Genomic DNA, 284750 nt, shown 5'->3' on the forward strand with positions numbered 1-284750 from the left:
GATTAGGTTAGGTATGAAGAAAACTTGTCCAATGGAAAGGACAGAGAAGGACTGGAATAGATGGAGAAGGTTGCTACGTTTCTGCTGTTGGAAACGTGTAAGAACAGGTGAAGGAAACACCCTCATGTGTGATGGAAATTCTGTTCAGGATGGTTTACATAGCCTCTCTAATCCCACTCAAGCTCTTTTTCTATGATTTCTCTCCACTTTACAACAGCTAGCTTCAGTTAGGCCACTGAGCTGAACGTTGGAACCAAGGTTTTGGCATCTTAAATATTGTTGCATGAAAAGATTATGTAGCAATTCTTAATCAGGTTTAATGCTTGCTACTTTTACACATCAAATAAACCATATTAGGCTTTTATTATCATCGTTTTACAAAATACTAGTGATATCACCTATTGCCATATGGCACTTAAATAATCACAATACATGCTAACGAGAATTTTAGAAATGTCTATGACATATTCCTTTACCAGCAGCTAATTTTCTCTGCTTAAAAATTCAATCTGGAAAAGTTCTCACCTAATTTTTAAGATCTCTAAAAGGGCCCATCAAAAATACTCGCGAGAACAAATCAGATAAAAAAAGATCACCTTCAAATCAGTGCACTACAACTGACACAATCCAATTTCGCCCTGATCATCGCTTCGTTCCTTACCCTACAGCACTGGCTGGCAAGGAGCTGGCTTGTTAACGTTGTAATATATTTCTAGACTCAAAGTGACATTTGTCAGATTTCTTTTGCTTCCACTTAAAAAGTGTTAAGTGTAAATTAAGAGACAATAAAACACCTAGGAAAGACAATTAAGCTCATCCAGTGTCAGAAATAAAATTAAATCCCTTTTTGATGGTCAGCATTCACATGTTTTACAGCGTACCTCAGCACACAATTACATGATTACAGAACCACCAAAATACACTGTTAGGCACATGCTGTCATGGGACAATGTGGTTTTTTCCACATCACCATTCAGAAATGCCTTATCATATAACTTGCTTGAACACGTTTACTCCCAATTCCTGATTAAACAGTCTCATTTTCCTGTGCAATAAACTGATTTAAGATATACTGTGAATACAAAACACAAGCCAAACTGCTTGCACTGTAAGGAGGTATGGTATATAAACAGATTAGGAGCATTAGTAAAGGTAAGTAAATCAATCTGCCCTCCCCTATCAAGAAGTCTTATAAAAATAAATGTGGTTATTCATGTAACAAAAATGCAGTGGGTGTACGAGGCTGAGAAAGTAATCCAAGTCATTGAGTTCTTTGGAAGAAAGCAAGAATCCTCCTCCTTCTGCCCACAGCTGTTCATCATATTCAGCCATCTCTGGTTATTAATACTAGTATTAAATATATTCCTGACCAACTGGGTTCACTCACGTTTCCAGTTTTTGAATCTATTCTTTTCCCCTACGTTAAACAAATCTAATGATTTCTATCCATAGCAAATGTGGAGCTGATGAGCAAATGGATAATAAAAATTCCTATTATTCCTTTGTGCTCATCTCTTGCAGTTAAGATTCTTGTCATGCCCTGGGCATTCTAGCTGTCTGATACTGTTCCTTTATTTCCAATTCCAGCGCTTTCTCTGCTGAACATTTCTCTGTCCAGAACATTTGGTGCACTGCTTAGTACCAAGCAAAATCTGCTTGCAATGTAAGAACATGTGGAGAAATTATGTGTTTTTGTCACACCCTGTTAAACGGTATTCAAAACACAATGCCCCAGAAACTAAATTGATTGTAGGTTTTATAACCCTTTTCAGGCTAATGGAAACAATTTAGTACCATGAATGAAAACATAGCTAGTGCAGCTGTGGGAATCTTAAATTGCTCGGCTCAGCAGTTCTGTTCCAGCTTAAGTAGGATAAAGTAGTTAAAGTTCAGTTAGATTCCATTCTTCTGGATCTTTGACAGATCATTTCAGATTAATGTCTTCAAAGTTTTCAACGTTCCTTGTAAAAGACTTTCTGAGGAATTCCTGGTTTGTACTTTTAACTTGGGGGGCAGTGGGAGGGAGCTGTAAGAACTGGGAAGAGAGGGGAAGTGGGTGCAGGAATGACATGGGGAAATTTTCAATCATTTTGTAAAGTGTTGTCAACCATCTTTCTCTTCCATTTGGTTTATTGTTAAAATACTAAAGGAAAAAAAAAACAAAGAAAAGAAGAAAAAACAATAAAAAGACTAACAGCTTTCTTATAACTTTAATGATTTAGCTAAGACCACAAAAGCTAGCGATGCAGAGCCAAGATTGAAAGTCAGCCCTTAAGTTCACCCTAGGAATCTATTGCAGCTCCTTAATTCCTTAAGGACAGAAATTTTCTCCTATGCTCATTCACATTTCTATATTTAAAACTGAATGCCGTGATTAAAAGCTTGACAGGCAAGAGGGAAACTTGGTTGCTGGAGAACTCGACACTACACTTTACAAAACAAATCCTCTACCTAGCCACTTACGAGAAGGAATCATTCACATGGGTATTACCTGCACTGTAGTACCAGAAAGACATCTGTGAATATTATTTGACAAATTGATCACTAAATGAGCCATTAGCTTGCAGGGTTTTTGGATTGCCTTAGGAAAGGAGAGTGCTATGTAGCACAAAGGCTTACAGATGCAAAACACTGATTGGCAAAAAAAATGTTCCAGAAGAAAAGTAGTAATAAAGCAAGCCTAGCATGAAAAAATACCCTTTCTAAAAAGTAAGCCGTTTATGAGAAGCAGTAGTAAAACTGCTTAATTCTTCTGTGCCTCTAGGGAGAAATCTAAGCCTTTTGAGAAGTGACGGAGAGAAAAATGAAGCCAACGGTGTGTTTGTCAGTGAGCGAATGCTGTGGAAACAAAGTTAGTAATTTTACTATTCCTGCTTGCCAAGAGCTGACAGGTGTGTAGTTTCTTATTGTTCTGAAAGGCAGCCAGAAACCACAGTTTAATATGCATCTATGTCTTCATAGTAGGGGAGAAAACAGCTGTCTCTCTGGCACATGATACAAGATGATAGAAATATTGAGACATACTCTTTTTTACAGTATGTTACAGTCATTTGCATGGCTTCGTTTGATCTTCCAACAAAACACATAGCTGGAAGGAAAAAAAAATGCTGGAGCCCAGATCAGATCAGACATGATGTGGCAACCCCTGCTCCCACAAACAGTTATTATTTCACAGAGCCTAATCACCTCAACAAGAATTTTCCACATGAACAAGGGCTGAAAGATCAGAGCCATATTTTCAGCACAACAGGTCCAAAGACTTTCTAGAAACAAGTCCATTAAAATTGTAAGGAAACAAAAACAGGGAAATACCAGGTTATTTCAGATAAACATGCGGTAATAATTTCCAACAGTTCTTAAAGAATGACTCCCATAAATCCTTCAGTTTTCAAACTGCTGAGAGATGTCTGTGATTAATAAAGCCTTTGAATGCAGAAGGTTTCCTCACACAAGAATGATGTGTGTTTTCCTGTAATATGTGGCAAAGCAATCTTTTAAATCCTAATTCCCTCAGGAAGGTAAAAAGTACATACATATTATACACACACAGAGACACACAATGTACCAGATGCAATAAGTTGTTAGAAATGTTAGGCTCTGTGTATTAAATTTCCTTTCTGTGCAGAAGTATACTGCAGCATTAAAAGCTCATGATAACTGGCTGGCAGATTGTCAATTGGACATGCATAAAATGTCTGCACTGTGTCCAGGCATGTATGATTTGATAATTTGACACATGTAATTTAAGCAATAAGACTTGCAAATTTTACATTACCAGTGTATGAGAAGAAGGATTAGTACCCTCATTCAAATAATAAGTTTTTGCAAATTCTGAAACTCTCACAAAAATACTAACAACCAGGAAAATACTAGGCTTGACCAGCAAGCTTCAAAAAGCTCAACAAAATTTGTCATTATAACAGAAAGGTCCTCTAGGCTTATGTTGTATACAGTTACTTACACTTACTATGTCAACCTGTGAAAAGCATCAAACAAAATAAGACTCAATTACCAGAAAAATTAGGCAAGTCAGAGATAAGCACAAAACAATTCTTAGACTAGGAGACAGAGGTATAATTTTTTCCACTTCATTGTCAGCAGCTTCTGATTTGTGAGGAAGGAAGTGATTTTGTGATAGGAAACTATATTTTTACACTAAATTTTAATACAAGCAGGAAACACAAACTTGGTAATTTATTCTGTTGGATAAGGAAGAACATCACTGAATTAAGACTTAAAGGAAGCCACATGATGATAACTCTTCTATTCAGTCCTCTCCAATAATGATTCACCACATTTTTTATAGTCCTAAGTAAACCCCAGTCTGCAAGTGCTTGCCCAAGCCAAACAGGTACCAGGTACCTGTAGGATCATCCTTTTCACACTGCACCATGTAAGCTGCAATGAGAGCATCTCAACACACAGACCAAGGACAGACTCAGATTTATTTTCTCCTGCTGAAGTTTCTTCTCACAAAGAGCCACTCTGATCCACTCTGAATTCCCTGGGCTTGGGAATAAGATCAGACCATTATATTAAATAACAGATTGGAAGAAAAATTACACTTCCAAACATGTATATAAAAGAAATAAAAAAGAAAATGATTCATATCAGCACCTCAAACAATTTGTGTAAAACTTGTACTTTCCAGTTATTTTTCCAAATCAAATTAGCTCATGAAAGAAAAGAGAAAATGGGAGAAACTGCTTCTTCCACAGTTTTCATTCTCGTGCTGCTCAGCACCTGTTGGCACAACAGTTCCAGCAGAGCTGACATGAATGTGTGCCTGGCATGGTTAAAGTCAGCTGTGCCCTGGTGTGGTTTTGCAATGTGGACAAGATATGACCTAAAGCTGTGACATGATGTCTGATATCTTTCTATAATTGTACTTTCTAGTCTGGAAAACAAGAAATGAAAGAATGCACATGCTCCTGACTTGGCCAAACAGGTCAGGTGAAGCTATAGTGTCTGATCCTGAATGCATCACAAGCAAAACAGAGTTACCAATCCCATGCAATATCACCAGATACCTGCCAGTGCTCCTTCATTTTTGGAAAAAAAAGAGGTTGGTTGTATTTTTAAACTGCTTATCGTTATGTTTCAGAATGTGGAATAAATAAGAATCTCAGTTCAAATGAACTGATGAATGAAAACAGCTTAGTACCCAAAGGACTGTTACTGATACTGCTCTGTTTCTCTTAACCCTAAAAGCACTGGTTGGTAGCCTTAACTAAGAGCACAATAGTGATTGAACAGACAACTGTTTAGAAAGAGTATGTTAAAAAATAGTCATAAACCATCAGATTCTTGGTATAGAGAGAGGGTAAAAAGAGTCTTTAGAAGATGGCAATCTCCCACAGACACCTTTCAGAGTCAAAGTCTACTCCAAGGCACATAATGTAGGAGAGGTATTGCAGCCACAGAGCTACTCAAGACACACTGAAACTTCATCCAGATGTGGTTTATCTCACCGATTTAATAAGTACATTTGCCAGAATTGATAAGTCTTATTCTGGTGCCCCTACTACTACAGATCTCTTTCCATCTAAAAAGTCCTCAAGTGTCCTAGCTCAAATCTCAATCTGCATCTTGCAAGCAAATCCCCATTTGACCAAAAAAAACCACAAAACCCAAACCAGTGTCTCACTTTCAATAAGAATCTTACACACGATCACTTCCTAATATGACACTTGAAAGTGCAAAGCTGAACATGCTGTGTCCACATGCACAAGAACATGTGAACACATACACACAAACTCCTCCTCAAAACACCAAAACCCATGTTCTACCCATATAAGCCACTAAAAGTTAGTTTCTTATTTTTTCACAGCAGACTTGGCAAACAAAACTGTAGAAAGCATGAGGAATGTATGGTTTCAGTGCCAATCTCTAATCCGAAACCAGCTTTAAGGATTAAGACAATTTTTTAAAATAATTTTGAGCACAGTTAAGCCACTTGTATACTAGTATTCTGCCACAAAGGACCAGAAATGACTGACATATTAACATTTCAAAACTTGAAAAGAGTGGCTCAATAAGAATGCATAACCCTGGAGAGTAAGAATGCAATCCTGGAGTTGAGGGACCTCAAGGACAACAGAAGTAAGGCATTTTTTGTCACACAAAACAGAAAAGGAAAACAGAAAAGGAAACTGCATTTTTTGTGTCCACGAATCTCAATTATAAATTAGGCAGTGCGGTTGAGGTACTTAGAATCATAGAATATCCTGAGTTGGAAGGGACCCACAAGGATCATTGAGTCCAACTCCTGGCTCCACACAGGGCAAACTAAAAGTTAAACCATATCTCTAAGAGCATTGTCCAACCCCTTCTTGAATATCAACAGGCTTGGGGACATAACCACTTCTCTGGGGAGCTTGTTCCAGTGCTTGTCCACCCTCTCAGTGAAGAACTTTTTCCTAATATCCAATCTGAACTTCCCATGATGCAGGTTTAAGCCATTCCCTCGTGACCTATCACTGGACACCAGAGAGAAGAGATCAGCACCTCCCTTTCCACTCCCCCTCATGAGGAAGCTGTACACAGCAATGAGGTCACCTGTCAGTCTCCTCCAAGTTGAACAAACTTGGTCTCCTCAGCCACTCCTCATAAGTTATTCCTGTTAGTCCTTTCACCATCTTTGTTGCCTTCCTTTGGACACATTCTAGTATTTTTACATCTTTCTTATATTGTGGACACCAAAACTGCACACAGTACTCAAGGTGATGCCGCACCAGTGTTGAGCATAGTGGGACAAGCACTTCTTTTGACCGGTTAGCTATACTGTGCTTAATATGCCTCAGGATATGGTTGGCACTTCTGGCCTCCAGGGCACATTGTTGACTCACATTGGGATAACAATCAACGAAAACCCCCAGATCCCTTTCTGCAAGGCTGCAGCCTCTTGTCCCCCAGTCTGTATGTACATCCAGGATTACACCATCCCAGGTGCAGAATCTGGCATTTGTTCTTGTTTAATTTCACACAGTTGGTGATTGGCTGGCACTCTAATCTATCAAGATTTCTCTGTAAGGCCTCTCTACCCTCAAGGAAATCAATGGTTCCTCTTAGTTTAGTATTGTCGGCAAACTTACTTTGTGTGGACTCAACTCCTGTGTCCAGGTCATTAATAAAAACACTGAAGAGAACTGGCCCTAAAATTGAGCCCAGGGGAACACCACTAGTGACTGGCCACCAGCTAGAAGTTATCCCAAATACTACAACTCTTTAAGCCCCATCCCTTGGCCAGCTGTTCACCCATCATATTGGGTACATGTTCAGCTGTATGCTGGACATTTTGTCCAGAAGGATACTGTTAGAGACAGTATCAAAAGCTTTGCTAAAATAAAAAAACCTCACATCCACTACCTTCCCTTTGTCCACTAGGCAGGTAACTTTGTAATCAAAGGATACTGTTAGTAAGGCATGACTTTCCCTTAATGAACCTATGTTGGCTTTGACCAATGACTGCATTGTATTTCAAGTGTTTTTCAGTAACTCCCAGAATAATCTTCTCCATCATTTTACCAGGCACTGAAGTGAGACTGAGAGGCCTATAATTACCAGGGTCTTCTTTCTGACCGTTCTTGAAAATTGGAATAACATTTGCTACCTTCCAGTCTACTGGGACCTCTCCGGGTTCCCAAGACTATTGATAACTGAGAGAGGTCTTGCAATAACATTGGCCTACTCTTTCAGTACCCTGGGATGAATCCCATCAGGCCCCAGAGACTTATGTACATTCAGTTGCAACAGCAAATCCTGTGCAAATTCAAAGACAACTGGGAGTCCATCACTCTCCCAGTTGTGGTCCTCCAACCCAGGGCTCCAGGGATCCCAAGGCCCCAGGGCTCCCAGGGCCCATGATAGGTGTTAAAGACAGAGGCAAAGGTGGCATGAAATTTCTCTGCTTTATCTTCATCCCTATTTGTGAGGTGATGACCAATCTCACCAAGTAATGGACTAATATTTTCTTTAGTCCTCATTTTGCTGTTAACATACTTTAAAAAGCCTTTTTTGTTATCCACCACAGTCCTGGCCTGCTTCAACTCGAACCGACTTTTGGCCATACAAATTTTCCCCCTACAGTGGCAAACCGCACCTCCGTAGACCTCCTGTGTAGCCTGACCCTGCTTTCAAAGTCCATATACTTTTGTTTTCCACCCAAGTATCCAGAAGGAGATCCCTGTTCAGACAACCTAGCCTTCTGCCCCACATGCTTTACTTCCAAAACATTGGATTTGCCTTCTGCTGTTCTCTTTTAAAAGGTGGCTCTTAAAAAGTGACCAACATTTATGGACCCAAGTACTCTTGAAAGCAGATTCCCAGGGGACCTTACTAACTTGTTAATTGAGCAGCCTAAAGCCTGGTCTTCCAAAAATCCAGGGTAGAATCTCTGCTGAGAGTTTTTCTCATTTTGCCAAAGATTTTAAACTCAACCATTTCATGATCACTGTGGCCAAGACAGCCACCAATCATCACTTCACCCACAAGACCATCTCTATTTACAAACAACTGATCTAGGAGGGCACCTTTCCTGGTCAGCTCCCTTAGCACCTTTATCAAAAAGTAGTATTCAATGTGCTTCAGGACCTTGATGGGCTTGAAGGAGTGGGCCCATGTGAAACGCATGAAGTTCTACAAGGACAAGTTCAACATCCTGCACCTGGGTCGAGGCACTCCCCAGTATCAGTACAGACTGAGGGATGAAGGGACTGAGAGCAGAGAAGGAGAAAGACTGGTGGATGAAAAATTGGACATGAACTGACAACATGTGCTTGCAGCCCAGAAAGCCAATTGTATCCTGGGCTGCACAAAAAGAAGCGTGGGCAGCAGGTCAAGGGAGGCGATTCTCCTCCCTCTGCTCTCGTGACACTCTTCCTGGTGTGCTGCATGTAGCTCTGAGGTCCCCAGTACAAGAAACACTTGGACCTGTTAGAGCAGGTCCAGAGGAGGGCCATGAAGATGACCAGAGGGCTGGAACACCTCTGCTATGAAGAAAGGCTGAGAGAGTTGGGGTTGTTCAGCCTGGAGAAGAGAAGGCTCTAGGGAGACCTTATTGTGACCTTTCAACACTTAAAGGGGGCTTATCAGAAAGATGGAGAGAGACTTTTTACCAAGGGCTGTAGTGACAGAACAAGGGACAACAGTTTTAAACTGAAAGAGGGTAGATTTAGATTGGACGTAAGGAAGACTTTTTTTTACGTGGGGGTAGTGAGGCACAGGAACAGGTTGCCCAGAGAAGTTGTGGATGCTCCATCTTTGGAAGTGTTCAACGTCAGGTTGGGCAGGGCTTTGAGCAACCTGATCTAGTGAAAGATTTCCATGCCTATGTCAGGGGGGTTGGACTAGATGTTCTTTAAAGGTCCCTTCCAACATAAAATATTCTGTGATTCTATGAACTTCCTAGACCTCTTTGTGTCTGCTGTATGACAGTCCCAGTCAACACTGGGGAAGTTGAAGTCGCCCATAAGGACAAGGGCAACTGATTTAAAGGGGGGGTTTATTCCTTATAGACTAATACGTTGGTGCTGTCATCCTGGCTGGGTGATCTATAGCAGACTCCTACAACAACATCTGCTTTACTAGCTTTTCCCCTAATCCTTACCCAGAGGCTCTCAACTGTGTCACCCCCAACTGCAAGCACTGTACAGTCCAATCCCTCCTTTGCACAGCGCTACCCCTCCGCCTCGCCTGCCCTGCCTGTCTCTCCTGAGGAGCCTATAACCGTCCATCACAGCACTCCAGTCACAGGACTCTTCCCACTTGGGCCAACATTGTCATAGCTCTGGGACTGAGCCAAAGCTTCCAGTTCCTCTTGTTTATTCCTCATACTGCGGGCATTAGTGTACCAACATTTGAAATGTGCGCCACTGTATTTGGTACATTGTGGAGCAGAGTGAAAGCCCTCGCTAGCACTCCGTCACTCAAACCTCCTCAGGCTGTCCCAGAGCTTATCACTAGTAACCCTGTCCTGCCTTGCACCTCTGCAGAGTCACCTTCCCGAGCATCGGCCATGGCCTGGGCTTCTGCAGGAGAGGGCAGCCAGCACCTCTGGCACATGGAGGGCTGCTACACTTCAGTGCAATGCTTCAAGCAACAGACCACATGCCACTTCATGCTGTGGACCCAGCTGAGACCTTGGTCCTTGGAAAGAAAAGCTGCCCTGAGAAGGCAGGCCACCCCTTTGCCAACTGCCACCTTGCGCCAAGCTGCAAAGATGGGGTCAGACTTGTGTTCGTGGGAGCTCCCACTTGTCCCCATTGCACAAACACCATCTTGAGTGCTCCAGGATGGAGTTGTGGGGATGTCTTCTTCTCATTTCCCTCTCTACTCCCCTGCAAGCTGCGACTGGCACAGGAGGGGAGCATCTCTGTGCAGAGCTAGGAGTGTGGAGCAGAAAGGGGGACGAGTATGTGATGTGCAGCAGGACTTTGCCCACCACCCCAGATGCACCATGCAAGTGCCTAAGCAGACCTGGATGGGAAGAAACGTGGGTGTGTGGAGCACCAGGTGCTGGAGGCAGCTCTTAGTGCATCCCCGAGGCTGAGCTTGAGTGGCCAGGGGCAGCGGCGGAACATGCCTTGCGCTCCAGCTGCTGAGACACCTTGACCCAGGCTAGGCTTGGGCAACCAACCAACCTCCCAGCTCTGCCAGGGTGCTGCCAGGCCCGTAGGCATGAGCACACATGCCATTGCTGACAGCACAGCTACAGGACAAGGCTCCCGGGCACAAACACAGATCAAGGAGAAAACTGCACTTTTATTGCACTCAGGGACAGCGGAAAGTGGCAGCTCCCGAGAGATCCAGGGCACCTGCGGTGTCTTCATGCTGCGAGAACAGCGGGCAGGCACCCAGACAAAACGGCCCAGAGAAGCCCTGGCAAAGGGCTGTGCTCAATGCAGCCGAGTAAGGCAAAACCTCCCTGGGGACCAGTGCCACTCTCCCCAGGGGAAAAATTCCTTCCTGACCCAGACCCAGGGCATCAGTGGTGATTTCATGCTGCAAGAGCAGCATCTATTTACTGCAAGAGCAGCAGGCAGGAATTTATCCAAAACAGCTCAGAGGAGTCCTGGCAAAGGGCTCTGCTCCACGCTGCAGAGGAAGGAAGAAAAACCCTGGGGACCAGTGCCAATCTGCCCCGGGGTTGGGGGGGAAATCCCTCCTGACCACAGACCCAGGGCACCAGTGGCATCTTGGTGCTGCAAGAGCAGCAGGCAGTCACTTACCCAAAATGGCCCAGAGGAGCCCTGGCAAGGGGCCGTGCTCAATGCTGCAGAGGAAGGCAAAACACCCCCAGGGACCAGGGCCCGTCTGCCCCGGAGGGAAAAATTCTTTCCTGACCCCAGAGCTGGCGACCGGCTGTTCCCTGAGCGTGTGAGCAAGACCTGCCTCCCGGCCCCACGGGGTGGTCACACCTACCAGGGACGCCACCACTGCCCGACCCCTTCCCTCCCGCAACCCGGATCCATCTCAGGAGCTTCCGAGAGTGGCAAAAGCCCCTAGACAGATCGGCCTTAGGGGTGAGAATCCTTCCCGTGCCCGGCAGGACACCAGTGGGTGCTCCAAAGCACTGGGGAAGGTGCTGGCTCCGATATCCCTTGCAAAGTCTTTGCAGCCCGTTCCTTACTGCCGCTGCCACGGGCTCTGCAGGGGATGAGGTCGGCGAGCTCTGCGGTGCTCCTCAAGCACCAAGAACGCATTCCCAGGGTCTTGGCAGGCCACCAAGCCAACCTTTGCCACTGCTATCCAGCTGAAAAAGCCTGACAGCCATGGGCACCTCCAGGTGTTTGTGGCACTTCTCCTCTCCCCAGGAGCTTGTCTCCATTCCCCAAAGGAAGGGGGAAGCAGGATTGCCATCCAGCAGATGTAGCTTTGAATGTAGCCCTGCCAGGAGCCGGGATTGCAGCAGGGAACCTCTAGCATCCTCATCCAGCCTTGAGTCTTCCCCCCTCAGCCCCTCCAATTAATCCCTCTGGCCCCTCAAAGATGACCTCTCCCATGCCATGGGGCAGCCCCTGGCCAGCTCTGTCCTGATGGCACAGCATGGCAGGCTGGCGGTGGGGCACGGGAGGATGCCCCTTTTATCCTGCCTGGGCATGGTGACGCCGCGTTGCCGGGTGGTGGCACTGTGACATGGGGGTGGCAGGGCCCCCAGGAGGAAGACCTTTGGGGTACTGGCCCCGAGGCGGTCCCTGCACCCAGGGGCTGGGGGCCGTCCCTGCCCTTGGTGTCCATGCACTGGGCACAGCTGGGACAGCCTGCTGGGCTCCCTCCCTGTGACCCTGTGCAGCAGGCTCCCGGTGTCACCACGGCAGGGCCAAGAGCCAGGTCACAGCTTGGCCTTGGCCAGGGGCTTCTCCTGCTGCGCCACAAGCAGCCAGGTAGCTCGTTAGCTGAGGGCAGCGTTGCCTGTGCTCACAGCCTGGAGGAGTCCAGCAGAGCCCTTCTCCCTAGGACCGAGGGAGCCCCGCTTCAGCACAGGGCTCAGGCACTCCTTCTGCAAGCCACGCTCCCTCCCCAGGGCTTGTGTGAGCAGAGGACATCATCCAAAGACTTGCCATGACTATGAGTCCTTGCAGTCATCTCCTGCTCTGCTCGTCCTGTTCACAGAACTATAGAATCATAGGATCATTTAGGTTGGAAAAGTTCCTTAAGATTATCGAGTCCAACTGTAAACCTAACACTACCAAGTCCACTGCTAAACCATGTCCCTAAGTGCCATGTCATAAAGCTGGTTGGCCCATGAGCATGGGAAACACCCTGTCCTGCCTCGCATGTCTGCAGAGTCACCTTCCCAAGCAATGGCCATGGCCTGGGTTTCTGCAGGAGAGGGCAGCCAGCACCTCTGGCACATGGAGGGCTGCTACACTTCAGTGCAATGCTTCAGGCAACAGACCACAGCCCATGCCACTGCACTGAAGCTGCATGCTGTGGACCCAGCTGAGACCTTGGTCCTTGAGAAGGCAAGCTGGCTTGAGAAGGCAGGCCAGCCCCTTTGACAACTGCCACCTTGCAAAGATGGGGTCAGGCTCGTTTTTGTTGGGGTTTCCCTTTCTCCCCATTGCACATCTTGAGCACTTCATCTTGAGTGCTCCAAGATGGAGAAGTTGGGGAGATATCTCCTTCTTGTTTCCTTCTCCACTCCCCTGCAAGCTGTGAGTGGCACAGGAGGGGAGCATCTCAGGGCAGAGCTGGGAGTGTGGAACAGAAAGGGGGGCAAGTATGTGATGTGGAGCAGGGCTTTGCCCACACCTCTGGTGCACCATGCAAGTGTCTAAGCAGACCTGGATGGGAAGAAATTCGGGCATGTGGAACATCAGGTCCCCAGTGTTTTTTCACTTTCCTCTCCAGCATGGACAATGGCCCCTTGCCAGGGCTCCTCTGGGCCATTGTTTGGGTACTCCAGGTTGACAAGAACAAACAATAGGAACTTGTTCTCTGGATCCACAATTAGAAGCATTTATTGAATAAGAGAGTAAAGTACAGAGTCAACAGATGCGACTTTAGTCCATACATCTTGCTTACATATCGCATTCATGAATCTGTATCATCTTCCCAGCAAGGCATGCATGATAAATTGGTAGCATCCTATCCACTTCATATAATCATGTGCGTGTCACATCCTTAACAGTAAGACCTAAGTCTTCTCTTCCTATCTCCACTCCCTATGCTTGTCTTGTCTTTTTTTAAAAAACAAATTACAGTTTTCTTAAAAAAATAAAAAGAATGATGTTTCTGTAAAAGCAACTGGAAAACTCTTTAAAAGGGCCTATGTAAAGTGGGAGTATCCCATGGGTACGTTTGTTTTTATAAAGTACTTTGCACTCAGAAAGTCGGATGATGTAATGACTATTCCATGTTCTTAGTGTGTTATGTAGGGAAACATAAGTCATTTCCTCCATTATTTATAAAATGATAGAATGACCTGCGAATACATATGCATATAATGAAGTAAATTCAGAATTCAGTGTTCAGCAACTACTACCATCTGGTATATTTTCACTTGCACCTTTCCTGAGCTGCTGCTGAACACATCACCATTCCAAAGAGGGTGCTTTGTTTAAAGTGCTGACTTGCAGCATTTCCAGTTTTATGCTGGGCAGGGAAAATATAAATACACTCCATTCCCTCATCTTTCTATAGCCTCCTCAGACTTCCATTTGTGACTGTTCTTAATGTTCCTGAAAATGGGGAATAACTGTTAGCTGACAAATAAATGTCTCAACTGAAGTCAGATGATTCTTTATGACAAAAGAGCAGGAACTAATCCAGAGTAGTCAGATGCTTCACTAAAATGGATATTAAAGGCAATTTTTACACTCCAATCTCCAGCAAAAGAATTATGAAGAAGTGGATCAGTTCTGGATGTCAGCAATGGCTGTTCAGTGATTTGAGTTAGATAGTAATTGACTTGCTCCGTTTCTGAGTATAAACACTCACCTTACACTTAAGAATCGAAAAAACCAGCTGGTAGCAAAAGTACAAGGTACTAGAAAACAGGAACTGCAATGAATGCCACAGTGACTCTAGCTTCCATGGCAATGGAATTTGACATATGCAGAGGGAATAAGCGGGGCTGAGGACGAAGCATTGGCTCATATGTATAGCTTTCAAAAGTGAATTTCCATACCAAGAGTTTCTGGATGGATTATACAGATCAGTCAGGCCAAAACTGTTTGGGGGACTTCACTGGAGCACCACAGCAAAGGGGTATGCAACACTGATAGCGCTGGGGTCCACAGCTTACTGGCTAGCTGAAAGAGCCATCATCCCTTAAGGCAACAGTCTGCTATTGTCTTGTTGCCCTAAGGGTTTTCCAGCACTGACCACAGCACAGGAAATTAAAAATATGAATTAAGGCTGCCAAGGAAAGCAGAATAGCTCAGAGTATGTTATTGGCCATAGGTATTTTTTACCCATGTGTCAGCCTAATTGGCAACTAGTGCTGTGTCCTTTCCCTTCCAGTGTTGCAGAGAAAAAGTTACTGCCAAGACAATGACAGAGTATTTATCCTTATTATTTCTGGTTATTTTGCTTTCTATAGTGCAAAGACAAAGAATGATAACTACAGATCTACAGACTAAATCTCTATTTCACCTCTATACATTTGCTGATCAGAAACCATGGCATTCCAGGTTACCAGTCCACAGAGATGAGTTAGCTTTCCACTCCCCTTTACCTTTCTCAGGAAAAAAAATACAGACAGACTGCATGTGGTCTTGCACTGAGGGAGCCACAGTGGCAGCAAACATTCCAGTCTGGAGCCCATGGCAGATGAGCATGGATTCACTTCCAGGCCCATGGTAGAAAGTGGACTATCTCAGCCAAACATATTTCAGTGCCTGGTGACTGAACAGAAAACCAGTTACTGAAGATGATTAGGAGTTTAGAGGGGTAGGCATCGAATGTGTTATAAGTCGCCTTTTCTGAATACTGGGAAGAAAAGCTCACTGGGTAAGAATGAGAACAACAACTATAACATTCAAATAACCAACAACAAATTGCTGAATTAGTATTTTTTTCTTCTTTTCTCTCCTCCCCTTAAAGGAGGAAGAGCTATGAAGCAAGTGTACATGAGAGCTATCACTGTCAGCACTAAAGACTTTTCTTTCCATTTGGTATAATGGGAAATTTATAACACTTTCCGTCTGGGACACTGCTGTAATGCTAGCGGCATTTTCACAGTTATAAACACTGTACAGTTGATATATATTTAGCTATGCATTCATGCTTTTGCTAAGCCTGTAATCCCAGCTTTAAGTAAGCTTGTTAGGAGCAACCAGTTAAATCTTTGCTAGGGTAAATCGCTAGTTGCCCGTTACGTTTTCATTACTTTTGCACACTTTCCCTACCTACATTACTCAGAAAATGGTAGCAAAGTTGATTAATGCAACAGGAGCCCCAGACCAGAAAAAGTACTCCAAAACTACACTGCATTGGTCATAAACCCATGAATCCCTAAGGTCCCTCTCCCTCAAATTTGTTGCCAGTCTCGTAACCGACAACAGCATTAGCTCCAGTCTAACCCTGGAAATTAACCTAACATCACTTAGATGTTGATCATATCATTTGTTAGAGGTCATTCATACATTTGCTGTCATGGCCTGGTTTAAAATATGAATTACAGTAACAGATTTTTAAAAAAATAAATAAAACTTCTGTTTCACTAACTTGGCAACTGAGGTATACAGCTCTGTTCCTGGGACACGTGAAAGTCCTTGTAGTAGGCCAGATCAATAGGGAACTACCATTGTGTTGTCAACATCCTTTACTCTGATCTGGGTCCCACTGACTCACTTTCTCTACACCCTTCACAGGCAAACAATGAGTTCACAGCCTTAAAGGACTAGACAGCTTTCTGGAGGTCATTTAGTGCATCTCCCTAACCAAGGAGCAACCGCATTTTGTGTTCAAGCTCAGCTGGACTGTGCAGTGCAGAAACGCCACAGGCCATGTGAAATACAGACACTGAATGGTTGCCTCTATAAACTGACAGGCCTCTGGGGTATGGGAGGTACATAGAGAACTGGGGCTGTTATTCTATAGCCTTGCTAAATTCTGTAATGAATGTATAATACAACGGTATAACAGTTAGATACAACAGGTAGATGAGAAAACAAGAGTTTATTTCAGTTGGACTGCCAAACATATAAGAACAATAAAGGAAAATGCAAGCAATCTCTAACCAGTGAGGAGCATCTTCTGTTTTCCACCTGTCCACTCAGTGAAAAATGCTATGACTGCAAAGTTACATCTGGCTAAATGGTCAGAGGCATCCGTAAAAATAGCTTAGCAGGAAGAGGAGCTAAGATACACAAAAACTTTGAATAAACGAACAAGGCATATTTCCATTATGCATAATTTAGCTCTATACACCTAGGAATGCATATAAACATGTACACACGCATCCACCTCCAGATCTATGTCAGTTTGTGCTGGAATTTTATCTTCTGATGCTGCCCAAAGGAGAAAATGAAACATCCTCCCCCATCCAGAATGGTCTCCTAGCTGTTCTGCAAACTGCCTAAGTTATTGTTCACCAAAAAACTTCCTACAATTAGTCATACCAGACCTGACACATTTTGAAGTTCCTGCCTAACCTGTGATTTTGTAAGACATGGATATGTTCAAGGGAACCTAAAACAAGGTAAAAACATATTGACTGAATTACAGCTCTGCAGCCAGCTGGCTGAATTCAAACAGAAATTCAGACACCTTAAGTCATCAATTACCCCTTCACATTCCTTTGTTCTCCATTAAGGGAATGCAAAATACTTGTAGTAGCCTTTATGTAATGCACCTTCATACACAAAGAGCAAGCATCCACTTTGAATTGCAGTTATCCAGATTTTAAGTTGAAAGAATAAGTGGAAAGAGAAATAAAACACTAAACAACTTCTAAATCAACTTTCACCAAACTGAATAAAAGATAGCTTCCCATTCCTGCATAATCAGGGTCATTTAAATGTCAACATATCATATTAAAGAACATAAAGTTATAAAATAATAGTACAACTAAATACTTTATTAAAAAAAACCAACCATAATTTCTTAGCACTTCAGCTGAGGTATCCCCATACTATGACTTTTTGTAGTGCTGCCCTTCAAAAAGAGCTATAGCTTAAGATAATTTTGACACTGAAAATGGCATACAGTGCAATAGCCTACTTACATAGCAGTGCTTTCTGCTGAGAGTACATTATGCTTAGCATCTTGGACCTACAATCACTGTCAGTGAGTTTACAGGTGAATTTCAAGTGCTGTTTTATCTATAAAGTTTGGAATGCTTATCAGCACCTCAGAACAAACCTGTTTCTTTCCCTATTCCATTTTGCATACCTTTACCTTTCCAATAAGGTATGTATTCTGGAACTTTATAAATCTATAAAAGAGCAGTTAGGAAAGATTAATTTGTTTTTGTTTGTTTTCATAAAACTCTGTTGATTAATTTCTTTGCAAAGATACTGCAGATCTGGTGTCCTCCCAAAAGCCAACTTGTGAGTATGTTTCAAATCCCATCCTTCATTTTCCTACCAAGGATCAAATGGGATAGCTCAACAAAGTATAGCACTGATGTACTTGGGAGCTAATAAAGATGTCACTTGATAGATTTTTTAAAAAACTATGGTGGTAACAAATAAAATCATTATAAATCTGAACTTACGAGTTCAATGTTGTCTTCCATTATGCAAAGCACTTAATACCATTTGTTAAAACTACAAGCAATAAAAAAGCTCTCTTAAAATGCTCTTTGAAAAAAATAGAAAAGTTGCATGCTCATTAAGGATGCATGTATAGAGCATGATAACTGCAAGCTATTAGTTCATATGACATGGTAAGATGTTTCAAAGGACATAATCAGAAAGACATTTTGTATGGAAATAAAATATCTACATTCAAGGCTCGTTGCCTGTACAGAAAAATTTATTCTGTAAAAAAAATATTTATACCTAGAATCTTTCCCCGCTCGTCCTCCCACAAATAAAAAGAACACCTGAAATAATTTGTCCAACACTAAAAAAATGCCATGAGTCACATACCAGGTTTCAGTCAAATGCATTTTTAAATGTCTGAGTTATAAATCCCTTGAAATCAAGTTTTATAATGAAATGCTGATAGACCCTTAACTTTAATGGCTCTTCCAAGTGCTTCTAGAGCAGGCATTACTTACAATGTCATAAAGTGATGTTTAAAACACTACAGAATTTTCTCAAGGCAGATAAGCAGGTGTTCGAGAGGGCAGCACTATTTAAACCTCACTGATTTATGGGACATGCTGCATGAAAGGCCAATAAGCTTTATGGAAGCTCACAGTAGAAACTCCAGACTTTAGTAGACACAGTACCACCATTGTCTGAAGATCACCAATACATACTAATTTCCACGTTGTAATATTTGAGCTCCTGCATTTTGTACATGTTACCGGTAGTGAAATATAGACCTCACCTCACAGGGTAGGGCTCTCTTTTGCTGGCGCACTTTTCATAGAGTATTGCATGTAATAAAATCCATTGCTCAGCTACTTCATCATACACTGTAGTGAGTTACCTGGTACATAGGTCTCTTACTGTTATTCTAGCAACACTGTTTCTGACCTCTTCCAAGAGTTAGGAACTGACTTCTTTGAGCAGAATTAAAAGCAGAATATATGTCAAAATTTACCTGCCGTATTACCCAGTGGTTAAAATCATCCTCCTGAAAGTCATTTCACTATCGGAAAAGCAACCAATAAGCCATCAAACCACTTTAGGTAATTGATTAGCATTTTCTGCTTGTTAATACACACACACACACGTGCGCGCGCGCGCACACACACAAATCAATAATCTTACGGCTATGGGACCCAGCCTCAATGATTTAGTGAGACTGTAATTTACTCCAGGCAAAAACAAAAAAAAGCAAACAAAAAAGCCACTATTAGCTCTCAATAGCAAACTCCATTAAAGAAAACTGGTAGAAAAAAAAAAACATTACTGCTTAGGCTGTAGTTAGTGCTAAAATACCTGGTATCTGTGGATAATTATTTCCACTTTCTCTTAAAGAACCAAAGCAGTTCTTGGTGCATGCTCCCCCTGTATTTCTGGTGCTACAAGAGAGAATACCATCAGCTGCATACTGGTGCATGTGGTAAATGAATATTAACTCAAAAGTTCAGAGAGAAAAAGAAGCTAGATTACAATCCCAGTCCGATTACACTCAAAATAAATATGAGCAGGTTTTTTTCTTTTTTTAAATGTTTTTTTTCAATCAACTTACCTGTACATTGATATAATTTTAAGAAATATAGACAAGGTGATGTGAGAATTGCAAAGCATGTACACCAACAAAGGCCAGATTCCTAGTACACAGAACTTACACTGAAAATGACAACACATTCTTAACTCCCTTTTGTCCCATTACTGATTGACTTTATATACTATTAGACAACAGGTAGTTTACACAGCAGTAGCGCAAGTAAAATGTAGACAGCATGTACAGATGCAACAACCTAATTCACTTTAATACTATAATCAAACCATGCTTTGCAGTTAGAGTCTCCAAGTTAAAATTCAGATTTCTGTCACATAGCTAATATTTCTTACTGAGCAATATTTATGCAAGCAGAGAGGTAAGAATCACAGGAAGGAGGAGTACTTACTCAACTAAACCCTATTTAATGAGCTGCTATACAAAGAACATAGAGCTTAAGTCTACACAAAACTCTGATTATGGCCTTCATTTTGTTTGATGTGGTCACCACTGAGTTATGCTTTGGCATAAACAAAGTTCAGCACTAGCAGAGGTACAATAAATCTAAGGTTCCCTGATTACTATTTTTTATTCACCAGTATATACAGCAAAACCAAAAAACAGTCAAACAGTCTTCAGAATAACTATCATCTTACAATATTGGGATGAACCTTTTTTCCATAGACTTGATCTCCTTCTTTGTCTGACACATCAACTTGGTGGTCATAAAGAAACATTCCCAATTTGGGTTAAATTCCCCTGTTCTCCAGGTACCATCTACTGCACCTGAAAATTATATAGAGAAATGTTTATACTTTCTGTGCAAGGCTGAGACCTAAGATTACAATAGATGTGAGACAAAAGTAAACTGACAAGACTTCAGAAGTGAGATAGTGTTTCAGTGTTGTTTTTCTTCATGACCCATTGTAGGGGTCATTCACATGAATATAGTCTTTTTTTCTTTTTTTTTTTACAAATTAAAAGAATGACAAGTCCATACTTGGGATCTAAAGGAAGCTCTGTTAACAAATGCCAAGTTTTATACACTTTACTGTAAAGAATAATTTCAGATTAAATTATTGTAACACTAGAAACAAGTCCATGTTTTTTATTTTGCCTAGGCCCATGTAGTTGGAAAGTTTGCAAGCCTACTCAGACCTTTTATCACAAGTAATCTGATCTTTGCATGTAACATAATGGCAAGGAAGCAACCTTTGACCAGTTTTAGGTTTCACTGTAGACTTTTTCCTGATTTATTTTCTTCCCAACTTCTCACCACTTTTTTCCCTTTTAGGGCTTTGCTCTCATAACCATCAGTCTTAAAAAAATACATTGCCTTTAGATAATAGTGAAGGATAAGGAGGGCAGGAGCAAGGACGAAAGTCCTCTTCCACTGCCCTAGAGAAAGGGTCACAATAATGTTAAAATTACAGATCCTTTAAAAGGTGATCAAACAAACCATCCAGAGCACAGAGGTTTGATACCATCATGATATATTGTACTGCTACTCTGCTCTTCTCTTCCATCCTATTCTTCATGTCAGCGGGAAACAGAATTCACAAGATCGTAGCCCTCTGAACACATCAGTAAGTTATAGTCTTGTCCTTTTCAGTCTCCTGCTGGTTCAAATAACAGGAACCAATAGAAAGGATAGTTCAAAGATCTTACAAGTGACTGCAACAAATCCAGAATCCTTGAGGTGGCTGTTGGGTACCCTGTCCGGCATAACACAGTTGCAGTCTTCTTCAGGTTTTTCACATTCTCAGCAGAATTTAAGAAGAAATCCTCTTTATTTTCCCTGAGTGAACAAGTGAAGACTGAGGGAGGAGGAGCCTCAAGTGTGGTTACCCACACTTAGGGAGTATGAACTCATCCTTATCTTTGTTATCTGCTTCTCCTACCCCCTCCTGCCAATTTGGCACTTCAGGGTTTAGACAAATCATAAACAGAAAGTAGTCTCCAAACTCAAAGAAAAATATTTTTATCTACTTTTTTCTGTGTGGTTTTAGTACAAATAAACATTATTCCATCAACAAAGCATAGGTCCTCATGCTGACCCTCAGTATCTTTTCTAATCCTTAACTCTTCCTTCAGTTATCTCTGACATATGCTAAACATGCATAATGAATCTACACAGTTACTTGTATTTTCTCTGCAGACAAGCAAAGTCCTTAGCTTCCTTTTCATCCCACTTCATTCACTTTACCAGTAACTCAGCTGCAGTATTTTGCTTATCTCAATTATGTTTAGGAAATATTATGAGGGTAGAAGAGTTGCATAGTACCTCAAAGAGATTGTCTTAAGAATTCTTTGGAAAGATTTTCATCCCAGTTTTATTCAGCAAATGTCACAGTGTTCTGCCAATTTTCACAGCAGATCAGCACAAAGCTCTTGAGCACAGGTGTTTCCGGGACTGGGATTTGTTAGGAAAAGTTACTGTTTAACAGCTTATGGCCCTTATAAAGCAAAAAATGTCTCTAACATTTTTCAAGATCCTGTTGAAAATACCTGTGCATTTCTTGTAAAGGCACTTTGCCACAGATCTGATGATCTGAAAATCAATGCAAATAATATTATGTAATGTTTCTACCTCTAAAGAGTAGTTTATCTTGTGGGTTCTCATTTATTGCATTCATATACATTTGACAGTCAGTTAGCATAATCTTTAATCACACCTTTCATAATCTAATGATGTATAGGGGTAGAGCTGGGCTACTGTGATGGGGAGTTATTTCTTTAAAAGCATAAGTCTACCGGTCTTATTTTAGTTCATTTTCACACACCATTTCCACTGACTTATTGCCAGTTCTAAGAGTTACCACAGCACTGTTTAATAACAATGTGTGGTTTCTGACATTTATTTATAGTATACTAAAACCAAAATCAGGCTGGGTGGTAAGAGTTTTAGACCACCTGAGATGTCTTTAAATCTTCAGCACATGTTTAACTGCAGCAAGACCAGCAATAATCCCAAATATGCAGTCATCACACTATTGGCTGATTCACCCTTTAAAGTTATAGATTCATTTCAGGGAACTATTTTTCCCATGTGTCCTTTTAAAAAATAAGAACAGTTTGTTGTAAATCTTTTTATCAGTTAAGTGAGAAATACTTGGAAAGACAACAGTGATTTTTTAGATTTTGTTTTAAAGCAAGGCCATGTGTGCACAGTAAATTGATGGATTTTCTGGAATTAATTTAAATTTTTTCTTTCACCCTCTTCTTTGCCTTGCATGAAACAAGAACTGTATGTTTAGTATGAGACAGCATCAGTTGCTTGTTTAGTTTTATGAGTGTATAGTTATGAGCTTAAGATCATGCAGTAACTATTTTAGAAAAACTATACTTTCTTTCAAAATTTTCTTTTAAGAAGTGTTTCCTAAGTATCTGAATGGAATTTCATTTTAGTAATAAGGTGACAGAGTAAGCAACACCATTTTTAGCAACCATGAGACAAATCAGTCCCCTCTTCCTCCATCTGTATTGCCATTTGAAGTGAAGGACACCTTTTGTCCCCTGTCCAGCAAAGCACTTAAGCATTTACAGTCTCCTTGACTTCAATAGTATTATTCATGGGCCCAAAGTGAAACATGCTTAAGTGCTTTGGTGGATTAGAGTGTTGCTGAGCAAGGGCAGCAAAGCAGAACCTAGTACAGAGCCTCTAGTACTGGAAACACTGCAATAGTAATAGTATAGTTTTTCAGGAACAATGGCTTTTGTATTTTTAGCAATAAATTTGAATGCAAGGGGAATTGTGAAATACATCACTTTGCTATTTCAAAAAGGCTAATTAAAATAAAAGGAAATTTATACTAACTGATGTTAAAAAGCAGAGAAATGAAAATTGATTTAACATACAAAGCTATCTGAGCCAGACTCACCCTTCGTGTGAACTGGGATAGGTTCAGAATACTGGAAATTTCCTGACAGGTACTGAGCCTCCAATTTCCACTAGTTTCATACTAGTGTTAAATGTTTTTAATTTATCTTATGCTGACCCTCAATTACAAGTGCTTTTCTACTCCGCCAGTAAACAAAGCTACTATGGAAAATGAGTAAAATCTTCATGAGCCAAACATATCTGCCAATAAGTAGTTGACAGTTAGTGTAAACAAACTTTCTTACCTATAGCCTTTAAACTAATGGACTAAATAGTTTAAGCATTTGGAATTACTTTGTCTGCAAAAGGCTGTCAAACAGGCTCTCATCCCACAGACTCAGTCTAGCTGAGATTTTCAGGTTACAAGGATTTTTTTTGTGCACAGTATCCCTGTCCCCCCCCCCCCAAAAAAAAAAAGTAAAAGAGTGCTTGCTTGTCTTTGTTAGGGGAGAAGAAAAGAAGAAAAAGCATATTCATTAAGCAGGACAGTAGTTCAGTAAATCTGTGGGATTTACTTCTTTTTTTTTTTAATTTGGCTTAATTTTAGAAATGTAATCACAGGATACAATAATGAAGGTCAAATCAGAATAACCTCAGATGTAAAGAACTGTTTAAACTCATGCTTTTCACGCAGGGTAGTTACAGTCACTACTATTATCAGGGAAATACAGATGACATAAATGCATTCTGTGAGAATTGCTCTTAAAAAAAAAACCCTAAAAAACTTTTCCTACAAGAATCTTGGTTTTAATCAAATACACTTTACTCTTCAAGCAGGAAGCCAATTTGCTATTGCAAATGTTCTTGCTAAGTGATAGAATGTGCAGTCATGCACCAGCAATTGAATTCTGAAATTCAGTTTGTCCATGCTAGGCAAGAAAAAGCTTTTGGGTTCAAGCATGCACTATATTACAAGGGGAGGCACTTAAATACATGAAGGGGAGGCCATGCATTTTATTTCAGAAGACTGAAATACATCTTGCAATGAGGGCCTTTGATGTTATTCATATGCTAACAATATACCGTTTCCTCCAAGTGCTCAATACATTGGAATAAAAAGACATAATTTGCTGACATTGTGCTGAACACTTCCTGTCCAGAATACTGATCAATTGTCATTCAGCTTCCAAGGCTAATCCACCCAAAATAGCCCTCAACATAACCTTTAAATTATTCTTTTAACACTTTAAAATTCCAGTTAAAATAATTTACCATTTTACAGAATAAAACGATGAAACAAAGACCATAACTGTATTTTCACTCTGCTTCTAAAATGTAGTTCTAGTGCCCCAGGGACTCCTTTCATCTAGTGTAAGTGCTGGCATATGATGTGATTGTTAACATAGCTGGCCACCAGATGAAGTGAATTATCTAAACTGCCAAGGTTCCTACTTTCATTCCAATTTAAACATCAATTTAACACAGAAACTGAAGGGTATTATGAAAGCTTTAATATGAACCATTTCAGACATGAAAAAGAAATGGAAGGATTTCTCAAACCACCAAAACAAACAAATATGTAATTCATTGAACCTGAAGATGAGCTGGAAAATGATCAGTGCACAAAGGCATGTCTATCTAACTCCCCATGCTGGTGAATTAATGTAGTATATGCTGGGCACCTTGCAAAAAATAAATCACCTGTATGAATCCACAAGGTCATTATCCAGAAGCAACTGTTATACCAAATGGTTAAAAGGGGAGCCTGTAGCCAACAAATATTTGCTTACTTTTTCTAAGGGAAAACAGTTTGAGGCACATTCTGGCCTTTAAGATTACCATATTCAGGAAGGATTTTCTCCAGTTAAAACAATTTTATTACAGATTTATTTCTGAGAGTCACTTAATCACCTTTTTTCTCAGCTCCTTCCTCCTCCATATAATAGTAGTACTCTCACTCTGTTCAATGTCATACCCACAAGGCTGTGAGCTCTTTAATACAGCAGCTCTCTTTGCACAGCACAATGGAGTTGCCTCTTATCTAAGGTACTGAGACATCATTAGACAGAAAAACCACAAGCAGTATTAATCAGCTTTCCATGCACTAAGATGTTCTAGTCTCAAAGCATGTGAGAAAACTCTTTCAACAAACGTTCTGGGGCAAATCAAGTTTTTATAGAGAGAAGGGCCCACCTCTTCAAGGATTTATGTGACTGGCTAGTGATTTAAAAAGGAATGACTAGTGTTAAGATGTGGTTGTTTGTAGACAGTTTGCATAGGAGAAGAAAAATAAATTAAATCAAAAAAGGTAAGCTGTAAGTCTAGTATCTCTTCCTCCAGTACTAGAGAGTACTACAAGTTATGTTAAAATGAGAAGAAGCTGTTTCTAATGAGGTTAATCACAGTGCACCCAATAGGCCTGTGTGCAGATTTTTGTAAAATACAGGTTTATTACCTACTAGCATAAACCATCGTAGTCCCTTAGTGGAAATAAATGTTCTTTCTGCATTATACTTGAACAGAGAAAAGTTTATCAGTGAACGCTACTAAGAAATAACCAAAGGGAAGGATAGCCTTTGAAGAAAATGCAAAGATGGTTGCTGTGTTCTGGCATTAATGAGACTGCACTGGATATACTTTATCCATTTTGTTCAATATATTAAAAAAATAATAACAACAAGATTGCAAACAGTTCCTCAAATTATTCAAGAATTAGAGGATATAAGTCGTCTTCTAAAACTAAGGGGAAAAGAGACAAGTGACAAACTTCATGAGAACATGAAATGAGGCAAACCTATAAAATTGGTCAGATTACTAATTAAGCTGAAGTAGTCCTTTTGGACTTAAATGGGAGAGGGAAAAAAGCCCAATCTGACCTCATTTACATGAACAGTCGCTGTACATGGAACAGAGTGCCAAAGCAAAGAGGTAGTAACAATCACTTTGAAGGGGATTTGACAATTTTGACAAGATGAAATTAGTCAACATATCAATAAATGGCCTGTTTGTTTTACATTGGCAATTCCATATTGCTTTCAGCTAACTAGCTACCAAAACCTCAACTCTACAACATAAGCAAGAAAAAATAAGAACTCAAATCAGAAGGATGGACGCACTACTGATTATTCAGACAATATGACTGTATCATCTGTAGAGACCACTTCCCAAATACTTCCATGCAGGTTCAAACATGTACATCAAAAACATTGGATTTACATGCTTTAGCTGCGAGATCTAAAATGCCTAAGATGAAACAAAGCAACTTAAAAAACTAGCAGCATTTACACATAATAACTAAAACTTTAGGACTGGGTCTTAAGGCCTTTCTCCCACTCACTGAACAGCTTAGTACTTAAATATAAACAACAGTGTAGGCAGTGAACTTTAAGTTAGTATTTATAAAGGCAAAACAGTTTTCAAGTGACCTTCCACTCTTGGCATTCATGCACAACAGTTAGACAGCCTATAAATCAAGTCAACAATTTCACCATGCAGTTTAACTGACCTCTTCCACTTAAAGGGTAATGAGGGAGCTGGCAGAAATGCTCACCAAGCCACTTTCAATCCTTTATCAGAAGTCCTAGATAACTGGGGAGGTCCCAGTTGACAGGAGATTAACAAGTGTGATGCCCATCTACAAGAAGGGACAGAAGGAGGATTTGGGGAACTACAGGCCTGTCAGTCTGACCTTGATGTCAGGGAAGGTTATGGAGCAGATCATCTTGAGTGTCATCATGCGGCACGTACAGGACAACCAGGTGATCAGGCCCAGTCAGCATGGGTTTATGAAAGGCAGGTCCTGGTTGACCAACCTGATCTCTTTCCATGACAAGGTGACCTGCTTAGTGGATGAGGGAAAGGCTGTGGATGTTGTCTACCTAGACTTTAGTGCCTTTGACACGGTTTCCCACAGCATTCTCCTGGAGAAACTGGCTGCTCATGCCTTGGACAAGTGTACTCTTCGCTGGGTAAAAAACTGGACGGATGGCCAGGCCCAAAGAGTGGTGGTGCATAGAGTTAAATCCAGTTGGCAGCCGGTCACAAGTGGTGTTCCCCAAGGCTCAGTACTGGGGCCAGTTCTGTTTAATATCTTTATCAATCATCTGGATGAAGGGATTGAGTGCACCCTCAGTAACTTTGCAGGTGACACCAAGTTGGGTAGGAGTGTTGATCTGGTTTGAGGGGAGGCAGGCTCTACAGAGGGATGAGGACAGGCTGGATTGATGGGCCGAGGCCAATTGTATGAGATTCAACAAGGCCAAGTGCAAGGTCCTGCACTTGGGTCACAACAACCCCATGCAATGCTACAGACTTGGAGAACAGTGGCTGGAAAGCTGCCTGGCAGAAAAGGACCTGGGGGTGTTGGTTGACAGCTGCCTGAATATGAGCCAGCAGTGTGCCCAGGTGGCCAAGAAGGCCAATAGCATCCTGGCTTGTATCAGAAATAGTGTGGCCAGCAGGAGTAGGGAACTGATCGTGCCCCTGTCCTCGGCACTGGTGAGGCCGCACCTCGGATACTGTGTTCAGTTTTGGGCCCCTCACTACAAGAGAGACATTGAGGTGCTGGAACATGTCCAGAGAAGGGCAATGAAGCTGGTGAAGGGTCTAGAGCACATGTCTTATGAGGAGCAGCTGAGGGACGTGGAGTTGTTTAGCCTGGAGAAAAGGAGGCTGAGGGGAGACCTTATTGCTCTCTACAACTACCTGAAAGGAGGTTGTAGAGAGGTGGGGGTCAGTCTCTTCTCCCAGGTAACAAGTGATAGGACGAGAGGAAATGGCCTAAAGTTGTGCCAGGGGAGGTTTATATTGGATATTGGGAAAAAATTCTTCACTGAAAGGGTTGTCAAGCATTGGAACAGGCTGCCCAGGGAAGTGGTTGATTCACCATCCCTGGAGGTATTTAAAAGACATGTTGATGTGGTGCTTAGGGACATGGTGGACTTGGCAGTGTTAGGTTTATAGTTGGACTTGATGATCTTAAAGGTCTTTTCCAATCTAAAAGATTCTATGATTCTATGATTCTATAAAAATGTCCAGTTGAAAAAACCAGGCATCCTGCAAAACTAACATTCTGTAATGCCCTTTAAAACAATGAGAACTGCACTGTGAGGATGTACCAACTTCTCAGTGATAAAAGAGAAAGCATAAGAGCAATACTTACCAGCTGGGGAGAAGGAAGATCCTGTAAAGAGCCACAAGCTGTCAAATAACTACGCTTGTTGGCATAACTGCTTGTCTCTGGCAAATTTAAAGGGCAAGCTGCTAGAAGTACATCCTGGAGGGATGTCGGGGGGTGGGGGGTGGAGATGAGATGAGATGAGATGAAATGAGATGGAAGCTACATCCTTGGAGAGTTTAGTGCTGATCAGTTATCTACTAAGAAAAGTACGTCAAAAAATATATCAAGGCTTAGCTTTTGCAGAATATGTCTAATCATTGTTTTCAACCTCCACAATTACAGCCCTGTAGTTAAATAGTATGTTTTTGTTGAAGAATAGCTATAAAAATCTGTAGGTATATATTTTAAGCAAAACTATGGTGCATAAGTTGGTTTTGTTCTTATACAATAACAACAAACACCAAGAAAAAGACCTCAGTAATAGCCTGAGATAAGAAGGGCAGGGGGGAGTATAGGGAATGGAAGGTCACAAACCTTGCCCTCCTCAGAAGAAGAGTAGGGATGAAGTTGGGGCAAGGTTCAGAATTAAGCACCTTGTACTAGACTATGGATTCCATCAGAATATAGCTTTTGTTCACCCTCCCCCCTCACCCCCCACATCTCTCCTTTGGGAAATCTTCCAAGCACTTCCTTTTTTTTTAACTCTTAATTGATGCACCCACAAGACACTTAGCCCCAGGAATAGAGCATACAATATCCTGTGATATCCTGTGTATCTATTTCTACTACTTATTGTAAAAGGTATAAAGAAATTAGATATTTACTTTGATACTGATGCCACCCTACATGCAAATATTGCAAAGTTCTTATCAACGTGTTTATTCTTCCCATCACACTTTTAATGAACTAGTATTTTAGCATTACTTTACACACCCATAGAATTCCACAGAGATGGACTAAAACTATCGCATTCTACATACAGTCCTCATTCTTTGTGCACTTCCATCCTGCTTTTTCTGAATCTCAAGCTTTCGTGTGTGTGTATGCATTAATATATATTTGTGGCTTTAGCATTACCTTTTTAGTTCTTTTTATGGGAAATAACTCATTGAAAGTGAAGGCACACAATACAAGCACTTGTTCTGGACATGCAAATACAACACAAGCAATGCTTGCAAAGTGTGGAAAGGTAGGTACAGCCAATATATATATGAATACACAAAGGATGCTTCCTCTTTCGCACTCCTTTTCAACTTCCTGATCTTGGACATTCTGTTCAAGACCATTTACAGTAGTTCCAAAATCCTGACTTTGTTAATGCACAGACCTCAGCAGGACAAGGAGTGTTGAGGATGATTGATTGAAATTCAGAACATCTTACAAAATGATTTGTTTGACATAGCCAGTAGGGACCTCTTGTTTGTTGAACTTATTATTCATTCATGTATTCATGAAAAAAAATACAATGAAAGCATAATCCCTTCATAGTGCCTGAATGATCACATTGAAATGAACCCAGAGCTTTGCAGTGCTAAGCAAGGTCTTTACTTTGCAACAGAACAGTTTTACATTGCAATATCATTAGCTGAGCCTAGAGTTTACATTATACTTATAAATCAGCAAGGGAAATTTAACCCACATTGTAATCTAAGGTTATGCTGAAAATCAGGTATTAGAAATACACATGCATAATAACAACTGCTTATGTGACTTTTTTATTTTCTTCTTCCTAAATAATTTAGCAATTACTGTGTTGAAATGTAGCTAAGACTGTGAATCTGTTTGCATTTTGACAAGTAAAATATGGGTCAAAAGAAATACAGAAATAACAAACAGGCTTTGGTGATTTGAAAGAAGTTCTTAGAGTAAACCAGTATCATAGGAAAAAACCTGTTATTTGAAAAAAATTACTGACAAGATTTAAGTCAAACTTTCCTGTATTCAAAATACTGAGAAGATAAAGGACAACAATTTAAGGGAAAAAATCCTTATGATAAGCTCCAGCACTGAATAGCATTTACATTCACAAATGTGAATGGGATATATATCATTTTGCTGTACAGTATGATACCAAACAATGCTTGATTTTCCATTCCTTACTAAACTTTCCTGCTGCTCCTCTTTCTAAACTAAACTTTTGGATGTTTCTATACAGCTTGTGCCAGTTTTACATTGTATATTCACATCCTGTCTTATCTTGAAAAGAAATATATTTACACACTGGGGATATCAGGTTTTGCATTACTAATTTCCATAATTTGTCATTTATTTTCAACCACCGTAGACGCAGAGCCACTTGGCAAGGCATGTAACAGTATCTGACCTTGCTGTTGTCAAAATGTTGTGCTAAACCAAGAGGACTTCTGGAAATCTTCTTGACTAGATGTTTCTGCTTGCTTCAGAAAGAATCTCCCCTCCTTTCTGCTAAATGCTTATAACTTGTGACAGAAGGATAAGGAGTCCTCCCTGACTTTGAAAGGTCTGAGTCAGCTTTCCGTTGAATACTTTCCATCAGTTTTGATCAACCAGACCAAAAAGGTGAAAAAGGCTTGAGTTAATGAAGTATATCTGACTGCATAAAAAATAAATTAGTTTTTGGAAGGGATAGAGAAAATAATTAGGCCCAGACGCAGCCTTCTGAAGCTAAGACTAACCAGAAGAGTAGGAACTTATCTCAGTTCTCAATATGAAAGTTGCAGGATTCCTGTTAGGGGACACCTACACTCCTTCCAAAAAACCTGCTTTCCCTTGCATTAATCTGTGTTCCTACTCCTTCAATTGCAGAAAAGACTTTAGTCAGTAAAGGTTGTGAGATTGCTCTGTTCACTGTTTGCAAAGAATGTTGATGAGTACCAAACCACATGAGAAGTTTTTAGGTATAGAAGACTTCTTCTCCCCATTCCTCTGATCTAAGCATAGGACATTTGCATGATGTCATCCCAGCAAAGGGAAAAGCATGAAGTTTCATCTCTGAGTTGATGCGCTTGGACAGAGTAGAAGAGCTAAGCCTGTAATCAAGAAAGATTTTAGTCTTTCTGAATAAACAGCACCTTAATACTTAATACTAACAGAGGTCACTTAAGGTTGGCTTCAAAATAACACGTCGAAGAGATTCTAACACTATGCACAATCTCACTGTGTTGTAAAGACTTGGATTTTTTTTTACTTGAAAAGTTTTAAATATTTCCTTTTATTTACAGTCAATGCCTCGACCTGCTGTTAGTCCTGGTAAGCACTTTTCTGTGTTCATACACAGAAAAATTCATATTGATACCTAGAAGACAGTAGTGCTGTTTTCTAGATAAAGGTGAAATAACAGCTTTTTAAAGAAACTTTTCTTCAGTTGGGAAACAGTGCCAATTTCTTATCAGCTTGTCATAACTTCACCAACTACTTCTGAAATAACTTACATTTTTTTGCATTCTTTTCTTCTGCATGTTATTAATGGTATGAGCTATAAATCAACAGGAAGCCTAAAAGCATTACAAACAACTATACACCAGCTAACAAGACATTCTGCTAACAAGGCATTTAACAATAAAGCTTCCAATGCATTGGGGACATCTAAAAATATTCTTTCATATGCAATATCAAGATTACTTCAAATGGTGGCTCTGATTTGAGTCAAAGTGGAAATTTTCAGAAAAGTAAATCTGGTTCACAAGCTCATAAATTGCAGAGCTTAAATTAAAAGTAGATTATTTCAGTCAAATAAAAATTGGAAGGTGCTTGCATTAGAATTAAATGGTCAAAACCAGGAAACAACTCAATTTTCAGAAACATATGTATAACCTCTTAGGAGCGTCTGTTAACAGAAAACAAGCTCTTTGCACAATGGAATGGGAGAAAATTTTTCAGTTCTGCAGTAAAAAAAACAAATGCATGGCCTCTTCATCCTCATCTCTTCAAAGTTAGGGGTCTACGAGTGTCTCTGTCTTCTCTCTATTCTCAGCACCTTGAGGACTTCACTCAGTGCTTTGCTAGTCTTACAGTAGTTTCAATTAGAAAAATACAGTTTAAGTTCTCAACCTTCAGTATCCTGACAAAGTCTTTTTCTCCTTATCAAGGACATGCAATTTTTCTGGCCAGTGTATAACCATGCCAAAATATACTTGCACACCAGTCTACTGTATCTACAAGGCAGAGAATACTGCTACGCAGAGATGGTAGCCCAGTTTGCAGAAGTATAGTTGTATTCACCCTGAGAAGCAGGATTAACTGGTTCAGTAGTATGGATTAAATAGTATTGATGCAGCTATACAGCTTTCAGGACTTTGATTAGCTCACTTATCTTTGCATAACAACACACTGAATTGTACATCATAACCTCAGAGTCACAAATATGCAATACACACACACACTCACCAGAGCCTTTCTACCAGTCCTTCTCCTTCAACCAAAGCTCTTACAAGCAGGAGCTGCCCAGATTCTTTATTTGAAGGAATCATCTCCCTTCATTCTCAGGCTGCTTAAGCAGGCTTTTTGAAGTATCACTCTCTTAAAAGCTGGATGTCTCTCTCCTGTCTTAAAAGATGTCTAATATCCATATAAGGTAATCAGAGGCAAGCCTGTCATCATTTAAACCAAACAAGACCCAAAAAATGAATCCTATTGTCAACTTCACACTGAAGCTGTTTCTTCTAATCCTTGCCTGTGGAAAACTCCAGCTCTTCTCTTGTACCTCATGCTCTGTGGTCATTTTGCTTTCACTTAATCTAAGTAAAGCTAAATTGACCTAATCAGCCTGTAATTGTTAATCGTATATATATTAAATGATTGCTTAAATTCTTATCCTGTTCCATCTTCATTGGTTATTGTATACGATTTCCTATATCAAATGCTAACACAGGAAATACTAGATCTCCTATGACAGTTAAGAACAAGTGATAGGTCAACATCCCAGACAGTAACTGTCTCCTCTAGGAACCCTCCTAAGTGACACTTTAAAGGCCTTCCTTCCTTCAAACTCCTCATAGATTCTCTCATTTTCTCTATTCATCACATTTATCTGACCTCTCACCATCCTAGCCATGTAAAACTCAGCTGAACCTGCTCTAACAGAGAGTGCTAGGTCTTCACTGAGAAGGACCATGCATCTTGAGACAGCAGCTTACAAAAACAGTAGAAGTGCATCTTCTTCTACAGTGAAGGCCTGTTCAATGGTCTGCTGAAGTCAGTGGGAGTCAATGGATTTCAAAAGTCTTGCTCATTCACATTAGGAAAAAAAGTTTTGCCCTGTTTAGCATGCAGTCACTCCTTATTACATACACAAACACCAGCCCATTACCCACTCCCTATTCAACCATTACGAAATTTCTAAACACTCATGCCCGAGCGTTTTGTCAGCTGATTTCAACAGGGTGTGAAAATGCCAGTGATTAGACAAGTGTAAGCCCCTGTTCTCACATAAAGTTCAGATTTTAAGATCTGAAGTTTTTAAGATCAAGGCATCAGTCAGTGTAGCCATAGCAATGGCAATGTTATTGTAGCAAACTAATAGCCAAACTGTTACCATGGAACCGAGTTACAAAGACTTGGACAATCAATTCAGCTTATAATAGTTAAATGGTCATGACTTAAATCCTACAAGTGGTAATTTTCATACACATATTTGAATTAAATATTTCTATTTCTTGAGGACAGAACAAGTTGTGCTTAGTATTGTAATATCACTTTAAGTCATCCAGGATATAATTTGCCCTGATACTCACACAAACTTCCTTCCCTTTTTTTCTTTTTTTTTAACCTGCAGTCAAGTGGTATTCAAAAAGGCAAACTCCTTCTGTCTTTGGAGATCAAAGAAAATCAAGGAAATTACTTCCAATCTGATCCTGAGCAATCAAACATTCAGCTTTTCAATATTTCAAAAAACAAACGCATCAGCACCAATCGGAATTGGCTTTTGCAAAGTAATTTTTTATCCTGCAGTCAAATAAAAGTACAATGAAATTTCCCTGTGAGTTGATTTTGGAATAAACAGAAGAAAGAGAAAAAGAATGGAATGGGATGATCCAAAGAAATTTTAAAATATGGATTTGGTTATTATTTTAGAAAGAACAAGGAAAAAAGGTAATTTATTTTTTTTTTCCTCATTGGTGGGAGAAGCAAGAATTAGGACAACAGAGTGAAATAGCAGACTAAGCAAAATAAGTCTCCTTATAACAGATTACACTTTATCAGCACATACCAAAATATACCGTCTAGTGGTCAGAGAACCAAATACCACAGCTAAGCCAGGGGCACAGTTGTTTTGTGGATTCTGATAGGAAAATAAGCATCCAGAATACTCACTTCAGCAGAACAAGTGCAGCCTTCTTTACTCACAGTCCAAGATACTTTGGGGCCTAAACATAAGCTACGCTTATTGCTCATTTCAACAAAAAATCAAAGCACACAGAAATCAAAACAGCGGGTTGTTCATTTTGTGCCATCTGCCACCAACATGGCATAAGCTTGGACAGCATAATCCATTACTGTTCGTGCAACAATAGCATGAAGGTGTTTACTGGTACCAATTTTTTTGTTGAGAAAGTGGGTTTATTTTGCAATCATTCAAAGAAGATTCCAACTTGCTTACATAATTTCTTGAAGGAATGCTGTGTCAATTGAGTGCTTGAAGTCCTATTCACCTGGAAAATCTAATGTGTGATAAGGAAAAAAAAACCCACAACATAAAACAGCATGACCATTATGCCTCTGCAAAGCAAAAAAAATGCCTGCAGTAAAAAACACCACACTGATTTAAGCACTGCTGTCAACATTTGCTTCTTTTAGGCCCTAAGGACCAATAGACTCTTACAGGGAAGCAAATCTGGGTCTTACAGACAGGCAAAGCTCCTAGTACTGATTATTCACAGTCAGGTCCCCAGGAACTCTTACCACATTTCATATTTTTCAATTTGAAAGAATGCACTACTTATCTTGAAACCTCCTTTTTCCCAGAAATGTAATCCATCAATAAAAATGTAACATCAGCACAAAAAACCCCTGCAGAACTGATGTTTGCCTCTGATTTTCCCTTAAGTGTTCAATAAATTAATACATGACTATCCACCTCAAAAATCATTATCCAACAGTATTGTCCATAACCATAAAATAATACTATTCACTGATGTGAAACTAAGTTGGAAGCCTCTATAACCAGCCATAGCTGTGATAGCCATCCCTGTCACAGCCTCCTTCTCCTAATGGCATGTGTATTTTTGCTTCTGGATTAAGCAAATGACACAAAGGACCCGAGTATGACATTACGTTATTGTTACACAACCAGAGTCAACCATTCATTGCTTCTCGCTGCTTTTTCCATCTCCTTGAACTGTAAAATGAAACATAGCACCTTAAAAGTGTATATTATACTGAGGTGAGAGAAAAAAGATGAGAGGGGTAGAAAAGAAATAGCACTGGCTCAGGAGAGACCTGAAAATTCAGAGATCTGGTTCAGACACCTGCAAATGTCAACATACTCCTATCTATCTACACTGTTATGGTGCATTACCTTTATTTCCCTTCCTTTATGATTGACATCCATGTTTATGATACATAACAGCAACAAACCCTGAAAAGCTACTCAAATAGCAAAGAGAACAGGAAAGCACATATTTACAATAATTGTTTCTTGAATCTAAAGAATTTGAACAGAACTTGAAAGAACATCATCGATGTTTCTGATTTGAACAGAAAAATCCCCACTGATTAAAGATTTGCTACATTTCACTTCATATTACAGCATGTAAAATTTCACTTCTCTACCTAATCTTTTCCTTAATTTCTCTTCACCACCTGTGACCATACTATAAAATATTCAAGAACTCCCTATTATCTAAACATTCAAAAACAGGTTAAAATCATGACTGTGCGCCAAGCCAGTAAAGTATATGGATATAGTTTGGCTCCTCTTCTGGGCAGGGGCTGTATCTGCCTACAATTTCCTAAATACTGACTCTACTGTTTATTCTGTCCAACCACGACACAGCCTTTATTCAAGCTTCTGTCTCTAGCAACGTACAAATTATCTGCAGAGACTTTTTTGTAGATATCCATTTGGGTATATTAGGTAGGATATCAGAAGAGCTTAAAACATAATAGAGCACAGAGCCTTCAGATTAGATCTTCACATTCTTTTTCAACCAGATTGAAATGCAACAGAACAAGAGATGGCTCCTTACTGAAGATATAGATGCAAATACCTTAGATACAGATGCAAATGATAACCTATAAAGACAGTTTTTCTTGGTAGCTCTACAACTGTAAAACTCCAAATCTTGGATCAAATGGAGGGGACGTGGTAAAGAGGGGAAAGATGGATATACTAGCATGTGACTATTTTTTTTGTGCAGAGTATTTTCAAATGGCCACTGGTTAACCTTAAGCTGAAAACCAACAAGTAGCCCTATAAAGACCAAAACCCTTGAGACTTTGTTCCCTACAGTTTTCTCTGATCTTTCTTTACCAACAGCCCTGATCTTCCTTCCAGTCACTATGTTTTATCTCCAGCAGTGAGGAGCATGTGCTTGCTGACACTGGTGCCAAATGAATGGCTAATGGTTAAGCTCTGCCTGCTGTTCCTGCCACTGCTCTCTTTCCATTGATTTTCATGAATCTTGAAAGAATGTAAATATCCTTGAGAAATCCAACTTTCTTTCAAATTTGTTTGAAACTGACCAATTTTTGGAGGGGATGAAGGGAACTGGCAAACAGATGGCTTCGTTCTACTTTCTAGGTCTTTTAACAGTCACTCATATACATAATGAAATGATGGAGAAGTATGGGTATTAGCTTTTTTGCTCATCTGTTCTTGGTTTCCCAGTTTGTTAGAGTGTTCAAAATACTTAGGCTGGCACCTACTCTAAGATACAACTTTTGCTATCAATACTTGAAGGGGTGAAGTCATTAATTTAGTTTGTCCTGACTTTTAATTCGAAATCAGACACTCTATTTCAAAAATGTATTTATGAGCAGCAGCACCACCGTAACTGCATACAGATACACAAAGAACACAGTCCAACTGTATTATGTACACTAAAAACAACCAAAAAATCCACTAGTTTGCATAACAGTGTTCAGTTCATGTTTTTAAGTTTCAAAATATGTGCATAGTACTACATGTTCAGGTGTTCGTGACATATTTGATATATTCAAAGAACATATTTTGGAGAAGAAACTCTCAAGAGCAGCACTATCTGAAGAACTGTTAACAGACATAGATCATGTATTTAAGCTGGAAAGGAAGCAGGACAACACCAACAAAAAATGATCAAAAGAAAGATATGACAAATATATCTCAATTTAATCTCTCTCTAAACTGGCAAAGCTGAGGGAAAAAGCATCACATTTTCAAGCACATACAATTAAGCATACTTAATCCCATCTAAGTAGTCATCCTAATCTTGTACATTTCAGTAGCAAGCGGACTGATTTGGTATCCATTCTGTAGATTCAAATGCATATTCACATCCACAAAAAAAAAGGGAAAGCAAAGAGATTCTGTGGAGAGGATCCGAATAAATTGACAAGTAAAACTGAATGATATTGACTCATCAGCTTCAGGCAGTGACAAATCCTTCTCAGCAGAATGATTTATCTTCCAAGATCGCACTGTGTTATGGTTTCTTACTCTTCATAAGAAAGGCCTTCAGTTTTAGGAACAATAAATATCTTCCATACCATGAACAGATGCATTTAAATGCAAGTTTTTTATTATGAAAGCTAAAGAAAACTGTTAAAAATTAGCCTAACCAAAGAAAAGTAAGCTAAAGAAAAATAAACATTTCTTTTACTATGACAGTTCAGATGCTGTGTTTGCATCCAATCAAGTTGCATGGTCAGAGGTAACTTCTTACATTGAAAATAACCAATACTAAACATATACCATGGGTTGCTTAACTTTTTGGACCTAGACCCCTGTCAACTCTCAAAATTGCTCATGATTTTTCTTTTTTTACATGAAAACATTAGAGATGCAAGATGTTTCCTAGGATGAACTGAAGCTTGCCTTGAAGACCAGCTGTATATACATGACCTTGAAGACCACTAGTGTTTCTTGTATTAACAATGCCTACAAGAAAAGAAAATCAAGTTTGAGAAGATAGTAACCATACTCACATTAGATTCAGACCATGGTTTGAAGCTGAATCAAAAATATGTTCATGTTTGGATTTGATAATACTGAAATCATACTACTGTAGGTAAAAGCTGCAGAACTATTTTCAGACTTCAAGAGCTTCCTTTTGACTACTTTTACTTTGAGCTGAAATGGTATAAGAATATTTGGGGTTTTCTGGTAATTTTGGCAACTGAATTAGTAGGAGAAAGAAATAAACACCTTGTATATAAAAGTACTAACAACAAATACAAGGAATTTAATTAGGCCTTCAAGTTCAATATTTATCCATAAAAAGTTCAATTTTCCCAAAATAAAGTGTTTCTGCTGAAATAGCTGCATGCAAACACTATTTCAGTCCACAAATGCAACTATTGCATAATAAGCTCACTTCATAAAAAAAAAACAAACCCCGGTCTGAGTCAAATTTTCATTGCAATTATTTGTACCTCAGAATAACAAAGATGTTAGCAAAATATTTCAGTCAGACCTTCCAAATCTCACTACTCCAAATTGCTCCAACTTAACCACATTTTAACCACAATAAAACTCAGCAACTACAATCTAAATCATACACTTACCAGCCTTTTTCCCACAAGCTTTGAGGCCTAAAAGTTACCATGGAAACAAATTCTACATTTCCACAAATTGGAAGAACCATTTAAAAACAAAACAAAACTAAAAAAATATTAACTCATTGCTAACTATGCCTTATTCAAGGTATAATGATGGCCATGGCTAAGCAGCTTGTAAGCAGTCAGGAGTAATGAGAGTGACACTCACATTAATTAATTAATAAATTAATCAGTGATCCAAGTAGCATGGCTCCCATAAGACCTTCTTTAAAAAAAATTAAAAAAAAAAAAAAGAATCACACTGTTTCTTCCAAAGAAGCATTTTTAGTGTATTTACAACATGCCATTGTAACTGTTAATGTGCGATAAGAATGCCACTAAACCACAAATTATCCTGTAACCTAAGTGGAGGCAGAACTGCTGACTGAAGCTTTAGATTCAAGCAGCATATATTCAAAGAGTTGCCTACATCAGAGAATTACAGAGAGATTTAATCTCTCACTGCTTTGGTTTCCTATCTATAAAATGGGGATGGCAATGCTTGTAACAGCAGAAAATACTTGGGAACGATACTGCTTATGTTTATCTGCATGGCTACCTCATATAACATCATACAATTGCCATATTGTGCTCTATTTATATTCCATGATGTTTATCTGTGACCTTGAGCAATACAAAGAAGCTGTAACTCCCAAGATCATCTCTTATGTCTATAGAGGTGAACAGATGCATCTCCTGATATCTATTTTATACCAAGGTCTGATACATTTCAGATTACACATGACCTAAAAGCACATGAAATATCAAAACACAAGGGCTAGAAGCCAAGAACATGCACAACTGGGGATCAGCTATCCTTGTTTGACCTAAGTCCATGGAATTTCTACTATTGGATGAATTAGGATTGGAATTCTTGTTACTCCAGAAGTCCTTTTCTTATCCACAGGACATAAAAATAATCAGAAATGGTTCTGATATGGGAATTTGCTTGCAAAGTCTCCTGCTTCTGGGTGATATTATTCTCAAAATATCTAAGGTTGGGTGGCGTCATCCTCCCGTTCAGTTTGGCATCTAATTTATCTTCTAAATCCTTGTCATTCATTTTAACATTGTTTAATCACTATATTGATCTTAAACATTGTATCTTCTGAGAATGCCAACGAATGTGACAGTCCTGATAATGGCTTATGTCATGTGAACCCCTGTCAATTATAAACCAGTTTCAAAGCACTAATGACACTGAAGTACATCAGATAGCAACTGTTCTTAACCTAACCCAGATTTGAAAACACAATATAGAACAGTTGTATTTAGGTTTTTCACCCTTTTTTCAGTAGGTATTTCTAAGAGACCTTGGAAAGGTGGTAAGCCATTCATCGGGAGTTTTGAACTTGTACAGTAGAGAGTCACATAAACCCAAAAAGTTTAAAATCAGGAATTGACTAGGAGTCAACAGATCTGTGGAATGCATTACAACCCTATCCTGACTGCATCAGAAAAAATGTGTGAAAAAAAAGCCACCTCATTTCTGCTTCTTTTTTTTTTACTATTCTTTAATTCTCATAGTTTAGAAAGTTTCTTAGAAAACAACTATCTTCTCCAGCCTCATTTGTAAAACAATAAAGCTACAAAAAAGACAGCAAATATCTAAAGAATCTGTACATTTAGTTAAAATAAAATGTAATAAATATTATGGGGACTGAATTTGTTTACTTTCAATTGGGCATTAGAGGCAGACTAACTTTTTGCAGTTCTCCTCAAAAATAAATATGGCTACAATGGGAGGTCTTAAATCCTTAGTATTATTTCTCCATGCTGTTTCAGTGCAAACAGTGAAACTATTTCTAGAAATTCAAACCGCTCTTATAAGTGGCAGTTAGTAAAATCAAACCTATTGTTACATACAGTTTTATTCTTCTGTTGTCCTAAAAACCTTTTTGGTTTTCATCAGGGGAAAGTTATATGCTGTCTTTGCTATAAAAATGGAAATTTGCAAAAATGGTATATGCTATTTTTGGCTTTGTATAGACCAGCTATAATCACAAATGTCATCAAATTTCCTAGCACTGTCTGCACAGGATAAACATTCACTGCTGTCACTTAGAGGTATGTTTCAGATGAGAAAAATTTTCAGATGAGAAAAATTAGGTGTCCATGTGGCTTTAAGACATTCTTACAGTTTCAGACTAGCTACTGTCTCTGGTCATTGAAGAAAAGTCGGTGACAGGGCTTATAAGTAAAAGCCTTTTAGCATAATAAAAGAAAAAAGTTACAGATACTAAAGGAAAGAGGGGAGAGACAGGAAGAGAGAATTGCATGTTTCTCAAGAGATATGGCACAGAGGACACTGATTAACCAATACCATCTAAACCAGAATATTCTAAGGGTGTTACATGTCAGCCAAAGCTTTATAACTTTACTTCTTTCTCTGCTAAAAAAGTATATGGTAATCCTCATTTAAAAAAAATCAGTCTCTGATTCAATCTTCTTTGTTTTATAGATCTTCAAAGCACCTCTGTAGCGCTCTTCTCAAGTCCATTCTCCTGATACAGTTTGATCACCTGTAACCCCATTCTCCCTCTGGGGCTGGAGACTCAACATCTATTTTTTCCTACATCTTCTGTCAAACATAAAAGAAATAGAAGCGTCTTCAATGATCTTTGCTTTTATAAAGTGACTACTGTACAACTTTGAAAGCATTATTGCTTTTTGAAACTGTTTTTTTACACAGCAATAGGGTGCACACACACTTGACTCAACATTAAGTCATATGCTTTAGCAATTCATTTCAAGTCATTCGTATTGTGCCCCCTTATCTGCCATGACAATTGAGGTACTGTCTAGCAATCAGTATACATATAAGTTTACAATGCTACTTTTGTAGTTTTAGAATAATCATCTAGAGTCAACATAGCCTTTGATTTTCTAACAAACAAATATCTGCTATTTTTGGACTACAGTCCTGAAGTTACCTCAAACTGATCTTAATATCATCATAAGTCTGCAACTTTATGGTGTTTCTTGAGAGTATGCTTCACTTTTGCTTCAAACTCATTTACTTTCCCAGTAGAAATCATGTCTCCACTAAGATTAACACATGTTAATTTTACCACAAATGTTATCCAGAAACACTTCACAGTGATTTCAAATAGCCAATTACAAGACATACTCTTATGCACAAGGAGTTAAAAACAATAAAGTTTCCATCTAGGATACTAGAATCATTAGTTCACTGTGGATCCCTGAACACTTTCTACAAATAATTCTTCTTTACTATATAGGAAATAGAAAAACACCTTAGTCCCTAAATAAAGCACATTTTATCTTTAAACAAAAGTTGCAAAACAGTTTGGTTTCTTATTAATATATTAACTTGGACTAAAAGCATGACATTTTTTGATCTGTGTTCTCTTCATGTCACAAGTGTTCTTCACACAGACCCTTGCACACTAACCTTGTTTGCAAAGTATAGATTCGTCCTTACAGAATTCACTAATACTCTCCTTATGTATACCCCTAGAAATCTGTAGTACGCTAACCCAGATAATGGTATGTTGCCCTGTTTCCTTAGTTCAAGGCTTGTTTGATTACGTTCCATGACACAGAAAATTCCTATGCATTTTTAAGTTTAAACCAAGATGTTCTAACATCTTGCATATGTAAGATACCGCACATCTGTCATACCATTCTTCTCTGTTAAGAATGGGAAAATTTTTTGAGGAATTTATGGTTTTCATGTTTTGTGACACTTCTCCCTCTCTCAAAGGTTTGGACACAGGAGACACTTTTTGTGGTCCCATGTACAGTCTGAAAACACATTCACTCAAGTGAACTGCTGTAGATTTCCATCTTCTGAAAACTGCCTTTTTAGTCAGGCTGATCTTAAGCCAACTAACTTCCAGCCATATCCCTGTTTTCACTAGACATAAATAACTTCCACCAACATGTGGGACACACCATAGACTATAACATCTTCCAACCTCTCAAAAACCAGACAACAATTAAAGAGGACATTAGCATCAAGCAACAGTTTCACGGATGATGAGAGACTGAGCCATCCCATCTCTGGGAACAGCTGACAGCTTGCCCTCATTTAAAGAAGCATTCACAATGCCTTCCAACAATAGGCCCAAGTCTATTCCACTTCTTTTCCACAGCTACATAAAGGGCATAGATCCCATATTCAGCTGGCTGTGCAGATCTTCTTAGCATATCTGAGATTGCCAGTGAAGACACAAGACAAAACTCAATCAAGGGTAGGTTCTGCATTGATGTGCTCCTGCCTTCATATCATTAAATTGCTGTGGAAACCATTCTATAACCGTTCAAATTGTATCTACAGTGAAAACTGAAATAGCTTCTCTTCTTTGAATCTACTCTCTACTACCAGAATACCTGCTTTAAAATTATGTCCTTGCAGAAAGGCCTTCCACAATTTAGTATGTCTTTCCTTGGAAAAGCATCCATTAGATTTAGAACACACACATATTTTAATCACTGGAAGTATAATATAATTTGAGAAGAAATTAAAAAAAAAATCTGTAGGGAAAAATCTAACAAAATCTAACAAATACAAATACAATCCTACAGTTATAGATTGCACTGACTTTTTTTGTTGCTATCCTGTGAAATGTTTAACCAGGGCCAGATTATTACCTTTGCCTTTTTATTAATCTTATCTGCACTGTTGTGTTCCCAGGCTACTACAAACATTGCATAAAGCCTTGTCTATATGGTAAATAAGCTCTATCTGGTTACCTAGGCACAACACAAACCATTTTCTATGGACTGAATACAAAATTAAACATCTAAAAATGCAGTCCTTAGGGAAAAGGTAAAAAGGTTTTCTGAAAAAAAGGTTTTCTGCCAGAATATATTATTTATATTTAATATTCATATTCTCCTGTCAAATTTTCAAGCAATGAAAGTGAACAATATTTAGTGTAATTTAATTTTAAATCTTATGCTAATTGTCAGTGACCTTTGAACCTTGGAAGTAGCACTACCATCCGCATGGCAAATGTAATCATGGAATTTGATTTCCTATATGTTGAAAGCAATGAAACTACTTTAATTGACACTGATATATATTTGTAATAACTTCTGTGTAAATTAAAAATCAATGCCAATTTTAGCTCCCTGGATACTATTTTTATCAAACTGGTTATTTCTTTGGAATTGAAGATATGCAGAAGCAAACATTTTGCAGAATGTACAATATATGTTTTAAATCCCAGTGTAGTTTGCATGCCTGCCATTTATGTTTAAAGCTTGCATATCTCACACTTATGTACACACACATAAAGACAAACCCCATCAGGTCTAGGCTGCCTTCAGGAAATTTTGCCTCCAGCTGATTTTTGATTGATTGTCAAGCATGCTTCACAATGCCTAAGTGGGATATCATTGTATTATCTGGTATCAGTGCTGCAGTGCACTGTAGACATCCAAAACAGGGTTACAAAAGAAACGAAAAGTGGAGTTATTCACCTTACTTTTTTTTCTCCAATTTTTATAGGGCAATCTAGATTCAGCAAACCTTTCAGCCCTGTTCTGCTTTCAAAGAAATACTCGGCAAGCATTGCTAATTTGTTTCTTTCTTATTTTATCATTTTTCTTCGTCCCCATAGTCATTGATTAAATGTTGGAAAGCAAGCTACAAATACCCAAAGTAAAACTGCAACTTCATACCAAGGAGGGTGTTTTTGTTTGGCATCAATAAAAATATTTTGCCATCTGGAATCAGGCGTTCTTTACGAATTCAGGTAAATTTCAGACTAGGCTTTGAAATAGTCACAATAGCTGCTGTGGGGAGTTGAAGGTGATCTTTGTGGTTTCAGCCATCAAAACAGCATGCTGAATTGTGTAAAATATTTTTCTATTGTCATAAAAACCACAATAACTTATAATTTTCCCTAAAACAAAAAAGGATAGAAGTATATTTTGAACACCTTTTATGTTTAAATGGTGTTAAACATACAAGCTATGTACTAAATAAAGATGGATTGAGGAACAATGAAGAGAATAAGAACACTCACAGCTCAAAGGTCTTGCTCTCACACACAGCACAGGGCCACATCTGATCTCACAGTGGTTTATCCTGCTGTGACTGCATAGACTTTATTAAGCTTCATCCTTTATATAAACACAAATGAATATATAAATAGAAAGCAAAGAGTTGCAGATTTTATAGGGGAGGGGGTGGGGGGGCATCTTAATTGGAAAGCACCCAGCTACAGCTCCAGTTCTGTTTTCAAAAGCTGTTTGTTCACATTGTACTCCTTAGCAAGAAAGCTAATTTACATCATAGCTGCAAAGCAGCAAAACCAGTACAGCATTATAAAATATTAGGGAAATTTTGCCTTTCAAAGAAATAGCATTTCTCACCTGTAACGGAAACTCAACGTGACCTGGATTAGGTCTTTAAATTAGAAGCATTAAACCATACCAGCCCTTTATAATAATTTCTTTTTGCTCCATGTCAAGTAGAGAACTCTCTTCTTTCCTGGATCCTTTCCTAGCAGTAGTAGCCAGTCATCAGGATGTACCTAGGACTTGCACTCCACAGTGAGAACCATTACCACCCCACTCAATCCAAGCTCTTTTCAGCAAACTGCGTTTGGGAAGAAGGGAAAATAGAAAAAAATCAGACAACTTCAAAACATAATTGATTACTGTTAGCTTGCAAAAAGAAGCACATTTTTGTAATCAATGATTTTATTGTAAGCAACTTCTCATGAACTAATCCCTTTTAAAAATAAAAGAATGAGAAGAAAATTTTATAAGCTGGATTTTGCAAATGCCACAGAGGCCCAGCATAACCCAACATACCTGTAGTTATATTTTACTCAGCAAACAAACCTTCGACTTGTAATTTGCTTCCGATATAGCCTAAAAGCACTTTATTATATTAAAGCTTATTGATGCCTGTAAGGCCCTTTTACCTACAGCTATTTCAAATGTAGTGAAATAATGCAACACTAATCTCTAAGACTTTTATTCCATAATAGATGTTTTTCTCACTAAATCAATTCAAAGGCTAATTGGGGTGGAAGGTGACTATCTCTAGTGGTTATAAATACATTTGCATTGCTATCAATCTTTTACACGACTGATGTTTAACGAGGCTGAACGAGAGCTCAGTCTAGCCTTAGGACGGTAAAACCCGATTCAAACACGTAGTCAATGCTGCCATCAAGTGGCACAACTACCAGTTGCAATACTCCTCAGTGCGCAGCTCGGACTTCCTCGCACAGGCTTCCCGGTGAGCACACACGCCGAGGAGCAGGAGAAAGAGGTGGCAGGGATGCAAGATTCTTTTGCTCAGCTCCCTATCTGACCTGCGGATTCCAACGTCCGAGCAGCTCTTCCAGCATGCAGGTACCCAAGCTCTTCCAGCATGAGGGAGCCCCAAGCTCCTTCAGCTCTGCTGGGCACCTGAAACTCAACCCATTACCATCTACCGCAGTCAGGGGTGTAACAAAAAGCAGCAAATACCTCATGACGATTTAAACCAGACAAGCCTCGCCTCAAGGTCTAGACAGACCAGAAAAGGTTATTGATTCCTTCAGTGTGTCTTGGACCATAGCCTACGTCCATACACTCTAAGTCACTCAAAACATCTATAAGTACATTTCATCCTCCTCTCCAATCAAGAGTCTCTTGTCACTTTCTGAAATAAGCTTGCTCACACACACAACCCAGAAAAAGAGGCAAACACTTCGCAGTTGTATTGGGCACATAACTTAAGGTGTTATATATACTCCACAAGTTCCAGGTGTCAGAATGACAAGGACCCGCAATGTTCATCATGTGACCAGCTCCAAAAAATTTACAGGCAAGGCTGTTCACAATATTCCTGTGAGCTACGTAGAACAGGATATCCAAAATCTAGAAGTCCAGTTTACCTTCCCCAAAAGATCTGAATTTGTCTAAAACAGGTGATAAGGCTCTCCTTAGACAATAAACTTAAAGCTTTTTGGGCTGAAGCATGTTTAAAAACATTTCTACAGCTTTTGCCTAATGAGAAATATAGAAATATGGGAAAGAAACCAGATGTTTTTCTACCAGAAAAGTTATTTGAGGAAACAGCTGTTTTGTTTACTTGGTTTGCTGTGAGACAGTCAGATTACCTAAGCAAGCTCCGTGACTCTTTGCTCCATGCATCATTTCTGCATGGACGGCTTGCAATGAAGAGTATCTTCCTCTTGAAGAAAGGGTGATCTAAACCAATTATTTTGCATACACCTGCAACTTTTACCCATCACCAGACAGACTGTTACAAGCATTATCCATGGAAGGGTCATACATAGTGAATGTCAAATATGTAATAAGAAAGCAGCCAATACAACGTTTATGAAGTTACAGCATTATTAGGTGCTCTCTAGAGTTTTACATCTAGAAACTTAACATAGCCAATTGCCGATATGATAGAAGACTGGGTTTACTGAAGCCAGCTATTATGATTCTAGAATTTTGCTTTCATGTGCCTAATGTTGCAGTAAACAGTTCATAAACCGTAAGTTATGATGTTAAGGCAGCAGGCAAGAAACTTGTATTCTGTCCATTATTACTGAGCATTTGTACGTATAGTGTCAGAAGACAGTATTTCCTCTGGAAATATTAATGCTGTAGCATGGTACTTCACACTGCAAGTAAAGACAAGCCTTTGTGTCAATGAATACACAGGCTAAAATGAGTACTGAAATAGAAGTGGAAGCCTAAGGGCAAATAGCATCATGAAGACAGACAAAATGAACAAAATAAAGTTAGAATCAGTTACAGACACATATGCATAATGGTAGTTAATAGCACTTTCTCCTACTACAGTGTAAATTTACACTGTTGTTTAAAAGGAATTAGGGGATATACTTGTCAGATGGTGGGAAAAAACATGTTTAAAAAGCTTTCTCAAGACTTAAGCCAAGAATTCACATTAAAAAAAAAGAACGAGTCTAGAATAAAAGTTCAATTTAGGAGGCCTGTGGCTAAATAGGGAATAAACATTACAAATAAAACCAAACTCCCCTCAAATGCGGTGCACATGCTGCAGCATTAGTATTGCTCCTTTCATGTGTTCCAAGATCACAACTGGTGTCACACTGACATTTTTAATTTGTGCCTCAAGTACTTATAAACAGATATGTATATATTTAGAAGACAACTTAACATACTACATCTTCTCATTTATTAGTTGCTCAGAAATCAAGACCTTCACTGTTTATTGCAAGTTCCAAAACATGACCAGTTGAGGACAAATCTAACTGATTTGCATAGTGTAAGCAGACGTGAAAAATTAGAAACTAAGTACAGATAAAATATGCAAGATGTCAAAACAGGCATTCCAAATAGAAAAACGATAGCAATTGTCCATTCCAGATTATTTTCCTTGATATCTTGAAATACTGCAATGCATTATCAATAACAAAAAAAACTGTAACAAAAATAAACATGAAAAAGGATGCAGCACTATATATTAGGGCTAGTTAATGTGCCAGTGCAACCAAGACTACAATCAGAGCCTGCCAATTCAATTAATGTTGCAGCTGTTTCTGAATTTCCTTACTACTGCCATGCCACAGAAATAGAAGGGAGATCTGAGAAATCAGGCTCTAGCACTGTTAGCAGTCATTGCTAAAGTTGTTCAGTGCCAGTCCAAGGCAAGTTTCTAAAATCCTCCTAGCATCAGCACACTAGTGTCCCTTAGAGCTTTCACTGTTACTATGCAGCAACTGAACCTGTGATAAGCAGCGTTGGATGTTTTATGGGGAACAAAACTATTCTGGTCAAGAGGTAGCATTTTATGATCTTGCATTCTGAGTATCAGCCTCTGAAGTTCTACAATTATTGCACAGAATTACCAGTTCTTTCATACAGTAGGGCTAATGCACATTTTCAGAAGTTAAAAAAAAAAGCCTAGGTTTTAGATAAGCTCTGCTGAACTAATCTAGGAAGGCTAACAGCAAGATTTTCCAAGCATCTAGTGTCTAAAAGAGGTACATGACAGTTAACCCAGTGTAGAACATGAAAGTTGGTGTCAAAAATGCTCTGGATACATGTAGAAGTTCAAGTTCAGAAAGCAATCAGGCAACTTCATGGAAGAAAATATAAAATTCACTGAGGTTATTAAACTGATAAATACTGCTTGCGACTGAAAAAGTTCCTGAACTGTGGAATGCTGAAAGAGGTGACTACTGGGGAAGTATTACTATAAGCTTTCATTTTCTCATATTCTTTCTTAGGTATCTGATAGTGATCACTGATGGTGACAGACTACTCTGCTAAATATACATTCAGTCTGCTGCAACATGGCTGTCCTTGTAGTGTGACTTTCAAAACCTCATCTGTTTTTACTCTTAATTTGAATTAAGCATTTTTGGAAAAACTACATTTGAAAAAAGTCACAAAAATTCATTAGCAATGGGCTTGTAAGCACCTGTCTGTGCTGAGACTGCTTGTGGTTTCTGATAAGCCATCTTAGTTTAAATATACTTTGTTAAAAGCTTCACAGCTGTTGAGTCAGACAACCTTGTATCTTCACATGAAACACTGACTAGAAGTGATCTGCTGACCTTCCATGCAAACTGCTTTTGTGCCTTTAGCTCTGCACCTTCTTTCATATGACAGGTTATGACAGCTCACTGCTACACTGCTCTTACATTAGCGTGCCTGCTGAAGGTAAGGTTAAAAAAACCCCCATACCATCAGTGATGACGATAAACTAACATTTTACTTATGCTAATAGGGAATGTTTGCATTTAAATCACTCAAACATTTCAGCAACCATAAAGTTCAGTGTGTGAGTATTTTAAAGTTAAAAATTGCAACAGCTGGCTATTTATCTATGCTTCTGTTCTATTTTGTTTTGATCTAAGAGCAGCATTCATGTTAAAAATAAAGTTTTTGTTGCATGGTAAGATCATCCACATGGAAGCAGATGCAGTTTTTCTGCTGAATTGGGCCCTAATTTGTATCACATTTTATCCAGCAGAAATGCCCTAGTTTTGCTGTACTATGTTACCATTTATTAAAACAAAATTGGAATCTTTTCAGTCCAACAGCTTTCCTTAAAAGACTCTTATAGGCAGGTTTGACCTTTACATTGTGAATTTCATTTCATTGTAAGCTCTTACATTTATATTACTGCTTAACACGAACTCTCACTGAAATGTGACCTGACAATTTCTATCTATATTTATTCATGCTAAGCTTTCTGCTTAACAACCATCGGGCTAAAAGTGTAGTATAGTTACCATAGAAATAATATTTCCTGCTATTTCAGACAATGAAGGTCATACCAGCTTCACATAAAAGGAAATGTAATTTTTCATGTTTTTCAATTGTGACATACATTTTAAATTCGTTGTTATAATCACCTATAATAGAGTGTTTGCCAAAATGCTTTTTTCCCCAACTCCCTTTTCTCTCTTTTAAGTCAGGCATATAGTTTATCATTAGCACTGCCCCACCTACAGGATAAAAAATACCAAATACACAGATTCAAAACTTACTGAGCAATACAGCTGGGAAAAAAACCAAACCAAAGCAACCAGGCTTAGGCCTATCTGTGCCTGAGTTTTATTCATGCATTCTTATCCCACTGGCAAAATAATTTTATCTTTCTGGAGTATGCATTCAAAGAGAGGATCCCAAAGAGATCTGTAAGCTGGTAAGTTTCACGTTCTTATTAAACCAGATCAATAAGAATAACTGCACAAGTCTAGTTCCATGATGAAAGATGTGGTCAATTTCTAATTCAGTTTTATCTGGACACTAGTGCCTCAGTTCCTAGATGGTCATCAGTACACAGTAACTATAGCTACTGTGCTAATTTTGGCATTACACATTTGTACATTAGACTTCCAAAGTTATTGGAAGGCTCAGAACCATAGATATTGCTATCATGAAAAGAGAGCTGCTGAAATTTTGAGTGCATTTTTCTGGTTAAAAATATCAGTTGCTTTTTCTTTAAGCAGATAAATATATTCAGAAATACGCAGATAGCATTATTTGTGCCCTGTAAGTATGCTTCCATGCACACAGAAAATGCTCTATTGTACAATTTAAAACAATATAATTTCAACAAGTTGTAAAACATACAAATATTTATAAGATAGTTCTTAAAAAACAAATTTACAGTCTTTTTTGTAGACTAGTTACATGAGAGACCTATTGAACATTCACAGGTTGTCAACATTTACAGCAGTTTAACATATTGAACACTAGATCAGTAGTTGGGTTGGGTTTTTTTGTGTGTGTGGTGCTTGCATTTTTTTAAGCGACATATTTTAGCTACAAAATGGAGTATTTTCGGAAGCACTTATTCCATTCCCGGTTACAGTTCCCAGTAAAGCATATTTTATTTGGAAATAACTAATGATTTCAGTTACAAAACACATATAATAAGAACTTTCAAATGTCCACTCTATGTGGCAGCATTGCAGCACAGCTGAAATAAAGTATTTTAGCACCCGTAGCAGGAATTCAGAGGCGGGGGGGAGAAACACAATGCCATGGAAAAACTAATTCAGCAGCAATGTTCGTTTTGTGTCTGCACAAGTAGTACAAAATGTTTTGGTCCAGGGCTCCTTCTCTCCCTCAATAGCTCCATGCCAGTGATCCTAGACAGCCCAGCTCCTGTCTAACAACAATCCTTACCTCCGTATTCCTCCCTTCCCACAGGGAATTAATTCGGTCAAGAGACTGGAAATCTACCTGCTATACAGTTAGCTTGGGAAAGAGGGAAACGTGAGCATCTGGTGAGAGTGGTTATACAAATGCTTACCGTCAAGGTGTTACACTCATACAAGGATAGAGATCAGCTGAGACAAATATATTCATGAAAATATGGAACCTGATGGAAACAACCTCAACACTAACAACAATCCAACCAAAGCATGTCAGCTGTATCCAATGAAATCCAGCAATGTCAATTTAATACATTGTAGTACACTGACTAAAAAAAAGACATTATATGGAGATGGGGGTGGGGTTATTACTATTATTTTGACAGGAGATACATAAATTGCAACTAGCTGCAGGACACCATTGCCCATTATTGCACTCATATGCAATCTATAATTATGATAGGTCAAAATGTAGGGTACATAGCTCAAACTACTGCATGCATAGTACTAGCAGCCCATAATCAAGTTTTGAGCCACCAGCTCTATCACTAAGTCCCGCAAAAGTTGCATCTAAAAACCTGCTAGCATACTAACTGTGGAACCCAATGCTAATATTGAACGTCATGCATCCAAGACATGGATCTACACTGTTTTATATGTTATTTGTAGACTTCAGTATTGAGAACCAGTATTATAGAATGGTTACAGTGTGCTACTAGACAGGACTAAACAAACAGCCACATGACAAAACAGTTTGGCTGCTATTGACAGGCTTCTTAGCAAGGTTAAATTGTGCCTCATGGACCAAATTCAACACAGGCAGTAGTGTAATGACTCTTCTCTAGAATATGTCCCTCCAAAATTATTTGACTCTGGAAGAATGCAGACCACTGAGTTCTATATGCTATCATTTGCATGGATGACCTGCTAGAGCAATTCCAACATGAAATCAAGTATCTTTGTGAAGTACCTTTAATATGCTTTCTGTATTAAAAATACAGCAGTTGCATATGACTTTTAGAACAACTTCCACATCAACCGTTACAGTTGCATGGATTGTACTTTTAGTGTGCCAATAACTCATCCAAGTTCATTTATGATAGGCATACCATAAAGAATATCTTTCCAGCCAAAAGCCTGAATAAAATTATCTTCACCAGAACACAAAATTACCTACCAAGCTACTCTAAAATGGTTGGCCTTTAATACTAGTCCTAAAAATATGGTATTGAATTGGCTTCATATTCCAGATCATTCAAACGAACACTGGAAAACATAATTTTGTTTTTGAAAACTACATATATAAGGATTGGATTTTTTTCTTCTTTTAAATATCTCAAAGTCTAGTAGGCTTTTAACCTACTTCCTCTTAATTTTCCTCGCCATATTCCTTTGCACACAGTATGCTTAACTCAGCAAGTTTTATGCAACAATCACACTCAAGTTTAGTGCAGGGTTTTTGCCTTTGAAGCACCAATAACTGTTTGTGTTATGTGTACAGACATATATGAATTTTAAAATCTGGCTTCGATCACAAACCAAAAAGTGTTTGATGCATTCATCTCTAAAGTAGGACAGCAATACAGGAGAGGAATGAATTGCCTTCTTGTATTACAGTCCATATTATAAAGTCATTACTTTCTAAGGTACTGGAATTATGAAATATAATTCAGATCTCAGAACTGACACACACTATGGCTACCAATTCATCCACTATGCAGACAAGATGCACTTCTTAATTAGGTAAAACTTTCAGATATAGATTTTGTATGTTTATGATGAATAAAAATTTTAAACTATCATCAGGTTTACTAAAATTATCTTAATGCATCACTAAACATTCTCATCACGCTAAAGTTAAGACTGCACTTTCAACTGTAATTTTGTGCAGTGCATGTAGGATGTGTAATGCAATACAGAGCACATGTGGTAAGTACTAATTCAAGAATATGGCTTCCTCGCAGAGACCCAACTCTTCTCCAGAATGCCATCCTGACTGGGGAACAGTCTTCAGACTAATCCACGTAGTCTAAATTTGTTTATTGGATTGTGTAACTATGCTTCATAAAAAGTGAGGAGCGCATATCTCTGTTAGGAGAAAAGAGTCTAGCATGCTAGCAATCTTTGGAATAAAACCATTAATCCAAGTTTCTCTAATAACAGGACAAACAAGTCTAAAAAGGTCCATCATACTTATTATTCAGTTATTCACTACTGCTCTCTAACAGCACAAAGATGAAATGGATCACTTCCACGCTGATGAAATTAATCTCGTATAAGCAATTGCTAACTTTGGGACTGACCAATCTGATCAATGAGGCAAATCAGAGTAACAGCAAAAGAAAGCAGAAATTACTGCACACATTTTTTCTAAAAAAAAATCTCTATTTTTCTTTAATATGGGCATAAACAATTCAAAGTGACACTGAAGTAAAATAACCACACATTTTAATAGCAGATTTCTTAAGTTATGTCAAAAAATAGTAAAAAATGTCCAAATAGCAATGCTGAATTTGAATTTTTGGTATTATCTTTTCTTGAAATTGTTTTAAGTCAAGTCAGATAAGCCTACTGTTGGTCTCCATTGAATTTGATTTAATTATCCATAGTTATCAAGTAAAATGTATTAATACTACTCAGAAATATTTGAATTAAAACATATTTTTAAAAACTGTTGTATATACAATGGTCTTCTGAGCAAACCAGACATTTATAGCAAGACTTGATATCAATCATTGCATTTATCTTTTTGGATGTTCTAGCTTGTTAGTTCTTACACCTATCCACAAAACAAACCAGCTGAGATCAGTTACTCTGTGTTGCCCCATAACACATTGGAATTGTAAGCACTGACAAAAACCTCCACAGATTGAGTGCCTTCTAGTCAAAATGAGACACGGTATGAATCCAGCCTCCATGACACTAAAGAAAAAGCTTTGCATTGCCCATCTGTACAGTGAATTTCACCCTGTGTTAATACATCTGCTAAGAGGAACTATCTGGCATATTGACAGTTTCCTCAAAATTGGCAGCTGTTTTTTCTAAAAAGCAGTTGGTAATTGCTTTGTAAAACAATATGGCTTTTAGAAAATCTGAAATCTCACCTCTCATTTTGATGTCAAAATAGTCTTTCTCAATAGCTATTGCAATTGTTTCAAAAGTTATAAACTTTTTTCTAAAAAGCAGTTGGCAATTGGACATGAAAAGCAGTTTCTAAAACTGCTATCTAGACTAAAACTGCTTTCTAGAGCAGTTTCTAAAAAGCAGTTGGTAATTGCTTTGTAAAACAATATGGCTTTTAGAAAATCTGAAATCTCACCTCTCATTTTGATGTCAAAATAGTCTTTCTCAATAGCTATTGCAATTGTTTCAAAAGTTATAAACTTTTTTCTAAAAAGCAGTTGGCAATTGGACATGAAAAGCAGTTTCTAAAACTGCTATCTAGACTAAAACTGCTTTCTAGAGCAGTTTCTAAAAACTGCTTTTTAGAAAAGCAGTTTCTAAAAAGCAGTTGGTAATTGCTTTGTAAAACAATATGGCTTTTAGAAAATCTGAAATCTCACCTCTCATTTTGATGTCAAAATAGTCTTTCTCAATAGCTATTGCAATTGTTTCAAAAGTTATAGCATATATTCTTAAAAGGTGAACTAAAGCAACAAAAGACACAAATGCATCAAGCAAATAAATATAAAAGATATACATAGCTCCTAAAAGAATAACTACAAGATATCTGAAAACACAAGATCTAAAATTAGTTTATCACAAATATAAATGCCCCAGGATTCAGATTGGAATTTTCCATTTCTTTTTCTGGAAGACCTAGCTAACTGCTATTGCAAGCTGGAAAGGAAGAATCCCAGCACTACCATCAGCTGTGAAATTTTGAGCCCTAACTTCATAGAACCATAGAATGGTTTGGGTAGGAAGGGACCTTTAAAGAACATCTAGTCCAACCCCCCTGACATGGGCATGGAAATCTTTCACTAGATCAGGTTGCTCAAAGCCCTGTCCAACCTGACGTTGAACACTTCCAAAGATGGAGCATCCACAACTTCTCTGGGCAACCTGTTCCTGTGCCTCACTACCCCCACGTAAAAAAAAAAGTCTTCCTTACGTCCAATCTAAATCTACCCTCTTTCAGTTTAAAACTGTTGTCCCTTGTTCTGTCACTACAGCTCTTGGTAAAAAGTCTCTCTCCATCTTTCTGATAAGCCCCCTTTAAGTGTTGAAAGGTCACAATAAGGTCTCCCTAGAGCCTTCTCTTCTCCAGGCTGAACAACCCCAACTCTCTCAGCCTTTCTTCATAGCAGAGGTGTTCCAGCCCTCTGGTCATCTTCATGGCCCTCCTCTGGACCTGCTCTAACAGGTCCAAGTGTTTCTTGTACTGGGGACCTCAGAGCTACATGCAGCACACCAGGAAGAGTGTCACGAGAGCAGAGGGAGGAGAATCGCCTCCCTCGACCTGCTGCCCACGCTTCTTTTTGTGCAGCCCAGGATACAATTGGCTTTCTGGGCTGCAAGCACACATTGCTGGCTCATGTCCAATTTTTCATCCACCAGTATCCTCAAGTCCTTCTCTGCAGGGCTGCTCTCTCTGTACATTTTTCTTTAATCTTCCTTTTCTGGCCAATGTACTTGTAAAAGCACTTCTTCTTCTTCTTTGCATCCCTTGCCAAATTCAGCTCTAACTGTGCCTTAGCTTTCCTGATCCCATCCCTACATATCCAGGCAGGGTCCATATATTCTTCCCAGGATACATGTGTCTGGTTCCACTGCCTCTGTATTTCCTTCTTAGACTTTAGTTTGACCAAGAGGTCCTTCCTGAGCCGTGCTGGTCTCCTGCCTTCCTTCCCCAATTTCTTACACATGGGAATCAAGACATTATAGAAGCCAAAACCTTGAATAAAGCACCAGCCACACAGCCAGGCATTCACCTGTTCAATTCATCTCCTCCTTCCTAAACCCCTTCCTCTGACTGGGAGGATAGAGACCACCTGTGCTCCTGATCCTTTTAACATTGCTCCAAGGAATGGATAGTCTCTTTTGATGGTTTTAAGTTCCCTCATCACAGTAACATTGAAGCCTATGTGGAATAGTAAGAGCGGATGGTAATCTGTAGGGTTCACCAGGCTTGGCAGCCTCTCAGTGACATAGCGATGGTGAGCTCCTGGTAGGCAGTGAACTTCCCTAGAGAAGTTGTCTGGACAGCAAATGGGTGCTTTGGTGCCTCTCAGTAAGGAATCTCCAATTACTAATATTTCACATGCTTGTCTGGTGGCATTGGTTATAATGTATAGATATCCTGCTCACGTTCCCAGATGCTGAGCTGCCTGCTGAGCTCTTCTGGTAACTTAGCTTCTTGTTTCAAAAGTTCTAGCTGGGAATACTCCCAGCTATGACATTCACTACTGCCCTCAGGTGCTAGGGGGATTTCCAGATGCTGGAGCTCCACTCAACCTAAGGTTTGGACAGCTATTTCAGTGCTTGGGAGGTCTGTCTGGGTAGAGATGTCAGCATAGGTAGGCTGTAGTGTTTCTGTTTGGGTTTCAGTCTCAGCCTTTCAGTTGCAGCAGGTGGAGACCATTTTCTGTCAGCAGGACACAGTCTCCTCATAGTTCTCTGAAAAAAATGGCCCACTTACTTACTTATAAAATGATGATTCTTTTGAAAGATGTCGGCCTTCTAAGTCTAATTCCCCAGAGACCTCAAACTTCTGGGTAGGCTTGCACAGCCAGCAATTACTTTGAGTGATGGGCAGGGCTGCAGGGCTGCAGCCTAAGCCTGCTGGTGAGGAGAGCAGGATCATCACCTGCTTCTGCCCCGATGAGTTCCTTGAGGCAGCAGAGTCAAATTCTCCTGTTCCTCCAGGATGGGACAAAAGAGCATCTTGTGATGCTGATCTAGCATTCATCAAGGAAGAAAAGCATTTCCAAGCATGCAGCAAGGACTACAGCACCAATAGAGTCCATCCCATTTCTTCAGAGAAGAGCTCTGGTGAAGCTGATGACTTTGCATCCCCCGCCTTTCCAAAGAAGCTCTGGAGAATTGTCCAAATCCACCCGTTTCAGTCCATTCAGTGGGCTGATGATGGCATCTGTGTTGTGATCGATGAAGAAGCCTTCCAAAAGGAAGTGCTGGCACAGAGAGGACCTCACAGAGTTTTTGAAACTGACAGCATGAAAAGCTTCCTTCATCAGCTCCACCTCTACAGATTCAAAGTGCAATGCGACTCCAAAACATCTGCCTTGCTTGATGAATTTCTAGCAGAAGCAGCAGCAGCACCTTCTGCTCACAGCAAGGTACATCACTTCCCCTGCACATGAACCGACTCTCAGAATGATTCCGGCCCGAGAGCTTCACCTTCCAGTAACATAAGCGTTGGCAATGGAGGAGAGCAGGAGGAGGGCAGGAAATGTTCTGAGATTCAGTTCTTTCTCGGGTCTTTTCTCAGGTGAGAACTCAAGGGTGGCCATTACTTAACAGAACCAGAGCAAAACCTTTTGGCCAGCCTAAGCTTTAGCTTTCAAATGCCCAGTAGCCCTTTTCACATTGGTCTTTTGCCACTACAAGGCTCAGATCTCCTATCTTGGTGTTTTCCCGTCTCCTGAGGCTGGCAACTGACTCTTCTTCTTCTTTTGCATGTTTTAGTTACTCTTCTGCCACAGCCCCAACTTCAAGAGAGATGATCCCCACCTGCTTGAGAGGTGCAAGCAAAGAGTTGGCTGCAAGAGGAGAGCAACAGCTGCATTTTCACCGGGCCTGGCTTGGAAGGAAAACCGCCCCACAAGAAGCCCAGACGTGCAGCCTGGGGGGGCAGCCGCTGCTGTCAAGCCTCACGACCCCTCCCTTTTACCAGCACAGCGCAGCCAGGCCCCGCCTGGCCTCCAGCAGGCTGCTTCTGCTGCACCTGCTCCTTCGCCGAGCCACGCCATACCTCCCATAAACAGCAGGACACCTTTCACACCAGGGCTGGGGCTTCCCACCTTTCCACCCCTGCAGCCAGGCACAGCAGCTCTGCAGGCCCCCAGGGCTGCCCTGCCTCCCTTCTGGCACCCATGGTTTCCCATGGTTGTCCGTGCTGGCAGCAGCCTCTGCTCTGGCCATGCCAGGGCCACCACACGCCCAAATCCCAGCCGCCCCTCACTGCCCAACTTGCACCTGCAGCCCAAACCCTGCCACTGCAGGTGACCGGCTCAGACCCTACTGCCCATGAGACTAGATCAAGTAGACACACTAGGTACCCAGCCAGCAGAATGTCAGACATCTGGGAATAAACTGTCTCAGTAAGAAACCCTTTCCAGTTGTCTGTCCTGTTTTTACAGCCAAATCCCAGACTGAGTTTATATTTCACCAGTCAAAGCAGGAGCAACTGATCCACAAAGAATTGCATGATTTCTTGTAACAATCAAGCTCAGATTCTAAGAAATCCCAGATCTTTCCTCTAATTTCAGAGCTTTCCAAGACTGCACAAAGTCATACAGAAGCAAACCAAGGTGGGAACATGAGTTCAAGTAAGGTTCAGAGGTAGAAACACAAAAAACCTACCCAACAAAATCATTACTGTTAAAAAGGCTAAGCCAGAGCTGGGGACATCATTTGTACTGAGACAGGTGTTGAAGACTTCTGGCCTTGTAATGTGGTCTTCTGCAGAGGACACACAGATTGTGCCTCCCTTCAGTTTTCTCAGCCCATGGCTCCAACGTGGGGTGCATGAACCCCAGGAATGAGCAAAAATATCCGCTAGGGTGTGGGAAGGAACTAGTAGAACTTCTATTTATATTTAGTTTTTATCCAAAAAGACCAAGAAAGAAATTAAGCTTTATTAACATTTAACATACAAATTGACACCGGTGTTCCCACTCACTTCGTGTGTCAGAGCATCCCGTGTCACACATGGTACTGAGGTCTGCTAGGAGAAGAGAGCGTGTCCACAGTACAGAGGGGTTCACAGGGGTGCCCTCCCTCATTTGCTCACTTTCAGTATATTGCCATATAGTAGAGTTCATGTGCTCCCACTTAAGTGGATTTACGGATTCTATGGTCTCATTTTAACTAAACTACCCTTCACAAAATGGACACGGACCTCAGAGAGCTTCCTGCAGAGAAACTGCAGATGGAAGATAATCCTGATAATGCAAGTGAACAAGAACACAGCAGAGCTGACACTTCCCTGTTCCTCATAGGAGGACCTTTAGCCAAAGTCAGGAGACAAATGAATTACTTTTGCTGAATCAATGGAATATGCTAAATAAAATGTTACTATTTAATCACACTATACCATTCAACATTTAGGTGTTGTAGGTTGCTTAATGATGTACTACACAATACTGATGCTCAACTTGGAGGCAGAATTAACAGACACAAATTCCCTATACTGGTCATGGACACACAGGGCTCATTTCAACTGGAACTTTTGGGTATTTCTGAGAAGACTATAAAAATTACCTTGTTTTTTCCAGAAAGGATATTTTTTGTAACTATTTTATAATGCATTATAGCACAATCAGGTTATAGAATATTATTTTTAAATTTAAGAAAATACATCTTTATTATAGGAACATATTCATTTTGTCCTGCATGTGAGAAACCATTTCAAGTTTAGCTTTGCCTCAGTAAATTTAGATTGTTTAATCCAGCTGTGATTTCAGTCCATGCAGGGAGGTTTATCAATCAAATTGGAGTAATTTATGTGTACTTAACTATCATCTAACTAATACTTTTGAGTTATAAAGAACTTTGCCTCCAATTCCTCTTGCTCACTGACAGAGGGCACTAACGCTGAAAACAAATCTATAGCAGGGATCCTCAGGGCAACCCTACATGGCTGAATGCACAGAGTACGTTCTCAGCTGATGAGACAAACTGATTTACCCCTCAAAGATAAATTCTAACTGAATTGGAAGTACAAGTTCAGAACCTACATATCCACAAAACCCAAAATACGGAGCTGGGGAAGACACGGGTGAACCTAAAATGACAATCTGGTGACGGAATGCTGGACAGACACAAGATTAGTGTCTGATTATTTCAATGCCTTTTTCTTAGCTTTCAAGTAATTCCTAAGAGCTCACTAGCAAACTGATATCCTCCTACTTCTGATTTCATCTGATCTAAGCAATGAATCCAGAGGTTCTGAAACAACTATCATGTGTTTACAAAATGACACATAACCATACCCTAGAAAGAGCACCTCTCAAAGCTGCCAAGTCAAGCACTCAAATGCTAAAGTTAACATTGATTACAATTTTTAATTTGCTTACCATATATAATAGATTTTTAATTATAAAGCCACCTACCAATCTCTATTTCATGCATCTGCTCCAAAGACAGAAAGTTATGCAATGCTGAAAAGGCACCTGCAGAATTCATGCCTCCCTAATTGTAGAAACCAGAATATGCAACATTTTGGGCCTTTTCCCAGTTAAGGAAGCTCTGTATAGATTCTAAGACCACATTTCACTGTGTTACCCAGAATATCTTTCCAGTAAGACATTTAAGCTACATTTAGCATCTCACAGATTTGCTCTCTACCTCAGTCTTACCCCCTACCTCCAGGAACAAGATTCATTCTTTTCTCAGACACAGGTTGTTTCCGTGGAAAGCTAATGGGAGTAAAGCATACCTTATATCACGTGCAAGTAGTGGTTTGTTATGGATCTCGACGCTTCCCATATTCTTCAGCTGAAGTATGAAAGTTCTCTCTCACACCTAAGTGATTGAGCACCACCTTTATTTTTAGAATTGTAGATGTTTCTTTATGGCACAGAAAACAAGTAGTCTGAGAAAAGAACCATGACCTGGTATACTACGTTTGGTATACTATGCAAGTGTCACGGAGGTGCACAAAGTCAAATTAGGCAGGCGATGAAATAAAAAATAAGACTCATTCTAATCAAAAGTGTTTTGGTACTCCAACGAACCTTTGTAAACCACAGGTTCAGGACACCAATGGAAATCAATACTACACAACGGACTTAAGAACTCCTGAGCTTTAGAACGATGACCCAAGATGTGCAATCACTCACCTATGAGATGAGGGCTCTCAACCCCGCAGAGTTTCCTTGGGCAGCATCCTGACCCAAGTGGAGAGTCCCCGACTGCAGACCCGCTGCTCCAAGGAGGGCCGACTCCATTTGCCCTCTGGCGGGGCGCCATTTATACCCCAGTCAAATCTGACCTGTGGTCATATATGACCATACCAGTTTCCTGTTGGCTGAGGGCTCCATCTGCCAGTGGCTGTGTACGTGACAACAGTCACAGTAAGGGAATAAGAGCGCAAAAAGTGAGGGTGCGAAAGTAAGGGCATGAAAAGAAGCAGTAGCCACTATGTTAAAGCCCCAGTCTCCATCAGGGCGGGTACACCTGCCACAGCAAGTCAGCATAAAGTATAGAAAATAGGATCAATGGGTTCATCACACCTACCGAAGCCAACAAGATGCATGACAACATTTTGTGAGAATTTAGATATCTGAAGCATTGAAAAATTCATGCTATTTTGTCTAAGTTCACCAGAACAATCTCTCTAGTCAATGCAAAAAAATTAACACTGAAGAAAACACTAAATTAATATATGAGAAAGTTAAGACCCATTTAGGAACCCATGTCCAAATTGTCAATTGTCTAAAACAAGTGTGGGTTTATACTGTGAACTAAAGATGACTGCATCAAAACCAGAATGAACATTTTGCAGCTATGCTGTCTCAAGCTCAGCTCCAGAAATGCAGCTGTTCATCTATGACTCTTCATGTCCAAGTAATGGCCACTCAGTACCAGCACTTCAAGCATTTGAAAAACAGTATAATAGTATGTTCTAGCATCTGAGTTCATACTGGCTGATCAATCTATCTAGTTATAGATAATCTCAAATATGACTAAGCAATTCCATGGTAATAACTCTTACATAGCCTTCTAGTTTCTCATCACTACACAAAGGTTTATGCAGTACCTCACGCATTCCTTTGGATCATCATCACTTCCTTCAAATATTGCAGCAATAGCTTATAATAGAACCATAGACTCATTTAGGTTGGAAAAGACCTTTAAGATCATCAAATCCAACCGTAAACCTAATACTGCCAAGTCCACCACTAAACCATGTCCCTAAGCGCCACATCCACAGGGCTTTTAAGTACCTCCAAGGATGGTGAATCAACCACTTCCCTGGGCAGCCTGTTCCAATGCTTGACCAACCTTTCAGTAAAGAAATTTTTCCCAATATCCAATCTAAACCTCCCCTGGTGCAACTTGAGGCCATTTCCTCTTGTCCTGTCACTTGTTACCTGGGAGAAGAGACCGACCCCCACCTCTCTACAACCTCCTTTCAGGTAATTGTAGAGAGCGATAAGGTCTCCCCTCAGCCTCCAATTCTGCAGGCTAAACAACCCAGTTCCTTCAGCCACTCCTCATCAGACTTGTGCTCCAGACCCTTCACCAGCTTCATTGCCCTTCTCTGGACACACTCCAGCACCTCAATGTCTCTCTTGTAGTGAGGGGCCCAACACTGAACACAGTATTCGAGGTGCAGCCTCACCAGTGCCAAGGACAGGGGGATGATCACTTCCCTGGTCCTGCTGGCCACACTATTTCTGATACAAGCCAAGATGCTATTGGCCTTCTTGGACACCTGGGCACACTGCTGGCTCATATTCAGGCAGCTGTCCACCAAGACCCCCAGGTCCTTTTCTGCCCGACAGCTTTCCAGCCACTCTTCCCCAAGCCTGTAGCATTGCATGGGGTTGCTGTGGCCCAAGTGCAGGACCTTGCACTTGGCCTTGTTGAACCCCATACAATTGGCCCCAGCCCATCGATCCAGCCTGTCCAGATCCCTCTGTAGAGCCTTCCTACCCTCAAGTAGATCAACACTCCTGCACAACTTGGTGTCGCCTGCAAACTTACTGAGGGTGCACTCGATCCCTTCGTCCAGACGATTGATAAAGACATTAAACAGAACTGGCCCCAGTACTGAACAGCACTTATGACCGGCCACCAGCTGGATTTAACTTTATTCACCACAACTCTTTGGGCCTGGCCATCCAGCCAGTTTTTTACCCAGCAAAGAGTATGCCCATCCAAGGCATGAGCAGCCAGTTTCTCCAGGAGAATGCTGTGGGAAACCATGTCAAAGGCTTTACTAAAGTCTAGGTAGACAACATCCACAGCCTTTCCCTTATCCACTAAGCAGGTCACCTTGTCACAGAAGAAGATCAAGTTAGTCAGGCAGGACCTGCCTTTCATAAACTCATGCTGACTGGGCTTGATCACCTTGTTGTCCTGTGCGTGCTGCGTGATGGCACTCAGGATGGTCTGCTCCATAACCTTCCCCAGCATTGAGGTCAGACTGACAGGCCTGTAGTTCCCCACACTCTCCTTCCGGCCCTTCTTGTAGATGGGCATCACATTTGCTAATCTCCAGTCAACTGGGACCTCCCCAGTTATCCAGGACTGCCGATAAAAGGATTGAAAGTAGCTTGGCGAGCCTTTCTGCCAGCTCCCTCAGTACTCTTGGGTGGATCCCACCCAGCCCCATAGACCTGTGTGTGTCTAAGTGGTGTAGCAGGTCGCTAACCATTTCTCCTTGGATTATGGGGGCTTCACTCTGCTCCCTCTCCCTTGTCTTCCAGCTCAGGGGGCCGGGTACCCAGACAACAACTGGTCTTACTGTTCAACACTGAGGCAAAGACAGCATTAAGTACCTCAGCCTTTTCCTCATCCTTTGTCATGATGTTTCCCCCATTGCATCCAAAAAAGGATGGAGATTCTCCTTAGCCCTCCTGTTCACGTATTTCCAGAAACATTTTTATTGTCTTTTACAGCAGTAGCCAGATTACGTTCTAGTTGGGCTTAGTCCCTTCTAATTTTCTCCCTGCATAACCTCATGATATCCTTGTAGTCCTCTTGAGTTGCCTGCCCCTTCTTCCAAAGGTTATAAACTCTCTTTATTTTCCTGAGTTCCAGCCAGAGCTCTCTGTTCAGCCAGGATGGTCTTCTTCCCTGCCGGCTCATCTTTCGGCACATGGGGACAGTGGGTTCCTGTGCCCTTAAGATTTCCTTCCTGAAGAATGTCCAGCCTTCCTGGACTCCCTTGCCCTTAAGGACTGCCTCCCAAGGGACTCTGTCAACCAGGCTCCTAAACAGGCCAAAGTCTGCCCTCCAGAAGTCCAAGGCAGCAGTTCTGCTGATGCCCCCTTCTTACTTCTCCAAGAATAAAAAACTCTATAATTTCATGATCGCTATGCCCAAGATGGCCTCCATCCATCATATCACCCACGAGTCCTCCTCTGTACACAAGAAACAGGTCCAGTGGGGCACCCAGAGCCAAATACCCTCGAAAGCAGATTCCCAGGGGACCTTACTAACTTGTTAATTGAGCAGCCTAAAGCCTGGTCTTCCAAAAATCCAGGGTAGAATCTCTGCTGAGAGTTTTTCTCATTTTGCCAAAGATTTTAAACTCAACCATTTCATGATCACTGTGGCCAAGACAGCCACCAATCATCACTTCACCCACAAGACCATCTCTATTTACAAACAACTGATCTAGGAGGGCACCTTTCCTGGTCAGCTCCCTTAGCACCTTTATCAAAAAGTAGTATTCAATGTGCTTCAGGACCTTGATGGGCTTGAAGGAGTGGGCCCAACAAGTTCAACATCCTGCACCTGGGTCGAGGCACTCCCCAGTATCAGTACAGACTGAGGGATGAAGGGACTGAGAGCAGAGAAGGAGAAAGACTGGTGGATGAAAAATTGGACATGAACTGACAACATGTGCTTGCAGCCCAGAAAGCCAATTGTATCCTGGGCTGCACAAAAAGAAGCGTGGGCAGCAGGTCGAGGGAGGGGATTCTCCTCCCTCTGCTCTCATGACACTCTTCCTGGTGTGCTGCATGTAGCTCTGAGGTCCCCAGTACAAGAAACACTTGGACCTGTTAGAGCAGGTCCAGAGGAGGGCCATGAAGATGACCAGAGGGCTGGAACACCTCTGCTATGAAGAAAGGCTGAGAGAGTTGGGGTTGTTCAGCCTGGAGAAGAGAAGGCTCTAGGGAGACCTTATTGTGACCTTTCAACACTTAAAGGGGGCTTATCAGAAAGATGGAGAGAGACTTTTTACCAAGGGCTGTAGTGACAGAACAAGGGACAACAGTTTTAAACTGAAAGAGGGTAGATTTAGATTGGATGTAAGGAAGACTTTTTTTTACGTGGGGGTAGTGAGGCACAGGAACAGGTTGCCCAGAGAAGTTGTGGATGCTCCATCTTTGGAAGTGTTCAACGTCAGGTTGGGCAGGGCTTTGAGCAACCTGATCTAGTGAAAGATTTCCATGCCTATGTCAGGGGGGTTGGACTAGATGTTCTTTAAAGGTCCCTTCCAACATAAAATATTCTGTGATTCTATGAACTTCCTAGACCTCTTTGTGTCTGCTGTATGACAGTCCCAGTCAACACTGGGGAAGTTGAAGTCGCCCATAAGGACAAGGGCAACTGATTTAAAGGGGGGGTTTATTCCTTATAGACTAATACGTTGGTGCTGTCATCCTGGCTGGGTGATCTATAGCAGACTCCTACAACAACATCTGCTTTACTAGCTTTTCCCCTAATCCTTACCCAGAGGCTCTCAACTGTGTCACCCCCAACTGCAAGCACTGTACAGTCCAATCCCTCCTTTGCACAGCGCTACCCCTCCGCCTCGCCTGCCCTGCCTGTCTCTCCTGAGGAGCCTATAACCGTCCATCACAGCACTCCAGTCACAGGACTCTTCCCACTTGGGCCAACATTGTCATAGCTCTGGGACTGAGCCAAAGCTTCCAGTTCCTCTTGTTTATTCCTCATACTGCGGGCATTAGTGTACCAACATTTGAAATGTGCACCACTGTATTTGGTACATTGTGGAGCAGAGTGAAAGCCCTCGCTAGCACACCGTCACTCAAACCTCCTCAGGCTGTCCCAGAGCTTATCACTAGTAACCCTGTCCTGCCTTGCACCTCTGCAGAGTCACCTTCCCAAGCATCGGCCATGGCCTGGGCTTCTGCAGGAGAGGGCAGCCAGCACCTCTGGCACATGGAGGGCTGCTACACTTCAGTGCAATGCTTCAAGCAACAGACCACATGCCACTTCATGCTGTGGACCCAGCTGAGACCTTGGTCCTTGGAAAGAAAAGCTGCCCTGAGAAGGCAGGCCAGCCCCTTTGCCGACTGCCACCTTGCGCCAAGCTGCAAAGATGGGGTCAGACTTGTGTTCGTGGGAGCTCCCACTTGTCCCCATTGCACAAACACCATCTTGAGACAGCCTCCAACCATCATGTCACCTACAAGTCCCTCTCTGTTCACAAACAACAGGTCCAGCAGGACACCTTCCCTAGCTGGCTCACTCACCAACCGTGTCAGGAAGTTATCTTCCACACACTCCAGGAACCTCCTACACTGTTTCCTCTCTGCTGTACTGTATTTCCAGCAGATATCTGGTAAGTTGAAGTCCCCCATGAGAACAAGGGCTAGCCATTGTGAGACTTCTCCCAGCTGCTTATAGAATATTTCATTTGCCTCTTCATCCTGGTTGGGTTGTCTATAGCAGACTCCCACCATGATATCTGCCTTGTTGGCCTTCCCCCTGATTCCTACCCCTAAACACTCAACCCTATCATCACCATCGTCAAGCTAGACAATCAAAGCATTCCCAACGTAAAGGGCTACCACTCCTTCCTTGCCTATCCCTTCTGAAGAGTTTATAGCCATCCATTGCAGCACTTATATTCAATGTTCTTGAACGCTCCTGAAAGATCTAGAAAGCTCAGCCCTCTATTCACTAATAAGATATAAACCTGTATTTTCAGCACTATATTTTCAGTTCAATGTCACAAACGGAAGGTGATTTTCTGAAGCCTGGAATAAAAAGTAGTTAGAGCATAGTCCAGGATTTGCAAATCCTCAATCGACTCTTAAATTCTCAAGCTTTTTCAGGAGAAAGTGAAGGTAGTTTAGGGATAAACATAAAAAATGGTCAGGTACAGTGATCACAACTCACTGGATCCTTGCTTCCTCATTGCACTGGCTTTGGCTGGGATGGAATTAATTTTCTTTATAGTAGCTAGTATGGGGCTATGTTTTGGATTTGTGCTGAAAACAGCATTGATAACACACTGATGTTTTAGTTGTTGCTAAGTAATGTTTGCACTAGCCAAGGACTTTTCATCTTCCCATGCTCTGCCAGGTGCAGAAGAAGCTGGGAGGGGACACAGCCAAGACAGTTGACCCAAACTGACCAAAGGGCTATTCCATACCATGTAACACTGTGCTCAGTATATAAAGCTGGGGAAGAAGAAGGAAGGGGGGGACATTTGGAGTGGTAGCGTTTGTCTTCCCAAGGAACTGTTAGGCGTGATGGAGCCCTGCTTTCCTGGAGATGGCTGAACACCTGCCTGCCCATGGGAAGGAGTGAATGAATTCCTTGCTTTGCTTTGCTTGTGTGCGCGGCTTTTGCTTTCCCTATTAAACTGCCTTTATCTCAGCCCACGAGTTTTCTCACTTTTACCTTTCTGATTCTCTCCCCCATCCCACCGGTGGGGGAGTGAGCAAGCGGCTGTGTGGGGCTTAGTTGCCAGCTGGGGCTAAACCACGACACTTATCATTCACTCCGTCCATCAAGTGCTTTAAGTTTTCATGAAATTGTGAGTATTCGATTATCACCAAAGGCCATGTATCAATGACTTCATTGTTCCAGGGAATAGAAAACCTCAGGGCACTGAGGTAGAGATCTGCAGTGTACAAAACACCTTTCTAAAAATTAGATACTAGTCTCTGCCACAAACATCACAGTAGCCTAACCACTCAAAACTTGCCAAAGCAGTTTCTTGGTGTTCCATATTTTTGGTTGTCCATTTCAAAACCTAAGGGTTAGCTAAACACTCAGGGCTAGCTGAATACTCAAGTGCTCTTCAGTACACAAGAAAATGGAATGGAAGTGTAGTCTGAAAAATAACTTGCATCTCAAACTAGTCAATGAAGTTGGTGGGTTGGTTTCGTCTTTTTTTTTTTAACAGATTAGTAGCTAGATTCAATAGCCTTTAATGACACCAGGATAATATTTCAGACGCAAGCTGTGTGAATACATAAATATCTTAAATACCCCATATTACAGTATATGTCACCACAGTAAGCCTCCCAAATATTCAGTAAAGCTGTATTTTGAGTAAGGTTCAAATAGATGTGGTAATAAGATATGGAGCAGCCTATCTTACAAAAAAAAAAAAAAAAAAATTGAGCATCTGAGAACTGAATACATCCTTAAAACTATACTACCTCAGTTACTATCACTCACCCTGAAAACTTAGAGGAAGATAATATCAGAAAATATACTATTTATTTTGATGAGACAATCATTGAAGCTGTACAGTGGCTTAATTCTGACATAACCAATTCTGCAATCTTCATGTTTGAAATATCCTTCAAAAAAGCTACTAAAAGCTCCGAAAAAGCTACTAAAAATACATGGGGGTGTATTTTTAAGCACTCAGGTGTTAAAATTCCAAGTCTCAAAAAGAAGTTCCAAGGAAAACTTTAGTTTTAATAAAAAGAGAACATGAACTTGAAAAAAATTTTTACTTGCAATCATTCTGTAGATCTGTAAGAGCACAAGCAAATGAAAACATCTGCTTAAGACGCAAAGTGCTAGAAATCTCGACGCAAAGTGCTAGAAATCTCAACTAGAAGTCTAGCAACCAATTTTGCCTATTTACATTGTTCTCAAGTAAATATGCTCTTTTTTGTATCATATCAAATGCTCTACAGCTAGGAACAATCACCTCTACCGAACAAAAGGCTGTAATTGAAGAACCAACTATAAGTCTTCCTTTTCTAGATACCGACCTTGCAAAATTAAAGAAATTTATTGGATCTGTCACAATATCTGTAATGGCTTTTATTCTAGGTGGCACAGACAGCATAGACTTTAATCCACGGAGACCTTGAGCTGATTTCCTAGTTAAACATGTGCATTGAAGTCTCTTCACTCTGTTGTTATCATTAGGTGTACTAAAGCATGTAACAGTAACACTTGTTAACTAAGCAAACATAACTATAACTGCAATGTTGAGGTAGCATTTTGAGTAACAGGCTTTCACATTCCTTGCCGTCCAAAAAGATTAGAACTGTTCAGCAATTCTTAAAATAACAGCTTCCATTATTTCATCCAAGACTGTAGGAAAGGGCAAAAAAGGCTAGTTTTAAAAAACTATCTTTATTTTTTTGTCTTACATTTAAACAGGGATGTATTTCAGTTCTAGACATCCAGCCAATGTTGACTTCATTAGTTTAGACAGGAAAAAAAAGGATATAAATGCAAATCATATTGGCATAATCTGAACGTACCTGCATTAGTACTGACCGCTTTGTTTTACTAGAAGAAAACATTTTCTAGCATTAAAATTAAGCACTTAAAAAAATATTGCTGAAAAGCAAGTGCCTAGATACTGGTCATTTCAGCAAATAAACAGCTTTTATATATTCAAATATTTTCAGTCCATAATATACACACTTTCTTGTTATGTTTGTGGAGTTCAGATCATACAAACACTGTACAGGTCAAAAACCTCTGAGAATAAAACTAACCAGGTGTGTGAGAAATACACATACCACATCTACTTACAAATTTACGAAGCAACGAATTTGGTCAAGTACTACAAACAAGGATGTGTTTCCATATGAGAACGGTCAAGTAACCTCCTACCTTTTCAGCTCAAATGAAAACAAAGAAATAACTTCATGAGTTTGAGATCATCAGTAACACAAACTGGTGGAGTGGAAACTTACAGCCTATTATACAATATGTTTTTGTAGGCCAAGTTCAGGTTTTTTAAAACAAAAACTTAAGATCATGAACAGTAATAATGACAAAGACCGAAGTATACATATGAGCACATAATCCAAACAATAAAATACACTTTTGGCTGTCAAGGAAAAATAAATTACAGAATACAATTAAAATTCTTGTAAATGCAATAATGAATTCAAAGGTGTGCATTTATTTTAATACACATTTTAAATGCTACCACAAAACAGATTAAAAATAAATAAGTATGCCTAAAGGCATGTGTGGATAGAAAAAAATGCTAATTAGCTCTAGAAGAATTATAAAAACTGGAGATAATCTGAGTTTTGGTCAACAAATCTGTCTACTCACTTCCATCTCTCACACCCCTTCTTCAATAACAGGCAGCTATACATGACAAAAGCACAATTCTGTCATTACAGCTTTAAAAAAAGCATATAGCTTTCTGAAGAAGAAAATATAAAATGGGCTGCCTTGCCTACAGAACTGCTGGTTTGTCCATATTGCAGGCAATTCATTGGACTGGGGGGGAAGTACCCGACACATCCTTGCCATCCTACTATAGTAGTGACGTTACACTGAAAGACAAGAAATTTCCACAAAAAAAAACCCAGGAAATTTTGGGTGCTATGGGCTAGTATGCAGAGAAGGGAGAAGTCTAACTCACTTCCATTGCATTTGTTTTCTAAATTAAAGAGTAAAATAATTTACAAACAGATCTCTAACATTACATGGCACATCCATATTTTCAAGTTAAAGATGTTGTCAGTCATAAGTTACCTTAGTGAACATATAGGCTTTAATACTTATTCCACTTTAACGAGATTCACATTTATTTCTTCTTTTATAATTCCTCTGTAGATCCTCTTTTGAAGGTATTTCAACCTTACTAACATTACTGGAAGCACAACTTAAATTATACAAACTTCTGTATTCTTTGTATAAACACTCTGTCATTTCTACTGTACTGCAACTCCATTGTAGGCATAACAAAAGCAGGTTTTCAAACCCAGAGGCTACTAGACATACTTTCTGTTCATTAGTATCGCCAGCATTTAGACAACTGTCAACAGTTAAATCAGCCTCCTCATTATCTCTAGACAGTGACTGTACCACAATATCACCAACAGGGTTTAACGCTGATACAATTTGACTACAGTATCACCAGTAATACTGGAAGAAAAGAAAAAAAAAAACCAAGGCAGGTGTCAGAAAAGAAAAGAAATCTTAAGATTTTATTATTTTTCTATATGGTCGTGCATCTGTATTTTTCTTCTGGATTCTTGAAGAAAACAGCTTTTGATACACTGCTATGAACTCAAGTAACAGATTTATGACATCTGTCTTCAGCTAAGCCACTGCTAGTATTTCCTAGGACAGGACAAATACTTTTCAAGTTTAGTTTTGCTGAAGATACTGTTCATTTGTACCATTTCATTGGTCCATTTGTTGATGGTCAAAGAAGCACTCGTATTTGACAAAACCTTAAAGCTTTCAGAATAGATGAATTAAAAAAACAAAAGATGGATGCAGGAGAACCAAATCAAAGCACACAGGCATGACATTGTTTTTAAGGGAGTCCTTGGAAAACATGTGGTCATTATGGAGGGGGTTTTGTGGTGGTGGTTTTTTGTTTGTTTTTTTGTTTGTTTGTTTTTTTAAGATCACAAGACAGCAGTTGAACAAATAAGCAATTTCCCATGTTCTGCTTGGTTCTAGTCATTTGTGGCGCTGAATGGTTTTCCTTTTCCTCCGCTTGAAAAAACAGCAGCACCTGCAGGTGTGACATGAATTACATACGATATAAACAGAAACCACAAAACTAAACTCTGTTTACTGTATTTGTTTCACTTGAAGCATGTAGTTCAGGTATAGCCAGCACCACAAGGAACACATTAAGCTCTATTGCAGGTGATTGATTTATTAGTGAAAGAAACTGAAGTAGAGATATTTTTGACACATTTCACCTTTTTTTTGAAAAAAGTATCTAATAAAAAAGCTATAATAAAAATAGCTATTAAGTTTAGAGTATTGTGTGTGGTTATCAAAAGCATGGGCATTATAGGCTGAGTTAAAAATGTATTTGTAAGAATAAGGAATGTTCCATTACCTGAGTACTCTTTCACATTAACTGGTAATATGCCAAATGCAAGCTTGAGCTTAAAACTGTGTCACCTGAACTGTGCACTTCAGACACTACTGTTGCTAATAGAAGAAAACAATTTGAGCTTTCTTTGTCAACCAGAACTCGGAAAAACCTTCCCCAAGGCTACTCCCCAAAATATTTTAGAATAAAATGTTCATGAACAATATAATTAATGTTCTGATTCAGTGCTGTGATGCTATTAATACAGTGAAAAATCACAGCTTTAAGTATATTGAAGTATACTGACATTCCTTCTTCTGCTTTAATTGCATACTACATGAAGGAAACTAAAATTGACAAATAACTGCAAATTTCACTGAGCAAATAGAGACAATCTGAAAGTAACTTAAAAAACACTACAAAAGGAAAAAGAATTGGAGGGAGTCAGAGATAGATAATACAGAGGAGGACTGCAGAAGTCCAGGAAGTATTTTTGAAAATAAACTAAAGAGGAAAGCAACAAATACACAAAGAAAACTTTTTCGTTTACATGTAATGTTAGCCTTATTTTAAATAACTCCCAGCTCCTGACAACCACCTTTAAAATTAAAGCTTCCACCTAGTAAAGTATTCACAATTTGCAATCAAAAGTGAACATGTAAGCTGTCTACCTTAACAGCCCCATGGAGTTCTGCAGTTTGGTTATTGAATTCTCACTTGCAGTGCTATATACTCAAGAGTCTTTCTTAAACTATGAAGTACAACAGAAGTGAAAATACAAATATACTGCATCAATAGCCTATCAGTAAGTCCTTAAGTTCACCAAGCATTTTATGTCACTAAAATTCAAAAGGAATCCTGATTATTTAATTTAGAATATGGGAAATGGGAAAAGCATTTGAAAACCAGGGAGAATAAGGATCTAAAAATAAGGTTCTACAAGGGGTAAGAACAACATCCAAAGTAAGGGGAGACAGAAGTTACCTTCTCAAAATATCCAAGGGCACCCTGTTGCTCAGTCACTGAAAAAGTAGCAGTGGGCAGAGGCAGACTAGAGCTGCTCTGAGAGTTACATAACTTTCAGTAGAAAAAAAAAAAAATTGGTTATTGATGGAGAGGAAGCCCAAACTTAAAATTCAATAGGGGAAACTACACAGATAAATATTTTTACAGCTAGCAGAAATATGATACTATATTAACTTTAAAGTACTTCTAAAAGAGACATGTTTTTGACAGCTAGTAGCCACCAACTGCAACTGAAATTCCCCCATAACTACTAACTGTTTTTCTTAGCATCTGTCTACAACCCCTAACATCCATTATCACTTAAGCTTTGAATTTATATGCAGATGTATGGAGTCCAATTTAGTTTAATGCTTCTTTCACCCCAATCTTTTCCCAAGTATTTTATATATGTATATTCAACAAACATCATATCAAAACAAAGCATTTTACAGTGGTCCCTCCCTTTCAACATGAATTCGTCTATGAACTTATAAATGAGGAAATCCTACCCTGGACTGTGATGGTAAATCACTTTTGTACCTGTTTCAGACTAGCAGGCCTCTAAGAAAGTTTACCAAAAAATTTTGTCTCGATTAATAATTTTAGTATATACAGAACACAGGTTGCATAAGTAACTGTAGGAAGATGGAAGTATGGCAGACAGTTAATTTCTATTCTAGAAAACAATCTAGAATTGTAACTCTTCGCTGTTTAACTACGTTTTGCTTATATGGAGTATGTCTCAAGGAACAGCAGATCACACTTCTTAAATGTTTAGGACTGCTTGGATCTTCTGTGTAATTCCAGGACACTTTAGGTTTTCGTGCTTTCCTTCCCAGAAAATTTTAACTCATCCTTGCTGCAAATCTCATACTGTCCTTTATTCCTTCTCCATTACCTATTTAGTTTGCTGCTTCTCTGTCAACCACAGAAGAAGGGCATCATGCAATGGGGAATTCAAGAGTTCCATCTTTAACCAACATAAATCATTGCTTTTTTAATCTCCTGGTCTTCTGGAGTTTGCATAATACTATTATAAAGAGTATAATTTCTATTAACAGCTTTTTTAAAAAAAAATTGTAAGAACTATTCAACTGTATTCTAGTTCAGGAAATTTCATTAAATGCTGAAGACTGTTATTTGTTGTGGAAAAATAAATTCCTTATTAATATATATCTAAAAAGTATTAAAGGAATGCAAATTCCATAGAGCATTGTAAACCACAGGACTGGCTTGGAAACTTACTGAAATGCATATTTATCAGCCTGGAAGTGCTAGTCCTGTCAAACCTTCCAGGGCCAAATAAATGTAATTTTAAAATATATGCACATTTACATGGAAATAAGACAGGTCCGACTACGGTGCCTGATAATGAATTTTATGAAAGAAATGTAACCCTGAAATTAGAGATCGATAGTGCATGATCTCTTGAAGAGTATCATTTATAATAGAAATGCAGACATGTTCTTAAGCATACTGTCACTAGAGGGTGTCATTATCACTTTTATATATATATATTACATTGCTTGAAGCCATATTTAAAGCTACAGATAGAGGCATTATTAATGAGTATTAAACCACTAATTTATCATATTATTCAATACTCATGCAAAATGCATAAGAATAGATATGCTTTGAAAATTTTTAATTCTAGGAAAGGAATGTTTTTTCTTTTTAAAGAAAGCATTTAATGACTGCTAACCTCTTTCTCTGTAGGGTACCAAACATTTCTATAGCAGGCAGTATATACTGATTTATGAAACTCTAGAAACAACTTACTTTTCCTGTACAATCTAAAGTGACCTTTGAGATATTATCTAAGGTAGCAATCTCAGTATTATGGTTACAAACATTTCTTGTCCTACCTTAAAACATTATCATACCTTTTTTCTGTTAAATACCCTTCCCTCTACCACTTGAGCAGTCCCTGGGCACAACATGCTAAAGCAACTTCAGTTCTCATTTGTGTTTAGATAGCTGTGTTTTTGTATTTGTCATCTAGCATGTGGCAACACTTTACTGCAGGATTATTAACAAGTGTTTAAAGTGGCAAAAAGAATGCAAGATGCAAAAAGGTCAGATCATATAATCTCTTCGTGTTTGCCCTTCTCTGTCCTCCTATGGCAGACCCTTTCGGTTATCCAAATTACACAGGCTTCACAGAAGCAACTGTTCTGATGGTTAGCAAAGGGTTAAGGAAAGAAAGGCTAATTGCTCAGTGATAACTGGAAGACCATCTGTAGAAGATAGGATCTACAAGTGCCAGGGCAGAACAGTGATCAGGTTAGCTTTCTCCCTGCTTTACAACTACAATAATAACAACTGAAATAGGGCTGAAAGCACTTTTCTAAAAAACCAAACAAACAAAAAACCAAAACAAACAAACAAAAACCCACCAAAAAAAACAAAACCCAACACCCACTGCTAAGTCATGCTTGCTGCACAGCAACACCTGAGGAGCATGAAGATGACAAGGCATAAGATTTAGAGTATATACTGCATCTGAGTACATAAACATGTATCAAACAACGGAAATGTTGGATGAATGTCCCAAAACAATAAAAAGCTTACTGAAAAATATCCTTATCCTTTCTGATTTACAGCATCCCACCAAAATGCTAACAGAAGATCTAATATTCAGCTACACGATATTTGTGTTAATAGTTAAAATCACAAATGGTAGGGCACCCTTTCTTCAATCTTTTAAACCAAGATATAGTCACTCTAAGCTTCTAAAACTATGAAAACATCTAGAACAAAGAATGAAGCGTTTCAAAAAAATATTCAAGTTTGTCTCCTCAGAGTATGAGGAAATGTTACAAACAGAAGATATCAGCAAGAGAGGTTAACTTTGTTCCTATTTTCAGATGGAGAAAGGATGATGAAAGAGGCAAAGTGAGAGTCTTTTGATAAAACAATGGCTCCTTAAAACCAAAAATGTCTATATCACAGACATGAAAGATACTGATACTTGCATTTCTTTACACTCTTCACCAGCGTAAAATCTATAAATGGCTATTTAAACATCTCACAATACCTTTTGATATTAAGCTTGTAACTACCATGTTAAAATGTAAAATTACCTAAACCTTCTAAAGTATTGTTACTGCTAAAAGATGTATATCTCTACGTTAAAGTCTGATAGCAATGCTGGGGAGGGGGTGGGTGGGTGTGTGGGTGTGTGTGTTGCTTTAACTACTGCCAAAATACAAAACAACTTCTATCCCCAAAAGAATAGTGAATGAGGAAACCGCAGTTTACACTGCTGGAAAACTAATTTGTGTGTTTCATATTGAAAAAGAAGATTAATCTAAAGAGTAGGATATTGAGACTAGATATTTTGTCTGTAACAAAACCCGTAAAGACTAGGCCAAAAAGGTCAAGGATAGCATATTTGTCCATCAATTATTCATATCAGAGGAAATTAACTTCTACACTTCTAAAGCAGCTGCAGCATCTTTGATTCTGAGAATTCTCTTACTTTCTGTAGATAACTAAGCATAGGTTTAATTGTGCTAAGCACTACTCAAAACTTTCGAAATTTAATCTTTTCCTGTGTATACATAAACTGGGCATAAGGAAGGTTATCACTGCACTTATCCAAAGGGAGGGGACAGGGAATTTCTCTATGTGCAGCCTATCAACCTCCTTGCTCTTTGGGGTCTTCTTTTTTGTTTTAAAATATATATAAGAAAACTGAATTCTTGCCAGAAAAATAATAATACAGTACCTTGCCATCTGCAAAGATAGCAGATAAAGAACTGGTCTTCTCAGTGCTTACAGAAAGCTGGTGCACAAGTCTGGCACAACAGACACTGGCATTCACAATTTTTAACTACACATGCACATAAATCTTACATACCAAAACCAGAACCTGCAGAACAATCACTTCAAGAAAAATTTGTACTTTGAGAAATTTCCCCTTATCTAAAATTTAGGAAAATGGGCCCTACAAAACTTACTGCTATTAAGAAATGCTTACTGGATTTTTCTGCTATTAACGTATCCTTCATACTTGAGTGCCTCTTTTTTATGATAAACTAGATCCATACCCTTGTAAAATCCTATTCCAGGCATAATTATAAAAGAAAACATGTTGAAAGTTATACTGCCTTTAGCTATCAAGAATATTTTTCTGTACTATTTTGCAAGTCTGACTTTACTACTCAAATATATACACATTAGTTGTCCATCCCATCTTAACAGACCTTAATATTTTCCCCTTTCATTACACTGTAGCTTTAAGGAACCCTGAAGTTATGTTTTAGTTATTAGTTAGCAGGTTGTCAAAGACTAATACTCTGGTAAATACTATGTTTACAGAGGTAACAGGCAAAGTTCAAACATTTGCTAGTATTATTACTTGTTCATGTAAGTGAGCTATTTTCTAGATGTTAAAATACTAGCTGAATGCTACGTCTGAAAATAATGTTTTCCCCTCTAAAACAGGACAGCAAATAAGAAAAAATATTCTACTACCCACTAAAAAGGATTAAATAAAGTACACCACAGACTACACAACTTAAAGGCAAGCAAGAATTGAAGCAGGCAAAATAGCTCCTGAAGGTGGCTGTTTGTAGAAAAGGTTAATTGTTTCACAATATTAAAACATGTTTTGTGATTTCCAAATGGACTTGTTATTTTAAAGTTCTCTGAAATTAGTTTTAAACCAAATAACAAGAACAAAGCCCCTGGGGCTATTTCAGCCTGCCTGTGCTGTAGAACTCACCACATGTTTAACACTTTCTGGCAGCTATACATAAAGAGAGTAAGGGAAAAAAGACAATCAGAATATCACACGGAGGAAGAATTTTAGGTCAGAACACTATCTTAAAATAAATATTTCAAAATTAGTTGAAATATCAAAAATGCATGCACTTCTCTAGTATAGAGATGTGTTATCGAGGCTTTAGTCTAAAAAGCACAAGCTATAGAAAGTCTATTATTTAAATATTTGAAGCAAAAATTAAGTATAGCACTATAGTTTTGCCCCTCATCAGTGGCTATTCAGTTTAGCCAATATTTTTTGAATAACTATGCAAGAAAAATTTTGAAGTAGCTGAGCACACAAGATGCAAAGAATATAAAAACATGGACATACTTAGTTTCATCCATTACTTCTACTTCTGTAGGAGCTGTGATGGGTGCATTTGAACGGCCTGCAGTTGGGTCATCTGTGTTCAGTTCTCCATTTGTTGAGCTTACTACCTGAAATCACCAGAAATACCTGAAATTATGCTAGTGCCAGACATACATTTGTCAATTCCTAAAGTTACAATACATCTTCAAAAATCAGTAATTTTTGTTAATTCCATAATTACTCTTATTCCAATAGTAGTATCTCTTCTGGGTTTTATTCCTGCATCCCCGTGCTCCTGCCATTTTTCTTTCATATCTACTAGTGGAACTGACATCTACATGACAGACTCAAAGTGAGTGGACAAAGCAAAGCAATTCTGTTGATCAGGTTTGCTGATCTCCCTCATGTCTCTTCAGAGCCTTAAGGGAAAGTACTAACCCCTTTCCTGATATCATTCAGTCAGTCTTACCCTATCTCTGCTTCTTTAGTGTATTTAAGCTCCTTAGTTTCCTCTTTTGTGTGGCCTGATTCAGCTGTATCTCAAAGAGTACTCACCAGAAGAGGGGAAAACTAAGACATTCTCTAGACCCAAGAGTGTAGGTACTGTTTGGTTTTCATTCTTAGAGCACAAGAACACTTATTGCCGTCAAAAAAACAAATAAACAAAAAAATTAGCTTAATCTTCATTCCCATTAATTTACTCTCAAATTCCTTTGTAAATTCTCGAGCCACCAGGACAGCTCTGGTTCTCTGGCAATGTTTGTTTTGACTTTAAACCAAATGGAACCCAATATTCTCTCTCTCAGTTCCTGCCAGCTTGCCTGCATGACAAATGGAGCTATTCCAGAGGCCTCTCCCTCATTCATCTCACAAAATCTGCCAGGAAGATGGTTAACTGGATATAGACAAGTGCATATCTGGTCAGGGCAGCTGACAGTGCTAACTGGCCCATTAAAGTATCAAGAGGTCTACTAGCTCCAAAGTAGCAGCAAATGCTTGGCCAAGTAACATTGCACAAAAATATTGTTCTGGCCAAATAATATAAGAGCCTGCAGAAAACATCTGTAAAACATGATCAGCTACAGGAAAGTGGACCTATAGTAGTTCATAATTCAAGATTCTTACCAGCTGTTGCCTGAAGGTCAGAGATTAAAGTAGAAGAAAGCAGAGGGAAGGAAAGTCATCATCATAATGTTACTGTACCCCTCACCCTTCCAAGCTTTCCTCTTAATGTAGCAGTTATGTCTCATCTATTTATAACCAGAGCTAATAGCCTTGCCTATTGAGGTTTGCTTTGTGGTTCCTGTTGTAACTAAGTACAGAGCTTCAGAAGTTTGCTGAACTTAAGCCATTTTCCATGCCATACGCCTACATCAGTCTGACATTTCTTTTTCGAGTTTCACTAAAATAGGAACCACTGCCAAAAAAACCCTGCAGCCCAACAGCAAAAGGAAAGTAAAGGTGTCTGAGATTACAAGAATCTAATTACTTAAATTTTGTTCAATATAACTGAAGGAATTCTGGGAGGTTGGACTTGATTTCTGTGATGACAGGTGAGTCAGTGGAGTTTCAACCAGATGGCTTAAGCTTAGTTTCATAACATTGGGGATGGCAGAAGCACTAAACATTCAGTGACAGAAATAGGTAGGAATTGTATTTTAACAAATCATAAGATGGTGGGTCAGGCATGTTAAACTAAACACCCTGGGTTAGTAGATTTTTTTTTTTTTAACAAGTAACTTAGTATTTGTTGTCATCATTGTCCCTATTTACTGATACGGGGAAACAGTATGATCCCAACTATATCATCAGGTATCTTACCATGCAGATAATTTCATTGCTTCTTGCGAAATATCCAGTTGTAACAGTGATAAGCAGAGCAGAAACATATGGTGTTTGCATGGGAAGTACTTGCTGAATAAGACAGGATCATTCATGAAAATGTAAGGGTAAAAAAACCTGCTCAACTTGTCACCAAGTGAGTTTTGGATCCAAAGGATCCAAATCATAACTACATAACTGATCACAACTACAGCCTGCACTAATCCATATAAAGCAATGCCATCCAATTAAGATTGCAGTCCTAATCACTCTGGATTTCTGCTCCATGATATAGACTTAAAATGAACTTTCCTAAAGAGATCCTCAACCTATGCTCAAGGTTTAGTAACAAAAGTTGATGAGAAACAGAAGCCTTTGTCTTCAATCTACTCAAGTAAGGGTAGGGTATATCAAGAAAAAACAAGACAGGTATATGCCCCTTTATGGATGGGAAGCAAACCCATACACCTTAGCACTCCTGACTGTTGTAAAGAACAGGTGACAGTTTGCACAGGTATTTGCAAGAACTCCTATTTCATTCTCTTTTCCTACAAAAAGCAAATGAAAATATTTATGACTTTTACTCAAATATCAAACACATTGCCCAACTCTAGCGTCTATGGAACTTTCACATGGCATTCTCCTTCACACTTCTTTCCCAGGAGTGCCTATTCAATCATTCACCTCGATCTTCTTAGACAGCAGATTCAAAACAGGGATCAAGCATGTACACATTCTTCATTTGAACTGGAAAACATGAAAGTAGGTATCTAAAAATCCTCCCTACATTAATAATCTAGTTATGAATATTATTTTTCAACAATAGGTTGAAAAAATCCATCTTTCCCTTCTGATGGATAAAAAAGTTAGGAGAAAGTGAAAACATTTTGACAGGAACAAAACTGTATCTAAGCACATTTTTATAGTCTGCTCTTCTATCACCGCTAGAGGAAGTCTATTTTGGAGAGGCAGGCAGATCAGCCAAAAAAGGTTTGCTGCTCTGGTTCAAGATTCATGGATGGTTCCTATCAGCCTTTGTCAACAACTCTCTTCTGGCCTCTTTGGAACCTCTTCTGGCAATTGTTAAAAGAATATCTGCAACATTTGAGCAACTCAAAAATAAAAAACCTCCTGGTTTATGACAGGTTTGTTTGCTGATTTTTTTTTTTTAAATCACAGTTAGTTAAAGTCATACTAATCTAAGCTGACTTCAGCTTCAAAGGAGCAATAACAAACTTCTGCTTGGGTCAATGCACTGCCATATGGTAACAAAGAACAAAGCTTATTTCAGGTTTTCCCAACACGTTCAGATGCTTATAAAACAGGAAGCAGAGAAGCTACAACAATCTGTTTGGCAATTCTTTTCTTGAAATTCTTCAAACTGAATTAAAAACTGAATGGCATTTCTTGACAGTGGTTTCCTTTAATGGGAGAAGTCCTTCTTTTCAAGACAACATTTGTCCTAAGGTGTTTTGTTATTAATTTAAGATGACTGTTTAATCTAAGAAACTTCAACACAAACTTTGTAGAAACCTTCACACCAGATAGCAGAAAACTCTCCTGCCTCGCTCTAGTTGATCTCTATCAAAGAGACAGAGATCAAGGACAGAGACCTCAGTCCTTCCCATATACATACACCAGATACATCCACCAAATACACAACCAAATTTGATCAAGTATAACTGTCTGTTGCATGGCTTAGTTTAGATGGGAGGAAAACAAAGTTCATCTTTCTGGTAAGAGTTGTGACCTCTGAAAGCATAAGTGAACCAAAGGGTATTGTTAGTCCAAAAACCAGCATCAGTCATGTTTCTCCAAAACCACAAATGCCCTGAGTTTCACTCTAGTCTACTACTGCTGAAAACAGCTCTAGGAACAGTCTCAGTAAGATGAAGAACCAAGAATTAATACAGCTGCAACAGAGAAAAATATTTAACTTAAAGAAAAACTAACGAAGACTCATTTAAAGGCAGAGAAGAGATAGGCAGGAGTGCTTCAGTTCCAGCATCAGTAAAGCTACAACTGTATGATCTTACAAAGTTCTGTACCTTGCTAAAAGAACCTACAATGCCAGAAGTTAATTCCCTGTGACATCAGTAAAATATTTTTCAATCTGACCAAAAAGTGCATTTGGTAAAAGACCTATAATGGGAAAATGAAGCAGTGTTAACTCTTGTAGACTCGTGATCCTGGAGCATATAGGCTTACGTTAGACCAATCATTAGACTTTTCTCTCTCAGACTACATGCCAATCATCTCAAAAATCAGCAAAACACAAGTAGAAAGATATGGGAATATAACAAAATTGAAAATTAGTAAGTCACCTGGAAGACAGCTTATGCACTGAAGGTGTGGTACGCCAAATTCTGTAGCCAGGATGTACCACAAATAAGGCACAAAGAAGATTCATCATAGTGGATCCACATAAAAAGCTAAAACTTTAGGAGAGAAGAGAGAAGAACCAATACACAAAACTAACAGTGCTTAAAGAGAAACTTTTAATTTCATGTCTCTACTTGTGACTGGACTGGATTTCCTCAGTAGCCTGATGAGGCACAATGTGCCTCACAATGTGAGGCACAATTCATCTCTTAATAAATTTGTATACGATTGTAGTGAAAAATGTGGATATTGAAGTTATGTTTTTGCACGTAAAAATGCTGTTAACAGAAAGTACATGAACATTTTTCCATGAATAGTCATGGAATTAGGTTTCTGAAAGCTAATATTTTAAACTAAGCTTCAAGTTCGAAGTGTTGCAATCTTGAAGATTAAATTAAGCTACTCACCTACATACAAGTGGGATATTAGTCACTAAACTGAAAATCTAAAACAACTTTAAGCATTTTGGTAACAGATCTTATCCTGGTTGAAATTTAGTTCCTTCAAATTTAATTAGTTCTTTACAGGTTTAATTTGAAGAGCACATATATAAAGAAGCATATGCATGACATTGGCTGTTTCTTGCTACCCTCTATGCCATAAGGCAAACCAACTTAAAATACTAGACCCACTACCTAATAATGAGACATATTAATCGTGGAACAGATTAGTTTCTTAACTGTATGGTCCTTTAGAAGCTTGATAAGGGCCAGTTATAATAGGACAAAGTTAAGCCTCAATACCAGTTCCCAAAATGGTAACAGTAAATCTTCAGGCTAGCCCCATGCTTTGTTTTGGATTAGTATGTAAACTAATCTTTTACTTGCTATGTTCAAAAATCAGTCAGAAAGTCTCTCATAAAACAAATTTTGATGATTTTCATGCTTGTAATCAGAATAAGGAATTGCAAAAATTTGAAAAAGATACAGAAAATAATCCTTCATTACCAATCTCAGTAACTGAATTCTCCACTCTTCAAAAAATAAAGCCAGCCTTCATGTCTAAGCAATTCATTAGTGATACTACAGAATGCTATATTGTACCTTCTGTGAGAGACTGAAAGAGTTAATGTCTCAAACATTGTGGCGAGGAGAGGCGCAATTTGCATGGCGACGGCAGGTCATCGAGCACAGGGTGGGGGAGTGTGAGAGCCGGACATGGGGAGCACGTCAGAGGATGCGCAGTTCTGGGTTCTGCCGGACCTGACCATATATGGCCAGAGGTCACACAGAGTTGATCTGAGGAAGGGGCTTGCGACCACCCCCCTCCCCCAGCACCTGCGCAGAAGATTGAGAACTTTCTAGAACAAGAACTATGTAAGTCCTGAAGGGGCGTACCTGGAGGTGGGGATTAGCTTATAAAAGACATACCCCCAGGGAACCACGTGCATGCCCACCACTGGAGGACTACCATGCCTGTCATCGTCATTGTGGGATCCAAGGGTGGTGATACTGTTCCTTTCTCTATCCTCCCCTCTTCTCCTTTCCTTTTCTTGCTTCTCTCTTCCTCTAGTCTTCCAATATATGTAAGTTTTGGATAAATTGTGACAGGTTGCCAGCAAAATAGCTCCATTGCCAAATAGCCTCTATTCATTCATTGGGCTTGCCAGTTCGTTAAGTTTGTCCATTTGTCGAGTTCGTCAGTTAATAAAGTTGCTGGCCAGACTGTTCTTCTGAGTCATTGTCATGACTCTACCGGCCACGTGGCTCTGCCAAGCAGAGATCGGCCTGTGTTGGTACACAAACCCTCAGCAAATCAAAAAGATTCACCCATCTCGCAACCCATCGAGTGGGACGGGACACCTTCAGAAAGCTTCCAGTTAAGACAAAAGAATCAAAAAAATTCACACTACCTTTTAATTCACGAAAGCTTAGGAAAATGGATTTGTTTCATCTAACGCATTGGTATCTTGAATTCTTGAAAGAGAGGTGTCTTGCAACTCAAAACTACTTACATCAAATATCTAACGTTTCAAGCAGTTCCTAAGCACCTTTCAAGACCTATGGCACTTCACTGGGAACTCTTTAGCCTGATCCTTTAATCTAACCTCCTTTTAAAGAATTTCCAAATGGGAAAACAGAAAGAGAAAGGATAAGAGGAAAGAGACCAGCTAGCAAGTGATGGAAAAAAGTAATGAACAGATTAGTGCAGTCTTTATGAGTGCGTAAAGCAGTTTGCAGTTCATGCAGAGAAGGAAACAATTTCACTGTTGTACAACTGACATTTTGGGGAAGTGAGGCAAACTTATAAAAATAAAGACACAAGAAGTTGCTGAATGAATTGCTGGGAGGTACAACTTGCTTTCATTAATAAGCCTACACAAACTAGAAGGATGGACTGCCATACTATAACATTTTTTTTCTCTAAATAGAGAAAGGTGGAAGAAGGTATGTGAACTATTTCTGGAGGTCTTCCCTTTACAACTCAATTTGCTAATAGTGTTTGAACTTTAAACATGAACTGATGCTACAAAGTAAAATTAGACATGATTAAGCATATTGGTATATCTCTAACATAGGCCTAGAGAGTCTGGGATAACTTAAATTAATACAAAAACCAGAATGATTACTATTAATGAACAAGCCATTTAGAACCTGAATGTTTCCCACTTGAACATTGTTACTAAGAGCATAAAAATATGTACTAACATACATATATACACATACCAACATTGTCCACTTGAATTTAGTATGTCACAGTGAAGAATCACTAACATTTTAATAATCATCTACAAAAGAATCTCAGAGATTACATCAGCAGTAGCATTACAGATGACTGTAATAGCAGTGACCTAAAAAACATTCCATTGTCACTTGAGAATAAAATTATCTGCCAGATTTTCACATCTTGCAGAAAACTGGGTAATTCAGCATAAAACTGATCTCAAAGGTTTGCTATGACTCACTACTGTCACAGTAAAAAATAAATACACTTTAATTTCATACTTTAGACTCAACTTTCCTTTGAACATTTATCTGTGGCACTTTTAGTACTTGCCTTCTTGGGGGCAGTTAGGAATTCAGCTAAACTAGCTAGCTAATCGTCCAACTTAATAGCATGATTCAGTTAATACCACTACAACAAAGGGGTATTTGACAACAGTCAAGGGCTCAAACTTCAAAACAAAACTGAAGGTATTATGTAGTTTTATAAGGGCTTTTAATGAGGAAGCATGACCACTCCACATTAAAAAGCAACCTAATTAAGATGGCTTGAAAATACCCTTTTGTACAACACTTGATCTTCAAAGACAGACCAAATCACTGCAGTTTTGCACACTGCTCTTTTTACATGGCAACCATTTAGTCTCAACTGATGTAAGTGATCTGAACTCAGAACGCCCATATCCTTTGAGAAAAAATGAAGAACACAGAAACGAATACTACTGGTATTTCCTAGAAAATGTTCTCCCTGCCCCCCAAAGGATATTTATCATATATTAGAAGGGAATAAAATCTCTTGCAATTGTTACATTTTACCTGAGAAAGAATAAAAGGTTTCTGAAGTGCTAAAATTGCCAAAAGAGTGATGCGATATGATATACAATTTGAAAGTTCTACTAACTGGAACTTAACAAGTTAAATATGTATTTTTATAACCTAAAAAATAAAAAATTAAGAAATGTAATAATTTTGCAAGATACAATTTTAAATCCAATTTTGATTCCACATTACTGTACTGTTCTGAAAAGATCAATGACTATCTTTAAAACTTATGATATTGAGATAACTATTGCAATTGAAGTTAAATATACAGGCAAAGTTTTCAAAATATTTGTTAATGGGAAGCATAGAACAATTTTTAAACTTTTCTTGATGCACAGTGATAATTATCCACTAGCTTTTCTTACATGACACATGGCAGTAGTTTCTAAAGCAGCAAAATTTAGAGAATTTTAAGTTTGAACTGATTTTCAAAGCCTTTAAAGAAGATACCGAGTCATCACGCTGGTGAGACTACAGCAGTTTTCTTTACCCTAGACGTCTCATTCTTTCTTCAGGCATTGACAAATTTTTTTCTGAAACAAAGCTTCAGAAGAAATATATGTAACTTAGATTGTCAGAACCAAAAATGCAGCAGACAGAAAAATACTTTTTTTCCCCAGGTAACACTTTACAAAGCTAAATTATTTTCATTTCAGACTGAAAGCTCAAAACCTCATATAGACTTCGCAGCTGACATTTTGAATCCTTCCATATTAAATTTAGACTTCTTTACGTATTACCCTAACCATCTCACGCCTAAATATATTCAAAGAGCAAGACAGCAAAAGGTAAAATTAAGAGCCAACCAGGGAAAAAAGCTCTTAGAAGATGAAATTAACTATAAAGGAAAAATTGTTGGTTTCTACTCATTTTTCTACTGATAAGTGTGAAATATTGTGCTGGGAAACATTCTTCTAGTCAGCTATTGTTTCAACAAAAGCAGTAAAGTTTAAGCAAAAATTGCTACTTAACACTTTTTCACTTTCAGAGAGTTGTGGTGAATAGAGTTAAATCCAGTTGGTGGCTGGTCACAAGTGGTGTTCCCCAGGGCTCAGTTTTGGGGCCAGTCTTTTTAATATCTTTATCAATGATCTGGATGTGGGGATTGAGTGCGCCCTCAGTAACTTTGCAGATGACACCAAATTGGGCGGAAGTGCTGATCTGCTTGAGGGGAGGAAGGCTCTGCAGAGGGATGTGGACAGGCTGGATTGATGGGCCGAGGCCAACTGTATGAGGTTCAACAAGGCTAAGTGCCAGTTCCTGCACTTGGGTCACAACAACCCCATGCAGTGCTACAGGCTTGGGGCAGAGTGGCTGGAAAGCTGCCCAGCAGAAAAGGACCTGGGGGTGCTGGCTGACAGCTGGCTGAACGTGAGCTGGCAGTGTGTTCAAGTGGCCAAGAAGGCCAACAGCATCCTGGCTTGTATCAGAAATAGTGTGGCCAGCAGGACCAGGGAAGTGATCGTGCCCCTGTACTCAGCACTGGTGAGGCCAAACCTCGAATACTGTGTTCTGTTTTGGGCCCTCACTACAAGAAGGACATTGAGGTGCAGGAGCGTGTCCAGAGAAGGGCAACAAAGCTGGAGAAGGGTGTAGGGCACAAGTCTGATGAGGAGCGGCTGAGGGAACTGGGGTTGTTTAGCCTGGAGAAAAGGAGGCTGAGGGGAGACCTTATCGCTCTCTACAACTACCTGAAAGGAGGTTGTAGAGAGGTGGGGGTTGGTCTCTTCTCCCAGTAACAAGTGATAGGACGAGAGGAAATGGCCTCAAGTTGCATCAGGGGAAGTTTAGATTGGATATTAGGAAAAATTTCTTTACTGAAAAGGTGGTCAAGCATTGGAACAGGCTGCCCAGGGAAGTGGTGGAGTCGCCATCCCTAGAAGAGTTCAAAAAACGTGTATATGTGGCACTTCAGGACATGGTTTAGTAGGCACAGAGGTGTTGGGTTGACGGTTGGACTAGATGATCTTAGAGGTCTTTTCCAACCTTTATGATTCTATGATTCTATGATTTGAAGTTTGTTTAAGGAACAAAAACCAGGACTTGAACAACACTGAATTCAGTCAATACTGTTTTAGTTGCTAATACAACTAAATAACGTATCAGATGTCTAAACTTCAGTTGCTTGCACTGATGTAAGTGTATATTCCTTCAAAAAGAGAGAGAGTTCCATTGGTTTAGGCTTTCACTAAGAAACCTGTACCAGAAATTGGACATACAAAAAGATCAATAGTTTTCTGCACCTGTTTTAATTTCAGTTTGTCAATTGTGAAGTAGGGAGTAATAAGAACATTATGAACATTACTGGAAAGTGAGCTTAATATGAAAACGGGAATCATGTCATGCACTACAGGAAACTAGTATTATATAATGCAAAATGAGTGATTAAGTCATGTGAAGAAGCAGAAAATACCTGTGCCGAGCCACCATGTCTGTCAGCTGCTAGGTGAGCCCTCAAATGATGTGGATTGGCTTGCTGTGAGTCCCAAGCTGCCCTATGGTCTGTTGACTATCATTTTTGAATGCATTAGGAATATATGCAAAAGAAAAAATAAAAATTCCAAAAATAAACAATTCATGCATTAATTATTATATAGCGCAGAAGCTTTTTAAGTCCTACACAGATTGCACATCAACATTAACTGCGTACTTACATGTGCCTACACATACATTTTCATAGAGAAGTAAAGTAGCTAAAACTCAAAATTCCTAGTAAGAAACAAACTCCACCAACACAACCCTGCAACTTAGCATAGGTAAATGGACACAGATCTAAATTCCTAATGTTATTACCACCTTGGTCATTATACTGGTTTAAAAAAGTGAAAATCTTATGCATACATAGAACCCCAGTAGATGATATAGTATATGGGGAAGAGACAGTGATTAAAAACAGAGAACTAAAAAAAAATAAAGTATCAGCAGAGAGAAAATTCACTACTGATGTAAGCTACGTTATATCATAGCATCAAACAAGCAACCTTTTAGAACATTTTAAGGTCTACAGATGTAGAAATACATTAACAAGGATCTACTTAAAGAAAAACCAAAGAAAACCTGGAGTCAATTTTATTTTGGAGTTCTAATAAAAGCAACAAGATAGCACAAATCGTTAGACAAAAGACAAACTAATGCTGATAATGTTACATGAGGAATTTACCTGATTTTTGGATTGTTGCATTTTATCTCTGTGCTGATATGCTTCTCTGTTTGAAGACAGTGCAGGGTCTGAATGTATTGAACCCACTGGAGTAGGCTACAAATATAAATAATATGTAGCAACTGGTAAAAAAATAAATTTCTAAGTCTTACCAAAAGTTCCTGGTTTGTAATAGAAATTAATCTTTAAATCTGACAGTTTCCCATAACCCAAAATTATAAAATTGAAGCAAAAGCTTCACTAGATATTTACTAATACCAAAAACAAAAAAAGGCAAACCAAGAGTTACACAATTTCATGAAGTAGCAATTCTGAGTATTATCAGACATTTAATTTTCTGGAAGACTGTAAGATGATATTTTCTGCAGTTAGCAGTTAGGACATTCTGATGAAAGTCTGAAGAAAGGCTTAAAGTAATTTTTAATGCTAAACACTGAAAAAAAATTAGCAATAAAATACTATGATTCTTTCAGAGAGTCACACAAGGAACTTCAGGGTAGAATGTATAATCCAAAATTGTCCAACTTACACACACAACCCCTTCCCTACTTACTAAAAAGAAGCAAGGAAAAATTTGAGGTGCTGAAAAATTCATCTTTTACCCTTTCTTTAAAGAATATAAACACAGTATTTTCTGTAACTTTAGATGCATTGTGATGGATGGAAACTGATATTCTACATCATATTTCATTAGAACTGCATATAAAGTATAGACAATTTCTTCACAATGAACTGATAAATATCTGGAGTATACCTCAGATGCAGAGAAGTGACTGCTCTACATTTTAAAAATACTGGGAGCAAGAAAGTCTCCAAAGCAAGAAGATACATGCAATAACAACAATCAGCTGCAAAGTTTCAAACTCCTTCTTCAACTCAAAAGCCAGTCTGAATTCCTACAATCTCGTTTTGGATTGAACGGAGATTTACTTTGATATTAAGAGTATATGTTTGGAAAGAGACTCAATATGAAACATCTCAAGCCAAAAGACAATGTTTAAAAATGCATCTGAAAACAGGCTTGTAATAGCAACTGTTCACAACTTTAATAGCAGCCACATGTATTCTAAAACTCATGACTAACACTGGCTCAAAACTGATTACACAAAAAATCAGTATGTTACTAATAGCTTAATTGTACTCACCAACTGTTTGCCAATCCAGTCATATTCATAATCAAACATATAGCCTTTCCGATCAAGTAAGTCTGTGAAGAGCTTTCTTAAGTAGTCATAGTCTGGTTTTTCAAAAAAATCTAGCCTTCTTACATAACGTAGATATGTAGCCATTTCCTCTGTATAAATAAGAAATGTACATAATTGCCATTCCTGTTTTAATGGCACTCCAAAACCAGTACTTATTACTACATTTTAAAGCAACTTCCTCTCACCATAAAACCTGAACAGTTGTTCATCATGAATCTGTGAATTACCAGAAAGAAAAGTTATTTAATAGTAATAATAAGAATATAATGCCATATTCTAAACATATCCTACCAAGTAACCACTCATTTTCACTTTGTGTTACCTGTCGAGATCTTCCATTCAACCTTCCAATCGTGATGCACAGTGTGCCAAAAAAGCGGAGAGAGAAATGCCTCTACTTTTCAATCTTTTTTGCAATTAATTACACAAAGACAAGCCTAAGAAAAGGTAAAGAGGTGGGTATATGAATGTACAGGGTGGACTATGTCTCCAAGAACACCTGTTACTGGAATGTAACCTTCCTTTCTCTAAAAGAGGATCCACAAGTACATTCTAAAGTGGGCAACTCCAATTGTCCTGACAAAAACCACTCAGTATAGGCTCCGTTGAGCTATAACTGTAGTATGACTATGGAAGGCTGCAGCAGTGCTGAATGTTTCAAGCATCATGTTACATGAAGGTGAGAAGTAGCAAATATCCTTAATAGAAACACTGTGGAGAAGTACTAAGGTTACCTGAGCTCTTGTAGAATGATTTCTGACCAGTGTCAGTTTAGTATCACTGTTTAAATAGCAGATCAGCATACAAATGGAGATTCATTTGGGTAGGTGTTACATGGAAATTATAAGATTCTCCCAGTAGTGGAGACATCCAGGGAGATTTATGAAAGAGTCTGGACCTGTAAAGATAAAAGGAAAGAGCTTTCCTAGTCATTAAAGGGTATGAAGTACAGACTGTGCACTAGCAGCCAGAACCTCCTAGTAAAGACAAGTTCCAGCACAAACCTGTTGACAGGTGAGTAGAGCATACAGAAGTCCTATTCTTGATAAATGGTATAAGCCATGAAAGGCTTCTGAGAAAACAGTTGTAAAGAACAAGCATCCTCATGAACAGAAGACTACAAGAATCCAAGGGTTGAAGGGGAGGACCCATGAGCACCTGACGCACAAGCTTCAAATCCCATTAAGAAACTGCTCAGACGTGTGACTACACTTGCAATAACCCCTTCAGGAATCAGTGAAATGAGGAGCATATGGAAATACAACAGTCTGAAAAAACAGCAGATGGTGAGAAGAGATAAATGTTAACAAGCTTTCACAAAAGACCAAGTCCTACAGGTCCTTCATATATATACCAGCAGGTATTATAAGAAAGAAAAGTACTGGAAGACTGAAGAGAACAACAACCAAACCATACTGAAATTTTGGTTCATTGAGACTGCATTCATCCACACCTTCCTGTTATAGAAAGAAAAAGGAAAAACCAGAAATCACACTGCAGTGGTTTGGAATAGAATACTGCAACAATTTCTCCCGATGTGATATGGATCACGTGAAGCACTTGACTTGAGTCCTGCGACATGAGTTCCAGGTAGACAGAGCTCTTAAAATCTAACTTGTTTAGGAATCTTTGTAGCTCATGAGAGTGCGAAACCACCCACTGGCAAGCCATTCTGAGAAAAGCAAAGACTCCTCACTCTCAAGCCAAAGAGGCTGTTCACATGGTCCCGAAATACAAGAGAAGGCACCTCAATATGACCAGAAAGTCAGAGGATGAATAAGGTTAAATGTAGATGCCACCAGCACTCACTGATCCTATGAAGAGGTATGTATGTCAGAAGCAGCATAACAGTATCACTGCACACTCACCCTGACCCACACATCACATTCCAGTAAGTCTGGAGAAGCTGACATTTTGTAGTACAAACAAGGTGCTCCAAGAACTCCATCTTCTGACAGAGGATGGCTGAGAAGTGCAGAGGCAGTGCTAAAACTGAGCTATGCTAAGTTAAACTCTTTCAGAGGTAGTGGGGTAGAAAGAAGAAGTGAAGGTTTGAGACCAGCCTGATAACAAAAAGTTGTGAGGCAGCGTCATGTTGGCGCTGTCAAGAATGTACCACAGGACAATGCTGCTGAGACATCCCTCATTACTCAGTTCTGACAAAAACGGTATTAAGCGCTATGTTTTAGGCATGAGCAGATGAAGCAGTGGACAGGAGGAATTCCTTGGCACCTAAGGTCCAGCTCAGCAGACAAGCAAGACTCTTCACAATACTAGCCAAGATCAGTGTTTGAAGAAGGTGAAGAGAGATGTTGACAGATTGCTAGGGACCTCTTTAACCATACTTTCCCAATGTAAACTGGAACCCAAAGCATGCAAGCCATGTCTTCAGAGGTATGAAAGCTGGAACTGAGCCATTTAATGCAGCTGAATCTGTTACAATTGGCTGACTCCAAAATGCAAATACCACCACCTTTACCCTGCATTTGAAGCAGAAACTCCAGAGCTGAAATCCTTACTCATATTTTATACAAGGCATGAAAAAGCAGTAGTGTTGCACACTCAAAGACAGTACAATTCCACAGAACAGGGGATGAAAAAGATAAGTGTTTCACATGTGACAAAGACCAAAGTATCATTCACTGATACTACAGAGTTCTCTTGCCTTACGGAACATCAGTCAGCTAGCTCAGTCTGCAGGCTGACTGAAAAGAATTGAAATGATGGTGGATGTACTTCTCATTCTAGTCTATGTCTTAAGTGACAAGGACAGGAAAAGGTAGAAAATCCTCAGATTTGACATGCAAAATCTTCCACGTATAAGAATATATTTATTATGAAAATGTACATATGTACTATCAAAGAAGTTTATCTTTTGTGTTCTCCAAGGTCAAATATCTTTTCCCTGTTCCATTTTCAGATCCAGTCCTGTCAACAAGCATGTACTTGATTAAATTTTGTGGAAACAGTCCACTAGATGTATGGAACTACTCATGCATAATTATTTCCAGGAATTGCACCATATACATCTTAAATTAGATACTTATTTTTTAAAGGATTCTAGCAACTACATAAAAATCAACATGCAAGACATGCATGCATTACTGGATGCAGAAGATTTATATTCCAGAACAGTTTTCTTCCCCCACATTTAAACTTTTGTCAATTCACCAAACATATGTTCAGACATTTGCTCTAAGTTGTGTAACAAAAGTCAATTTCACTTGATTTTACTTTTTTTTTAATACAGAGAAGAAAGTAAAATAAAAAACATAAGAAGAATTGATAATGGACTAATTTTTACCACAGGGTTGGAAAGAACTTCAAAAGGCCATCTAGTACACCACCCTATCCCATAGCAAATCGGTTACAACCCTGTCTGCCTGGTTTGTTTTCACACAACTCTAGTGAAAAAAACCTCCATATTCTCCCTGGCAATGGCAATCCCTTCATGCTCTTCACTGTACTTGAAACACAGGAGTTTAGACCTGAACATAACTGTTTTGGATTACGTCCATTACTTTGTCCTAGCTGCTGTGGCTGTAGCAAACTGATTCCTTTCATGTTTGTAGCAGCCAAAAGGTATAGGAGAAGTTCATTCCCTCACAATCTTGACTAAACCAATCTTCATGCCTTCAGTCTTTGGTGACAGGTCTAGCAAATACGGCATAAGCACTCCCACTTCTTTATGAGATATCCTTAAAACAGGATACATTTTCTTGAAGTACCATCCCCAAAACTGAACGTACTGCTTCAGCTGAGGCTTTACAGAAACAAGTAGAGTAGAAGTGGCACTTCAAATAAAGAAATGGCAATTCATGTGTCTTTCAGGCTACATCCTTTTAACACCATCCAATTTAGTATAGGGTTTGTTCGTTTTTAAAAATACAGCAGCTTGACACTGCTCACTTGCATTTACTTTGTGACTGACTGACTTTGAGTCATTACCTAAGGAACCTTTCCATACCCAGTAATTCTCAATTTGGATTTGATCCTATCTTCATATACTACCTTGAATATGATTTATTGAATCGTACCTTACATTTTTAAGACTGTATTTGTAATCTGTCAGGATCCTTTTATTCTAACCCCACTGTTGAGCCTACGAACTTCAAACTTCAAATTGCAAGTTTAATAAACATTCTCAATTATACAACGCACTCAAAAATACTGAACAGATCCAGCATATATCTCTGTGGAATACCATTTCATGTCTCAAATTTGGCAACAATGTACTTAACTACTTCAAACTGCTTTACACTCTTCTTCCCATAGTAGATTCTTCTCGATTATGCTTTTAAGATTACTTGTGAGGATATTTAAAAAGAGCATCAGAAGCAAAAGTACTAAGATTTCGTGACATAAAACATCTGCCTCCTGTCCACAAGGCCTGCTGTGGACAAGATTTCCTTTCATAAGAGGAAGTCAAATCAGTTTGTCATGAGCTATTCTCAGCAAATCCATTTTGCCTATCAATGATATTGTGATTAATTTTCAAGGTGTTTATTTTTGTTTTCACAAAATTGTGTCCATGTTGTGTGTGTGTCACCCGTCCCTGGAGCTGATTAGTCCAACTTTAAAAAAATGTCCTATTTGCTTCTCTCCAATTTTCCAATACCTCATTGATTCTCTGTGCACTTAAGGAGAACTAGAAATGACACCTGAAACTACTTGCGAGTTATTTTAAATATTATTTCAAGCTGTTCCTAATGCAGCTTGTTTTAAAAAAAGGATATGATATCAGATTTGAGCTGAAAAGGCTTGCAAAATTTTATGTGTGAAGATACATGTGTAGACTAGCTGATCACCATAAGAATATGTACCATAATTTTTTTTAATGTTTCCTTTAGAAGAATCTATCTTTGATGTACACCAGCATTAGCTTAGTGCTGCTTCAAAGGATAATTCTTATATCTATTACCATAGTACATAATACACATATTTGGAAGCATTATTTTATTTCTAAAACCAGATATTAAACAACTACCTATGCCAGTTTTGTTTTCTAAATCAAGACACAACATTTTTATTAACAGTAGACATTACCTGGGAAGTTTTCACACAATACTTCTACAGGGGTTGCTCGCTTTGTGTCTCCAATTTTCTGGTAACGTTCTTTTAATGTATCAGCCTATGATACAACAACAAAACAAGCTTCTGAAGTTATACAGCTTGCAGACAAACTTTCAAAATGAAAAAGATCATGGCAAGAAAAGCTGATGATCTGAAAATAGGATAGAGGAAGATACCAAAAACCACTACCTTTAAACCTTGCCATGGAAGGCTTCCTCTGAGAAAATACATAAACATATGACCTAAAGCTTCCAAATCATCTCTTCTACTTTGCTCTGAAACAAAATTCAAATATTATTAGAACATTCAATCTGCATAATTTCACATTATATTTAAAAGGTTAGCTTCCAAATTATGCAAAAATAATTGGGAGGTATAAGGTATTTGAAATCAAACTGAGCATACGGGGGGCTTCTTGTGTACTATGGACTCCATTAAGAACACAGCTAAAACAAAAAAAAAAGCAGATGCAGACTGCAGGTATACTGATCTCAACAGTACTTTAAACAAATTATCTCGCTATAAGAAATTGTTCTTATTTTTAAATACATTTTGACACTTTACCTATATAATTGCATTTTAATTCCGACATTTTTTGATCCATTAGTTGTGAACTTGAAACAATTTAAGAAAGCTTTAATTGAACTCATTTTTCCTCTATAAAATAATGGAAAAGATGGTGTGTTTCTCAGGGACCCCTTATGGAATTTCTGAGTAAGCCAAAGGTGGACTGAAGAAGGCTCAGAAGTCTTATTATTTGATCAGAAAGCAGCATGAAGAGACATGTACATACAGCCTGCTCTCAAGTCTAGCTGACTGAAAAGCTAAGTTACAGAAGACAATGTCTGGCATGCCTACAATTTTTCATCTATAGTAGCACAGTAGCAATCCTTCGAAAAGTTCACAGAAGGTTAAAGAAAAATAACAAGCAAAATGCAGTGCATTCAAAGTTCAAAGTTTTCAAAGTACATTCCATATTATTGTTAAATAAAATCCATTATTCATAAGAAAACTGAATATAATAAAGAATAGTAAAAGTCTTTAAAAGACTAGCAGAAAACATTTTTACATTTTCACCTGGCTTCATTCTGTACTGCTGTTGAAACAGCTGTTACACAGTGTATTATGTTTTGTAGTAACAGGTAGTATTTACCTCTAACTTTGATTTTCTCCCTGACGTAAGGAAGAAAACCAAAATATTAACACTGTTTCTACTCAGTATTTTCACAAAGACAAAATCACTATGCTTTGACAGTAAGAGAAATGGAGCAGAAAAGTCAATGAAAAAATGTTTGTAGATTTTGAATGCAGGGAAGTTAAAGCCAACCTGGCTTTGATCTGATCAACATAAAATGTTGCCACAAATACACTGCATCTGAAAAACAATTCTTAATCTTCATATAAAAAGAACAATTTACTTGTTACTCTGTTTTCTATCCCTGTTTTCTCATTTGAACACTGAGTAAACACATACCAGCAAATGAATAAGAAAATACCAAAACACTTATGGTAATTCAGAGCATGGGCTACATCTAGCCCCTTACTTCATCACATATCTGCCAGCCGTATGAGGCTCTTTCACAGTCATTTCTCCTTCACTCGTTTCCATGTTTCCAATCTCCTTGCCGACACTCCTCCTGTTTGTGTCCACTCCGCCACTCTTGTTGTCCACTGCTGCCATTTTTCTCAGTGAGTGCCCTCCAGACAATCTGGTCTTACTTGAATTTTTCTGCCAACCCTGCAACATCCCATTTGCTGACCATATGCTATCCTGATGCAACCACATAGGTTAAGAAGAAAGCAGGAATAAGCAGTAGAGTTCTGTGCCTGACAGGTTTCAGTACATGAAGGAAACATTGGCTCCAGTTGCCTGCAGAAATCCTGTGCTCTTTATGAGAGGGGGTGGACATGGAGATAATGAGTGTTTCATGAGTACTGCTCATGACAAACATTTTTTGCAATGCACTGTGTGTTTTATGTAAGACAGATCAGTGGTGAGACAGTGGCAAAGCATACAAAAAATGTTACAAGTGCACAACAGGTGGCCCATCTATGGGCAACACTAAGGTATATAGCCCATAAAAATATGTTGGAAAGTTCTATTTGCTAAGGGACAGTAATTCCTCTCTTTCGCATTAACTTCTACAGGTTATGCTGATGAAAAATTAACCTCTTCCCGTTTTGGTTTTTTTTTAATAAAAAACAACAAAAAACCATGACCTCGAGGCAATTACTCTTTCACTGACAGTCCTTTCTATGACAGGAGGAACTTTCAATCTTTACCCTAAATGATTTCTAATTAAGAGGATTTTTCTTTAACAAGCTTTGGACCATTGGACATATTTCTGTAGGGTAGTTCTGTGGGAACTACTTCCAGGATGCACCACTTGAATATACAATGCCCTCAAGAATCTGTTATGGGAAAGGATTTTTTTGTTTGTTTTAATTCTAGGGGAAGGGGATTGTTGTTTAGAATCCACTTGAGTTCTTCACTGATCACTCTGGAGTAATTAAAAAATAGTAGTCACATATCCTTTCCTATGAAATTCTTCAAGATAAGCCTGAGAAACGGGAAAACCAAAGATTATATTGCTATTGTTGGAATAAGGGCCTCTGAAAACTGGAAAAAAAACCCTAGCAGTGGACTAGCTGGAACATAAAAGCATTTCAAGCATCAGCTGGAGGAAGGGCTGCTGATGTACACTGATCCTAGTGCACCACAATTTAATGAGATTGAGAGGATCTGATGCCCAAAAGTAATACGATCATAAGATGACAAACACAAGGTTTAGGGCACACGGTCTCCTCTCTCTCAAGGTCACCTGAAGCTAGCTAAATTAGTAAGAAACTTAATACCTGCTACTTAGTTCACAAGCTATAGATAAATCAATCATCTCAATTCAAATAGGTTGATTTTAGTAAGAACTAGAACCTTATTCAGCAGGCTATCTCCAGAATTTTTTTTTTTTTAGCATACATGGTAAAGTAACCGTAACACAGGTCAAACAGCAGACATTCAGTCTTCAGTAAGCATCCATTATGAACACTGCATTCCCCCTACAAAAAAATGTTTACAGCTTGCTATTGGAATGCTGAAACATTAGAAACATACTATCTATTTGGATCAGAAAACACAGTATTAGCAACTGGACGATTACATGGTTTGATACACAGACTTGTTGCTGTAATCACAAAGTAGATGGAAAGTGACAATCTACACACCCTGAACTGTCAGTCTATAAAGTTTAGCAAAAATAAATTTGAAAGTTATCACCCAGAGTTTGTAGTCTTACTAAAAATTGTATGATTCCATACAACAATATAAACTGAGGGAAAGAATAGCATCCTTTCCAGAACAAAATCAAGAATCCTGAAGTTAATGATTCTGGCTCATAAAAATGAAGTTGTATGCCAATTTTATCATAAGCACACATTGTATGCCATACTGTTGTGTTAAGAATAATGTGGACTTTACAGAAAAAATCCTATTTTCAGTTATATCTTTAATTAAGGGAGCAAAGATTTATTTAGCTCAGTTTGTTCTAGAAGCATTGTGTCATATAATTATGGATTTATAAGGTTAGTTTACACAGAAAAAGGTATTTATCTAAGGCAGCTACAATCCTGTCCCTGAGGTTCAGTGATAATTCAGTGGGTATGAGAAGGAGACTAGTGAACTTCCTATGGAGGTCCTAGATCTGGCAAAGGACTTGATCCTGAACCACTGGCTCAGTGACAAGTGAAAGTTGCTAGGACTCCTGGAGGGCCATCACCACAAAGCACAACCTGCAGAAAATATTTTTTTTGAGTTTCTGGAAAAACTCCAGGATTTAGATTAATACAATTTTAAGTCCAAACATTTATTGTTCTTCTAATAAGAAATGCACTAAAACTGATCCAACATAGAATTATTTTTTGCAGGTTTAGATTACAAAAAAGTCTGGCCTCTAGAAAACTAATTTCAAATCTAGAACATATGACAGCTCTGACAACAGCGCAGATCTACTATAAAGGTAAGGGTGGGGTTTTTTTTGTTTTGTTTGAAGATAAGTAGTTTAAAGACTTACTTTATTTGGCCCTTCAGTTAGCATTGAAGAGCAGAGTTGTTTCATTCCCAAAAGAGTCTCAGGCATTCATTGTAAGATAACTAACCTCTACCTCTTCAATAATTAAGCACTACCAAGAAAAGACTAATACAACCAAGAATATTGGTTATTCCCCAGAGACCATTAGAGATAGCCATATTATAGCAATTACAACTTCATGTGACTACACTTCCTGTAGCTAAATAACTTAGACAACAATTCAGTATCCTGTTCTCCTGAATTTAGGGAAACTAAATTTTAGATTATTACTAATTTAGATTTCCCGCAAATCCAGAAGATTGTAGGGCTTTTACAGATAGATTTTTGTCTTCCTTAAGCTCCCAGCGAGAATCGACATTCTCTGGGATCCCTTTCTTCCTTCCTGCAAATGAAGGGGACTGGAAAAGAAACACAGAGTAATTTTATCCCCAAGAGAAATTACATTATAGAAGCAAGGGAACCAGCCACATGCTGATAAGGGCTGCAGAATATTTGTATTTCCTTCAAGTAACTATCTGAATAAAGCCACATTATTTTTCACATAGACAAAATACCTTCTATTCCAGATACAAACTCCCAACTTGGCACAAAACTACCAGAAACCCTTGATCAAATGTATGTTTCTGGAACAAAATACTATTGAAATAATTGGCTACATGATGTTCAGTAACTATATATCACCTTCTATATACACCTCAAAAGAGTGGGCCTTGGTAATTTTGTACAAGTTTCAACTAAACATATGCAAACATTTAAAGTCTTTCTAGTTACTATGCACTTGTTATGACAGTTTTAAACACTACGGATCCTAAAATGTACTTTTGATCAAAGGACAACATACTTTCTTATTCGTACATACTAACATAGAACAAGTTACAGTTCAATAAACGCATAGTTGAAAACAACCTATAAGGCAATGTGAATCTAACAATCTCCCTCTTTACTGAAAAACCACATTTTTTTACAAGGGTCAGCTGACACCTTGGATAGTCAAGAAGCAATTATACATGCATTAATTTTGCTATCAGACCATTCAAGTTGCTAGGAAAATCACCTACAGACTAAAAATATTGCCCTAAAAAATTATCTTACTACCAGTGTTTTCAGTGCTGAATGTATTCTATGTGCCACTGTCTCTGCAACCAAAGGGACAACAGAGCTTGAAGAGCTTCAGTGTTCTGTACATCCCACTGCACCAATTAAAGAAATACTACATTTTTAGAGAGGAATCACAGAACATACAGAAAAAAACAACTTTGCATAAAGGAGAGACTATGAAAGTAAGACCCCCATTCATACTGTTCAGTGTTTGTTAGACCTAAAAGATCATGACAAATAGTTCTCTGTTACCTAAGAAATGCCTGCAAAATAATCGGGTCAAGAAGAACCACTGCTCTGAGTCTGAACTGATGCGGAGTCATTACATTAGGTTGTGCTCCTTTGCATGGTTTAGCAACATCACTGTAAACATTTCAGAAAGGCATTCTAAACTTTTTCCATCTACATTTAAGAATTATGTATATGTTTGAGAATCTCCTGTGAGAACGAGACTTACTACAGTAAAGTGAGACAAGCAACTGAAGAGAGTATTAGTTTTGTCACATCTACCCTTGCCAGAGGAGCCAGTATATATCTACCCGCTCTTCCTCATGGCTTTGCATCAGGCTGAGGGATACAGAACTACCCATGATACATAAATTTGGCAGAACTTTCATACATATTAAGCAAGTTACCATTAGATAAAAATAAACCTGTCCAACCACAGATCAAGATTGTACCTAAGGAGTGGAAAAGTTTCCCTTGAAGAAGAAAGTGTAATTTACTATGTTCCTGTGTTAATATCAGACATGTAATCCCCTCAAAATTCAGTTATGTTCTTCAAGTAATTACCAGTTTTACATTTTGGTTTATTTTCTTAAATGATATGGGGGGGGTGTCTTATTTAAGACTAAAAAAGCTTATTGGATTTTAAAATTTGTTTTCTCACCTTAAACTGACACCAACTTGGTATACCATGCCTGAAAAATAAAGTGAACACTTGCTTTACTTGAGAAACTTGTGTCCTAAAAGTTACGTTTAGGAAGCTCAAACCTTGCTATCAATTTTTAAAAGTGTTTGCAGTGTTAAATATTCATTATTCTATCAGGAAATACTAGTATTTATACTAGTATTCTTTAAATGAAAAATCATTTAATCTAATCTTGAAGCTCTTTGGCTGTAATATGGCTTAACAACAATGCAGTTTCAGTCTTCACTTGGTGAAGAATAATAAATCCAGCAAACATGGCAAGCTTACAATAGTTCAGTTACTTTTTACACATTCTTTTACTACATGAATGCATACAGAATTAAGGCCAGCTTCATATAAAATACATTTTTGGATGGGTTAAGTGGGGTGGGAGGTCTTTCATTATATTTAAATTACCTGGAATATGGTATTATACAATTTTAATTAAGAGTATACTTTTTATTAAGAATTTCAAAACCCACTGACATCAATGATAACAAGACTTGGAGTCATGACAAATTTGTCATCATTGTGATCATAACTACAAAATATCGTAGCACACTAGTAAATACTGCTGTATTATAAAAACAGAATTCTCCTTTCATTTTCAAACACTAAAGGAACGTCTGAAATAAAGCTGGCATACTATATTTCATTTCTAATGTGAAGGAAAGGCCAAATAGGCTAGTTCTGAGATAAGGTTTCAATACCATTGTGGAAATAAATTTAACTGAAAAAGGAAAAGGATTCCTGTTTTTACAAAACTGTAAAACAATAACAAGAAAAAAATATTAGTTTCAGCTCATGACCATTACCTCTAGTAAATACTAAATTAAAAAGTTAATAAATAAACCTTTTATCCATCTGACAAACTTCCAACTGCATCTACTAAGATAGTAACAACTTAATATCATGAGAAAGCAGGGAAAGTTTTCTGCTCTGTATATACTATGGGAACATGTATTACTGGCACAAGTTGCCCGAAGAGGTTGTGGAGTCTCCCTCCTCGGAGGTATTCAAAAGCCGTGTGGACACGGTCCTGGACAATCAGCTTAGGTAGCCCTGCTTGAGCAGGAAGGTTGAACAAGACGACCTCCAGAGGTCCCTGCTAACTTCAACCATTCTGCGATTAGCAGTCCACTACTGGGATCTTCCTTTACTTGCAAAGGGTCACCAGACACTTCTGTAATGAGGAAAGGAACCACAGTGGCCATGATGCTATGGCAAACAGGGATGCTGATATTTAAACTGTCCGCTACTGAAATACATAACCAGTACCTTCTAATTTTGAGACATTTTCTGAGACTCAAATCAGCAGCTGAAGATGCACAAAACAGAATGAGGGTAACATCCTGATACTCTGAAGTATCAGTTGAAATAAGGAGAGATTCCTCCCCTCCTTTGCCTGGTCCACATGAAAACATGTGGGTAGACAGCTGAAAGCAAAGATAGCTGCCAGCTCTGAAGTAGCCAATAGCTAACAAAATCGATCTTTTGAGGCTATTGGTCACTGAATGTGGAAGATGAATATCAGATGGCTGACACTGAGTTTGGTCTTCCCCTTACATGCTGAAATTGCAGCCCTCTGATAGGGATAACTGAACACTTTGTGAATCAACCTCTGAAACATGACAGGTTTTTAGTGCAGTTTAGATTTCAATAAACTGAAAGGTTTGTTAGCTTTAATACCTGATGCTGAAGCCTGTAATTGTTCGTAATTTTCTTCATTATCCATTTGGTCTTCCTTTCCATGATAACTACTACCAATCATCATTCTTTCCTTCTACAAGTAAGCATCACCTTCAGTGGCCCAGCTTTTAATCTGCTGTCACACTGCAAGCTATATGTTTTAATCCCGGAATGTACAGTAAACTGCTACACAATTTCTTGTAAAATTTACTTCCATCAATTTATTTAAAACCTTTAAATTCTTGAACTTTTTATCACTGTATTCTACTTGAATAGAGAGAATAAACTATTTGGAATAAATACTAATAAACAATCTTTAAAGATATGGGTAATTTGCATTTTTTACACTGTAGATTGCTTTGCAGACACTAACTATGCCAAAGTGTGCATTAATGTATCTTTCAAAGGAAATCACTATTCATACTATTTTATAAAGATTATTTTTGCTTAAAAAAATCCTGCTCGTCAGTGAAGAGCTGAGTAGAAAAGTATGTGAAGAGACTGACATACTTCAGGTATTGAGAAAGGTCTGGAGAAGGAGAGAATGTCTTGGAATCTAAATATGGAAACCAGGGCTATTTAAGTACTTAAGTCAAAGTTCAAAACTTAGGCCCTTCTACTCCTCAGCTCTTTTGTCCCTGTCAACCTTGTTCACAAATGGCTTATTTGAAGGAAGGATGCTTCCAGAATTCATTTATATTATCAGAAAAGGAAGTCTGTAAGAATGATAACAAAAAAACCTACCCAAATTCAACTTGCCAGCAAAAGGAAGACATTGCTCACTTGTTTCATTTCATCTGTTCAACTACAACATGACAGTTAAACTTTGTTTGTTGATTAACTTCTTTATGTATGAAAGCTTTAGTCTTAAAAAAAGAAAAGCAAACTGGATAACTGTTTCACAGCTGCTCCATTACTTATAAACCCACTTACTAAGCTTAGCCAAGCAAGCTATATTCCAGGATGCTCATGGAGCCAAGAGTCTCAATAGCTTTTCACAAGACTTGGTTATAGTCTAGATATTAAAAGTGGTTCTTTGACAAACAATATGGTTGAAATTGGTGCATTCCTGATGCATAAGTACAAAGAATTACACTGGTGCTTCATATACTTAGCAGAAACTATGTCAAATATCTTCTACTTACTTTAATTAATTCTATACTTTCTACAGAAGGAATTCCAAAAAACTGAAAAGACAGGCACAAGAGCCCAATCTCCCACCTTTAAAAAAGGAATTTTGTATTATTTTCAGAACTTCTGCCTAAAAGCATACATATAAGGAAGGCAGCCACGCTGTGAAGATCATAGAAACATAGAATGCTTTGGATTGGAAGGGACCTTTACAGGTCATCTAGTCCAACCCCCCTGCAAGAGCAGGGTCAGCTTTAACTAGATCAGGTTGCTCAGAACCCCATCCAACCTGACCTTGAATGTTTCCAGGGATGGGGCCTCCACTACCTCTCTGGGAAACCTGTTCCAGTGCCTCACCACCCTCAATGCAAAAAATTTCTTTCTTAAATCCAGTCCAAATCTGCCCTCCCTTAGTCTAAAACCATTACTCCTTGTCCTGTCACAACAGGCCTTGCTAAAAAGTCTGTCCCCGTCTTTCCTATAGGCCCCCTTTAAGGACTGGAAGGCTGCTAGAAGGTCTGCCCAGAGCCTTCTCTTCTCCAGGCTGAACAACCCCAACTCTCTCAGCCTGTCCTCATAGGAGAGGTGCTCCAGCCCTTGGATCATTTTCGTGGCCCTCCTCTGGACCCGCTCCAACAGCTCCACGTCCTTCTTGTGCTGAAGGCTCCAGAGCTGGACGCAGTACTCCAGGTGGGGTCTCACCAGAGCAGAGTAGAGGGGCAGAATCACCTCCCTCGACCTGCTGGCCATGCTTGTTTTGATGCAGCCCAGGATACGGTTGGCCTTCTGGGCTGCAAGCGCACATTGTCGGGTCATGTCCAGCTTTTCATCCATCTGTACACCCAAGTCCTTTTCTGCAGGGCTGCTCTCGATCACATCACCCCCCAGCCTGTATTGAAACCGAGGATTGCCCCGGCCCAGGTGCAGGACCCTGCACTTGGCCTTGTTGAACCTCATGAGGTTCACACAGGCCCACTTCTCCAGCTTGTCCAGGTCCCTCTGGATGACATCCCGTCCTTCTGGCGTGTCAACTGCACCACTCAGCTTGGTGTCATCTGCAAACTTGCTGAGGGTGCACTCAATCTCACTGTCAATGTCATTGATGAAAATATTGAACAGCACTGGTCCCAGTACGGACACCTGAGAGACACCAGTTGTCACTGACCTCCATCTGGACATTGAGCCGTTGACTGCTACCCTCTGGAGGTGACCATCCAACCAATTCCTTATCCACTGAAAAGTCCACCCGTCAAATCCATATCTCTCTAATTTAGCAAGAAGAATGTTGCTGGGGACCGTGTCAAAGACTTTACAGAAGTCCAGATAGATGACATCCGTTGCTTTTCCCTTGTCCACTGATGTGGTAACTCCATCATAGAAAGCCACTAGATTGGTCAGGCAGGACTTGCCCTTGGTGAAGCCATGTTGGCTGTCTCGAATCACCTCCCTGTCCTTCAAGTGCCTCAGCATAGCTTCTAGGAGGATCTGTTCCATGATCTTCCCAGGAACAGAGGTGAGGCTGACAGGTCGGTAGTTCCCAGGGTCATCCTTTCTACCCTTTTTAAAAATGGGAACAATGTTTCCCTTCTTGCAGTCACCAGGGACTTCACCTGACTGCCATGACTTTTCAAATATCATGGAGAGTGGCTTGGCTACTACATCAGCCAGTTCCCTCAGAACTCTGGGATGCATCTCATCAGGTCCCATAGACTTATTTATGTTCACGTTCGTCAGGTGGTCACGAACCTGATCTTCCCTTACAGTGAGAGGGGCTTTACCCCACTGGTCCCCTACATGTTGTCCATTGACTCGGGACGGGTGAGGAGAGCAGTTGCCAGAGAAGACTAAAGCAAAAAAGTTGCTGAGTACCTCAGCCTTCTCCTCGTCTGTTGATACTAGGTCACCACTCTTGTTCATCACTGGAGGTATGCTTTCTTTAACTTTCCTTTTCTGGTTGATTTACCTGTAGAAGCCCTTCCTGTTATTCTTTGCATCCCTTGCCAAGTTCAGCTCCAGCTGTGCCTTGGCCTTCCTGACCCCATCCCTACGCAAGCGGGCAGCGTCCCTATACTCTTCCCAGGTTACCCGTCCCTGCTTCCACTGCCTGCGCAGTTCCCTCTTGCTCTTTTGTTTGACCAGCATGTCTTGACTCAGCCATGCTGGTCTCTTCCCTTCCTTGCCTGATTTCCTACATCTGGGGACTGAGAGCTCTTGTGTTTTATGGAAAGCATCCTTAAAGATCTGCCAGCTCTGTTCTGCTCCCCTGTCCCTGAGGACCATTTCCCAGGGGGTCCTACTAACTCCTTGAAGAGCTGGAAGTTTGCTTTCTTAAAATTTAGGGTCCTGACTATACTCCTCACCTGTCCCATATCCCTCAGGACTGTGAACTCCACCAATGTGTGATCACTGCAGCCTAGGCTGCCTCCAATCTTGACGTCGCTGATGAGCTCACTTGCATTGGTGACCATCAGGTCCAGTATCGCATCCGCTTAGGTAGGGGTGTCTATTACCTGGCTTAAGGCAAGGCAGTTACACATTAAACAGCACTTTTTCCATTTCCCTAAGAAAATATGAGGTTTTGTTCAATTTGAAAAAGCTTCACATTCTTTCCATTGCCTGGAGATGCTGCAAATTTCCCAAGTTTGCTGTCCTGAAGCACTGTTGAATGATGTTTCGTAAACACAGATCTACCTTTGCCATGGAATGCACTAAACAGTAATTATATATATCCTTTCTCTACGTTTTCATAGAAAAGGCATATCTGAAGCCAGTTTAGTAGTCAAAAAAGTTAGACAGGTCTTTCATCCCGATTTATTTTGAGACTAAGGCAGCCACCAAGAGAAAAGCAGGAATAGTCAGAAGAGCCTCATACTGATTAAGTAAAAAAATTTTTGTCTGTAGATGAGGTAATGGCTGAACACACATGCCTAATTATTCTCCTTCAAAGGAAATCTGTTATGACTTTATTATAAAAAAATACATTAAGTTGAACCACATTTGAGTGCTGGAGCATGTCCAAAGAAGGGTAACAAAGCTGATGAAGGGTCTAGAGCACAAGTCTTATGAGGAGCAGCTGAGGGAACTGGGGTTGTTTAGTCTGGAGAAAAAGAAGGCTCGGGGAGACCTTACCGGCCTCTACAGCTACCTGAAAGGAGGTTGTAGTGAGGTGGGTGTGGGTCTCTCCTCCCAAGTAACAAGCCATAGGACAAGAGGAAATGGCCTCAAGTTGCATCAGGGGAGGTTTAGATTGGATATTAGGAAAAATTTCTTCACCAAAGGGGTTCTCAAGCACTGGAACAGGCTGCCCAGAGAAGTGGTTGAGTCACCATCCCTGGAGGTATTTAAGACTTGTAGACATGGTGTTTAGGGACATGGTTTAGCAATGAACTTGGCAATGCTAGGTTAACAGTTGGACCTGATGATCTTAAAGGTCTTTTCCAACCTAAATGATTCTATGATTCCACATGTTAACATAATTTCATCAGCTACAGCTGCTAACCACAAGCTACTATGGTCTGATTTTATTGATAAAACACCTTGCTATTATCTGGGATATGTGAATCATTTCTCACTGGCCATATCAACATGAAGTACCTTTGAAGTGTAAGTATTGTGCAACATTTTTAATGACCAATTGAAAAAGCAACCTAATTAGTGATTACCATGCAATGATATGCAACTGGTTTACACAAATTTGAAGGTGTCAAACCTGTTTTCACTAGAAAACCTCTATATAACTGGAATAAACAAGGACCGCTTTGAGTGCTCACACACCTTTTTCCAGCTAAATTTATTCATTCAATAATAACAACAACTTACCTCTCTACATATATCCTGTCATTTCTTTAGCTCATCATATTTACGACACTAGCATAACCTTTAACTACTCTGACAAAGCCTCATTAACAGTATAAGCATTTAAAAAAAATAAATCAAGAAATCAGCATCAAATGTAAACAACTTTTATTGTACTACATGGTGCATTTCAAAGGGATCAAAAAACTGGCAAGGTAGCGTTGAAAGCCTATGTTGTTGCAATCTACTCCCTTTGATTATCTTTAATAAGCACATCTACTTCCCACCCACCCCGCCATGGTATACTTCTCATGTGAAGATGTTGTGATACAAAAAGATACACCTCATCTTTCTTTTATGGATATCTAACAAAAATGACATCATTATTTGCTGAGACATGACCATGATGATTAGAGACCCAGAGAACCTTATCCCCATAAATAGCAATTCCGTAAGGACAAACTAAAATTTTGCACAGTACACAAAACTTGCAGTTCTTAATGACTACAGACTGAAGAAAAATTACAACTTGAAAACATGATTTCAGACAAATGACAGCTGTTGAATTATTGTTTCTGCACTTAAAAAGCACACGTACCTTTTCCTAAATGTGTATTTATACTCATGTATCTAGCTGTTCCTGTAAGGCTCTTGTGTTCTCGATATGGTATGTGCTTCTTTGTTTCTGCATCTATATACTCCTTTGCCAAACCAAAATCTATAATATGAATAATTTGCTGGGTTTTGTTTCCAGGTCGTCCTATTAAGAAGTTCTCAGGTTTTACATCTCTGTATATCAAGTTCTTTGAATGGACATATTCCATACGAGAAATCTTTAATAAAAGGAAAAAATGACAGAAAGTTTAGTTTAAGCTTCAGGTTGCCACATTAAATTGTGGCAGAAGCTAAATATCTTACATTGACTTTATGTTTAGAGGAAATCACCCTTTCTATCGCCTTAAAAACAAAGGCTATTGCTCTTAACAAGGTAACTCCCAGTTAAAGTCAATGAAAATTGTACACATCCCCGAAGGAGATACACCACATTGTGTACTGGAAACTTTCACACTGGACTTTAGACATGAATCAGTATATAACAGAAGTTATCTTCTTTAAGAACAGCTGGCACCAAGTATATTTTGTGCACATTAAAACTATAACCAGAAATTATATTAAGCAGTGAGCAGCAAAGTTCCATGTAGATCTGTTACATATTAAAGGTATAAATGAGAGAAGCACTGAAAGGTCACCAATATGCATATAACCTCCATTATAGCTGGATCGCTTTCTATCAAAATTTATATGTTCAGAAAGGAACAGCAAGTATTAAATAAAGATGATCTTTGGATCTGTGATGATTTGGGCATTTTAAAAAAAATGAACTTTGTCATTTTGGCTGTAAATAAGCTGAGTATGTCTATGTGTCTACAGTTGCAGGCCTATTATCCAATTACAGTTTTGTCTTAAACAGCTATTTTTACCCCTCCTGGGTAAAAATATCACTACCTATTGAGGGAATTGGAGGTTCAGTACCATTAATATTTCATAAGGACTTATTTAAAACACACTGTATCAAGGTAAACATGCAAAGCCTTATTTCTCTTTCTCTCTCTTTCTACTTCCACCCACCCTCAGGTGGGAACCAAATCAGGAAATATTCAAAAAAGGAAGAAATCCTTCACTGAATAATTTTGTGCTATTTTAGTATTTCTGGAAGGGTTTGAGGGATTTTTTGTTTGCTTGCTTGCTTGCTTTCCAAGAATGCCCAGGAAAAATATTTATGCTATTTAGGGGTCCCATCATCCAACTGTTTTCATGGATTAAAATTATTTTTATTTCATGAAGGTTTTCTTTTTAATTGAGTATGTCAAACTAAAATTCATGATTTCAGGTTATGCTTATGAGAACTCAGAAGACACAATGAAACTACATTCATGCAATGACTCTTGAAAAACTAGAACAAAGTAAATGAAAGTGACATAAGACAGTCTTTCTGATAAAACTGTATCCCAGGCTCTTTAGAAGCCACAAACACCAATTTAAAACATAGGAAGTGCAAATCTCTTAAGTGAAATAAGCATTTAATCCATTGAAGACTGACTTAGTTACTCTAATGAACTCTCAAATTAACATCTATGCTACTTACCAACTGTATGGCTATCATAAGAACGGTTTTAAGAGAAAAAGTCCTACCACACAAGTCAAATAAATCTTCCAGACTAGGTCCAAGTAGTTCTAGCACCATAGCATTATATTTGCCACATGGGCCAAAATAGTAAACCTGAGGTATTCCATCTGTAAAATGAAGACACAAAGTAATTATAAGGGGTTAAATAAGATTAATGAACACACCAATAACATTTCTACACAATTTCAAGTGGATCTGAAGTTAAAAATACATTTTTCACACAAAAGCAACAATAAAACCTCGTAAAAACTACAGGTAAAAGATACAACAGGAGTAATGAACGTAGTACCAGTTTCATTAAATATTTTATGAATATTACATGTTTGACTTGTGAAAGATTTAAAACTTTTTATAAAAAATAAAAAACAGAACCTGTTAGGTTTTGTAACAGTAAATTGAAACAGGATTTCAAAAAAGTATGAAGAGAGGTTTAAAAAAGCTCCTTTTCTAAGAAATAGGCATTTAAATTAAACTTTTTAAATTAAGGCTATGACAAACCTACATTCAGGAATAAAACCACCTTATCTATAGAAATAATTCAAAAATCCAAAAGAGAGTAATGAATCCCCAAAGTTTAGTGAGACATTAAGTCAAGTTTTAGATGCATCATCAAAATAAAAATACCATAGATGACAAACTGTTACAGTCATCACTTGTTAGTATTAATTTTTTTCCAAATACAAGCATTTTCTACTTAATTTGCACTGGAAGGCTTGTCCTGTCTTCTCTTCCTCCATTAATTTTGGTTTCTGTTTAAATAGCACATAAAAGAAAAAATTTTTTCTTAAATGTGAGTTAGTCCATTAAAAATCTCAACACCACAGAGTGGAAGTTTCGGTGTTTGGGGTTTTTTTTTTACCTAGATTTCTAGTAAAATGTATGCTAGATTGAGATTTATTAATTCAAACCATATGAAGGACAGAGATTTTTTTAATGTAATCATAAGAATAGATGGCAAAGGGAATTTTAGAAGTCTCAAGGGGAACCTATGATAAAGATTCACCCTAATTTTATTTCTGAAGTATCACACCAGACACCACTCTTAACTTCTTAAATTCTTTCAAAAATTCATGTCCAGAAAGAATCCATTAAATTCTGTTCTTACTGTCAAATCATTAAAATGATTTAGAAGAAAAAGATCTTTGAATAAAACACAATTTCCCATTTAAAATTTTATACTAACAAACACAAATTTTTAAATTTTAGGGGGGGTTTTTGTTAGAAAATTATTAAAATAAAAATTAAGTTCAGAACAAAACATGCATCATTTCCAAACACAATATATGGGAACAAAAATATCCCACTGTGTGTTCAGGCAACAATCTCTTAAATACTCTGTAAACAGGTATAAAATACATCTACTAGGAGGGCAAAAGGCAACTTTAGTGCTAAAGCTACATTTGTTTTCAAATCTTGCATGGAGTCTAAAATGTGAACTGTCACTCTGATACCTTATTAGTCTAACATTTTTCCTGATGTAAAATACGTGTTATATTGTCCAACACAAAACACTTTGAAGAATATGTTAATTTGCTGTTCATAAAAACTGTAAAAACCAGAAGACTGTATTATTGTGTTGAAAATTTGATTTTTGTTGAGTTTTCTATGGCAGCATTCCAGAAACCCTGGCAGGAACACACTTACAGTACACGTTTCCTCAGACAGCTGGTGATACCGAGGCCATAAATGTCTTGAAAACTAGGGCTAAAAGTCACATGCATTGCACTGAGAAGATTCCCTTACTACCTAGTCTGTTACCAGAATCATTGAACAAAGGTCTCCTGATGTGCACAGCTTAGTCTACAAAAAGTACATGTTACCTGAAAAAATTACTTCTGTTCTTTCCCCTGAATGGAAGCACAATAAGCATGTTCACATAACAAGGCTTCTCCTTGCACAGCAGGAGAATCAGTTAAATATGTTTAACAAATCAGTTAAAGGTATCTAAACCTTTAGTAGAGACATAACCAACTTTCAGTTTAAGTTAGCAGCGCACATAAGATCACCCATTTCATTAGAAAGTGCTTCCTGAAAGAATATTTGGCAAAAATGCGGCATCGAAAGAGTGGAAATGTTCTTTAATATTCTCAGGCACTGCATTTACAATTACGCTAGCAACAATGCCACGTTCTATCTTCATGTTCATATAACTTCATACATACTTGTATACTTTATCAATACAATGAATAGCACATATATTCAAAAAATTAATACAAAAATATTCGGCACTTCTGGACTTTATAGCTTTATATAAACACCTGCCGTAAGAAGCCAGGCAATCCAGAAGTTTGAAAATATCAATATTTAAAGCCTTAAGATCCAATTTTACTTTCGCCTTTTTGTACATATCCATTGCGTGACTACATGTAAAAATAACTTGGTATCATTGCCTCTATTCATCTTGCACTTCCTCATATGCACAGGACCTCTTCCTCATTCATCAGAATAAATTTGGTTCACTTAAGGAAGCTAAATTCCAAGGTTTTTTTGCTCTTCAGCATGTATCCTCTGTGTCTCATTTACTCTAAATATTCAATACTCTGAAAACGTGTTTTTCCTTTCATGTGAGTTTCTGCTATTGTGTCCATTGTTACAATACAGTACTATACAGAACTAAAAAAATCTATTTCTAGAATACCCTAATGAAACACCGGATTTCACCTTCCTTCTCTGTAAATCAAACATAAGTTTAAAAATAAAAACATCCCTAACTCTGGATGTTTTTTGAGGTACATCAAGTCTCAAGTTTTTCATACTTTACTACAGTGCTACTTACACTCAGGGTACAGACTTGTAATTGTGTCCACGACACCTCTGAGTAAAAAAAAAACCCACACCTTACTCTCTTAGCACAACTAAAAGCAAATGAATGCAGCATTTTTTAAGAGTATTTTCACTAATCTCTTTTCCTACAAGTGAGAATAATGAAAACATAACCCCTAAAAATCCAGTTTAACTGTTAATTTCCTGAAGACTAGAGCTTCCATTTATTTTTAAATATGCATAATCATACCTATGTCTATACTAATAAACTTAACGTGCATAATCATACCTATTTCAGAAAGACTTCACAAGAGTAGCTTATTGCTACTAATGAAGGAGCACAGACCACATTGCACACTACATCAGAACGTGGTACAAGGTAGCATTTTAATTTTAAAAAGACCACCCCTAATTATCAGAATATGGATCAGAAAAGATATTTGTACACATAAGGGGATGATATAACTCTAGAACTCAAGTTTTCTGCCTCCACTTTCTGGTATGGTGGAATTAGACATGGAAATGTGGATATATCTGCAGCAGCAAATTACGTTATCCAGCAGATGTATAGAAATGTAAGTTAAAAAAAAAAACAAAAAACCACACAACCAAAAAACCAGAAGACACCAAAACCACCAAACCACCTGAGCATATCAAGAGAAAGAAAAGCACTGGGAATTTGGAAGAAAGAGCACCACTTGTAATGGCCTGAGACATATTCTGAGAATTTCTGTTCTTATATTTGCACATTTAAACTCCAAAATATTCTCAACACAAGTTAGTCTCCTCTATTACCACTGCATCTGCTCTCTGTGTCTCTTTATAACATTTTAAAATATTTAATACACTTCAACACAGAAGCCAGAAGACTATTGGGCTTTGTCTAGATTTGTAGAACTTGTTGGCATGACTACATGCTAGTAAAAGAGGAAATATTTGTAGAAAGGAATTTGTGACATTGTCAGATTTGTAAGCAGAGTTGCTAATTTCAGAAGTGTGTTTATAGGAGATGTCAAAAAACACCCTTTAACATTTTATTCTACCACATCATACCATGAGAACACCACAGCAACTCCTGTTAAGTATACATCCAGGGCAAGGAGTTAGTGTTTCAGCTGTGATCAGTTTCATTTTATTTAACATGGCAAGAACAGTACTTATTCTACCTATAACACTTGATCTTCTGATTAGACGAAAACTCCAGAATACCCCAAAATTGTTTAACATGTTGTTACTAACTTATGCAAGGCTTATGGAGTATTATGGAGTACTTATGGAGTATTATGTCTAAAATTCCCCATGTTTATAAAATAATTTTATATTAACAGTTCAAACTACTAGAAGTTTGGGGGTTTATTTTTTAAATCAAAATAGTCTCACTGCTTTTGCTTAAAAACAATAAACTAACATCATTCCGTTATTTGCATTATTTCTTCCATGTCTCTAGATCTCCAGAAGAAAAGTCATAAAGTAACATGTTACTAATAAAGAGTATCTGGGGTTTTTTCCCCCACAACAGAGATATAAATGTAAGCTCTTTTATATAAACCTTTAAGGAAAATAGGGTAACTTAGAAAATCAAAGAAACTTTCATTTCTAGGAAATGAAGAATTCACCCTTTTGTTGACAGGATATTCCAACACTTATTACCAATTAAGAGTGTGTATTTTATTTCCATTTTGAATTAGTCTAGCTTCAACCATTGAAGCCCTTTGGTGTAAGAATACAAGAAGGAAATACTGTGAACTTGTAAGACACACCCCAGTCTTTCTGCAAAATTAAAGTTAGTGTTCTTATGTATCTTGCTCAATAATATACTTTGATTACTATTCAACCCTTTCTATTAGCTTGACAGATCTTCTGCCCCATTCTCAAAAATCCTTTTTAAAAAGAAGTATGCCCCCAAATTATGTGCAGAATTCAATGCCTGTCACACTAATGTCACTATAAAGTTACAAGTAACTTCCTATTCTTCCGCCAATGAAGAAACTTACCTGTGGCCAGAAAAGAGTATCACATACTCCTACTACATTAACACTAAAACATCCAATTCCTTTCTAGGTTTACAACTCTCCATACAGTATCCTTATTTTCAGATATGAGTCACATTTGCTTATCCCTAGATATTTATACTTGCTCACAAGTAAAACACTTTCATTTGAATGGACTCAATTTACTAAAGACATCTACAATGCTTTATGTGACTGCCCTGTCATAAAATTGTAAATCCATTTTAAACCAATATGACTTTCAATTCATGACAAAAATCAAGAAAGTCTTGACTGGAAATTCACTACTTGAATATTGCTTGGATTCCAGTTTCTTTCTCTAGAAACGTTAATTTTCATTAGCCACCTAAAACATTGCTGCTGTACACCAGTGGTCTCCAAAATAAAGTGCACACACCCAAAAAGTGCACAAGACTATCCACTGGGGTGCTGGAAAAAATATGAGAACTTATATTTATTTTTTATCTAAAAATAAGAAACTAAGCCTTGCTAATATTAAATGTACAGCTTGACACTGGAGCCCTCACTCAGATGGTTGTCTCGCATATGGTACACACAGCAGATATCCTGGCAGAAAAGCGGGAATGTGGAGGCGATGACAGTAGCATACTTGTTTGTTCACTCACTTCTGGCTTATTGCAGTTTACATGTGCCCAGTAAAGTGGATTTATGGATTACATTGTCTAATTTTCACTAAACTACCCCTCACAAAACAGACAAGTGGCTTAAAACGATTCCTACAAAGAAACCACACATTGAAGATAATGCTACTAATGCTAGCACAAGCAAACAAGAAAACAGCAGAGCTGACACTTCTACTCCTTGTACGAGCTTGTTTTCAAGAATTTCTTGAAAAGCTAACTACAGAAGACTACCGCTTTGTGTTTACCAGATCAAGAAAACTGCATTAAATATTCCATATAAATTACCAACCTGTGATAAAAATTGTGCATCATCAAAATATCAACGTCAAAAATATTATCAAAACATCATTAAAATAATCATCAAAATATCAAATAAGGGGCACATATCCTCCATTAATAATTTTTTCCATAACTGTATACATTGTAATCCCTCCAGTATTTTACTATTAGTAAGTCAGACTTATACTTTGTTTTATATTCAGAGAGTAGAAAAGGAAAACAAGTGTTTTCTTTTCTCCTGTTCCCAGATTCTTAGCACTGAGTAATGAGTTACTGAATAGAACCACCTCTGTCATCTGTCAAGACTAGTTTACCACTCAAATGCTTTAGTCCACCATGCCTAGGCATATGATGTCCAGAAAGTTTCTAAAGCTGACAGGTCTGATTTTATAACAATGGCAAGATAAAAACATTAGAATAAAGAAAACATTATTGGTAGATTACAATTGTATCTGTCAAACATCTTTAAAATAAAGAAAATCAAGTAGAAATTATTTCTAGTTTTATTGGGTTTGTATGGCAAGGTTTTGGTAGCGGGGGAGGCTGCAGGGGTGGCTTCTGTGAGAAGCTGCTTGAAGCTTCCCCCATGTCCGATAGAGCCAATGCCAGCCGGCTCCAAGACGGACCTGCTGCTGGCCAAGGCCAAGCCCATCAGCAACAGTGGTAGCACCTCTGGGATAACATAGTTAAGAAGAGGGAAAAAAACCTGTGCAACGGCAACTGCAGCTGAAGAGAGGAGCGAGAATATGTGAAAGAAACAACTCTGCAGACACCAAGGTCAGTGAAGAAGGAGGAGGAGGTGATCCAGGCACCAGAGCAGAGATTCCCCTGCAATCTGAGGTGAAGACCATGGTGAGGCAGGCTGTCCCCTGCAGCCCATGGAGGTCCACGGTGGAGCAGATTCCACCTGCAGCCCGTGGAGGGCCCCATGCCAGAGCAGGTGGATTCCTGAAGGGAGGCCATGACCCCATGGGAAGCCCGCGCTGGAGCAGGCTCCCGGCAGGACCTGTGGACCCATGGAGAGAGGAGCCCAACGCTGGAGCAGGTTTGCTGGCAGGACTCGTGAACCCGTGGGGGACCCACGCTGGAACAGTCTGCTCCTGAAGGACTGCACCCTCTGGAAGGGACCCACACTGGAGCAGATCCTGAAAAACTGCAGCCTGTGGGAAGGACTCACATTGGAGAAGTTCGTGGAGGACTCTCTCCCATGGGCGGAACCCCACGCTGGAGCAGGGGAAGAGTGTGAGGAGTCCTCCCCCTGAGGAGGAAGGAGCAGCAGAGACAACGTGTGATGAACTAACCGCAACCCCCATTCCCCGTCCCCCTGTGCCGCTGGGGGGGAGGAGGTAGAGGAATTGGGAGTGAAGTTGAGCCTGGGAAGAAGGGAGGGGTGAGGAGAAGGTGTTTTAAGATTTAGTTTTTATTTTCTCATTATCCTACTGTGATTTGACTGGCAATAAATTAAATTAATTTTTCCCCAAGTCGAGTCCGTTTTGCCCACGACAGTAATTGGTGAGTGATATCCCTGTCCTTATCTTGACCCACGAGCCTTTCGCTATATTTTCTCTCCCCTGTCTAGCTGAGGAGGGGAGTGACAGAGCGGATTTGGTGGGCACTGGGCATCCAGCCAGGGTCAACCCACCACACTAGTTTATGACCGTTATCCACGTTGGCTGCTATCTTTTTCAAGAACTTCAGCATCAAACCTTATTTAAGCCCGAGGCTACATGCTGTTCACTGCAATTATCTAATGCCATATAAATAATGACTAGCATTGAACACTGATTTGTATCTTAAAGCAAAAATTCCAGCTACTTGCTTTAACACAGATACTACATAGTAGCCTCACTTATTGCCCATGTGTGTCCTCATTCAGAAAAGAAAAAATTAATTTGATAAACACGCAGTAGAGACTGACTGTCAAAGAAACATGTAACACACAGGTCAATGACAATACCACTTGTACTTAACCTTGTGTTCCCAGTCTATCACTGACTTAATTTTGAACCGTATCTTGGCAAAATATCTCTATAAAATACAACTTAAATTTCTAAAGCTATCAAGCAAATAAGCAGCTTTTCAATGCTTTTCAGTATCTTGTAATATTAGTTTCCTTTTAGAGCTTCCTCTAAGCCAGTCAAGAAATATACCTACCGATGTGATCTGCGTTACAGAAGATTGCTTAGATCATCTGTTAAATCAGATCCATGCCAGTAAAATACACAAGATTGCATTTGCAGAACAGCCTGTTCCGTATTCAGCTTCCTATAACCCACTGCCTTTTATTTGTAGTTTTAATTTTCATATGTAGCAATTCACTGGACACAAGCAAAATACCCTGAGTAGATCGAAGATTTGCAGTTACAGCCATCTTCCACGGCACATTCATACTGGTACTCTGTCAGGGATGCAGTTCAACAACCTGCCACAAACACAAGTATTCCCTACTAAAGACTACAGAATCTGGCTGTCCTGGTTTTGGCTGGGATAGAGTTAATTTTCTTCCTAGTAACCAGTACAGTGCTGTGTTTTGGACTTTAATATGAGAATAATATTGATAACACAGGGATGTTTTAGCTGTTGCTAAGTAAAGTTTACCCTAGTCAAGGACTTTTCAGCTTCCCCTGCTCTGCCAGGTGCACAAGAAGCTGGGAGGGGGCACAGCCAGGACAGCTGACCCCAACTGCCCAAAGGGCTACTCCAAACCATATGATGTCACGCTCAGTATAGAAACTGAGGGGAGTTCGCCGGGGGGCAGTGACCACTGCTCGGGGACTGGTGGGGCGTCGGTCAGCGGGTGGTGAGCGGTTGTATCACCTGTTTTTTCCTGGGTTTTGTTACCCTCTCACTCTCTTGTTGTTCTCCTTCTCATTACAGGTTTTTTTTATTATTATTACTGTTGTTGTTGTTGTTGTTCCAATTATTAAACTGTTCTTATCTCAACCCACAAGTTTTCTTACTTTTGCTCTTCTGATTCTCTCCCCCATCCCACCAGGGGGGAGGGTGAGCAAGCGGCTGTGGGGTATTTAATTGCTGACTGGGGCTAAACCACAACAGTCCTTTTTGGCACCCAACGGGGGGCACAAAGGGTTTGAGATAATAACAGATTAACCAGAGCATATTAAGGAATTTAGATCTGTTAACAGTTGTGGGCCACGATATTGATTCATCTGTTCTTGATATTGGTTTACCTGATCTGCACCATGCTCATTTTTTTGCTGTACATGCTAAAGATAGGTGTTGGTTTTTGGAGTTTGCTGTGCCCTGCAGTGATTAGTGTTTTGCCTGCAAAATTTGTTATTAAAACAGTGACCTTGGCTTTACTTTGGTATCTAAGTGTCATAGTGAAACCATTACTGTACGTCCGGTACCACCTCATGGAGACAATTAGCAATTATACTTCTTCCTCAGAGGTTTTTTATGGAGGAAATACAGAATGGCACCTTCGTTACTTTCTTCTACAATGTTTACTCCTTCGTTACAATAACTTTTCAGTATCTTGAACATCCTTGGGTAGTTAAGATACATCTGTTGGTATTGCTTGGGAATATTGTTTCGGTTTTGTCTAAGATTAGTAAACAATTTAAGAATATCATCCAGAGATCTGCCCCAAGGCCAGACAGTTATGAGTGGCAGGGTGTGTGGGACGGCATAGGCAAATGCCTAGAATGGTGGGCACCTCCAGTGTTTTGGAACTTCACCCCTGAACAAGCACAGAATCCTGAAAAATTAGTAGAATATTTGGAAAAAGTGTTGTCTCCCTGACAATCCTAAGGAGATACAAATCACTGCAATGTGCTGGGGCCTGGCCCATGCCTACTGAGCCCTGTTCAACACTCTTCAGAACCCTCAAGGATCTGGTGACAAAATGACAGGCACTGTGGCTACTCCAGCCCCCGCTGTGAGAAGCACTGCAGTTCAACCAGGGAACCAACCCATGTCGGTATCAGTCGCCCTATACGACAAGTTGTAGAAACTGCTGAAGGAGAAGGTGAATTGAGCCAATTTGCAGAAGTAAAGGCCATCCAGCTGGCTTTAGACATTGCTGAACAAGAAAAGTGGGCAGTGCTCTATCTCTGTACTGATTCACGGACAGTGGCAAATGCCCTGGGGGGGTGGTTACAGCAATGGAAGCAGAACAATTGGCAGCGCAGAGGCAAACCCATCTGGGCTGCCACATTGTGGCAAAACATTACTGCCCAGGTAGAGAACCTGGTTGTAAAAGTACATCATGTAGATGCTCGTGTACCCAAGAGTCGGACCACTAAGGAACTTTAAAACAACCAGCAGCTGGATCAGGCTGCTAAGATTGAAGTGGCTCAGGTAGATCTGGACTGGCAACATAAGGGTGAATTATTTATAGCTCAGTGGGCCCATGACACCTCAGGCCATCAAGGAAGAGATCCAACAGATAGATGGGCTCGTGAGCAAGGGGTGGACTTAACCATGGACGCTATTGCACAGGTTATCCATGAGTGTGAAACATGCGCTGCAATGAAACAAGCCAAGCAGTTAAAGCCTCTGTGGTATGGAGTGCGATGGCTGAAATATAAATATGGGGAGGCCTGGCAGATCGGTTATATCACACTCCCACAAACCCGCCAAGGCAAGCGCTATGTGCTTACAATGGTGGAAGCAACCACTGGATGGCTGGAAACATATCCTGTGCCCCATGCCACCGCCCGGAACACTATCCTGGGCCTTGAAAAGCAAGTCCTATGGCAACATGGAACCCCAGAAAGAATTGAGTCAGACAACAGGACTCATTTGTGAAACAACCTCATAGACACCTGGGCCAAAGAGCATGGCATCGAGTGGGTATATCACACCCCCTATCATGCACCAGCCTCTGGGAAAATCAAACAATACAATGGGCTGTTAAAGACTACAGAGAGCAATGGGTGGTGGAACATTCATACATTGGGATAAACATTTAGCAAAGGCCACCTGGATAGTCAGCCCCTAGGGGATCTGTCAATCGAGCTGGCCCTGCTCAATCAAAACTTTTATGCACTGTAGAAGGAGATAAAGTCCCTGCAGTGCACATAAAAAAACATGCTGGGGAAGACAGTCTGGGTTATTCCTGCCTCAGGCAAAGGCAAGCCCATTTATGGGACTGCTTTTGCTCAAGGACCTGGATGTACTTGGTGGGTAAGGCAAAAGGATGGGGAAGTCCGCTGTGTACCTCAAGGGAATTTGATTTTGGGTGAGAACAGCCAATGAACTAAATGGTATGATGGTAACTACTATGTAATACTGTATGTCATCACTTCTATGGTTGCTATACACCATATCAACAGTATTTCAGTGAGAATCACACAGATTAATGAAGAATGAACTTTGATGAAACCAAGCAAAGTGCAGCAGTGATGGAACCAGAACTGGCTTCAGCATGCAACAACCCTACACCACACACCATCTCTCCTGCCCTGAAGGACTATTATGACAGATGGAGCCCAAAGTCATGGACTAAATGAACCCAACAGGCATTTTAGAGGGATGGCCTATAGACTAAGGGAATGATATCTGTGTGTATATATCAAAAGACAGGAAAGGTGGTGGTGATTAATTGGAATGTATTGGAAAGGGTAGAACCTGGGCATGACGTAAATGGTATAGAATAAGGGACGGATACTGTCCTGGTTTTGGCTGGGATAGAGTTAATTTTCTTCCTAGTAGCTGGTATAGTGCTGTGTTTTGGATTTTAGTATGAGAATAATATTGATAACACACTGATGTTTTAGTTGTTGCTAAGTAATGTTTACACCAGCCAAGGACTTTCCAGCTTCCCAAGCTCTGCCAGGTGCACAAGAAGCTGGGAGGGGGCACAGCCAAGATGGTTGACCCAAACTGGCCAGAGGGCTATTCCATACCATATGATGTCACGCTCAGTATATAAACTGGGGGGAGTTGGCCAGGGGGCAGCAATCACTGCCTGGCTGGGTGTCGGTCAGCAGGTGGTGAGTGGTTGTATCACTTGTTTTTTTCCCCGGGTTTTGTTCCTCTCTCACTCTCTTGTTGTTCTCCTTCTCATTACAGGTTTTTATTATTATTATTATTATTATTGTTCCAATTATTAAACTGTTCTAATCTCAACCCACAAGTTTTCTTACTTTTGCTCTTCCGATTCTCTCCCCCATCCTACCAGGGGGAGAGTGAGTGAGCGGCTGTGCGGTACTTAATTGCCGTCTGGGGCTAAACCACAACACTGGCCTGAGTCCTCTGAAAGTAAGCAATTACAAAATCCAGGATAGTGCCAGACGTGGTTTTTGACTTGAACCAAAGCAGCGTATGCAAAACCATGCATACACAAAATCAAAGTAGCATATACAGAACGTCATACAGTCTCGGGAAATGTAGCACTTTATGGCTACTGAAACTATGATCATCCAGGCACTGGAAAACTCTAAACATGGAATGAGACACTGCATAAGCAATATGACTTCAGCAGTGCTAAAATGCCACGTTGGAGGCATGCACCACAACACTTAGACTACATTTCTTATTTACAAATATAAGAATATGTTTGCAAATATAAGAAATAGTAATATATCCATAAGATTTTTTCCATTAAAATAGATTTAATATAACTAGTTATTTACATTACTAAAACAGAATTAGACATGCATTTTTATTGTAAGCCCTATTAAATCGAATATGCATTTATCTAACATTCACAGTGTTCTGTGAACCGTACCATCAAGCCTCCTTCACAATTATAGCTATTATATTTTATACAAAATAACACTGATTAATCTCTGAAATCTGTGTGTGATGTCATATTCCAAGATTAATACAAGTTTTTGTATACTGCCAGGCTTCTTATGGTCAGCAATTATTGTTTCTCAGAAACATCAACATGTGCACCTATAAGTTACATTTAAATTTATGCAGCTGTCATTCTTACCAGATCTCTTGCACTTACTCTAGGGGAAAAAAAATATTATATTTAAATAATTTATTAATATAAAGACAATTCTGTACATATCCTTAAGCCAAATGCTAGAAAGGACTGGCATAAAATAAGAAAAAACTGCCAGCAACACTTCTTATAGGTTTTTTTGGACTATAATTACTAATTTATTTTTTAAAGTATCATCATCATTCATTCACTTAAACTAAGTATTAATATATTCACATGAATAATTGAGCAGCTCAACCTTCCTGTTAAAGTGTATCAGCAGCAACAGAACTCAAAACTGAGTCAGCTTTTTCCACAAACAACTCACAACAAAACCACAGCAGTCATCAGTACACAGATCAACAGTACATATGAACAGATACCTCTTCAGTCAAGAGATTCATTATTTGATTCAGTTTAAGTGCTTTTAACAAATTTTTAAATTAAGCACAAAGCATGATTTTCTAAGTTCACCTACCCTGTATTTTTACTATTTAATAGAGATTAAAAAACACTTTAACTGCTTATTGTTTATTCTCCTGCATAATAACCCCAGTCAAAAGTAGAACAAAAGTAATAAAGTAAGACAGCATTACTAAAAAAAAAAAGAAAAAAACAAAATCAGTTTTCAGTTTAAGAGCAAGGTCTCAGCTACCTACCTAAAGGTACAGCTTAAAGCAATGTTCATGTGAAGTTACTAAAAAAATTCACTTTGCATTTATACTGAATGACTGTGAGCAAGATATATGGACAGGTTATGAAGTGAGACAACTCAAAGATACACACACAAGAACTCATAAAACATTATTTACATATGTAAAACTGAAGACTACCCTGAACTGAGTTACTTGCTAACTCTGTAGTTAACAGCTAGGCATTTTGTCTTCAGCTTTCATTGTTACTGACTGTTAGAAACATAATGCACGCGTTTTAGAAATGAAATTATATTCTAAAACCTGAAGCTCCAGTAAATTATTACTGCTTTAAGTACTGGGAACATTCAATTAATTAATATGTTTGCACATATATTGCATTAGAGTACTGTTGTAAAAATATTTTCAAACTCACTTCAAACCCTGGTAACTTCATAATTTTCATCCTATAACAACAGCAAGTGCAGGATGCCAATTCTAAAATATTTTGAAATATATAGAACAAGATAAGTTATTTTAGATGGTTTCTACAAGATCCATGAACAAAAGTGATCACTTGTCACAATAATCTAGCTACAATTTACCTCTAGCACTACAATCAAGCAGACTTGTTATTGAAATACTTCCTCATGATATGGTAGAATATCAGTTTAGTAAATAAGTCACAATCTAAGAATTGAGAAAGCAATTAAGAAATCATTATAAAGCGACGATAATTTTGTCTTGGGAAGAGTTATCGCTAAGCACAGATGCTGATACACTGTGATGAAACCATACTGTGCTGCATTTTCTTCCGCAGACTGAAGTGGAACGCAGGGTGGCTATGGCCCAGGGGATGAGCTAGAGGTGATCTCAACAGCAATCTGAAATCCCATTGTCTTCTCCCATATAATAGTAGTATTTTTAGTGGTTCACCATGAAAGATTTAAAAAAAAAAAATCACCTATCAATATCTTAATTACAGAAGATAGCCTCCCTTTCAGTGCTAATATCTGCCTCATGCATTCTATATCCTGAATAGAGTTAGATAAAAAAATTGAAAAGGTATCATTGAACACTCAAATCTCAAACACACTCAAGCTGGTCTGAACTGAAATTAGACTAAAAATCACATTTTCTTTTGTTACCATCAGTATTTTTGTCTTTACCTACAGGAAAAAGCACTGAACACTGAAGTACTGAACTTCATTCTTAGCCTTCAGCCCATCAAAAACACAGCCACATCAAAATCTGGACGAAGGGATCGAGTGCACCCTCAGTCACTTTGCAGGTGACACCAAGTTGTGCAGGAGTGTTGATCTGCTTGAGGGTAGGAAGGCTCTACAGAGGGACCTGGACAGGCTGGATCAATGGGCCAAGGCCAATTGTATGGGATTCAACAAGGCTAAGTGCAAGGTCCTGCACTTGGGCCACAGCAACCCCATGCAATGCTACAGGCTTGGGGAAGAGTGGCTGGAAAGCTGTCGGGCAGAAAAGGACCTGGGAGTGTTGGTTGACAGCCGCCTAAATATGAGCCAGCAGTGTGCCCAGGTGGCCAAGAAAGCCAATGGCATCCTGCCTTGTATCAAAAATAGCGTGGCCAGTAGGAGTAGGGAAGTGATCGTGCCCCTGTACTCAGCACTGGTGAGGCCACACCTTGAATACTGTGTTCAGTGTTGGGCCCCTCACTACAAGAGAGACATTGAGCTGCTGGAGCGTGTCCAAAGAAGGGCAAAGAAGGTGGTGAAGGGTCTAGAGCACAAGTCTGATGAGGAGCAGCTGAGGGAACTGGGGTTGTTTAGCCTGGAGAAAAGGAGGCTGAGGGGAGACCTTCTTGCTCTCTACAACTACCTGAAAGGAGGTTGTAGAGAGGTGGGGGTTGGTCTCTTCTCCCAGGTAACAAGCCATAGGACAAGAGGAAATGGCCTCAAGTTGCACCAGGGGAGGTTTAGACCGGATATTAGGAAATTTTACTTCACTGAAAGGGTTGTCAAGCATTGGAACAGGCTGCCCAGGGAAGTGGTTGAGTCGCCATCCCTGGAAGTATTTATATGACATTTGGATGAGGTGCTTAGGGACATGGTTTAGTGGTGGTCTTGGTAGTGTTAGGTTTACAGTTGGACTTGATGATCTTAAAGGTCTTTTCCAAACTATATGATTCATGATTCTGTAATACTGAGCATCTGCCTTCTCTGAAATGTTAAGACAGCAGTTTCAGAAGTAGGATAATCCATAGCTGAACAGATCTTTGTCTCTTTCAAAAAGGACCTCAAATGAAAAACTAAAATCTAGCAACCAGGGGTATCCATTGTTATAGACAGGTGCTACAGTAACAGTCTGCTCTTAGTAAAACAGCAGCATTGCAGACACAAGCTCTACTAATGCAGGTTAAGCAGCAGGAGCTGCCTGCCATTCTTTTGTTCCACTTGTCGGATGGGTAAGTACAAGAAAGTCCTCACTGACTTGTAAAGACTCCCAGCCATTATGATTAATGACCCACAGATTTATTAAGAGATGTTAGAAAAACCAGACAATAAAAAGTTGAATAGTTTTTACGCTCTTCACATAACAATACACAACTTCTTTAATATGTACACAGACTCCTTATTGCAAAAGGGAACTGAACCATACTGTAAATACCTACCTATCAAAGAAACAAAGCATTTTAAAAGTTTTCACCAATAAGGTTTTTAAATTGAAGAAATCCCACATTACAAAGACTCTCAGCTTTACTGCTCACTACTCAAATTGAGCCAGCAGTTACCGATCCCCCCCCCCCCGCCCCAGTCCCTCCTAGTAGGAAAGGACACTGAATTTAGGTGCAGTTAAATTATGGGCATTGGACATGAAACACATCTACAGCTCATCTTACCATGAGGAGGAAGACTGATAGCGTAAAAGATTAATACAAAAATCAATAAAAAAATATAAAACTGTTTTCTATTCATTCCAAAAGTCTTAGTGTAATTCCAGGTAAGAATTCAGCTATAGTTTTACTTGTGGTACTGTACTTATGATAATGTATCAGTTTTTCTGATCATTCATACTTAGATATTAAGAAAAAATACTTTTAACTAAAATTTTATTAAAGAATCCATCTGTAGGTTGCTCATTCAGTTGACTAGAAATTTCTGCATACTAACGGATTTCAAACTTCATGAAGAGAGCATGCTCACAGTTACTAAATGACAAAATTTTGGCAGAAAAGAGGCAGTAATTTTCATGAAAATGTCTATTGGTATATAAAACTTAAATGAAAGCTAAATAATGATGTGTCCAAAATAAGCCACATCTTTAAACTACTTGAAGAACTATTTTTAATAAGTTTTAGATCCACTGCCCAAATAATTAAAAATGTTTCAAAAAAAAGCCCAAAAGTACATAAAATATTTCCTGTTTGAGAAAGATTCTTCACAATTTTTTCCTGACAAACACCTACATGCTACTGCACATTCACAGGCATGTTCAGTAAAAAGCATATCTGAGAGCAAAGTTACAGATTATAAGACTTTATGAGCAGACTCTCTCCAAGAGAACACAGTTTTAAAATGTTAATGCTTTTTCATTCAAGTCAAAAGTACTTTTTATTAAATACAAAGAATTAATACTCTCAGTTCAAAAGTCTTGTGTATAAAAACTGCACATCTATGATATTTCACATCTATTTTTTCCTTGTTCTTTCAGGGAGGAGAACTATAAAAGATCCCCCAAATTTTCTTCACTCAAACATATCTTCCATCTTCATGGCATTCAAGAAGCAGAATAGCAAAACTCTTATCACAGAAATAAATAATGAAAAAATCTAAGTCACAAGGTCATTAGAAAAGAAAGAAAAAGGGAAATTATAAGAATAAGTAGCCTTGTAGTAGACAAATACTGGCTGGAGATAAGAGAACACCAAGAAAACATGCAATTTCAAAATGCTACCCCTTCCATCAAGGGTGCTCACAAGATCAGAGGAAGCACTAAGATGATCTGATAAAAAGGGTTAGAAGGTAAGATAATCTGTTGCCCAATAACATTTTCTTTACTTGCTTTCAGGAAGACATTTCAGGAAAACAGACTCATTTTCTTCCAAAAGTATTCATTCACATCTTAATGCCTCTCCCTCCCCACCATGCCACCCCCAAATAAACTGGGATTTCACAGGGACTACAGGTATTTTATCCCTTAAACTTCAGGTTATTTCACCCTAAGCATGAGTCTGTTTGTAGCATAACCTGTGGAATTAATTGTTCTTATTTGTGAAAAATGAAGTTTTGATTATAGGAAATAATGGCTCTGCTTAAAAAATTTGGAAAGAAAGGGAATATTGTTCCCTTTTCACCAGTTGCTTCTGAAACCATTTTTTTAGTAGTCACTTGCTATTAATACACATGTATGCATGTATACATGAGGAGAACAAGTGAAAAGACTATTTAATAGAATTAAATGCAAAATAAGCAGTCCACACTCAGGTATAAATCTATCAGCCAAATTACAAGAAGTTTTGTGTGAATAAACAAAAACAGCTAATGAAAAGACTACTTCATCATGATTTAGAAAGCCTACAAATGTGGATTTTTAGAAGCTTAGAAGCCAGAAGGCTCCAGACAACTGAACTGCTAGTACAGTGAGTAATTACTTATCACAGAAGCCTCCTATCTGCTCACAATTACTATACTTCAAATTTATTCCAGCAATAACAGCTATTTTTATACCTCCTACAACGGACTCTTCTGCCACTTGCACAATGAAGTTACACTTCCTTCAATTTACTCTCTCTGACAAAAGTACAACCACTGCCCATAAAGCAACACTATCTATATGGATAGATCTGGCATAAGATTTTTACTATCTCCTGTTCTGTGTAGGAAGGATTAGCTGCTTCCTGAATTTATCACTTGGTCCATCAACTTTCCACCAGTAGGCTTTCTAATTGTTCGTGTGACAAATTTTCTTAAATCTACACTTAATAGTAAACATGTATGTCACAAAAAAAATCAGTAAAACCAATTGCCTCAGATTACAGGAGGACAGAAATTAGATAATTCTGCAACTTTTTTTCTAAAAGAATCTTAGGCTGCATAACTTCCTGGGCTTCAGGGCCCAACTCCTGCAAAGATGGGAAAAGGGAGAGTGCTGCAGAAAGACAAGGAATCAGCAATTTTTTTTTACTTCTCTCTAAGAAGATAGGAGCATGAATATTATTTTCTTCATGGTGAGTCTTTCCCACAAAACTTATTAAAATGAGTCTCAAGTAGGGTGCCTGAGAAAGTCAGACGACTTAAAAGGGAGCTTACAGGGTTCTACGCCTGCTGGGGGAGGCTTTCACTTTGGAATAAAAGCAGGTTACCTCAAAAACAGAGGAGGTATATAACAAGGTTTTTCATAAATACTGAAGATGGCTAGTAACTCATCAGCTTTATCTTCTTGTTCTCATCTCAAAGGTCTCCCCATCTTCACACAAAGAATCTGAGATCATTCTCCCTTACAGTACTTCAATAAGGCAACAGAGAAAGCAATGAAGTTGTTACAACCAACAAGAAGGGTTACAAAGATTGAATGATATCTGAAGTAAAGCAGACTAACTTTGACTTGTCTAGATTCTTACATTAAACACAGTCCCCCAATCTTATTCAGTAAACAAAAAGGTAAACAAAGTCACATTTGCTAAGACATTTTTTCTGAGAAATATTCGCATAAGGGTTTCTACCTCTGAGAAGCATTGCCTATTTTCTGCAGCTGAACTAGTAATTACAGCTTTATTCTTACCTCCACTATGCAGCTCCTTTGCAATTTTAGGTAGTTACACCTTGGTTTTCACAGCTGGGTACTGTCCTTAACTTGTGGGTTGCCATATCTCATTAGTTAAGCAATTAAGATCTCTGCTTTCCACTTAGCTATTTCACAATGTTTGTCTAGTGTACACTGACAATTTACAACTAGTTACAAAAAACAGACATTATACCCTGATGACTTTCTCCAATCAGCAAGCATATGAGACTCAACATTTTGACTAGACATTCTACAACTTTTCCATCTCTGAACAGGAAAGAACTCTTGCAAAGAGGTATCTCTAAAGATTCCTGGTTGCAGAGCATTCATACCACTGCATCGAAAAAAGTTCTGTATGAATTGAAAGTATTGGAAAGTGTGTTTCCCTAGAGAGAGCCTTCTAAGAAGAGCACAAAATTTTGAAAGCTACCTAACTAGAGAAACACTATCCAGTCTGTGCATCAATGAACACATGATCCTGATTTTTTGAAAGTAGTATTTAAAAGTATTAAAATTCATCATAACACATACATTCAATGCAACAAAATGAAAGTCATATGGGCATGTTCATTTTGTATTCCCCGACTTCGAGATGGCTTTTCAGCTTAAATAAATAGTATTTTATTGTAGTTTAAGGATAACTAAAATCACCATTACAAAATCCAAGTTGCCTTTGATAGAAAAAAAAAATGACCGTGCATGTGGAAAACAACTATTAGTAGTCCGTTTTATACAATAAACTTCTACATTAGTAAAAAAATGGAAAAAGTAACTAACCACATGACCTATGAAAAACTATCCTAGGAATTAAAGGAATATTTTCAAGGAAAAGGTGTCGTAAGTTTTTTTCCTAGGGTGTAACTGATTTAGGGAAGATTTGTACTCACTTTCTTAATTTAAGAAGTTTCACATCTTGCTAACTGACTATATATAGTTTTGTGAAAGGCACAAAAATGTGAGAAGTTTTAGGTATTGCTCACCTATAAAAGCAAAAGAGGAGGACTCATAAGAGGGGACCATCATAAGAGTATTTCTGGATGTAAAAGCACCAAGGGGAGCAAAACAAGAAATTCAAATCTTAAACTGCATTTAAACTTTTTAAAAAGTATTTAAGAGGCTTAAAACTAATAAGAAGCAATATATGCTGTATCAATGGAAGTAAAGTAAGACTGAGACTGAAGCTATTTAAGTATCATAGCAACTTTAAATAAAAATACGTGATTAGTAGATTAGCAGTTTGGTCGTTTATAGTGTTTATTCAAAGAGAATGCACTGGGAATACTCTAAGACTGCTTTGTTTAAGGTATACCCATTGTACACAAATTCTGTGATATTTAAGACTTATTAAATAGTCTTAGGATTTCATAGACACAGTTTAAAGAGTAGAACAAAAAACTCTTACAATACTAGAAAAAAATATATATTAATCCACTGACTCATGGAGCTTTTTTCCTGCTTTAAGTAACTAGGGACACTTTATTAAGTAGATTTATACTCCTAAATCAGAAAACTTCTGTGAAAAATTGATCCTGGATTACATCACAGTAAAATGCATGACACTGCTTTTTACCTCCAGATCCTAGCTGCTTGTAGAATCTGTATTCCAAATGTAGCTGTGGTGCTCTCGACTTCATTGGCTCCTGATTTAAAAACAAAAACAACATTTAAAACAAAGCCTCTCTGCCAAAGCCTAAAAACTAATACACTAACCTACTACCAGCCAAATTAACCCTACTGCTTCCAAGCCACATGGAAAGTTTGAATGTTTCTTCCAAAATGACTAGTAGTTAAGAAATTAAGAAATCTAAACCTCAGTCAGGTAAGACTAGAGCATATAGGGATATTTTCATCTTGTATTGCTCCATGGGACTGGGGTCCAACACGCAAACCCAATCACAGACCCACAATGGAATGGCTAAAAAATAATTTGTTTCTCCAAAGCATGTGGGTGGTATGTCTTGCAGCTCTCAAAAGGTGGCACTAATATGCAACTTAACAGATCCAGAAGACTGTTATACACACCTGCTATACATCTATCATGTATCTTTATAAAAAAAAGTTTTATCCTAGGATCTTGACAAAGAAATACCAAATCCTTCCACCAAACAGTAACACCTTAGCAGAATTTAAGTAGCACCATTCTAAACTATAAATTTGAAACAAAAAAAAAAAGCACCAGAATAGCTTTGTAGTTTAAATCTTTCTTTTCTCAACATAATTTACGTAAGTTAATGAAATCTTAGTTCTGTATTCTACATACTAATGTGGCAAGGTCTCAAAGTGACATAAGATCAAGCACAGGAACACACAAGCAGCCTAAATAAAACCCCTAACTTTTTCAGTATTTCCCTTCGCAAATTAAACGTACTTTATCATAAGATTCTTAAAGTAATGTCCTAGAGCATCTTTTAGAAGTTATGCCCAGTTTCTTGTGATCTGTAACATCTTCCAATGCATCAGTGATAATTTGGACATTAACTGTGCATTATTCCTACACAGACTGCTCCTACTAGCATTGCAGCATGCAATTAGTAGCATGGTTAACATCTATCAGCAAGAACTGATACTGCTGGATGACAGTTTTCAGGAAAAGTTTGGGCAAGATGCTGATCTCTTTCCTCACACCATCTTCTCCAGAAGCTAACAGTTTATTAACTTGTGTTGTTTCCCAGTGGCACATCCAGGCCATAGAAACCATGAGCCAATGTGCAATCATGAGAAACTTAGTCCTCTTCCTCAACCCATCTCCCTCCAACACTCAGATGTTTCAAATTGCTGCTACTGCTACAGCCAAAGCCCCTGTCAACGTACATTTATGCATTTGATTTTGCCAGGATGCCAAAGGTTGAGGACCAAAAGTAAAAAGGGGCCAATGTAACAGTTTCTACAAAAAAATAAATTTAATATATGCTTTTTATGCTCCAGAGCGTTCATCCTAGGTGAACATTGGAATTCTTTGCAAAAAGAAGTGAGCAAGAACTTTCTAAAACAAAAAGGTGTTGATCCTTCACAAAATGAATCACTAAGCAAGACTAACTGGGCCACTGAAAGGTCCTACTTACAGTTTAGGAGGAGAACACGTGAAATTTATTGTCGAATATTAAAAGATATATCCCTTAACAAAACACTTTACTATAAATGTGGGCCTAAGCAAATCAGTGCAACTATCAACCTTTGGTACTCAGCTTTCAGAGGCATAAGTAAATCTACTATGAAGCATGTTACTGAAACATTTTAACCTTTTACAAAACCACACAAATTTAGCTACCAGTTTGCCTGCAGTAGTATTACACAAGTCTGTTAGTTACAAAATATACCACTCCCTTCATAGTCTCTAATTAAAGCTTGTAATTCTGCCTCAGAGGAAAACATTTTTGTCCATAAAATTCTGCGTGTTTGCTGACTATACTAAGACAAGACACTGTCTTATTGGCAGTTTGATTTTGTTCAGTCATACAGTTTTGTCTTAATTGATAGTGTATTAACAACTTAATCACCACTCAGTGTTATAAGATGCTCCCACAATAAGTTTGAAAAATAGCTTGTATGTATTAAATTTACATAAATAGACAAAAAAATTATCCTAAGGAAAAGAAACAGCTTCCAGTTTTTGACATACACATCTACACTTTTTCAAATGAATGCTACTTGTTCCAGTCATCAGCAGGAAACTGGTCTGATAAGCCTCCAGAAGGCAGATGTTCTCAAACACTCAAACAAGTCTACTTGACAACTGCACACCAGCCAAAGACTGAAGTTAAACCCTGTTTAGCAGAGACACAATTAAATACTTTTACTCCCTCCAGTAATGGTGAAAAAAATGTGGTAATATGTACTTGTAGTCCATTTATTGGCTGACAGTCTTCTGAATTGCCTTATTTTTGTAAGGAGGCTTAGGTATCTTCCTGACTGTCCAGCAGCTCCAAACATACAAAGGAAATATAATCTTTTATTCAACAAAACTCATGAGAGGACAAGCACAATAAGCTCTTCACATAAAATTTGTTTTGTTCCTACACATCCCACTTTGTAGTATGCAGCGAACTACTGATAAATGAGAAAAGATAGATAGATAAGGATAAATCAAGACAAAGGTATGTTAAATTTAATTTTCCACCATAATGTAAGAGTGAAGAATACACCACTGTAACTACATTTTTATGAATAAGTCTAAAAAGCATATTCAAGAATAAAAAAGTGGCAAATCATGGTTCTTTCTGTTTTCATCAGTATTTCAGTACATTTCAGCATCTAAAAATAAGCTTGGGAACACATAACTGTTTAAACATCATGTTAATCCCAGAGGACTTTGAAGCCAACTTCTCCTTTTACCAAAATAAATTAGTGTATTTTGTTTACTTAAAAAAGATCAGGTCTTCACTGAAGTATCTTGAAAGACCTGTTCCAGGATTTCTGCAATGTTCTGTAAACAACCTTCACTACACTGCTTTGACATTCAAGTCTTAATTATTTCAAAGCTTCTATATTAAAACCTAGATAGCTTCTTTTCCCTGCAAGAGAGCATTTCTCTCCCTCAATGAGGGACAAGGGGTCTTGCTGCCATCAAAGAATTAATGTGCAGTTTACTAAGCACCAGTTACCTGAGAAGCAGAAACAGCTCCTTAGTTCATCTGAAAGGTTCTTTTGAGCCAAGATTTTTTCCCTCCTTTTTTCTTTTGTGCTTATACATTCAAACAAAAGGATAAAGACACCTGAAATGTGAAATCTGTTTGAAGTTCATAATTGGGGTTTTTTTGCAATTATTCTTCTGCCAAATACACGGAATAAACTAGTATACAATTGTCAAGATACGCCACTTCCCTTCTAATGTGCTTTGAGAAAATGGACAGTTTAGCTTACTCTAACCATAATGGTAGAAATTTTCAAGAACTCTCATGTTAATTCAAAGCATAATATAAACATTCCGCTATTACCTACTTTCATTGTTTCCGTAATCCAGTGAGAACCCCTACTCCGTACATCTTCTGTCTCTGCTTCATATTTTCTTAAGCAACAGCAAATAAAAGCTATTTTCAGTAAAGAATTCTTTAAGAGGTAGGGCTCTTGTTACAGGAAAAGATCAGTCTATTAAACAGAGTTGCACTTGATTTGGATTTACTACAGCCTTCTAGAGAGGTTCTGAAATGGTATCATTCTAGACTGCAGTAATTCTTTGAAAACAAAAAAGGAAGAAAAAAACATTCCAGCCTTGGAACCAACCACAATCTTCTTCCCACACACAACCCACCTACAATTTTAAAGATTAAAATCTTAACAGTTGAATGATTAATGAATCAATGAATTAAAGATTACAGATTAAAAGCAGCAGTGACTACCTCATAACTTGTTATCTTTCACACAAAGACAGAATGAAAAATTGACTTATTTCCAGAAGCAGCTCAAGCAGAAATTCCTTTAGTTGGTATTTGGTTAGGGGTTAAGCATCCTGCAGAGGAGATAAGTTTGGGCAATGGATAAATTCGTCAAAGGGAAAGGGAAGAAGAATGAAGGAGAGGGAAGAAGAATGAAGGAGAGGGAAGAAGAATGAAGGAGAGGGAAGAAGAATGAAGGAGAGGGAAGAAGAATGAAGGAGAGGGAAGAAGAATGAAGGAGAGGGAAGAAGAATGAAGGAGAGGGAAGAAGAATGAAGGAGAGGGAAGAAGAATGAATAGGGAATAGGAGATTTAAGCAAAGTAGACAGTCATGTAATAAAAGTAGTAAATCTAACAATAAATTAAGAGGTGAGCAGGAAAGGTACAGTTCCTCTATACCAAATGGTTATTGCTGAAGAACTACCTGATCACAAGATACCAATGTGTATACTAACAGACCAGCAGAAACATACAAACACCACTAGACAGTGCACAACTGATAAAGCTCAGTTCTTAAGAGTCTCATTCTAGTTCTTAAAAAAGTCCATTCTACCTTTCCAACTTCAGTATCTGCCCAACCAGAACAGGCCATAATGAAAGAAGCCAGATTAAGAGTAAGATCCTGGAACTGTAGCTGTTTTACCAGAATAAATATGCATTTACATATAAACTTTATACATTAAAATGCATACATTGTATGACCCTCAGGCCTTATACAGAAAAATTCAATGTTCAAGCTATTTTGTTACACAAGTAAGTCCTGAAGTTGCCATAAGCATCATAAACAGGAACATACTTGTATGATTTTGTCCACAAGGGAAATATTAATTCAACACAATAAAAAGTTTAAGTCAAAACAGTAGTTATAAAATCCATTTCCTTTTAACATCAGAAGCACTCCTGCAAGCTGCTGTATAAATGCAGCCATTATAACTCATGCTCTCGAGAGAAACCCACACAATCCTGCTTCACTAGAGTATACGGTTACCATTTATACACAAAACATCTGGCATAGGAAATGTCTTGCTGCTCACAAGAAAACAGTACGTCAGCAATGCAATGCTACCATGAGGAATACAAATACAATTTTAGAATACTGCAGGAGAGATTATTACCACAACTGCACCTGCCAAGGGTTACTGCTCAAACTAGAATACATACATAATTCAAGTAATCCCATTCAGGAGGGCCAAACTTGAACTACAACAGGTGCAAAACAGATAGGAAATTAAGAATGCCTCATTTAGGATAACAAAACAAAGACTGAGCATAGGCCTAATGACTGCTCTCAAAACACAAAGGGAATAAGTGCCAGAGATAGGGAAAAACTGTTAGGCTTACATTTTAAAAGGGAAAGGATGGTGTATCATGAGCAAGTACAGCCTACCTAACTGTTAGAATAAATTCCTGGCACTGTCTCCAATATGAGAACAGCAGCAGCAAAAAAGCAAAATTCAACTAAATCCTACAATTTGATGCAGGTGCTTTTAACAGACTGAACCTTGTGACCCAAATCCCTTCCAATTTGGAAACAAATTCAAAAGAGCTGAAAGATATTAAAAAAAAAACCTGAGAAGCATATTAAAAGAACCCACTAGTTCTACCTGCTAATAAATGTGTTTTTACCTTACAATGATGATGCAAGCTCCAGTATTGATTTTCACTGTGATTTCTTCCATCTGCTGTTTATTGCAGACACTATAGTTTTTCATACCACTAATGTAAGAGGGCAACTCGAAAAGTTAACTACCTATTCAGAGTTCTTTAAGCACTAGTAGTAAATTACAGACACTTTACTACACTGGTTCTGTAGTGACTTCAAGTTATCCAGCAATGACACTTCAAGCTTTTTGCACAGCTGTAAATGAACAGCTGTAAGACTGAGTAATTTGGAAACAAAATAAAAGTTGCCACCGAACAGTATCTTTGAAAGTGAAAATGGGCTGAAAGAGTAGCTGCGTTTATTAATTTACATATATGATTGAAATGGTTTTACCAAAACCCACTGATCAGATTAAAAAGTTCTCATGCTCTACATCATCAAGTAATTAGTGCTTAAAAGAAAAAAATCACTATCTTGCAAACTATTTCCAAATGTCATTTATAGTAAACAACCTTTAATTACAGGAATTCTCAGACCATTTTCAAGTTTTACCAGACATACAGAATAAGTTCAAGATATTTTAAAACAAAATGAATTTAAAGTTGGTATAACGCATACACGATAACCCTCAAAACTACATCCAATGTTGCTCCTTCAAACCACAACTTGGATGTTTTTAAATCTGTAACTACTTCTGAAGTAAATATTTTGCAAGCAAGAATAGCCATACAAATATTTTTCAGGAGTTTATTATATACATATGTAATGCCTTTTAGATTCCCCATCTAAAGCCACGTATTTCTTCTTCCACAGTTTACCTCTCACTTTCTGGAACCAGAAATCCACCACACTATGTCCTACTGCAGCAACAAGAAATTAATGGGAGTCCTAAAATTCCTTCAATAACAAAAAGTAAACAACTGAATTTCATCTTGAAACACTTTGGTTACAAAAACAGTGGTTTACCAAGAGGTTAAAAGTGTCCAGAAGCAAAACATGAAATAAACTGAGTAGTTCTGATGAAAGATTCAGAAAAAGCAGAATAATGTCCTATTAACAAAATATCCAAATCTACCATGTTTCTAAGTGAAGGAAACATTTTACACATCATTGCAAATAAAACATGTCTACCAAAACAGATGTACCAATTCCAATGATTACAGATCAAAACCAGTCTGGGGCAGGAATAAGAGTGTTAAACTACAAGCAGTCTCCAGAATTTCCAGAGCTTCTCTGTAGTCACCTGATGTCAGATTCACATTAAATTTGGTGTTCCTCTACTTGTTGCATAAAAAAGGAATCTACTATGAAGACTGCTGAGTGCATCCTTGAAGCAGCAGTCAATCATCATCGACTTCACAAACAGATTTAGCTCTGAGAATAGTGACAACAATTAACACTGGTTTTATTCAATATGGCCAAAGCATATAATTATGACTATCACTAACTACTTTTATCTAGTCAGTTGAAAACATACAAGACTTAAGGATTTCAATTAAGGAAATCAAACCATTATATATGAAAGGAAAATTCTGATTAGTTTCTCATCCCAAATCCTTAAAAAAAAAAATTAACTTACCAGCTTAATTGCCATATATTCATTTGTGTATAAATTTTTTCCTTGAAAAAAAGAACAAAAACAAAAGTGTGAGACATTGCCCTTCCTGTTCAACTAAAATGCCATTTAAACCTCAAGAAAGTCTTTGAAACATTTTCGATCTAAGGTGCTAGGTGTTCTGGTAGTGACTTAAAAAAATGTGTCTTTATTAGTCTGATACCGTACTTTAAAGACAACTTTGTTCTTGAACAGTCTAAGAAGGGGCAGTTTCACTGAGAGACAGTTTCATCTATTTCACCAAGTTTGCAAAATGTTTATACACTAGAAAAGCTTGAAAATTGGTAAGTTACTATAAGTGGAATGTGATATTCTACATTTTCATATTTATTGCTGAAAAGTATTTAAAATTTATTTTAAAATTATCAGATGGTTTTGGAACACCAGACACTAATTACAGTTAGAATTAAGTAGGACTTAATTCTTAAAGAAAAAAACTCTTAATTTTCTTCCTCAACTCTGTAATTTACTAAGCTTGAAGTTAGGATGAACAGGGCAAGAATATTACTGAGTTAAATGCTTACACCATTTGAAAAATGCATCTGCTGCTTTAAAAATGATTCTATAACTGGATAAGCATATTTCAACAAGCATTACTTCAAATTCTATGCAATGACTAAAATATTAAACAAGCTTTATAGGTGTAAAATTAAAAAATAGCGGATAAAGGAAAAAATAAGTTGTCGCCTCCGACACTTGTTGTTTCTCTACAGTCTTCAGATGAGTTTAGTGTGTATTATTTTTAATGACAATCCTACTTATTTCTTTGTAGTATCATGCAGGTCTGAATTTCCCATGTTTAGGTCAGTTTTGTTAAAGAAATCAAACAGGTAAAAGACATGGATCAAGACAAAAAGGTTCCCTGTGAAGACAGTTACATTACATTACAGATCAAAGACTACGATCTCAGCTCTAATCCTTATTTTTAAAAATAGAGTACTCTTGCAAAGCTGAAAAAAAGATGTATTAAAATCACATGTTTGCTAAGGGATCAACTTTACAAAAAGCAAGTTACTTGAAGTCTGTACAATAATAAACACAGAATCCGTATGGGCAGCACGCCCTAATCTGACCACCAAAAGAATGGATAATTCCAAGACCTACCCAGGGACTAGAGTGGAAATCCAGACATCTTAATTCTTATCTTATGATCATTTGAGTTACATTTTTGACAAAAAGTATACTTTGTTTGAAGTTGTTTCTGTGTCTTTGCATGCTATTACAATCTAGAAAATGTTAAAAGAAACTCTTGCAGGGGCCCTGCTCGTTCAGTCTATAATATATATAAATCAGCTACTAGAGTAGCTAACAAATCCAGTTACAGCTAAGTGACTGGGTATTGGTTTCCAGCAGCCAAATGCGGTAATGACAGGCTTATCATTCTGAAGAAAAAAATCAGAAGGGTCATTGTAACTTTCCACGTGGTGATTCAAGACAATTGTCTCTAAAATATGGAAGATAGCAGATTTGACACCACTGTTGATCTGTCTCTAAGCACAGAACAGGTATTGTGTAATGCATCACACGCAGCAGCAACAAGCTTTCTTTCACCACCCTATCAGTTTATCTTAACTCAGAAGAGCCTTAAGATTAAGGCTCAAAACAATTTAGCCCTTTGCAAGTTAATGGTTGCACATCACAGACACTCATTTGCTACATATGGCAAATTTACCATTTGATCCACAAGCCACTATGGAAGTCTGGCCATTCCTTTCTTCTCAGGTGGAAGAACTACAATGGCTACTGATTTATAACTCAATTTTTATCTCCCAAAGCACAACTTCACTACTCTAACAACTTTATTCCTCCTTTAAGTCTTTAAGATTCAAGCCTAAGACACATGCTCAAAATATGTTCTAGTTTGCAGAAGTACATAGAACAAATTAAGTGCTTGCGTACATCTTTGTAGGAGGGATGCCCACTTTAAATTACTTGCTACTGTAGTAATGTAAATGCAAAAATAACAAATTTAAATCACAATCTGTAATACCAATCTTACCTCCTGCTTTCAGTAACTTACATTTAAAACATCTTACCCCACAAATAACAAGAAATAAGGATTTGAAATATCTACTATATATGTAAAAACAGCAGACGTTAAAAACAGAAAGACTGCACTTGTGCTGGTGGCTGTTGCAGGACAGTACACCACACTTATCTTCCTCCTATTTCTTTTACTTGTTTGTCCTATTTTATTTCAGTACTATCAGACTTGAAGACTTAAGCTACTTTAATATTTTATTTAGAATGAAATAGATTTCACTCTGTATCTGCTGCAAGCGAATGACTTAATCTGATATTGATCTGAAATAGATAATCAACTCTGTACGTTGTGACCACTCCAAGATAACAGACGGGAAAAAATTTAACTTTATTAGTTTACAGTTGCCTTCAGTAGTAAATGTGACATTAATTATACTAGTTTGATTTAGTTCATGAAAAGGTTTAAAAAAAATTATCATTCAAAGCCAGTTTAGGACGAGTTGAAGACAGAGTTTCAGCTTGACTTGTGAACTGCAGAGGCATGTATGTAACACTGTAAAGGTAAAAACATATCCATCTTGCTTAACTATTAATAGGAATAACAAGAGCACCTCTTATTGAGACTACGTTAAATTCAGTATCCTCAATCAGAGCTCCAGCAATGTTATCTTCCATCCCTCTACAGTATTAATATGCTAAACTTGTTTACATTCTGACTCAGACTAGATATAAGACTGCCAGAAAGCACTATATTCTAAACATGCATATATGAACATATTCTAAACATGCATATATGAACATATTCTAAACATGCATATATGAACATATTCTAAACATGCATATATGAACATATTCTAAACATGCATATATGAACATATTCTAAACATGCATATATGAACATATTCTAAACATGCATATATGAACATATTCTATTTTATGCAAGCACTATATTAAAAACCTTATCTGAAGGACAATGAGTAGTAGTTCTACCAGAGGCAGAAGATCAACAGAAACACAACACCTACATAGCCCATCTTACTCTCAAATACCCTACTTTTGAACCCATTCCTCTTTAAACCTTGAAGCAGTGCATTAACTCAAGCCTTCCAGGAATACTGGAATAAATTCTTACCATTAAGTGTCAAGTTATACTTGTTAACACACAGAATTCCCAGATCTTGAAAACTCTGGCTAATAAAGCTGTCATCATGGAAATTTAAGTCCCCAAAACAAAATATATACTCTTCCAAAAGCACACACTCATCATTTAGTGTCTATTTTAATAAATGGTCAAATTTGGGCAGCAAAGCTGGAAATTCAAAATTCCACAGGTCCTTCTCCATCTGTCCCTTCTTCACCGTTTGATTTTCATCCATCTGTTCAGCAGAGAACTAAGTGACTGAATTATCCATCTCCCAGATTCTTTCTACAGATAGATTCTTCCTGCTGATGGAAAGGAAATCAAGGAATCCAAGAGTTTACTGCTATTACAAACACAGTAGTGCCTGCTACACTGCTGCCAAGAGATCTCCAAAACCACAGTACTATAAGCCAGACCTAGAGGAAGAGGATGTGTTTCACATACACTTAGCCTCAAATTTTTCTGAATAAACCACTTCAGGAAGCCAGGAAAGGTATCAAAATACAATAACCATGAAGTAACTTCCAGCATCTCGGAAGGAGACAACTGACTGAATTTAGGATAGCACTGCACAGTTACAAAACATTTTTAGTCCCTGAAAGTCTCCTGCTACAGAGATTCTTAATGTGTGATAGAGCTTGCACTAGCCAGGGTCAAGCCACAAAAGATGTGCAAGGCAAGTTTAACCTGTCTGAAGCTTGAAAGTAGTTTGAAGAGCTGTATGGTGTGTTCATGTAGACATTTTCATGCCTAGACTGCATACAATGGCCTTGAATAATGTAAACTGAAATAAAGAAAAAAAAGGATCTTACCTAACCGTAGTTCTCCAAAATTACCACATCCAATTTTTTTGCCAACTCTGAAGTTAGGTCCAACCATTAACACTCCAGAATTTGAAGAACCAGTTCCACGTGGATTATGGCCTGACCTCCCACTAGGCCGGGCCATTCTTTCATCTGGCTTCTCCTTGTCTTTCTTTCTATCATCCATGTCAAGTTTACGGTACTCCACTTTGATTTCTTCCTCTTTTTAAAAATTAGTATAAGCAAACTCCAATTGTACAATGTGAGAATGAAAACATCACTGATGAAGTGCCCAGCTGGTTACTGTCAGTAAGCAGTCAACAGCAGCGTGTTCATCCCATTCACAAAGCCTTGGTAGTATCTGTAGTAAAAATATATCTCCAGAATCCACACCACCAGTAATATTTACTACTATTTACAGGAATTCTGTTAAAGAAAAACAAAGTTATTCAATACGATAAGATTCTTGTACAAAATTACCTCTCCCTTCAACTAGTCATACAATTAAGTTGTAACTAGTTATATTTGCTTTACAGATCCTCTATGAAAGCACTACTGTAAGGTTAAAGCCTCTAATGCTAGCATGTAATGGCAAGAGATATGGGTGTGACTGAAGTGAGCTAAAAAAAATCTCACGGCTTAATGCAACAGATATTTTAAAAAAAAAAAATCAAACAACTATAAAACTACTTCCTGACTAGGTAGACACACTTAAAATCAACATTCAGACACTCACTGCATCTTATGCCAGCTCTGCAAAGAAAGCATTTTATTTCTTTTTTTTTCCTCCCCCAGTAGTATCTGTTGATCTAAGGAAATGCTCAAGCTGCACAGTTATTGAAGTTATAGAAAGATATTCTAACTTAAAATGATTCCATTATCTTTTCTGAATTATAATTTGAGATGCACAATTTATAAACTCATGGCAAGGACACTTTAGTTCTTTCAGTAACTCCTAGACTCTGAAAACAAAATGTATTTACTTATTCTCCCCTGTGCCATTTAATTACATCATAAATTTGCTTCCCCACTCCCCTTGTCCACCATTTAGCATCATTACCCAGATACTAATTCCAACATGGATTTCAGCAAAAACATAGTGTTAGCTTACCACTGCAATAAAGAATCCCAAGAAAGCATTTTTGTCTCGCCCATAAGAATAGTGGATATTGTTTTCTATTTAACAACAGTGGTTTAAAAAAAACAGAGTTCAGAAGACAGTTGGTACTACACAGCCAAAATTTCAGGGTGAGTTAAGTATCTATTAAAAATTATTTTGCTACATTTGCTTCAATGTTGGGAATACACTGCCGTAAAAGAAAACATCCTCCAAAAAAATAATGTATTTCGTGTGCTACAGCCTGTTTTTAAGATAGTCATCAGGAGCTTATTTTAAACGCTTTGAACTGAAAACACTTTCATTTCTTAAACCCATTTCTCACAAAGTAAAATTATTACTCAAATCATAGCTTATTACAGCATTTTAAAAAATCAAAGAGCCACTAGAGAAAAGATACTAAAGAATATGAACAATCACCCAAATAATTGCATCTGCTGAATCATGGATACTCATAGCATGGTCATAACTAGAAGATATTTAGAAATCACTAACTAACAGCTGACTAACCTTACCTTAACAATGAAGCACATGGAAATTTGTTTCACGAAGAAACATGATCACCTTACTATGAAAGGGAGAATGAACACTTGTTCTGAGAACAATCAAAAAACGCAAATGCAGATTCCAGTCCAAGTAGACTTGCTTAATGCAAGGGAAAAGGACTTCAGCAGTGAGTAATGAATGCAGTGGTGTGGCATGGTATAGACAGAGGCATCCAAGAGAAAAATACAAGCACATTTGGCTACAACATAATCTTGCAGGTTCAAGTACCACCACTAGATACCTGAAGTCACTTTCCAAACCATACGTCTCAGAGGAATAGACTCAATGGGAAGCAGTAAGCAATTTTTCCTCACCCACTGTGCTACAAAAGCTAGGGAAGAAATAAGAAAAATAGAAATGGAGTGGGTTGAGGTAGGACTTCAAGGGCACCATTTAGTACTTAGAAAGAAGGTCAGTACATTTGATGCAGCAGAATGCATAAATATTTGAAGTACCAAAGAAAAAAGACTTAAGTTCCATATCTCACTGGTCCTCCAGTGAGAAATAACAAGGTAAGCAATCCTAGAATTTTTAGTGCTAATGGACAGGCTTCATGGCAAATAGAAGCAACGCACCTAAGCACAGCATATTACTGCCATCACCACAGAGTAAAAAAGCATAGACAGTTACTAACACAATGCTTTGGTAATCTCAGTAGCAGTGGAACGCCAAACTTCCTGGCACTATTTTCCACACACCAAAATCTTCATACCACCAAGTGCTGAAAGACATATCTTGGAACAGTGAAAGGCTAGAAAGGCACTAATAGTTCATACCAATGATACCAGCGGGCCCTACAACAGAGCACTAGGACTACAGAAGGGACTGGGTATGCAGGCAAACCTGAAGAAATCCCAATCCGATTGCAGAGTTAATAGGATTCTTAGCTTACAAGTTTTCTATAGCTTACTTGTTGACACATATACAGTATCTAATCATGCCAAATAAGTTTAAAATTGTATTCTTCTAATGCATCACAACTTCATTTTAGGAGAAGAAAACAGTTCTAGTTGTCATTTATTTCAGATTTCCCCATTTTGTCTTTGTATTTAACTATCACCTGAGCACTGCATGTAGCCTTGCTAACTGAGCAGAAAACATAGCTGTAACAGGCTGGGTTCTGAGGGTGCTGAGAAGCAAGTCATGATGCATGAGGAGCATGGAATAACAAGCAGACAACATGAGCACAAAGGGCACCAGAAATTCAGTAACAGCACTATGGCAATGGTGATCTCTAAGAAAGCAGTTGTGAGCCAAAGAAAGTCCATTACCACTGAAAAAGCTTCCAATCTCACATTGTTTCAGCTCATGTAACAATAAAACAGTACTAAAGAGGCCAAGCTGGGAGTTCAAGGACAGATTATTTAGTATTTATGCAAAGCGTATTAGCTGCTCTGTGTGCCTGCTTGTCCAGATGAAGCCTTGTAGTTAACAAGACACTGAAGCTTTGCCAGTGAGAAAGTAATTTGCACAATACATTTTTTTTTAACCCATCTATAATCATAGGAGGATCTTTAATTCAGAAAGTCCAAATAATAACCAAGCCCACCCCTTAATAGTATTGAGTTACCAAAGATAAAGACTTGCAATATGTTTAGAATCTTCATTTTAAAAATATCCTATCTTCACACCCAAATACCTTTTTCTACAATTTAAGTCTACTATTTTAGATACCAGTTTATTAGGCACTAATGGCACTAGTATAAAAAAGCACTAGTATAAAATATAATGGCACTAGCAAAAAAAAGTATAAAAGGCACTAGTATAAAAAGACTTTCTCAAGTCAGTTTATACTAATACTAGTCTTCATCAACAGAACTTTTTCCTGATTACTCAATACACACACAGCCTCAGACACTGAAAATGTCTTATTATATAACATTGCACACTTAAACAAATATCAAATCAGATGCTCTTTTAAGCAATTTATAAGTTAATTTATTAATTTAAACAGCCAATTTGGAACAGAATGCTGCCAAAGAAACTATTACCAATATTTTTTAATGCCAGTGTTCACTCTGCAACTGAAGTTACAGCAGTTTAAGTTTTAGTTTCAAAAACTGAACTAATTTATTAGAAATCTTTTTGCTCTTTTTTTTTTTTTAATCTTTTGCAAGATGCCCACCCAGCCGCTCTCTCACTCCCTCTCCTCAAAAGAACAGTGGGAAGAAAGTATGATGAAAAAGCTCATGGGTGAAGATCAAGACAGAGAGATCACTCACCAATTAGAGTCACAGGCAAAACAGACTTGACTTCGGCGAGATTAATTTATCGCCAACTAAAATAGGATAAGATGGTAGGAAACAAAGACAAAGCTAAAAACACCTTTTCCCCACCCCCCTTCTTCCCAGGCTCAACTTCACTCCTTCATTTCCCATTCCTCTACCTCCTCCCCTCCCCTGGGTGGCGCAGGGGGACAGGGAATGGGGGTTGTGGTCAGTCCATAACTGCTCCTCTCTGCTGCTCCTTCCTCCTCATGCTGTTCCCCTGCTCCAGCGTGGGGTCTCTCCCGCAGGAGACAGTCTTTCAAGAACAGACTGCCCCAGTGTGGGTCCCCCATGGGTCACAGATCCTGCCAGAAAACCTGCTCCTGCATGGGCTCTTCTCCACAGGCCACAGTTGCTGCCAGGAGCCTGCTCTGGCGTGGGCTCGTCATGGGTGGCAGCTTCCTTCAAGACATATCCACCTGCCTCAGCATGGTCTTCTCCATGGGCTGCAGGGCGACAGCCTGCCTCAGCATGGGCTTCTCCATGGGCTGCAGGGGACTCTGCTCCAGTGCCTGGAGCACCTCCTCCCCCTTCTTCACAGAACTTGGTGACTGCAGAGTTGTTTCTCTCACATATTCTCACTCTGCTCTCACAGCTGCTGTGCAGCTTTTTTTACCCTTTCTTAAATATGTTTTCCTGGAGGCACCACCATCTTCACTGCTGGCTCAGCTGTGCCCTGCAGTGTGTCCAGCACAGGGCAGCCCTGGCCTCTCCTCGCAGAGGCCCCTGCAGCCCCCCAGCAGCACCTGGCCACAGACACACAGTGCATTTACAAAAGCAGCACTCATGTCTTTCAAATTTGTGAAATCCCAAACACTATAGGTGAGTAACTGTTTTTTTTAAAGCAGCAAGCGCTTCCAGGAGAAATACCCTACCACACACCTTTCAGTTTAAGAAACCACTGCTTCTGAAACTTTTCTGTCCATACACAGACCCACCACAAGCTGTTTGCCAGATGTCATTTTAAAAACTGAGAATGCACTACTAGAAAAGATAAGTTACAACGGATTCAAGGTATAAAGACAAGCTTGAGCATAAGCTTCAATATTTATCAAGTAGATTAGTTTTGTAAATGGTAGTAGCATTTTGAGAGCAAATCACAAAGCAAGAAAAAATATAATAAAACTCAATAAAATACTTCAGAGTAAATAGTAAATAAACTGATTACTGAATTCCTTCCTGAAAAATATTTTCTCATAATGTTTAAGCAATGCTTTATCGAGTGTTTTACTGAAATTCAAGGCAAGAATGCATGAAACCAAATACATTATTAACAACATAAATTTCAGGTTCCAAAAATGCATCTATTATATGGATGAATCTATTATATGGTAACTTATGCCCTTCCCTCTTCTGCTGTTGAACCAGCAGATATTCCAGTTACATTACGGGCATGCTTTTTTATATAAATTGAAATTAGCACCTTTTATCAGATTCCTGCTAAACAAACATCAGAAGCCCTATACGTTTTTCACAGACTACATATCAGAAGGAAGACACACAAGCATTCCTGCCACACTTTCTCCAGGACACAAGTGTTCTCTTACAACATTTCCTAATAAAATAATCTGCAGCTAATTTGAAATAAGGAGAGCACTTAGACTTTCTTCATATTGAAGTTCCTGTACAACATTTTATGAAGTATTTAGCTTAGAAATACAAAAGGCATTCATGGTTTTGTTTATTTACACTGAACTTACCTATGACACAGTTATACTGTTGATGGCAATATCTTTTTGTCTAGAAATAATGCTCACCTTCTAGAGGAAAAGCACTAAAAGGCAAAGATAGATAGAAAGATATACAGATATAGACATATATGTAGTACTTGCAATTACTTGGGCATGCAAAAACTTCTGATACAGAATGCAAGTAAATTACAAGTAATGGGAATTGGATTAGTTTTCCTAGACTGCTAAGGAAGATACAGCAGATTTTCCTCAAAGACTCAACATAATTCATAGGGCTTCGAAGTCAGAAACCATTCAAAAGTATGCATCATCTGAAGTGAAAAAATAACACATACAGTGTAAGCATTCTAAGTTATTTGCATAACCCTTTTCTTGCTATGTACTAGTTATATGGGCTATGGTCTCCTCACGTGCAATCTGCCTGGAAAATGTGCCGTCCTTGTCCTCATTTCACAGCTTCATTTTCTGTTTAACATTCATTTTTTATCTCTGCCTATATAAATGAGCACACTTGACCCATAAGCTTCAGCCAGACATCAGGGAATATTGTTAGGGTTTAAATAAGCATTCTTGCTCAAAAAAATAATGATTAAGTATCAGTATAATGGCAAACACACCACCAAAGCCAAGTTAACAAAGCAATGTCATAGGAGTAAAATTATTTTTATGCTCAAGTACGAAGAGGAAGACAAGGCAAAGGAAGCTATGAAAAAAAAGTCAAAATGGTATTACATAGAAGGAAAAGTAATTAGATCTTAATTGGAATTTAGATCTACAATCCACATAGATTGAGAATAAAAGGTGACATGAGAGTGGAACACCTGTAAGGAAGCAGAGTAACCAAGATGCAAAACTAACATCAGCTAACAGTGGTTTTGTTTATTTGATGGAATTTAATAGACATTCCCAAGCACTGTAGAGAGACTGGCTGAAAAGCAAGGAGAGGAGTGGGGAAGACAAGCAAGAATAGTGAAGACAATAGCTAGATACATGTTTCAGTTGACTAACTGCAGTCATACACCTAACACCTGCAGAACAGTAAAAGGAATCTCAGGCTCAGTTTTAGAAACGTAAATTAAAATCGATGGCAAAAGACAGCCAGGCTACTGGTCTGTGTCAACACATGACTTAAAAACACAACATACAGTCAAATTAACCACAAACTTAGCCATAAGACTATACTAATACCAACCCGAAACAAAATCCCAGTTTGCAATGAAGAAGCACGTAGGACAACCGCATTTGTTTGGTCCATTGAGAATTAACTATTTCTCCCAGTACTGGCTTTACCACATTTGATGTAAGGAGTCAAAGGCAAAATTTATTAGCTTGGATTCACCAACACACTGGTGTGGCTAAACTGCTAACTCTGGTACTACAGTAGTTACTCCCAGCTCAGGACTGTTTGTTCAGTTCTCTGCTCCATTAAATGAACATGCTATAATTCACCTACATGCATTATCACTTCCAAGCGTTTGTGGACTTGGCCTCACAACTTCAGTAATGTTCTTTCTGAATTGCAATAGGTGATTAAACACTTCTTCAACAAAGCCAAGGAAAGGAGTACATAGACCATTCCCTAAAGACCTCTACTGTCTGAAGGTTAGATGAGCAATTTTGTGGTATTTTAAAGCGGGAGGATAGACAACTATTTCCTTGAAGGGACATTTTTACTCTACAGAATATGTTTTACATATGGATGATTTGCACACAAAGCTTTCTTACTCAATAGACAAGGAGATTCCAACTGTGAAAATCCAGTTTGTTTGAAATATTTGTTTTGCACTCTCTCTACTCCATAAAATTCTACACAGAGAGCAACTGAATGAGTTTTAATGGAACTATACAGGTGTGTAAACAAAAGTGATCCTTCAATTCACCACTATACTCAAACTATTTTTTATTTAAATTCATGTTGTGCAGTTGGATAATCGTGAATAACTCAGAACACTGAAACCTCTCTAAGAATACATACAGAACTAGACATATAGAAATTAAAATTAAGCAAATATCTCACTTCCAAATGAATTAACTGTGGGAAAAGTTCAGTATTTTTTTCCTCTAACAAATAGATTATGATCTCTGAATGTTTTATACTTGCAAGAGTATCTGCCTAAACATTTAAAGAAACCTGTTTAAAGGCACTGAAGAAAAACACTGTAATAATCTATACATGGTGAATAATGGGTGAGCTAGAAAAACATATTCAGGCTCTATTCTGTCTTCTGTTCCATTATACACTCAGTGCATTCAACAGCTTTGCTGCTGTTGTTCCAAGTTCACACATCACCCAAAAGAACACATTATATATTAACCAAACATATGCTGCTACAAAAAAAAAATCTGTGAAGCATAACAATCTTTACCTAAACCTACATAGGAGAAATTTTCCTTTAAATTCTCTTAATCTTTTCCTCCTTGATTCAGTATTCAAAAGCTGATAGAGCAGTGCAACACGAGCTATAAGAAAAAAGCATAATTACACAAGGCCACAAAAATTTGATCAAATCTTCTAATTATATTTGTATTAAAGTTCTTCTTTTTCCAGTGCCCTGGAAACAGCTGCCAGTTCTTTAGGTTGCACCACTACCAAAGATCATACATACCCACTCAAACACAATTTCTTTCACATCTACTGGTGAAGAAAATCTCAAAGCCCCAGGGGGGCTGGCAATTTTGAGGCACCATTGAGTTTTATTATCACACAAGTATTTCTGATTTCTTGCACAGCCACACTAACTTAAGAACATCTCATTCAAAGTTTGCTTTAGGGTCAAAGTAAAATTATTGACAGAAAGTGGGAGGCTGCTGAAATTCAAATTCTAATATAGGCACTGGCACACAGGAAGAAGTGGCACACAGGAAGAAGTGACAACTAGAAGACATTTTAGACATCCCTAGATTACAGAGATATATATCTACACATCTCAATCTCAGTTGGAAATGTCCCAATTAACACTACCAGAGACCACATAACAAGAACTCTGCAGCAATAAAGACGTTCTAGGACCCTATATAGGGCAGGGTAAAAGACTAACTCATTTAAGCACCTTCTTTCTTCATACATCTCTCAAATAGCTGAGCTGCACCATTTTAATTACATGCAAGTTTACATATTACAAGGTATATGTCATAGCAATGTTCACATTCAAATGTGCAAGTCACCTTTAAAATAAAAACTTACTAGCTACTTCATTCCTTTTTCATGTTCGAGATTTACTCTTAAATAAACCATTCCACTGTCCAGAAGTGACAAAGTTAAATGAAACATACAACCATAACTGCTCCCTTAGGTATCATATGCATTACCTTTCAGAGTTTAATTACAAGATCCTATATCACTGCTAGTATCAGTATACTAACATTTTTCTCTAGTTTTAGAAAAAGCATACAGTAGCACAAGAGATAGGGAGGAAAAGATTCCATGAAAGACAAGGAAAGACTGTAAAGAAACACCTCTGGTTTAAGCACGAACCATTTAAAAATTCACCCAAGTTCCTACCATTTTCATACATCTTCAGTTTTTCTCACCCCTCAAGCTTCTTTGTTCACATAATTCTACTCCCAAGGTCTCATAGGTTTTGGCACTGACATTAATCTAGCAGCAAAGCTTCTCCTCATACCTCCCAGAAGAGTGCAGAAAAAGTTTCTAATGCCTCAGCCAAGATTTCCAAGAGCCTTCCTCTAACATTACACATAGTTTTTATGGAATAATTCACCTACTAAGTAGCCCTTATTTCAGATGGAGAACAGTCACGTTCGATTTCCAATATTCATTTGAATGTTACAAATACATTGACCACAGATAGAGTAACATGGAATTTTATTCAGCAAAACTCCTTTAGAAGTATTTAACAGTAGAAAAACTGCAATTCATACTACAAATCTGAAATCAAGTTCAGAATGAGAGCTGCGCTGTGAGGTAACCAATACATAATTCAAATATCTAATCAACTATTTCTGGTATTGTTTGTATGCCTGATAGAAAGATTAAGCTGTTCTTTCTAGCCTAGCTCTAAGATGACTGCATCATTTTCATTCATTTTTGTATACATGTCTCCATGCAACAGAGGACACCTGTGAAATTTCAAATCCACAGCAAAAAGGTTCACAACTGAAGAGCCCTTGAAAATTTAGGACAGCAATTTCTAACCTCAAAAAACTCTTGGGATAGAATTTAAATTGGAAAATATCTCTAAATTTATACATGATTTAGTAAGATTCATTGTTTACTTAATGAAAAATAAATCCACTCTTTAATAATTAAGTATTTAATTATTTTCAATTTAGTCCAATGAGAGAAATTCAAATACTTCATGCGACCCAAAAAAGTAGTTGCTATTCCAACAGTTTATTACAAATTGGTCTATAGCTTTTTCGTACAAATAGATGCTTACAATATTGGTATCACACCGCTTTGATGGTTGTTTCCTTTTATTGCTAATTTGAGCCTGAAAAGAAAAATACTTTCATATACAAAATCTAAAATAAACACAGATTTAAAAGGTTCATTGCATAACTCAAACATAACCAATCTGATTTTGACTTAAGAATATTATTTCATCATTTTCTGATTTCAGGTGCAGGAAAAAAAGGCAAAATCATTAGCATCTCAGTCAAAACTAAAGACAAAATGAGAGCACTGAAATATTCAGTACGTAGGACTTCCACAGATGCTACATACCCATGACAGGAGCTTGGAAAAAAAAAAACAAAACAAAACATTTCCAAAAATTTCTCCTGACACAATTTCTCTCTCCAGCTATCAATAACCTGTACTGAAATTGATCATTACTATATCATGTTACATTTCTTAGGTGTTCTCTAAATGTAACCTCAACATAATGAAAACTCATTCATCAGTAACTCATTTTGTTCACAACAACGTAATACACTTGATATACATGGGGAATTTCAGTCTAACTTTTGCAAGTCTAATGCAGCCTAATTTTCTAGTCTAACTCTTTTAACATTAAAAAATACAGCTTGGCATTATCTGCTCTTTCCTTTCTACCACTTCCAGCACACCTCAAGATTCGTCATACTTTCAGCTGTTAGTTGATTCATCTAAGAATGTTTTATTCTCCCATTTCTTAGGTACTTATCATTCTGACTTCAGTCAGGTAAACAACTACCTTGGAAGCACTGTAAAAGGACCATGCAAATCCTCTGAAGCAACACCATTCTTCCCCCCCCAAAAAAAAATATTTTGCGGCAGATGCAAAATAATCCAAGAAACAAGGACAAATTTTTCAGTTTTGCATAAGAGGACTGGTGTCCTCTTGAATGGACATGAGAGCATTCAATGGACATTCTCAACATTAATAAGATGAGAAACATATGGAACACACAAAAAGTGAAGATGCACCTGCATCAGATCTTCAGCAGTATCCACATTCAGGCCATCAAAAACCACTGTTCACATTTTTGCCCAGCCAGCCTGCCTTTCAAAATACTGAAGATCAGATCCCATATTTGCTACATTTATTCCACAAAGTATGCAATATATTAATGAGCTGGAAATACTTCCTAGAGTTTCAGCAGCAAAGAGGGAAAACAAGCAAAGCAACTACTACTTCTTGATCACATGCAGATCAAACTCTTCGCACTTCAAAATATACACGTTTATTTAAGAAAGCAAACATAATACCCTAATTTCAAAGGCAAATGAAACCTCCTTGTAACAGATCATGCAGGAGCTCAGCTATGCAATTTGTTTCTCAGTATACATGGCCTCAAAACATTTTTATTTTGGTTTGTGCTCTTCAGCACTCAAGGCAACTAGCAGTTCACAAGTGCACTTAAACTTTGGATTACCAGCTATTCCAACAAGGCAGTGTTTGTATCTCAAGTACCTTCTACATTACTACTTCTGTCTTTTTTACCTAAAAGTCTAAGTTTTCAACAAATTCTTCTATTCACATTCTATGACTCCCTCAGACAACTGTACTGTTCAGGTAGCATCCAGTCTTTTTCTGCTTCTACCTTCCTAATATCAACCCATTCTAGATTAACAGAACAGTTTTGCAAAGCAAAACAAGAACAGAATTTATGAATTTTGGCAGGCAAATGAGATAATCATCATTCCTGAAAATAATGAATTTTCAAAAAAAATCTATTTGTTTACTTTTACAGATTTGTAAGATTCTCCCCATACAACATTAAGTTCTATGTAGTTGAATGCAAGTCTACATACACACAGTCTCAGTCCACAAACACATATGAACGAGTCTCAAATAAGCAGCCTAATTGAAAATGTCAACCTAAGTCTGAGTGGCCTTCTCGTGAATAAAAATTTACACAGCCAAGCCTTCTAAAAAGTCAGGTTTTCCTGTCAAGTTGTATATATAAAAAAATCCAAAATTACATTTCCCTCTTACAGTATCAACTGCCACACATTATTTTCAATGAACATAATTAGTTCAAGATCCTAGAATGAGCTTTTAAATTTGCACATATATAGCTATTTCCCTAGGGAAAGTTCATCAGCAAACTGCATATGGCCACATATAATCCTTCTTTAATACACAAAATCTAACAGAAAAACAGCTTTATTTATTAACATATTTAATTAAATCTTCCTCTGTACAAAAATGAACCAAAAATATGTTATCTTTATTGAAGCTTGTTTAAAAAGTCCATTCTAGTTAAGCTACTGTAATTTTTCTTGTACCAAGGTTTGAAGTCACATGAAGAAATCTGAGGGCTATTAGTATCCAAACTTTAGTATCTGATCTGTACATTTAATTTTGTCACTTGAAAGACTACTACCTAACAAGCAATAATGCAGCCTTCGTCACCAACCAACTGCCAGTTCTGGTCAAAATACTGTCACGTCAGAAGACATGTACAGTACTCAGGGACACCCTAACTCAATACAATTTTTCCCCAAATGACAGACTGGACTAACAACTAACATCCCCAAGCAATCTCTTCATCTCTGTAAACTTAAAATGAACATCAACTGAAGACTGCTATTTTCTGTTCAGTGCATAAATATTTATATTTTCTCACTGACCAAGAAGAAAAGTTTGGCCCTAACCCACAAATCACACATCATTATAGGCTTTCACCACAAAAATTCCACCAACTTCACTTCAGGATTCCATGCAAGTGAATGCATTTACTTGGTTAAAATTTTTGTGCATGGATCCTTCTTGCAGGATCAAATAATCATCTTTTTAGAGTAACAGTTGAAAGCCAGTTTTCAGAAAGGAGTGGTATAACACAAGGAATAATTAAAAAAAAATAATGACAGTATTAAAGCTTATTTACTAAAGAGTGTTACATTTAACACCTTACTAAAGGTGTTAAGCGATGGTTAAGTAGCATTCCAGTAATTTGTTTTTTCACTTTTCCAACACCACACACACACTTAAATGAGTTATAGCTGACAGAAAGCTAATGCTGAGCTAGCTAATGCTACATAATGGATGCTTCCATTTCCTACATCAAGCACTGTACCATCAGTACTCAACTGTTATAGCAGAACAACTGAAAGGTATAGATTAGCTTAAAGCTAGGCTAAAGAAACTGTAAAGTTGAACATATATAAAAGTTAGAAAACAAAGCAAGGATAGCATTACATTTCATCTAACACCATAACTATGTCTGAAGACAAAATTATGCATGATGGTGAAGCACTCCAGTGCTATGTGGAAAAAAAAAATTTCCAAAAGTCCAAAAGACACTAATTCTGTTTTCAGGTTCAAATTTGGATAGGAAAAAGTACATAGTGTGCTCTAGCATTCCACAATGATTGTGAATAGCAGTTTTCAAAATGAGAAGCCTATTTAATTCACCAGAGAGACCAATTCCTCCCCACCTTTATCTTTAATTACATGGTCATATTCTACTGTAAGGAATTTGGCTCGCCTCTAAGTTAAGTTAAATGATTTTAACTCTGGAATTTTTCAGCTTGCAACTGCAGTTACATCAGACATTAACTCCTGTGCTACGTTCCTGAAAAACAAGCCTAGAAAATAAGACATCAGATGCTCACACCTGACAGATCATGATTTGACCCCATAAGACAGTCATCTATTGCCAGTAGTATTGAACATGATTCCTTTGTATGAGGCCAGACCTCCAGAGGCAGGTACTTACGTTTCACAGGCTTTGACAACACAGAACTACTGAGAATATGTTTCAGTACCTCTGCCTTTCCTCATTCTGACCTTACCAAAATTCATTTGCCCTCTCAACTGTTCCTGAATCACTTGGGTTTCTTCCCCCCTATAGCCTTCTTCTACTTTAGTCCAACTACAACTGTACTGCACTGCAGCTCAAAGCATGCTCTTCCATACATGGCCAGTATGGATTACATGCACTGGGATCTGAGAGGTGGGAAATACTCCATTGTCCCCCAGCTCACACAAAGCCCAGGTCACAGCCCTAGTCATCCACTCACTGTTAAAGTCATGTGTTTCCTCCCTTTCCTGGTTAGAAGCAAAGAAAACACAGAAATCACAAGCTGCAAAGTAACTCTGTGTTAAATTCCAGTGCCTGGCAGCACAGCTATCTCCCATCAACATGACAGAGCAGGTTCCAGAAAAGTTTTGTTCCATTCATGCAGCCCAGACTTAACACGGTCAGGAGGTAATTTTTGTAGAATTTCTTCCAAACCGTCAGCTCTGTTGGACCGTTATAAATGGTGTTTCCAAAAGCCTTAGACCTCAGCAAAACCTGAATACGTAACAATGAAGAGATTGATCAACCACCCCACCAAAACTCTAGTACATGCTTTATCTTAACAGTACCAGAACTCATCAGCAAGTTGGTTAGTTGGGTGAGAGTTTTTCTTTGGTTTTGTTTGGGGTTTTTTTCTCCCCCCATATTGTCCAGTCTTTCCCTATGTTTGTTTTCCAAATCAGCCAAGTGATTTAATCCAAACTATTCCTATTTCTTTTTGAGGCAGAAACTAGTATGAAAAACTTCAGACTTAATTTGACAATGTTTTTGGCACTGAAAATACACAACCTTACAACAGATGTTAACCATAGATGTTCCTGCCAACTCTACACATAAGGAAAGGGACAACCCACAGTACAGGAAAACGTCTCCAGAGTAAGTTTTGCCGCTATGAGTCTGTCAAGGTTTTCTTATGATAACCAACTACATAGCAATCAAATGATTCTGCTGCTTTAACAGTCTCCATAAATTAGATAGGTACTGTCTACAGCAATTAATTCCAAGTACTTTACTGTCAGATATAGTTGCAACTCTCCCCTCACATGTATGGCTTTCACTGCAATGTCTGCCTAAACGTCTTTATTAAAATTAAACTACAGCATTGCATTCTCAAAAAGGCTTCCATAAAGTTTTCTTCTTGCTTTACAAGTTTAATATGGAATAAAATGTTATAGATAAAACCCTCAGACACCACACTATTAGAGTCATCTTTCCACCTTTATATTGAACACATAAGATGTGCAGTGACACGAATTTAAAGAAAAAAATTAGCCACAGTCGAGATCTTAAATTCATCATTAGTCATCTAATATAAAACATACTTAAATCAATGACTTCTGATGAAACTCAGTGGAAAAAAGAAGTCTCCCAAAATTTTATACAAAACCAAGCAATACTGAATATGTAATCATCTGGTGTAATTGAAAGTTCTGAGAACAAAACAGCCTGTATGCTACTGACATCAGTTTTGCCCAGGTCTGATGGCAATTAACTAACTACACCAATTTTATTTTAAAACAAAATTCTCATACACTAAAATAAGAAAATGTCAGTATCTTGATGCAGGCACCATGTAGTAAACTCTTAATTTACTACTTAGGGAGACTAAGACAGACTCAGACTAAGCAAATTGTTCCTCAAAAGCAACAATGTTAGCCAAACTTAGCTCTCTATCGATGAGTGTTCAACGCCCACACAGCCCCATTTCAGTAACTTCAGCTTGTTGCGTATGTTCCATGTTTCACAGTATTCCCAGGCCTCCCTTTGTTACATCTTGAGCTCTCTTTTTTGCAAAACCGCTAGTTTCTTCCCGCAATAAAACTCTTTACCTTCACTTCTCACTCAGCAAAGAGAGATGTACTGTTGCTTGCCCCAAACTACAAGCTGCAAGCTGAACAGCTCTCAAGCTATTACCACACAGAATAGATAACGTCCTTCCTTCATTGTGGATAGTTAACAAATATCTACTCTACCTAAATTGTTTTGTTTTGTTTTTTATGAAGCTTATAGGAACATACCTTCAGAGGCATAAAAATCTAAACCTGGTTAAAACTGCCCAACAAGTTCCACATTTGTATAGGCAGCAGATGAGAGAACTGCAGATAAAAAATACCTTATTTCCTTAAAAAATAGACCTTTTTTTTTCAGAAGAAAATTCCAAGTATAATCAACAGATTCTACTTAGAGCTCAAAGTCAGAAAATTAAAAGCAAACATTAAAAGAGCAATTCTGGAAGGCAAAGACATTTATCTCTCTCCATCTTTCAAAAGCTTAAGAGTACATTTAGCCATTCTGTCTTCCTGTTGTCTGGAATTGGTAAAATTCTTCTCTGCTTGTTTACTGTTACCTGTAAATTTGCATTTCATCATTTGTTATCTCTCCAGATTTAGAGATACCTCAGCCTACTGGCAGCAAATGTTAAACAGAAGTAAAAACTTTGATAACCTGATACCTTGAGCAACCTGCTCCTGGAATACTGTAAGAAATGAATGAGTAGCAATTGTTTGAGGCAATCTTCCACAGAAAGAGAAATGAAGAACATTTTATACTGAATTCTTTGTTTTCAGAAGCCAGTGTTTGCAAGGCACAAGTAAGAAAATATTAGTGGTCAAGGTTAGAGTGAAACATCTCTTCCCTTAGAGAAAACATGTCCCTGACTGCAGTCTCTACAGTATTACTTCATCTTCCCAAGATTACTGCAGAATTGAAGATATCTGTATTTATATGGACATTATCTACATTTAAACTGACATAAACAATATCAATAATATCTGAAATTATGTACTTCATTTTAAGCTACTAGAACTTCTCTAAAGCAACACTGAATACCTTTATAAGACTGCTTTATATCATTAAATTAAAAAGCTGTTGAAACATGAAAAGTCTTTTCACATCTTTACATATAGAAATGCAAGCTGCTTCATTTAAGTCCAAATATAAAGACCTAAAATGGACAATGTTTTCTTAAATACAGAAAGGTACTCAAGAGATTTTTCTATATATCACAATACAATTTTTAAATAGTACTGTCTTCTAGGCTGCAAAGGTGTGTCCTACCCTGGACTAAATCACAAGTTCCAGCATCACAAAGGTAATCTGCCAAGGAGCCCCTACTTCTGAAGCACAACAGTATTTTTCTGCAAAAATACAGCCCATGCAGCCTTCCAAACATAACAGGTGAACATTTACTAGGTAATCAGCACCTCAAGCCCAAAGACAAATTGAACCAAAAAGAACAGTTTTAAGGCTGTTAAATACAGACAACTTAAGTCTGAAATTTTGTTTTGAAAAATGCAATTAGACAATATAATGAGTCAGCATGATGGCTCCCTTCTCCTGCTGCATCTGGCCACAGGTACCTGCTGCTCCTGTTGCTTATTTTAGACCAGCCTCAGCACTCAAACACCTCTGTAAAGCCATTAGACTCACTAACCTAGCAGAAAGTTCACACACTCAACAGTAACTTGCTACTGAACAGAACTACAGTGAAATGTGTTCAAACAAAAATGCTCTGTGCAACAGAAGAAGGATAATGCAGTTCAATAAACATCCTAGGAGAATGCACTGGTGAACACATTGGTAATATTTTGATAGTGTAGCATATTTAATATTTACAAATATTCTCTGCACCTTTTCTTAGGAAGAATCCTCCTACTCATTCATTTAAGGTAATGAACACATCTATTGAATACTAGAACTAAAATATAACAGGTGAGCTAAATCTGATCAAAATAAATTATTCTATATTTTTGGAACATAACTAAGTACTTTACTACTTACTAAGAATTTCAGAACTTCATTTGAAAGTACTGCTTTCAGAAAGCTCTCTAAGTAACCAAAATTCAAACCAATTCTACAGCACAGACTGGAGTATAATGCCCCCCCCCCCATGCCGAGGAGGAGACATTAAATTATAAGTGGCTTACCTAAGGTCACAGGGAGGGACAGATGTTCCAGTCACTGTCTTTATCTGTGATCATCAGCCTAGCTTTTAACTACTTTCTTACTAGTCTGCTTTTATTTATGCAACTGTTTAGCTTAAACATTTTTCTTCACTGAACTATTTCAGCTGTGGCCCACAAACCCCTAGAATCCCAATGACAATGTCTAGGAGGCTGCTCAGAACTATACTGAGAAAAACAAGCTCAGCAGCAGCAGGCTTCATTTCACTGCATCAGTCCTGCAGCAGCACTGAGGAAGCATTAAAATGCCTGCATAGCCAAAAAAAAAAAAATTAAATTAAGGATTGCCAGAAAGTATACAACAATTAGATAAAAGTTACTTTTCTGCCTTTTAATAGATGATGGAAAACAATTATATAGAAGTCTCAAAACACTTCTGAAAGAACATTAAAGGCCCAGAAGCAAAGCAAAAAAAATGTTATATTCCTTATGCTTTTGCCTACTCTTCCAGGGTACATTAGTTGCTCCTTGGGAATATACCATCCCATTTTCACTGCTAAATAACCCCCAGGTATCATGATGAATTTAAGATCATCTAACCATAGTCCACTGCTGAAAAGCATTGTCCCACTCTTCCCCTAAACACTGCGTCAGCTCTTTTGCTCATACAACTGTGGGTAGGGTACATAGGATTGACTGAAAACTCTTGCAGTTAGTTTCCAGTTGAATCAGTGAACTTAAACTGTGAAGAAGCAGCACCCCAAACTCCTTTACAACTTTGTTCTTCCTGTGGTTTGTGTGTGCCTTTAATTGCATTATTATTTTTGTGTATGCCATTCCAAAACAATCATTTAAAGTAAAAAGAAAAACCTAAGAAACAAGAAATAGCTGTATGTTTTGTTTATAACAGACTGAAAAAAACTGTTTAGCTGGTATGACTTATTAAGAAAAGTTAGAGATAGTAAATGCAGCTGATCAGTACCCTGTTCTTTAGAAAGTTGTTTTTTGTAATTACAGGCTACTGGAGAAGAGTAACCACTGCCACTTCCCTATTCCTCACATTTGATCTATTGTTGTCTCAAAGTCATAACTAAACCAAATTCATCTTAAACACCAGGAGACTTCCTAATATTTTATTAAAACACAATTTTAAGACAAAAGTAAAGATGTTACAAATACATATAACTTCAATACTTCTAATCACAGAACAACTTAGCATAGTCACTACTGAAGCGTAAACAATCCTATTTTCACAGGACACACTTTGTGGATGCAGTTGGGACACTAAGTTTTGATACACTGCATCAGCTTTAAAAATTTATTTAATCTAGTTATGAGACTATTAAAAAGTGAAAAATTACCACAGGAAGTAAATTCAGTCTTGTTAATCGTACATAAGTAAACTAGATGAGGAAAAACTTTTGCAGGTTCAGTGACTTTTTTTTAATGGAAGAACAACTTCAAAAAGGTTATTAAGACAGGGCCTGCAAGTCTTCCAAACAAACAGGTTAAATCTCCCAACTAACCTTGAATATCTTTATCTTGATCATGCAGGAAAAAAAACAACACAGAAAATGCAATATATCACTGTATCAGAACTGGTATTCTAGATTCTGAAATTTGGTTACATTTTATAAACAAATCTATTTGATTCAAAAATACAGTAGCAAGACAAAAAGATACTTTTCATTAGCTGAAAGTCATTCTCAGCTGATGAACTAGTCTGCTGTTTGCCAGGTAACTTCTCTATTTCAGGCCAGCACAATAACATACCACTTATTTCCATTACAAATACTGTTTCACTTGTTGAAACTCCTCCAGTCAAAAGAAACTGACAAAACGATGTTGAGGTCAGTAGAAGACATCTCCTAAAATATAGTTAACAAAGCAACCTCTATCTCACCTTTTCCCTCTAAAAGGAAAATTGCATTACTCCCATCTTGGATTTTTAACATCCCAACGCAGCTCAAGATAAAATGCATCTGCTAGACATTTATTAGCATTTGGAAAAGGTGTGAATCTACAGCGTAGATAAGTTGTTTATCCCTACAAGTAGTCATAACCCAGGTAGCAACACTTAATACACTTAGCAGTGTGCTTCACTTATGATCATGCTTAAGAATATGCAAAATAAAGGATAATTTTGCACAGTATATATTTATAACTATGTATGTACTTACAAAAGATCTTACATACAAAATGCATTAAGAAAAAAATTTTCGATTATCTTCCAACTCCTTTTACACATAGCACATCACTTTAACACCCATTAAGGGTTTGCCAGCAAAGTTAACAGGGAAGCCTGAAAATAAGCTCTGTAAAAGTTTCACAGCAAATCACCTGAAATATAACTCTTAGAGATTTTAATGAATCAAACTTCAAATCAAACCACCGTATTCAGAGTGCGTTTGTAAGTAACTTTTTTTTAAAGAAAAAAAAAAGCACTGGCAGCTCAGTTTGCCTCTAATCTGCTCAACCAAGGCAGTACAAATGCACCCCAGCAACCTGTTTCTACAGAACAGGAAAACGAACTTACTCACTTGTTCCTACAAAAACAGCTCAATGCTCGGTCGGACTAATCACCGCCAGCACCACCGAAATCGGCGATTAGTCAGGAAACCAAACAAGCCGGCAGCAACACTTCTTCTGGAGAGGGCAGTCGGAGGTCTCACAGCGACAGCCTTTGCTACCCAGGCGAGAAGCTACAGGAAGGCGACGGGCCCTTCCACCGCCAGCCGCGGGTCGCGTCCCCTCGCTCCGCGCTGCCGGCGCCGCCACGGCCCGCACTGCGAGGCGCTAACTCCCGCCCGCCTCACCCCGCGGGAGGGCGCGCAGGCCCCCGGCGCCCTCCCGCCCCTCACCTGGAAGAAGGAGCGCAGCGCGACCCGCAGCGGCTCCAGCACAGCCAGCCTCTCGCCCCGATCCCCCCGCTCTGGCGGCCCCGCCCGCGGGCCGGTGCCGCGAGCCCCGCCAACCGCCACCTGCAACCGCCGCCGCGCGCTCCCGCACGTAGGGGGCTCTGCCCCCCCCCGACCCCGCGGCTACCGGAGGAAGGGGGAGGGGGCCGGTTAAAGGCCTCGGCCGAAAGGGGGGCTGCGGCCGCCACAATCGACGCCCCTCCGAAAGGCGGCCAGGACAGCTACCTGCCGGCTCCGCGGAACAGCAGGAGCCGCTGTGCAGGAGCTGAAGGGAACCGGCTCCGCCGTGCGACGGGGAGGGAGGCTCGGCGCCCGGTATCCGGCCGGCAGAGTCGGCGGCGAGCCCTTCACGTCTGGGCACTGCCCCCTGATCCTGCCCCGCCGCGGGAGCTGCGAGATGGGGCCAGCCCGGCAGGGTTCAGCCGGAGAGGCGTTCCGAAGCGGAGAGCACACAGCGGCACGGAGCGCCCCACCCTCCCACCGCGGCAGGAGCCCGGGGCGGGCCGCGCCTCCGCCCGGATGCGGAGGGGGCGCGCGGGCGGGGCCTCTCGAAGAGGGGAGAGGGGAAGCCTTCGGCCAAGGACGATGGGCGCCTCTCGCCCTTGGTGCGAGAGATTGACAGGGCCCGCCGGCCACTCGGGAGGCGAGAAGAGAACGCCGGGCCTCGGGAGGGGGCGGGGCTCGCTGGTGGGCAGAGGAGGTAGCCAATGGGGAGGGGCTGGGCGTGGCAGTGCCCGGGGGGCGGGGCTGAGGCGCGGCGCCAGTGGTGCGTTTCGCTGCCGCTGGGTCCCTCCTTAGCGCTGAGGGGCGGATAACGGTCAGCTGGCGGCGGGCGGGGGCGAGCGGCAGCGCTCGACGGGGTCCGGCTGGGGGACGGCGCTTGAGTGCGCTTTGGGCACCGCGAGGCGTCTGACTGCCCATCCCCGGCCGCGCCGGCTCCGCTGCTTCCCCTCAAAACTTAGAGATCCGGTTCAAAGGAGGCGGCAGCGGGCTGCGCCCGGCGTGCGGTGAGCCCCTCCCCCTCAGCTGCTCGCCTCCCTCGCCGTAAGCCTCGGTGAGCTGACGCGCTTTGCTGCTCTCCTTAGTAGGGGCAAAGGTAGCTGCTTAAAATGGGAAGGGCTGGCTGCCGGAGATGGCTCTGTGCCCGGGCGCGGCTGAGCCAGTTGCAGACCGCAGCCGCGGCGCGCCTGGAAATAAGAGCTCGCCTTAGTCCTCTGGTGGGCACCAGTCCCCAAAATGCCAATATCCTCTGACGTCGGACTGCTCAAATCTGGGAGTTTCTCCAAAATGCTATTGCCCGTCTCGTAGTCCCCACCTTTGATGGGGATAACGCCGCTGTTTTGGCACTGTGGTTTCAGATGGGTGAGGTTACACGCTGCTAGCTTCACTCAGGGCTCGGGCGTTCCCTGTGTATCCGTGCAGGAAACGCGGAAATTGGAGCCTCACTTTCACTTGATGGCTGCGAGAACTACCATGTAAATGTTAAAAAATAGACTTATAAATGCTATATAATGGACTTAGTGCCAACAGTTGTGCAAAAGAAAAGCTCTTTAGGCCCTTTTCTTGTTCTCCAGTTACGGGAGAGTAGCATTTGGGCCACTGAGGATCTAAAGTTTTAAGTAAAAGGATTTTTTTTTTCATTTGAAAACTTAAAAATAGCTTTAAAAGTTTATTAACAGCTTGTTTTATAGTCATTATAAAAATGGAGGAGAGAGAATGCAAAGGATGTGTTGGAGCTTCTGACAGATCCTGAGTATTGCTTGCCCAGATAATTTTTTAGGGAAATTTTGCATCTTTCCAAAACCACCTAGAAATCCTTGCAGAACAAAGAATTAAAAACAGTATAGTTACAAGGGACTTTAAGAAGTCATTCACTCAGTCTTCTTTTCCCCAACTGTACATTTCCTAGTCTCAATAGACATTTTAATTGCCTTTTCAAAAAATCTCCATAGGCAATCTGTGCTGTTACTCCCATTACGGAAGACTGCTGATGTTTAACTGTGATCTTGTAATTTAAGCCCCTTGATAATTGTCCTGTGTTCATGCTAAGTATTTTGTGGTCTGCTGATATATAAGGCAGACCTCAGTAACGTCATTGTCTTTCATTCACAGAAATGTGTAACTCCTCGTTTATCACATGGAGCGCGGATGCACCTTCAGAACATCTAACTTTCTTCTAGCAATTCACCTGGTCTTCTCTAGCATCGTACAGGATGCAGTCCTGGGACAATGCAGAGAGGTTTGTGCTGTTTTGCATTAAAAGTTTCCCCTCTGTAAAAGATGGTTTTATCGAAGGGGAGTGAGTGTATACTTAGTTCCGATTAGTATTGCAGGATCCTATCAGACACTTAAGCATTCCACTCTTACAAGCAACTAAGCAGAGACAAAAAAAGGTCTTGTAGAATCTGTCTTCAAATTTCCTATCAACTTTAATCAGAAATGAATACATTCTCACTAATACTAATATTGCCTTTCCTGAGCTTTTCTAAACAGGCTGTCGTAACCTAACAACAAGTGGAGACTTATTTTTTATGTAAAAGCTATAGAGTATTTTTCCAGTTAAGTTATGATTTCAGACTTTAAAAAAAAATGCAATTCATTGGCCTTCAGTTCAACTCAACAGATTACTTAACAACCTGGAATTGTAGGATTTAGGTGAAGAACATAAGGCAAAAGGGAAAGATGTCTTCCACATCTCAGAATTTGAAACAAAAAGTGCCTCTGTTTGGGGTGGTTAGAATTACAGTCAGTTAGGCTGCAGGGGTGAAGAAAGTGGATAATTGCTACAAGTAAAATGTAGCAATTACTCTTAATCATTAAGAACAACACAGACGTACCATGCCGTATGTCAAGTACATAAAATAGGAAAGGAATGCTGTGGCTTCAACTTTATGATGTCATGTGGCTTCAACTTTATGATGTCATGTACCTTGCAATGCACATGCATGAATGCTGTTCCAAGTGAATGAAAAAGTACTTCCAGTGTTTAATCCTAGACTGAGGATTGCCTTCATGGAATCCTTTGAAAATTCCTGCACACAAAGCAAAATAACAGAGCTTGCCAGATACCATGCCTCTTAACTTTCCAAAGCTTTTCATTTTTCAAAAGTACTTTGTCATAAAGTTGACAACATATATCATTCCCTGCGAAATTTCAACTTTCATTTTAATATTCATCATTTTGCATTGAGATTTCAACAGCTGTTTCCACAAGCCTACACAATTTCATTTATGCAGTGTTTTTCTGATGAACTTAATCCTCCATGATATGCTAAAACATCTAATTACTAGATACTAGTAAATTAGGAACTTGCACTAAAAAAACCTACAGGCATAAGTTCTGGCTTTTAAGTATTACAGTTCAGATTTCCCTTAACAGCTCTTCCAGTTTGTTAAGATCTTTGTTTTTTTCACACATGTGGAATAAATAATCATATGGTTCCTCCTTCCATCCAATGTTTTAAAATCATATTCAGTTCTAAATATTGGTATTTTTTCCACTGTCATATGACTTGAGCCAGTCAAGCTCATTTAGAATGATTGCTCTCACTGTGGTATCTCGATCACAGTCCTTTCAAATTTCTGCCATTCAGGATCCTGTAACTTAATCCATGTACCTAAGAAGATCTCAACACCTAAAAATAGAGCTAAACAGGCAGTAATATAAGCTGCTCCAGTAAATTAATTCTTTCTTATAGATCATCTAAATCCTGTTTGACTAACCTTTAGCTTAAGTTTTTTGTTCTAGACTAAGAGATTGCAGTGTATGATACAAAAATTACTGCAACATAGTAAACTAGAGAGTCATGAGCCAGCACTTAGCCAACTTTTAGCCCTGTGTGGAGAGGCAGTGGAGGGAATCTGTTCCTGGCTACTGGAAATGTGTGCCTACAAACAGAGAAAACAAACAACACTGGGTACTTTTAATTTGTTCTAAAGTTCGTGCATTTTGGCAGCGCTCACTGTTTATGAAGGAGAAAGCCTTACCTGGCTGGACTTCGCTATATGCATTGCAGATTGGGGTTGAGGTACACTTGTAGGTTCCAAAATTTCAGGACCACAAGGAGCCTTTTACGGGCCTCTTCTGAACATAGAGAGCACAGCAAGGAACCTAGACTTAACACCATGTGAGAGAAAGGTGGGGCTTGCCTTATGCTGTGCATGAATGGGGCCCAGCAAAGAACCAGGAACTTGTGCAATTGCTGGTGTAGTGCTGTCATTGCTAATGATGGTGGCAAAAAAGCATGCCCAGTTGGAGAACCCCTGTAATACATCATCCTCATACATCATACAACATTAAGCAGTTGACAGAATGTCATTACTTTAAATAAAAAAGCAAAATCAGGCTTCAGCTGTTTATGTCATCTGACCCACATAGAAATGTTATACTACTTTCTCTCCATAATCCTGAAGTTGGTGGTTGAGCTGACTGCTCAGCGGTTTGCTCTTCTCAATTTTTCTTCAGAAGAACTCCCTATAACCTTGGGGGGAGTACTCTGACATGAGGGAGAGATGTGAAAAAGTGCTGTGTTCAGGCTGATCCCTTCCAAACTAATGGACAACAATGAGCTTTTAAAAGCTGGTGGAAATAAGAAGTGCACAAAAAAAGCAGAAAGAGGACATGTAGATCTTCACTGGTGCCATGCCTCAGCTGCATCAAAATCTATTTTAGTACAACTGGGGAATTAGCCCTTTAAATTGTATAATGAAAAAATGATGAGTCACATCAAGTGAAAGGACTGAAAAGGCCACACGGATGAGAACCATGTGATGAGGTACAGAAACACAGGCACTTTGGCAAAATGCTAGAATTCTCAAGTTTGAGATAGTGATAAGTGACCTGTTTGTTGATCCAGGACTGCTTCATAGAGAGGATTTTGTTTGAGCATTTTAAGCTTTTAAGCATTTAAGCATAGACCCACTTCAGCCAATGGTAATCACCTTGTCATTTATCCAAGAGGTTGAACAGAAGTTACGTATTTTTTTCATTTAGGTAAAAGTGATAGCCAAAGCTCAATGTTTAGGGAAAAGAAAAATGGATAGAAAGATTTCTGCAAAATTTTTAAGAGGTATTTGAAAAGGTTTTCTGCCCCATAAGCACTTTCAAAGTTAAGCTTCCTGGTAACTGTTGAAAATAACACTCAATCCTTGTGGTAGACTATTTAGAAATAAATGTATTGATTTTATGATAAAGCTACTTATTTATTTTCATTCTATGATTCCAAGTGTAATTGATTTAATTTAAAGCTGACACAGACTTTTACAAACAGAGCTTTCTTTTATTAATATAAAGAGGTTTTTTTTGGAGTAACTTTTTTTTTTCAGTAGTATAAAACTCCTTTATATTCTCTTTACCCCATTTTCTCTTTTCAATATGTTTTAGAAGTGTCTTCATAACTCTGCAAGTTGAATGAAAAAAAAATCAGGAGAAATACTGCTATGATGTAAACATTTTAAATATTTTTCAGGCACTGCATCTTTGTGTTTATTTTCCTCTCTTAATGTTACAGTCAGGGAGTACAAATAAACTATTTATGTGTTTCAAGCTATTCCGCAATATTTCCACTTCCTTTCATAACAGCAATTAGTCAAGTTCAGGATTTTTAAAATGCTGCATTTGCTAATATATCACAAACTACACTATAAATTGTGCTTGTTTTGAACGCCAGCTGCTAAATGATTCACGATCAGGCTTCACCAGTATTTGCAGTTCTTCCTAATCTTTTCCCTTGAAGAGGAGCAATGAATAGTCCTTTTCCTGAATCTATATTTTTACCCTTCTTACCCCCAATACCCTGCCCTCAAATCCTTTTCTCTAGTTTATGAATTATTTGAATTCTACATTAGAAAATAGATAGTGAATTAGTCACAAAGCACTAATTCTTAGTGCCCAAAGAGTACTAACAACGCGACTCTTCTGCCATGCAAAATTTACATTTTCCAACCATTGTTCTAACTGCTCTTCCTCAGTAACTGACTCACCCACTCTGCCCCCTAATCATTTCCAGAATAGGTTATGTGAACAACAAAGAAAAAAAAGGAACGTTTATTAGAAGCAGCTGGTAAAAATGCAAATGAACTCTTTTTTTCTGTAGACTCCTCTGCCTCCCTCTCATCATCTCTTAGAGCTGTTGCTTTTTCCCACATGTCAGATGATGGCCTTCAGTGTTTTCCAAAGGAAATCCCACCACTGTCTGTATTCTGTCTGCTTCCCATGAAACTGTCTTCGTCTGAGAGATGAGACAAAATGTTTCATAATAGCACCAAGTTAATTTGTGTGCTATTGTATTGAGTATGGTCAAAAGTCACCAAATATAGCCAAAGGTCACCAAATATAGATCATTTAAATGGAAAGTATGTGGGGGAGCAGAGCTGTACTTAGATGAGGGGACTCATTAATTAGCTTGCTGAATCACTGCAGCTCTTTCCCAAAGCCAATTATTTTTCTTTCAAAGTCATATAACATTACCAAGAATATCCTGTTACTTGTTAGGAGATCACATATTCCGTAATTTCTGTAAGCCAGATCTCTTGCACATGTCAAAGGCTCCCTCCATTTCAACACAAAAGCCTCCTGTGTGCCACCTTTCCTTAGCAATCTTTTGGAGTCTGTATCTGCCATTAATTCTGTGTATACCCTAATTTTGACTATCCAAAATCACAAGGGTTCCTTTTGTCCTTTACCCTCACATACCAAAAGCCATGCCATTTGTGTTCCTTATTTACATTCTACGAGTCATTTTCCAGCCTTGTTCTACAGAGTGTAGTTCTACAGAGTTCTACATTTACATTTTGCCGTTTCTATAAAACCAGTTGACTAATGGAAAATTATGAAGGTGCTTGAGTCTGTCACTCTACTAAACAAGCAGAACAGAGTCTACAGGTTTTCCTTTTTTCCCTTTTTGGCTTTTTAGTTGTCCACCCAATCAATAGCATTCTGCCCATTGAAAATAAAAATTTTTCCTGAAATTGAGGAATTGATCAGATACAGAGCTGCGTGGCAGAATTATGGCTGTGCTGCCTAGACCAAGTGGTTTTTATACAGTAGAAGCTAGAGAATTCACTGAAGATTTGTGTCCTGTTATACTGGCTCTTATGAAAATGGTTGGGAATGCATATTTCTCATTGAAATGTTAAGGAGAAGCAAATAACATCCATCATCACCTACGTCTTGCTTTCCTATTGGAAATAACTAGTTTTACAGTAGTAAAATTCATACTCAGATTTGTATTGCTTTTGTTTGGTTTTCCAGATATATATATTGCACTGGATTCATCACTGTATTTTGTTTTCTCTGAAAGCTGAGATCAATGAACTATATTTCACAGATAGGAAATCAAGGCAGAACCTGGCCCTAAAAAAAATAACTTTGCTGCTAACTTGCTTTCAAAAGGAGATTCTCTTGGCTTTATTTATGTTTCTATCGATGCTATTGATTTCTTAAGAGTTTCTTCCACTAGTTATGAATTAGAAGGCTTTGAACTTTTATTTTATTTGAGCAGTAACCCTAAAGAAGCCCTATGTATCTTTTTAAGATATGAGTGTTCAATTTCTGGAAATTGGATTCATATGGATTTGGAGGGCAAAATAAGACTTCCTGCTCCATCCAGAAATAGAAACCATTTATATCGTCAGGTGGAGCATAAGGGATGAGGTACTAATTGCTTGTCTTCCTTAACATCATTGCCTTTTCATTAATTCAATAAAAGTCTGTTTTTAAGTGCTCCATATGTGCTCTGTGTTACTGCTATTATGTAATTTTCTCCTGAAACTCACTAATGATGTGCTGAAAACGGGGCTATTTCCACAGAACTTGTCTTCTTTATTCATGGAAAGTAATAGGATAGTCAGTAAAATAGTCAGTAAAATGCTAAGCTCAGGGGATGATGATTACTATGACAAGATCAAGGACATTTCTATGAACTGCTTTTCTGTGAAAATCCTTGCATTTGTAATTTACAAATTCTGGCAGCTGCTATATAAAAAAATTGGATTATGTGGGAAGGGTGGAGAGATAAATACAATGTGAGCTTTTTTTTACAAATAGGTTGCTATACATAAATTATTAGACATTCTATTAAAAACTATATTTTTGGGGAGGAGGGGAGGGTGTCCCAGGAATTTAGGTATTACTATAGTCAGTTAAATTGAAGAGAGAATTTTTTGACAATCCAAAATTGCATAAGCAAATTTCTAGTTCTATGGATCACATTTTATCTTTAGTTATATTCTATTGACTAGAATTGACTAGCTCATATATTTCTTAATTTTCCCTCCTTTGCTTTCTAAAGACAAAGATGTATCACTGCTCAGAGGTATCATTGCATGCTTCCCATTTTAATCTGAAAAAAAAGTTAACTTTTACAAAACTTCCCCATTCAGCTAGGAAAAGTACTTTGATAAGATACATTGCAACTGCTTTGTATTGATAGCAATCCCATCTGTGGGATAATAGCTGGAGGTGACTTAGAAATTAAACTTATATTCACACTTTTAGGTAAGGTACAGCATTGAAGAAGATTCCCAGGTGGAATGGAGCTGACATGCAAGGCCATTCCATGGAAGTTCCCTAGGCCTGTAACCTTAGACGTCAGTGGCGCCAGGGGAGCTTGATGTACTGACTCTAAGAAGGTACTGTTCGGAGGGTGGAGCAGTGTGGAGACGCCGCGGCCGGGCTCTGCAATTAAATGGGAACTCAAAGGTATTGTGTGTGACCAGTAAGCTGCACATTTGCTACCCTGGGCCAACAGTCTGTCATGTTTCTGACAAAATGCTGTCCTTTGATGAACTTTGCTCATTATAACATCATTATAATACCAAAACACACCTCCATCCCAAAAGTTACCTGCCTCCAAGGTGCGACCACTCCTCACTGAGCTTGCGCTTTGAATTTTTCCTAGCCTATACCTTTAAAGCGAAGCGAGAAAACTTTACACCAATCCTAAACAAAGATGTATGACTAGAGTCACTCAAGCTCCACCCGAAAGGTAAAAGATAGTATAAAATGGCTTAAGAGAAAGCGAATGTTAGGGAAGACACCATCACGTACCACTCTGACGTTTGGGATCAGTCGACGGGCTGAGCCTCTCTTCCCCCCCATCAGGACGCCTTTGAGTAAGAGTCAAACACTTGGTTATTCCAAGTGCCTCCCCGGGAAACTTAGAAATCTCTCTAGAGTTGCTTTATCATCTTTAATGCATTTATAGCTGGCAGTGTCACTCATACTCTTGGTATTTGCACGTGCTTTGCAGACAGTAAATTTATCACCGGTAATCCAAAGAATCTGTGTATCTGTTGCTCTAATAAGCTGCACTCTTTATTAATGTGGCCGTGATAGTTCATGCAACACGACTAGACTGGGGGGTGCAGCGCATTTAAATTAACGCTGTCGCCTTTACTCTGATGAATAGAAAGAAAGAAAGAAAATAACCGTTGACCAAGTCTGAGACTAGGACTGGACTTAGCCGCCCCTAGACTCCTCTCTGAGAAGGAGTTTAGAAAGCAAGGGGATCCTGTCTGAACCTCGTGACTCAACGGGAGGGTTCCCCCCCTTCAGCCACTCCTCAGACTCCTTCATGACAGTAACTCTTAACGCAACACCCATCTGAAGGAACACTAACAAAAAGATAACACCAGACTGACTTAAAGACATACTGAGGGATTTCCACTGGAACCAGCAAGACTGGAAGCCTGCAGCATCTTTGGAAACAGGCCCTTGGCCTTTACATGAGAACAAACACAACCAGCGTTCCACAGCTATCTCATTATTTGTTCAAAGGACCTGAACCATCAATGGCCAGGGATTAGTAAGAACATAGATAGCAATCACATATGAGACTGCTCCCACCTACTTCCCTAGTCGCTAATTACTTTCACGTCAGGGAATTCCTTTGCTTTTTCTGTTTAGTAACCCTCAATAGATTTCCTTTACAATAGTAGTCCAGGCTCCACTTGAACTAATGTCAAGTTTTTGCATTGACAGCATCCTGTAGTGAGGAGATTCACAGAAAACTTAGCTGCTGTCTGAAGAATTTTGCTTGTTTCGAACTTGGCTCCTCCTGACCTTGGCTCTTTTGTTAGAAGTCCTGCTGAATTTACGCCACCAGTGATTTTGCAGCCGCTGCCATAACCTTTACTAAACTGCCTTTTTTTCCCAGACTGAAAAATCCTACCTTACTCAGTTGTTCCTTGTAAAGAACCTGTTCCATGCTTTGGTTGTCCTTGTTACCCTTCTCTGAATCTTTTCTAGTTCCAATACATCTTTTCTGAGATAAGGGGATCAGAATGATCTCCCTGTTTTATTTCATATTGCTTTTCAAATAATTCCTAACATCCAATTTTCTTTTATGGCCTCTATAGAGCATTAAGCTGAAGTTCTGCACAGGTGTTTCATAAACTAAGGTCCAGCTCCTGCATAGTTATGATCAGCCTGCCATTTTATATGTGAAGCTAGGATTGTTTTTCCCCCATGTCCATCACTTTACGTTTCTCTGTCTTGAAGTTCATCTGGCATTTCAACTGCTATGTGATTTGGTCTTATAAGGTGCAATGTTGTCCAGGAAGTTTTATCATTAGATCATCTGAAAAATCAGATTGGTACACATCTCTAAGATACATTTAAAACATAGATCACTCTTGGGTTTGTAGTTATCTTTTGGCTTTAAAAAGTGAAGTGGCATTATAAGGTAAAAAAGTGAATGACAAGATATTTATCTTAAGAAAATTGGAAATTCCTTTGTATTAAGTTTGGTACAAGAAGCCAACGTACCACTGAAGATTTATCTCTGTGCATCTGACTCAAAAAAATTTACTCTTTTCAAAGAGTAAGCAATTTACTCTTTTCAAAACACTACATTGAAGTTAATTTTTTTCCATGCAAATTGGCCATAAGTCCGTATCTTTGTTTTTCTATGTGGCAAAAGAATACTCCACGGTGTAGTTTTAGGTAGAATCCACTCTGTGTAAAGGCATTTAATCCCAGTTCCACTACATACCTTAAGTTGCAAACAAGAGTATGAATGTCCACTTCATGGACAGTAGAACATAGAAGCTATATAGCAGGATGTGGCTCTCTAAGGTTTTTGAAGTTGTTGAACTTGAGCAATAATGAAAATAAGTGTTAGGACAAAGTGAATATAGGAAATACTTTCTGCTTGGGAGGAGAGAGAGAGGGGAGAAGGAAATGGTTTAAGGGGTCTTGACCAACATACTTTTGTTGTGAGAAAAGCATGGCTATTCTGTTCTTAGTGTAGTTAATAAAAGTTCTGGCAGTATGAAATGTATGCATTCTACTTCTTTCCCCCAGAATCAGAAATGCCAGAAGGAAAAAAAAAAAGGATAAGGATCTGAGTTACCAAGGCATTGCTGAAGTTCACAAAAGCTAAACAAGGAACTATATGAATAGCCACACAAGCTAGAATGAGTACTGTATGCTCCTGAATTAAACATAATGAACGATCCTTACGCCTGATGAAGAAAAAGGCTTGGGTTCTCTCAGGACGTATCTGTAGCTGAAAATAGATGTCAAAGGAAAAAGAGTGGAATGATTTTAAAGGACCACCCTGAGCCTTGAAAAGGTGTCAGAGATAACATCCTTCTGTTTTAATATTTTCTAATCTTTCCAGTATGCATTTGTGTGGGTCTGTCCTGGGGTGTGACATGCTCCAAGTTTTATGATGTGATCCACTTTACGGCTGTTTATTCCTAACATAAATCCTGCAGAAATAATTTCACAATTTTCCTTCCAGTTGCAGTTTTAGTAACAGTTATAATTATCTGTCAATAATGCTGTATTTTTCAGCAATATCAGTTTAAATGTGCTGAGTTATCTTTCCACTGTAATTTCTCTACTGCTATTTCTATTACAGTAATTTCGTGGACTAGAGCCTTGTAGAGATATAATTTGGAATCTATACAAAATTTATTACGCGTTCTTATCAAGCCACAGGCTGTAGCACTGCTTGTGGTATATGCTACATTGTATATTGATAAATGTATATTTTACATTTATCCTGATAGCTTTATTTCTGCTATTATTATTCAAATTATAGAAATTTCCATATACTCTACACAAATTCTATTTAGAATGATTTCGCAATTATTTCACTGGTTATGTGCCTCTTATTTTTTCTCTGGCAAAGCTAACATAAGTGGAACCATAAGAATTTGTAGAAATTATGATGTCTTTTCTTATTCTTGCTATTCAGTTAATATGCTATCCATTCTCAGACAGCCCACTGTAAAAATTTTTATAGCAACTCTTAGTAGACTACTTTTTCAGTCATTTAGATCATTGTGACAAAAAAAAGAAAAACAAAACAAAACAAAACAAAAAAACCCCAGCTCAGCAATTACAGCAAGGGGAAATATTTTTTGTGTCCACACACAGTATTGCCAAAATTAAGTAGTGTTGCTTCCCCAGTGTATTTTTAACATTCAGCCAAAGGATAAAAGAACTGAACATTCTTTTGTTCTCCATCTGAACAGTACTACTATTCAAAGGAATCATTTTCCCCCCTCAGCTTTGTAGCCTTTTTAGAAAAATATACCAGCATTCTATCCAACTTTGTCTAACACTGTTTTTTCACTTATGATAAATTTGTTCCTTATTTTTGTGACCTATATGCATGTAATTTATTGAAATCATAAACTAATTAAATCTTGAAATAATCAATTTTAAATTGTCAATAAAGGTACTGTAGGCCTCTGATAATTAGACACAGTTAAATTAAAAAATAATGCTCTAAGAGGCCCTTAGAGATCATAATTTCCAACTCTGTGTTTCAAGACTATACCTACGTTAATTCAAGCACATGCTTGTCCAGTCTTTTCCTAAAAGATTTCTGATGGCCATGTAATTGGGAATACAGGCCAAAAATCACTCTTGTCTTTAGTACTATGTCAATCTATAAATTCTATACTATTGAAAAATCAGGGACCATCAAGAAAAAGCTTCATTTTCTTTATGGGGATGATATTTATATTGTTATGTTGCTTCCTAGCTCTATCAGAAAAGGATAGACCTGTGAGGAAGTTTAGAAAAAGTATATAATCAATAGTTGCAGCTGAACTTCTATAGCAAAAACAGGAAGATGGAACTGAGTAAGTTAATACTGAAGTAGCTTGATCTGAAATAAATTAAATTAATGTGCTAATCTAAACCCCTTTTAAAGCCAATGGAGAAACTGTTGAAAGTTGAAATGCTATCAAGCACTGGAGTGCATGGAAATGTGATTAATTTATTAGAGTCATTTTATATTTACATGTAAGCACCCAAAAGATATGGTTGTAAAGGCCTAATTACAAATACACACACAATCAAAAGTGCTCCAAAACAGTAAGTAGTAGAAGCACACAGGTAAGTGTAAACTCAGCAATCCAGGAACAAAAGGAAAAGACAAGACAAAGTGCTGCCAATCAACTTCTTTTTACCTCTGCACAGTATTACATTTTAAAAAGAAATGATGTGTGTAGGGTTAACCTCCAGGGAAATTACGAAAAAATAAATGTTCGCTCACTTCTCTAATAATTTCATCCACCTTTCACTTGAAAATTATTTATTTTTATTCATGTAAAATTATTTTTCTCCAGGAATATATGTGATTATTTTGTTTTGTCATGGAATGAAAATGTGAAATAGTCATCAGATGTAACTTCCTCTCTCAGTATATCAGTTTTTTGAGTTCTGGAGGACATACATTTCTCTACCATGGAGAATGACTGCAAGCCAATTGTGAAGTTATATGCATTATCACTATTGAGAAGAAGTCATGCAAAAAATTTAAGACCTGAACACTCTCAAGCATATGAATAGCTTTTCTTCCTGTGCTGGTTTTGGCTGGGGTAGAGTTAATTTTCTTCATAGAAGCTCGTATGGGGCTACGTTTTGGATTTATGCTGAAAAGAGTGTTGATAACACAGGGATGTTGTAGTTACTGCTGGGCCGTGCTTACACAGAGTCAAGGCCTTTCCTGCTTCTCACCCCACCCCACCAGTGGGCAGGCTGGGGGTGCACAACTGACCAAAGGGCTGTTCCATACCATATGACATCATGCTCAGCAATATAAAAGCTGGGGGAAGAAGAAGGAAGGGGGAGACGTTAAGAGTGATGATGTTTGTCTTCCCAAGTAACCGTTATGCGTGATGGAGCCCTGCTTTCCTGGAGATGGCTGAACACCTGCCTGCCCATGGGTAGTAGTGAATGAATTCCTTGTTTTGCTTTGCTTGCATGCGCGGCTTTTGCTTTCCCTATTAAACCGTCTCCATCTCAACCCACGAGTTTTCTCACTTTCACTCTTCCGATTCTCTCCCCCATCCCACTGGGAGGGAGTGAGCGAGCGGCTGTGTATTGCTCAGTTGCCATCTGGGGATAAACCATGACACTTCCACATGAATTACCCCGTTGACTTCAGTAGGACTGCTTACATTTTTCAGGCTCAGCAGGATGAGGATTATCATTTTTATAATGTTAAAAAATCACTTAATACGATAAAACCAAGGCAGAAATTTGTTAGTGTTAAGAAATCACAAAAACTTGTCAAATATCCCCAGAATACAATATAGTGAAAACCCACTGTAAATAAACCAGATTTAAATATGCAGGTATCTAGTAAAATGAAACATTTTTAAATTACTGCTTTTTCAGTTTTAGCATCATAAGTCAACATTCTCCAGTGTATCTTTTGTTGTCAAAGCATGCTTCTCACTAACATACACTTCAGCCTTTGATTCTGAGGTATTTGTGTGATTTTGCGTAACGCCTCGGGTGGAGTCCACCACCCATCAGTGCCAATGCGAATTGTGCCCTTGACTTTAGTCCCAGAAATTCCTATTTGGAGTCCTGGTTACATGCAAGTGAAAGGCAAATTATTCTATTCAAGAGATCCATCCTTAATGTGAGGGTGATCCATGTTTTAAAACAGATAAAGCAAAAGTACATGGTGCTAATACTCTATAGTGCTGCATGCTTTTCTTGATAATACAAAGCACCAGTAAGACAGTTGTCATCACATTCTTTGGATTAATAAACTAGGAAAAAAACAAATCAATCTGCAAAATTCCTGCTTTTTAAAAAAATATTTCTAGTACCATTTCAGTATTTTCAGTAGATTGCTATAAATCTAAAACTGCAGATTAAAAAAAAACCAGAACCCCTGGAAAGACATCTGCTTCTATGATTTAACCCTCTCTCATTTCAGCAATACAAGTAAAGTTTTCAATCACTTTAGAACATGCTTTTAGATGTTATTTTAATTTACATTGCTAGGTCATTCACTTAACATTTTACCATTAAAATCTTCTCCAAGAAAAGGACAAGCACCAGAACATCCTAGAAATACTTTCTGAATTAGCAACTCATGGAAGCTTCTAGAATTTGAAATAAATACATTAAATGTTTAGATAAATACTTTTTTTCAGACAATGAGGCCTTATTGATTTTCTGCAGAGAGATTTTCAGGGCTTGGAAATATTAACATACAGCAGAAGGTATTAACTTGAGAATTCATACAGTATATTTATTCACCCTAGAGATGGAATAATATGGAAGTCATCTTCTTACAACTCTGTGTATTAGTAAAAATTTATGTCCTGGGAACAGTGTCCTTTGCAATCTGGTTATTCTGGTTGCATTCCAGTATAATCCCAATTGATTCATTCTAATTTTTTCAAGGTTATTTAGAGGATGCAATAGAAAAAATACAGGCACTGCTAAATTTGTGAACTGTAAGTGAATATTATTGATTTTTACACATCACTTTTAAAACCTAATAGCATTTAGACTGAAGGCAGTGGCAAACTAAAATCCCTTATGTCAGTAGTATACTAAAGAGGTAAAAAAAAAGTAAGATATTCCAAAATAAATTATATCTTGTTTAGTTTTGGGGACTGCCTAATTTAAGCAAAGGATTTAAGATTTTAAAATGTTTCTCTGATACTGCTACAAAAGCAAGAGTAGAAGGGAAGAGTCCAGGCTAGATCACTTTAAAAGCATTAGAATGCACTAGCAAGACAAAGTTCCTGGGTTTTCAAGTGTTAATTCTTTGCAGTGGGAAAAATATGCAACATGTAGGATATTCAGTAATATAATATTCTATAATAACATAAAATTAAACACTGTCATTTGCATTAAGTAGTTTCCAACACTTATCCTATGCTTACAGTTAAGTGAGGATTCTTGTTAGAGGAGTACTATGCCTAACAGACAGTTGATAATTGATTTACCTTGGTAGTGAAGAAGAGAGCAAGAGACATTTTTTTCCTTTAATATATGCCAACATTTTGCAGAAAGGAACCTTGATCCTTCTTTGGGGCATCTAGGAATTAGTACCAGTAAAAAATAACTATGGTTGATTTACAATAGTTCTACAGTAGCTCTGAGTCTGTGCATTCTCATGCTATATTAGATGCTCTTCAACACTGTAAATATTTAAATAGTTAATATTCATGGCCATTTTATCATGCATAATAATTACAATGGCCACATCTTATGCTTCCATCTCATGTAGTACCAATAATAATGGTATTTGCTTTCTAACAATGGTGAAAGAAGGAGACCTCAGACAAAAAAGTAATTGAACCAACATCTCTGTAGTTTGTATAAATACATAGGCAGAGAATGCAAACTTTGGCTAAATTGTATTATACCTACAGAAACATTGCGTGTTTTTAGGCTAGGCATTTCATCTAAGCAGTTTACCTGGATTTTATTTTTCTCATTAAAAATCTATTTAGCAGAAGCTATTTGCAGTATGGTTCAGCATCACTTTATGCATTAGAGAATATGTTAAAAAAAATCCCAGAATGGCTCACATGTAGTGTGAATTTATTTATTAGGGTTTTTTTAGTTAATAATATTGCCTTAAATGGGCATGGTATAATGAAGTAAGATTAAATTAGTGAATTTAAACCTAATTATCCCAAAAAGATATCATTTTTTCACCCCACTGAGTGCTACTACTAGTCTAGAGAACAATAATTCTAGTTTACTGAAGTGAAAGATCAGGTGAAGATTGGCCACTGAATTCAGCAACTATTGATGGTATTGCAATTCCTATAAATATGTATTTCGAGAAGAAAATTTGCATTCTGATGAGTGGAGGAAAGCACTCACCCCCATAACAATTTTAACAATATTGTTCAAACTAAGTGCAGGCCATAATATATGTTACGAAAGTTGCTTGTTTTTTGCTGGTACTTAGGAGGTACAACTCTTACTATCCCCGTTTAAAACTATGCTGAAATATTTGTTTGGCAATTCCCTCACCCTCCAGCCTGAATGTAAAAAGAGATGTATCCAGATCCCTTATGAAGTACTAAACTATCTAGGGTTAAATCAACTGAACATCCATATACACCATCTCTTGTGTGTATACACACTCCAGATGTAGTTGACAAGTCCAGAAGTTGATAATATATTTGTAAAAACTAATCTTTCACTAAAAATGTTTCCGTTTTATATTAATTATATGGGAAACAACATATCTGACAGACATTAAAATACATGATACTGTAGATGCATATTTTACAATTACATGAAGATCACTGAAAATAGCGAGCTATGTGTTTATATTATTTTGTTTCAGTTTCCTGTAAGATTTCTTGAAGACTGAGTGGATGATGAAATTCTAATAACTAATACCAGAAATAATATTAAAAACAATGTAAAAAAGTAAACATAAGCTCCTTTGTTTCCCTCTGAGAAGTATTGCAATCCATTGTCAGAAATCATAAGGACAGCTGGAAAGCTTTTCACAGAGAACACTACTGAGCATAACTCCAGGAAGTATCAAAGCAGAAGGATATACATGGCACATTTACCTAAGCAGAATTTATAGCTGCTAGCTGATGAGGGACAGCTATGATGTTTTCCAAAATACTCCACCCTCATGAAAAATCAAAGGGATCTTTTTTTAACAAAACTAGGAAAAAAAACCCTGTGTCCACATTGTGTCTTGTCTGCAGTTCTTTTTGATAACCACTTTAAATATGGGTGGCACCTCTGGCACTGTCAGGCTGGTGAACTTTCCAGTGGCATAAAAGGAACAAATGCTTGCATCCAGTGTACAAGCTAATTTGCAGCCAGCTTTGGACCACTGTACTGATACTTGATAAAAAGTTGATCATGCAGTGCAGCAAATAATTTGGCTTTGTCTGCATTTCATTTTTACACACTGCACAAAATTTCAAAAGTGATTTAGCTTGTTAAAAAGAAGACAGTTCTTTCATTGCTGTATATTCTGTTGCACTTCCACTCTTCTTCTAATTCACAGCAATATAGTAAGGAAAGTGGGCAACTGAGTCCAGCTTCTGGTTTCTGTGTCCTCATAGCCTGACTTCATTGAACACAAATGTGTTGAGCTCCAAAGGCAAGGTCAGGAACAAGATCAGTTTTCCTCCTTGGGTATTTCACTCCATGTCCCTCAATGGAGTGAAAGCCTTTGATTCTGCCATACTGGTGAAGGAAGATGTGCAAAACTTCTGGGGATGGTGGTGAAATTAGTAGGCACGTAAGGGATTTACATCTTTGGAGCACTCCATGTAGAAATATAAAAAAGCTCAATGGATGACACAAGCCAGATAAAATACTTCTTTCTCTCCAAGTTCGAGTTGTAATGCTGAGAACCCATGTAGTGCACAGCCTCCAGTGGCCCACATAGAACTGTTTTCAGCCTCAGGCAGGATCATATTGCCAGATTTTTTAAACATGTCAGAAAAATGCAAATACAAGATGATATATTAATGGTTATTCATTATGTGGTATTCTCTCCCCTCTGAATCAGTTATAACTAGTGCTATAATGCAACACCTAATGTTGGTGATAGTATAAAAGTTTTTGGATATTATGTTGTGTTATGTTCTTAAATGAAGCCCATTAATAGTCACTAATAGTATTTGAGAACCTTTCATAAGAATTGTAGAGCTAGTAGGGAATTTCTAGCAAAATTAAAATAAAAAATTATTTTCCAAGCACCTACGAAAAATAATTTTTAATAAATAAATATTTTTAAATATAGTTATAATATACTACTTATTATGTCATTTGCATGGGTTATTATGTTATTTGCATTGCAAACTTTATGGCTAACTAAAATTCTCTGTGCAGTGCTAATGAGGAAGGTATTCATTCCACATCCTAAATTGTTTTGTAATGTTCATTCGTGTTGTTGAATTGCTTCTTGTTTTCACAATGCATCTAGTAGTATGACAGCACTTGGTGAAGGTTCCTGAATGCAAATTGTGTGTTACGTTGTAATGTACTGCCGGAAAAAGACTATCATACACACAAGCCATATAGTGTACTTTTAAGCGTAGGTCTGTCTTCATTTCCATTCTCAAACAGACCTGAAGATAGCCTGTGCTTTCTGGCTTTATGGCATTTGCAACAAATAAAAGAATAACAACAGAAGTCATGGTTCCACTGCTTTAGAAAGTAGATTTCTTGAGAACTCATTTGACAATGTTTTAGCAGTTTTCCCTTGAAACCATAGTTGTTTTTCCAAAATGATTGATTCCATTAAACCTGAACTGTTCTTTTATCATTAAACATCCAGGAAAAGTTAATAACACATATTCAAAAAACTTAATGCATTCGTACCTCATTAATATTTTAAAAATGCAGAATGGCTTTTAAATATGTGTAAAACAATTATGGGACAGTCTTATTCTGAGTAGAATACACTTGGCCTGGAACAATTCCTACAAATTTAACTAAAGTTGGACCAGAATTTTAGAAAACTTCTTTTAAGATTACTGGGAAGAGAACCTTCCAACAATATCACAGATGTAGTGTAAGACAGCTTGATACAAAATATGAAAATGAGAAGTCCAAGAGGGCATTAGGAAAAACTGCAATACCAAACCAGTGAAAAATAATATTTATAAATCTTCTAGGCAATTTATGCGCAATAGCCTCTACAATGTGGGTAATTACCTAATTTTGTTTCCTTTTTAAAGGTGAGGCAATTCAGGCACGTATTTTCAAAAGTTTCTGGCTTGTAGATAGCTGAACAATTCCAACTGAAACCAATGATAGTTGTGAGTTTGCAATTCTACTGAAAAATCATGAATAATGTATTTTAAATTAGATACCCAGAAAGCAAGATGCACTAAATATGCCATTTCTGAAAACATGTCCATATATGATGCAAGTTGTGCTCCAAAAGATTCAGCCTTAAAGCTGGATCTCAAATGGAAACAGTTCCAGCTCAAACCACTAGAGTCTTTACTGATGGCATTAATAGAAATAAGTACTGGGTTCCTGTGGTTTTATCTCACAGACACTGAATTACCAAAGTGAAACTATGACTCAATATACATTTCCTGTATGGTAATTTTCTATGCTTTCATTATGCTAAAAAGTTGCAAAAATAAACATCCATTTCTCCATTACATAATTCTCAAGTGATAAATAAAATCCTTATTCTTCTGTAACATGGTGCTGTGGTGGGTTAAACTTGGTTGGCTGCCAGATGCCCACCCAGCTACTCTCTCACTCCCCTTCCCAGGACACGGGGAAAAAGTAAGAAAAGCTCACGGGTCGAGATAAAGACAGAGGGATCACTTACGGATTACCATCATGGCCAAAACATACTTGACTTAGGGAAGATGGAACAGATCCTCCTGGAAGTTATGTCAAGGCATGTGGGTGACAGGGAGGTGATTAGAGACAGCCAACATAGCTTCACCAAGAACAAATTGTGCCTAACTAATCTAGTGGCTTTCTATGATGGACTGACTGCACTGGTGGGTAAGGGTGGGCAACTGATGTCATCTGCCTTGACTTCTGTAAGGCCTTTGACACGGTCCCACAAAACATCCTTGTCGCTAATTTGGAGAGATATGTGTTTGATGGACGGACCATTCAATGGATAAGGAATTGTCTGAATGGACACATCCAAAGAGTTGCAGTCAATGGCAGCATCTCCAAATGGAGATCAGTAACAAGTGGTGTCCCTCAAGGGTCCATACTGGGACAAGTACTGTTCAGTATCTTTATTAATGACATAGGGGGACTGAGTGCACCCTCAGCAAATTTGTGGATGACACCAAGCTGAGTGGTGCAGTTGATTTGCTTGAGGGAAGGACCTTGACAGGCTTGAGAAGTGGGCCCATGTGAACCTCATGAAGTTCAACAAGGCCAAGTGCAAGATCCTGCACTTGGGTTGGGGCAACCCCAGTATCAATATAGACTGGGGGATGAATGGATTGAGAGCAGCCCTGCGGAGAAGGACTTAGGGGTACTGATGGATGAATAATTGGACATGAGCCAGCGATGCGCACTCGCAGCCCAGAAAGCCAACTGTATCCTGGGCTGCATAAAACGAAGGGTGGCCAGCAGGTTGAGGGAGGTGATTCTCCCCCTCTACTCCACTCTTGTGATGCCAGGAGGCTTTGGAAGAGTTTAATAACAAATTGCGTAAGATCCTAACAGAAAAAAAGTGTTTCCAGCATGAAAAAATAGTACTGTTAAACTGGTTGGCTCACTTCAGGGCAAAATATGCATTTTACAATTTCATACAAACAAAACTAGGAACTTAGACATATGCATGTGTTAAGGCAAAGGGGACACTTTTTTAAAAAAAATTCTCTTTAAAATAATTCAGCTTTAGCATCTGTTATTGCTTTAGCATTTATCATGAACTCATCTTAAACTCCTGACCCCAAATTCACCTCACCCTTGTCAGAATTAATGGGGCTGCAGTAATGTTTTATGGTTTGCTCAGTCATTAGCAAACTATGCATTAATTACCTTTATCCTGCTCTTCAAAATCATTGACTGAGGAATTGCTGTTATATACTGTAAAATATCATATTAATTAATAATCTTAATAATTTAACACAGCTTTTGGCTAAGGATGCCAAATCCAGTCCAAATTTCACACTATTTGTAGATTTCTTTAATGCCTAAAGTAGCAAATTAAAAGTATCTATATTGACAACTTTCTCTTAGCTGTCTACTTTTTATACAATAACGTTTATATTTCATTTTAAAATACCAGTGTTCAGAAAAGAATCTTTCTTGAATGTATCCTTTCCTGAGTGATTCACACATTGTATATCATAAACCTGAGGACCAAAATACAAATGTTTCCTTCTTCTTAGATAATGTACGTGTGGAATGCTTCTTTACAGGTCTAATTTGGAGACTGTTCACCATGGTAGAAAGAAATCAATTAACGTAGTGAACACTAACCTGGCTACTAAATCCATAGATTATATAATAATAACATAGAAACAGGAATAGAGCTCTGGGCCACTGCGGCTAAGTGCCTGCCTGCTGCTCTTGCAGCACCAAGACCCCTGGGTGCCCTGGGTCTTCGATCTGGGAGGAATTTTTTCCCCCGGGGCAGACAGGCACTGACAGGCAGGACAGGGTGTTTCCCACGCTCCCTGGTCCAGCTGCTATACCTTTTGCACAGGACGAGCAGAGCAGGAGATGACTGCAAGGACTTCATGTTACAGCAAGACTTTGGATGACGTCCTCTGCTCACACGAGCCCTGGGGAGGGAGTGTGGCTTGCAGAAGGAGTGCCCGAGCCCTGTGCTGAAGCGGGGCTCCCTCGGTCCTAGGGAGAAGGGCTCTGCTGGACTCCTCCAGGCTGTGAGCACAGGCAACGCTGCCCTCAGCTAACGAGCTACCTGGCTGCTTGTGGCGCAGCAGGAGAAGCCCCTGGCCAAGGCCAAGCTGTGACCTGGCTCTTGGCTCTGCCGTGGTGACACCGGGAGCCTGCTGCACAGGGTCACAGGGAGGGAGCCCAGCAGGCTGTCCCAGCTGTGCCCAGTGCATGGACACCAAGGGCAGGGACGGCCCCCAGCCCCTGGGTGCAGGGACCGCCTCGGGGCCAGTACTCCAAAGGTCTTCCTCCTGGGGGCCCTGCCACCCCCATGTCACAGTGCCACCACCCGGCAACGCGGCGTCACCATGCCCAGGCAGGATAAAAGGGGCATCCTCCCGTGCCCCACCACCAGCCTGCCAGGCTGTGCCATCAGGACAGAGCTGGCCAGGGGCTGCTCCATGGCATGGGAGAGGTCATCTTTGAGGGGCCAGAGGGATTAATTGGAGGGGCTGAGGGGGGAAGACTCAAGGCTGGATGAGGATGCTAGAGGTTCCCTGCTGCAATCCCGGCTCCTGGCAGGGCTACATTCAAAGCTACATCTGCTGGATGGCAATCCTGCTTCCCCCTTCCTTTGGGGAATGGAGACAAGCTCCTGGGGAGAGGAGAAGTGCCACAAACACCTGGAGGTGCCCATGGCTGTCAGGCTTTTTCAGCTGGATAGCAGTGGCAAAGGTTGGCTTGGTGGCCTGCCAAGACCCTGGGAATGCGTTCTTGGTGCTTGAGGAGCACCGCAGAGCTCGCCGACCTCATCCCCTGCAGAGCCCGTGGCAGCGGCAGTAAGGAACGGGCTGCAAAGACTTTGCAAGGGATATCGGAGCCAGCACCTTCCCCAGTGCTTTGGAGCACCCACTGGTGTCCTGCCGGGCACGGGAAGGATTCTCACCCCTAAGGCCGATCTGTCTAGGGGCTTTTGCCACTCTCGGAAGCTCCTGAGATGGATCCGGGTTGCGGGAGGGAAGGGGTCGGGCAGTGGTGGCATCCCTGGTAGGTGTGACCACCCCGTGGGGCCGGGAGGCAGGTCTTGCTCACACGCTCAGGGAACAGCCGGTCGCCAGCTCTGGGGTCAGGAAAGAATTTTTCCCTCCGGGGCAGACGGGCCCTGGTCCCTGGGGGTGTTTTGCCTTCCTCTGCAGCATTGAGCACGGCCCCTTGCCAGGGCTCCTCTGGGCCATTTTGGGTAAGTGACTGCCTGCTGCTCTTGCAGCACCAAGATGCCACTGGTGCCCTGGGTCTGTGGTCAGGAGGGATTTCCCCCCCAACCCCGGGGCAGATTGGCACTGGTCCCCAGGGTTTTTCTTCCTTCCTCTGCAGCGTGGAGCAGAGCCCTTTGCCAGGACTCCTCTGAGCTGTTTTGGATAAATTCCTGCCTGCTGCTCTTGCAGTAAATAGATGCTGCTCTTGCAGCATGAAATCACCACTGATGCCCTGGGTCTGGGTCAGGAAGGAATTTTTCCCCTGGGGAGAGTGGCACTGGTCCCCAGGGAGGTTTTGCCTTACTCGGCTGCATTGAGCACAGCCCTTTGCCAGGGCTTCTCTGGGCCGTTTTGTCTGGGTGCCTGCCCGCTGTTCTCGCAGCATGAAGACACCGCAGGTGCCCTGGATCTCTCGGGAGCTGCCACTTTCCGCTGTCCCTGAGTGCAATAAAAGTGCAGTTTTCTCCTTGATCTGTGTTTGTGCCCGGGAGCCTTGTCCTGTAGCTGTGCTGTCAGCAATGGCATGTGTGCTCATGCCTACGGGCCTGGCAGCACCCTGGCAGAGCTGGGGGGGTTGGTTGGTTGCCCAAGCCTAGCCTGGGTCAAGGTGTCTCAGCAGCTGGAGCGCAAGGCATGTTCCGCCGCTGCCCCTGGCCACTCAAGCTCAGCCTCGGGGATGCACTAAGAGCTGCCTCCAGCACCTGGTGCTCCACACACCCACGTTTCTTCCCATCCAGGTCTGCTTAGGCACTTGCATGGTGCATCTGGGGTGGTGGGCAAAGTCCTGCTGCACATCACATACTCGTCCCCCTTTCTGCTCCACACTCCTAGCTCTGCACAGAGATGCTCCCCTCCTGTGCCAGTCGCAGCTTGCAGGGGAGTAGAGAGGGAAATGAGAAGAAGACATCCCCACAACTCCATCCTGGAGCACTCAAGATGGTGTTTGTGCAATGGGGACAAGTGGGAGCTCCCACGAACACAAGTCTGACCCCATCTTTGCAGCTTGGCGCAAGGTGGCAGTTGGCAAAGGGGTGGCCTGCCTTCTCAGGGCAGCTTTTCTTTCCAAGGACCAAGGTCTCAGCTGGGTCCACAGCATGAAGTGGCATGTGGTCTGTTGCTTGAAGCATTGCACTGAAGTGTAGCAGCCCTCCATGTGCCAGAGGTGCTGGCTGCCCTCTCCTGCAGAAGCCCAGGCCATGGCCGATGCTCGGGAAGGTGACTCTGCAGAGGTGCAAGGCAGGACAGGGTTACTAGTGATAAGCTCTGGGACAGCCTGAGGAGGTTTGAGTGACGGTGTGCTAGCGAGGGCTTTCACTCTGCTCCACAATGTACCAAATACAGTGGCGCACATTTCAAATGTTGGTACACTAATGCCCGCAGTATGAGGAATAAACAAGAGGAACTGGAAGCTTTGGCTCAGTCCCAGAGCTATGACAATGTTGGCCCAAGTGGGAAGAGTCCTGTGACTGGAGTGCTGTGATGGACGGTTATAGGCTCCTCAGGAGAGACGGGCAGGGCAGGCGAGGCGGAGGGGTAGCGCTGTGCAAAGGAGGGATTGGACTGTACAGTGCTTGCAGTTGGGGGTGACACAGTTGAGAGCCTCTGGGTAAGGATTAGGGGAAAAGCTAGTAAAGCAGATGTTGTTGTAGGAGTCTGCTATAGATCACCCAGCCAGGATGACAGCACCAACGTATTAGTCTATAAGGAATAAACCCCCCCTTTAAATCAGTTGCCCTTGTCCTTATGGGCGACTTCAACTTCCCCAGTGTTGACTGGGACTGTCATACAGCAGACACAAAGAGGTCTAGGAAATTCCTGAAGCATGTTGAAGGCAACATTTTCGTACAGGTACTAAGGAAGCGGGGAGGGAGGTGCTGATCTCTTTTGTCTGGTGTCCAGTGATAGGACACAAGGGAATGGCTTAATGTCAGGGGAAGGTCAGACTGGGTATTAGGAAAATGTTCTTCACTGAGAGGGTGGTCAAGCACCAGAATAAGCTCCCCAGGGAAGTAGTCATGGCCCCAAGCCTGTTGGTGTTCAAGAAGCACATGGTTTATCTTTTGGTTGCCCTGTCAGGAGTTGGACTCAATGATCCTCATGGGTCCCTCCCAACTCAGGATTCTGTGATTCTATATCCTGTATTTAACTGTCTCGTAAGTACTTTTCACTCAAACAGTAACTTACATAAACTTTGTCAGAGAGGAGGAATGAGTCTATTCATTTATATGATAGTTGCAATTTTTTTACATCATTTTGGTGATTTAGAAATTTAAAAAGCAGTTACCTTGCAACCTGCACAACAATTAGGATAAAAAGGAAACAGTATATATGACAGAGCATATGATGTCTAATATCTAATGAACTTCACAATACATTATAATTAGCTCAAAAAGTACGTTTTCCAAGACAATACTATGTTCTGGATAGGACACCATAATGGAATGTGGAAAAGAGGATTAAATTCATGCCTTTATCATTCCTATGGGCAAGTCGTTCAATCCTTCTGTTACACAGTCATCCATCTCCATAATGGGATTAAAAATCCTGTCTCTAACTCTCCGTTCATCTGGTGCATCTAAGACCAGATGCTAACTCACCCTGGCACAGAGTTACCAGTTACAGAGAGAGTTTGTGTGAGCAAATGCATACAGATGCAAGTATAGATTACCTCTTGCTGGACTGTAAACTCCCTGGGACTTAGACTGTCTGTTTCTGTGTATCACTTTCTATGATCTATACAGATCACCACAATGAAGTCATCCCTGCCTTAAGGATCGCCTTTAGCACACTTTCAGTATTCTGGTCTTCGGAGCTAGAACATTCATACCTGTTATTTTTTGTTAAATAGATCTTCTATACATATTCTCCATATTCTGTTCTTCATACCATATAGCGAAGACTAGTTTCTAATTTAATCCTCTGTAAGGACTTATACATATATACAGGTTTTTGAAAGCAGATCCTAGAATGTGGCTTGCATCACTTGATTTTAGTGTCATACTCACCAACCTTTATTTGACATTCATTTGGATTTTTTCTATGTATGTACCTGAGTGCCCCAGAATATTAGTGAATTTGTCAAGAGTGTTATGTTGTACATCTGCACAGATAGAATCAGGTGTTTATGGGAAGGAATATAATCCTCGAGTTGGAAAGGTGACTGAGTGTCAGCAGTCTTTGATTGATGTCATTCCCTCAGGGCAGAACAGCACTAGTGCTGCTTGTCATTAGAATTTTATTAAGACTACATAACTACATTTTCCCACCGCTTTGTTAACTATTATGCCTACTCTGAATCTTCCACTCGCGTCCTTATAATTAAATTTACATTGCTGCTTGTGATAGAGAAATTGGGTAAGAAAGTTGTTGCACCAAACATACTTCTTTTTCTTTTCTTCACTAACATCTGAAGAATACTTAGTGTGTAACCTTAGCACAGACAAGCTGATCCAAACTCTTGTGCAGCATCCAAGTCATCTCTGAGTTCGTGTTCTTTCTTGGTTTTTGTCAGATGTGCTTCTGCCTACTCTTAACCTATCAAGTCTAAATAAATTAGTTAGATGCATATGTCCCATTATCAACAGTGGATCTGGTAGCAACCCAAACTGGAATAGCAGACCCAAGTGACTTTTCCTTAAAGTGCTCTAAAAAGTATCTCATTTTAGCATCTTTGCTGTCACTGACCACAGACTGAAGAATTATTTTGATGGTTTTGTCCTTAATTTCTCCTTTCTTATATTACACAGCATGTTCAGCTTCACAAATGGTCTCTTTGAAAAAGAAAGATAATGTCTTGATTTATATTAAGAGCAGCCAGGCCTAGTGTATAAATAAAGGAACTAAGATTCGGGAGATCAAGGTTCTAGTTTTTCACTGACCTGACAGGTTATGCAAGCCAAAATGATACCATTCTCTTTGGTCAAATGACAAAAATCTACTGTGTTTGCTGTTCAAATATGACCTGAACTGTGCAGATGACCTTTCTGCTTGCAGAGATGTAGGAGTATGTCCCTGGTCACCTGGAACAAGATCCAAAATCCACTAAAGTTATCCCTTCAAAGAAACCTTCTCACTGACTCACATGGATTCTGAATTAGGCCCTTAGTTTAACTTTGTGGTTAAGTTTAATGTATTAGGGCTCTCAAGATGCAAGGAGTTTCCTAGGAGTGAATGAGTGATGAGGGGAAACTGACGATATAAGAGACTCCCTTCATCATTAATCATGAGGAAATGAAATTTGGTGAAATTATTTCAGTTTAAATTTCAGTCACAGTGTAACCTTTAAGATGTCTTACCTCTAGACAAGTACATTAAACTTTGAAAAATGCAAACATCTGTAATAATACCAGAGCACTGAAAAATAGAGCCTGTGAAATATGCTCACTTTTACTGAGTCTTTTTTTTTTCCCCAAAAAAAAGGTTGACTAAAAGTTTTCCTCCTTCCAAATAATCAGGGTTTGGCAATTCTTGATTCTTCAGTATTAGCAATACTTACTAGGACAGTGAGCAGCCAAATAACAGGAGACCACGTGACAGAACACCATCAGGAATGTATCCATTGATGGCATTTTTAGATTTTAAAAGCCATTAGCCATCTTCAGTTTTAGGAATTCCTATCACAGACATTTTCACACAGAATCTGACCTGATACTTTTACTGAAAAGGTCTGGAAAGAAATAGGAACAATCTGGTAAGTTACATGAACAGTCCTGGAAGTATCACAGCACAGGCGCACCTAAGGGAGATCCAGAATACATTCTGATATTCTTCAGGATGCTCTAATTTTTTATCATAGAGTTCTAGATAGTCCTAGACTTGAGAGAGGAACACAGCCATTGCTTTTGTACCCAATTTGGGAATATCCACTGGATACTTTGCATTCATTTCTCATGTATGTAACTGTCCATTTCCCTTTCAGATCCAATTATTCTAACAGTTTTCTAGATTTCATTGATAGCAGTATTCACTAATACAGTTTATGTGAATTAGGCATTACAATAAACTTTCCAGTGACATCTACACCATTTGGTTACATCTACTACAGCTGTCAGTGGAGAAGAAATAATATTTTCCTACTTATTCTGAAGAAATGTATTTCACCATTCAGTTCTCCCTTTTCCAGAAGAATGAAGGTTATTGCTCTTCTAATTTAATCTTTAAAAAGACCCTCCAGCTGCCCTCTTCTTAAATTTAAATTTCCTCTGTTTAAATGATGTTTTTGCTCTTTCTGAACATACCAGGCCATGCACTGAGGATCAGTAATTCCAATTCTAAATTTTGCCTTAAAGACAGTATTTTATATCCTTTTCTCATATTCAACCTCTATATAAGGTATGTTCTTACTGAAGTTCTGTTTTATGATAAAACAAACAAAACATTTAAGAATACTTCCAAAGTATTCCAAAGTGTAACGAAACGACCACAAGAAGAGTAATTCAAGTGATCCTTTTAGAATACACATTACACTTATGTGCGATTTAAATCCCTACTACAAAGGGATCCAGCTATTTACTACACTCTGCATCAACAACTGGCAAATGTTAAAAGAGATGCAAGACAGGTTAAGAAAGAACTAACTAAATGATCTTAAGTCAGTTAGTAGCTACCCTAAGGTTATTCATTAATTAATTCAGAAACAAATACGATGCATTTTGAGATTAAAACGCTGGAAACAACATGAAGTTAAAAGCACCAGTCTTCTTTTAAATTGGGATGATATTTATAGAACCCCCTCCAACACAAATGGTGAATGAAACAGTACTAGCTCCCAAGCAGAAAGATCTCCAGGACTAAGCTACCATGAAAAAAGATGCCTGAACGGAGAGGACAATGCATCCCTGTTTGAATTGTATATAACCTGTTCTCAGCTATGCACGTGATGATGCTATTCCAGCCTGTTAGAGGTGGCAAGGGGAAATCTCTGAAGCTATCACAACATGCTGTGAAACCTCAGCAATGCCATACTACAGCTGAGTGACTGCTCATGTGATCTGTAATGGGAAAGACAATGTTCTACTAATAGAAGGCAAACTAATAGAAGGCATGCTTGATGAGAAAGGAGTGATTCCCTTGAGTGAGGTGAACCTGCAAGTCATACAGAATACTTACCAATCTCATCACCCTGTCGCCTTATTTGAAAGCTCATCCCCCTGGCATTTTTAATATAAGCACATATTATTAATAATTCCAAAGCAAACATTGTCTGTATATATTCTTATTAAGGAAAGGGCCAAACATCTAGACATGCTAGTTGTAATATTCAATGCCTGAATTTGGCTTGGCTAGTACGATGATGAAAGCCATGTAGGAACAGATACCTAACATGATACTCAGAATGATCAAAGATGTAATTTTAGCAGGAATAACTCAATCTTCTTAGTTGTAAATTTAGTCAGAAATGCAACAAATAGAAAACTTTGGATGTTAATAGAAATAAATTTTAAAATATTTATTTAAGAGAGTGAAGTAAAGAAGGCAGAGTAACTAACCTTGTAAAATGAGGGATAACTTAATATATGGAGGCAAAATTAACATGTGGTATCAATGGGGAGTGAAGCTGGGCTTGAAAAAATAGCCATGCCAAGGAAAATTAGTTAATAATTATGAAGAACTGTTGTAACTTAATAGCCTCTAAAACAAGAAGATAAAAACAACTAAATTTGATTAAAGCATTTAATAATGGTAGTCATAATTTATTAATTCAATTATTACTTCAACCATTGGCTGTATGAAGAAAATTTCGTAACCAATGCTAACTTAAATATTTTACCTAATATTCATTATTTTATTTGCTTTTATGAGCTACCTTATCATTTGTATTTACATAATTTTAATTATATTGTTCCCTTAGAGATGTGGAATAAGTGAAGATAGTAATGAAGCACAGGATACTGGACAATCTATCTTCTTCATGAAAACTGGATTATAAATTGACAAATGAATCTTGAAAGTGCTACAGTTCTAATTCTATTGCTAAAAAAGAAGCATAATTATGTTAATTTGCCTAATGTGCATTAAACAATTAAACTCAGAAAATGGAAAACCACATTGACTTTCATATAATGTTTCATACAATGTTATAGAAACTGACTGCAGTTGAAACACAGGCTGTTTTATGAATAAAATACTTCATTGTTCTTCATGATGATTTTTTCACTGTTGTATCCTGGGGTTTTTAAATGTATATTTTTCAGACTAAAAACCATATCACAAATTATTAAAAAGGAGTGTACTGCAGGGCAATAACATTTAAAATCTTATCAATACCATCATTGTCTCTATATTGTTCTGTTTATTGCCCTTCCAAGTCTAATATATTTACTGAAGTCTGAAGTCATTAGGTTGTCCCAGTTTGGGCTCAAAAAATGCCTTTACAAAAAGGCATAACAAATTTCAAGAAAGCAGATTTTACTGAACTGAAACGATAAATGGGTAAGATTTCTTTGGGAAACATGTTTATTAGAAAAATGGTTTAGGAGAGTTCGTAGCTCCTTGAAGAAACTCTTTAAGAATGCACATGAAAGTATTCCAGTGCAAGGAATGGGAAGAATAGTTCTAGCTAAATTAGCTCTTCAATGATTTAGGCTAATTACTAAGGAGAAGTATGAGAAGCAGGCAAAAATAGAGGACAGTATTAGAACCATAGAATCATTTAGGTTGGAAAAGACCTTTAAGATCATCAAGTCCAACTGTTAACCTAGCACTGCCAACTCTACCACTGAACCATGTCCCTAAGTGCCACGTCTACACGTCTTTCAAGTACCTCCAGGGATGATGACTCAACCACTTCCCTGGGCAGCCAGTTCCAATGCTTGACAACCCTTTCAGTGAATAAATTTTCCCTAATGAGCAATCTAACCCCCCCCTGGCGCAACTTGAGGCCATTTCCTCTCATCTTACCACTTGTTACTTGGGAGGAGAGACCCACACGCACCTCATTTCAACCTCCTGTCAGGTAGTTCACGGAATCACAGAATCGTATAGGTTGGAAAAGACCTTTAAGATCATCAAGTCCAACCTTAAACCTAACACTACCAAGACCACCACTAAACCATGTCCCTAAGCACCTCATCCAAATGTCTTTTAAATACTTCCAGGGATGGCGACTCAACCACTTCCCTGGGCAGCCTGTTCCAGTGCTTGACAACCCTTTCAGGGAAGAAAAATTTCCTAATATCCAGTCTAAACCTCCCCTGGCGCAACTTGAGGCCATTTCCTCTCATCCTATCACTTGTTACTTGGGAGAAGAGACCGACCCCCACCTCTCTACAACCTCCTTTCAGGTAGTTGTAGAGAGCGATAAGGTCTCCCCTCAGCCTCCTTTTCTCCAGGCTAAACAACCCCAGTTCCCTCAGCTGCTGCTCATAAAACTTATGCTCTAGACCCTTCACCAGCTTCGTTGCCCTTCTCTGGACACGCTGTGGCACCTCAATGTCTCTCTTGTAGTGAGGGGCCCAACACTGAACACAGTATTCAAGGTGTGGCCTCACCAGTGCTGAGTACAGGGGCACGATCACTTCCCTACTCCTACTGGCCATGCTATTTTTGATACAAGGCAGGATGCCATTGGCTTTCTTGGCCACCTGGGCACACTGCTGGCTCATATTCAGGCGGCTGTCAACCAACACTCCCAGGTCCTTTTCTGCCAGGCAGCTTTCCAGCCACTCTTCCCCAAGCCTGTAGCATTGCATGGGGTTGCTGTGGCCCAAGTGCAGGACCTTGCACTTAGCCTTGTTGAACCTCATACAGTTGGCCCCAGCCCATTGATCCAGCCTGTCCAGGTCCCTCTGTAGAGCCTTCCTACCCTCAAGCAGATCAACACTCCCACCCAACTTGGTGTCGCCTGCAAACTTACTGAGGGTGCACTCGATCCCTTCGTCCAGATCATTGGTAAAGATATTAAACAGAACTGGCCCCAACACAGAGCCCTGGGGAACACCGCTTGTGACCGGCCACCAACTGGAGTAAACTCCATTCACCACCACTCTTTGGGCCTGGCCATCCAGCCAGTTCTTTACCCAGTGAAGAGTACACCTGTCCAAGCCATGAGCAGCCAGTTTCTCCAGGAGAATGCTGTGGGAAACTGTGTCAAAGGCTTTACTGAAGTCTAGGTAGACAACTTCCACAGCCTTTCCCTCATCCACTAAGCAGGTCACCTTGTCATAGAAGGAGATCAGGTTGGTCAAGCAGGACCTGCCTTTCATAAACACATGCTGACTGGGCCTGATCACCTGGTTGTCCTGTACATGCCGCATGATGGCACTCAAGATGATCTGCTCCATAACCTTCCCTGACACCAAGGTCAGACTGACAGGCCTGTAGTTCCCCAAATCCTCCTTCTGTCCCTTCTTGTAGATGGGCATCACATTTGCTAACCTCCAGTCAACTGGGACCTCCCAAGTTAGCTAGAACTGCTGATAAAGGATTGAAAGTGGCTTGGTGAGCATTTCTGCCAGCTCCTTCAGTACTCTTGGGGGGATCCCACCCAGCCCCATAGACCTGTGTGTGTCTAAGTGGTGTAGCGGGTCGCTAACCATTTCTCCTTGGATTATGGGGGCTTCACTCTGCTCCCTCTCCCTTGTCTTCCAGCTCAGGGGGCCGGGTACCCAGACAACAACTGGTCTTACTGTTCAACACTGAGGCAAAGACAGCATTAAGTACCTCAGCCTTTTCCTCATCCTTTGTCACGATGTTTCCCCCCTGCGTCCAAAAAAGGATGGAGATTCTCCTTAGCCCTCCTTTTGTTGTTCATGTATTTATAGAAACATTTTTATTGTCTTTTACAGCAGTAAACAGATTAAGTTCTAGTTGGGCTTTGGCCCTTCTAATTTTCTCCCTGCATAACCTCACAACATCTTTGTAGTCCTCTTGAGTTGCCTGCCTCTTCTTCCAAAGATCGTAAACTCTCTTTTTTCCTGAGTTCCAGCCAAAGCTCTCTGTTCAGCCAGGATGGACTTCTTCCCCGCCGGCTTGTCTTTTGGCACATGGGTACAGCCTGCTCCTGTGCCTTTAAGATTTCCTTCTTGAAGAATGTCCAGCCCTCCTGGACTCCTTTGCCCTTTAGGACTGCCTCCCAAGGGACTGTCAACCAGGCTCCTAAACAGGTCAAAGTCTGCCCTCTGGAAGTCCAGGGTAGCAGTTCGTCTGACCCCCCCTCCTTACTTCTCCGAGAATCAAAAAGTCTATCATTTTGTCATCCCTATGCCCAATATGGCCTCCAACCATCACATCACCCACAAGTCCTTCTCTGTTCACAAACAACAGGTCCACCAGGACGCCTTCCCTAGCTGGCTCACTCACCAACTGTGTCAGGAAGTTATCTTCCACACACTCCAGGAACCTCCTACACTGTTTCCTCTCTACTGTATTGTATTTCCAGCAGATATCTGGTAAGTTGAAGTCTCCCACAAGAACAAGAGCTAGTGATCGTGAGACTTCTCCCAGCTGCTTATAGAATATTTCATCTGCCTCTTCATCCTGGTTGGGTTGTCTATAGCAGACTCCCACCATGATATCTGCCTTGTTGGCCTTCCCCCTGATTCCTACCCCTAAACACTCAACCCTGTCATCACCATCATTAAGTTCTAGACAATCAAAACACTCCCTAACATACAGAGCCACCCCACCACCTCTCCTTCCTTGCCTATCCCTTCTGAAGAGTTTATAGCCATCCATTGCAGCACTCCAGTTGTGCGAGTCATCCCACCATGTTTCCATGATGGCAACTATGTCATAGTTTTCCTGCTGCACAATGACTTCCATCTCCTCCTGTTTGTTGCCCATTCTGTGCGCATTGCTGTGGATGCACTTCAGTTGGGCTAGTGATCCTGCCACCTTTTTGGGGGAGAAGCTCTAATTCCTACGTGACCATTCTCAGGCACTTCCGTGGTTTCTAACACATCCATAACCCTCATGTCTTTTCTGACGCATGGATCTCCATCCCCTACCTCCACTGAGATGGCAGACCGGAGGACCTCACTAGCATACCGTCCCTCAAACATTGGCATGCTGCCCCCAGGCTTATCTCTAGTCAGCCTGGTTTTATCCCTTCCCCTCTTCAAATCTAGTTTAAAACTCTTTCAATGAGCCCTGCTAATTCCTGTGCAAAGATCCTTTCCCCCTTTGAGATAGGAGTACCCTGTCTGTTGCCAGCAGGCCTGCTGTCGTGTAGACCGACCCATGAGCAAAAAACCTAAAATCCTGCCAGTGACACCAGGCTCAGAGCCAGGTACTGATCTGCTGGCTCTTCCTGTTCCTTCCCTCACCATTCCCTGCAACTGGAAGGATAGAGGAGAACAGTACTTGTGCTCCTGATCCCTTAACCAGTCGTCCCAAGGCCCTGAAGTCTCTCTTGATTGCCCTCGGACTCCTTGTTGCAACTTCATCGCTGCCTACCTGAAAAAGCAATAATGGATAATAATCTGAGGGCCGCACCAGGGTAGGAAGCTTTCTCTTCTCATCTTTAACCCAGGCCCCAGGGAGACAGCAGACTTCCCCAAGAAGCGGAGTCTCCTATGACAATGACCGCCTTTTTTCTTTATGGAAGCAGTTTTGATGCAGGGCCTAGACCTACTTAACCTCGGCAACACCTCCAAGCTAGATGAAGCACCATCCTCGTTACTGTTCGGTTCCACTTGCAGAGCCTCATACCTACCATGCCAGGGCACCTGGGAAGGTGGAGTGGTCACGGAGGAGACACGCCTGCTGCGCCAGGCAGGAACTCGTCGCCATTGCCCCCTACCCCTTAAGTCTCTGTGTTCAGCCAGACGGAGCGAGGATAAGGAATGCTCCGTATCATGCGTCCCGTCTGCCTGTCGGGCCTGTCCCGGGGAAGGTAGGGCGCGATTCCAGTAGTCCATCTCTCTCTCGCACTCCCTGATACTCCTCAACCTACTCACCTCCTCCTGGAGCTCTGACACTAAGCGGAGGAGTTCCTCTACCCAGGCGCACCTCCCACAGGTCTGCTCACTGCTGCCCGCCGGTACTGGCACAGGAGCAGGGCTCGCCCTGCAGCCTGGCACCTGGGCAGGCAAATGCAGAAGATGAGATACAACTAGGCAAGACTACGAAAGTGTAATAAGAAAACAGTCTTTGGTGGTGATAGGAAGATTAGAGAACAACTTGGTGTACTGCAAAACAAATGAAGCTGAGAAGACGAAGGAGGTCCTAATGTCTTCTTAATGTCTTTTTTCTCTCCCCCCCACCCCCCCCTTTTTTTTCAAAGTCTTTACTGGAAAAGCTTAACGGCGATGAGGCTCTTGGCACAGTTAATACCTCTAACATAAACATAAAAGTCAGGCTAGGGCAGGGAGAGAACGTCTAAGGATAAAGTTTCATGAGGTAGGTGACCTGATTTAATGGCTCGCTGTTGCCAAAAGGGGAGATCCCATATGCTTTGCCATGTGCAGACACAAACACCCATAAACCAGCGTTGTTAGCCACATGCTCTGATTCTTTTGTGCTGGCTCTGGCATTTGTCTGACCCTGTGCTAGACCAGGTCAGCTTGCTAAATGGGCAAAAAGCAAATCCAGGAACAGTTACAGGAAGAAGCAATTGTTTTTCCATCAGTAGTTGACAAGAAGAAGGTGGAGAACATGCGGAAAACACTCAGTAATTCTATTGTGGAAAACACTAAGGCAGCCTTCCCTGATGTAGTCTATCCACCTACAGACACTGTCAATGAAGAAGGGAGAGGGCTAATCAAGAGTTCAGAGAAGGGCAACAGAAATTAATAAAATCACAGAAAACATGACTACCAGAGAGAACTCTGGGACTTGAGATTATTTATTCCAAAAAAGACTGATGAGAAAAATGACAACAGTCTTTATTCAGGTAAGCAGTACATAATAAAGCAAAAGGAATTAAAAAGGAAAGAAGCTGACTATGAAGACTGTCTGTAGAGGAAGATACCAATCTGGGTCATAGGTCTGCAGAGAAGGTAAGGATGAAAGTGGAAAAATCTTTCATGGGATTAGGAAGGTTAGAGAGACCAAATATGGGAAAATATGAAATGAAGAAAGGACAAAAATAGAAGGGAACAAAAAGTGATGACATATAACTGACTGTTGTGAGGAAAAGGAGAGGCCCACTGAGGGATAGTTTTTAATTATTTTTTTTTCAGCCAGAAAGCACTACTGGCTTTAATTTCTAGAAGAAACAATTTATTTTTTAAATATCTTTATTTACTGATACAGTAGTTTATTCTGGTTAAAAACTGCAGCACTCTGATATGGAATAAACTCATGTAAGTCACCAGAAGAAGACGTTATTTCCAGGAATCACACCAACAGAAATCAATTTTGAAATAAAAAAAGCTGCCAGGTAAATTGTACATTTTTGTCATCTTCTGTGATCATGTTCCTTCCCTAGCCGAAATTACGCACTTTTCAGAGGTCTGCTTCCAGGTCTTCTTCAAAAAGTACCTACAAGCTGGTTTGCAGAAGCTGACAGTGATAGAAATTCAAGAACTCAGACTGTAAACATAGAGAGTTGTCATGCCAAATACTGTTATACAATAGAAGATGCCACAACAAAAAGTGCCAACCAGAACTGAACCCAGGCAGATTCAACTCAGAAATAAGAAAATGCATTTAACAGTGTTTCAGAACCAGAATAAACTCCTGCAAAAGGAAAGGGGTTCTCTCTCTCCTGATGTTTGCAAATCATGATCCAGTACCTTTCCGGAATATGTGTGTTACTATACCACAAGGATTTTATGTCAGCGCAAGGTTTTTGCTAGGCTATCTAATAAACGAAAGATTGTAAACATAAAACTGGTTTCTTTTGCCTCACAGTCAAGGCATACATGTATTGGGATGCCAGGGGACACCAATTCCTGGTATTATTGCTTAACTTATTATTACTTCACATGGAAGATAGAATACCCTAAAAAATTATCTAAGCACGACAAAGCTGCATTTTGCTAAACTAGATTCAAATTGTGCTGCCCTGCCGGTCGTCCCAGGGGGAAAAAAATAATGAAACTTTGCTGTTCGAATCGACAGCATGTCTGTAAGTAGCTGCTATTTGTCGGCTGGCAATGCTTGTGAAAACTGCAATGCCGTATTTATATTTTTATTTATGTATATGAGGTTTCCGACTACTCTTCCTTGAGTCGACACTGCCCGTGCCACGGCACTGCCGATGCCGAGTCAGCGGGCTCCGCGCACGAGTTACGGGAAGCGCCAGAGCAAACACCGCAGCGGCTCGGCGGCACTCCCGGCCTTTCCTGAAACTTCCTACTTCCAACCCAGAAAACAGACACATGACGCAATGCAGCCAGACGTGGCCTTGGGAGGAGCCGCGCGCCTCGACCAGCTGCACCGGCCGCAGGTGACAGCACCCGGCACCGCGTGCTCCGCCCGGCGGGGCGGGGCCACCGCGGGGGGGGGCACCGCGGGGGCGGGGCCCCCGCCGGGGGGGCGGGGGGGGGGGGGTGCCGCGGCGTCCCGCGCCGGAAACGGTGCGCCGTGCACCAGGCGGGGTGCCGTTGCTAGGCGGAAGTGCGGCGGCGGGCGGCGGTTGGCGTTTAAAGGCTCCGAGGCGGTAAAAGAGCGGCGAGTGGCGGCAGGAGGGGAGGGGAGGGTCGGTGGGGCTCCCGTTCCGTCCTCCGCCCCGCCTCGAGAGCGGCTGTGCTTCCCCGCCTCAGCAGCCCCCGGGCGCAGCGGGGAGATGGTTTCCAGAGCTGCCGATCGGCTGCTGATCGTCGTCTCCGTTCTGGAAGGTAAGCGGGAGGGCGGGAGGGTCGCGGCCTCGGCCTCCTGGCTGCTGGTTGTCATCTCCGTCCTAGACGGAAAATGGGGGGTGGTAGCTGCCGCTGGATCTGTTTTCTCTGTGGAGTGAGCGGGATAAGCCGAGCTGTATTTAATAAGCTGGTTATATTAATAAAACTATGGACGTACCTATCTTAAAGACAGGATAGACTACCCCTAGTTTGTTTCTGGAGGTATTTACCCGAAGTATTATTTAAAAGGAATGATGAGAGCATCCTTCTTCTCCTGAAAAAAAAATCTCCGTTTTTGCATTGCAGAACTGGCCTAGCCTATGTTGTCGTTTAAACCCCACAGCGCTGCCGTTCCTGGTGGATGCAGAGAATCGTTTGCCGTCGTTCCCTCTGAATCAAGCCTGTGTGTAGGCAAAGGCAGCCCTGCATCGTGTTAGTCCTGTCTTTCTCTAGCTACAGACAGTGGCATCGCTAGTCCTTCCTTACGGGCTGCGGAGGCTCAGTTCTTGCTGGCTGGTTGTGGAGTCTTTTCAGCTGGGTCACACTTCAGGAAAGCTTTGGACCAAAATATTGGAGTCCAGCCAATGTCTTACGATGATCAGGATCGTTTCATGTGTCTGCCACTCCTTTTTTTTTTTTTTAAGTGGTATTCTGGTGTTTCTGTCCTTTATTAGCAGTCTGCTGTAAGCTTCTTTTTTAGTGTTGACTCATACCTAGCTAATCATGCTTCATCTTGTATTTCTACAGATTATAGTTACTGAGGTGTAATTACTGTGTGTGGGGGGGTTTGTTTGCATGTTTTTTTCTGTTTTGGGTTGTTTGGGTTTTTTTGGCTGAATGCTTTCTCTATGTCAGGTAAATGTTATTATCTCCCTGTCCATTTATGTAGTTTGCCAAGGCAGCTTTGAAATAAGATCCTGTCCTCTGATGTGCATGCAGCCCCTCCCCACACTGTGATACATGTAAATTTTTTAAGTGTTCGCTTCATTTTGTTGTTTAAATTACTGATCAGAATACGGGATGATGTTGAACCCAGGACAAATCCTGTACAGCTTTAGGCACTCTCCTAATCTAGTAGTGATTTTTCTTTTTTTCAACAACAAGTAGTTGGAAAAACACCTTTCACTGCTTCCATTAGATTGTGTTTTGCTGCTCTGCGGTAGAGGCAAAACATTCAACCTCTGTCGATCACTTCACAGAATCGTATAGGTTGGAAAAGACCTTTAAGATCATCAAGTCCAACCGTAAACCTAACACTGCCAAGACCACCACTAAACCATGTCCCTAAGCACCTCATCCAAACGTCTTTTAAATACCTCCAGGCATGGTGACTCCACCACTTCCCTGGGCAGCCTGTTCCAATGCTTGATAACCCTTTCAGGGAAGTAAAATTTCCTAATATCCAGTCTAAACCTCCCCTGGCACAACTTGAGGCCATTTCCTCTCGTCCTGTCACTTGTTACTTGGGAGAAGAGACCGACCCCCACCTCTCTACAACCTCCTTTCAGGTAGCTGTAGAGAGCGATAAGGCCTCCCCATAGCCTCCTTTTCTCCAGGCTAAACAACCCCAGTTCCCTCAGCCGCTGCTCATAAAACTTATGCTCTAGACCCTTCACCAGCTTCGTTGCCCTTCTTTGGACGCTTGATCTATTCCCAATCATAGATTTCTCAAAATTAAATCGTACTAGTTGCCTAGTTTCATTCTGTCTTTGTTCTTTGTTACTTAATGTTTTGCTATTTCTGGATGCTTCACAAATAGTCTGTTTCATGTTATGTTCTTCTTTCTTCCTTCTGCATGGTGGGAATATGTTTTTTCTAATATGAAGAACACAGCTTTAGAGTAAGTGCAGGGAAGATGATATAGGAAATGTATTTTCATGTAATTGGTTTTACGGCATAAATCTGAGCTCTCACTACTTCTTTTACTGATGGTGTGTGGCAATTACACTCTTTTACAGGGCGGTATTTTCCAAAACGACCCAAACACATGCTCATAGTTGAAGCAAAGTTTGATGGTGAACAGCTGGCTACTGATCCCGTAGAGCATACCGATCAGCCAGAATTTGCTACGGAATTGGCTTGGGAACTTGATAGGAAAGCACTTCATCAGCACAGGTAACATTAGAAAGTTAAATCTTATTTTGAGATAAAATTTAATTTTCTTGTCTTTACAGCTACTGACATACAATTTTTGTGTTACTATCATCTGAATTTTTTTAAGAAAGTTTCTTTTAACTGTACACTGATCTACCACATTGCCACAACGGACACAAATAGTATGTGGCAAGGTAAGTGATGTTTAAAAATTCTAAAGTGTATGTTTTTACACTACTGAAAAATACCCAAGAGCTTATAGCAAATTAATAATGCTATAGTTCAAGCATTGGATTCAAGCTGTCTTATGTATACTGGTACACAGAATTAACTTAACTTCAAGCCTGAAAAGCCTATGTAAAATATTTTTTTAAATGTCAAATAGAAGAGCTGAGAAATTGAATAAGGCTTCCATAACTGTCATATGGTTTTCACTGACAGATTATAATATTACCTCTGTATTTTCAAAGAAGTTAAAAAGGCCATATTATCTTTGATGTTTGACAAGAGGAAAATGCCTAAATGTACCATCTGCTAGACACCTTATCTATGCATCTCAGTATTGTTAGGTGCTTTGCACAAAAATCTTTGCATAAGTCCTATTTTTAAGATACCATCACAAGTGAAATTCCAATTTCATGTGAGGTACAGTGCTTATTTCTTGTATATGGATGAGATTGAATTTATTTGTCACTAACATCTTTTTAATAGCCCTTGAGGCTCTGTGAGACTCCAATACACTCCTCTTACAAAATTAATCCACTTGTTCGTTCTCTCACTTAATGATGAATCTTTAGATGTTCAATATAAACTCATTTTCTGACCTACTAAAACTAGTTATGTAGAAATCTTGTATCATTGGTATGAAACTTGGTATTAAAACTTACGAATATTTTTTGTGAACTAATTGCAGAGATAACTTTTACATTTTGGATTTCAACTGAGTTGTTCTTTCAGGCTGCAGCGTACACCTATCAAGCTCCAGTGTTTTGCGTTGGATCCTGTATCTTCAGCTAAAGAGAATATAGGCTATATTGTACTTGATTTAAGGGCTGTGCAGGAAAAGAAACAGGTATGTTATGGGGTATAAAGCTTTAAAAATTTATGTTTTGACTACAGCACTGTTACAGATAGTAGAATTTGAATTAAGGCATAGGCATAACTTTTGGGTCCTGTTTTAGAGTAAGACTCCTAGTTGATCGTGTACTTTTTTTTAGAAGAGAGACGTCTTGACTGCATATAAGAACATGGGCAAATGAAAATACTTTCCTACTAATCTTGCACTTCTGAATTTGAGAATTGGGACACTTGTAAGCAATACTTTTAAGCAATTCCATGATTTAATTGCCTGGAACAATTTATCAAAGCAATTTATATTGAGCAATTGAATTGCCTCTCCATCATCAAATAAAGGCTTAAGATTTTTTTAATGAGCCTCTGTGGAAGATGTGTTAGGTGATCAGAAGTTCTAGCCCTTTAACACAGCATAGAGTAAGCATAATAGAATTATTTATATACATTTAATTAATCAAAATTCTATGTTGTGTTTGATCAAAACATAACTCTGATATGGGTCATAACAGGACCCTGGTGTCTTATTTTGACATCATACTACTTAAGGGTTTGTGATTCATATGACTTACTGGGCACTTTCAGTTGAACTTGAACATTTTTGCTTCGAATTAGATTTATGGCATATTTTTCTTGCTAATTTGTTTACTATACAAATTGGTGGAAAACGGTATGTTCAGCTAATCTTCCAGGAATCATTCTGTAGAATCTTTTAGTATAATAGTGTACTCAAAGTAGACCGAATTTTTGGAAATAAAACCCAAGGTATATTTCTGTAAACAAAGTAGAAATGCTTGAGCAAGTCTAATTTTGCTATAATGATATTATATTGTTTTCCTGGTTTTTTTAAATGCTTCTAGTTTTTATTTTTGTTTTTAATTATGTAGGCACCAAAATGGTATCCTCTGCTTAGTAACAAGTACACTAAATTTAAATCTGAAATACAAGTAGGTGTTGTGTTGGAGACTGATTCAAAAGCACTGGTTGATGGTTTTAAAGCAAAGGATGCACCTCCTAGAGAAGGAAAAGGTAAGTAACATAAGAATATTACTCACTCTGAATTAAAAATTTTCCTGTGCCAGATGAACATATCACTTGTTGCAAATGTGTTGTTTTAAGTCTCAAGAGAATTTTAATTTCATAGCATTTCCAATGCAAATCCTTCACAGCTGATTAATGTACCTTGTGGTAATAACTTTCCAAGGAAGCTTTACTGTGGTCATTGTGTGACTTTCAGATGGACGGAGTGGCAAACCAACTGATCTTTAAAATCAGAATCAGGGACTCAGTTTACTCCTATGGGCATTTTACTCATATTTCAGGGCTTTAGAAAGTTCTGTAATGAAAGAAATAAGAAAAGAGCTTCTTTACAGAATGCAGTTTAAGTAGTTTGGGCTTGGAATTATAAATTAGTGCAATATTTCATTGTTGGGTAGACTGCTTCTCTTTTCTGATGGGTTTTTCATCTAACCTAATTCATTCAGTACTTAAGTCATGTTCTATTGATAAGTTTTTGTAGTAACATCTGCTTTAACTGTTGGGACTTATTCCACTTCTGGATTCCCTTGTACATTCCTCTCAAAAGTAATTAGTGAAATGTGTCAAATCTATTAGAACTCAAATACTAATGCTAGTAGGTGTCTTTATATGCTGTGCTTTTCAGTAACTTTTTTTATCTGGGATTTTTTAATGCAAGTTAGTAGTTTAAAAAAAACAAAACCAAACCCTTAGAAACTTGATTAAAAAAAGAGCCCCAAAACAAAAACAGATTTACCCCCTCCTCATCCCCCACCCAAAAGCCTATCTATGTAACTTCTAAAAACTGAGCCTCTGTTACAAGTAGTGGATTTTCTCCTACTTACTTTACAAAACTTTGTGTTCTTGCCCTGAGGGTAACTTTTTCCTAATTCTAAATTCACCATCTGCTTATCATAATCTGTGGCTGTGGTTTTGTAAAAACAAAGTGGTCAGTGGCAGGAAGTGTTTTACAAGGTTTCTGGCCCAGACTTCGATGACTTGGCTGCATTGCAAGAGTGGTTAAGGCAGTATTGAAGTTCCAGTGTAATCACTTAGCTTACTTCATCCTTTCAGGTTCACAACAAAGCACAGGGGATTTTGTATACTGTAAAGTTTGTAAAGGAGGCAAGGAACTACTGTAAATTATTTGTTAATTTGCACTTCCCTTGTGATCTTTCTGCCTGGAAGCTCTCCTACCCCTCATGACACTGGCAGAAAATACAAGAAATCCCTTCTGCCTTCACCCAGTACTGTCTTCCACTTCATGCTTTCTGTGGAATAATTGATAAAACAAGTTTGCCAGCTTTTCCCTTTCTTCTGTTGTCTCAAGATTAGTCCATACCATATTTAGGCAATGGAGGAAAACAAATGTGTAGTTTTTCACAGGTTTCAAGTTAATATTGCAAGCATTTTGAGTATGACAAAGCTATACTACCCAGTTCTAGTCTAGGCAGATAATTAACGAGATGCTTTCCTTTTAGGATTCATACACTTCGACTTTTATTTTTTAATTTTTTTTTGCTTCACTGACCTAAGTGGTCTAAAGTTTCCAGTGTTTGAAATGGAGCCTTTTGGTTCACAACCAAAAGTGCTGTGTGATTATTACTATTTGGTGTAACCTGAGGTGCTTTGAAATGTATTGAATTAGTGGCACTATAGAGTAGAAACTAGTAAACCAGAATACAAACAGTGGTTTATGCACTGAAGACTTCAGATGACAAATCTTCAAATGAAATGTTCCAAAGGTCTGTGGAATGAGACATCGTATTTCTTTCAACAATTGAACAGGTTGTCATATGCAGTTACTGTCTTGCATTTCCTTTAATGAGTAAAATAAAGAAACAGCATGGTAGACTCTCACCTAATGAAATAAAGTTCCAGTCACTATAATGTTACTCACTGTAACATTAAATAAAAATATGTCCTAGCATTCTGTCTAGCATAGTGTTCAAGATAACATCTGTGCCCACTGAATAGAAATTATTTTCAGAATTTTTTTGTAGCTATACCTAAGTATACTTAGGGACTTTTTTGTGTTGAAATGCTTTGGAACCAAGCATCAAGATCTTCATTTGTAGTTTTTCTTTCCACATGTACAATAATTAAAGGTGAAATTACAATTATATATGATTCCTGCAGCAATTAATAAGGTCACAATTTACTTAATTTTTTTCTTCTCTCTTAGCGTCTGCCCTTCTTTCTGGACTGGACCCTAAAAGTATTGTACCAGTCTTGAATGAAGAAGAGGGCTATCATCAAATTGGACCAGCAGAGTATTGCAGAGACTACTTTGTCTTGTCTGTAACCATTGTGTTTGCCACACAGTTGGAACAGGTTTGTTTCCTTGCTATGTGTAGTTTAAGAAGTACTATCCTATATTTATATTTTTGCCCTCCCATGTCTTATTTCTAGTTAGGATTTTTTATTGTCTTGTAAGTTTCTTGCAATAAATAGCCTTGTCCTATATTGAATTAATATACATTAATTTGAATTTTAAAACTTTATGTAGTGCTTACATGTCAAATTAAAGATCAGATTTCTTTTGGAGCACTAAAATTGCACTTACTTTAAGTTATGCACTTTTATGAAATACATTCATTTATATTACAATATACAAAAAGTATGTGTATGGATAATATCAGTCTTCAGTGTGGTGCCCATGTGCTGAAATTCAAACAAGACTAAATACCTTTCAGATGCGTTAAGATATATGAAAAAGTAGAGTTTATATGTTGCCTAAGGGAAGGACTTACTAGCTTGGATGAAGAGCCATGCTAATGTGGTTATTTCAGCTTTAGACCTCAGCTGCTGTGTTTATGCTGTACTGTACCAGACTGATACACATTGTCTGATTTAAAAATATAGTTATGCCCAAGTTACTGTGAAAGTCACGACTCCAAGCCAACGTGTTTTTAATTGATCTATAACTCATAGTGTATGATAAACTCTCCTCAGTCTTGTCATCTTTTTTCAGAGAAAATAATTTTCTGTGTCAGAATTATAGGGCCCTGTAAAGTAAATTTACTGTGATCACTCTGGGGTAGCTTGTGCCTTTTTAGGCATTGAATTCACAGTTGCAGTGGCTACAGGATGAAGTAGCTGTTTCTGGCAATTCCAGTCTCTTATTCAATCACATAAGTTACTATATAACTTGGTATCTAATCTGCATTGTTTATTTACACTATAAATATTTTGTGGAGGTACTAATTTCTGAATGTTTGTGCAATGCTTGACATTATTGAATATATGATGTTAGTTACAGCCCTTGGTGCTGACAGATTTTAAAGGTAATTCAAAATGGATCATTTTGCAAGTTATTGGTATGCTTGTAAAGTAAGATTTTTTTATTCGGCTTGAATATTAATACAAAAGTTTTTCTTTTTATGTGCGTAGTGCAAGCTAGGATTTAGGTCAGCTGCTTGGTAATTTGAGATCACTTTAAGCTCTTTAATTTCCAAGCTAATGCTTAAGGATTACTGTAACTGTACATTAATGAGATACATTCTTCTTTTCTGCATCTTTTTTAGTTAGTTCCTAGTACTATGAAGCTTCCTGAACGACAGCCTGAGTTTTTTTTCTACTATTCATTGCTGGGAAATGATGTCACAAATGAACCTTTCACTGATTTAATTAATCCAAACTTTGAGCCAGAAAGAGCTTCAGTTCGAATACGTAGTACAGCTGATGTCCTTCAAGTTTATCTTTGTGCACAGTCAAAATTGCAGGTAAGCTGTTTCTTCTCAAATGTGAATGAAAAATAAGTAGTGAAAATAAAAGAAATAGAATATGGCTCAGGCTGAAACTGGAAAGCTTTTCTCTTTCCAAAACTAGATTGTATTACCGTATTTTGGCTCAAATATAAGTTGATTCTCTTGCTGATATGAGGGAAACCCTAGCAGCAAGTTTCCCAGGTCAGATGGAGTGCAGTCTCTTTAGTAGTCACTATAGTAAGCTGGGTTACATATGATAAAAGGTACTGCTGAAATATGATATTCCCAAAGAGCTAATGTGGCATTCTCAAGAGCTCTGAGCTCTGGGACCTGCTCTGCAATCGGACCATCTGCAACCCGTGGTCCTCCTTTGTGCTGCCTGTGATAACCTCACCCACACCAGCTGCTCAGGTCAGTCTTGCCTAAGTTCTAAAATCACTGTCCTCAGCACTCTTTGTGAATAATGAGAGGTCTGGCTTTTTTCCCCACTCCTTAGCCAAATACTATTTTTAAACACACTACAGCCATATTTGGGCTGTTCTGGGATATTGCTTATCTTTAGCTGTGCCTTTAAATGGGGGACATGGTTTAGTGGTGGAGTTGACAATGTTAGGTTTACGGTTGGACTCGATGATCTTAAGGGTCTTTTCCAACCTAAATGATTCTATGATTCTAAATATTGGGTAGTATTGAAACTGTTTATGGCAATCTGTGTGTGGCTCACACTTAACTCATTACAAAATGAGACCATTTGATTGAGGGTAATACATGGTTTCTAATAACATAGCTGGTAAATAAGACAGTTACACAAAGTAATAAGTCTTGGATCTGGACCCTTTTAAAGTTATTTTTCTTTAAACTTCTACAGACCATTCTAGTTATGTTATCCAGGTTAGTTTAAGAATGTTTCTATTTAAGTCTTACGGTGTTTCAGATTTTTTTTGTCTCAACTTTAAATGTTTTCTAATGATAGTTTTTGGAGAAACATGGATTGATGTGTTTGGAATTTAATCTTAGTCTATGGTCTTGAAACAAAGTATTTAATATAGCATATATATGTACACATACAGAGAATTAGGCGTGTTTTCATCATGTTAAAGAATGACTTTCTGAACAAGCGTTGCTGTGAGGTCAGATCCACATCTTGATTTACAGTTTTCTTTCTCTGACTTCTCACTCAGCTTCTTAAAATTTAAGATATAGGATCAGAGTACTGTATTCTGATCCTTAATATTTAATTTATTTTTTTCTGAAAATGAAGACTTCAGTTGTAAAAGGTGCTAGCTGCCAGACTAGGGGAGGTGTATATATATTGTGTATGATTTTATTTGTATATACGTGTGTATGTACAATATGTGTAGGCACCTGGGTGTATATATTGGCATCTGACACCTTTTAGCATGAAAGTCTTCATTAAGTGTAATAAATATTAAGGATCAGAATACAGTGTTCTGATCTGCTAAAACAGAACTGAAGTGACTTATTTGGTAAAGAGCAAGTTGGTATGTAAATTTCAAAGAGTAACTTTCACTGAAGAAAACAAATTACCTTAAGAGTGTGGTGTTTTTTAAGATCCATCCTTTACTTAGGTGTATAAATATTATAAATACTTAGCTGTATAAAGCTGTGGAAGGAAGAAAGAGTTGAGTCAAGTTTTGAAAATGGAATAATGAGTCTTACTGGGAATTAAGAACACAGTTACTTAATTCCAAAAATCCTTGCTATTTAAGTGGTGTCTAAATATATGCACAAAGGCTGAGCTTTCAAATAACTTTCTTCTTTACCTTGCAGTCGTGCATTTTATATGCCTGTACATTAAGGGCAAGGGTCTGTGCTGTGTTTAGAAGCCACAGACTATTGAATTTGTCCTCCAGAAGGGATGATATGACAGGTCCTCTAAAGAGCAGTGCAGTGATCTGCTACTGTGCAAGCACTGGGCAAATCCTACCTGCTCAATACTGAAATTTCATAGCTGCTGTTATACTCCTCAAAACACTTGTTCTCGGCATACAGGGACTAGACTAGGGATGATCATTTTAATTTATTGTATTTATGCTACCTTTAGTAGAGGCTGAACAGACAGGTCAAGTGGAAATGCACATGCCGGTTACTTTCTAGCACTTTTGTATTTATACAGATCCATCTTTGCTGTGGGGACCAGTCTCTTGGAAGCACTGAAATACCCCTGTCTGGACTACTGAAGAAAGGGAATGTGGAGATCGATCAACACCCTGTGGTAATAGAAGGAGCATTTATCCTTGTTCCACCAAATAGAGCTAAACAGAAACTGCCACAGTTGCCTTTGGATATGGCTCCTACTGTTGGGATATCCGTAATTCTGCAAAGGGAGAGCTTGAGTGCCCAGGTACAGCTTACTCGTTTATTGTTCGTTTAGACACTGTTGCACAACTTGGTAAAAAAAAGGTATTTCTAAGTCATATTTGACAGTTAAGTATGTAAAAGAAAGAATAAGTTGGTTTATATGAATAATCCTTTCACTGCTTCATTTTTCTATGTCAGAAAAATGATCTCAAACTATAAAAACGTTGTAGACAGAATTTTTCAGTGCAAGCCATGATCAATAAGAAAACTATATCACTTCATTCAGCCTTTGATTCCCTTAAATGCTCCAACTGAGCCTAAAGACCCACCGGAGAGAGTTGTTTCATCTATTAGCGGAAAAATAGAGGGCCTGCAGCAGAGATCGCAGAATGTCCCATCTCAAGCTGACCACTCTTCTTCAACAGAAGATGAAGCAACAGAAAGTGAAGTGGAAAGTCTTAAGTTTGAAAAAGGCATGAAACTAAAGAAAAAGGGTATGTGGTATATAATTGTTTTCCCCCAATTGTCAAGTGTGGTCTTGGATCATGTACTACTCATTTGTGGTGATAAATTTCAGGCAAGTAAGAAGTATTTATATAAAACAAATAACAGGAGGAGAATAAGTGTTGTAATTTGAACTGGATGGTTGTTGAAAGCACTTGGAAGAGCCAGATTGGGGATTTAGTGGTCTGTAGATTACGAGTGACGTGGATGGTCATCAGCTTGAAAAATAATACCAGAAATGTTTGGAATTCCCTGAATTTGAGAACAGGAAGGTGCAGTACAACACCTATGAAGAAACTGACTTGCTCAATGAGGAGATAAAATGGTCTAATCTTCACATTTATTAAATAGAAAGGCAGGGGAAATGTGGGATTTTTAAGATTTGTAAGGAATTTACTACGTGGATAATAAACTGTGAAAACAAACATTCATACTGTACAGATTCCTGGACAAAACCAAGCAACTGGGTTTTTTGATTATTTGTTTTTACATTATCGTTTTGTAGGAACTTGGTAGCCCACATAGCCTTCTAAGACTTCCCTTGTGTTATTTTTGATTTGAGGACTGGATTGGAGAGAAGTCAAAGAGGAAAAGACATGAGAGAGGAAGAAATACTATAATGATACAGTAAAGCTCAGAAGAAAGAATGTTAGTTTGCTAAACATTACTGAACATGCATCTTCCTAAGAGATGATTTATGAATAAAGCCAAATGGTTTTTTTTCTAATGATATTTGTATTACTGTTCTTTTGAGATTGGTCCTAAAGACACCCAGTTCTGTAGAGGAAAATCTGTGTCCTAGAATGTGCTCTCAGGATTTGTCTGCTAATTCAGCCAAATTTTCTTTTCATCCTAACTGATCTTATCTATGCAAGGATTAAGTCCTTTACATAGGATGTATCAAGAAAAAGTATTGTGAACCTAGCAACTAGTTTGAAACTGCAGTTAAGAAATCTAGGATTGTGCTTTTTTAGTGATAGAAATAATAATTTTATAACTATCTTTTTTAGTAAGATGTAAAACATGTAATTTCACGCTTATCTTTCAGGGCTGGTGGCTGAGTCTTGCCAAGAGGTTAACAAACAGTACACTGAAGAGCTTCCAGTTTTCAAATCAGAGAGCAGAGCCAAGTCACCTCTGTTGTCAGATCTGCAAAATTCCAGTAATGCAAAATTCCAGTAATGCAAAATTTATCGAATTTAGTACATTGAATGAAATTTGAATATAGTAGCAACTTAAATTAATTTTAACAGTAGGCTGTATGCAGTTTTTGTTCCCTTGTCTGTAACAGCCTTAAACTTCTCTTTAGCCATTTCATTGCACCAAGCAATCTAGTGACATTTTACCCGAATGACTGAAAATTATTTAATTCTTACGTTGTGCTGACTAGCTGATGTAAAAGTATTATAGAATTTTTCTTTTATGTATTGTTACTGTTAATGCAAATAAAACACTCAAAAACAAGCAGGAAAATAATAAAGTCAGTGCTAGCAATGATGTGTTTCTTCAGAAATGACAAAAATGGAAACATTTTAGATATGAAGGAAGAGGATCAGAACTACTAGCACTTACAAAAGGCATTTGAGTTCTTCTCTGACAGTTTCTTTGCCTCTTTCGCTGCTTTACTATCTTAAACATTTTTGGAGGATACCTTTTGGAGACCCTATGTGTAAAACTTGTGGTTTGACCTGTTCCTCCTTGGAGGCAGTACTGGGTCCCAGTGTAAGGACTTGAAAAGCCTGGATGGTATTGGACAGGCACTCGCTGTAGCTGCTTCTTCCTAAATTATAAAATGGATGTCACAGTAGGTGGTTTCTGATCAAAGGGCATAAGCAGATGTGCTTTACAGACCTAGCTAGAGCATTTTAGTTTATTTCAATAGTTAAACCTCAGCTTGGGACCAATAGTTGATGCTTCCTTACATGAGCACTGCAATTGACCTGGTACTCTGTCTTTTTCAGTCCCAAACTAAAGAGGCTAGTTAATTCAAAGCGAGCTAAGTTATTACAAATGATTTTTTTTTTTGTAAGCCCACCTCTTCTGCATGCCCTCAAGTTGGCTAGGAACAATTACATAAACTGTTGAAACTGAAGTCTTACAGTATCCCTCTGAAGGATTTAATATCTTGGATCTTAGTCTAAACTTTTCTTCAGTTGAGATAAACTTATGTAGTTTTGAAGATTAATAAAAAAAGGAAAAATACCACAGAATCTTTTAAGAAGATTTAAAGTATACTGGGGTTTTGTTGTGTTTTTTTTTCTCTGGAAGCAGTAACTTACAAGTAGAGTGGCTATTTTTTATACTATTAGCTTATATTACAAGGAATTGAAATATGTTAGGGAAGCAAGCTATCTGTACTTGCATTTAAAATGTGAGACTTATTTTTAATGTATTTTGTTATTTTGGGCAGAACAGATTATTAAAAATGCACACAAATTGTCTTCTGCATTTTCAGTTGATAATGATCCAGTAGCTGCATCTCAACCCAACCCTGTGGGTGCATCCAGTTGTTCTGAGCCTGTGTCAGCAGAAAAAATTGTCATTCCAGCAGCCTCTCACCATTTTTGCTTTTCAATAGACTTACGAAGTATACGTGGTCTGGAAGTTGGTTTTCCAATAAACTGCATTTTAAGGTACGATTTATTTTTGTTTTTCTTATTCTTGGTAGTAACAATATCTTTCTTTTCAATACAAAGCCTTCATAATCTGAAGATTGTTGGCCATGTACTGCCTGATGCCTTTTACGTAGCTGATTTTCAGTAGTGAAATACTTTGGAATGTTCGTCTGTCTCATCACTAAACTTCTGAGCATTACAGCATTAAAGATAATAAGTAACCCTTCACCTGCACTGTAATTTGTATTAAATCTCACTTGAATATCTGAGATCAGACAATATAGATCATCATTCAGTCCTTAGAGGAAAAGGAAGGTTACTTGTATCCTGCTGATCAAAGGAGTGATTCGTGTAGTTTTCCATGTCTCCACCAAGAACTCCTTGTAGCGTTTTAGTAAGATAGATCACCTGGTTTGTGTGTGACAGTGACTCTAAAGGAAGCTCATTCTAGTCCTAAAAGTGAAGAACCAGCATAGTAAATGCATTATCATTCTGAGAGGTAGTATCAGGGTTTTTTAATAGTCTTTGCATACAGGAAGCAAGCCTTAGTAGGGAGGATTAGCATCTTTTGTTACATTAATTTGTGGAGTTACAAAAAAGACAAGCTTTTTGGATACATGAGTTTTGTGGCTGAAGCAAAAGTAGAAAACTACCAGTGCTAGTTTGGAACAATTGCTTAGAGATTAGTTTGTTACTGATATCAATATGAAAGAAAAATATGGGAGCACTTTTGGAGAATAAGCAGATGTTAGCTGGGAAGTGAATGCTAAGTTGGAGGAATAGGAACTAAAAGGGTGAAGGACTGGTTAAAAGTAAGGGTACTGAAGCAAGTATCTGTATGCAGGTTGGGGTTTGGTTGTTTTTTTAACATTGCCAATGAAGAGAGAAACTTTCTTTTATCAACTTTTTTGTTTTGTTTTAGGTTTTCCTTAGAGTTTAGGACCAAGAGTTTGTAGATACAGTTATGATTTTGTTGTTTAAAAAAAAAAATAATTCTACTCATGGTATATTAGTTAGTGATGGCATATATGAATTCAGTGGTTCATAGCAGTTTTTACAGTTTGCCTTCTAGTTTCTGTTAGGGCCCTTTTGGTGCACATGATGAAGCATATCTTTAAATGGTGATTAGATTTGAAAGGGTTGAATATTTGTGGCTGTGGAGGTGCATCTGCATTTGCTTTGCATTTGTTGTTCTGACAGTGTTTGGTTCAATACAGTTTTAACTGATCACCAGGAAGTCTATTTGTGTTAATGATTCTTGGAGTTTAAGCTTTGTTTGAACTAGGGTGAAAAGGTGGGGTTGGGGTGAGGGGGTGGAATATTTTAAAACACAACTAATACAGATTGCATCATTAATGGTTTTCTGTATAAGTTGTATTATTAAATAGTATGTGGAAAACAACATACAATGGATGGAATTTTGTCACATAAAAGCTTTTTCACATAACGTTCTAAAATAAATTTGCTTCAAAACAGTGACATCAAATAGATTTTGTTGTTTCATGCACTTCAATTTTTACAGCCAGTGATGAATATGGCAAGAAACTGAAGAGGACAAACATCCAAACACATAAATGCTAAGAAAAGTTGCAGGATAAAAAATTGCATTTTCACTGTATATTGGGAGCATTATTTCATTCAAGTCTGAACAAGCTCTTTAAACAGTTTTGCACAAGCACTTGAAGTATGGAATTTTGTAAGTGGCAGCATTTGATGCAGCATTTATTTTATTAGTAACTTAGCTGACAGCTGGCATCATCAATTTGAGCAAAGCAAAGTTCAAGAGGTTTTTGGCCTCCACTTTGTTGTAGTTTATCATACACTGAATTGTGCTGATAGAGTAGTTTCAGGCCACATTGTAAATCATATTGGTAAAATGATTTGACTTTCCTTTTAGTGCATTAAACTGTAGGAATTAAACTAAATTCTTCAAATGTGACTGAAATTTTCAAGTGGTTCTGACACTGCGTATATGTATACTTAGTTATAAATTATTGCATGTTAGACCAGTCTTAGCTGTAAATGTAGCTACAAATGTTTTCAAGTAGCAATCTACATCTGAAATTAATATTCCTTTCCTCTATTTCTCTGCTTACTTTATATAATGATTGCAGAATTTTAGTAAAAGATTAATTCAGATGGTTGTGAATGTACAGGTTATTAAAGCTTTTTTGTCAAAATAACAGCAAATGTAAATCAAGCTGGATCTGTGCTGAAGTAAACAAACATAGGAATATTTGAGAACTAAATTCTGTTGTTGGATGTATTTGTGCAAATTTTGCAAACTTTAATGCAAGTCGTGCTTCAGTAAAAGATGTCTAAACTGGTTTTCTTGTTGCAGAAGGTATAAGAAAAAGGTATCTATTTATTAAATTATTATTTGATTATTTTTGTTACTGTGTTTTAGGTACTCGTATCCATTTTTTGGCAGTGCAGCACCTATTATGACAAGCCCACCTGTAGAAGTCAGAAAGAACATGGAAGTCTGTCTTCCACAGTCTTACTGTGCATTTGACTTTGCAACTATACCTCATCAGCTTCAAGATACGTTCTTCAGGTGATAACTTGCATTCTTTTTATCTTAATTACACTTTTTCTATTTTTCATTGTAAATGCAGTCACAAGTTCAAATTTTTTACTTAAGATCATCAGTTTGAGAATTTAGTAAAGAATCCAAGTGCTAATGCCAATTGAATATTTAATACACTGCTCTTCCAGCTTCTCTATTACTTACATTTGAAGACAGGGACTCCAAAATTCTTGCTTTTATCTCTCAACTGCTTATGCAGGGATCATTGCTTACAGAAACAATCCTGTTGCTGTAAGTTGTTAAATTAAAGGTTGATAGCATAGTTTTAACAAAGCGTTACTTTAAATGAAATAGATAAGTTGTGTATTAAAAAAAATTAAAAATTACTAACTGGTATCTTTGAAAATACAGCAAGTACTTAAGGAGCTGAATACAGTGTTGAGGGCTGTGGCACAACTTTCCCAGTAGTCCCACCAGCTTTCGATAACTGATTAAGATGTGGAATAAAGAATCATCAAAATAGTGGTATTTTGAAGGAAGACGTGGAGGAGATGTATTCTGAGTGGCAGTGACTAAAATTTATTTATAGGTATTTATAAATGAAGATGATCTAGGTCTGTTAAGATTATTCAGTCAGTTTCACTGCAGCATTGTTCTTTCTAATAATTGGAGAAAGGAATGATAATCTGACCAAAGTGAGTCAGTGATGGAGAAGATACAAAGTCAGTCAGTCTCGTTCATCTGTGAGTGAGAGGCATCTCATTGTTTGACAATTGTGGCCATCACTGATTTAAGAAGTTACTTTTAGAACATGAGGTCCTTTTCACAGATGACTAGGAATGCTTCCTTTTTTGTGTTGATGACTGACACTAAAATCACTTCTTTGTTTCAGATTACCTCTGCTGGTTGAATTGTGGCACAAGGATAAAACAACTAAAGACTTACTTCTGGGGGTGGCGAGACTTCAGCTTTCAAATGTTTTGGCTTCGGAAAAAACCCGGTTCTTGGGTGGTAATGGTGAACAATGCTGGCGTCAGACTTATAATGAAACAGTCAGTGTCACAGCAGCACAAGGGTAAAACTATTTAAAAAAATTATATTGTAGCAAGTTTTGAAGAATTGTTTGTTTAGTATTTCCCTGAAAAAGGGCAAGCTCTTCATGTTTACCTTTTTGAATAGGTAAACAGGCTGCAGAGTACTGGGGGTGGGAATAGGCATCCAAGAGATTAAAAGTTAAATTGCCACAGGCATATTGTGCAACCCCACACCACTACTAGAGTCGTCATAATAAACCTTTCTATAATCATGATCTTGGTTAAGCCTCACAGACAAATTAAAGAAATAAATAATTGGAAAAAATGTTATTGAGGCACTTTCCTGAGTAAGTTACTTAACAATTACAAAAAGCTGCTGATATTCCAGAAAATAGTTAAGACTGTTTGTCATATTATGCTTTTAGATGCAACTGACTTCAGTGAAAGTTAGGAGGACAGGTATATCCATAGAGCGGCAAGGTTTCCTGTTTCAGGGTTATACCCTATGACAGTAGCAGGGGTTTGAGCTTGTGTACATCGGAAGAAGCAGTGTTATTAGTTCATGTTCAGTCTGAAGATAAATGTTCATTTACTTAGGAGTGACATTCTTTTTTAGGCATATGAAGAAGCTTAATTTATAGTTACTTCTGTCCCGTATCCTTGTTGAAGATGTGAACTGTGCTAGCAATCAGTGTCTAGACCCTTATCTTTCTCTGTGTGATAATGGAACTTGATTATGCCTTTAGAAATAAATATAATTGCTATTAAGGCTGAGGTCAGTTTTAAACCTCTAATCCTACAGATAATTAAAACATGCTATATTTGAGACACAGGAAACTTCAGGTTACTGACACAAAGACTGATATCCTCCCTCCTCCCAAAGTGATAAAAAATTTGAATATAGAAAAATTTTTGACTTTGTATAAACTTTTTTGTATGAAAGCCAGCATGGCCTGATTCTGTGGAGTTACTTTATGATCTCACTGTACATTAAGGTTCCCACTTTAACCAGTAATAAGTTTGTTAAAATGAAACCTGGTTTTGCTCAAAACTTAACCACTAGATGGCATTCTCAAAATGTGATCAGGTCTCTCCATTTTGCTGTGCTTTCTAGCTTTGCTTGTGTTGGTGTAACTTTCTTTTTACATTGATAGGTTAAACTGCCTTCATTACTCAGACTTCCGAGGTCCACTGCCTTGAATCTTGTTTTGTTTTTTAATCAGTGACTGATAGAAGGTTGTAGGAATTTAATGCACTAATTTATGTTAACTTTTGTGAAGTAAAAATGTTTGGTGTGGGGTTTTTTTTCCCTTGCAAATAACTGTGTAGAAGATTGCACCTTTGTAAAAATATTTTAGTGTTGTCATCTTGTATTTTCTGGAAGAGATTTTCTGTGAAAACTAAAGCCATGGTTAATTCCTGCAGCCTTTTGTTGCAAATTGCTTGATATCCAATTCTGCAGCTTCTAGGCTTCAAGTGACTGTGTAATTGCCTTTGCATCATTGAGTAGTTATAACTGAAATTATAGTTTTGTTATCTGACCAAGTACAGGTCTACACTGCAGTGTACTTTCATGTTAGACTAGTGGTAACTTTCAGTTAGATGATTTGTGTGTATTCCTTCTCTTAATATCTTTCTGTGCAGAAAACTACCTTTGTTTACTATATTTTGCCTATGATTAGAGATGAGACAGCCAGAGACAAACTGTTGTACTTAAGCAGAAACTGCAACTAATTTCAAATTAGTTTATTAAAATATCTGTTATCTAGACATTTTTTCACTGTACAAGAGCAGACAGATATTTAACCTATAAGTTGATTTAAAGTTGTCAGTTCTCTGTGCTGAAGCTTCCAGAAATGTGGTTTTTAGTAATCCAAGGATGGCTTACCACACATGATATGCTAAGTGACTTATACTGTGGATAACTAGAAAGTTACTGTTAACATTTAAAAAAGCAAGACTGATGAAATCCACTGAGTATCTTAGAATGAAGTCAGCAGCAATACCTGTATTCAACAGTTATATTTCTTAGAAAGATTTAAGACTGTAGGTACAATTTTGGATCATTCTCCTGTTACAGGGATGTGTTGATTATACTAAACTTAGTTAAATAGGTTCCCAATGACCAGCTATCTATTAAAGTCCGAAAGCTTACTGTAGATGTATAATGAGTCCTTAAGTTAAAACAATATACATGGGAGAGCATATTTGGGCTCTCACATAGGTAACTGTTTAGAGTCTGAGCTTACAAGGAACCTTTTAGCACTTCAATTTTGCTGTTTTGTGTATTGTCTTACAATTAACATTCTGTATTTTTAAGGCAGTTTTCATTAAAATAACATTCTAACGCTATTTGTAGGTCAGGCAGCAGAATAGCAGAGCTTTCGTATGCTATCACTTTGGAAGACTACGGGCTTGTGAAAATGCAAGAAGTTCTGGTGTCAGATTCTTCTCAAGTAAATTTTACATAAATCTTATCCTTTTTCCTTGAACACTTCTTTGAAAAGTTGGGTTTCCAGTTAAAAATCCACTGTTACTATATCAGTGTGTAGGTGCTGGTCAACAGCGGCATGTCCCTCACACTCAGCCTCATTGTGCCCCAGAAAACCATCCAGAACCTCGAGAAACTCTTGAATACAAAGCAGCACTGGAGTTAGAAATGTGGAAGGAAATGCAAGAGGACATTTTTGAAAATCAGGTTTTATTCTTTATGTTTATTTCCTAAACTGCATGACTGCCAGAGGAGCTTTAGCAGAGTTGGTGAGAGGAATATTAATGCATTTTTCTTAAACTTTGCCACTGTTTCGAATAAGAACTAAATTTTGGTCATATAGAATATTAAAACTTCAGATGTACACAAATATCTTCCATACTCTTAAGGAAGAAGGTTAATTATTTTAAGTGACTGAAGTAGGTGCTAGGTAGTGAAATAAGAATACCCCCTTCACAATTTCCCCTTGCTGTTTATGAAGTACAGTAGATATTCAAGATTCAAATTATTGGTGTTAAATATTAACATTGCATTTCTTTATTCTCAGTCAAAATCCATTGCTGTGTTTCTACTCTTGAAGTCATTCTAGGTGTTCTTAGTTGCATGCTTCTTTTTAAAAGATGCTGAGTATTTAGTGTCTATTTGTTAGGATATTTTTCTCAGACTTGGGCTTACTTTGCGTTTGGTACTTAAGGGTAAGATATCTTTCACTATCAGAACCATACCTTGAGTTATATAAGTCAGTGTACTAAACAGTTTTTAATTGTTTTGCTTCAAGGCTTAGTTCTGCTAGTATTCTCTCTTTTAAAATTGCACTTCCAACAACTTTGATTTGGTTCTCTGGTTTGGGGGTTTTGTTCCTTTTTTGGCTTTTAAAAGCTTAAAAAGAAGGAAATGGCCCATATGCAAGCACTTGCAGAAGAGTGGAAGAAAAGAGATCGAGAGAGAGAAGCATTAGTGAAGAAAAAGGTAAGGAAACTCGTTCTTATACTTGCTGAAAGTCTCATCATAAATCTCATATCGCTACAAAATTTGACAAGATATTTTGTAACTCTAACATAGAATAAAAGGTCTGTGATTAGATACATGCATACCAGTAGGTGTGAAGACTAGTCTACAACAGTGCAAAAAATTTAAAAATAACCCTTAATCATAGAATACTTGTTATAATCCTTTAGGCTAGCTTGCTTTTTTTAGGGGCTTTTTAACTTTAATTGCCTTTCACTTGCATGGTTAAAAAGCACTTTTACAGCCCAGCTGTGCGTGGTAACCTGTTAGCCTTTATTGTATTAGAAAAGCTCTCCATAGTGATTTCATTATTAAGAGCTGGAGATTTGTTTTATATGTAAATTTCCAAACAAAAATTGTCAGTATTTTATATCATAGCAAGAATAAATTCTTTACCTACCTAAAACATTATTTTTACTGCAAGAAAAAAAGCCTTTTTTTTTCTTCTTCTTTTAGGTAGCAGAATACACTGTTTTGGAGGAACAACTTCAGAACACCCTGAGAGATCTAGATAAGCGAGAACGACAGCTTTTTAGTGCTGAATCAGAGGTAAAAAGTATTTGGTCATTTTAAACAATGCTATTGCATGAGCTATTTCTATAAGGTTTGTTGAATTTTTCATATAGAGACAGTCGTGACCTGTGTATAAGAACTGAAATAGCCGCATTCATGCTGATACATAGAGGAGCATTAATAGTTTAAGCCAAGTTTTGTTACAACTACACTTTTTCACTGAAATGGAAATTCAGTGAACTTTTAAATGGGTTGCTAGAATTATAGAACTGTAAATTTTCTATTAATAGAATTAGTGTCAGTGGAGACATTTATATAACATTAGCATATCTCGATTTTAAGTTTACTGTCAGGTTTACTGTCAGTTTACTGTCAGGTCAACATTGTACATGTGTATAAGACTGCCTTACTTCAAACAGTAATTGCTAGATTAACCATTGAAATAGGAGAAGGTGACAGAGTGCTGGAGAAAACTGCAATTGTCTAGGTTTTGTTATCCAGCAATTTGAGAGAGTTCCTATTTTGTTTATTTTTTTTATAGTGATAGGGCCAAAGAAGATGCGGGAGAAACCAATAGCTACCACTATTTCTAGATCTCACTGAATACCCCCAAGATGAGGAAATGGGGTGCGGTGAGTCCTCAGGGAAGCTAGTTGTATGAAAAGAGAAAGAAAGAAAATAAACTGCCTATTTTTGTACTTCAGAAAAAACTCACAATTATATAGGTAAACTGCTACAGTGACTTAGCATTCCAACAAACTCTCCGTTTCCTCCTGTAGCTGTGATTAATCTTTTTATCATATTAATCCCTCCTGTGCTTGTGAACAAAGTTAAGAAAGCTCTCAACACAGGGACTGTTGAGCCTGTGTCCTGTACTGTACTCAGGCTCTCTATATACCTCAAGATGCAGTTTGTGCTGTAAATAGTGTTTGACTTTACCTTTAACATCTATGCAAAAAATCTGGTGATTAGGTTTGGCCAAACGCATTTCAGTCTGAGTAAAAGTATTTCTTTTGAGTCTTATACATATTTGTCTCAAAACTTGCTCTAAATTTAGTGAGATTCTGACCTAGGGGTTTAGAGATAATAAAAAACAGTGGATTCCAAAAGCATCTAGACAAAATGATGTAGGGTTCATTTAGCAATTGCATAGTTTGAGAAATGGGCCACTTGGAGAAGTTTCTATTCAGCTAGCAGTTATCTGAGGCAGTAACATCTTTCTAGAAAGCTCAAACATGTCAAGGACTGTTTTCCTGTTTAGCTCAATGAGAAATTCTCTCAGTATGCTCAGTTTGAAGAGTGCAGTCTTACTGATCTAAAGGCATCTCGGCTGTAGCTGTGACTTCATGGTTTCTGCAGTGAAGGGGTATATTTAGCTTTTTAGTTTGTAGTAGAAAGGTGGATATAAAATTTGCCTTTAGCAATCCCATGTAGAAAGTACAATAGAGATATAGATAGCTCCATTTTTACAAGTCAAGCAAGAGTATATTTGTAGCCCAAATATAGTAATTTGCAGGTCATTAGTTAAACTGAAAGCCAATAAAAGAGTATATAGCAAACATATAGATAACAATGGCATTTCTATTGTTTAATTTCTAAAATGGATAACAGTTTTTTCTGTCAATAGTAGTAACAGTTGTAAGAGATTCTTAAAATAAAGATCTTGCACCTATGGTTTAATATAAATATGTCTCACTTTGAAGCTTCAAAGAGTAAAGAAGGAGTTGCAGGCAGAGCATGAAAGAAATCTGCAGGAGCTACAGGATTCTGTGCGGCGAGCCAGAGAAGAATGTGCATACCAGGTTGAGCTAGAAAGGTCAAAAATCAAACAGCTGGAAGAAGACAAGCTTCGCTTACAGCAGCAGGTAAGTACACTTAAATTTTCTGTGTCAACCATTTACTTATTTAAGTAAGCATTTTTTAGAATAAGCATACTAAGTTAAGCAATGATTTTGAGGCAAGCACATTCAGGGAACTTTGTAATAAACACTTTATCTCTGTTGTTCAGTGATCTACATGCTGGGATCCACCTCTGTCAGTCTTGCTCAGTAGTAGGGCCAGTTTGCAATGCAGTGGTTATAATTTTTTTTTTTCAACACTGAAAATCAAACTGCAATTACAAGCATACCGTATATGTAGAACCTGAACAGCAGTATACATTTCAGTAACTGAATAAATTGTTAGCAATTAACATCTACGTAACTTGACTATGCAGTTTGTTGTATTCTTCCATTACAAAAGAGTATTGCTATTATCCTTATTGGGGCGGAGGTGGGAGGGGGAATTATTTTGATATTGTGATCTGCTATTCTGAAAGTAGTAGTTTCATTAAACCGAGAAAATTTAGAGTACACTCTTTTGTCCTGTAAGGTAGCTTTTGCACTAAGGACAAGGCTAGCCTAGCTGTTTTTCTTGATTGTTAAAGCATACTGTAAAATTTTAAAAGTTAGTGCTAGTGTTTTTGAGCAGTTACAATATTAGAGACTCAATTTGTTAAGTAGATTAAATCTTAGTAATGCGTCAGTGTTTTTCAAAGTACTTAGTTTATGTAGATCAGTTACTTGCTTTGGTGCTTTTCATTTCTGATATGTGATAGTGATAATCCCATAATAGCTTTGACTAATTGAAGAACAGTATCAGCTGAAGGCATATTTTTGTATTAGGAAGAGCTGTGCTGGGTTTTTTAGTTCAATATTAAACACTGGTATTAACCTACTTTTCACATCAGCGTATGTTAACCACAGTACAGTGACCTTTATAAATATAGCTAATACAAAAAATGCTGCTAATCTAGAAGATGCTAATCTTGGCTATTCTACTGAACAATCATTGAATTGAGATGAGCAGTTTGAAACTGCAGAATGCAATCCACTTCAAAGCAGTTAAGTGAATCACTTCTGCATCATAGATGTGTCGTTGGCAGCTACCAATGCTGTATGAGTCCAGACAAGATAGCCAATAGTTCTTCAGGCTGAAGTGGCTAAATGCCACCACCTAGGAGTCATCTTCCAAATTCATTCTTTTGACTCCCACTGACTTCTTTTAGCTAGGTTGCAATACCATCACAATCACTTTATTTTTCCTATTCAAAACAGACATACTGTATCAGACCAAAGATCCAGTTAGCTCAGCATTCTTTTGCAGCAATGGTTGGTTTTAGAGGGCAAGAAAATAAGAAATGGGATGATGAGAAAATACAGTTTTGGTATATCCAGCAATACCATCAAGAGTGACGTGTACCCTCAGCCAGAGGCAGCATTTCATATTTACTATCCATCAGTGAAAGTATTCTTCATGAGCTCATCTGATCCCTTTTAAAAAGTATTTCTATTTTTAGCATTGCAACATCCTGTGTCAGTGAGTTCTAAAACTTAATTATGTGTTGTATATTTAAAAACTTCTTTTTGTTAATTTGAAGCTCATTGCTTAATTATGAAGAATGCTTTAGTGCCTGTGCCACATACCATTCCTAATTGCTTAGGTGTCTGTCATACTGTCTCTCATCCAAACACAAGCCCTGCTATGTTTTGTCTTGCTTTGTATGAAGGCCATTCCTTCCAACTGATCATCCTGGCTGTCTTGCTCTGTGCTTTTCCTGCTACGTTGAATCTCTCTCAGGCTTCAATATGAGGTGGTTGTTACTACATGTGCTGCATAAGATAAGCTTTTTTGTTTTGCTTTGCTGGGCGTGGTCTGGGTGTTTGTTTGTTTTGGAATCTCACTGTAGTGTGGTTCCCTTTGTAATGTGCACAAGCAGAAAGTTCCTGTTGCCACCAGTTCTGATGGGCCTCTTTTTTTACCTTTCTGGGTGTGGGGTTTTTGTTTGTGTGTTTTGTTTTTATTAACAAGGAATGTTCTGGAGTAAATGATAATAGTTCTGAACCATATGCTTTGACTTATTCCTGGCCTTTTAAGGAGATTTGTCAATACACAATTTTCATATTTGAATTACAGAATTCTCTAAATATGTAACTTGTTTGGAGGTAAGCCCTACTATGCGTAAGAGAAGATCCTTGAAGCATCCACCTTGAAGAACATCACTCTTACTTCCTGAATAAGGAAGTTGTGCTTTATTTGTATGATTTATGCAGTTCCCTAACAGTCCACAACCTGAGGTCTCATGAGCAATTCAATTTTTGAAAGTGTTTTCGGAACCAAACAAGAAATTAAACAGTGTTGTAGAAGTTCTAGGAAGAGCTGGCATTTTTCATAGCTAAAGAAATTAGTTACTGTCTCTGTCATCAGCATCATGCCTGTATGTCTGCTTTAAGAATAAATTGGTAAAAATGGAAAGGTGACAAACAATGGTATCTTTTGTCAAAGTTGGCTATATGTGAAAAGTAACTGCAGTGACCTATGTTTTTTTTATGGCTCCTTAGGAAGCACCTTTGCTTTCTTACATCAATTCTGTAAAAATAATAGATGCAAAAAGCAAAATTTCGGAGGAAAAATAGGGGTGACCCAATTAGGAGATCGAAAGAATTAAAATTTTGATGTACTAATAGAAGAAGTTGTAGACTTTGAAACAGAAAGGAATTCTCTGAAGCATTTTCACCCAGTATTTGAAACTGTTGGATACAATTAATGGAAATACTTGCATTAACTAGTTGGACATAAATACAAGCGCAGCATTTGGGATCATATTCTGTGATGGAATGCATCAGTTCTGTCAGGTGTATTAAGGTATTTATAGTTGAATAATATTTAACAGAAGAAGAATGTAAGCTACTCTTAGAAAACATCTTATAAAAAATTCTTAATACTTTTAATATGGTATAATGAAAAAAGCTGTTAAACATTTGACTTGCTTAGTTTCTTTGTAATTGTATATTGGCATTGTTTTTCAAATTACCCATTTTCAGACAAAAAGCAAAGCTCTCTTTTTATAATATCGTCATAAAACTGTGGAATTACACAGTGAGGGCAGAAGTACATAGCATTAAGTCATTAGTCACTGAAGTCTTTCTACTTCAGCCTTTCTTCTAAATCATTATTTGGCTGTACAAAGTATTACTTGTTTCCTCTTCCAGACATTCCTAAACAAGTTATGCTGGTGAAATTAAGTAAGTAATAAAACTTCATATAGTAGATAACACTGTTGGCTTTCTTTAAAAGATGTGTGTAAATCTAAATAGTTTTGTTTTCTGTGTTTCTACTGCAAGTTGTTTTAGAAATGTGAACAGCAATGTTTATAAATCTTGATCTTCTGTATATGAGGACAGACTTATTTTTTTTCCAGTACTGAGCAAAGATCCTCTTTAAAATTCTTCCTATTAAAACATTGCTGTATGCCATCATCAAGAAATCATTAATTATGAATGTGTAGCTTTCAGTGTCTGTTTTATATCAGATAATTGACAGCAAGATGTTTGTTCCAGGGACTAAGGAGTAACTTAAGTTCTGTAACCTAATTCTTTGTCTGTGAATGGTTTTTTCTGCTAACTTGCATTATATCTTGATATCTTTAATGTAGCTCTATGAAGCAGAAAATAAGCATAAAATTTTGGAGAAGGAGTTCCAGCAGTACAAAGAACAGCAAAGTAGCAAACCAGAAATCCAGCTACAATCAGAAATAAATCTTCTCACTTTAGAAAAGGTATCTTGGCTTTTCCTAGTCTTTAAAAACTGTCGCAATGGTCCATTCACTGATAAGGGAGATGTAGAATAATCTAGCATGATAAACTGGTTAATTTGTCCATTTTGTTTTACTTTTTCCAACAATTATTTCAGACTTTAAAAATTCAGACACAAAGGCGGCCAACAGTGGCCTTATTTCTACAGAGGAAGTGGTAGTGTTAGAAGCTAAGGCAGGAAAAAAACCTAACCTATATATTTAAATTGCTGCCATCATGATTTATGCAGGGGACTCTGAGCATTCTATTTATAGAACTAAATAAAGATGAAGACTTTCTTGTGAGTATTAACTTAGACTTGTATTCTGTTATGTGCATTGGTTTTTTTATTAAGTATTTCTGAAAAGAGATTGTGTTACTTACCAGTGGAATGGAATCACTGTCATACATATGGTTTCTTAGAAACCATACATGCCTTCAGTAGAGGATGTTTTGTGTAATTAAAACCACAGATATGGGCATTTTTTTGCTCAGAATTATTGTGTTGTTTGAGTCAAATTGTTGACCCAATATGCTGAAAAAAATTGGACGAGGCTTCTTGGCACAAAATGCATTCTCAGTTACATGGCCAATCCATGTTACTGTATGCTTGAATAGCTTCTGATAATGCAAGCAAATTATTCAAAAATGTTTCTGTCTCTACAGACTTTTTAAACTTTTAGCTTAAGTATTTCGTTAGATTTCCTATTTTTGTTAGATTTAAAAAAAAAGTCAGTGCTTTAAGATCCTCACAAATTTAATGGTAAATAATTTTTGTCTGATTAAAAGAAAATACCACTGCCTCAGAGTTGTTAATTAAAAATTCTTCATTTTTCAGGTTACTGTGTTCTGTGTGGTTCATAACTTTTCATTTGCCTTCTAATACTAAATTTTTTTTGCACAGAATGCAATTAATTTTTTTTAGTGTGTAACATTTTCAAAAGATTTATTTAGATAGTAAGATCAAAGATTCACACTAGATACATGGATTTTTAAAGAATGGTTTGAACAGATGTCTATTTCAGAGAAAAGAATGTAGCACATATCTTCCATCAGCTGCAGGAAAGAAAAAAATCTGCACACCTTTTAAAGGCAGGATTTATCCATCAGTGTTTCTGTTGAATTAGTGTTTATAATCTTACTTTGAAAAAAAAAAGGGGGGGGGGGGGATTGCTAATTTGAGAATCTTAAATTTAAAGGTTACCTCAGCAGATTTAGTGCTAAAAACTAATCTTTTTGGTTTTGTATAGACAGCTATCTAATAAAAATAAGGCTATATTTTAAACAAGAAAATGTTCATGTGCCATAATATTTATGTTATATTATATAACAGCTTTAGATGATGTTGTATGTTACACTACATAAACACTTTTCTTAAACCAGACCCTTTGTATATATACATCTTTCAGTGATTGTTACTGCTGTTATTGCTTCAGCTGATATGATTTTAATTGCTTTTAGGCTGAACTTGAAAGAAAGTTGGAGTCAGCTACCAAGTCAAAGCTCCACTACAAACAACAATGGACAAGGGCTTTGAAAGAACTTGCACGGTTAAAACAGGTATGCAGGTTTTCTTTTGGCATATGAGACAACCAAGTTAATGTAGTGTTGGAAGCTGCTTATGGTTATTGTTAACTGCTGCCAGTTTTCATTTTATTAGTGTTTGTCTTTGCAAAATTAAAGCTCTGAACTACACTTTCTACAAAAATAAGAACAGCAAAACTGATTTCAGTTTGACATTGAACTCAGGAAAGACCAGGGCTCAGGTCTACAAAGAAGGTTGGCATAGCTAAGAAGAGGCATGATTCAAAAAAGAATAGCTAAGAAGAGGCATGATTCATTAATCTTACTCTCAATAACACTCAGCCAGTATTTCCAGAGAAAATATTCTGTTCCTGTCCCAACCATCTTGGTCAGTTACAGTCCTAACTGTTCTGTATTTTAATTGTAAAATGAATGAAGAGTAAAGATGAGAAACAAATCTTAGCTTTTAGAAACAATGGACTAAGGTTTGCTGAATGCTGTCAAATGAAGTAAACTTGCAGAAAAGTTAAAATGGAAGTGAAACCTCTTTCTCCTGCCTTTGGAAATCCTAATCTCATACTAATGTGTCATGCTTTTTTTTTTACTGCTGCGTTTTAACAGAGCTCTTGTGTGTGTGTGTGTGTGTGTGTATATATAGTCATACACATATGACTTAAAAATACTCTGTCCAAACTTGCAGGAGTAGCAGCTTCATACTCACTGAATCCATACGCCTCTGTGTGCTTTGTTATCGCCTGTCTTTCATGAATTACAGTAAACATTAGCTAAACTGTATACTTAAGGGTGGCAAGCATTTCCATTGGTCTTGACAAACAAATTAGTAAATCATTAATCCCTGCTACTGAACAAACCTTGACACACACATAAAGCTTCAGAATTCCAGTTTAGTAAAAAGGTTTGTATTACCTGGTTTTCACACCTACTTCCTGCTTGAGGAAAAGTGGTTTGTGTGTTTGGTTTTCTTTTTAAGGATTATAGTTCCTACTTCATTCCTACTGCTAGAGTATTCAGTCTTTGGAGAGTGAGAAGCTAAGCCCACCCTCTCCTAATCGATAATTACCTTTTTAAATCTGTATTTCTCTTTGAAGAGAGTCGACGTGCTATATAATCACTATTAATAATTAAAAACTCATCTGTATTTGCTGTCTTCAAATTGGTCCTTTTTAGCCTGGTGATAAAAGGAGTAATGAATTCTCATCTCCAATTTCTGCAACATCTATGCTTGACAAGATGACAGAAGGAATAATATAAATCTTTTCTCTGATTAAGATCTCTTCAGCAGCCATGAAATGTCCAGGCTATTTTTTTACTGCCATATTTAAAAATTCCTGTAGAATAAAAGAGGAGATTCTTGCTTGCCAGATTAATACTAGTGTATATCACTATCAGGTTTTTATTATAAATTTCATCACCAGAGACCTGATGATATGTATTTACTAACATATGTAGATGGTTTCAGCTGACCCTCTTGCTGAAAGTCTGAACCATAAAATAAGCTGGCATGTACAGTGAATATGTAAAACTTTTTTCTACTACAGAACAAACCCTTTCAAAGAAGTTCCTTGTGGTTTTTATACTCCTGTGCTTCATATTATGCTTAGTCTATTGATAAAGGATTTAAGTGACTTTGAAGAGCCAAATAAAAGTTGAAGCAGAGCTGATCAAAAACCATTTACTCTGTTTTAAATATAAATTTGGAAACTGTTGCTTCAGGAATTCTAGATTTGCTTTAGTTCAGATGATTTGTGCAATTGTGCATAGTTCGACCAATTTCTTGTTTAAATTGGATTAGTACCATGTTAATTTTGCATTGCCTCTGGTGAATAGCCACAGGGCTGTAATCTGTGCCAGTAATTTGTCACACCAAAGCTCTCTAGAGAACTATACAAAACATTTGTGTAGTGAGGATTAGACGCTGAAAGCCATATCTTAGATTGTTAATAAATGTTAATGACAAAACCCAGCTGGTAAGTCTTGGAAATGAGATCTAATGCTTTGTGCCCATTGCCAAAAAAATGTTTAAACAGAGATTTCCATTACTCAAAGGTGACCTAGTACAGTCAATTTGTGAATTAAAGAAGCATAATCTACAGGCTAAGCATTTAGTAAAATGCTCTTCTGATTTGCAACCATAAAAGTCAATGTTTCCTTAATTAAAAAGTTTCCTTTTACTTTGGAACGAGTTCTTAGCACACATCTGTGATGGTTTTATATTTTGCAGAATATGATATGCACTACATAACTTAGAAAAGTATGGGACTGTTAATAGAAAATGCTCTGAACTTCTCCATGTCTAGGATTTTGAATGCTAAACACAGTGCCAGTGGTAACAAAAAAGATCTGTAGTACCTGAGGACACATATACATCGTGCTTACCTGTGCTTAACAAAATACACAGTTTGTAAAGCTGGCTGAAAATAAATGTCACCCAGCTTACTTTTCTTCCCTCTTTGTTACTCAGTGTAAGTTATATTAATACTTCATTTATTATACCCCTGTTCAGCTTTAGGAATTTAAAAATGTGAACAAGTTAGCTATGTATCTATGCACCCAGGTAGACTTTATCATTTCCAGAGGTTTCAAAAACTGTCTTTCAGAGTTTGCTGACTGGGAGATCTCAATGCTACACAAATAAGACTTCCATAGTTTTTATGTATGTGAGCATTATTTCTAAGGGCAATCAAACCATTTACACAAAATTGCATACCTGCTTACAGAGATCTTAGATGCTAAATTCAGTGCCTGACTGCAAGAAACAATGTATCAAAACAGAAATCAAAGCTGGCAGAAATGTCATTTTCAGCAGTTGATAATCTGTTATAATCTAGAAAACCAAAATCTCAAAATGTACATGCATACATTATTCAGTGTTCTGGGAGAAATATTTTTTTGAGTCTTTTAATGTGTTTGTGCCCTACAGTGCTGTTAAAACCAGCACTGATGCATTTATTTAAAACAACATAGACTGTATTGGCTGGCTGACATTCACTTTATCTTGTCCAGTGTCTTGCTTATCCACTCAGTAATTAATTTGATTAATTTATAAGTAATTTAGCCAGGATGGGATGTAAATCTTCGTTTAAAAAAAGCAAAAAAAAAACCCCAAAAAAAACAACAAAAAAAAAAACAGTTGGAGGTCCAAGTCTTGGTTAAAAACTGTGTCTTGAAACCATCCAGGCCCTCCTACTGACTTGTCAGCTCTGGGTTATTTTCAGAAAACTTTACTTGAGTTCCTTAGCTTCAATCGTAAGTTTTTCCCACAGACTTGCATGGTATGTGTGAGTGGGAGAGTGAATAGTGGCTGCTATTTAGCCATTGTTTAGTCTAGTGTATGTATGTTTACATCTCCCTTTTGGATTTATAGGCAGCTATGGCAAAATAAAGATTGTGCTTCCTTGATTGAAGAGCCTCTTAACTAGAGCACCTGGCGGCATACAGAGATTCTTTTATGATCTGATTATAATTGAAATTTTGAGGGTTTTTTATTACCAGTTAATTTTTATTTAATGCTGATATTCCTGCAGTACCATACGTTTTGAAACATGATTGAAGTTCCCACCATTGAAGCTCCTAAAACAGTGTTCCATGTCTCAAGCACTACTTTAGAGGTGCAAACTAATGACGAAAAGTAGTAAAACGTGGAAGTAAATGGTCTGATAACTATATATGGCTTTGTTTGGATTTAATTAATTTTGTTTATGGGGATGTAAGAGGAGGATGGCAAAATATCTAATTAATAAGAGAAAGGAATATTGGTGATAAGCTTTACTGAGGGGGGAAAGGAAAGAAAATGAGCAAAAGGAATAGCATGACTAGCAGTGCTGAGAAAGTACTGGAGGAGAAGGTGCCTGGGCCAGCTAAGAGTATATTGCAAAAATAATTTTCAGGGTAATTTGCACGTGATACTCTTGGTTCATCTGTGGCTGCCTAGGTGGTGATGCAAGAGTAAAGTTTCCAAGTGTTCTGAGTTTCTAGTGGGTCTTATCTGCTATCCACAAAGCTGCCTTTACTCCAGCAGCTGATGATTCTGGAGTGTTCCCTTACCCAAAATTTTAAAATGTAAAATTCTAAAAGTTTTTAAAATTTAAAATTCTGATAGTTTTTACTGAGGCTTAAAACAGCCTGACTGGCTACAATAAGCAGTTGGCAATAAATCTGAAATGTTCCTTATTTCAGGATATATTATAGGAGCATGTTCTCGTTGGAAATGTGAAGTATGTCAGAAAGTCTTGACTGAGAATTTTAAGCGTGTGAGTATGTATGTATAAATTTGTGTGCACTGAGGTATACTTAAAAAATACTTTGTATTCAATTATAACTTAAAAACTAAGTATACATGAAATGAAATGAAGATGTTACAAGTGGGTTTAGAAATGCTGGACTTTGCTTTATTAGTACCATAAATGTGCAGAAGTGTTATATTATTTTTTCACTGTGGAAGAACTCACAGTAAAATCTGTTACATTTCAAGTACTACTATGCAGTAGAGTTCAGTTCCTTCGCTGATTTAAAAAAAAAGTGCTTGTTGCCCAATGGATTTTTAAACTGTGTTGGAAAAAGTGGATTTAATACCTGAATGTCTCTGATAAAGTGGCACCAGTTTCATTACTATGACGTATAAGAAATCCTTCCTTCTCTTTCATTGTAACAAAAGGCAGTCTTTTTATGGTCCCTCAACATATCAGAACAAAATTGTGTATAAATTAATTCAAAATCAGCATGCCTCACTTCTTATCAAACAACTGTTGTAAATCCTTTGCGCTCTTCTTGTATTGATGGATTATTAGGAAATGGGTTTCTGTTTTCTGCTCTGAATGGTATACATAGAGCAAGTTTGCTGTTATGCACCCTACAAATTGTTATGACAGACTTCTAAAGGAGTCAAGGACTAATGTTGGGAAAGACATTTGAAAATCACAGAGTACAAAGAGCATAACTTAAATTACACACAGGATCCATCATAGAAGAATCTGAAAAATCTCTTCTGACTTTCATGTCTTTTTTCCAAATTGGACTGTCCAAATTGAACTTTTCCAAATCGGACTTTTTTCCAAACCAGACATTTCGTGCTAGGGAAATCTTGACACAGAAAATGCTGATTTTTTTTTTTAATATTATTGTATTTAAATGTCATTATTGAGGGTCATGGCATGGCACACTACAGAAATTCTTGACTTTCACTGTTACAGGACTAAAATTAATCTTGTCTTTAACCTCACCCCTCCCAAACAAGGAAATGCCAAATATTTGTCATGTTTACATCACAATTGTATTAGTAATCAAATTTCTAATCACGTGTATCTGAAAGGAAGTCCTACACAATGTTAACTTGGAGACAAATGTAATAACAGTTTTTCTCCTCTATGGAGAAAAGGAGAATTTAGGACTCTATATTCAAACTTACTTCCCTACAAATCTAGGGATATTATCCTGAGCAACGAGCATGCTCACTAGTGACACTGACTTTTATATTCTTTTTTTCATAGACATTTTACCCACAGAAAAACATCAAAAAGAACAGGAAGTGAACAAAGGATTCTTCAGGAAAGCCTTGCTTTTCTTACATCTCTCCTTGGCTTTTGCATCATTCTCTCTTTTGTCCTTTTCTTAGTTTTATTAAACATTACTAAAGATGTTTCTTAATAAAAAAATTATGGTTCTGAAACTAATTCAGTGAGGGCATAAAGGACCAAGGTATTAAATGAGATCCCTTCTGATCAATAGAAAAGCATTAGGAATATTCTGTCTTCTTCCTGGCTTGATTGAGCTTTGGACTTTGTTCTATTAACCTTCGGTATACGTACTTCTTCTAACGTATACTTTGAGTTTGTTTAAAATGCCTTTTTTGCTATCGGCTTGCCATTGTGAGCATGTTGGTGAACAGCAGAAACCTCTGGATCATTGACTTTCCTGCCTCAAATAGTAACATATCTACTTGTCATAAAACTTGCGCTCCCATGTGCTTCTTATGGCCAGCACACAGCTATGTGTTTCCTCTGAAGCTGCAACTGTAAGAACACTTCCAAAATCTTTCCTTATAGATCTGAGTAATACACTCCACAAGCTGAAGGACTGGATTAGAAGACTTCTATTCAGTCTAGTCATAGCTATTTGATTTGTGTGTATTGCATGCCTTACTATAACGTTTCAGTAGTAGCAAGGGATGTCATTTTCTGCTGGTGTGTTAGTCTTCCTGTGCTAGTAATAAGTGCTACTCTGTTTTGCATTAGTTTTTCAGTATTTAGTTTTCACATAATGTTTGACCAACATACCTTCAAAAAAATTCTTTCATAGAATTACTGAGATACACAAATTTGACAGACTTACATTAATACCCCAGCTTGCCATGACAGTAGTCCTAGTTTAAAATGGGACAATTAGAGCATGAATAAACTGAACTGCAGAGCAAGGAGATTTTTTTTTTGCCAAAGTTAATCCTTTCCTCACCATCTGCAACAATGCATTGGACTGAAGCTAATCATATCTACAAATTAATGTAGGTAAAAAGGCTAGAAAAGGAGATAATGGCAGTTAGAAGTCCTCTCTTCTGTAAAAGATTTATGGTTTTGACGTCATCTAAGAGGAAGATGTCAGCCTCATCCTCCACAGTAACGAAGGTTTTTTCCTACAGATGAGGCAGTTTGCTTGTAAACTGCATTGTTATATAATTCACTGTGTGGCCTCCAAGACTCTTACCACTGTTAGATAATTTCAACAGGAAAACCAGGTTGTACTAGACTAATTCCAAAACCAGAACTTGGATATGCAGGCTGTACTGTATCTACTACAAGGATATGTAATGCAAGTTTCTGTAGACTTGTCGCCTAATCAGGAAAAGTAGCTAGTTACCAGACCGAATTACTGGATTCTTTACCTGTAGGGACAGACAAGTAGAAATTTCTAGACTTGTTCTACATGTACAGGGCAACAACTCCTCCCCTTAGGCTAAATAGAACTTCACAAAGGAGACTTAACATACTCAAAATTTTAGGTCTCATGTTTGCCTTAAGGTATTAGTCTCAACTTTTTTTTTCTGAAACACAGCAATATTTTAACATGTTTCATTTTGAAAAGGATTTAACTTAGGAGATCTAATGAGAACACCAAGAATAGTGATGGTCTCAAAGAAGTAAATACTAGCCTGTTCTCATGCTTCTAGATTTTGGGTAATTGAGATGATCACACTTGCTGTCCATTTATTTACTCGTACTGTAAGTTAAATTGTACTGTTTTTATACCAACCTATTTGAGCCTAGATCATGCTGAGCATTTTATCTTACTACCTGCATTTAGCAAAGCAAACAACTCAAGATAAATCCAACTATCAAAACAGTTAAGATAATGCCATTCCTCCTCATAGCCCATTGTATACTTGAAATTTGGCTTTACTGTCTAGATGCGGTTGCCTATCTAGATATTTGGAAACCAGAGAATACCAATGTGATATTCGTTGGGACTTCATTAAAAAAAAAAGCCACCCTCTGTCTCTTCCTTGGTAAATACTTCAACAGTAATGCTTGCTCTGTAGCATTTTTTAAAATGCAAATATCTATCTTAATTCAGAACATTCTGTGATTAAGTAGATCCTAACATGTTTGGTGTATTAAGTGATTAATTTCCACTGTTTTAATAACTTGAATCATGTCTCTAGTTGGAATTTACCTAGTTTTGACTTTCAGCCAGTGCTTTTCATTGGGTTGATGGGAAAAAAACAAACTGGCCAGCTGATGTGAAATATCAATCTAGCCCATACAGAGGCCAGCAGGAGATGCACAAGATCTAGAAACCAGGCTTGCATATATTTGAATATCCTCCAGCTGCCCTCAGTCAGTTAGTTAAGTACATCATGAGCCAGTGGTTGCATTCAGGCTGTTGTGTTTAACAGACATCAGTGAATGTATTCTTAATTTATCTGTTTCCTTTTCAAACTAATTCATATTTTTGCCCCCATAATATCCTACTCTTTCACATCCACCCTTTCCCTACTGAATAATTTTGTATTGGCAGCAAACTGCTATTCCAGAATGATATATTTGAAAATGAGGAAGTCAGAGTATATTCTTGTGGAGTCCACTGTTACTTTCTTGTTATTGTGGAAATTATCAATTGCTATCCTTTCTCTGGTTTTCTAAACCCTGAGTAATCTGAGAGGACTTACTCCATGACAGCTTAGTTTTGTGTTTGGTTGTAGGTCGTTTCTTTGGTGTGGTGTTTTGTTGGTTTTGGGTTTTTTTTTAAGACTAGTTAGAAGTGTGACTTTTCTACAAAAGCCGGATTCATTGTTCCTGGTGTACCCATACATCCTGTTAGTTTTGGGTCTTGTTATGGTTTCAGCTAATTTGGCCACTGTGGAAGTAAGTCCTGGTAGTTCCTGGATATTCCTAAGGTCTCTGTTTAAAGAAAGAAGAAAATAAAAAAAGGGGAAATAGTTATTCCTGTGGTGTCAACACCAAGTGAAGTGACACATTACACCTCCAGTTAGTCTTGCGACTTTGTGTTTGAATTTCCCTAGAACTCTCAAACTCTTGGATAAATATCAGCTGGCTGTAGTGACTATATTTGCTATATGTATTTGTAGATTCCTGTTCTAAAACCTATTCTACTTCAGGCTGAGACTGTTCTTCAAACCTGTCCCACATAAAAAAGGGTGCCTCTCACATGGGAATGTTCTTCTGCAAGGAACTCTTGTTGGGGAAGGAAAGACTATGGCCTTATCTTCCCCGAGTGCTTTTTTCATACTTCAGTCATCTATCAGCTGTAGACTCTTTGGTAGGATTCCTGCTTCTGGTTTTATTATTAGTATGTGTCCCTTTAACAAGTTGTTCTTTAGGCTTTTTGGCCTCTCTCACTGCAGTTCTAACATTTAATTTACCTGGCTGGTGTATTGGCTTTAGTATAAAAATAAAGTATTTTGGGGTTACATACATGCTATGATTTCTTGTCAAGTATTTCGGTATTGCATTGCCTGTTCACATTAACAATTAGAGTCTTTGTTTATACCAATCCCTTGTGAAATTCAGATTTTCCTACCACTTATTGATCATCAACAGGGAGTGCTTAAGATGCTGGGAACTGAGATTGAGGAAACTGCCTGACTAGACTCTTCCAAATATTAAGTTGACTGTATAATGAATATGCTCACGCATAAAAAAAATTATCTTTTTTACCCCTATAATAAATATAAAACTGATTGTATTAACAATCAAATATTTCAGATGAAAGCAATGTCAAAATTACAAAGGTAACCTTGCACTTCACAATATGTCTAGATCCAGGATGTTTGTGTAACCTCCTGCCTTATTTTTTAACTACAGGAAGAAATGCCATTTTACCTCAGGTCTTCTGTCTCATTCAGAGTGTAAGACTGACTGTATTGAGTTAGTGCACAAGGTCAAATGGAAAATGACTGGGAGGAAGACAAGTGGAGAAAGGACCACACTTCTCATGAAGACACTTTAATGTCACAAAGTGGTAGTGGACACAAACCCTAGTTTTGTTACAGTATCTGTGTAGAGCTTAACAAAGAAGTAGAACCAAGTAAACTTTTAGAATGGCTAGATTAATTGGATTAAATCCACAAAATAAGTTACCTACAGTTTCACATAAAGCTAGACAAATGTAAAAGGACATCTCACCAGAGTTTTGTTTTCAAGGCTTCTTTTTTAACCAGGAATTGCAATTTCAAAAAGTGATTCTTGAAGCTTTGACACTAGGCACTATGGGGCTGATGATGGAAGTTCCCTGCAGCTATTTAGCATTTTTCTGGTTTTTATTTGTCAAAAAAAGTTAAAATACTGTGTAGCAAAGGAATAAATCTCAGTATCTTGAGCAGTTCCACAAGCATAAGTTTTACATTTACCAGCTTAAGCCAGAGTTTGTAAGAGGGTTTGAACATTTTTGCTATTTTGTTAATGGGAACATGTCTGTGACTGGGTTTCAGCTGGTCCAGTCTAGGTAGGTTTACTGCAATTGTGATAGTCACTGGTCTTACTACATTATAGATATCAACAGCTAAGACATTCTGTTTAACTCCTGTGTTTCTAATAGTGCTGGAGAGTTAATTGTCATGACTTCATTCCTGAAGTTTTGCTCATGTCACTATAATTAGCACTTTTACATGTAATCATGTAGTCAACTGAGTTATGTCTTCACCTCTTCCCACATTAGCGTGAACAAGAAAATGCAATGGCTCACCTTAAAAAGCAGCAACAAGAGTTGGAACACATGAGGTTGCGCTATTTGGCAGCAGAAGAAAAAGAGCTGGGGAAAACAGACCGACAAGAGCTGGAGGATATCAGAAATGAACTTAACAGGTATAAAAGCATTTGTAAGATTCCTCTTCGGCCCCCCCCCCCCACCTCCCCCACCTCTTCTTGCCATCTGCCTCAAAACAGGGGAAGGTTCAGTTAAATCAAGATTATAATTGGCTGTCAGTCCACAGAAAGAACACAGTTTAGTGTCCCTTAGGTAAAGATTGCACATTTATAAAATGCAATAGTATAAGAAATCTATGTTTAAGGCCACTGCACCCTGTTTTTTATGTTATAGTCATAGTTGTACAGCACCAGGCTTTTTTGTATTTTAAACCTTCAGTTCTAAGGATAACTGCTGCATTAAGAAAAGAGGCATGTATATTCATATTTTGAATACATTAAAATTTTAAATCTATTTGATGTTATCCTCCAAAAGCTGTCTGCAGTAGTTCTGTATGTTGAACCCTTTTGAGTGCTGTTTGCATTATCAAAATAGGAACCTTGGTAGCAGGTATTATAGTTACATATGCATATATAAAAGGTATTGTTAGAATTTAAGTATTATATTAACATTTCTTTTACTTATAGTTGTTTTTTCGTAGAGAGTGGATTTGTTACCTTTTATAGACTTCTTTATTTTACTAACTGCTTCAGTAGATAAATAACTTTAAAACTTAATATGAAAATAATCAGAGTGGTTTTTAATATGGCTCACCCTCTGATTCTTTCCATTTTATCAACATCAGGCTAAAGCTACAAGAAGAAGAGAGAAAGCAATTGCAAGATGTTAGAGATAATTCTGCTGGTAGAGTGGATAGTCTTCATTCTAGAAAATCGAATGAGAACGTGGATGATTATCTCTCTCGTCTGATAGAAGAGAGGGATACCCTGTTGAGAACAGGAGTATATAATCATGAAGACCATATTGTAAGTGAACTTGATCGTCAAATCAGAGAAGCTATTGCAAAAAGGAACATCACTAAATAAAAGTGTACAAAAAGTTGTTAAGATCCAAAATTCGAACAGAGTGAGTGATTTTTATAAATGTGTACTACTTACTCTGCAAAATATGTAAGGTCATGCTTAATTTTGCACCCTATTAGCTCCTTTTGAAGTCAATGTAAATATTTGGAACATGTGAAGTTAAGCACAGTTGTAAGTTTTATGGGAGCAATGGCTGTTTTTAATGTTTTTTATACTCATATGTATATATATGTAAATATACATATCTTGTGTACTTTCTTCTGAAATGTTTTCTACCTCTTTTTGCATCACCCTGGCTAGGTTTATTTGTGATATTTTTAATATTCATTCTAAGATTCTTGGTCAATATTGTCATAATTTCTTTCAATTTTTAAAAAGATGTCTTAAGCTATGCTAGGGAAAGTGACATCAGCTGTTTTCCATGACAGAACTCTTACTTCTGAACTGAAGTGCAGCACCAACCAAATGTCACTTTTTTACTAAATCACAAGGTGATCAATTTTGGCTTCTCCAACTGTAGTTAAGATAACTAAGCTCTGTAGAAAATAAAGACTACAAGGTTTTGAGGGGGGGAAAGACTCTCAGACCTTATGAAACTGACACTCAATCAATTATTAAGTAACTAGTCTGAGTGTACAGGATGAAAATCCCTTTATTGCCCTAGAGGTTTTGCACATAGGCCTGTAAGGGTGAACCCAGGAGGGTAAAGACCTAGTTCAGAAATAGGCATGTATTCTTACATCCATCCCTAATGAGGAAAGATACTTGAAGCACTAATTCAGTGAATTTACACACTTTAAATTCTGAACACATACATAAAACAAGAGCTTTTCTAAGTAAAGATGTTTTCCTTAATCGAGACCTAACCACTTTGCAGTTACTTAACATATATTTCAAAGCATGTTATCTAATTACCACTTAAATTGTATGTAAGGTTTTGTTTGATTGTGGAAGTATGAACAGGGTGCAGTCTCAAGGTGTTAAATGCCAGAAGAGAAATCCACAAGAAATGTTAACTTGTGCATAATCACAGTTGAAAAAGTTTTTTGGTTTCTAGCCTTCATTCTATTTTAATAATTTTAAAATCATTTGTGTGGATCTAGCTAATAACATTAACTTACAACACTGTCCTTTCAATATGCATTTCTGGCTGTCCTGTAGGCACACATGTCATTCAGTACTTGAATGACAAGTACTGAAAACATCTTAGGGTTTGTTACTTTTAGAATGAACAAAGATACCAATGCAAAAATTCCTTTTTTTTTTTTACATAAAATCAGTGAACTTCCATGGACATGGCTCTATACATGTGGCCTTCCTGTTTTGTATGGTAGTAATTATATTTATTTTTTTTAATATCTTATCTGGCTTTGCCTCTAGGTGCAGTTTTTCTTCCTCCCTACCATGGGCCTATCTGCTCTTAAATAAACTATTAGTTTAGGCTCCTTAGAAAAGTTTTAAAGAAGCTGTATAAACATAGAGATCATATTCTGTGAGGAATTATCACTTATCAATACTTATCAGACTTTGTAAGAAATGCTTTTGTAATACTTTGCACACTGTACTGTGTTTTTCAAATTAGTGTGCTTAAAGAGATCCTCTCCACTAGCAAAGCAAATAACACCTTCATAAACCCAATACAAATCCATGAAAAGTAATTTTACAATTTTGTTTTTTACACTGTGGCTTTGTCGTATCACTGATGGATGATCGTATGCAATTATTGTAAATGAATCGGGAGCTTCTATCTTGACAGGAAGACTTACAAAGTTTTTCTTCAAATGCTTGCGCACTTGCTAGAAGTGTAGTTTCTTCTTCAAACGCTGGAGGGTGCCTTAGACTTAAAGATCACAAAGGTTGTGTTGACTAAATTTTTGTAACTGGTGATTTTTTTGAATTGGTATCCTATGACTTTTCAGGTGTGTTACTTAATAATAAAATTCAAATTTTAAGTATTAAGGATTTTGTGTTTACTCTTTGACTATGTATTTGAACAAAAATTTTTCTTTTACTATTTCTGGTAATATGATGGTCTTTAGTTGCTTGAATCCATAAAATCGACAAGTTCACTTTCAAAGTTAATTGCGCTTTTTAATTTCTAATTGAGTCTCTTCCGTGGCTTGTTAAGAAAATAGCAGTCATGTTGCTGTGGGGTTTAAAAAGAAACTACTCGGGTGAGTTTTCTTTGTAGTAAATCAAAGTATTATGTAAAATAAAAGGTAAAACACTTATTTTTTTGAAACATTTATAAGCCTGATAAATTATTTGGGTCCATTTTGTCATTTGAAAGATCACTACTTAAGATGAGAAGCATGAATTTTGTGATTATCAAAAGCTTATTTAGCATTTTTGTGTTGTTATATAGTCATTACCCTTTGTGTTAATTGTATTAGAATGAGAAAATGAATTATACTTGAAGCTTAATGTTTCAATTTCATTTTTTTCCAGCACAATTTGGCTATGTGCTTCAGTCTGTAGTACTCTAGAAAATACCAATATTTGTAGTAGATATGTATAGCAGAGATGAGTTCAATATTACCCTTTTTTAAAAAAATATTTTTATGATGGCTTCCATTTGCCTTTTTATTGCCTCAAAGCCTTTTTAAAAGTTATAGCTATTCAGTGGAAAGACCAAATACCACTTTTTAATCAAAAATCTCTTAAAATTTTTATCTTAATCTCTCTTCATGGCAAAAGAAATGCCATTTGAAACAGATGCATGAGATACTGAGCTCATTTTAATTTACCCAGCATAAAAAGACAGCTGGAAATGAAAACCCTGTTTACGGGTTCAGTCCTGGTTCCGTACGCCTTAGAAAAGGGAGTGGGAAGAGGAGGAACAGCTAGGTCCTCCTGGCATTCTGGCAAACTCCTGCTATTGATTTTAGTGCACCCAGATTTCACTAGGGAAGTTGATGGAATTATTTCAAAACAAGTACTCTTACCAATATGTTTCTGTGAACCCAAATGCCCATAAAAATTAGTAAATGGGGGCAGGGGTGGTGAGGGGGGCTGTTCTATGGCCAAATCAATTCCAGCTTTCGTTTGTCTTAACAATTCAGGCCCAGAACTTGCAGTTGGCTTTGGATAAGGAAACTTTGATTATACCCTATATTTGTCCAATCCAGTCTTTTAAAGTAAAAGCTTTAGCCCATCTAAAAATGTGGGTATTTAGAAACACTGTTCTTTTTTACAATAAACTTCAGCCACCGGATCCCCTCCTGTCTCTGTGCTAAGTATTCTTACAGTGGTGAGGACTTGCTATTACTGCCTATTACTTGCTATTACTACCAAAGAGTTGCCTCAAATTATTTAGTACAGGTTTAAAAGTAAGGCAGCAAATCTGGTTGTAATATGTTTATACACCTTGATATGAAGCATTAGCCAAGATTTTGAGAACTGTTACAAAGAAATGGACCTTTTTTCCCCTGTTAATAGACTGTTTATAAGAAAAATTGTCTCTAAATTCTTATTTATGTAAGCAGTGGAATGCATTATGAAAAAATACGACAAATTATTTTTAAAATAAGACAGCACTGTTTTGCTTTGTATCAGGATTATTTAAATACATAGTTACATTATTGATCCTTCCAGTATATTGTGTTTTGGGGTGAAGCTATAACCACTGTTTCTATAATATTTTAGCAGTTATCCAACACTTTTAACACTAATACAGTTTTAAAACTGCTATTGCGAAAAGAAGCAATGTTATGTCTGGCACTGAGATTTCAAGTATTCAGTCCATAGTTCTTCACTGAAGTTTAAATGCTTCTCCCTTCCATCCACCAAGATAAACCTTAATGCACAACTAAAGACAGAAGTCCTTTATCATATCTTCTGCTACTGAAGTATTTATACCAGTTATTACATATTTACGCAATTATTTATTTTGCTACTACTGTGCCTAAATGATCATGACCTGTGACAAGTCTTGGATAGGAAGCACTAGCCCCGCTATTGTTCAAGACAGAACTGTAGAAAGGCGGCTGCATACTTAGATCTCATTTCATTTGTTTCTCCAGGGGGTTGTATTAGTAGTGTTTTCATTAGAAATGTTTTTACAGATGTCGGCTATCCAGATATGAAGTCTCTGTGGTGGAGAAGCAGTCAGGAGTTTGGCATTCAGAACAGAAAGAAAAAAAAGTCAATTTTGAGAGACTAATTTATAGAAAAATAATTTACTGACTTTCTGATATATAAATGTACAGTAACCCCATGGCAGCTTTAATGCAGAGTAATTGAATTCTTGCAAGTACAGTTATTTTCTATTCTTAACTCGAAGAAACGCTACAGCCTGTCGTTCCCCGTCACTGAAGACTAAAATAGTCCCCATTAATAATGCTTCTGGAAAAGTGACACCCACTACTTTGTAGTTCAGTACTCTTTTTTTTTCCAAGTGAAATACTTGTAGTAGTTTGACAGCATTTTAAACAATTTATGCATTACTACAAAAAGTTTTGTTCTAACAATATACATAGAGAGTAGATGATTATGAAAGTGTGGTGTTACTGAATGTTTGACCAAAGGGTTTTGATGCAGTTACTGAGATGTAACTGCATTGACAAAATAATACGGCATCAAAATTTAGAGAGGGTTTACTGGGGCAGATGGAGTCTAGTAGAACAGTCTGCAGTCTAATACTGTTTCAACAGTTCTTGTACGCTGCTGATTGCTTTAACTCTACTATGAAAAAAAATGTAAAAATTATTGTTGGCAGACTATGATTTACTATGATTATCATAAGTTTTGTTTTACAAATACAAATGTAAATAGGGCAGCAAAATTAAATCATTGGGTCTTGAGTTGAGCAGGCAATAAAGCTAGTAAATGTTTTGTAGAATTTAGGTTTAAGTGGTAACGGTAAGTCTTCAAGGTTTGGGTATTTGCTTAATAGCTTAACATATGTGAGGGGGGTGGGGGGAGGGGGGGCTGTGTTTGTTTTTTTCACCTCTGGAGGTACAGAAAATAATTTTATTGCTCTTGTGTTAAGAGATGGTGGTTGTACAGGACACCAGACCATCAGTATGTTTGCCTCAGAAGGCTATTTTTGGCAACAAGATTAATATTGTAATACAATAGGTCATCCAGATCAGGGCTGAAAGGCTCCATAAGCTGTTATTTGCTTTATAATCACACACACACACGTGAAGGTTGAGTCCCATTCATACCAGGCATGAAGTTGACATGATGCTTTTCATCCAAATGAGTAAGACAACTTAATGGTTTGTTCTTATAGCCAGCAGTTTAAGCCAATACTGCGGGTATGTTTTTGTGAATATCAATGCATATTTGGTGTAAATCACAGAGCCTACCTGCTTCCCGAGGAACCTTTTAGGCAAGGTAGAGGATATGTTGTTTGGACTACATAACTTTTTTTGATGCTTGTATAACAATGTTTTTTATGGCAGTTTTCCTGAATGTGGATGCACATGATGTTTTTAATACTGTAGCTTATTGATTTATCCGGACTTTGCTGATAATAATCCAATTATTGCACTGAAGAAATGGGGCTAATAACCCAAAATAAATGAAAATACTAAGCAGAATGTCAAAAAGCAAGACCACACCACTACCACAAGGAATTAGTAGGTATATCTCCACAGGTATGTCTCCATGAGAGGGCACTGCTATTTGTGGAAAAACTTGCACACCTCAGCAACATGCTTATGTGCCTTGGTAGTGAGTTTTACCTGTCCCATCCTGCTGCATCTTGCAGAACAGATGGATTTATTTTTTTTTACTCCATGACTGTGTCGTCTTATGGCATCTACACAGCAAATCATTAAAATGGTCTTAAAAGTTTTACCTGAGAATAAACATTTTTATCCTACTGATTCCTGTTTCATTTACATATATCATCATCGATGCAGGTGGCCTGTAATAGCCTAAGTAGAAGTAGGTAGGCTTAGCAAGAGGACATCTTAGAAGACATTATCTCTCTTAACACCATGTAAGGGAAAAGCAATGCTTTGCCATCCTGACCAAAAGCTTGTGTTGCAGTACTTGGTGCAACACAGCAAAATATCTCCTGAATCACTCATGAAGGGGCTCCCACTGGTAGGCTGAGGGTTGGGCATAAGGTCTGTGGTTTCTCTGCCCATCTTGGTTATAGGGGTGTTGAGTGATCTTGAACAGGGCTCTGGGCCTCCACTTCCTATCAGCAAAATGAGAATAATGTGGGAAAAGCTTTTCTCTGTAAGTGGTTCACAAACTGCTTTAAACTCAGACTATCTGTGCTGGATATGGTCATCCTGGTGACCTAAAAGGGGTAGTAACTAGCTTCTATGGGGGTGCTTCTTCAAATGAGTACAAGCTATTTGCTTTGCTCTTTTTTAGTAGATAAATCAGTATGTTCTTTCATTGTTCTGACTAGTTACCAATTCATCCAAAAACTTCAGAAAAAAGCAAAAATACTTCAATCCTTATGTATAACTCTAATTTCCAGGGAAATTAAGGGAATCCAGGGCTGCAGCCTTCTAAGAAAGGCTAGGTTAATCTTGTTAAGAGGTGAATTAAATAAAATCACTTGGTGAGGGCAGAAAAAAGGCAAAATACCTGGAGTTTTGGGCCTGCCCCAAACAAGCCTGTATGTAGTATGGGGCAGTACTGTTTACTTCTGTCTCTTGATTGGTAAGATGGAGGTGATTCCTCATTATACTGATGCTTTGATGAATAGCTAGTTAATGCTTAGTTGTTACAGCTGTTTGGAAAAGAAAAGGTCAAGTGTTGTTTGCCATATCCCATCTATTGAGCAAATAAGTAATTGTGAGGGGTTTAGTGAAAACTTTTATAGGAAAATCATTTCATGACTTATTAGTATTGAAATACTAATAAAAGCAAATCCCTATTATCCTAACAAACGTGACAGATACTGTTGGAAATGAGTCTTGAAGGTGGGGGGAGGCCAACTCTTAGCAAGGTAACTCTCAAATGCTGTGAAACCAATAAGCTGCTGCTGAGCAGGATGCCCATGCTCTATGCCAAACGTGGCTGTGCCCACGAGGTGGTCACAAATTCTCCATCCAGGTCTGGAGCTCAGCACGAAAACTCAGGGGCTACCAGGCCACAGAGAGCAGCGGGAGGAGGAGTAAGCAGTGGCTTTGCTCTACTGCACTTGCCATCACAGGGAAAAGGTGCTATTGCTGCTGCTCACAGAACCTAAACCTCTCCCTGTATAGCAAAAAATTCCCAGTTTTTTGCCAGAGTGGACTCTTGCTCTCCTCCCCCCCCCTTTTTTTTTACCTTTTCCTGTTATCACATGCACACATGATAAAGAGAATAGCAGATTTCACCAGCAAACAAATAAATTGTGGTGATTTGTTTACGGTGAGTAATAAAAAAATATTTGGTAATTAAATATGCAGAGAAATTACATGTTACTTTATATACTTTATATTGAAAGCAATCTTGATCAGATAATTCTTTTAAAAAAAGCAGCATCTACAGGAAATAAGTTTTTCTTTTTTTTTTAAAGATAGTTTTTATACATACTCAAGCAGTCTTTCACAAAGAGCTGAGGGGTTTTTTAAGTTTTCTTTTTTGCCCTTCCTTTCATGCTCATTGAATAAGTCATTCACAACATCTGTACCATCACTCCTGGAAATATCCCACCACTATAAAAGGAAAGTATCTTAGCTAAAATAAATGCTTGTAAAATAAAAAAAAAAAATACTGCCTATGTCTTTATTTTGCTTGCTGCTTATTTTACCACTCAAGTTTCAGATAAAAATGCATTTCATGCTTTGTGGAATGCAATCTGTTACAGAGCACGGACAACATACCAACGTTTGTACCACAAAATAACAAGCTTGTATGAGTACAGGCAGGGCTGCTGTTTATACTGCCAGATTCAAACTTCTAGTTAGATAATTTTTGGCAGTGAAAGCACCCAGTCTGTTACTTATACATCAGTTAATCCCGACTTAGAAAAAATGAAAGTCCATTTAGGTCCTCTAAAATCTTAGCTTAACTTTTATACTGTGGTAAGAGATGATTTAGGGTATGTCACATTAAAGACTATAATTCTTAAAATCTTTCTTCTGTGTCAAGCATCAGGTCTTCAAATGCTAACACTGTGAAAAGTTTGAGAATGAATACCAAGTCGAACTACAAAGCAACTTGTAGTGGGCTTAGCTCAAAATTTCTTCTATTTAAGCTCACAAAAGAAGAAAAACCAGGCATTTAGTGTTGTCTGCTTTTTTAGCAGAGCAACAAGGGCTATGATGAAGAATAGCAGTATGAAGTAAACAGACTACCCCTGTGCAGTTTGAACGTATATGTATGTGTATTTAAATATGTTGATGAAAGAAGGAACATGGTTAACAGAATCCACCCAAGTTTTCTTAAGGCAGAGAGACTTGCTTTATCTTACAGCACTTTCTTAGTTTTCTTCTGTAGCACAGAGCAGTATTTCAGTGGCTCAGCATCCAGATTACATAATGTCATTTTAATACGAAGAAACAGAATTGTCTTTGGGGACACAGGAGGCAACATGTAACCTGGTTCACAGTATCTTCCATTTCTGATTCTCTTATCCTTATGAAACAAAAACCAACCAGACAAAATCCCACTATCATTTGAGGGTTTCCCTATGGAGATTTCTGAAATCTTGCATTTATTCATCTAAGTCTCATAAATACATATTTTTAAAATATCACAAGCTCAACTCCCTTTTCTAGCTCCATTTTTGTTATCACAGTATCTATTTTAATGGCTATTAAGCTACAATGTCCGTACCTTATCTTTGTCAGTTAATGTATCTAATTCCACCATCCCAGAGGGAATAAACCTGAAGCTAAAGCCTGCAATATATTAAAGAATCAAGAACGCTTATGCAGAACAAACAGAGGATTTAGCTTGGATAAACAGCAGAGAGCTCAGTGTCTTTTATGTCCAGAGCTCAGGACTGGAAGAAGAAAATGACTATAAATCATCCCTATGAAACAACATAACATAAATGTTGTATGTTTATTTAAAACTTTATACAATCATTTATCTGGGCTATAGCTCAGTTTCAAAAAGTGCTCTGCTGTAATGAGGTACTGAGACTAGCAGTGATCAAGAGTAAAATGATGTATAGTCTTCAACCAGAATTTGCTTATGGGAAGAATGGAAAGCACTTAAGCAGACACCAAGTATCTATAGCTGGTAGATCAAGCGGGAGGATAATGCAATAATAACAAAAACTTTGATAAATTTTTTCCTGTTTCTCTTCAAAATATCACATTTCTTGTAACGTGACATTGTTTTCAGAGCTAAGCAGCCAGCAATTTATGTCTTAATTTTCACACTTGAATAAAGGCTGATTTGTTGTCAGTGTCCGAGGTATGACATGTTGCTCCACCAGACTTAAATTAAAAAAACAGGCTAAATCTTCATCTGGGCTTGCATTCCAGGGAGAAGCGCTCTTTAAAATATACTGCTGTTTTTTCTCACTTATAGCAAGCACTCCTGTGAATTCATAGCTAGTAATTGCTAATTTTTTTACTTATGGGAAATTGAAGAGCCACTGATGATATATTTACTGCCTAAGGAGACAGACAAAAAATATAATGCAGCTTTTACTGCAGAAGGAAGTTTTTTTCCCCCAAGTACTTTGCACCCTGGAGTGTGCAAAGGGGAGCCTGAAGTCTCCCAGAAGATGTCAGTGTTTGGCCCCGGGGGTGCTCAAGCACCCATCAGGTGCTGGGACAGGGTTTAGCCATGACATCCCAATTGCAAATGTGCCCTGCCAGGACTGATTCAACTTCCATTGTGTGTGGGCATGCTCTTGCACACAGCAATTCCCACCACAGTGTTTTTTACCTAGTGTTTCAACGTCATTCAGGCAGATCTTCCTCTGTGGGATTGTGTGCTGTGACACAGCAGATCAGACCCAAGGCTTGGGAAAGTGTCTTTGGCAGTGGCAGCTTCTGCCGTGGCTGCAGGCACCATCCCTCTCCCCAGCTGCTGCAAGCAAAGATTTTCAACGCTGCCTGACAAATCTCCTGTCACTTTGACAGTACATTTAGGTCCCAAGCTCTCTAATTTTTTATGACTTCCAGAGCTGATCTGGTGGCAACTTAAAGCCTAAGCTCCTTTGTGTTACCAAAAGCAGTATTATTTCAGTTTGCAGGACCGCAGATTTGTTAGTGGTTCAGGAATTAACTATTAAAAAAATAGTAAATTCAGCCACACCATTTGCACCTTGATTTTTTTTCAATTTTATTTTGTGGCCCATGAAGACAAGGGCCAGTAGAGAGAGGGTTGACTGAAGCATTGTATCTGCTGACAAGAACTTCAGAGGTGAAACCTTCTTCTCTCTCTTTCTGTTTCCCCTCCACAGTTGACAGAGCCACATAAAACAGTGCTGTAAAGAGCACAGGCTCATAAATACTTCTATGCCTATGCAGCTCCGGATGTTTTCAAGCAAATATATTTATTATGTCAATAACGATAAAAAAAAAGATGACTTATTCAATAATTCATAATGGTTTCAGAGCTGCTGGAGGCTAGTACAGCTCACTTTACTTTAGATAACTTATAAATGTAGATTATTTCCATGACAGACTGAAATTACTTTCTGGTGAATATTTATTTGAGCTTTAATTTTCTTATTAACCCAGTATATTCTAGAAAAAAAGATGGGGGTGCTACTGTCTTTCTCATGCTGGTCTCCCAGATGCAAGCAGCAAAATCTCTGAGAAACATTTCATGCAAGCAAGGTCTTAAATGTTTCTCCACGCCATCAGCACCAGAGCAATCTCTTGGCATTTTTTTTCGGTAGCTGAAACCGTTTTGTCAGTCCAGCATCTGGGTGTAAATGAACACCTCTATAAGGAGTAGGAAGGGCTGGATTCCCACCCTCCCAATGGGAGCTGCTGCCCAAACCCTGCACTGGCCCTTGCAAAATGCACCCTGGGCACCCAGGACAGCACTGGCACAGCGGGAGCATCCTCAGCGGCCAAGATACCCGAGGGAGGGCTGGGATGGGAAGGGGCTCCCCTCCGGGCGCTGTTGGGAGACAGGATGATGTGCCAGGTGCCAGGGGGTGCAGAGGAGCCCCCATCCCTGCTTCCTGGGTGCTGCCACCATCGGACCCCTCCAATCTTCCACGCAGGGCGACAGCCCAAGCCTGCTCTGCCCTTCGACTGCACATGGCACATACTGAAACAGAAATGATGTCAATATTCTGGAAAATAGTTCAGATTGCCTCTGTAGTTTCCGCCACAGAGTAAGGAAAAGCTGAAATATCTTCTGGAGAGCAAAAGCCAGGCAGCAAGAGCCTGGGGGAAGGGGCAGGAGGCAGCAGCAGGAGGAGGGACCCCCACATCCAAAAACTGGGCCCATGTCCCTAAGGCAGTCTGGTTTCTTTCTGTTTTTCCTTAGATAAAATATCAAATTCAAGGTATTCTGTTAAGCATGATTCTATATGCCAACAACCCCAACGTTTTAAGTGAGCGCTGTTGTGATGGTGCTTGAACACTGAAGAAATCATTTATTGTACATGCAGAAAAATATACAGGGAGCAAGTTTAGGATAGCTTTTCTAGCTTGTTTTGTTTAAAGTTAATTTTTACAAGCGAATAGGTTTTAAGTTTATTAACAATGTGTTTATATTGAACGGGAAGCATATATTCTGTAATTCTTAAATATGAAATTGCTTTATTAGTTTAATTTTGCACATGCAAAAAATATGCAGCCGCGGGAATCCATAAATACAGGCCCAGTTAAAAATAAACCTTGCTCTACCACCAATAAAAGTTAGCAACAAATATTTGAAAACTTGAACTCTGTACAAATATGCAAGAAAGCCACGTGGACTCTGGTCGGAGCCAGTTTCTAGGCAGAGAGGGGTGACAGCAGAGTGTTCCTGAAGCCATGCACCCCTGGCTGGAGCCAGGGTTGCCCCAAGCGGCACAGCTGCACAGCCGGGTTGCAGGGCTCTGCAGCATGGGTGCATGGAGACTGCCATGGGCATCCTCCCATCCCACATCTGCACTGCTGCTGCAAGGGTTCTCCTCCCCAGCCCGCCATGCTGCTCGCCCGACGCCCCGGCTCCCTGTGCCAGTGCAGACAGAGAGCACCCTCTCGCTTTAATCGCTTAAGAAGTTACTTATGATACGCAACTAAATATTTAGTTGTGCAGAGGACAGCTTGTCACAGACAGCTTTGTTGCTAATGTATACAAATGCTGGTATGGCGCTGGCTTCCTCCCTGCGTACACAGAGATACACACACAGCGACCACAGCCTAAATAAGCTGATTTATTTGTTTCAGTTATTTGATAAGTGCATCATACCTCAAACCCTAGGAAACCACTTTAGGAGGATTATAAGTTTTATGATGTGAAAAGATTACCCTGAGTGTGCCAAGCAAAGTTTATATTCGGAGACTGTGCAGGAGGTGAGGCATTCACAGAGTCTGGGGAAAGAGGGCTTGATAGACAGAAAAGGGATTTTCTTTGTTGCTGCACCTCCTGTTGGATTTCTTTTTCTCTTTTCTTCCATTACATGAGTGGCCCCAGCGAGCCCCTGAGTTGTTAACCTTGTGACTCTCCTCTGCCTTCCACTCAACAACGGGAATTTCAGGATCTCCACTTTTTTAAAATAAGGAGCAATCAGTCACTGGCAAATTAAGGGAAGGGAGGGGAGAGGCTCAGGGTTACCTGCAAGGGGGAGCTGCGAGGCTCCTCCCGAAGCGGGGGTCCAGGGAGGGGGGCTCAGCCCAGCTTCCCTGGGCTCCATGAGCACATTGCCCAAAGCACTTCACCCCAGGGAGGCTGGTGCAAACCGGGCAGCTGCAGAGGCACTGGGTGCTTGCCCAGTCTTTGGGGGGCCTGCCCCCTCACCCTGCCCCAGGGCGGGGACCACCATCTACCAGCCCTGGTGCAGCTGAGGGTCCAGAAGGGTCAGCGGAGAACCGCAGAGCTGGGACCACGGCTTTGCTCGTGGTCTTGAACTGATGCTGCTGTCGTCATAGCGCATGGCTTTGCTGGGCTTGACACTTGTGCCGTGACATGGCAGAGAGGGGAAAATACTTTAGCCTTTTTACCCTTATTATTTGATGTTTGACAGATGCTCAGGGAATAATTGTAAATAGGAGGAAGTTTAATTGAGCAAAATACCAGATGTGTGTTTCCACCCATCCTTTTTAAAATAATGGAGTTCCACAGTGAATGTTTGATAATGTACTCTAATAAAGTTCTTGTATTAACAGGGCAATGCGGAGGTAATAGAGAAAAGAGCAACAGCAAGTGGCAGCAGCACACACAGCCTTGCAGAGGTCTGCTGATCTCGGAGGGCTTTGCTCAGGTGCTGGGGCAGCACCCAGGGAGGATGCCTGGGGGTTTTGCTTTCCCACAAAGTGCTCCGGGTCCTACCTGACCCTGTCCCCTCTGCCACGGCTGCAGCACAGCAGGGTCCCCAGCCCCGGGGCCCCCTTTGCTCCCTGCCCTGCCTCCCTCCGCCACATGCTCAGGCGCTGCTGCCCCGCAGAGATCCATTAAATAATGCACTCGCACCCGGTGCCGCGGGGCCCGCGGTACTCTGCTGTTACTAGAAAGGCATTTATATTGTATTCTGTCTCCTGCGCCTTTCATAAGGGAGTTTTTATGTGTCACCAGAAAATACTGGGTAACACACTTTATTAGCCTCATGATACTGCAGCCCATCAATACTTGTCGAGGCCTGATGAGATCATGCTACGATTGTTAATCACAGTGAAGGAAGGAGGTGGAGGAGTGGGAAATACCTTTAGGAAAGAATCAATTAGAGAGAACAGTACTACAGGTAAGCATGCAATGTGTTTTTCAGTATAAAACAGCAGGCAGCCAATCAACCCATCACTGAAGTTTAAACCTAACTTTCATGGAATATCAGACATGCCTTTTTTCACAGAGAGAAGAAATACTGCATTAGCAGAACACACTTGTGGTCAGTGAGTGGATCTTTCAACCACTATCAGCCTCCTTAAGACCCATTATTTACAAAAGCACTTAAGTGCACAGCTGGCTTTAAAAATATGGAGTGTTGCTGGGACAATCATCCCATTTATTCTTTGTTAGGCTAAAAGATTTCAGCTTTAAGAGATTGCCCGGCTCAGCGTTGATTACTCATGTGGAAGGATGCTTTTGCTTTGGGTTTTTCCTCTTCAGCGAGGAACTATTTGCTGGGGAGGGAAGTGATTAGTTTTGACTACTTTGCATCTTTTCCTTAAAAGCTCGGATCAGGGGTGAGGTGAGGGATGTGGTGAGACCGGTGCCACCAAACGGCAATCACCGGGATGCATTTAGCAGCATGGCTCCAGCTGACGTTTGGTTTTCAAATCCCACTACTGTTACTTTGTGCTGATAGCGCACAGTTCCTCTCTGCTGTATTTTTGTATCCTGCCCAGTGTCAGAGGAGAGTAAGCTTTTTATGACAGAGAAGTGGAGGTCGAGTGGTTAAATGAATTTTTCTCGGGCTGCAGCAGAAGTCTATAGCTCAAGCACTGATGTCTCATCTCCGCAGATGCTTGTTTGAGTTCCTAGGAGGCCTCTTTGTACTGCGGTCAGTGGAAAAAGCCCAAAATGCTCTGGTGACACCCTGGGTGAAAACCGTATCATTTACTAAACCTGTTTTGCACACCAATCTGGGCATGAAACAAAATGTTCAGTTGTGTACAACCCTCAGAGTAATGCAGGCCAGGCTGATGACAGATGCCAGCCTGTTTGCTCAGTGCTACCAGCCTAGGTAGCACTTTGTCTGGTTTAAGAAGTATAAATATCTGCACCTGGTTTAAGAAGTACAAATATCTGCACCTTAGACTCTCCTTGCTGGTTTGGTGCCATGCAGAGAATTTCAGGAAAAAAATGAGGAAAGAATAGAATAAGACCCCGGTAACTCATACTGGCAGGGTGCTTGCAGCACATATCCCTATACATGTCCAAGGATACAAATAGGACTTAATTTTGCATGGCTGGGACCAGCAGCTGCCTTTCATCAGTGCAATGTTCAGTCTTTCAATAGGAAAAACCCTAGAAATTCTATTGCATTGTTCTCAGCACAGCAAGGTCCTCCTCTATTAATTTGGGTCCTAGGGACATCATGCTGGGAAACAAATGGGTGCTAAACAGGCCTAGCAGACCAAATGTGGAGGAGAGAAATAAGGCATACACAATAATACCTTCTGATACAATAGCTCTTGCAGCCAAAGGGACCCAGCTGAATGACGTCAGAGAGTCCCCAGCGTTATTTTAAGAAATTCTCATAGAAAACCTCTGGTCTGAGCTATGTCAGCACTGCTGAGAGATTCCCTAGGCACTTTTGGCAGAAGGTACCTCATCCACAGTTAATAAGGTCTCTATCTTCACGGCACAATGAATGTGCTCTTACGAATGTTAGATACAGTACCAAACTGGGAGCTTTCATTAGAGGAGAGGAGTAGGTTTTGAAAAATACTTTTCCCCCCATTTAAACTAAATGCATGAGCTCAGTGAGTATAAAAAGAAGCAGGAAATGTCAAAAAGATTCCAAGTGGAAAAAAAACAGAAAGCAGCAATCACGAATCAGCAGATGCTGTTACAAGCCAAACGTAATTAGTTTCACTAAAAAGCACTTGCCTGTATTCCTGAGTGAGGGAATAGAAATAAGTGCATGTCAATGAGATGCAAATATGTTTCCCTGTGACCTCTAGGAGCTGCTTATCCTGCTCGGTATCTGTATTTCTGTTCTGCTCTGAAACGAACTGGGACTATACATTTAACAATAGCAACCTACTTCCAGGGCTTTCCTGAAACAGAGGTAGTGCCAAAACCACTTCTGTGCAAGTCCTGACGTAAGTGATGACTGCACTGGGTACTGGGACAACAAAGCTGTTTAAAAGCATAAATTTACTGCCCATTGATTAGCACAATTCCTGCAGGCCCCATGAAATTCTTTTAAATGGATATCAGATACAAGAACAGAGCTGAGAAATCAAATACAAATCTGCTTTGCTCAGGGCAAAATCCTGTGTTCATAGTTTACTCCTATTCCTTGTAGAACTATTCCACTTAACAGTGCATCTGATAAACAGGAAAAAAAAGCACTAAATACGCCAGTTTTGGTGGAATATTTGAGTCCAGAAGGGACCATTAGATCATGCAACTTCATTTTTGTGTATCGGAGAGCTTTACATTTCATGCAGCTACGCCTGGATGGGACCCAGTAGCCTCTTTGGCTGGAGAACACTTGCCTTGGCTAAAGCATATCTTCCATAAAGACTCTGAAGCTTAGTTTGAGGATTGTCAGTTTGGGCACTAAGCGTCCTGCCTGCCCACATGCAGATCCTCCGTATCTCCACAAGGATGATGGGAGGAGCGCTCTCCAGCTCTTCTGACAGGGCCAGATCCTGCAGCAGCCAGCAAGAGGCAGAAAACTTTTCTAAACCCATTTGCAAACAATTTTCACTAAACACTTCCGTAAGCTTTCTGGGCTCTGTAATTCAACACTGGCTTTGAGCTCCAGCCTTTTACTGGCGATGTATCTTGGCTTGATCTCATGCTTCCAATACTGGAAGCCAAGTTTTGAAAATTAAACTGTTGGGTTGACTATGAGTTAGATACACTCTCGATCCAAGTACAGCAGTTCTTGAATCTGTTTGTACTGATTTACAGTGAAAACAGCCTTTCAATGGCTCTTTGCAGTTTTTCCTCTTTTTCTATCAGAAAAAGAAATAAAATCAGTTCCTTTAAACTGCTTTGCTTTCTATTGAATTCTGGAGTCCTTATGAACATATGTGGCTTTGACTATCGTAAGACTGATGTTTCCAGAGCTTTTAGGTAATTCCCACCCCCCACCCCCAAATCAGTCTCATGGCAAATGAGTATTTCATACAAATAGAGTAAAAGATGATGGAAAAAACTGAGAGTGTGCAATGGTCATAAAGAAATAGGATTGCATGCAACAAAAGTGATAGATATATACTTTAAGGTTCTCCTAAATCAGAAAATGATGGAAACAGTAAGGAGCAAAGATTTCCTCCATATTTGTAGGAAGCTATCCCTCCTAATCAGCACAGTGAAGAGGCATGACACAGTTTTTTATTTAAAACTTGCAATTTATTTGTCATGGGCAAGAGAACCTGGTGAGATGGGGTTTTAGTTTAGTTTAGTTTTGGTTTTAATACACAGGAATCTTCACACAACTTTGTTTTATCATCTCTGGACCTCATGTGACACCTCCCTCCGGTACCTCCATGTGTTCTGTCATTGCCATACAGTGACATTTGCTTTTCATTTTGTCCTTCTCTCAGCCAAGAGGGCACCAGTCTTCTCCCAGCCCTTGAGCCTGCTGAGTGTACTGGCACCAAATTCAGCAAATGGGACTTCCTGTGCCCTTAAAATAAAATGCAGACAAGAGGCAAATGATGAAAGATTTGCCACCTGTGTCATGGGGTAAGAGTAATTTAAGTCAAATAAAAGATATATGTCTGTACAAAATATGTATATGCATTTCTGGTTTTTTTACTGGCTTGTGTTACTCCCTTCATTTTTGCCTGTCTAATAATACAACAGAGTGTTAGTTTAAAGCTAACTTAGGAAACTATGTAGCATCAGGGACTCATAACTTTTTATACTTCTGGGAACTCGCTGGGGCACTCAAAGTGTTCCCACAATAAGGTGGACAAAGTGTTTGCTGGTGAGACATTACATGGCAAGTTTGAGATGCCTATCACTCACCATGCTGGTTTTCCATTTTTTCCTAACAATTCATGATATCTCTTGGGAAAGTTACTGTACCTTAGAAAACTGTTGTGGAGGTAGAATGAGATTATTTGGTCTGGTAAATGGAAACAACATGTTTTGACCACTTTCCCCACCTGAAATACCAAACAAGTTCAGCACAGCTCTCCACAGTCAATCATCCTCACCAATCAGATAGACGTCACTCTGCTTTGCACTCTTTTAAACCAGGATTTGTTTGCATTTCTCATTAATTTGTCAGCTTCCATTTGGGAAGCATTCTTGTACAATCAATGGAAGTCAGTAGGTAAAACTAAATATTTGCAGAGGCTACACCTGATGAGATCATTCAGGCAGCAGACAGTAGGTATCACAGGGACAGTAGGTGTCAGACAGTAGGTGTCACAGGGACAGGAATCCATCCTTGGAAAAGACAGATGCAAGTACATGCACGAACATACGCACCCTCCTCACGTACTCACACACCTCTTCTCCCTTCTGTTCCACAGAAACCCTGTGCCTACATGGGCACACATGGACACAACGCGTGTGCAATGCAAGAATGACTCTGAAGCTAAAGTTTAACTTCCACATGTGAATAAAACTAATGGTACTATTTAAATACAATAAAAACATGCAGAGTTGCATTGCCAAGTTATGCAAGGTCACATTGCAATGTGTCGGCTGTAAAGATTTCTAAGGAGCCTGTTTTCTTGAGTAACAGCAGTTGGATAAATGCACTTATCTGAAGAATGAGACTGTTATAGGTTTCTGTAAATCAAAGCTTAGCCAAAGAGCAGTTCCTTAATATCCATTTTCCACTTCACCACTTTGACCACAGCACACACACTGGGCTAAATCCTGCTCAGCTCACATAAGTAGTCTACTCAAATCAATGCTGGCATGACTGGAGCTGTGTAAATGCAGAGGGTAGGTTGAGTGACTCCATGCGAGCAGGAGGGTTTGCTGCTTTCTGCACATGAATATTGGCAGCGGTGTGCCTGGGCACACGAGTCCCATGCGAGGGGAAAGCCAATTTTTGGGATGGGTCCCACCAATTGCAAATTTCTCTGCTGGATGGGCTCAAGCCGTGCAGGGTTATCATCAAACTGAGCTGATGGGAAGCGATGTAAAGCTGATGGATTGAAATGTAGGAAGCAGTGGGTCCACAGCTACCACCTTTTGGGGTTTTATTACCTGACCTACACCCTCAGACAATGCACACCATTAACAGGCACCCTCACAGTTGCCTGGCAGTGATCAATGAAAGCCCTTCAGGGTGCTTTTGAGATGAGTTTCCCTTAAACTTTTCACTCATGGTTGTCAGGACCAGGGAAAAAAAGGTTCCTGTCCGGCACAGCTTCTTGCCACAGGTGCGCATGAAACCAGCTCAGCTTCCTCCAGTTTGGGGAATACTGGGGCACGTTAAACACAGCCACTTCGGGAGACCCCCTCCTGTACAGAGCTACTGCAAGAAGAGGCACATGGCAGCTGGGAGGTGGTGCAGCAGGGTCTGACCCGAGCCCCCGCAGCTGGGAGGGTGCATGGGGAGCAGGAGCCGGCTGCCGGCACTGCACTGCTCCCCGGCACGGCACCTAACACCAGCGCCGTCACACGTGGGGCTGCCTTTAGTGCCTGCCCAGCTGGCCTGCCTATAGGCTAGCGAACAACATGGGCGTCTGTAAAATGTTTTTTACAGATTCCATTAAATACTATTATTCACAGGAAGCCTTAGAAAAATCTAACGCTACATTCACTTCTAAGATATAATAGATGTAAAGTCTTTTTTTTAAATCATTTTAATGCGATCATTTGTTGGGCCTTAGGGTAAAATTACATTTCACAGCTCCCTTGTTCCCATGCTATGGTAAAAAAGAGATTGATGTCTGAAATTTCAACTGTATTTGTCTTACAAATTTGTCCGACTCCCTGGAGAATAATTGTCTCATATCATTTGAAGGCTGGTAATTCCTTTGGAATGACCTCTGTGTTATAATTACAGCAAGAGTACTAGCATATAGCTAGGCAAAGTGAAAGTTAATGTTCTTGGTTTCTAGCTTTGTTATTTTTATTAAACTGTTCCCCTTTAAAAGAAATACCTGGAGATACGGACTCTTACTCAAGAGGGCTTTTTGCAGATAACACAAAATGTCTTTTTTCCTGCAAAACACTTACGTGCATTAACAATTATCTGAAGGTTGCAATGTATTCTTAAATTCATTGTGCACTTCTGGAATATATTAGCAGAATTGGAGACTTTAACATGTCATTTGCCTCAGGATTATTTATTTTATCCCACTTCAAATGTTTTGAAATTTTCTGAATATATAGTCAGCTATGGCTTATGTTGTTTTTCTATCATGATATGGGTTTGAACTGAGAATAACCTAAATATACCTTCTTAGGAAAGAAAATCCTGCATAGCTGGGAAGAAACCTAGAGAAAATAGTGACCAGATCAAAAGACATCGACAATAAGATGTATACTTGCAGAAGTAACGAAAAAGGCGATGCAATTTGGCATATCACTTTGTCCTATTTGTGCTTGTCTCTGTGGGCCACGGGAAAGTGCTTCCTGGCACTCAGCCGGAGCAGTGCCGGGGCTGGGTGAGAGGGTGCAGAGAGAAAGCCCTCTCTGCAGCCACGGGGACACTCTCACTGCCGCACAGGCACGGGGATGTAGAATTACTGTTACCATTATAACAATTTACATGCTCAAATCCTGTCTGCCTCAGCAAAGTGATAAATACCTCAAAATATTATACATTATAAGGTCCATTCTATTCTTGATTTACAAGGTCAATTACCTATACTAACCTCTGTTAATGTTAGTGGGAATTTATTTTATAAATCTTCAGCACACCCAGAAAGGACATGGGAGTTAATGTTGCGTGATTCTTCTCTCTAGGGGCACGACCAGCATCTTACTTCCTTCAACTGTAGCTCTTACACACATTTTTTGGGTGATATTTGAAGGTAAAAATGCAGTTTTGTGAGTTGGATGGGGCTGCATGCTTCATTTAAAAAGTAAGCACAGACTCTGCTTAATACATTTACTTCATTATAGTTCTCAAATGGGAACATTTATCAATTGTTATAATAATATCTGAGATATTATTGGTATTTTTTTAGCCTCTGCCTACTGCAAAACTGTGATATCTTATGGTGGACATTTGTTATTTATTAGTGGATAGGTTTTCATATGCACTATGGCCTTAGACCAGCCCAGACCAGCACTGTCAGTGCTCTGAACATTGGAGCTCTCAAACATTAGACTTGCCCTTAGTAATTATTAAATGATAAATATCTGTAACTGTTTAATAATTACTAAAAAAAAAGTAATACTCCATCTATTTTTCCTTTGTATTTTCTTGAACAATGTCCTTGCTCAATGTCCTTGAACAACATCTTCCTTCTTCCAATGAGCAAAAATTCAGAATTGAAACTTCTGAAACTGTCTGAGGAATCTTTACGGATAGCCCACATGACCCTATGCTTGTAGGCAGCAAGAAAGTCTTGATCTAGGTTTCAGCAGCTGAGTTGGTCTCTATTTTTTTCTGTGTATTTTCTGATGATCCTAGAGGGTTATGCCTAGTTTCCAAGCTAGTAACAGCAATATATAATTTTATATTTTTTGGCTGATTTAAAGCATACATGGTTTTTGTTAACTTAGGACAGGAGGGGCTCAAGTTTGTGTCATAAATGGCCTAGAACATTCACAAACGTATAGGCACAAAGTCACTAAAAATAAAGCTTCCCAAAGTCCTTTTAGTTGAATGACTTGATATATTTGTAAAGCAGTCTTGCATGGAGGCAGTCTGGTGACAGAATTAGAGGAAAATGAGAAACTTTGTTGAAGCGTAATGAGAATTAATGTTTTGGCCATTGCACTTGATGGATATGTTGGAAAAATAGTTAAAGTGCTTGCTGTGTTAATGTCAGCTGACATAACAATTGTTTCCAGAGAACCAGACTTCAGAATCCTCATATAAAGCACTGGGGAACTTGAACAACACAAAAGAATGTAAGGTTTGGAGGGAATGGGGGCAGGGGAAGGAAAGAAAAACATTATATAAGTTTAGCTACTTCCAGCTCATTTTTCCCCATTGAAATAATGAACATAAGAGTGTCTCAGCAGCAACCCAAGCCAAGTTTGGAGAGAGCTTCAAGACTGCTGTCTTGAGCGTAAGAACCACCCTGGGCACTTATCAAGCCGCACTGAAAGAGTCTTTAATCCATGCCTGTAGTCCTACATTGAAATGAAAACTGGTTTATAGGGTGAAAGATAATAAAGACCTTGGGAAAAAATGAATTCCTTGATTAGCTGAAGACTGCTCCCTTCACTGAGCTCGGAGGAGCCGAAAGCAGTGCGAAGAGGCTGGTGCTGTGCATGCACAGCAGGGGGGCAGAAAGGCAGCCCTGACCTTTTTCTGCAGCAGGAGCCCACTGCTGTCCTGCTCGGTGGAGACGGACAAGGCAAGCAGTATCCCTTAGCAGCTACAGCCTCAGGGCCAAACACCCCATTACCCTGAAGATTTCAGTCCTCATCCATGCTGGAGCGTGCTTCAGCACCCTGGCACCAGCCATGCCCCAGGGGCCCCCAAGGGCTCCCAGAAATCTCACACCCTTTGTCAACTTCTTCTGTAAGGAAATGTGTCTTTTTTTTTTCTAAGAAAGAAGTGCATCATATAGTTCAAAATGCTACAGAACAACTTTATTTGGTCTGGATCAACTGGTGTTTGAGCTGGCAACAGCCCACAGAGGTCCTCTGCCATACTTATCATGTTGCATGCACTCATTAACCTCCCTGTATAAAATAATGGGCAGAATATGCATAACATTACCAGTTTTTCACAAGTGCAAAGCCCAGAAGAACTCAGAAATCACCAGAAAAAAGGTTTACAGCACTGGGGTAAATTGGAAGACACATCTAACCATTACTGTGCCAACACCAAAAAGCAATAACTTTTCATTGTGGGGAAAGATGCGTTCATTCTCACACCACGTGTGCACAAAAACATCCTAATGGTTTCCCATAGACTGGAGACTTATTAGTGGAAAATACAGGAAAATATATCATCTCAATCTTCTCTTCCCCCTACACGTTTTGCTGAAGCCACGTAGGAGCCTCCGTGTCATTTCTTTGGAACTGTTCATATATCATGGTGGTGGGGGGATTTAAAACACACAGTTTGTGCAAAGAGGAGCTTTGTAGCTCTTGCATCAACTCCAGCGTTCAGCTTTTGTGATCCAGCACAGCTGAGAAGGGGGTTTTGATGGGATGACCCTGGGTTCCCACCCACTACTTGGGCTGTGATGTGCGAGATTGTTCTTCCCGTTTATTGCAGTGGCCCCCAGAGGCAGCTGTGAATCACTGTGAAGCAGAAAATGTCCTTACTGCATGTTTTTTGAAAGGCCTGACCCACTGAGGGCAAGTCTTTCATTATAGACTTAAAGTTTAAGTTTTAAAGCTTTCCTGGTCCTCAGACATGGGAACCCTGTAGGATGCTACACTGCCAGCGCACATGCTGCTTGCATATAATGTCCTTCCATCGGTTTTAAAGTAGACAGTTTCATTCTTGAAATTGCTTAAATAGCCACAACCTGTATTTCACAAGATAATGGCTCTGATTAGCCCCAACTGCATATATGTTGCTTTGATCATGGAAAGCGTTAGCCATTTCTAAGCCCTGTTGCAAACGTCATCTTAGAGGGGCTCACCTGCCCTGTCTCTAAGCTTGTCCATCTTTCCTCACATGGGAAACATGAGGAAAACATGAGTCTGTTTCCTTGCATGGGAAACAGACTGCTGGAAGACCAAACTCTACAGCAGCCTTGCAGCAATTCCACTTACCAAGAGTAGAAGATCACTCCTATTTGGCAAAGGCCCTGCTGAACATCACGCTGCCCATGTCTATTCCTACACTGTGTGTTCAGTACAGGTTGAAGGAGCAAGACACAGCTGTGCTTGTACCCCTGATCCCTCTTTCAGAAGGGTGGTGGTGGCTGTGACATTGCTAGACTCTGAGGCTGAGAGTTCTCCAGGCTGCCATCAGAGACTCTCTGGAGGGAGAAGTTCAGGAACAATTTAGAAATTGTAGACCAGATCATAGACCTATCATAAAGCTTTCATCAGTCAATAAAACAGGCTTTTCTTTTCATAAAAAATGACTCAAACTTTTTTGTCTTATAAAAAGAATATTGATGCTGGAACCCTGAAAACTTCGTCTGAACTTTTATTCTCTCTGCTTCTCTTTTCATTTCCTGTTTTTCTTTTCTTTGTATGTGGTGAATGCTTTCATGAGAGCTTTAATGCTTTTTTGATCCACTTATGGGTGAGGTGCCTCAAATAACACCTCCATGTTGCCTATCTCCAATTTCCACCAGTAGGTCGCCAGGCAGCCGTGACCTCTTCAAAGCTGTGAGAGGGATGTCTTCATTAGGCCTCTGTTCCCTCCAAAGGAGAGGAAGAACGTGAGATTGGGTGGAAAGAAAAATTACACTTCAAACTCCTCTAGCATTTTCAAGGCCTCTGGGAAGAGCATCATGAGTAGTGCATACACTAAATGATCTCCTTGCTGGCTTTGCAAGAAGAAAAACATCTTTTCTGTGAAGCGCTTGTACCGATATCATCACAAGGTGCTTCTGTCTGGCTCAAGCCAACGCACAGAGCAGGTGCCATAATTTCCTGTTTCAATTAATTTTTCCTTTCCAAGTGAAAACCAGAAGCTGATTGCCCCTCCTGGCTGAGCCCCACTTTGCCTCACGCTGCAGCCTGCAGAAGTGCTGGTGATTTCATTGCTGAGGCCGAAGCCCCAGGACAGATCACAGGGTGCATATATTGTGACCATCTTATTACATGAAGGCATTATTCAGGAAATATTTAGCTATATTTTCCCAATGTTTGCATGCTGGCTAAGCTCTTTGCAATTTAAATCTTTGTTGTAGGTAGAAAGCCAGTGTTTATATCTGCTTGTGTTATGCCTGGTGGTCAGGTGTCTCCTACAAATCACAGACATTCAAAGATTAGTAAGGGAAATAATTACAGAAAAGAATTACAGATATTTTCCTCAAAGTGGTGCTGCATAGCTAAGGCAGAGAGCATCTCATATGATTTGATTACTGTTATATGCTCATTTAGCATCAGTTGACATCATGGGTATTTCATGCACAAATGCTACTCTGAGTTTTGCTCACATAAATATTTTGGGACTATCTGTCAAGAAGATATCTGGAGAAATCAGTATTGGTTCACTAACAGAAAAAAAAAAAAAAAGAGACAAATTCGTCACATAACTTATTGGCAATGAATAATTTGGCCCACTCCACCTCTGTCTCCACACAGGTAATACTGCACAGCAGCTGACAGCTCTGGGGGTGATGACAGTCAGGAAATCAGTTCTCTACAGCATTGTCCTCTTCCCATGACTCAAACTTTTACAATTTAATAGTAAGGGATTTTAAATTATTGCTGGGCAGTTGATTGAAAGTTGCTGTACCTGTTTTCAAAACATTGTAAGTAAAAATTGATGTGATTTTGAAAATGGAAAACTATTGTATGAAACTCTTTAGCAGCAAGAGAGCTTCCTGGACTATGGCCATAAGCTGCATTTGTTCAAGTCAATTTTGCATTAATCAGTGTGTCTTGAAGATTATGTCCTATGTTTTTTTATTTAGTGGGTCATATATTTTAAAAAGTGCCTTTAAGTGTTTTGATGAAACACATTAAAAATCCACTGTAATGCCTAGGTGGCTGACAGTGTTAATATATAGCAGGTACATTTGCCTTTGCAGTTTAAATAATCTGAAGGAGATGCTTTATTATTTATTTTTAAATTTTATCACCAAAGATCCATAATATCTGAAAATCAAATTTATGGTACTTGTCTTCCATACCTTCAAAAATATTAATGAAAGTTTTCCAGTCACTCAACCACAAAATCAGACTTTTAAACAAAGTTTTCCAACTAGAAATTATATAAATGATCTGCTGTTCTTTTGCTCCACCAGGAGAGCATGAAAATTAGCTGAGGCAGTCTTTTTGTTACTCATGGAGCACACAGACAAAGAGTTCTCTAACATTTAGCAAAAATGCAAGTCAGGCCGTAGCGGATACCAGTTTTCTAAATACTCACAGGTCTGATGCTTTTTCTATGGCCTGTCTAAACATTTTCTGTCACAAAATACAGCTGGACTTGTTACAGCAACAAGATTTCATCTGAACTTTCTAGTTTCTGTGACGAAATCTTGCTGTCCTGCTGTCAGCAGAAGCACATTGCAGTCTCACCTCCACTCCTGGGCGCAAAGGTGAGTACGCATGTGGATAAAGGTTTCAGGGTTCAACCCTCCATTTCAAAGTTAAGATAAGCATGTGTGGGCAGAGACATGTCCTCTTGAATACACAAAAGACAAGCATGAAGGCCAAAGCAGTGTGCACGTGCTGCTTTAGCCAGAAAAAAGCTCCCAGCACCTCACATTGGAATGGGCTGGCGATGCTTCACCACAGCTCTCCTGTGCTCCCTGCTGCAGAGGGAAGAACTCCCTCCCTCAGCCTGACCCAGAAGAAAGTAAATTTTCTGCCCTAGGCAGCAAGCTGCAGAGGCACAGACGGACCTCTGGAGAGGGTCTTGGAGGTGGCATCCCTTGGGGCATGGCAGAGCTGTGTGAGCAGATGAGAGGAACAAAAGAAAAGCAGAAGCAGCAATGGAAAGAGATTTGTACTTCAATCACCGTTTACCAGAAATCCCGATGGTTGGTTTTTTGGGGGCTCTTTAAAAAGATTTTTTTTAAAACCCCAACATTTTCTCAGGCAGAAGACCAGCCCCAGGTCCTGCAGTGAGAGCTGCCTTGTTCATGCCCCAGAATTGCCTGTCTGCTGAGCTGAGCTCCTGCAGGGAGGAAGCCTTCTCCTGTGACGGGGCCACCGTGGCAGGAAGAAAGGATGCTGTAGGAATTCACACATGCTTGAGGCCAGCAAGGAGGGACCCAAGCTGTGAATATGAATATTCACAAAAGGTATACCCACAGCTAAATATGAAGGACTGGCTTCAGCTCGGTCTAGGTTTTGAGCACAGATTTTGTTTCATTGCTGGTCTATCCAAACTAATTTGTCCATCTCTAGTAATTTTGCCCAGTGGGCCCCATCTCACAGCTTTTAGTCTTTATTCAGGCGATATGCCCATTGACCTCAGTAAGAGCTGTGCCAGGATAAAGATTGAATGAGGACCGCAGGATTCAGGCTGAATATCTTGAATACCATTTAGATATGATTTCCTATATAAAGATCTCCATTTTTCTTTAAATAAAACCATAGACGAGAGGAGGATGATACAGTTTTAGTGACATGATTCAAAATAATCAGTTCTCAAATGTACGTGTGAGGTGGAAGATAGGAAATGAGCCTTTTGAAAGAAATACAGTCTACGTAACGTGCTGGGAGTGGTCAATGGGTAAACAAGTTCTGGCGGCAGTGAAGCTGTGTGAATACACAGGAATTATTTAGTACTTTCCCCTGACTATGAGCAGGACCACACATACAGGCCTGTCACAAATATATATGTAGGGAATGATGACTCCAATTCATTACATTTAGTGGGATTCTGTGTGTTTTGCTGGGCTGCTGACCTACTGCAACAGTATTAAAATGCACTGGGGTGCATTTTTTAAATTACAGAGGAAGTATGAGAGGAACCTTTAAAAGGCTTTGCACATACAGCCAGGTCCAGCCTTGGTGTAACTCTCCAAGTCCATACTTCCACTAAGGTTGAGTCAAGCCCTGGGACTGGAGCAGACGTGTTCACTGAGTGCTGTCCTATGGAAGTCATACAGCAGGTTTTAAAAGCTGTTCTCTAGCCATGTTTGAGTTACTCTTATTTTGCATTATCATGCAGTTCCATATCACTTCCCATGTCCAGCAGCTGTTAGAGGCTTTGCTGAGCTCGGTCACCATTTGTTAAAAACAGAGGGAGACTGTAGTGGCTCACGCAGGATGGGATGGGAGAAAAGATGAGAGAGCTGCAGACAGGGGCTTCGAAGAAACCAAATGTGAGAGCTGGAGCTCTCATAAGCTTGAGCTCCCTTATCTTGGCCAGCTCTAAAGTTGAAACTTGTGGAGTTTTCTTGGCCTTCCATCTAGGTCTGACCTATCCTCTGAGGGTATGTGGATATTTTTGGCTTTTTAGAATATACTGCACAGATCACAGATCAGAAAAATTACAGCTGGCAAAAACCTTTCCTCATTTAGCCTGTCTGCCTGTCTGTGAAGGATCGTTCCCTGGAGTCTGTTTTTGTAGTATTCATAACACAATCTAGAACTAGTGAAAAGGGGAAAGTTTGTCCAGAGAAGTCTTCCATTTAAGGGAAGGGATTGATTTGGGGGGGTTTTGGTTGTTGTTGATGTTTTATTTTGTCTGGATGAAACAGTAGAATTTAGACAGCTTTCCAGCACCTCTCTGTATACCTAGGCACAAGAAAAGACTTCCGTGGCTATTTATTTTTATGATAGCCTGTGTTTCAGACAGATCTGAAGCAGCTGCTAACCACCATCTGAGCTGATTTTCATCTGAGGTGAGAATTAAAGGCTACTGCGTGACATGTGAATAATGCAACACAATAGAGGCTGTAATTTAGTATTTGCACTGCAGTAGCACTTCCCAGTTCATCAAAATATACAGACACACGTGTACAGTCTCCAAAATGAAACTATAGCAATAACATGGCAACAGCTGTTCAGATAGCATAATGTAAAAAAAAAAAAAAAACAAACCACTTAAAACAACATCCAAAGTGCCTGCAGATGCTTCTAGCTTGATTGCTTTTATATCACTTGGGCACCACAGGAATGCAGCAGCACTGCAGGTGGGCTCCCACGGTGCCTGCCCAGAAAGGGGGGTTGTAGGAGGTGGAAATCTCTGGGGCAGCCTGGTTGCAGTAGATGCTTTCTCCCTGCTTTCCTCTACCATGTGGAGTTTGCAGGCTGAGCCCTTTGGATCCTGCCTGGCCAATGGGTGGGTTACAAAACTGCACCCTCAGTCTGATTGGGGCTGAAGAGGGGAGTGATTTATGCAACCACTGTCATGTCCTCAGAGAATTGTATTAAACTTCCCTTTTGCTAGGTCAAAACTTAGAAAAACTGAGAAAAACAACATTTATATTTCTCTTGTTCAGAATCGTCATTCCAAAGGATAACATAACATTTTACAAATTGCATGAGCCCTGTGTTGTAGTTGTTTTTTAACAGGCCTGACTCTGGTTCATTAACTGGCTTCTTCTGGCATAACACTTTCACCCATCAAATTTACCTGTTCTTAGCTGCATTGAAAGAAACTCCAAACTGTGAGTAGTAGTTAATACTTCTCTCTGTACCACATATGGTATTGCTTAAGGTTATGCATAGTCTCTAAGCAAAGTCATTTTCCTTTCTGCAGTACAAAATGAAACATATTGATTATAATTTGTTTCCACTGCCTTTTATCTTTTTTTAAGTCAAAACTTGGAAGAAAATATTCAACAAGTTTTTTCTTAGTTTCTGTAACAAACAAATTTATATGAAAAGTAACCTTGAATGAAGGCAAAAGGATAAGTTTCGTTGTGGCTTTGCCAAAAGCATGTTTTCCCTTATGAAAATCCTCTAATAATCTCAAAATATTGGATAGAGATCTTACAGTTAGGGCACAGAATATAAATCCAAGCATCCCTCAGAGTCCTGCAGCATTATGAACCAATCTAACGTTGCTGTTGGGGTTATCAGATTATTTTGTGAAGCATGTGCATAGCTTTCAATAAGGTGGACTAAAGGCCCTGAGTCAGGGAATGTTGTGTTACTGACAAACGAGTGCAGCTGCATAACTGAGAACATATAAAAACTCAATGAAGTCAGTGGGAATTACTTTGTTCCTAAAAGAGGGCCTGCAAGGGAAAACTAATGGGTGACAAAAGTTCCTTCTGTCCTATGACCACTGATAACTGTTCAGCTCTGGGCTTACTTTCCAGTTTTTCCCTATTTTCTTGGTTTTTGTTTAAACTATGACAGATTTAAGGATCCAATTAGCTTCTGTTACAGAGCTGGCATCCAGATTATTAAAAAGAAAAGAAAAAGAGTTTGCTTATTAAAGTACTGGTTTTATGTTACTTTCCATTTGGAATTAGTTGTTCTTAATATCTTTCGTCCTCTGGCATTGTAGGGGAAAAAATAACAAGACCCTTCCAATGACAAGCCTTAGCCTAACCTGAGGACCTGGTAACACTACCCAGCTCCCAGGTCACGTGTCTGCAGCAGTGACCTATCTGACCCTGAAGTGCAATGTGGTCCAAGCACTTATGGCCCCTTTTTCCCTTCTTCCTCCCTCTCCTTTAGGTTTCCCACCTCTGCACGCTCCAGTCACATCCCTGGTCCAGCTGAAGAACGGGGCTAAAACTGTAGCATGTGCCATGCAGGGCACCTATCCCTGACACAGCCTGAAGGACTATTTTAAACTCTAATAAGTTAATGAAGGCTTTGAACTGGGTTTTAAATTATTTTCTTCTGTCACATTAGCTTTAAAAGAATTTCCCTGGTGGTACACCTTTCTCAGTCTTTCCACATATGGAAGAGCTTTCTTCCAGCCCACTGCCTACACTTTTCAATAGTGTTCTCCAAACTTTTTCCATTTTTTTTTCTTAATCTGTTTCCTGTTGCTTATTTCTCCCTTTCTGAAACAAGCACTTCTCTTACATCAGATTCACACCATCACCAGCTCTCCCTCCCCTCTTTGCTGCCATGTTTTGTTCTGTGAGCAGATCCCCAGCTAGACCTTGGGATTAGGAAAGGGAGAGAGTGACTGACACAGTCTTTCACACTGTGGATGGTGTTTGAATATGCCCTGTGCAGTTCGGGCAGCAAATGAGAGTAAGCAAAAGAAACAGGAAAATGCTACAAAAATGGGAACTGTATCTTCTCAATTAATTCCTTTGCTTCTGTCTTCCTTAGTGAATATGAGCCTTAATAACCTTATTAGGGAGTAGGGTTATTTGAGAACAGCTTTCCTGGCAAGGGCAAATAACACTGTTGGGATGCAGCTATACTATTCCTTGGCCTCATGGCTGGTGATTTTCCATTTCTAACAACACATCCAAGACTTATCTATTTTGATTGCCAGTTTGGTCTAACACAGAGAATGGCAAACACTTCTAACGTGATTTTCATGGAGAGCAGCTTCTTAGTGTTGTTAAGTTTATCTGAAAAAGAAATATGAACAGTGAATAAGGCCCAAATGTCTTTCCAGACTACCCTCAGGGTATGATAAGTAGGAGCATCCAGTACAGAGGGTGTGTGCCTTCCTTTCCACAGTGAAACTGCATTTCCTGAACATACTTTTTATGGATGTAAGACATTTAAGCATCATCAGCATTACCCTGCGGTTCATTGTATTTGTGGTACCACAGGATGGTGTATTCGGAAATATCTGCAGGGAACCAAGAATTATCAAGAGGATTTCACAGAGGAAAACGAATTATTTAAAGGAGCAGCTGAAATGTATTTCTGTTCTGAATGTCCCCTAGAGCCTGGCTAGTAGGGACATTCAGCCCATAAATATGGACTAAACTCTATTTTCATAATTGATTTGCAGTTCATCTTTAAGTGCTAAGGAGGCCAGGTGGTTCAGCAGAGACTGCAGCTTGATTCCTGTACAATAAAGAGTGTGTGCATGCTGCACTCAGGCAAGTTATACCATGGGCAGTTGAGGCCGATAGGAATCTGTGTAATAATTCTCACTCCATCATTTTCGAACATTAGTGACTTACAGGCCCTGATCTTAGCTCTGAATTTGCCTTCGTTTTCATTGATTTTGTGGTATATCTCATGCCCATTGCAGTAAATTACCGAGATCATAAATGATGACTCATGAAGCCGAGAGTGAAGTCAATGCCATTGGGGTGAAAGAAATTAATGGAGGCTGTTGGACAATATTTGTGCTTTTCTGTATCTGTTGTTTGAACCTTTTCATTGTACATGGGCCTCGGGAAGTCTGGGGATGTGATCGCAAAAAATATCTCTATGGCTCAGAGTTCTCTTGCACCTCAGTAAATGCGCAGGGGACTGAGGAAAGGGATTTTAGTAATTTGTTAAACTTCTCTGTTTCTTAAGTAACAACATGATACGGGCCCAGTAATTGCGGGATTGCACTTCTTATAGGAGTAGGCCAGCAGAAATTGGGATGGCTTTATCTAAGGCAGTTATAAACTTCTAATAGTAACAATAATAAGGTTGACCTATATTTAGAAAGTTTCCCCTTTGTCTTCTGTGGCAGGGAAAAAGGAATCATTACTGTTATTATATTTATTGACAGTACTGCTGAAGCACTCTTCATACTGCCCGAATGCTTGGCATTATCTTCCCTTAGGGGGCTAAGTCACTCACAGCAAACAATAGTGGATCCTTTGAGAAATACTTTCCATATTGCATAATACACAACTTGGGAAAAAACGCTTCACTAACTTCAACCACAGTATTTTTTTTAAGGAGGAAAACGTAATCCAACTGGGGGTAAAGGAGCTTGCATGGACGTACTACAATAAAGGGCTCTTTGACAGAATTAAACCAGTGTTATTTGTTGGCCATCAGAAGGCTGCCTGTTACCACAGACACCACAGAACAACATTATTAGTTATATGATGTGCAGCAATATAGATTGCATTGATTTGCAGTTTGGTGACTGCAAAGTAACTATCAGTGTTTGGATGGCTGAGTGCTGCACTGACACAGATACAAGACTGACTGCTGGAGTCAGGGCTTGCCAGCATGAATGTGACATGAATCTTTCATAATCCTCATCACATCAAGAGACCCTACCAGAAACAATGCCCAATTTCCTCCTGCCAATGACAGTGTCCCTGTTCTAATGGGATACTGGGTTTTCAAGTATTGCAAGGTCAGTCATAAGTCTCTTAGACATGTGTGTACCCAGCAGGGGCAATAAAAAGGTAACTCCAAGGACAAAAAGATCTGACATTTAAGCAGAGAGACTGTTTCTACTAAGCAGGAACAATATCTGAAAGAAGCAGATTGGGAACTGAAATGACACCATTCCTGGCTGCTTTCAGTATTTTGATGTTGCCACCATTGCAGCGGTCAACAGTGAAACAGCACCTGAATGGGAAAGTGATTGGTCACACAGTGACTCTCTGATCAAATACAATGCGAAGTGCAGCTTCTGGTATTTCCAACATTTATAAGCCATATAGAAGAAGCATTGTTATAGAAAACGTGCCAAATCTATAGGGCCTTTTAAATTCTCAAATAAGAAGCCTAACAAATTTATGACTGTGTTGCTAGATGTGGAGGCCAAGTAAACTCACAGTGTTGATCTTAGTTGTGTTTAAATTTCTCCTGCCTTCTGGCACTTTGAGCCGTAGTGGAAAGAAATCATTTACTCCTAGTAGCATTAAGCATTTGAAACACAGGGGCACCATGGAAGAGCATTACGAACATAAACTATGTCACACAAGTGGTCACAGAACTAGTGGTGGATACGTTTCCTCTCAGACACTGCAGATCTGTAGTGACATGGGTGGACACAGAAAACAAACACCCCCAGAACAAAACATGGAGCCAGCCCCTGGCTTACCAGCTTTCTGCATCAGGCTGCATCCATTTAAAACACTGTTGCAAGCAAACAAATAAACAGAAAGCTCGAGCTTCCAAACCTTGTAGTTCCTTGCTGAAAACATGATTGTCTTTGTTACATGATTGGTATTTAAAGGCATTCTTTGTTTATCTGTATATACAAGTCCATTTTAAATGTGGTTAAGTTTGGGATGGAATGCAGTATGTGGGCTTTCTCTTCCTGTGCTTTTAATTGCTCTGCTAGTTTCACATTTAGGAAAGCATCTAGCCAGCTCAGCACCCCATTAGGGATCCGAGTTTACTGAGTGCTCGCAGAGTCCATGGAGCAGGGCAAGCAGAGCACTGAAGGTGCAATCGCCTTCTCTGAGGCAGCATGTGCTGGATGGAACCTCTCGGAGCAGAACAGAAGTCATCCATCTCCCTTGGAAAGGTTTTGGTTAGAAGAAGCTTATTTTTCATTCCTTTACGGAGCATTTAATTTTAAACGTAGGGTAAAGACTGTCAAAAAGTCCCAAGTACTACTGTGTGTAAGAACAGCAGCCAGATGATCTATCATGTGGAAGATTACCTTGATTTAATGCAAGGCAAAATGCAGTATGTTGAACCGAGAGAAAAATGAAGTACTTATCTGAAAAGTAATTTTAATGAAAAAATTATGTGTGATATATACATGTTCTTCTGGTGATGCTTATTAAAGTTAGCCAGTAAGATTTCCTGGTAGAAAGTCTCCTCTTTGTTTTTATGAACACTCAACTTTATCACCTTCTTCCCTTCCATTTCCATTTTCATTTTCTTTTCACTTATGAAAAGTTTGGATCTTTTGAAGAAGAAAGACTTAATAAAGATCAGGGGGAGAGAGAATGAGAATGAAAGCCTGCCTGTATACCTGTACATACATAGGGAAGAGATCTTATACTTGTCATCCATGAGCTACATAGATCAGTAAGACTGTATGCTACAGGAGACATTTATTAAGAAAAATGTGTTAGACAAAAATAGTATAAAAATCATTATAGGTTTTGATTGCTTAAATCTGGCCTAGTTCTTTAGCAAAGTGTGATTAATTTACTTTGTGTTTCAAAACCATCTCTTGAAATCGTTATAAATCATACTACATTTCCAAGAATGAAAGTAGTGCAAACATTAATTTCTATGCAATCAGGATTTTTTTCATGTTGCTTTTTTTTCCTTTCATTTATTTTCTTTTTTATGTCCCCACAAAAAAAAAAGATATTTTAGCTTGAAAAGGCATGCTTATCCATCCTTGTTACAAACTCTTGTTCTTGTACTATGCACAAGACCTCAGTAACAAAATCTTACACAAGAAAAATGCTCTTTACTCTCTGACCAAAATTTCATGTGATTCTCTCCAGAAACAACTCATTGCTGAAGTTTAATGAAATGAGATATAGTGTTTTTCTTTGTTTTAGTAGAGTATGCTAAAAATCTTCAGTAGCATGGGTTGTTATTATTAGTTTATCCCATGTCTGAGAATCAGTTTATTTAAATACATAATTATGGTTAGGCAGAATCACAGATACATTTTATTTGATATCGAGATTGAGTAGTCTTTCTGAAAGTTCTCTGCATGTATCCTCTGAACAAGAATATGATGCCTGCAAAAATAGGCCAGTGAAGAAAGAAAAGGGTTTGGTGAGACTGTGTTTATTGTTCAATAAATCACAGTCACTATAAGTGACCTGCTGACTTCAAGTTCTTTAGGTCAAGGAACCCTTTGCTATTCTGCAACTTCACCTCTTTGCTGAGCCTCTTAATCAAAAGTGTAAAGCCAGAAAGAACATCAAACAATCAAGAGCTGGATGATTGGATTGGTTATTTTAAATGACTACAGCTATGGTTGTGACAGATTTGGGGATAGATTGCATCGTCTCAGCCTCACTAAGTAGGCTGAATAGGTTGAGCATTTTGTGAAAAACAGCCCTCCCCCCTCCAAATATTTAAATGAAGCCATCATTCCAAAGTACTTTGACAGACAACTAATTTACTACATGTGTAAAAGCTGCAGGGATTTAAAAAAATTTCCAGTGTAGTGACACCTCTGCTTTGTCCTAATATGAATGAATGGTAATTTTTAATGGCTTTACTATATTAACATGTATTCGGTGTGCTATTTTATTAAGGCTTTTATCCTAATTCAACCTGGTAATTTGTATTGGTTCTTGTGATTTTACCTGTGCTGTTAATGACGCATTCAAAGTTGAGAGGTATACAAACCAAATGATGGCACAAAGAAGCAAAGATTAACCATATGTAAACAGTGATGCAGATTCCCTTTCTCTTCTGCAATTTCTGAAATGTGTGGTTTCAATGATGATAAACATCACAACAGAAAGCCAGAACTAGGCAGATGATAAAACCAAAACCAACTTCTGGGTCATTACCATGGGGTTGCTTGGTTTTAATTAATGAGCTAATAATAGAAAGGAGGCTATGCTGTTCTTTACTGGGATGGAAGTAGATCTGGGAAATTTTACGTCTGAAGGCAGTCTAGAAGCATATTGAAGTAGCCATGAGTCTGCCACGGGATTTTGTGGGCAAAGAGCCCTTGTACTTAGGCTGCTGGCAGAAAGGGAGCTAGCCAGCAATCTTATTCAATGCAGGCAAATCCTAAATCAGAAAGGTACTGGCAAATCAAAGAGAGGGAAGAGAAAAGCTACAGATGGCTTAAAATTCTTCCACAATCTACAGCATGACTTGTTAATACATATGATAAACTGTACAATGCAGTACCTTCATTAGGACTTGACTTGGGGTGAATTAAGACCATATGACCATGCAAGACTGAAAGAGATAGATGATCTTTGCAGCCACAGTAAAAAGTAAAACAATAATTTAAAAATCAACAATGTTACTAAGAAGATTACACAGAAAAACCAACCATTAGACACTATGGAGAGACATGATTTGTAGTATACAAATGGTCATAATTTTTTGCCCTAGTAATTAGACCTAGACACGAAGCATCTCTCAAAATACTTTTTGGATTAAAAGGAGCTCCTGAAGGAGAGGAATCATGCACAAAGCAGTCCATTTTATGGAGACATTTTTAATTTGTTTTTTTCCTAAAATTTATGGAAGAAAAAATTCTTTTTTCGTTTTTTTTTAGTTCAAACAAGCTCTCTACTTTTCCGGAGAGTAAATTCTGGGAGGGAAAAATGATCTGAAAAATCTTCATTGAAAATGTGTACTCGGAAGATGATCTTTCTCTAGGAGCTCTACTATTAGCACAGAGCAAAGAAAAACTAGTAAGATGCAAGGTAGATACAATATGCTTCTAAATTTCCTTCAGAGCTTAAACTTCCTAGATCTGCTTACCTCCCATTAAAGAACAGTGTAGCCTCCTTTCTATCATTAGCTCATTAAATAAAAACAAGTTAAACAACCCAATGGTAATGAATCAGATACTGTTTTCAGTTGTATCTGCCTCCCTATTCATGGAACATATATCTTCATCACATAAGCAATTTCAAAAACTGAGATGGGAGTTACATGGTGTTCTTATCACTGACTGATCAGACACTACTGCAGCATTTCATTGTGCAGAACTATGGTGCAGTATTACAGCAATATATTATCCCCTTCTTGAAGATCTTATGGGTAAGTGGAAGAAATTGGCTTTTTCTGTTTTAAAGAAAAAAAAGAGAAAGCAAAGAAAGTCTCAGACAAACATACAGACATTACAAGTATGGCTAAGTGCATGCATTTATTTGTGCTCTTTTTTTACTCAATGGAAAGTATTTTCTATATGAAAATTTTAATTTACTGGCTATCTAATTACGTTTTATGCCATGGGAAAAAAGAGAAAACAATTGCCCCGATAAAAAGGCTAATGAAAAAAAAAGCTAAATAGCTTCCAGAAGAATATTTGATCACTAGTAGTGTGTGTGCTGTAGGCCAAAATATTCTTGGCGCCCTAAAAAAAAAATTCCAGGTTGAAAGCTCTGCATGACTATTATAGTTTGACTCATTCTATTGAGGCTGAGATTATAGAAAAAAAAAATATTTCTGTGACTTGTTGTGCCAATATAAACAAATACAAGTTCTTTCCTTAGTCATTTGCAAGCTTATTTGGAGAAACTCTAGAGATGAGGAGAATGATTGAATGCAGTAATGTCAGAGGGGAAGAGAAAAATAAAAGTATAATAGATGGAAATGGTAAGAGCCAAGATGGGAGGGGGAGAAGACTAAAGATTGGAAAAAGTTTAAATCCATGGGGGAGTACTGGTAAGACTCATCTGCTGTGGTTGGTGGAGAAGACATTCGGGAGAAAGCTAGGGTGATCCAGCTATGGCTACAAAGGATGGCCTAGAGTTCACTCATATGGCTTTCCAAGATTGTGGGTGTCTCTCAAGTTATACTATCTGTAATAAAAATGAAAACTGAAAAAAAAAATTGTTTGTCAGTGCAGTCTTCAAAGGTGAGAACTACTGAGTTGAGTGCAAAGATTTTTTATCCCTTTTCTGATACGCTATATGTTCCTCTTCCTTCCCCATGTCCTTGGACTCATTCCAGTCATGTTTGGAGCTCTAGGTCTTCTACAGCATTAGTTTGTTGATGGCCTTACTTATGTGGATGGGAAACCACCTGTGGCTGTGTCCAGCTATCTGTGGCCATCTTAGTTGATTTTATGCCTATGGAAATGATTCAGATTTAGAGCAAAGAATCTGCCTATGGCTATGTCTTGACTATCTGGTCAGGGATCTACCTCAGGATGGCCACCAGGAAGTACCGAGGAGAAAGTCAAAACCCCCATCCAGTGCACTGGCTTGTATAGAGCTTATTCTTAGGAACCTAATTATTGTTGTACATTGGTTGGCATATATTTCTATTTCACCAGACAACTGGGTATGTTAAACACCCTGCATTATCAATCTAGTCCAAAAGGCTATCAGATCCCCTGCAACCATGGAAGATGGGATTGACCAAGTTTGCTTTCAAAATGTTTTGCTGACTGTCCTTTAGCAAGTAGGAAAAGAAGTGACTCTGAGGCTGAGAAAATGGTCAATACATGGAGGTTAGAATACAGCTCCAACATCTGTTTGTCATCAGTTCAGGTATAGCTTGGGTTTATGGTGTTAAGAAGTCACTGGACTTGTTTTAACTGGCAGATGCTCAGTGGTGCCAAGGAAACTACCTAAGTAGTGTGTGCATCGACTTGGAAGCTGCTCATCTCTATAGATTTGTCTGGGAGCAAGTGCTCACTTTATTTGGAGAAAAATACCCCAACAGCCAAACAACAAAACTGATGCTGTGTTGCTCTGCTGGTCTGTTGTACTGAACTGATTCTTCTCCAGATCTCAGTGAACACATTCAGGGATAAAAGTAAGAAGGCAGAAAACTCCTAGCCCTCAGCCCAGCTAAAAAAGTTTAGTAAATGAATTAAAAGAAAAATATTAGCAAACCTGAGCCTCACACCTTCTAAATCATGCACCCAAAAAGTTGCAAGAAGGTGGACCCCAGGACTCTTTTATATCATAGATTGGGCCATCAGCCAAAGGACTTCTCCACCTGCCACCCCCTTTAGACATTTGTGTCTCATTAGCTCATGACAGATTATGTGGGTTTGGCAATAGAATCTCATACAGCGTGACTCAATACAATTTCTTGTTATAAAGAATTTTCCTTGGATGTATAGAAGCTTGCCTCAAATGATTGACTATCCCTGCTACTTGCAAACCAGCAGGCAGTCTGCTGGCCAATTTACCTGAGTATTTTCTCAAGTACAGTAGTTTTGCACAATTATTCTACCGTGGTGGTTCTGGTGCTTATGTAAAAGGTCATATAACATGAAAAATGACAGAAACTGACACATTTTTCTCATACTCAAGTGGTATTTTTTCAAGTGGAACAAGGGGTGACTTAGTGAACTAATCACTGCTCTTTGACATACACAATGGCAGTGAAATAATGTTAAAAAAGGCACTGAAGGTTCCTTGCAGTGGAGCATGGCTAGTGCTTTTAGCTTTGGTTTTACAATGATTTTTTAAAAATGAGCTCAGACATCACATCAACTAGAGTTTTGAAATTCTGTCTTAGTCCACTAGATGGTGATCCTTGTAAATCAGGATTCAGGTAAGTAAAGACGACCCAGGCCGTTAACCATAAAAATACCACACTCTAGTATGCAGAATAGAAAAACTTGGTTATAATATGACACGATTTGCATCATAAACTTATACAAATTCCAAAACATGGCTGAGAAATTGCTTGAGCATAAGACTGCACTGTGCCTTCGGCATTAAGTCAATAGGAGTATTGGGACCCACTTACCAAGAAAATTTAACTTGATCTCACTCTCTTCCCACTGCAAATCAGTTTGCAAAATCCAAGCTGCAAACCCCATTTGGAAGCTCATAATGAAAACTACAGCAAGGCACTGTGATTATTTGAGGCTTCCTTCAATGCACATACATTTAAGCATATTTGGTTTTCTGCATAGCATGCACAAAACTCCATGTGTAATCTTACCATTAAAAAAAAGGCTTAGGATACGGTAATAGAAATGTTTTATTAATCAAATATATTTACATTTCTTTGTCTTCTTTTTAAATGTGTGCCTATTATTTTCATTTAAACACAATGTAATCTTTACAGTTGATATCACAAGAATACAGCTACATGCATGACTTAATTGGTCCTTTGCAGTAAAAAAGATGCAATTTTATGAAGTTTAAAAAATGCAAGCAAGCTGTTTACCTTTCTAATTACAGTGTCATTATTATTTTTATTACAACAGAGGACCCCTTCAGCATACTCTACATCTATTGGGTGGATTTATGCACTTTTTCAGATTGGCTTGATGATGTCAAAACTTCCAAAATCTAGACAAAATATAAAAATAAAGACTTAATGCAGTCCCAGAATATTTTATTTTCTGGAATCTTACCCACAGAAAGGACTTGGAGATGGAACAGAAGAGTGCTCTAATTGTAATTTTAAAAAAAATCATAGCAATTGATGACTCCCAAAAGCAATGAGGACTTACTTTTGGACTTTCACCTATTTATTCATCTGAAATCACATCATTTTGTCAGCTATAAGACAGCATCACATAACGTAATGGCACCATACAAATAATAAATAGTCATTAAAAGGAGAGATGATGTCACCAAAAGAAAAGATATACACATCATTGCTTGTAAGTTTCTAGTATGTAATGTGCTGTAATTATTACATTATTCTCAACTCAGCTTTCTTTCATGGGAAGACAATCAAATTGTATTAAAAAAGATCATATTTGGGGTCTATAACTGCAGGTTCGAGAAGGATCTAATATCTTTCTGAAATGAATAACTCTATGAATGTATAATACTGAATTCCACACTGAAAAAAAATCAGAACTAGGCACAATTTTGAAATATGACTTCCAAAATGTGTTCAGGGTTGGACAAAAAAATGAAAAAAACAAGCTTGTATGTATTTACCAGACTACAAAACAGAGATGCCAAGTGCTTCAGAAATTCTTAAATGGCAGGCACATAATCGCTACATTTAAAGATAATTGTACTACACTTACTGCTTCAGTTTACTGTGTGCAAACACATACTGTATTCATAATAGACATAAATGTATGGTTGTTCTGTCAATACATGAACAGAAACTCACTCAGCATTTGGGAAGTGCAGACAGGAACTAGATTCTGTTTAGTCCAAACTTAGGGTGTATTTTAGCTTGTCCATGTTAGTTTTACATTTGCTATATTGTAACAGAACGCCAAATGTTGTACTCGAGAAAAACCCACTACGAAATCATGGGTTTTCACTGAATTGCTTTTGTATGCTGCCAAATCTGTTGTGAAAGTGCCATGTATAAAATAATACAATAACTGAAATTGTGCTTAGGCATCTGGCACAACATAGTGATTTACACAAGAAAGAATTATTTGGAAGAAAAAAAGTAAGTTCTGCAGAAATCCTACTCTGCTGCATTTTTTAAAAAATCCAGTAAAATCTTGAAATAATTGATCTTTACTTCACACCCATTCAGAAGAATATTTAGACACAAGTTTAATTAAAAACATATGAGTAAGCCTATCTATATTCAGCAGGCAACTTGCAATATCTGTAAGCACATACTTACGTGCTATTTGCATTACAGGATTCAAATATAAATCCTTTTCTGCAAGAGGCTGAGTGCTCTGCACTACCACTAACCACATCCCTGAACAGGAGAGCACAGTTAGATAATGCAACAGCACAAGTCAGTGATCTAACAGATAGCTCACATTTGCTTTTCAGAGCATGACGTATCTCTTTTCCCAGTTACTCTATTTATGAATTTCTGCCTTTTTTTTTTTTTTTTTTTTTTGTGAAAATATCTATCATTGCTTGCAGAAGTGATCTACAGCTGCTGTTCAAATGTTAACTAAAAGCTGGTGCCCCACCAAGATGTTACTTTACATTAAGTCTCTTAAATAAGAGAAGGTGTGAACTACCAGGTGTGAGGGTCTGAAAGGTTTAGGTTCAGATTCTGTTTTTTTCTGTTTGATCAGCCTTGCTAGGAACAAAACAATGTTCAAATAGTCACCTTTAAGTTACAGTTCTTCCTACCCAGCTTCCCATGCTTCTTTGAACCTAAAAAACAAACAAACAAACAAACAAACAAACACATTTATATAGTAACTAAGAATCTCTCATAGCTTGGAAGATAAAATCAGGCAAGTGATGACAGGATCGTTCACTCCCTATACCTCTGCACTGAGAAACAGAGCTGAAAAACTCACAGGGCCAAAGCCTCTTTCTGAGATAATCTGTTACTTGCTAGAACAATGATTAAAAAAATCTTTTTTTTCCACAATGTTTTACATTTTTAATGGCCAAACACAAATATAGTAACTCCTGAAGTAATTCCCTGCAAAGCTTTGGAAACTCCAGATTCTGCAGTGTAGTTTCTGCAAGATAATAAACAAACATCCTGAAGTAAGGATGTCTTAGCTTTTAAATACCTTTTAAATGTATTTGAATATTACTATATGCTCTTTTTCTGCTTGAGCTCTTTGCAGAATTCATAAATGAGCTGAACCTGTTATTAAATTTGTAGCTGATTCTGTCTAGCCCTTTACAGAATTGGATACTTAATTCTCTACATATTTAAAATCATCCCCATAAATGTTTTTAAAATATTTAATATAATCAACTGAGCCCTTATGAGCCACCCAGCACTTCAGTTTTGGTGCAAAACTGAATGAATCTGTTTTAATCCCCATAAACTCCACAAATTTATTTTGCAGTTTTACCTTATGATATAGCATGACCTCAGAACTGTTTACGTTTTGCTTCTTCTTGTTGTTGGTTTTGGTTTTTTTTTTTTGTTGTTTTTTTTTTTTTTTTACATTTTTATCAAACTACAGCTCTAGCATTAAGACAATCAATATACAAACAAACACTGCTGGTCTCTAAAAGTGAAAACCGTTCTTTGATTAGACAAAATCATGAAATCTGAAATACATCAAGGATAAAAGCTTGAAAAAAGCCAATATGGAAATTGTTAAATTGAACCAATGTAATGACATCTGAGCTTTTTATATTGATGTTGGGAATATTTTGGCTTCCTTTCATTCACGACTGTACCAGGCAAATTTCCATGAAGTGAATAGTATGAAGACTCCAAGCCATTTACAAAGCATCTGAGTTCAGATTTAGCTTTTGTTTTGAAGCTCAGCCCAAGTACATTGAAAGTTTCATCTAATACAGGAACATTTTCAATTTGATCCAAACCAACAGAGTAAAAATATCAATGGACTACAGCTTGGATATCTGATCAGTTTTCCTAGAAATCAGCAAGCCATTAAATCAATTACCCAAACAAAAAACATCATCTTGGTTTTTTGCTCCTCATAGTACGATTTACACATAGACTGGAATCTTAAATGTTTAAAATGCTTTCTACCATCTCTGTCTTTCATAGCTATTAGACTGAATTTGAGAGCTCTATTAGTTTAACATAGTTTTCCTACTGGCTTCTTTATATAATGTATATTTGCAGATATACAACATTCCTTTTTTTTTTCTTTTTTTTTCCAGAATATCTATGCCAACACAATGCTGTTGAATGAAACTACATGCATGAAAAAGTGCACACAGTGTGAGGCATGAGACTATGGAAATGAAATGCCCTTTGGTCTGAGGAGGCTGACACTGACCCAGATATAGCTCTTGATCACTTCCCATCCCACACAGCAATTTCTATTATAGCCACGTCGAGATCAACTTAGCCCAGCCCAGCCAAATGTACGGATTACATCTGGGTCCTTTGAGTCATGCTACAAAAAAAGGTGCGACAATAAACAAGTCCATGTGCATTCTCAGTCATAACTATGGGCAGAAGAACCCTTGAGATTCCTCACTTTGGCATTAAATAACAATTATAAAGGCTTTTAGAATTAAAGCAATACATGGCAGGACTTGAAATGTTAACAGTCCCAAGTAACTTGTCAATTGAAATAAGACTCATCCCTAGTCATAAATAAATAATCTCTTTCCTGGTCTCACTTCCACGCCAG

The 284750-nt window shown here is 38.6% G+C and overlaps 3 protein-coding genes and 1 long non-coding RNA gene across 16 annotated transcripts in view; 2 read left to right on the top strand and 2 right to left on the bottom strand.

Annotated features, from left to right (window-relative positions):
• Window positions 1–45837: 45837 nt before the first annotated feature.
• CSNK1G3 (casein kinase 1 gamma 3) lies at window positions 45838–163467 on the bottom strand. 6 transcript variants are annotated; one of them, XM_072860397.1, is made up of 13 exons: window positions 163335–163467; window positions 142488–142904; window positions 138516–138556; window positions 131532–131601; window positions 110935–111083; window positions 109387–109621; window positions 96270–96355; window positions 96054–96138; window positions 90948–91096; window positions 89803–89898; window positions 89056–89151; window positions 78976–79082; window positions 45838–45957 (listed from the first exon to the last, which is right to left on the bottom strand). In XM_072860397.1, the coding sequence occupies exons 2-13, from the start codon at window positions 142663–142665 to the stop codon at window positions 45882–45884; spliced, it is 1368 nt and encodes a 455-aa protein (XP_072716498.1). In that variant the 5' UTR covers window positions 142666–142904; window positions 163335–163467; the 3' UTR covers window positions 45838–45881. The 6 variants fall into 6 exon arrangements, with proteins under 6 accessions (XP_072716498.1, XP_072716497.1, XP_072716501.1 ...); XM_072860396.1 differs by lacking the exon at window positions 163335–163467 and adding an exon at window positions 162732–162982; XM_072860398.1 differs by lacking the exons at window positions 45838–45957; window positions 163335–163467 and adding exons at window positions 70216–72557; window positions 162732–162982.
• Window positions 163468–163980: 513 nt separating this feature from the next.
• LOC140651078 (uncharacterized) lies at window positions 163981–201068 on the top strand. Of its 2 annotated transcripts, none has more exons than XR_012042252.1 (4): window positions 163981–164163; window positions 165222–165348; window positions 171607–171810; window positions 201009–201068. It is a non-coding gene; the product is annotated as an uncharacterized lncRNA (long non-coding RNA). The 2 variants fall into 2 exon arrangements; XR_012042251.1 differs by lacking the exon at window positions 201009–201068 and adding an exon at window positions 193768–193969.
• Window positions 201069–201378: 310 nt separating this feature from the next.
• On the top strand, window positions 201379–243071 carry CEP120 (centrosomal protein 120). 6 transcript variants are annotated; one of them, XR_012042299.1, is made up of 22 exons: window positions 201517–201640; window positions 201947–202072; window positions 203599–203755; window positions 204692–204806; window positions 205693–205834; window positions 208008–208156; window positions 209350–209547; window positions 211670–211897; window positions 212141–212348; window positions 213407–213520; window positions 214814–214991; window positions 217381–217530; window positions 218396–218578; window positions 220897–220993; window positions 221083–221235; window positions 221908–221997; window positions 222493–222585; window positions 224253–224414; window positions 228023–228145; window positions 229623–229721; window positions 233883–233956; window positions 239874–239934. XR_012042299.1 is itself a non-coding variant. In XM_072860404.1 (22 exons), the coding sequence occupies exons 2-22, from the start codon at window positions 201961–201963 to the stop codon at window positions 240944–240946; spliced, it is 3138 nt and encodes a 1045-aa protein (XP_072716505.1). In that variant the 5' UTR covers window positions 201517–201640; window positions 201947–201960; the 3' UTR covers window positions 240947–243071. The 6 variants fall into 6 exon arrangements, 5 of the variants coding, with proteins under 5 accessions (XP_072716509.1, XP_072716506.1, XP_072716505.1 ...); XM_072860404.1 differs by lacking the exon at window positions 233883–233956 and adding an exon at window positions 240706–243071 and having other exon boundaries at window positions 239874–240019; XM_072860406.1 differs by lacking the exon at window positions 233883–233956 and adding an exon at window positions 240706–243071 and having other exon boundaries at window positions 201593–201640; window positions 201984–202072; window positions 239874–240019.
• A 41178-nt stretch (window positions 243072–284249) lies between these two features.
• PRDM6 (PR/SET domain 6) overlaps window positions 284250–284750 on the bottom strand; it is a 74768-nt gene continuing 74267 nt past the window's right edge. For both annotated transcript variants that reach the window (XM_072860495.1, XM_072860496.1), the window contains exon 8: window positions 284250–284750. This exon is cut by the window's right edge and continues 270 nt beyond it. The gene's annotated coding sequence lies outside the window, so the exon portion shown is untranslated.

The sequence above is a fragment of the Ciconia boyciana genome, chromosome 4 (assembly GCF_034638445.1).
Source record: "Ciconia boyciana chromosome 4, ASM3463844v1, whole genome shotgun sequence".
NCBI classification, from domain to species: Eukaryota; Metazoa; Chordata; class Aves; order Ciconiiformes; family Ciconiidae; genus Ciconia; species Ciconia boyciana.

Bases quoted from the DNA above. Each gene is read 5' to 3' on its own strand.
- CSNK1G3 (XM_072860397.1), bottom strand. From the start codon at position 142,665: ATGGATGATAGAAAGAAAGACAAGGAGAAGCCAGATGAAAGAATGGCC. The intron at 111,084-131,531 runs GTAAAAAGCAGT...TTCATTTTACAG, and splicing joins CAAGCAGCTAGGATCTGGAG to ATGGAATACCTCAGGTTTAC. The intron at 96,356-109,386 runs GTACGTGTGCTT...ATTTTGTTTCAG, and splicing joins AAATACACATTTAGGAAAAG to AGCAAAGTAGAAGAGATGAT.
- CEP120 (XM_072860404.1), top strand. From the start codon at position 201,961: ATGTTGTCGTTTAAACCCCACAGCGCTGCCGTTCCTGGTGGATGCAGA. The intron at 229,722-239,873 runs GTATGCAGGTTT...TTCCCACATTAG, and splicing joins AACTTGCACGGTTAAAACAG to CGTGAACAAGAAAATGCAAT. The intron at 240,020-240,705 runs GTATAAAAGCAT...TATCAACATCAG, and splicing joins ATCAGAAATGAACTTAACAG to GCTAAAGCTACAAGAAGAAG.